The sequence below is a fragment of the Capra hircus genome, assembly GCF_001704415.2.
Source record: "Capra hircus breed San Clemente chromosome X unlocalized genomic scaffold, ASM170441v1, whole genome shotgun sequence".
Lineage (NCBI taxonomy): Eukaryota > Metazoa > Chordata > Mammalia > Artiodactyla > Bovidae > Capra > Capra hircus.
In genome coordinates, this window is record NW_017189516.1 from 51,429,342 (window position 1) to 51,668,191 (window position 238,850).

The window sequence follows — 238,850 nt, forward strand, 5'->3', positions numbered from 1 at the left end:
TTTTCCTGGAACACAGTCACACCCATTCATTTACATATCATCTATACTACTTTTGCACTACAATGGCAGAGTTGCACGGTGAGTAGGGTTGAGTAGTCAGAAATCCAATGACTCATAGAGCCTCAAATATTTACTATCTGGCCCTTTACAGAAAAAGTTTGCCAACCCCCTCTTCCAAAACATGAAGAAATCCTTATTAAGTTGTCCACCTTTGCTTCCTCCACGGCACTATGCAGGAAGTTGACATCTTCCCATCTTCCCCAAACCACCAAGTGTTTAGCAACGTAAAAAGGAGGCAACACTCAACTGTAAAATAAACCAAAGTTTTCAAAATGCCAGAAGGGGGGAAAAGCTTTATAAATACAAAAAAAAAAAATTATCAACATCAGTAAATAACAGGATTTGCCCTGCTTTACAATAATTTCTGTCCCTTAAACTGATTCCAACTTCAAAGACCCATTATTCTTCATTTGAATTCAAACGAGTTCTTTACAAAGAAGGAATGACCGCGGAGCTGCTTGCTGTTCAAACAAGAGGGACCACAGTGCTCACGATGGGGATGGCCTGGCAATCACATCAGTCAGTGCAAAATCTGCATTTTATTAAAGACATTTGGGAAGGTCCATTCAAAAATACATTGTGCTCAGTAAAAATTAACCATTTCATGCTGATAATTAAGGTTACCACGGAATAGATATTTGTATAATATTTACAGCAACAATAGAAATTTTACAGAAGTTTAGAATGGAATACATGCCAGAAAAAACTTGATAAGATGTACCAACACATGATACAAAGAGTTATATAAACACTTTACAAATGGTACATAATTAGCTTGTGAGGAATTTAAATATTCAACACTTTAAATTCAGCTTGGATTCAAAAATTAAAAAGGTTAACACCACGTCACACCCTTGCCACAGTACAAAGTATGGAATTACACTTTTTATTATGGATTATAAAGTCTGTGCAATTAAGAATTTCAACTGATTCTTCATCTACCACAAATTTAGATGTTACATCACTCTGGCTTATCCCTATTTTTGTTTTCAGGCACAAGCAGGGTTTTCAAAGTCTCCCTGCCCTGTGTCTTCCCAGATACCCCCTTCAAACTTCCTAGAGATTGAAGAAGCTCAGAATAGTCTTCTAAATATATACAGAATAACTACCTGAATTCAAAATGGCACAAAGCAATTCTTGGAGATAGGAATTAGGGGCAACTATTTTGTTTGGTTAGTTTCTGTTGATCAATCCACATTTACGTGAGAATTTACTTCTTACAATCACAGCATTACCCCTCCAGCCTGACTCAATCAGTGACCAAGGAGGAAACAAGGAGAGGGAAATGGACCGAGCTGACTGTAATCAATCGTATATTAATACTTCTAGTGAAAACAGATTTTATACAAGCTTTACTTTCCATTTTGGAAAATCTAAGCTGTGGAGAACTTAAAAGCTCTCCAGAAGGAAAAGCATCATTTTTTTTTTCCCCCTTGAAACTGAATGTGTTATAATTGGAGCTTTTGACAACTCTGGCAATAAATACTCTAATCCCCCAACGGGGACAAAAGTCAAGGCATCTACCTTTTCTATTCCTGGGTTTTGTCTGATTAGCCCTGAAGCAGAGCACTGGGACAAACTTGTCTATGCCTGAAATGAATCACATCAGGCTTTTGGGAATGTAAAATCCCAAACCAAAGGAAGTCCTGAGGAATTCTTAGCAGTCTGTCAAAATGGAGGGGATGGAGGAACAGATAAGGCCTCTTTCTCCCTGATACTCTGCGCTGGAAGAGTAGCGAACAAGGCAACTTCTAATCTGCATACAACATGGAGACCGATTTTTAAGATTCCAAAGGAAGATCAAAATACAACCCAAGGATCAAATGGGGTTCAGAGAGCTTAACCTTGTGGGTAATGAAGGGCCTTAGAAGAGAAACCAGTTTTACTGCTGTAGTTCTCTGGCCCTAGAAATCCAACGTGTAGACTATTACAAATTTTTTCTGGCAAAATAAAAGACAAACCTCCCTCAAACTTGGGAGTAAACAGTTAGTGAATGAAAGTACAAGGCAGGTCGTGATTATATCTATATATATTTAATAGCCTATAGGAAATACATAGAAAGGTGGATCAGTGCCTGGAGTGGAGAAAGGTAGAGTCAGGACCAGGCCAAATGCTGATGTATTAACAAAGCACTATGGGAAATGAATATTCATGTAGTAACTGACTTGGCACAAAATTCTATGACTGTTTATAGTACATTCAGTTAAAAAAGAAGAAATAGAATAGAATAGGGCAGCAGGCCCACAGTTTTCTAGCCACTTTACTACTATCACATTGTGTGTATACAGAAAGACATCGGACTCATCCTGTCATGGATTCACTTTCTTGCATTTACTCGTGGTTTCTAAGACAGTATTTTTTACCCAGCTGAATCAGACCTCAAGATATTCTGCATCTCGGCTGGTCAAGATGCAAAAGGAAGAAATCAGAACCACTTACAAGTTTTTATTTTGTAAGTTGGCCCTTCAAGTCTCTAAGAGAACGTTCTTGTGAGATTCTGACCCTGGGATTAGTGACAGGACATTTAACAACATTTGTACTGTCGTTTCTGCAGCCTCTTTTAAAGAAACCATTTTTTTAAACTGCAAATAAGTTTTCTCTGCCTACACACTTTATTAGTGATGAACTGAAGGAGGCAAGGACATATTTCATTATTTTCTGACTTGGTTCTGTGTATCATACCACATTCCCAGTTCACAAAAGTACGAGTCTGTGGATCTTAGTGCTCGCATGGAGCTCAATGTCCTACTATAATGCAGGAGGTAACAAACTTCTAGATATAAAAGCAGTGCTCTCCAGAAAAGAAGTTCTGACCAGGAGAGAATATGCAGGTTTCTGAGTCCCAGCTGAGCTCTAGGAATAAGTTGCAATGAGCCATTGCCCTTGCTAAAAGTTAAATCACCACCAGGACCTAGGTGAACAGAAATGGACAGAGCCTTCTACATACTTGAAAAGTAATCCTCTGGCCTTGAAAAAGAGTTGCACACTTATGAGTCATTCTCATACATAGCTACAAGAAAATAAATGGCTTTTTTCCTTATTTACTCTAAAAACTAGTTTAAGAAGTGAGGGTACTATGACGTTAACTAAGAGGTGCAGGAAAGGGAAAATGGGATAGCATTTCGTAGCAAAGCCCACTAATTTTCAGGATAGGAACATGCTAAACTGGCTAACTCTACACCACAAGGTACTTTATAATACATGACGTGACTAGAAACTAACCAGCATAAATCTGAGCTTAGAATTAAAGTACAACTGCATATGGTGAATCTTAAAGTATGTTTTAAAACAGATTTAACCAAAGCATACAGCACAAATACTCCTATAACAGCCACATCATGACCACCAACTAAGAGTTTTTTGCCTCTAATTGGTCTGTCATACGCCAATATTTGTAAAGAGTTATTAGATGACTTGAATAGAAAACAAAGACATTTTCTTGTGGGAGACACAGCTAAAGCCACGTATGCCTTTGAGCAGTTGGTAAAAATCATGCCAATCTGCCAGGCTGCTGCTTGCTTCTTAAATATAAGCTTCATGTCTATATGAAAGATTTTCTAAGGATGCTGACTTAGAATTTAAGTTCTCAAACACCTATGAAGTGACTCTGGTCTCTTCCCAAAAGATGCACCTTTTAGCAGGCCCAAGATAATGGAAACGAACAATAAGATTCCAGGGATTCGAGAATGGTGGTAGAAGACTCCTTAAAAAGAGAATGCGACGCTAAAGAATTCATACCTGTAGTCTTGTAGCCTGCAGAGAACCAGGGCTGAGCCAAGTTCTGCGGGCGGGTGGGCTTGGAATTCAGAAGAGCAGGGTTTCTCAACCTCAGCGCTACTGACATTTGGGGTTGAATCATTCTCTGTCTGTGGCGGGGGGGGCGGGGGCGGGGGGGGGCGCGGGAGGTGCTCCTGTGCACACAAGATGTTTACAGCATCCCTGGCTTCTACCTGCTGGATTCCAATAGCACACCACCACCCCCAGTTGTGACAATCAAATATGTCTCTGGCCATTGCCAAATACCCCCAGGAGGCAAAACTGGCCCTGGTTGAGAATTGCTGCTGTAGAGACAACTCAGTTGAGCCCCTCAGCATGGAGCACTTGTTGTCTTGGGCTCTGGAGATGCTAAACTTCTGACTGAGACCAAACAAGGTTCAGTAAAAGTTCATTCAGAACTTCTGAGAAGAATGATGAGGATGGCAGTGAAGCAAAGGTAGAAAAACAGCGAAGCAGTTTCTTTGCAAAAGATCAGTGACACTTTCATAAAATAAAGCAATTCATAAGCCTTCATTTGACCTTTTAATCCTTTAGGAAGTTAGGGCAGATAATAGAACATGGATGCCATAAACTTCCCTTCCTAAAGAAAATGCAGACTTTTGAGACTTTTAAGTCCTTATCTCATCACAGAAGGCAATATTTGTGAGGCCAATAATTCATCAACGGGAGGAAAATGAGTTAAAAGCTAAGAGAGGGCCCATTAGATTTGAGAGAAAACTTTATAATTCCCCTCTGCAAGCAGGAAGAGAATCATGCATGCTAGAAATGTGGATTGGAGTTCACTTACAGCTTACTGAGGTCAATGAAAGTCAGAATGGACAAAAGCTGAGAAGAAGATAAAAGAGCTACCTCAAAAACACTAGTTGAAAACATTGTAGATATTTTCTGGCTCAAATCTGGGAATGTACGAAAAGTATGTATTGACTCTTCATCAGTTAGGTTTACTTTACTCTAGGTAGAAGGCAATTATTCTAGCCCTTCTTTGAAGAACCATCAGAATATAAATGTTCTGCAAACATCTGAGATCCCAGTGTTAGCAAGGATGAAAACATGGGAAACCAGCCCCTAGGTGACAACGAGCCTCAAATGCCACAGCATGGCAATGTGACTGCGCAGTTTCTAAGCGCACAGCACAGTGAGAAGTCTTTCCAGAGGAAAAAATGGAGTTTCTGGTTTGCAAGGGGGAATACAAGGTACAGATCGAGTTTAAAAAAGGAGTTACACACCCTTTTAGAGTCATTAGTATCCAGGCAAAAACTGCTAAGGGTCCACGTCACTATATAACTGAGCAGCTGCCTGGAAAAAGCCAGAATTCAGAGCTACTCAGACAGCACTGAACTGGTGAAAGCAGTCAGATATAAAAAGAATCGAAGAGCATGCAAACTATTGGTTAGAATCAAATTGTTTCAATGATAGTACCCAGTTGAGTTTCATTTTAGTGCCTATTACACTTATTAAAATTAAATTAAAAGCACCTTAAAATGACCTCTATATATAATCAATACACATCAGTATAGTAGTTATATAAAAATGCAATATGCACACAGTTTAAGCTTCAAAGAAACTAAGACCTTTTTCTTTATAATCTTCATAATCATCAGAGCTATGATTCTTAACATCTTAGGGGAGGGGGAACAGTAACTCAGCACATTTCGATTATAGCTGACTTGATTCAGGGGCTGACACTCTCACAATCCTGGGGCAAGTAATAAATACTGAGAATATCTCTTTGAGGGGTGGGAGGGGATCTTTAAAAATATTATTGCTAAGAGACTACTTCTGAAAATCTAATACATTTGATGAATGATTAGTGTTGAGGGGATTTCTGTCAAGGATGGCCCAGGGACATGGGGCAATGCCCCTTTTGGCCAAAGGCCTTGACGATACTTGGGAATAACTTGGGAGTTGAAGGAGATCAAAGGAGGGAAAGATAAGTCCTGTTCTGGCCACGTGTGTGCGTGTGTCTACTCATGTACATGATAACCTTGTTATAAATGGACCATCCCAGGAAGATGAGTACAGCCATTTTCTCTACATCTGGAATTGCTTCAGGAGCCTTCTAAATATATTGGAAAGAGCAATAACAACAACAAAAAACCATTTAGAAACCGAAGTGCCACACAGGTATTTCCCATCCTACCAGCCGCAAGTCTCCAGTACAGCACGTGGGATTCAGGAGCATAGAGCTGGTATGCAAGATCTGCAGATTGATACCTCTAACAACCTCACAACTAGGAATGTTCACTGGCAAATCTTTGGTCTACGCTCTACACTAATGGAAGTAGAAGAGTACGTTTTCTCTACAAAGTCCCATGAGTAACCCTGGATCTGTTCTCCCCTCAGGTGCAAGGAACGTCCCTGGACATGAACAGGAGCCAAGTGTGTGAGGACGGAGATAGGCCTGCTGGAGTTCTTACTGGCCTAGCCAACTTTCTTCCCCTGCAGGTTCGGGAGGAGCTGTTGCATCTTGTCTGCTACCAAGGATCGTGTCTAAAAGCTGCTGCTGGGGTCTCAAAGTTGAGCAAGCTTCCTACCACTACACTCCCGTGCAGCCACAATTTCAACTCCCTCGATTAGTAATATAATACTCACTTCATATCACAAATGTATAAAAATATGGCAGATAGTGTCATAACGATACTTCCTTAAATGATTATATTTATAAAACAGACAGATATTTATCATATATATATTTATATATAGAATAAAATACTCCTGATGCAATATATAAATGTTACTGTTTAGTTTTTATAGAAACTACTGTAGCTGTCCCACTGCTTCACAATGTTCCAAACAGCTCAAAGTAACTTTACATTTAACAGAAAAGGAATGATTATAACAGTACAATATTAATTAATTATAAATAAATGTTACAAACCCTATCAAATATGGAAGTTTAGAAAACAATTTAAGACATACAGTTAGGTCATCCGCTAACCCTTCAAAGGGATACTCTTGGATTACAACAAACCCCACATTTAGTCTAGGTGGAAACAAATCTGTGGTAAGGATATCAGTCAACACCTATTTTTCTATCACTTGCAGTGCCAGAACACACCTTGGCTTTCCCAAGTTCAACGGCGATTGCACTAAATCTGGAACGTAAGGGGGAGAACCTGGCAAGAATGTCTTCTTCCTCAATGGCACGCTATGCATTCTCACACAAGACTCGTGGGGACTGGTGATCCCTAAGGAACTCCTGTGGCTCTAAGATCCCTGACTAGCATTTGTGGCCGTGGGGAGCCAGCTGGCCCCACACATACAATATTGCACACACCTTCATAAAGCTGAAAATACTGGCTTACCACTCCGGCCCTGCCCATTCCCCCACCCACCCCACCCACCCCTCCCCTTCTAACTGGATTGTCCCTGTCCCCTCCCACCCCCGCCCCCCTTCTCCAGCACACATTACAAGGCTGTCTCTTTTAAATCATTCAGATTTGGCATTCTGGACCGATTTGTTCTGTTATAAGGGTGCCCATTTGGCCCACTCTTGGCACCCAGCTGTTCAGAGTAGGAAGGCCCCTCTGTGGCACTCCGGGTCACAGAGGACACGTGCCAACCAGGGTCCATCTGACCTGGCAGCTGGAGGGCTGGCCTGCCCTTTGGTGTTGGCTCCTGCCGGATGTTACTGCTCCCGCCAGAGGCCTGGCTCAGAGGGTGAATCCGAATTTCTGAGAAGGAATTTTTGGCTTGTTGAGTTGTTAAGGGCTGGAAGCGGGGGTCTGAGGAAGCCGGGTGATTTGAGGCTGAAGAGAGATGTAACAGCTTGCGCAGTGATTTTAATGGCTGGCTCTGAAAGAAAAGATGAGGGTGCATGTAGGGTTTAAGTTAGAGTAGACCTGAAAGGTGGGAGGAAATGGAGTGCAGATCTGAGACGACTGTGTGGAGTTAGGGAGGGTGCGTGTGGGGCAAGAGGGGCCAGTCCAGACTTATTTGTGCTTTTGCTCTTCTTCAGAAAAGATGGAAGTTATTTTTTCTTAACAACAAAGCTTAGAAATGTAGAAGGAATCTAGAGCTGGTGTGGTGAGTGATCCAAGGCTTAGGCACCTTGTATCTGGCTTCACCCATCTTTATGGGAGGAAGGGGGGTATCTCCTGCACCAACCAGCAAGAAGGGAAAGAAGGGGTACGCCTCGCCCTTTGCAGAAGACTTCCTTCCCAACAGCTCCACAGAAAGCTGCTGCTTAGGTTTCACCTGCAAAAAGTCAGCCATTTGACCATATCTAGCTGCAAGAGTCACTGAAAAAATGTAACGTTTCAACAGGCAGCAACATACTCTGTTAAAAATTGTGTATCCCCTTTTCTTCTTATCTCCTCGATTTTCCCTTTCCCTCGGCATTGCAAAATCCCAATGGTTCCTTTCTGCACTCTAACTTTTTTTGGTTTTCACGATGTTTTGAGGGGGAGGTAAGGTATGGGCACTAAAAATGCCAAGCACAGAGAAATGAGCATCAGCCCTACAGACTCTAAAACATTCACTCACTGGAGGGTTTTGATTCCTAACAGCCTGTCTGTTGTGTGCTTGGGGCTGAGGCCCCAGGGGGTGCTGCACTGGGAGGGGGACTTCACGGCAGGAGGAAGGGTCCTCCTCTCCTTTTTGTCAGACTTGACAAGGTCACCACCAGAAAAGGCATGGGAAAGCATCGAGACACTCACGGCCCTCACCACAGAACCTGACAAGCGGGCCAAAGCCAAGCAGAAGGTTGATAATCTCAAGACACACTAAAGATTCGAGGGAAGATGGCACTGAAATCCAGGGGCTACTGCCTGAGCACTGACTCAAGGAGAAGTGGCTCTTGGGGAAGTGTCCTCCTCATGGCCATTCCGGAGTCTGTCCAGAAACGTTCTGTGGTGCCCATGGTAGGTGGCACCCCCCACTCCAGCCTATATACATTACAAGCAGAAAATATAAATGATTGGGCAAGCATGATTGAAATTTAGGGAGCTCTTGTCAGCAGCTCTAAGTAACAGCTTATAGTTAGAGAAAGTAAACAACAAACTTATAAAAACAGAACCTCTTCCTCCAAATCACAGACATTCATGGTCATTTATAGACACACGTAACCTTAGTGCCTCTAAAGCTCACAGTTCAGAAGAATAAGAGATTTAGAAAATATTGAATACAATCGAAAACAAGTTAGATTATGTTATTATGCAACACCAAAGATATACAATATTTTAAAATTTCCAATCAAAATAGTTTGCTTCAAGGAGATAAGACCTCAGTTACATGAAAAATTTATGGATTCAGTATCTGGCTTGTATGACAGGGAAATTATGGCATACAAGCCATATGCAGGGAAATGTGACTATACATACTGTCTAATATTCGGTTCCTAACGTGAATGTTTGCCAGTTTTCTATCAAAACTAGTATAGATTTCAGAAGCTTAAAGAGTCTTCCAAGAAAGTGTATTATATCTGTCTTTCAAGGTGCTCGCACTACATCCTCTTACCCTCCCTCACATTTTATGGCACGCCTCACCGTTACCATGAATTATTGTTATCTTTGGATTTTCTCTCTCTCCTAGGCTGCAGAGTGTTTCTGGGCTGGAGATGTATCTTATTCAGTTCTCCCCTCCCCTCAGGTGAAAACTAATGGAAGCTCCCCTTTTTTCTCCATTAGGACATGGGTCACTGAAGCAAGATTCATCCGGACTCCTAAGATGCATCTGGCTATCACTGAGGGTATGTTCTGGGGAGACTCTCAGCTTTGCTGTAACACTGAAAGGCTAAATTTCTCAACCCTGCCCTCTCTTCAGGAGAGACCAGTCACCGCAGAGTCTGAGAGTCTAAGACTGATGCAGGCACCACTCACTTGGGTCTGTAGATCAGAGATCTTCTCAGGACGCCACTCCTTGGGTCTGCTGCTCGGGGTGCTAGCAGAGTGAATGGCTTTCTGCAATGTCAGAAGATCAGGGCCATCAGAATTGGGCACCTAGAGCAGAATACGGACAAGGATTCAATAAGCACACGGGTAAGCCTCATTAGGATACGCAGCCACACCCAAGAAGAGAACAAAAGCAAATCCAACCAAACCAAAACTCAATCCCCTCCCCTCCAAAGAAAAGACTCGATAAAAAAGAAATCAAAACTTTCCCAATGTTCACAATGCAAGTGATGCTAGTTAAAGTCTGCTGCCCTCTTAATAATTTTCCCTGAGGTAGGAAAAATTGGCAGATGTCATGCAGCTTTGTTAAACCTTAACCCTTCAAGCATTCCCATGCTGTTAGTTTTAGTCGCTGTAAGAGAGAGCAGTTAAATTGGGCTGTACCAGGAATTGCTGTCGTATCCTCATTCCATATTGCAGTTAGGTTATGAACCAGTTCAATAAAACAAAAATGTGTTTCTGCTGGGAAAATGATCCAAACACTGTATTTGGTGGTGCCAAAGAAGTCTAGCAGGCTTTCAAGGATAGCAAAGTGAGAAAGTATGGTTTGAATCATATTCCCAAGACACTGCCCAGGAGATCTGGGTCTAGCATTATGCACTATGAAAATGCTGGAAATTTGTGCCACAAATTCCAGATAAATGCAATTGGTCCACTCGCCGACTCTAGTGAACACAGGAGAGTAACGCCAAATGCCAAGCAAAAGCCCTGGCCTTCAACTAAGTGACCAGCAAAAGCTAGAGCCAGGCAAGGAAAGAGCAAATCACCAACTAACAGAAGTTGTTTTTTCATGGAGCCTGCAAGCTCACTCAATTTGGTCAATTTAACTTGGTTTCAAAGAAACAAACTGCCAACCAAGTGTTAACAAACTTTGTGAGCCAAACGAAAAGACATTTGTTAATTGTAAATGTTAATAGAATTCTTTACAGGAAATAAGGGATTTCATGAATACTGTCTGCCAACAACTGGCTAATTAGACAACCCAAACTAGCCCTTCACTAGTTGGTTTGTTTAATAGCCCTTTATGCTTCAACCTCCTTAACTGATTCAGAAATTCCAGAATGTCAAAAAATTTATATCTCAGTGAATTTATGGAACTGGCTCAGGTACTTAACTAGCACAAAGAGAATATGACCCCATGAAAATAAAAGACATGCTGTTGTCATCAGTAAAACAAGTTTACTGGAGCAGTTTTCAGGGCTACCATACGTAAAAATGGGTACCATGGGTGGAGTGACTACAGGAAGCTTTTTCAAAGAAGAACTATGCTTTAAATGATTCTTTGAATTAAAAAGAGGAAAGAGGGATTTCTTGATGCTTGGATTCTCCCCGTTGGTGGAATCTGTCTGCAATATAAGATACAAATAAACTAATTGCCAAGGAAAAAAAAAAAAGGTGTTCTTATTGAAAATCCTAGCCCTTGGATGCCCTCAAATTGCTAAATATTAACAGTCACTGAAAGAATCTCTGTGCTGTGTGTGCATGTAGAGAGGCTTTGTGTCATTTCTCACCTGGACATGAAGATGCTAATAATGTAAATTCAAGACATGCAGAAACTTCTGTGTATAAAGAACCTTTGGACAGCATCAATACCTACAGCAGGAACATCTCTAGAGACTTACACACATATATTCATATTCAGCTTATAAAACATTTAAGGATTTATTTATTATCAGAAATATTACTGTTATAAAGAATTATGTTTAAAGGGCTATCGATGAACTTCAGTCTCTTCCCAATCTCCAGAGGGGACTTAAGCAACTAAATAATCTCATGTAATCCACATGCCTATTTAGGAAAAAGGAAAAGATACTGCAAACCTTTTTGAACGTGGTCAACTCTTAAACCAGAAAACATCACTTGGAAGGGGAATGTATCAATATTGCAGCATTCTACTGTTGAGGAAGAAGCCTGGCTCTACACTGTGAGAAGTATTCATGCCATGGAAAATAGCTGGCACAATGCAGAATATGCCACAAAAGTAAAGAAAAAGAAAGTTCAATCTCCAAACTGAAGCATGATTACCAGTTGAGATACTAACTAACTAGGGTACAATTACCAAGTTGGCAAAGTCACCATATGCTCTGAGGGCTTATGTAACTGTCTGAATGTGGAACTGAAGCCAGATTTCCCAAGGCGGCTTCCAGATTTGCTTGAGTCAAAGCAGGCACCTTTACAATAGTGAATGATTTTTTTGGCATGACTTTACCCTGTTTTGGATATTTCAATTGTCAGAGCACCAGAATGTCTGTGAAAGTTCAGATCATCTTTTACTGGTGTGTCTGAAAACATTCAAGAAAAATAGCTCATAAGGTTTTCCTGTTCCCAAGATAGGGATCCGTGAAGAGTTTAACTTGTGTGGCTAAGGAGGCCACAAGAGAGCCCTCAGATATGTGTATGTATGACTGATTCATTTTGCTATTACAGCAGAAAATAACACAACACTGTCAATGAACTATACTCCAATTAGAAAAAAATAATAAATAAAATAGAGAAGCAACAAGGATATTGTATAGCACAGAAAATTCTATCCATTATCTTGTAATAACTTTTAATTCAGTATGCTGTTGCTGCTAAGCTGTATCAGTTATGTCCGACTCTGTGCGACCCCATAGATGGCAGCCCAACAGGCTTCTCTGTCCCTGGGATTCTCCAGGCAACAACACTGGAGTGGGTTGCCATTTCCTTCTCCAATGTATGAAAGTGAAAAGTGAAAGTGAAGTCACTCAGTCGTGTCCGACTCTTAGCGACCCCATGGACTGTAGCCTACCAGGCTCCTCCGCCCATGAGATTTTCCAGGCAAGAGTACTGGAGTGGGGTGCCATTGCCATAAACTGCAAAAATACTGAATCGCTATGCTATACACCTGAAACTAATATAATATTGTAAGTCAATTATATTTCAATTTAAAAAATTCACATTAAAAAAAGAGAGCATTCTCAAGAACAAGCAGCAGGAGGCGCTCCACACCTCCTGGTGGGACCCTGGCAGGGACTGAGCTGGGCCTGCTATCCAAGAGAACCCACCTCGGGCTCTCCAAACTGACTGTGCAACTTCAGGCAGGTCACAACTTGCCTGGGCAGTTCCTATATCAGCAAAATAAGGGGGTTAAACTAGATTTAAGATCCAGAGACTTCTCTCTGTGCACTGGGTATCAAGTTTCCATTTTGTTCAATCTTGTGCAAAGGCCACAATGCTTTAAGTCCTTCAAAGTTCATTTACCTAGGTTTCCTTTTGCTGAGTTCTAGTGAGTGAAGAAAAGTTGAATTTAATTCTGTTCCAATGCTCATTTGAAGGAGGCAGTTACCACAATATCAAGCTTGGCAGCCTGTGGTCTGCCAGGAAATACTACACTGAGTGCTCTTTGGAAATCTTAGTTTAGATATCAAGCCCTTTAAACATTTTCTTTTCTATTTTAATTAAAAAAATGCAGAGGTATAAACAACTTTTGGTTTGGAAGGCTTAAGTCATTGTGACCTGTGCAGAGATTATTTGCAGTTACTTTACATATCAAAAATGAAAAGTATGAAACCCTGAAACAAGTAAGTTCAAGTGAAGAGTATGTTAGAGAATAGTAAATATCCTATTTACCCTAACCTACACTATTTATACATCTAAAATTCAAACCAGATCCTGAGTAACAGTCAACATGTACACACTTGACTCATGCCATAGTGAGCCACAGGTTTAATGCTGGTCTAAGGCAGACATCAAAAGCTAAATCTATACACAAAAACACCTTCAATTCCTGTGTCTTGCTACTTTCATTTAATCAACCCCACAATGGTTATGGGCCTGAGGTTAAGAAACAAAACAATCTCTAAATAATAAGTGGTTAGGAGGAGGTAATCTAAATTTAATATTCACAATGCATAAATATGTTCCACAGATAATAAAAGTTTTATTAGCACTGTACATATTTTAAGCCTCACTACTTCAAATCAGGTCTGTTTTTTCATCTGGTTTTAACAAAGTATGTAGTTAATACGTGACTAAGCGACACCTTGATTGGACCTTCTACTTTAAGTGAGTTTCAGTCAGAAATGTAGCCAGGTTTTTTTTAAAATGAACATTTCAGAAATATTATAAGCCATTAAAATGAAGATAATAAAATCTGTGTAGTAACATATATACTGTGTGTATGTGTGATAGAAACACTATTAGAAAGCCAGAATACAAAATTGTACTAGAATGACTACTATTATTTAAAGCAAACTAAAAAACCACCTTCTTTTCATAAACATATGCACCGGCTAAAAAGCTAGGAGGAAATACACCAAAATCCTAATACCAGTTGAGATAGGGTGGTAAGATTGGAAATTATCATTTTTTTCTCAATTTTTCTGACCTTTTTTTCTAATGAGCTCATATTTATATTATAATGGCATCATAAATTTAACAAACAAGAAAGATAAATGACTCCATGGACCGTAGCCTACCAGGCTCTTCCATCCATGGAATTTTCCAGGCAAGAGTACTGGAGTGGGTTGCCATTTCCTTCTCCAGGGTATCTTCCTGACCCAGGGATTGAACCTGGGTCTCCCTCATCGTAGGCAGACGCTTTACCATCTGAGCTACCAGGGAAGCCCAGTAATCTAGAAAGGCCTTTATTAAATCCTTACTTCAAATATATTCTTTGTTACTATCATCTCACCATTACTTACCGTTGAGTCATAAGACTTTTCAAAATGGAACAGACCTCAGAAAAACTGAGTCTCATCTATTCATTTTAAGAGATGAAATCAATGAAGTCCATCTGAGTAGGTCATTTTGATTATGTCTTTTTCCTTGTTAAGTAAGTGAGAGTCAATCACATATGAAGTAAAACTAGAAACAAAATAATTAAAAATAGCCGACACAACCCTGTCTAGACTCAAAGGTATCATAAAGCAAAGCATGCCTCGTGTGGTGAAGATGTTCTCACTGGCCTGGAGGCCTGGCTTCTCCATGTGTTCTCAAGTCACTAACCAGCAGAATCCATGCCTGGTTCAGTGATATGACATGAATGCTTTCATGCAGCCAGCCCTTGGTTCAGGTGGAGGGCTCTCAGGAGATGAGACTCATTCCATTTTCCAGTTCAATCATGAGATAAACATGAAATGTCAAATGCTAGCTCCTGTGACTAGGCAGCCCAGAAATGCAACATGGGAATCAGATAACCAGCCAGGGGAGAATGATGAATGATGGGTTAGTTAAGAATTCTAAGATTTAAACACAAACCAAAACCATTTCCTAAATTTTCACATATCTTTAACCCTCAGAGAGAAATAAATCCTGAAGGTTCATAACTTTTACATGAATATAAATCCATACGGATAAGGTGTTTACTGAAAGAGGGTTAAAGCATTCTCTTCCATCCAAATTAAATTTCTCCTATTCCTAGAGGTTCTGTTGAATCTAGAAAAGGCTCTGTGGGGGAGGAAGTTGTATAGAATTTGAGAAAGAAACATATAAAGTATATGCATATCAAGTATCAGTAAGAAAATAATTCATTTTGATTGCCATGTACAAAGTGTAAAGATCCCACAGACTAATGTAGACTTGTATGCCATTGTAAATAGAAATTGGCCATTTACTTACTGTTTGAGATTTCTTCTTTTTCTTTTTCATTGACCTGAAAAAACCTTGTTTTTCCTTTTCCTTGAGTTGTTCAGAATGACTAATGTTTTCAGGACTTTTCCTAAATGGGAAGACATTTTTATCATATTGATCTTTCAATCATTCCTCTACCATTATATGACAAATATAATGAAGACTAAAAATGCATGACACCAGGTTCAAATAGCCATGAAGAATCAAGCACATAGGTAAAGAACCTCTAAAAAGCACAGAAGGAACTGAATATCCTGAAGCATGGTTAATAATTAGCCTTTGGCAAAGGCTCACTTGAACTAGCAATTTGAACATTATTACAAATGATCTGTAACTATGCTACAGGACCATTTTTATGCTGTTGAAAACCTCAGGATTAGAGAGCCTGGAAAGCACACGTTTGAAGGATGCCTTTTCTGTATCCCTCCAAGGGAAACAAAAACATTTTCAGTATCTTCATTTTTCCATTTACCTTTTAAAAACCAGCTTAACAAGTTCATTATCAGTGGCTTACCAAGGTACTGAACATTAAAAAAAAAAAAAAAAATCAATGCTGCTACAGAAACCTTACAAATAAAAGTAAAAATTGCCTGAAATTGGAAAATTCCTTTATGAAAATTTTATACCTATGTATTAAAACTAAATAAAAAGTAGATGAGGTAAGAAAAAATAGAGACAGGATAATGCATTAATACAAAGCACACTTTTGGGGAAAAAAGCTTCTGACTTGAAATAACGACTTTAAGCTTTGTATCACTGACACCACCAGGTATTTTAATACAAATAGGAGGTATTAAAAGAGAGCAAACAAGCCACTGGCCCCAAGAAGTTGACTACTTATATGTTAACAGAGGCCCTATGTTACTTAATTTAATTTATGGTCTTAAAAACAACTGCAATGGTGTCATTCTTGAAAAAGGCACATTCCATGGGCCCTTTTTTGAATCTGAACATTTAGATGCCTGTGGGAAACCATCTTCTCAAATGACTGAATTCCTTCTATTAGTTGTTCCCTAAAATCAAGAGTAGAAACTTTAAAGGTGATGGAATTCATTCATACTTATGGTTTTAGAGTACTGAACAGTGAAGTTACTAGCACATCTAAAAAATATGAGCAAACCAGCATCCCTTACTTGATTAAATCTATGTGAAGGCAGAAAACATTTATATAATCTATTACAGATCCACATGATAGAAAATACCATGAAGCTATTTTTAAAATCACACTGTCACAGAATTTTCACTAATATGAAGGAACATTTCAACTATAATACTAAGTGAAAACAGCAGGATTGATTCAAAACTTTCTACATGAGCCCAGCTATATTTTTTTAAAGTCATCTATGTGTATATATACACAAATTTTTTATAAAGCAGAGAGAAATTAAAAAAAAAACTTAGTTATTTCTGGGTAGTAGGATTATTGGTGATTTGTTGTTACTTCTTTTAAATTTCAATAACAAACATGGACTAAAAATATAACAAAAAGATTTACAGAATAGAAAATTCATTTGAAAAGCCAAGAACTCAAGATCAAAGACCACAAAGGAAACAATTTGGAGACAAACAGACAAAAAACAAGAAGTAAAAACTATGACTGTTTGAAGGAGTAAGGGTCATTCATTCTTAAGTGTTTAGCCTAAAAGTTAACGGGAATACCAAGGAAGTAAAACCATGTACTGTAGGCTCAAGTGTTTCTGAAACTCATTAGGAACTACAATTTTAAACCTCATTGAGAGTTTCAAGCTCTGAAGTTAAAGTTTCATAATACAACACATCCAATAAAATAATTAGTATTGGGACTCTGATGCGTTAGCAATTTTGAAAGTGAGAAAACCTCAGACATGATGGAATGAGTGAGAATGAAATAGTGAAATGTTAAAGATTCTGTAAACTCAATGCTGTATTGCTGGGAAAAACACTCTCATCCTAACGACAGACTGGGCCTATTTGGTCAAAGTTTCTTATGACAAGTACTTTTGAGATTAAGGAGACGAAACCTTTGGATGGGGTCTAAAGACAGACTGCCCTTAACTAAATTCTAGGCACAGCATTCAGTTATGTGAGGGTTCTAGGAAACATAGCAGAACAGTGTAAGTAGTTGCTGGAAACACAAAAGCACCACTATTAGAACTGAAAGAAGGTAGTCTTTCCCTTCTCCAGGGGATCTTCCCAACCCAGGGACTGAACCCAGGTCTCCCGCATGGTGGGCAGATTCCTTACCAGCTGAGCCACCAGGGAAGCCCAAGAATACTGGAGTGGGTAGCCTATCCCTTCTCCAGCAGATCTTCCCAACCCAGGAATCGAACTGGGGTCTCCTGCACTGCAGGCAGAATCTACCAAACAGCTATCAGGGAAGCCTCAAAGAAACCTCAGAGAGCATCTAATGTAACCAGTAATACTATTTTTAACAATTTGTAACTTCCAGAAGTTAAAGCATTATATGCTTATGATACAGCTCATGTCCTTCCATACTGGGGTCTGCACATAACCTAGAAGGAGAGCAGAGTATGTAGGTTAACGGGAAGAAGTTTTTACTAATCAGAATTAAAGTATAACAAAATCTCAATGGTCTGCTGAGGGTCAGCAGTTAAAGTGGTTTCTGCCAACTGAGGAAATCTTTAAGGGGGCCACATTCATCATGACCACATCTTCAGGATGGGAACAGGTGTTACTATAAGAATGTGAATATTGGCATGAGAAGAAGTGAAGGCTTGAGACACCAGCCCTAGGAGGAAGAAGACTGTCCAATAAAATGAAGGTTAGAGTATGGGGGCGATGGGGGACAGTACTGAAAGAGAAGGAGGAGCAGGACAAAAAGCTCGGTGTTTGCAATTCCTTGTGTCCCCAAATCACAGATGATGAATCAAAGACTCTCTGCAGGGTCTCTTCAGAGGCATTGGATAAACTAGAGTCCAGGGAAAGGGGAATAATGAGGAAAGTATCCTCAAAATGGAGCCATGGAGAGGCAGTGGGGTCAAGATCCAGGTGGGAAAAGATTCCAGGGGCCAAAACAAAAAAGAAAAAGAAATTACCCTTGAATTAGAGGATGAAAGCTAGGAGTAAAGTGTTAAGTGTGCATGCATCACAAAAAGAAAGACACAAAAGGAAGTCAGAGAGAAAGAAACAGTGCCAGTGGGGGAGGGAGGGAGACAGAGAGAGAAAAGGTAGATAAAGGGAGAAGCTACACTGAAACACACACATACAGAATTAACAGACAAGTCGAAGGAGAAAAACCTGCAAGAAAGACTCAGGGATTGAGAGAAGCTGCCAGGAACTCAGGCACCTATAACGCTGTGTGCTGTACAAATGAATGAAAAAAAGGACTTGAACATTTATAACCAGTACTGCACCCAGTGGGTAAGAGTGAGCCCTGTGACTTAATCTCACTTGTGAATTCTGGACCCTGTTATTGATTCTACCTCATTTGGTCAACAGTTGTGTGCTGTACTGAGCAAACTAACTATACAGGCAACAGAGGAGCAACACAAGAGAAGGGCAAATGGTGATCACCTAAGTCTCAGGGACAGGAGCTCTGAGAAGGACCACTCAGCTGTCACTTGGCATGTTATCCAGGGCTGAAAACACAGTGGGGGTGGGGAGGGGTGGGGAGTGCAGCAAGCATGATGTGGCGAAGAATATATGTATATATGTGTGTGTGTGGGGAGAGGGGTGGGTAACAATAACAGTCTCCTTCCTGAATAGTCATGGCACTCAAACATTATCTAACAGAACAGCTACTATTTCCATAAGGGGTTAAAAAGAAAGAGAATTCAAAAGAAACACCTAAAAAAGGGAAGGAATGAAAACCAACTGAATCAAACCCAATCAACATTTATAGAGTACCTCTGTATGTGCCAGGATCAGTGTTAGGTGTTGGAAATACAGAGAAAAACTAAAACAAAGGGTGTGACCTCAAGCTGCTCACAGACTCAAGGCAAGCGACCCACCAGTTAGACAGAGGGCCAGGGAGCTCCATTATAATCCCCTCAAGAGCAGTAGTGAGAAGGTGCATCAAAGAGAAGCTGACTGTGACACTTTCCCTGTCACCTCCCTTCCCCTGCCAGTATGACTAGGGGTCGGTTGGCTAATGTCTGAGGGTAGAAAGTCGGGGACTAATTCTACAGGAATAATTCTGTGCATTATAATGACAATAAAGGATACCAACGTATTCATAACTTTACAAGAAGAGAAAGCCTGGGGTTGTGCAAGTGAGTGACAGCAATTCTTCACTTATCTTAACTACTGGGATATCTAATTAATTTGGTTTATTGTTTAAGTGTCAATTTTTAACCCAATTTTGATAGCAGTCTTCTAAACACTTCGTCTTTTCATGGAAAGGAAGAGCAGCCTATTTTAAAGATATATACTCTACCTGGATATCCACTCTATGTATGAAACCATAATGACCAGAAATGACTTTCCTTTTAGAGCATTAGAAAAGTCAAACTACCTCTCTTCTTTCTACAGTTACTGTTCAGGATCCTTCTCTCTCTGCACACCGTCTTGTTATCTGGGATTATTTCTTGCCTGACAACCTCAGTGCCAACTGAGAGAACTCAACATAGAAGAAGAATAAGTAGGCTCACAGGGAGGGTGGAGGTGTTTTCCCATTACTAAAGATGATCAATGGACTGTATTAACCCTATTTTTGTTGTTCTGAAATGTTTTGGCTTATCTCCCAGTTCTTAACTGGATTCTGGACAGTTGAGATGGCCAGAATAACAGCTCTGCATATTATACTACACTATCATTTAAAGCATGATACAGTAGCTTGACTTTTCCGTTGCAAGAAATGTGTGCCCTCTACAAATATCCCCTTCTCCAAAGAAACGTAAGTACTACTAACAAGGAGAAACAGACTGCCCTTAGGACAGTGACAATTTAGGAACAGCAATTCACTATGTCACCATGGCAAGGCTCATTCATGTTTCTGTAAAAGTTATCAAATGGCATTCTCTCAAATATAAATATGGTGAACCAATGAGAGATCTTGTTCAAGGAAAAAATCCAAGACAAGTTGAGCTTAATGGATGACTTAGACTAAGTTGGATGCGATGCATGGGGGAGAAGTATCATAGCAGCACTATCATGAGGGGCAGTAAGAACAAAAGAATATATCCAATTCCTCCCTGGAAATTCTGGAATTCTCTCAAACCTCATAACAGCAGTATCAGATGACTTGATGAAGACCTGTCTAAAGTTCAGCATCCCAACTGTGCCTCTAATTCTTTTCAAAACAATTGTTTTTAGGTTTCTACACATATCCAGGTCTACTTAAACTGATTATCAAAAAGTCAGAAATAATATGCTGTTAAGACTGTGAATCCCCCATTTAGATGTAGTTTTGATCTGACCTATCTAATTTTCATTCATGCTAATCTGTAATCAACGCTCTTTTAAACCACCACCACTTCATCATGCAATAACCAGGATGAAACACAATTCCATCTGTATTTCTGTAGTCTCACAACTTAGACACTATTCTCACAGCTTGTCAAAACCACCTGAAAACTGTCAACGTCGGTAACTGGAGTTGTACCTGTGCTCTCCAGTTAATGTGTAGATCTTATCTAAGTTATGGAGCAAGAACTCACAGAAGTTCCTCAGTAAAGTAAGTGGAGAGGAGACACCTGGTAAGTCATACTGAAGTTAGAGAACATTAATGGTAAAAATTGCTGCTGTTAACGTTAACAAGTCACAACGGTGCCAGGCACTGCTCTAGATGCTTTTGATGTTTTATTTACTTCATTTAATGATCATATATACTGTATGAGGGAAGTGATATTCTTAGCCTATTTTATAGACAAGGAAACTGAGGGACAGAGAACTTAAGCTCACATGGCCAAAAGGTGACACTAGTCAAGATATCTCATTTCCAGAGTCTAACCTCTGAGTCACTAATGTTAAAACTCTCATTTTATAAATAAGGTGATAAATATAAAACGTGCTTATAAAAGAAAAAGTATTTATAACTTTAAGAAAATAATTTTTATTATTGTAAAAATAAGTTATTTTCCCTATAGGGCATGGTAACACTGAAACCTTGATATTACCCTGCCAACAGGGTCCAAACTGTATGAATTCTGGCAATAAACAGCAGAGACAGAATCTGACAGATTAGTCTCATTCTCAATTCAGTGCATTACAGTGAGGTGCCATTTTATTCTCTTGGTGGAGAACTTAATAGCCCTATGAAAAATATATAAATACCCCTCACATCTAGATTCTGGGAAGTCTTTCTGGGCAGCTGAGACTATGAAGTCTACATTATTTAAAATACAGTCCTTACCCCCCACACAAAATATGCTAATGAGACTTGATGTGTGTTATAATTCTCTCCTTAAATTTTCATTACACATGACACAAAGATTAAAAGATATGCAAAATTGGCACATCATTTTGCCCTCTGACTACCAATACATTTTTGTGGTACCACAAATGGTTGTTCCATTATCTCTCTTTTCACCCTGAATGAAAGTCAGGTAGTACAGAAGTAAAAGACATGAGCTTCAGAGTCAGAACCCATCTGGGTCTAGATCCCGTCTCCTCCCTGGTACTTGCTGTCCAGCACCAGGCAGGCTCCTTACCTTTTCTAAGCTGCAGTTTTCTCATCTGGAGAGGAAAGGCTACCCTACTTCAAAGGCTGATTGTGAGAACTGAGTGAGACACTGCACACCAAGGGCTAAGCAAATTGTCTCCTACATGATTCAACAGGAACAAGCGGAGAAGACGGCAAAGGATGTCAATCATGTCAGAAGACGATGGAAGACTTATGAGGTATGTACGGACCCAGGGTATTTTCTTTCTTTTACATGATATTTAACATAAATGCTGAACATTTTGAAAGAAACCATTACAAATAATGACAAATCACATTTCCCTTATGAAATAATCTCTCTCAAGAAAGAGAGGCCTAGTAGGAGAAAGAATGCTAAACTGTTAAATTGCTGTGAAATCTCAAATCCACAGTTAGAAAAAATAAGAGTAAAAACAAGCTAAAATACCCACCATGGATCGAATGTTGGCTGTCTTTTTGAGTGGTTAGTTCCAGAACTGCTTTCTGACGGTAGGGAAGAAACTCTGGTTGACACATTATTTTCATGGAAAGAATTGTCTGGACGTGGAGATGGCACTGAATAAAGAAAAGGTAAGCCACTGATGTACTCTTTTGATCAAAGCACTTCTCATATTGTTCTATTGCATTTCTCTCACACAAACAAAATAATAAAAAAGGTAAGTCAATATCCTCACTTTCCCTTCATAAAACTTTTGTGTTTTCTGAGGATGGAGGCATTCCAGGGAACATTCTCTCCCTCCCCCCTCCCCCAATTGCTTATGACAGTAACTCGCAAGGGTCAGTTAACTCAGGCAATATATTCAAGACATAAATTAATGTAACAGCTGATAAACTGGAAAACATCATAGGAGATTTCAAAGTATGAATATGATCCCCACCTCTCCATTTGACATTCACTTAAGTTGAGGCTTTCTTATATCATAGACCCAACTATGTAGAATCTATTTTTAGTCTGAAGTGATTCTTAACATTATATGTGCTGGAATATACCAACTACAGTTTAAGACTTGCCACTTGGGAGGTGACATACCAATTTTATATATTTTTTAAACTCAATTCCAAAGAAATGTGGTTATTTGCACAAAAATACTATTTTTCTCTAAGTATTCAATCCAGGAATAAACAAAAAGACAAACCGTGATGTTTGTGAGTAGATACTTTTCTGTTTTTCTTTGGTGGGGGGTAATCATCTTTTTCTGTCAATTTCTAAGCTTGGTCATAAATCAAAATATATTACAAATTTCATCACAAAAGGAATACACAGGCTGTATGTAAAGACAAATGACACCATTTCACTTGACTCTTGGCTAACAGGAAAGAAAATGGGAAATATTCTAAAAACATCTGTCATTTCAATGATACCACTAGATCATCATCCAGTTAGATTTAGTGGTATCACTGAAATGAGAGATGTCTTCAAATGTTTCACCTAGTTAAATCTTTCACTTCTATTTCTGGACTTTCTAAATAAAAATGTTCTACCTGCCAAACTCTGAAGTCAATTAGAAGGGGCTTTGCTGATAATAATCAATTGGCAATCAAAATAAATCTGTGTTCCTTGAGGTCAGGGACTAATTAATTAAAAACTTAGTTAACATCTTAATATTAACATATACTCTCTAGACATCTATAGAATTAACATGTGTGTGATCCATTTTGGAAGTAAAACTTCCAGGGAGAGAAGAAAATACTTTTGTTTATTTGTACACTATAATACTTTTGTTTTAATTACCTTTAATCTGAATTAAAATTTTAGTCCCATAAGATTCTAAAGTAACCGTGACATCAGAAAAATAATAAATGCATCAAAAGGTATCGAATGTCATGCTCTTCTCCAGCGTGGGGCTAGGAGGGAACAGAGTAGCCTAATCAGTCAATATATATTTAGGTCCTGAATAAGACTTGCATGCATTTATTTAGCTCAGATTCCTAGTTAAAATGACCAAGCCATTGTCCATGTTGCCTACCAATTTCTGCCTTTCCAGCTATCCTCCCAAATGAACAGAATTATGAGAAGTTAGGCCTCGCGGACCCAGGACTTTACCTGTGCCCTGGTGGGCTTGCTGTCTGTCTCCCCACTAGGGGCTGGGGCTGCCTGGGGGGGGCCCCACTCTATTACTACATAGCTCCTTAAAGGGGATGTCTTTTTCTGTCAGTCCCTCCTAAATCCATTCAGCCCCTGAAACATTTGTTACAATTGTCTGTTAAACATCAAAACACAATTTTAAGGTCATACAAGTACACTTGAAGAGTTTCTGTTATTCATTCAACAAATATTTCTGAAATTGCCAGGCAGTGTCCTAGTCAATGAGGGTAAAAGAGGAAAAGGTAAAGGGCCTTGTAACCTTGTGAGAGAAATGCAAAGAAGCCATACCACGTGGTGTGTGTTATGTTAGAAACAAAGGACCATGAGCAGAACAAAGAAGGAAACACTTCATTTTGTCTAGGTGGGCAGGGAAGCCATCACACTGCAGAGGAAATCAAAGCCGACTCTCAAAAGGGACAGAAACAAGCTGTCTGAGCATTTGGAGTAATGCATTCAGGTCAGAGGAGGGCATGACCTGTGTGAGCGGCGGGGGAAGAGCTGGAAAGAATAGCAAGGGCCAGGCACAGAAAGTCTAAAATGCCATCTGAGGGAACGAACATTTTGTCCTGTTGCCAATGGGAAGCCACCAGAAGATTCTTAGCAGATGAGAGAGAGAGAGGACTGGGGCTGGGGGCGATGGATTGCCCTGTTGTATTTTTTTTCCCTGTAGCATTTACTATCTTTTACGGCTCTATGTAATTATTACATTTAGTATTGTTCTCTCCTCATGAGAATGTGAGCTCTGTGAGGGTGGAGACTTTTGGCTGTATTGCTCACTGATGTTCTAAATTAAAAGTCTAAGGCACACAAGTGACATCGATAAATATTCTATGACTTGATCGAATGAGTGGTGTGGTTAGAACACAGCTTCATAAGGATCATTCCAGGGACCATTTTGATGGTGACTTTAGAGATAGGGAGAGCTGCTGGGAGGCTATTCAAAGAAATCAAGTCAGAAGCCACAAGGGTCTGAACTAAGACAGTGGGACCCAGGGCAGGAAGATGTGGCGGAAGGCAGCAGTGCAGGTAAGAATGCCATTGACCGGAAGTCAGGGCAGTGGAATGTAGGGGGGTGTGTGGGCTGGAGATGTAGTGAGGGGGAGAGAAGAGAGGACCCGGATGGGTGCTAGGAGCTGGGTTTACCTCGGTAGAAGCTGCCAACTCTTCTTGGAACAGGATCATTATACAGGTGTCTACTTTCCTTGGGGGCGGTGCCATCATCAGAGTGGGGGTCATGATACGCTCCACCCTGAGACAAAAGGTAAACAGCAGCAAAAAAAAAAAAAAAAGGTAAACAGCAGAGCGATGATGATGCGGCCTATGTACTCAGAGCAGTACCTAACTGATCTATAATTTACTCTGGGATCTATTTAAGACAAAACTCAGAATTATGGCATGAGGAAGACTGCTTCCTTTGTAAGCCAGTTCAAATAATTTGTGGGAAACTACATGTGGATAAATCTTATAAGACAGATTGTAATGATTCTGAATGACCAATCTTTATAGACACGTTCTATCAGGAATGGTAGCCACTCTAGAAAATTCATACCTCAGACTTCTGCCGCGCATGGAATGAAGAGGTGCCTTCTCTGGAGGACTCCTTAACAGAAGATCGTGCCACAGTCATCTCTGGAGGGAGTTGCTCTCCAGGCTGAAAGTCAAAGTTAAAAGGATTTTTGAGACTGTCTTGTTCCTAGGGATGAAAATCACCTAAATTTCCATGGGTTTTATCTGGTATAACCAGTACCTTAACTGGCTAAAATAAAAAATGTGAGTTGGCTAAAACACAAATTGTCCCATAAAAGAGTGAATCATCTGATGAATGTAAAATATGTCAAACAAATGTCAGACAGATGGAAAGTGAAATTCTCATTAAAGTTAATGTAAGCAGGGAATGAATTACTCTGAAAATAGTTCAATTAATTATTAAAAACAAAGAAAATCATCCTCCTAATATCTAGAAAGCCATGGTTCTGAGCAGCACTCAATTAGAAGAGAACCAGAGGTTCTATTAGTTAATCCAAAATATCTCTAGCAGATTTTAGGCCGAGTTCTCCAAAAAGAACTACAGATGCAAAAGTATTTTTCATGAAGGACATGTATGGCAGATTCAGATGAAAACAAACGTTCTTTGGGTAGATCAAGGAATTGAATCAGCACCCTCAATAATTTCTGTCTTAAAAATCCTCTAACTATTGTAGTGTATGTACTTAATCTCCTCTACGATAACAGTACTTATACTTCATGTATTTTCTTAACAATCACGACAAGCACTCATCTCCAGAAATACTTCCTCTTTCTGTCAAGGAAGTGAATCACAAGCTAAGAGCAGCCTTGATCCATAGCAGTGTTCATTGAGGGGAAAAGTAGCATTTTCTACCTTTAGAAAGAAAGAATTATGGAATAAAATTACCAAGCCATTCAGAGGAGTTAGCTGCATTGTGTATCTTTATATCATGCACAGAAAGAGTATTATCTTGAGCCTTACACAATGTGTCAAAATAGTTTATTTAAAATTTAAAATATGATTCTTTCTCCCCCTCACTCCCCAAATGTACTACGAAAGGACTCCGGGCAGGAAATCATTCAATGTAGCCTCTCTTCTTTCTACTTTGTGACAAGATCTCATTTGAATTTTATCACCAGCATTGTTTACAAAAGCCTCTAGAAAAGTATCTTAGAAAATAAATGATTTATACCTAACCTAAACTCTAAGTTGACAGAGCCAGTCCAGTGCCCTTGCTCTTAAAGGTGACAGTACTTTTCAGGAGAGTGATTCCCATTATTCCTGGCTTCAATTACTTGTCAAGCCATCTGCCATCTTTGTGCCTTTAAACTTGTACTTTCTTGCAGTTCAGCACTGCACCTCCCGAATTGGACTTAAAATTCAGTAACGGTTGGATATGTTTTTAGCCTACAGTTACTGTTTCATAATGAGCTTATTTCTACCAGGGTCATGAAGCCTTTTCTCTAGCAGTCAGAGAGCCAGTCCATTTGTCCTTTCTCCAAGGTACAGTTTTTTATGTTTCTTACTTCTCTATTTACACTGTGCTTAAAGCTAACATACCTTATTGTTTTTGACCTCCATGTAAATCCATGTGGGGCTGCCAGACTGCTAGAGATCCCTTCTCTCTAGAGAGGCTCCTCCGACCACTGCTCTGACTCCAATCATGACATCTCCTGTCTCCTCTCACTGGGGCCCCAGAGCATCTTCCAACCTCATGGAGAACATCTCTGCATAAGGGCCAGGGTCACACCCCAACCTCCACATGTCAGTGTGACACAGTGTGAAAAGCTCTGGCCTAGAGACCTGGACATTCCCTCAACATCCCAGCTCCACTCTGAACTAGTTGGGTAAACTTAGGTAACCCATCCAACCTCTCAGAGCCTCAGCATGCTCATCCATGCAATGGAGGGGTTGAATTAGCTGACTTCAAGTACTCTCTTCTACTCTGAAAAGCAGCTCCTAGGAGAGAAACCTTGAAGGCTTCCTTTTTCCTATATTCAATCCTTCCATTCACAAGTCCCGGTTCTACTTCTGAGGAGTCTGTAAGACTCATTCTTTCTCTGTCTTTCCACTGGCACTGACTTAGATAACATATTCTCACTTCATGCTTGGGTCTAAATCTTGCATTTTCCCACTCTACGCACGTGGCACAAGTTGCAATCCCACCATTCTACTTAATACTTAATGTCTCAAGTACCCTCCCCTTCTCTTCCAGACAGTCTTTTTGGCCCTCCCTTGAGCCTCTTTCCTCATGCCCACTCTACTTTCTTCCCCTGGTGAAGCTCCCAACATCTTCAAAGTTGCTGCTCAGATTCCGCCGCTGTCCCCTGGGGGCCTGCCTCAGTCCCCCTGCGGGGACTGTGCCACCCTCCTCTGTCCCTGCATTGCGCACAGCTCCGGCACAGCACAGGCATGCAGTCTCACAGCACTGTCCCCACCTATGTGTTGGCAAGTGTCATCCCACCACCCGAGCCCATACATTCTAAGAGGACAGGGACCACATCTTGATCTTTCTAGTTAGAGTCTATCATGGTGCCTAGCTCAGTAAAGGCCTAAATACATTTTCATCCTTCAACCAAAAAACCTGTCTCCACATCTGAGCTTCAACAAGACCTCCAGTTGCTCCAAAAGCCATTTCTGATTGCTCCTGCTAACAATGATTTCTCCCCATCCTCGAGTACTTTTTATAGCCAGTGCCACAGAAATCTGGTTCGTAATTATTTCACTGTTATCATGTATAATTTAATCTTCCCTAAGAGAAGATAAATTTCTCAAGAGCAAGAACCTTGCCTCAGACTCTTTTAAGTTGCCAAGAATACCCAGCATACAGAAGGTATTCAGTGTCTCAAGAACAGCCCCCCATCATCCCAGAAGCAGCAGCAACAAACTAAAACCTTTACTCTGTGCCCAGCATAGGGTACACAGTGCTTTATACACCGTGTTTAATGCTCGCAACAATACTCAGATGAGGAATCAAGGCACAGATAAATCCCCAAATTTAGAGTTGAAAGCACACTGCAGAACTCAGATACAAACCCAGGTCTGCCTGGCTTTCCAGTCCAAGCTTTTAGCTATTTTGCTAAACCAACTGCATAGTTATTGACAATCTCCCTCTCCCCAGCACCCATCTTGCTAGGCTTCCCACTGCAGAGTCCATTTGTATTTTCTGGAGCTTTGATACACACTGATAAGCCTAATTTTGTATCTTCTAAAAAGGGGGTACTTTTCCTACATAACACTCTTTTCTTCTTCTAACACTGTTTTTTCTCCAACTTCATGTCTTTGATGCAGGTGAATGTTTTATGTCACAAAGATATAATTTTAAAAATATGTGTTCTATGAAAAGATGCTCAACATCACTCATTATCAGAAAAATGCAAATCAAAACCACAATGAGGTACCATCTCACGCTGGTCAGAATGGCTGCTATCAAAAAGTCTACAAACAATAAATGCTGGAGAGGGTACAGAGAAAAAGGAACCCTCTTACACTGTTGGTGGGGAATGCAAACTAGTACAGCCACTATGGAGAACAGTGTGGACATGCCTTAAAAAACTGGAAATAGAACTGCCATATAACCCAGCAATTCCACTGCTGGGCATACACACCGAGGAAACCAGAATTGAAAGAGACACATGTACCCCAATGTTCACTGCAGCACTGTTTACAATAGCCAGGACATGGAAGCAACCTAGATGTCCATTGGCAGACGAATGGATAAGAAAGCTGTGGTACATATACACAATGGAGTATTACTCAGCCATTAAAATGAATACATTTGAATCAGTCCTAATGAGGTGGATGAAACTGGAGCCTATTATACAGAGTGAAGTAAGCCAGAAAGAAAAACACCAATACAGTATACTAACGCATATATATGGAATTTAGAAAGATGGTAATGATAACCCTGTATATGAGACAGCAAAAGAGACACAGATGTAAAGAACAGTCTTTTGGACTCTGTGGGAGAAGGCAAGGGTGGGATGATTTGAGAGAATAGCACTCAAACATGTATATTATCATATGTGAAACAGACTGCCAGTCCAGGTTCGATGCATGAGACGGGGTGCTCAGGGCTGGTGCACTGGGATGACCCCGAGGGATGGGATGGGGAGGGAGATGGGAGGGGGTTCAGGATGGGGAACACATGTATACTCAAGGCTGATTCATGTCAATGTATGGCAAAAACCACTACAATACTGTAAAGTAGTTAGCCTCCAATTAAAATAAATAAATAAAATTTAAAAATATGTGTTCTGTTACAAGAATGTTACTTGTTTTAAACAGGTTAGTGTCAATTCTGGAGTCTGAAGATCAGTAAGATGGAAGAAGCATTATGCTAAAAACATTGAGAGTAATAACAATCTAGAAAGACTGAAAATTAACATTTATCTTGGCCTAGAGTTATATTTACCTATAGTTCTGGATAAATTTAAAACTTTTCAATTCAGTTTAGATATTGAGTAAGGTATTAGCAAAAGGGTTTGATTTAAGCAAATGTGGTTTGCAGAGATTAGAGAAAATCTCCATGAAGTCACACTTAATTTTAAGAAAATTAGCCAGATAGCTGATGAATTCTGTAAAAATTAAAATAGGATTCTCTAATGAAAATCAGAACTACAAGGTAGTATCACCTTGTGCTGGTCAGAATGGTCATCAATAACAAGTCTACAAATAACAAATACTGGGGAGAATGTGGAGAAAAGGGAACCCCCTACAGTGTTGGGAATGTAACTTGGTGTAGCCACTGTGGAAACAGTATAGAGATTCTTCAGAAAACTAGAGTAACAATATGATCCATCAATCCAACTCCTAGACATATATCCGGACAAAACGATAATTCAAAAGGCTAGGTGCATTCTTATGTTCATTGCAGCACTGTTTACAATAGCCAAGACATGGAAGCAACCTAAATGTCCATCAACAGAGGCATGGATAAAGAAGATGTGGTATATATACAGAATGGAATGTTACTCAGCCCCAAAAAAGAATGAAACAATGCCATTTGCAGCAACCTGGATGAACCTAGATATGATCATACTAAGTAAATTAAGTCAGAAAGAAAAAGACAAATATATGATATCACTTATATGTGGAATCTAAAATATGACACAACTGAACCTATCTATGAAGCATCAACAGAATCAGGGACACAGAGAACAGACCGGTGCTTGTCAAGGGGAAGGGAGGTGGGAGAGGCTTGCACTAGGAGTTTGGGATTATCAGATGCAAACTGGTATATACAGGATGGATAAACAATAAGGTCCTACTGTACACTATAGTGAAGTATATTCAATATCTTATGATAGACCATCATGGAAAAGAATATGAAAAAGAATGGATGCATACATATATATATATGTATAAGTGAGTCATTTAGCTGTACAGTAGTAATTAACACAACAATGTAACTCAACTATACTTCAATAAAAATAAATGAAATAATAAATGAAAAAAGAGGTTCTCTAAACAAAATATGCCAGAAAGGAACATTTAAGAAAGGAAACAGATTTTGAAAAACAAGCTTTCTGAGTTTCCTTGAGTACTCAACAACTAGCTTAAATAACTAAAAAAAATTATTTTAAAAGATTAGTCTTTCAAATATTGCTTCCTTAAAGCACAACTGCATACTGACCCCATCACATCCCCGAACCACCTTCCCCTAAGGAGCCGACACATCTGGTCAAGGCCCTAAGTCGTACCTGAGGTGATAAGAGCTGCAGGCTGTTGGCTCTGGCTGCCATCCCTTGCCCTACACTCAAGCTTCCGTCCAAGCCCTTGGCTCTCACTTTGTCCCGGGTCACGTACATGGAATGCCTATGTGGACGCTGCTGGGAGGAGAAGGGGCTGGTGTAGCCCAGCCCATACGAAAAGGATTCATGAGGTGCCGACAGCGAATGGGAATGGCTGCTGTCCATGTGTTCAGGCAGCTTCAATTCCTCCATCGTCTTAGAATGCCTGGTTGTGGTTCGGCGTGAGTCAAGAGTGCCTTCACTTCGGTTATTTCTCCCCGAGGGGCTGAGCAAAGTTCTTGTATCACCGTGCCTGGTAGGGGTTGGGCTGGTGGGAGAGTTCAAGTCCAAGCAGCTGGATGGGAAGTACCTACTGGTATTGGACTCTGCAATCTGGGCCCGGGCTTCAGAAAGGTTGCTCACAGACTTGGAGTCACTCAACGCCCCATGGCTTTTGGCCTTGGTCCTATAGGAAGGACTCCGAGACGACTGGGGAATGGTGTCAATGTAGCTGTGCCGACTCTGCTTTTCACCAGGCTGCAGGGTTCCAGCTTTGCTCTGAGAACTTTCCATAAAAGAGTGCCGGTTCTGCTGAGATCTGCTGCTTGACTTGAGGTACTTTGTGCCTGGGCCATCTGAAGGCTTTGGGTCAATATTAAAATCAAACTCTGTCTTTGACTTGGCTTCTTTCGGGCTGAGAAGGTGTGGAATGTTGTTGTTGGTCAGATCTTTGCTGGTAGACCCAGGCTGGCTGCCGGCTTGGTAGGTTTTGGTGTGCATGGGACTAAGAGTAGCTCCAGCAAGGTTTCCATTCAGGAAGCTTTCGTTGGCAGGAAGCCCTTCATCAGCCCGGGGCAGACCCACACCTAGGTTCTGGATATCTTTGCTGTTAGATCTGTGGTGAGACTGCAAAGCCGCACTTTTGCTGGCTTGGTTTCTGTGTCAGAAACGAAAGAAGCATATCAGTTTCCCTTAAGAGCAGACAGACAAAAAGTATTACTAAAACAAGAAAGAACACCTAAAACACCACAAAGACTAAAAACATTCTCTCTCTCAAACATGTGACTATAAATCACATGTAATCTATCATTAAGAATAAGTTGCTTAGATCAAGTCACTCTGCCACAAAGCACTGGTCCTGATGAAGTGCTTCGGCATTCTTAAATGCTCAGCTAACTTGCTGCCAACATGGCTTCTAACTGATCATCTGGGAAAAGATCCTTTTGCTATATTGGGGCTCACATGAGTGTGTGCTATAGAAAGCCTGCAAAGAACAAGAGAGCTGAGCTATACATAAATTCTTTATAACTCTGTCTGCATGGACATCAGAAGGAGACACTTAGACTTGCAAATCACTGTGTTCCTTTAACTTCATTTTTATTTGTAAAACTCATGGCCTACCTCAGAGATTCATACAGCATAGAGACACAAGCACCTATGTCTCTTTTGTCTTTAGCCTGTATAATCAATGAATGTGAATTCTAGCAAGGTACACAAAAAAAGAAAATAATACTCTAAAAAGAAGTGGGAACTGCCTGGTGCGGTTTGCTGGAAAATATCACGATCAACATTCATGTTTTAGAGAAGTGGCAATACTTGGGGTGTGTCAGATACCTCCTGTACACTGACTAGGAGCGTGTCTCTAACTGGATCACAGGGACCTAAACAGGTAATTTCTCTCCAAAAGACACCATTTATTCTCTTCTCCATTTCACACTTCATTATTTCAAATGGGCTGAGGTCTTCTTTAGGACTGAAAGCTTCACGTCCTGCTTGGTTTAAAATACAAAATATAAATCTTGAGGAAAACCCTGTCCTCTCTTTGAAAGCTGAAGCTGGTATCACAGTAAGATCAGTGTGATCTACTGTAACTATTTAAAGGACCAAATTACGGTTTGAGATAGGTGAGAGTGCTTTTAAATGAATAGCAATTTCATTATTTTTTTAAATAAAAAACAATTTTTACTATTCATTCCAAAAATTTTGCTGCAAATATTGCTATTGCTAAAGATGGTTTGATCTGGGAGAGTTCTGTTCTCATCGCACAGTTATTAGAGGAAAAGTCACATTTTTTTCCCCCTTTACAGTAGTAATCTGTCAAACTGTGTCTTCCTATTTTCCCTACAAGAATCCACTTGCTCAGGCATCAAAGGTGAAGGCCCTCATCCTCTCCTCCTCTCTTTCAGAGAAGTGTTAAAATGTATCTGATGGCAGGCATAATTGTAACAGTTTGGAAGGCCTCATCTCCAAAATGCACATACTAATCTCTCTCAGTTGGGTCACAGAAATTGTAGCATTAAATAAGATCACTTAAATCTGAGCTAACTAAATGGCAGACCCCAGGTCCAGAGAGAAAATACAAAGAAAGGAAAGTTTCACTTTCTAGTAAATGATGTTAAGAGAGTCTATCTCTAGATCCAGAGTTGGCGGTCCCCATGTTAAGTTTTAAACTTACAACAATGTACATCTTGGAAACTAAAAATATCTCAGCAACTTCTTAAAAAACTCAAATGATGATACAGAGTCTCACCCATAAATAGATCTAAGTATGCTGGTTATTCTCCATGTGCCCAACCCCCAGTCCATTCTCCATTCCTCTCTGCTCCATCCTGGGCCTGGGGAATCCAACACTTCAGAGTGTGTCACGCAGCCTCCCTTGCCACCTAACTCACAGCTGGGCTTAACAGTGCAAGGGTGTGGGGGCTGTCTCCCCTGCTCCTTCCTGGCAGTGGCCCCCTGACTCAGATCATAGGTGTGTCTCTAGATTACAGCTCTCATGGGGTGGCTACCCTGCCTGGTTTCCCTGGGCTCTCACAACCTTATTTTTTTCCTTTTCTCCTTCAGGACTAGAGAGGGTAATCACAGAGATAACACATGCAGATGATGTAAAATGTCCAAAGCTCAAAAGAGTATATCCAGAAAAAGATAAGAGAACAGTGAAGATAGCTGCTAAAGCTTTTGAAACTCTTGGAAACACTGCTCTCAGTGTGGAGCACAAACCTACATATGTTAGCAAGAATATATTCATAGAAACATAAGATGCAATTTCTAATGTGAAAAGGGAGGCTATAAAGTTAAGGTGGAAACTTGTGTCAAAGAGTTAGGTTTCCCATAAAAAGTACAAAAAGCCTAAACCGCTATTCTCAAAGTTTCTGTCTCGATATTAATCTGAAGCCACTGACCTCTGTACACAATTCCTATGTAGAAAGGGCATCATATTGTCTTCAAATCAGAGCTCTGCCAAAGCATAATTTTAAAAAACTGGTACATAACTCACACAACTCAATACCAGAAAAACAAACAACCCAATCAAAAAGGGGGCAGAACACATAAATGGACATCTCTCCAAAGACGACATACAGATGGCCAATAAACACATGAAAAGATGCTCAACATTGCTCATTATTACAGAAATGCAAATCAAAGCTACACTGAGGCATAGCCTCACACCAGTCAGAATGGCCATCATCAAAAAATCTGCAAACAAACAATAAATGCTCAAGAAGATATGGAGAAAAGGGAATCCTCTTGCACTGTTGGTGGGAATGTAAATTGATACAGCCACTATGGAAGACGTATGGAGATTCCTTAAAAAGCTAGGAATAAAATTACTATATGACCCAACAATCCCACTACTGGGCATATACCCTTAGAAAACCATAACTGAAAAAGACACATACTATTTACAATAGCTAGGACATGGAAGCAACCTAGATGTTCACCAACAGATGAATGGATAAAGAAGCTGTGGTACATATATACAATGGAATATTAGCTATAAAAAGGAACACATCTGAGTCAGTGCTAATGAGGTGGATGAACCTAGAGCCTATTATACAGAGTGAAGTAAGTCAGAAAGAAAAAAAATATTGAATATTAATGCATACATATGGAATCTAGAAAGATGGCACTGATGAGCCTATTTGCAGAGCAGCAATGGAGATGCAGACACAGAGAACAGACTTGTGGGCACAAGAGGAAAGGAGATGGTGGGACAAACAGAGAGCGCAGAATGGAAACATATACACTACCACACGTAAAATAGATAGCCAGTAAAAATTTGCTGTATGACTCAGGGAACTCAAACCAGAGCTCTGTAACAACATAGAGGGGTGGGAGGCAGGTTCAAGAGAGGGGACACATGTATGCCTATGGTGATTCATGTTGATGTATGGCAGAAACCAAGAAAACATTGGAAACCAATTATCCTTCAATTAAAAAAAAAACTACTATTACGGAAATCCCATAGATCTCTCTGACACACAACTGGAAGGAATCCGTGTTAAACCGCCAACCACTTGAGATTTTATATATTAACCCTTCTTAATGGTTGGTAGGATGGATAGATAGATGGCTAATCTCCAGTTAAAATAACTTTTCAAAGCAAACATCAAAGATACAAAACTATACTTTTATGGGGAAGACTGGCAAAGCAGGCCTGGTGAGAGGGCAGTGTGTGGCAGGATGAAGCACCATCCCACCATGTCCAAGGTGAGCAGAACCTCAGAAGAGTCTGAAGGAGACTTAGGCAAAGACTAGGTAATGCAGAGTCCACTGCCTCTCCTACAGAGACAGGGTGCGTGACAACATGTGTATGAGGATACTTGCTGTCTCAGGGACAAGGCAGGGCATCCAACACGACATGGTGCCCTGAACATCTCTACAAGGGTGCTAGGAAGTCCGACGGAGCCATGGTCTGTGAAGAATTAGTGTCTACAACAAGGGCTTCCATGGAGGATATGTGGACCACAGACAAGCGTCGAGTGGAAATATTTCCAGATACATGTAAAATGAGCTAATGGTTTCTTTCCTAGATAAATCATTTAGGACTTTTTCTTTAATATATTCAATATATTGTCAAGACCTGAAAACAAATTCTTCCAGAGATTTTTATTTACTTACAATTTCTATCCTTGTCTGCTTCAAAAGGGGATTTGGTAGGACTCCTCAAAGACCACATGAACCACATCCTCATGACCACACACATCCTCCTTGACAGATCCCTAAAGAGGGCTCCCAAGGAGAGCCTTGGACCCCACTGGGTATCTCTCTCAAGTGAGTTATTAGAGGATGAAGACACAGGCCTCCTTTTATGGTATGGTTACACTGCCAACCACTATAGCACAAATCTTCATCATCAGTCTACTGAACTTTCTATCACTGAGATCCTTATTCTTTGCAAATATAAACTAGAAGAGACAGGTGACAATCAACGTAGAAGGGAGACAAAAGCACCTGAACTGGGAGTGACCTCAGATAAGTCACAGGCATAAATGTGATGCTCTTGAACTCAAAGGAGCAACCATATGATGAATACTGGCCCTTGCCTTAGTGCACTGATCTCATGGAAATGGACAACAAAGTGAACACCAACTTAGTGAAACAGAATTTGAATCTCCTCCTAGGCCTCCTTGAAAAAAAAAAACAGGTAAGAATGGTTTATACGATGTGAGGGAAACAATAACCAAACCAGTCATTTTAAAGAGAGTAAACAGCTATAAAACACAATCACACCGTCGTGGTTAAGCAGAAAAAATACAGGGTAAATGGTTAGTGCTTATTTATAGCTGTACTCACAGATCTAAAAAATACCAGGTCTTAAGCTTTCAAAATTCCAGTTGGTTAAGAACAATTGTTCTATGTGGAGAGAAAGGGGGCACAAGGGAAAAAAAATAACTTATATTAGGAAAGCGAGAGAATTATTGTTTTCTATTTCTCCAATAGTAGATAAGAGAAACAATTTCCTCCAATAGTAGACAAGAGAAACGATTTCCTATCTTCCAAATTTAAGCAATTCTAGATGACAAGACCAGCTTCCTGGAACAGGAAGGACACTGCCCCTGTAAATGCAGCCAAAGAAGTAAGGAATGTTGCTTTTGGAGAGAGAACCTGATCGCAGGGTCCAGTTCCTTGAGCCCCCTCCCCAATCTCCTACCCTGCAGGAAATACAGGGCTTTTTAAAGATTATGCTGAAAATTACATCAGAAAGCATCAATTTTAATCACTACCTAGCAAACTGATTTTACTATTTATATATTCTTATTCTTATGAAAAACTAGTTTCTCAACTTAATGATTAAAAGACAAGAGCAACAAAAACACGAGCCCCTGCTATTAAGCCAGAACTATTCAGTTCTGTTACAAAGGATGTCCTAGGTGCCTTCCCATCGTCCTGTGTTTGGCATCGTCCTCTCCCTTCAGGAATCCCTTTGCCCTCACCCATCCTTCTTCCTCTGTGGATCACCCTTGTCCCATGCACACAGGATCTTCGAGCTCATGAGGCTAGAAACTTCCCTTTGTTGCTAAATCATGCTACCTTTCCCAGGGAATGTATAGGTTTCCCCGGGGAAAATCTTGTAAAAGATAAGGTCTTTGAGACCCACACAACTTTTTAATTGTGGTTCTGAATCATGCAATAAGCATAAGGAAGATATTTTTGAATAAGGAGGGGTTTCCTTCTTTTCTCTAATTGCATCATTTGAGCAGCCACCTCCTCCACCTACTTTTAAGACCAATACTGCATCTGTATTTCCTTAAAAGGGAATATTTACCTATTAGACAAAGTGCTGCTTTCCACATGGTAAGGTTTTCTTTTTGCTGACCTTGAAGGGGAGCGATCCAAAAGCCTCTGGGTTTGGAATGTAGGGTGATTCAAACACTGTTCTGTCAAGTATCTGTCAGCTGGGTCCAACTTCAGTAAATTCTTAGGAAATAAAGTTAGGATTGGAAAGAACATCACAAAGTCAAATTTAAATTGTAATAAAAACCACATTTCTTTTCCCTATAGAAGAAATGCATGGTCATTGCAGAATATCTAGTAAACAGTTTAGTCTAAAAACATTTTTTTTTAAAGGACTGTCTAAATCACTCATAATCTTACCATTGCTGTCCTCTGGGAATATGCCCTTCCAGACCTTTAAAAAATATCATGTATATATTTTTTTCTTTTACAAAATCTGGCTTATATTACACACAAGTTTTGTATACTGTACCTTTCACTTCCTAATTAAGAACATTTTTACAACATAATTTAAATATTTAAAATGTATTCTTAAATTTTACTTTTGGCTGTACCACGCAGCTTGTGGGATCTTAGTTCCCTGACTAGGGATCAAACTCAAGCCCTTGGTAGTGAAAGTGCGGAGTCTTAACCACTGGATTGTCAGGGCATTCCCTAAAATATATTTTTAAATAAGTACACATTCATATCAAAAAATATACACTTTTCGTTTTTCTCTTGTCCTCCTCTCTGGAGGAGGCAGCCCATTGTACATGTGTCCTGTGAATCCTTCCACAGGTACTTTGTGCATATCTCTATCTGCTCTTTTTATTCTATTCAAACACACATACACACAATAGTCTGCACTTGAGTCTTCTTTCCACTCAACAGTAGATCTTAAAGAGATCATTCCATATCAGTAATTCTATATACTATCTTAGGTCTATCGATTACCTACAGGCAATGCTACCCTAAGTAGCACTGTTTTCCTTCTTTTATTATCATGAACAATGATGCAACAAAGAACTTTACATGTTTTAAGTGACTACATGGAAGTTTGTGGTATGATTTATTTAATGATTTATTGTTGGATGTCTAGATGGCTGCACTTTGCACTATTATAATTAATGCTTTGATGTACACCTGAAATCATGGCATACATCCATTATCCCTTGCATAGGACAAGTTCCCAGATATCAAACCCACAACCTCTGTATTGGAAGGTGAATATTGGCAGTGGGCTGCCAGGGAAGTCCCAATGGTAAGTATATTAAGTGAATGACAGTTCAACTGTTCAACCTTCAAACTGATGTAAATGCATAACAGTTCAGATTATTGTCATATTTTTATCTGTGTTAGTATTTACCAGGTACCACATTTGACACTGGGTAATTACATTTGGTAATGATTTAACAAAAGAAGTTCAGTTATTTTTGACTAGAAGAGACAAAAGGCAGAAAACATGAAATTATATTTCAGTTCTATTTTACTCTATTTACATTTTAAGTTACCAAATAATTAAAGCCCTGATAAATAAATATTGACTGTAAGAACAGACTGACATAATCCAACTGATTTAAGAAATAATTTATGCCTAATTAATCTTAAAGGGCCTAAGGATTTTTTTTAAATAGCATCTCTCAATCTGTGTTCAGAACAACACAAGTGCTGTAGCATTTTTTTTAAAGTATTTATTTAGTATTTAATTAAATTCGGGAAATACTTCTTTACTGTGAGATTTCTGAAAGCCTTTATAAGTTAATGAACATTGTGAATCTCTAAGAAAGGTTATATCCTATGTGGCCTTTTCCAAAGGCTACGCCCCCCTCCCTCACCTCTGCCCCCACACCTATTTACACAGTGTTCCATGGAACACAGATTAACACAGTTTTAAAGCAGAGCAAAGTTCTGAGAGTGCTGCACAGCAACTTCCAACTGTGCTAAGTATGCCTTTAAAGGCTCTGTGCAGTGTAAACTCCTATGTTTCTGACAGTTGACTGAATTGACATAAAATAAAATTGATCCATTAACAAGTATCTTTTGAAGGTCTGCTACTATCAAATAACTTAACACTGGCTGCACTGAAAGCTGGAGAAATGTGAAAAAGCAGTTCTTACTGAAGGGGCTAACCATCTACTTGGGTAGAAAAGCTTGAATAAAAAATTGTGAGAACATTTTCAGCAGTCCAGAGCACGGAGACCTTCTGGACAGGGACACCAGCAGGAGGAGGAACATTCTGGCATGGTAGCAGCAGTGATCTTGCAGTTGTCAAATGAAAAGCCAGTGAGAGAGAAATCACCTAAGAGCAGAATTATGTTCACTGATAAAATAATCTTATGGGAGGCCTTGAATACGCAAAAAATGTTAGAATCTTTTTTCTTTCAACATTCATTTTAAGATTTGTTTTTAAAACATGATGCCTGAGGACTTCCCTGGTGGTCCACTGGGTGAGACTACACATTCCTAATTCAGGGAGCTGGGTTCGATTCCTAGCCAAGGAATTAGATCCTACATGCTGCAACTAAGACCCAATGAAGCTAAGAAAACAAAACAAAACATTACGCCTGAATAGCTAAAATGATGAAAAAATTTTAATGATTTCCTTACTATTTATATTTAGATTGTTATCATTCTATCCATTTTAGCAATCTAATTTAGGTATCTCATAGTCCTGTCTAGACAGAATGTTTTAATACCAGATACTGTTGTGATTTTAAATGAATTGCACGCCTCTTCAGAGGACACAGTCCTCCACTATTCACCACTACACTACATCCTACACACCTGTTAACAAAACATTTAATTCATAAAAGCAGGCTATGGTCACATATAGACACAAGAGAAATCACAAACCAAAAGACATTTCGTATAGATAACACATCAACTTGTCCCACCTTCATTAAGTCAAGTAAAACGCTGTTTAAAATTCCAAGGTATCTTCTCTCCAATGACTGAGGATGGTTAACAGCTGGAAACTGTAACAACAACATGGCAGGAGTATTAGCACACGGGGAAGGGTATGTGTGTACACGTGCTTTGAGTGTTGGGGGAGGTAGCAGAGGAGCAGAGGTAGTGCCCTAGTGCCAAAGTTAAATTTATTTCACATAAATTTTGGTGTCTATATATTGAGCTTGGGATTAATAGGTGAAGTCACTCAGTTATGTCCAACTCTTTGCAACTCCATGGACTGTAGCCTACCAGGCTCTTCCATCCATGGGATTTTCCAGGCAAGAGTACTGGAGTGGGTTGCCATAATAGGACTGTTAAATAACAGGAAAACTCACAAGTGAAACTTAAATCTAATCAGACAACGCTGAAGCATGTAAAATAAAACAAAATATAAAAATATTAACATTTGAAACTATTCAGTTTATACAGTATTGCCTTAAACAGATAATTCCATTATAATACAATTCATACAGAATTTGTCTGCTTATACAGACAATTCTTATACCTTTTTCACAAAAACATATAATTTACTTCTGAACATTAGAGAATGAAAAAGAAAAGGCTAGTACCTGAAAGGCTACAGAAGTAAAAATAATGAATTCAGACACACGTTCTATTATTGCTTTTAATATACTCTTTGAATGACCGGTTTTAAATTTCTTACTTTATGTAAGTTGGAACAGAAGGCAAACAGGCTCCTAAATTAACAAATGCATTTTTAAATGAAATGAGGGGAAAGGGTCAAGTTTATTCAGATGCTCTGTCCTTCCCTCTGCCAACTCACATTTCACAATATCTAAGTGGATGGTAAAATATTAGAGTCTAATGCCATGTATTCCCTCCCAATGGGAGGGCTAGTTTGCTTTTAATATGTATTTCCTTTATACCGATATAAGAAGATTTCAAAGCCGAAAATCTCTAAACATTCTAAACAAGTGGATGAGAGGAGTAGTAATGTAGAAAAATTCAAACAAGGTATTAAGACTTCATCCCCACACAGTGTCACAGTGTTAGGTATAGCAGGAGATACAGAATATGGGTAAGACCAAAACCTTGCATGTAAACAACCCTCAGTCTTGTTGAGAAAGCAATCAGTGCAAAACTGAGTAGCCATAAATTCTAGTTGAAGCTCAGCAAAAGGAGAGGCCAAGGTGCTTTGCAGCTGTAGAAGAATCCATATATAGATAACATCTGAACTAGCTTTTGAAAGATGAGAAAAAATGTGAGGACAGAGAAAAGTAGGACAGCACCTCCTAGATAGAGGACATAGAAGGAATAACATGAACTTAACACAGACACACAGGCAATAACCTAAAACATTTCTGAGGGAAGTGATGCTATGCAAGGCATTTCAGCAATTATTTCACCACTTATTTCAGAGATGAAGAACGTGATGATCACAAAACTGAAATAAATGGTTCAAGGCAGGTTACATAACTAAAAAGTAGGAAAACTAGTATTTGCACTCAGTGATCCAAACCCACATTCTTTCTAAACATGGGCACCTTTCCTAAAGGAGGTACAGAGTTTCCTCTGGATGTTACTGGAGCATTAAATATTATCCCAGAGAGAGACACCTGTCATGCTGTGATAAAAGACTTTATACTAGATTTTAATTAATATTGTGCTTATGAGGTCTATCTTATGCTACCAAATATCCTCTCCTCCTTTTCTGCCAAAAGTAACATTTCATCAATAAGAAAATTAATGCCCAAAGTCAAAAGGTATTAGAAATATGATTTTTAAATGACCACATAAACTCTTAAAAAATTAATTTATGTCTTTTGAATGAAAGACACCATTCTTGTGTGAGGTAATCTGACAAATCAAAACTCAAGCACAGAAGTTTAAAGTATATGTCAATCAGTAGTTTGTTTCTTCTTCCCTTTTTTTCTTATTCACGTGGCCAATGTGACACAATAAGAGTGCCTCTTTACTGAGCACTTACTATGCTTCAGACACTGGTCTGGGCATTTTGTTATTGTTTAGTCATGTACAACTCTACGCGACCCCATGAACTGCAGCTATAATGTCTAATCTTCATAACAATCCCATTAGATGGTACTTCTGTTATCATAATTTTACACACGAAGAAAGACAGGCACAAGAAACTGCCCGAAGTCATTCAAATAGTAAATGTAGAGTCTGGCTTTGAACCCCAGCAGCCTAACTCCAGAGTCTATGCCCTATATTATGGGATAGCAATTGCTATTTTTTCAAAATAATGCATATTTTTAGACCAACATCTTGGTGATTTTCTAATCTCTACACACTGAAGCAAAATACAAATCACACTGGACTGGTTACTGGTGAGTCCATGTTTCACAGTAGCCACCATTCACACACCCTGTATGCTTAGCTGAGAACATCTCAGACATTCTCAAGTAAACGATAAAAGAAGACTCTTCCCACAAAAGATGTGGTTAAACCTCCAAAAGGATTATACTAACTTAGTTAAAATACCACAAACACTTTCAGACTACAACACAAAAACATTAAGGTCTATAAAAATCAGTGTCAAGGAAGCAGCAATTTCTCCAAAGGATATTTACAGACAGTGCCATCATGGACTGTCTAGTATTTTACAGATAATATTATTTAGTGAGGAGGTCTGTGAACAAATAGGACCATAGACAAAGGAGGAAAAGATCTCCTTTGTTTGGCCTATCTAATCCAAATGCTATTCATTCTTCAAGATATATTTCAAACTGTAAATCCTCTATAAATCATTCCAAGTGAATCCAGCCAACTTTCCAGAATCTTTAGTATTCTCAAGGTCACAACTATATTTAGATGTATTAGAGAACAGTACAATGTAGTAAAGAATGTAGTATTTTATTATATACTATGCTTTATTATAAATTGTATTGTTTTCTAATTATTTTATGCACAAAAGTATTAATTCTTCAGCTAGTTTACAAGTGGCAGATCTGTTTATACTCTCTTCAGAGAATGCAGTTTAAAGCCTCTTTAACCAGGCAAAGAATAAGGCAGCCAGAAGACCAAGCTTGATGCTCCAGTTCAAATATTTAATCATTTAATACTATTCAACCTAGTAAGAGCAACTCTAGGTGTGTTGTGAATATAAGTGGCCATGAGAGCTCATTTCTTTAAGGAATCCATTAGTCCAGTGAGGATACATATTTTCAAACAGCTTTATAAAAATTTTTTATTACAATTAAAAAAACTGAAGTATAGTATGGATTTACAATGTTCTGTCAAATAGCTATTTAAAAGAGACTGCTATGTGTGCTACCAGAGTGCTGCAGGAGCACACAAGGGGGAGGTAACCATTCCCCCTGGAGGAGTGTACAAGACTTCATGGAAGGAGGACACTTGACCTGAATCTGGGGGAGGGAGGATGGAAAGCTTTCCAGGAAGTGGGGTGAATATTGGGAGAATTATAGGAAAATGCAGCATTGTAGAAGCAACAAGGAAATGGTGACAAGGTCAATGTGGTTGTAGGGCAGGGGGTAGGAAAAGTTGGGAGACAAGGCTGCAGGGCTAGGATCAAGGGGTTTTTAAGGCAATGGCACCCCACTCCAGTACTCTTGCCTGGAAAATCCCATGGATGGAGGAGCCTGGTAGGCTGCCGCCCATGGGGTAGCGAAGAGTTGGACACAACTGAGAGACTTCACTTTCATGCATTGGAGAAGGAAATGGCAACCCACTCCAGCATTCTTACCTGGAGAATCCCAGGGACGGGGGAGCCTGGTGGGCTGCCGTCTCTGGAGTTGCACAGAGTTGGACATGACTGAAGCGACTTAGCAGCCCCAGCAGCAAGGAGTTAAAACCGAATAAGCTATGTGTAGAGGTTTTTAACATAAAGAAGACAGAATTAAATGTGCAATTCGCAGGAAGATTCTAAAAGTAATGTGAAGACTGCAATGAAGAGAAAAACTCAGAGAAATCAGTTTGGGAGTGGCTGTTCAGGTAAAAAGTGGTACGAGTGAAAGAAGCAATTAGAGATGGCGAGAGGGAAATAGTTGAGCTTGATTGCTGATAATGCAGATTTCTGGTTCAAGAGATCATTCAAATATTCGAGTCCCTACTACATGTGCTAGACTGGGCTAGATGTTAGAAATGCAACAATAAAACAGATGATTTCTAACAGTTCATAATTAAAAAATAAAATAATTTCATTCTGTTGTAAGTGCTATGATGGAAAAAGAAAAATGCTATAGGAGAGACCAAGAAGGAGGTGGGGGAAGTTTGTTGGCAGGTCAGAAAAAGGAGGTGTTCTTGGAGATGAGATTTATAAAAGAGAAGGTGCCATGCAAGGGAAGCACTTTCCTGGGAAAAGGACGCTCAAGTCCCAATCTCATGGAGCTAGAACAACTTGGGGATGTTTATGGAAGTTAAAGAAAAAGAAGGGTTAAGTGTGCTGAAAGTCTGGAAAGGGATGGGAATGGAGAGACATATGAGCTGAAGTCAGAGAGCTAGAAGGGCCCAGAACAGGCAAGGTCTGATGGGAAGGAGTTTGGATGTATTCTCATTGAGACAGGAATTTATTAGTTATGGCTCTCTTTATTTCTGTTGTTATTGTTGTTAAGTCACTAAGTCACGTCCAGCTCTGTGCAACCCCATGGACTGTAGCATGCCAGGCTCCCCTGTCCTTCACTATCTCCTGGAGTTTGCTCTAATTCATGTCCACTGAGTTGGTGATGCTGTCTAACCATCTCATCTTCTGCTGCCCCCTTTCCCAGCATCAGGATCTTTTCCAATGAGTCAGCTCTTTGGATCAGGTGGTCAAAGTATTGGAGCTTCAGCATCAGTCCTTTCAAAGAATATTCAGGATGATTTCCTTTAGGATTGACTGGTTTGATCTCCCTGCAGTCCAAGGGACTCTCAGAGTCTTCTCTAGCACCACATTTTGAAAGTATCAGTTCTTTGGTGCTCAGTCTTCTTTATGGTCCAACTCTCATATCCACACATGTTCAGTTCAGTTCAGTTGCTCAGTCATGTCCGACTCTTTGTGACACCATGAACCACAGCACACCAGGCCTCCCTGTCCATCACCAACTCCCGGAGTCCACCCAAACCCATGTCCAACCATCTCATCTTCTGTCCATACATGACTACTGGAAAAAACATAGCTTTGACTATAGGGACCTTTTTCAGCAAAGTGATGTCTCTGCTTTTGAATATGCTGTCTGGGTTTGTCATAGCTTTTCTTCCAAGGAGCAAGGGTCTGTTAATTTCATGGCTGCAGTCACCATCTGCAGTGAATTTGCTTTATTTCTGAATAGATTTTCCTTTGTACTGGACTGAGGGCAAGTCCTATTTATTTTCGTGTTTTCAATATCTAGTATGACAAATGTTCAATAACTGTTGTACCCTAATTAATTGTCATAATTTGGTTCTTTTTCGGCTTACAAAAGCAAAAGTAAAAGGAGAAAAGAGAAACTTGCCTGAGGTAACTCAGACAGATTTGGAAGAGAGCAAAAGCAGGAAGGGGATGAAAGAAATGTTTGCACTTCTGTTCCGTTCTTTCTTCCACACTCATTGAGCCTAGCAGGAGGGATACTGTGTTGGGCGTTCATGTGTGAGGAGAGGTACTCTTCAAAGTGAAATGAATTGAGGCCAGAAAGTCAAAGGAAAAAAACAAAGTCCTCGGTAAATGTCAAGAAAACATGGTTTGAGAATTATGCATTTAAGAGAAAGAAAAGAAATGGTGGGGAGCTTATTTTATAGTTCCCACAAAGGCCACCAACTGGCATGTTGGCCCAAACAGGGTAGTTGAAAATGGAAAAAATAGCTTTGGGGGTAGATGGAACAGAGAAGCAACCTATAAGTGGCCACTCCAGTAAGATGTCCCTCACTTGTGGAAAGTTTATACTTTAAGACTCTTTTTAGCATATTTTCTGAAATCAAGTTTAGCACAAAGTTAGCAAGTCTAGAAAAGGCTGCCCAAGACCAAACCCTAGTTTGAAAAGATATGATGTTTCGCTAAACAGGTCATTCTCACTAGAACAGCACCTTTAATATGAGTATTCATAATCTTCCTCAAATCACTATAAATGTTTGCTCAAATAAGCAGTAGCCATTTATACATTTCTCAATCTTTTGAGGATGCTAAGTATTTTGTATAAAGAAACATTCTGAGATAACTGAAGTTTACAATAATGCATACACTTAAAAAAGAGTTTGAAAAACTGGAACAAGTGAGAAAAATATTAACAGTTCCCACTTTCAAATTTAGACTTTTTAAAATTCACAAATACTCTATAAAATTCAAAAATAAAATATTATAATGGGGATTATAAACACCGTAATGGAAAAGGAAAAAGTATTCAATGGATAGCTTAGCATTTCATTGTGCAATGAACAATGATTTAAATACTACTGTACTGATTCCATTTGGGTTTTAGCAAAGCCTCTTACCCGGAGCCCGTGGAAGCGAGGATTACTATAGAAGAGCTTCATCTGCTCAGATGGAAGTGGTCCTAGCACCTTCTGAATGGTAAAAAGTTGGTCAATTTCACTTTCTCCAGGAAATAAAGGCTGTCCATCACTAAGCTCCCCAAGAATACAGCCAACTGACCACATATCTACGGACTTGCCATAGGGAGCTCTGAAAAGCAAAGGGAGAGATTATCTTGGCAACTGAAGGAATAAGTTTTAATAATTTCCAAACTATTTTGAACAGATTCAAGATTTAAAGCGTATTTGGGTATTTAAGGAATTTGAAAATACCACATGGACAAAAGTGAGGCTGAAAAAAAGGAATTATGGATATCAAAGTAGAAATTCAGAACACAAGTAAATAAATGTAAGCAAATAAAGCCATCAGTTTAATAACAATTTAGTTAGTATATACTGATTTGAAATCTATTTACATCCAGATATATATGTTGATTATTAATAGCTTAATAAACCCTAATAGCAGCACACACATCTGATGAGTTAGCACGCACCTGGAGAATGAAACGCTCCCAAGAAATGTATTTCCTAGGTAATTATCCTTTAGCTCTTTGAATGTCAACAAGTTATACTGATTCATTTTTTGAGTTCAGTCTATTAAAATGTACAACTGACTTATGTGTCTTCTTAAACAGCAAACATTTAATATTTAACCTGTTCTGATTGCACAGAGTCAAAACAGCTAAGATTATGCTAAGCTTTATTGGATTATTTACTTGAATCTATTTGTATCCTTTGTTTATGAAGCTTTATGACAGGTATCTCCCTCAAAGCATTTTTTTCATGAATTGAGGGATTTATAGCTATCTTTCAAGGTATGAGTTTGCCAGAGGGCTTTTGGAGTACTATTGGTGCTAACAGGCTAGATATAAAATCTACGTATCCCCCAAAAAAGCTTTATGTATTTACCTGAATATCTATAGCCTCAAGTCAAATTACATATGACAGATTAAGAAACCATATTTTCTTTCATTTCAAACATAAATTATCTAAATCTTAAGAAGCAAAAGCCAAAATACAATATCTGAAAAACCAAGGAAAGAAATTCTAGAATGTCATAGTACTATAGTAGTAATATAAAACTTTTAACAAACACTCTAAAGCACTTTTAACATAAAACAGAGTATGCTTCTAGGATAGTGAATCATTGTATCAATAAGTCAATATTTTATTTATCTCATTTCCTTTCATAAAAACTGAAGAATCATATCAGGAAACTTCATTTAGATCTTTTTGGTAGCTTGTTGGGAAGGGAAGGATACCAATCTTTCTTTCATACAAGTATGAGAGAGGAAAAACTTGTGCTAGGTGGAGAAACTTAAGGATAATCTTTACATACCCATGATAAATTATTTTTTCTGTTAGCTAATTTGAATAATTTATGCAACTGTAACTATTTTGAATGTCAAGGAAAAGTCTTGAAAATGTACAAAATCTGTAAATTCTACATGTTGACTAATTATCAACTGATTTCAATGGGCTTTTTATATAAATAATATGGTTCTTCAACTAGTACTTGACAATCATTTAATTAGCAATATTCAATTTGGCTCAAATTAGTTGGAGTCCTCATCTACTTTTGGTAGCTCCCACATATCTCTAAATATAATTTCAGTTTTCCAATATGTATTATTAGGCAGCAAATACTCTCTAAAGTTTCACGTTAAGGCTGTCCTCAGAATGAACTCAAGGACATTTTATAGACAAAATTATAATGAGTCCCTCTACCATACTTGAATCCTCAGATGGGGGTCTAAGAATGATTTACTTCAAATTCATTTCTTCTTTGGCAAATCCTGCCCAGTAAATTCAAACTCCCAACCCTTCCCCAAAGAATGGACACATGAATGGACAATGCATTCAAGTGAATCCAGACAGAGGTATACAGAAGAAACACAGATGACACAAAAGAAAATCAATCCTAAATCCAAGTTTAAAATGAACACAGAAATTCTAAAATCTATCCACCCAAGGAGGGATAATAAAGTGACTAGCCACCATTGATTTCAGGGATGAAGCACAAGCTTTTGATTTAAAAATAAATAGTAAAGCTTTCAGTAACTGACACCAATAATTCTTATAGGCTCTAGGTCTGCAATGAAATAAGAAGTAACACCAAATAGACACTGGGAAATCAACTGTTAACTTCCAAATAATCTTTCAGTGAGTAACTTAAATATATAATCATCATGATCTTTAGAAGAAACAGAAATATATATTTCTATTATATAAAAAGTATCTTTATTTACTGATTAAAAATTTTTTATTGAAGCAGAGTTGATTTACAATGTTGTAAAAATTATCTTTAAAAAAATAAATTTATTATGTCCCCTAGATACATATATGGCACACTAAAGAAAAGAGATGAAACCTATAATTAATGCAATGGTTATCATTACCACCATGTCTAATTTTATTTGTAGAGAGTGTCTTCTACCTCAATTTTTTGATGGTCCCAAAGAAGAAAATACAATCTAGGATAAATAAGAAAATACTACAACTACAATAAGTAGAGAATTATTAGTGAGAATATGTGATGGAGACCAAGACTACAGGCCCCTTCTTAGTCTCTAAAGTTTAAACTTCTTAAGAGGAAGAATTTTATCAGATAATGCTTTTCTGCTGTTGATGGGTGAATGAAATAGCTGCCCTGATAGATATAGCACTGAAAATGGAAAGGTGGCACAAAGTGGATGGATATGGCAGTGTTGCTGAGAAAATCATCAATGGACTAGTTTGAATAGCCATTTATCATCAAACAGGATTTACACTGCTTGGAAGAAAAATGGCAGTTGGTTAATATTTACAGCAAAGTGGCTAGGCATAAGAGATATTCCAGAAATATTTGCTGAATGCATGAATGAATGAATGTATGAACAAACAGATAAGCCAGAATGTCAAACTCTGTGGATATCCACATTTTTAATGTGCAAGACCATTAACAAAGGTGGCAGCAATAATTCCCCTCATTTCTGCATACCTGCCACTTTGTAATGTGACTCTGCCACTCCTCCCATCAAGTTTATTCCTCCATCCCATGAATCAGAGCACAGACAAGTAACATGCTTTGGCCAATGAGGCAAAAGTAATGCAAAGAGGCTTGAAAAAACACTTTTGCTTTTGGGCTTGCCCTCTGCTCCGGGAATTCTACTGCTATTATGCGAAGAAAGTTGGAACTAACCTACTGGAGGATGAGTCCCCATACAACAGAGATGGTTTGTCCCAGCTGAGGCTCCCTAAAACCAAACAGTCTCCAGATGACTTGCTGACTGATTGTAGCTACATGAGCAATTCCAATTGAGACCAGCAGAAGAATCAGCCAGCTAAACTCAAATAGCTGATACCCCCAATCCGTTTGCTCCCAGAATCATGAGCAAATAAAATGGTGCTTGTTTTATGCCATTAAGTTTTTAGGTTTGCTATACTGCAACAGGTAACTGGCATTTAATTAACTCAAGTTCTCATCTTCCACAGATAATCTAAGTTAACAATAGAGGATCAACAAATATGTAGATGTTATTCTATTCTGGGAAGGTAACTCACCCAAGTAAGAGTTCTGGGGACCGATACCACCTGGTGGCCACATATTCTGTATAATTAGCATTATTTCCTTCTGATAGATTCCGAGCAAAACCTGAAAGACAGCAAGACCCAAAAGTGTAATTTTGAAAAAGAGTTAATTTCATGCTGACAAAATATTTCAGTGCTACATTAATATCTTAAAGGAACATCAAAAGAATATAATGATTGTTATTGAATGGGCTGTTTATTAACATGCCCTTATTATTTTAAAAAGTTAGTCCATTGTTCATATGTGAACTAAAATACAGAATGTAGTCACTACAAAACCAGTCTCTTCTCTCTAATAAAGAAATCCATGTTTTCAAAGTCTTTGCATGCTTCAGAGCATACTTTTAAACCAGCTTTTCCAATAAACGCAAATCTTACAAAATGAAGACTCCATAAGAGCCAAAAGTCAAAGTTACATTAGCATGTTGCAGATAAGTCATTAATTCAGCTATGTGGGACTTAGATAGTATTTCTGTATCTACTGGTGCTGATCAGCTCTGACCATTATGTAAACAACAACAGTTAGGGTTGGCAATGATGGAAACGAAGCAGGCCAAAATGATTTTCTCCTAATGTAACTGAGAAGCATATTAGGGATATCTTAATTACCTTACAGACTCTGTTGCTCCCCCACCTCCCCAAGTAACAATCCTTTCAAAAGGTTTTGCGGCCACAAAATAGACTGGAAGGTAGGTTAATTACCCATCTAACTCACTGAAAGCAATATAGGTTCACTGTAAATAGTTACAGAGAACCAGAATATTAAAATTAAAGGTGAAAGTTAAGGCATATATATATGTATGGCTGAGTCCCTTTGCTGTTCACCTGAAACTATCACAATGCTGTTTATCAGCTATGTGCACATGCGTGCATGTGTGCTCAGCTGTATCTGACTCTTTGTGACCCCCTGGACTATAGCCTGCCAGGCTCCTCTGTCCACGGAATCTTCCAAGAATACTGGACTGGGTTGCCATTTCCTACTCCAAGAGATCTTTCTGACCCAGGGATCGAACCCACATCTCCTGCTTTGGCAAGCAGATTCTTTACCACTGTGCCACCCGGCTATATCCCAATATGAAATAAAAAGTTTTTAAAAAAAGTTTCAAGAATTAGAAAATACTGTTTTTTAAAATAGAACAGTAAAAAAATAAAAATGATCACAGCACCAAAACAAAACCCCTAACTTCAGTTAATCAATACTTCTTTATAAGACACATTTGGAAGAAATATTTATATTTTTTATTGGGATTCTTCAAGCCAGACAAAGGAGCTACATGCTCTGGGAGGGAAAACAATTAGGAGGTTTTTGTTGGGGATGCACAGGACACAGAATGCCACATGTGGTGCTGCCATGCAGAACTTCCTGACAATGTAAAATAAAATTGTCTTTTAAGAAATGATGCTAAACTATGGATACTCTTTTACCATTATTAACTATTCTACACACACCTCTTTTTTAACTTGCTTTACCAATTTCAGCTCCTAAGTACTTCTTAACACGTTTAGGTATAGCAGGACTCTTCTTTGCAATATTCCTTATCATAAAATACTAAGAAAATTAAGTCCTACAAAACATTTTTCCTCAAGCAGACAGGTTCATAATAGTTAAACTCTTAAAAATCAAAAAGTGAAAACAGTTATACAGGCTTCCAATTGCTGCACTGGCCAAAACTGGTCATTCTACAAAGTGAATTTTTAGAACGCTTCTATTTCTCTCACCTGTGCAATCCATATTCTAAGTACTAATCTAACTTCTCCTTATACAGGGAGATAAAGATACAAGGAGATAAATAAGAAACCTCCTCATTTATATATATTCACACTGTATTTGTGATTATATTTAAATATATAAAAAATAACATTTTTTAAAAGTTATTTTTTAGCACATGGATTAGGTAAAAATGTAAAATTTTTTAAATTTTAAATCATTTTTTAAAATAAAGTGATCCATGATGTAAAACCTAATCTATAATTTTAAAATTTTTCTGAATTATTTTAACTTAAATTTTTAATAGCACATAATACAGTTTTATATATACAAAAAACAATATACAATTTTGTACTGTGATACAGTATGACTCAAAACTTCCTTATACACTCAACCAGGAGCTGGAATATCATAATCAATTAATAATACCTTGACTGAACATTTAAAGGAGATAAATGGAATCATTCTAAAAATGTCTTTTAACCCTACAGATTATAACTATCATATATATAATACATATATATTTACATAGTTATTTTTCAGTGTTTATGATTGTGCCCTCAATAATTTCTATCAATATTTAAAATATTAAAAAAAATTTTTTTATCCTACTCAAGCCAGAAGGTCATGATAGTATTTTCTAGAAAATTCTTTCTCTGGAGTCATTAAATACTGGGCTTATGAGTATACACCAATTTAAGTCAAAAGATAAAAAATACTTTTAAAACACCTGTAAAAGCTACCTTGTGTTATATTAAATTAATTTTGTACTTACAGGACTAAATTTCTTTTTAACTTACCAAAGTCACACAGTTTCAAAACGTCATTGTGGCTGATTAAGAGATTTTCTGGTTTTATATCTGGAGTATCAAGATTAAAAAACAATTATTAAAAAATGGACCATGTATTACTGATTGACACTGTTAGATCACTGTAATGGCACTTAATTAAAAATAGAGTAATCTGAACAGAAAACTGGTAGTAAAAAGCAGAGTAACACATTTTATAACAGTACACAAAAGTTTCAATTAATTTCGTTTTGAGAAACATGCAGACCACAATTTCAAAAATAGTTTTTCCCCTTAAATCTGACAGGAATTGACTGGATCTCTGAAAGGAATATAAGGATGACTGAATCTAGGTTACCACATTTCAAGGAGCTATTTTTACTTTATAAAATACTAATAATACAAATTTTTGGAGATGAGTATAAAATGTTCACACCCATAGGATACTTTAAAAACACATACAAGACTAAGTAGATAGCATTATATTTCCTGGAGGAAAAATACACAGAAGATATATTCTGTCATGATTTTCTATATAATTTCTATTATTTATATATCTGTTTAGATTCTCTGTGTGGTTCATGATCATAAATATCTAGTGCTGAAGCTATGCTGGATGAGTCAAGATAAGATTTCTCATTTTTTCCATGGAACTTCTGAAGATGTGGTGGGAGTTAAGGAGTAGAAATACACAGAAGATGCAGTTTAATTCACCCCTTTGGAGGCATCTCACAATTCTATTCTTAGAGTACTCATCATCTATATTATATGGTAGAAGTGAAAATGGAGAAAGGGAAGAGGTAGGGGTGAGATCTATAGATTGCAGAACCATCTGAACCATTTCAGATCAGATTTCAGAATTTGTAGATTTGTTTCTACTGCTAATTCACAACCATTAATTCACTATACACTTAACCAAATTACAGCATCACTATGGAAATGCCGCTAAATCAGTTCCTTATTAATATCCTCAAACTGTAGCAGAGACTGTTATTAGAATCATTATCCTAGACACTAGATGTCCAGGTGACCAGGCCACCTCTCCATGCTGCCAACAACTTTCGTAAAGTAACTGCTATGGAAGACAAATAACAAATTGTCTCTTTCCAGAAATAACAGGAGTTGGCATTCTCCACATGACCTTTAAGCTATTCTTAATGTGAAACTATTTTTAAAATGATATCCTTTTGTGTCTGTTTAGAAACACTAAAATGTAGTATTCATTTGCCTGATAATTCAAAGATAAGAAATGGATACTGCAACATTTTCTGACAAACATTTTTTAGCTTCATTATTGTTCAATGCGTGACTCTTGAATGCAAGAGATTATCAGAAGATAAACAGTGTAGAGTTAAAGATGGTGCTGAGCAAGTAATTTCTCTTTTATTGCTATAAACCATCCACCTCATGGCAATAAACAACAAAATAAAAGTTTATGGAAGTATAATCATGGCCTTTACGCAAGGCTGATCATGCCTAAAACCTGAAAACAATGGGCACTTTCCAGTAACAGGCAGGGAAAATCAGGAGGTAAAGGTACATACTAGAGATCTTGGTTGAACAGAGAATGAAAAGTGATTGTCAACGGGGGCCAGTCACTTAGCATCACCTCTAAAGTCTGATTCTGGCTTGTTTCACATTACCAGGTCTATCTGCAGGACCGAAAGGCAATGGAGAAGGTCGTTGCCCTCGCCAAGCAAGCTGCAAAGTTTGCATTTGTTGAGTTCTTTTTATCACTAGGTACTTGTACTGTTGAAACCAGATCTGGTTATACAAACATGGAGATCTCACCATAATATCCAAATAAATGTGCGGTCCATCCTTTTGATGATACGAAAGGAGACCTGGAGCACAAATATTCTATACCTTCAAAATGTATTTAATTTAAACAGAATGTCAATGCCTATGTGAAATATTTTGTTAATTTTATTTGCTATTTTAATATTTTCCATTTTGAAAATTCCATACTTACCTCGATGAACAATATCATTCTTATGGCACCAGTGAATAGCTTTGATTAGCTGATAGATATAACTTTTTACTTTTTCAGGTGGAACTCCATTTGGCATTTCTTCCAGCAATTCAAGCATATTCTAAAAATTAAATAAAGAGCCATTGATCTCCAAAATTAGGTAGGCCCACAAATTATGTGTTAAAAATTTTAAAAGCATCTTGGATGATAATTCATCTAATACACAGAATATATATTTTTTTAAATTGCTTTGCTTTTCATCTATAATCTTTTTCATGCTAAAGCAGGATACTGTATTAAATCAAGGCTCTCTTTTTAAAAGAAATTCAGTTTTTGCTACTCCCCAATGCTGTCTCCAATAATAATCCTGTGTACTCTTCACTCTCTGAAACCTATCAGGCATCATTTTAGCCTAATTTTGAGGGAAAAGCAACACAAAGTAGGGAAAAGACACTGTAATATATAGAGGAGAGGGGAAACAGTCATTTTAACATAGTGCACTGTGCATCTCTGATAGAACTTTACAGTAAGATCAAGCCTTGAAATATTTCTGGGAGACCTGGAAAATATTCTTAAATGATCCCTAAGATTATCAGTAGTCAATATAATCAGAACAAATATTTTAAAAGGCTACAAAATACTGTTGAAATAAAAACTCACGGACTCCAAACAAATCAATATGCAAAAATCTTAGTCTGGAGTCAGAGACCATTCTAAAATTCATGCTCATTGTTTAAGTAGCTGCTGCTAAGAAACTTCAGTCGTGTCCGACTCTGTGCGACCCCACAGACGGCAGCCCACCAGGCTCCCCTGTCCCTGGGATTCTCCAGGCAAGAACACTGGAGTGGGTTGCCATTTCCTTCTCCAATGCATCAAAGTGAAAAGTGAAAAGTGAAAGTAAAGTCGCTCAGTCGTGTCTGACTCTTAGTGACCCCATGGACTGTAGCCCACCAGGCTCCTCCATCCATGGGATTTTCCAGGCAAGAGTACTGGAGTGGGGTGCCATTGCCTTCTCCGTGTTTAAGTAGAAATTCCACTTAATCAATTTCCAGTAAATTTCCAGATTAACTAAATATCCTCCATTTCCTCTGTAAAGCACAAGATTAAGGTCTATAGAATGATTAGAGTTTACTGTTTGTAGATGACCATCTAGGACACCAGTTCTCAAAGTGTAATGTGTGGATCTCCGGGAGTGGTGCTGTCTCAGAGGACCCATGAAGTCAAAACTATATTCATAACAGTACTCAGCTGTTGGCCTTTTTCACTGTGTTGGCATTTACACTGGTGGCACCTTAGCATGAATCAAAGCATTGGATTCTTCAATGCCATATTCTTACATTTGAAAAAAAAAGGAAAAGGTCAATTTCAGTAAAGGATGTCTTTGATGAAGCAGTAAAAATTATCATGTTTATTCAGTTACAGTTCTTGAGTACTTGTCTTTTTAGGAATCTACATGATAAAATGAGGAATACAACTCAACCACTTCTGCTGCATATCAAAGTATGCTAGCTGTCTTGGGGAAAAGTACTTGGGTAATCAACTTATAAATTGAACGAGTCATTTTTCTTGAGGCATACCATTTTTTACTTGAAAGAGTGACTGATACACAAACATTTATGTTAACATGCAATGGGTTTATTATTGTTGTTTCAAATGAATCAATAAATATTTTTATATTCTTCAGTTTTGACTTCTAATATGATAAATATTAGTAGATAAAACCCACATAAATACAAAGCTCTTAGGGTTCCCAATAATGTTAAGAATGTAAAGGAGTCCTAAGACCAAAAAGTTGCTCTAAAATTTTGCCCCCGCCAGTCAAGTTGCATACATATAATCAATCAGCTGCCTGTTTATAATACTCTCAGACCTATTTAGAACAGATACATATTATCTTAATATAATTATGTATCATATAAGCCAACTAAATAATGTTTTTAAAAAAGAGGTTTGCTGTTTATAAGAAAGTGAAGTTTAATAATTTGGAAAGACTTAAAGGAAAGCCACTACACATAATGCTATCTAATCAAATGTAAATGCAACTAGAAAACACTGGCAAGGGACAGTGGTGGTGGTAGGATTCTGCACTGAGACTACTTTGCAATGTTTTTAAGTTTTCACTTCACTTTAAAGAAGCTGACACAGGATATCACTGATGCATTAGGGGTAGGATGTATGTAAGAAAGCCCATCAGAAATCCAACCAGAAGATCAATACCCACTTCTAAAGAGAATGTGGAAAATGAATGTATATTGATAAGTCTTAAGATGAAATAAAATGTTTAAAACATATATGTATCATTTTTTAGGGATTCTCCCCTGGAATTATCTTTTTCAATTAACAAATGCACATGAGGAGTAAAAGGGCTTTGTAATAAAGAACATAAATTGTATGTCTCATTTACTATTCAACTCTAAATTCCTCACTTATAGAGAGAAACGTCCCCCAAATCCATTCTTCCCTTACTAGAGCAATAAATATATCTTATAAGTAGATGCATAAACGCCCAGAAAGAAGAGTACATTTTTCTCTGCCTTGCAGCTAGTATGGCCATGCAACTAAGTCCTGGCCAATAGGATGTGATAGCTGAAGCTCCATCCTGACCTTGAGGACAAGGGCTACTTCTGAGGGGTGGCAGACCATAAAGGCGGAAGCCACCTAGGATCTCCTGCAGCTGTAGAGCAGAGGTACCATATCCATCTACCTTTGTATTTGTACTTGAGACAGAAACTTCTATTTTGTTTAAGCCACTGTAATCTTGCGTCTCTGCTACAACTCCCTACCCCTAAGAGCATCTTTCTCCTTGCCCTCTTGAGATTCACTGTCAATCATTAGGGAGGGTGATGGTCACCTTCCACTGAAAAACCGTAAGGCCAGGACAAGAATCCCAGGCTTAGAGGTCAGAAGACTGGAGTTCTGGTAGCAGCTCTGCCACTTACCAGCAGAGAGACTGCAGACATTACATACTGTCTGATACACATAGATGATTTCTCCAATTGTTCATATGAAATTGTAAACAATCACCATGAGTAGAATTAGAAATAAAAAAGATAACGAAAATAGATCTGGCTGAATTTTATAATTTGGCAGGAAAATTGTAGACCACATGATTATTTTTGACAACTAAAAAATAAGCGTCTAATTCTACAGCAATCCTTTTTTATAACTTTTAAAAAAATATCAAATTTCAGGGGTTTTTTCCCCAGTGGGAAGGATCCCTTAGGAAAATGCCTAAATTAACACACAAAAAAGAAGCCTTTAAACAGATTCTGGAAAAGCAACATAAAACAGTGTTTTAAGGCAACAAAGTTTATATTTTTTTCAAGTTTTGCTTGTAATGAAGTTACTATATACATATATATTTAATTAGAAAAATAATTTGTAAAGGCTGAATTAATTGAAAAGCCATATCACTGGTTAGCTGTCTTAGCAACTCTGCTTTCCATTTCATGATGATGATGCTGGTGGTGATACCCTGTCATTTATGACACAGAAAGCACCTGAGATTTGACCTAAAGCAAAGATAAACCTCTCCAGTCTTAATTTTAGATAAGAACACAGGAAATCAGCAGTAGCCACCTATTCACTCAGTAAGGAAACCTCTGAAAGGTCTGTCTGGCTCCAGTTTATTCTATTCTTGTGAAAGCACTTATTTCAGTTCTTGACAATAACCAACTGATGTAAGTCAGTTGCTGTTCAAGAAATTCATAGGTATACAATATTGTTTATGGCATTGGACATTCCCCCTCAGGTCATATGATTAAAACCGTCACTAACAGTTAATAACAATTATAAAAATATTAAAGCAAGTACAGAGACAACTCGAACAATATGTGCTTTATCTTCTTTTCTCCCACGCTTCTAATTCCTTACTTGTGGTCTCATCTACCTCCTCAAGCTTTACCTTCTGGCTCCTGGCACATCATCTTCCCTCAAATAAAGCTACAACACTGGCAATTCAAAAAGGCTGCTTCATGAGCCCACTCATTAGCCATCTAGGTCTGATTCAGACAGCCTGTGCCTGTGCAGTATCTTACACATACTTCTATCATCCTGTACCATCACTGTCAATTTATGTGCCTCTCCCTCAGAGGCCTTGCTTAAGTTTAATTAAAACAAACCAAGTCTAAAAATTACTTGTTGAAGATAGAGTCTAAGACTTCAGAAGCCAAATCAATACACTGTTTAAATGTAAGATTATCTCTGTATGGTTAAAGCATACAAAATCCTTCAATATTTTTTCAGGATTTCTAATGACTGTGGGTAATACTTTCATTTTTACAGTCAGATTAAGAGCACAATGACAAGTCACATTCAACAATAATACTTTAATAGCATCAGAAACAGCACTAAATAAAAGAATGAGGCAGATCTGTACTGTGTCAGTGACTTACTTTTTCAACATACTCAAACACCAAGTACAATTTCCCCCTCCGACGAAAGGCTTCCTTCAACTCCACAATGTTTTCCTGTTTGAGAGTACGAAGCATTTTAAGCTCTCGTAAAGTCGTTTCCTTGACTTCTTCATTTTCTAGAATGTAAACAATGGTGAATAGAGTAAAATTAAAGCTTTCAAACCACTATTCAGGAAATTCTAAGAACACTGAAAACATACTAATTTCACTTTCCACTTTGAGTACTTCTGCATAAGAAGTCCAAGGATGGAATATCAAATATCAGATTTTCCTGCTGAAAGGATCAAGAATAAGAAACTTATAGAAGAAAAGGCTTACTTGACCAGCATGAACCTAACTTTCTGCTTGTATTTTCCTGTACTCTTTACTGCAAAGTGTATACATAAAACAGACTTACAGATACGACATAGGAATCCACTGTCGTGTTAACCCTACCACTACATACAGAGGAAGGAGGAGTTTAAAAGGGTAAAAAGGAATCAGTCATATCACTGTGCAGAGGAGCTTCCATGCAGCATCTGTAGCAGTTGAAATTTTCAAGTTGGGCCTGAAGCTTTGGCTTAAAAGAGCATTTTATTCCCCAGGCTGCACGCAAGTCACCTCTGTGAGCAGAGGTCATGTGCCCTGCACGCATCCACAGTGCAGCTCATAGTTGACCTGCAGGAAACTCTAAGCGTGACTGATCTCTCTGAACAGTGGCTGCTGCCAGTTCCTGCTGTCCTCCTGTGGCATGTCCATCTGTCCACCCCCAGGGAGTGTAGTGTACTGGAATGGAGAACTTATGCTGAACCAATATACCCTTTTGTATCATCAACTCCACTCATGGTGAACCCTCAGACACAGAGGAAGGACAGAAGTCACATTAACTCTAATGGATCAATTGGCAGGGGAGCAAGTAAGGTACTATTTCATGTTAAAGGAATTTTTATAATAGCTTTAGATCTAGTTGGGACATCCTAACCGCCATGGTTACATATGTATATACAAAGAAGGATATAGGGTCTTAATCCCTGATCAGCATTCTGAAAACCAAAAACATCAGTCTAAAAACTGATATTTTTTTTTCTAACTTTAAGGAAAATCTCTTTAGGAGCAAAACCTGAACTAACATGAAACCACTTATAAGTCTTTGTTTAACCTAGTTAGTATAAATAATTCTTATGTTTTGCTTTAGAAATAACACCTGATACAGGATCCTAAAGTGACATGCCATATTTCCATTCTAAAATCTAAGTTATGAATTCTAAAATACATATGACCCTAAGGTTTTGGGTAATGGTCAGAATCCTAGCTTGAAAGTCTAAGCTGTGTGACCCTCACATTCAGGCATGTCTGAGAAGGAAGAAAATAGGGTTAGGGACAGAGATGAGAAAGATGAAGATACCTTCAAGAAAGAAATGTTTCCTAAGCAAAGTACACTAGAGAAAGGCCCTAAATGGGACCAAAGAGGGAAGGGAGATCCTAAATGCAGGGCCAGCAGTATCTCTGAGATTATGGTCGCCCCACACAGCTCAGATCTTAGTTCCTGGACCAGGGAATGAATCCAGGACCTGGCAGTGAAAATGCCAAGTCATAACCACTGGACGACCAGGGAATTCCCCTACCCCACCTCCCTTCAAACTGAGTTTAAAGAAAAAAGACTATAATAAAACCATGGGCTTTGTAGTAGCCCCTGGAGTATCTGTAATAAACAGGAAACAAAGTCAATGCTCCTTTGTGAACTGGTTACACAAGTGAAATACTCTCCTTACTTCAAGAAAACTGTTGGAGAATCCTGGAACAGGAATTCTGCCTATCAGAAGGCAGGAAGCAGCAGTAGCAAAGGTGGACAGTGGCACAGACAGTAGAGCAATCCACCCACATCAGGGGGTTAACTGGAAACCAAGTCCTCAAGGGCCCATGTTGGAGCATGAAACAGGGGGCCACCTGGCAGTAGGGGCAATGTTTGTGACGTGATTAGAGGACTTTCCAAAGTAGCTTAGAGGCTTGTGGTGGGGGCAGATGTCCAGCTGTTCTGCAAACCAGGGCTGGGCCAGAGAACTGGTGTTTTGTAACTGTCAGAAGCGCTAAAGACTAGGGAGGCTAAATGCCTCCAATCTTATGAAGAAGGCCAACCTGTTTCTCTGCTGTCTCATCTGAGTTACTCCCAAGGTTGAGGTAATCAAACTAAAATCCACCTATCTCTAAGACACAGACTGCCACACAGATGGTCTTCTAATAAGGAAGTAATTCAGCAAGAGACAACTGTACTACTCACGACCTGATCCTTGTCTGCGTTTCTACCCTCATCTCATGCCCTTCTCTCCCTACCTTTATGTTAGTCTTTCGGTTCCCAAAAGAGCACCAAACTTTATTTTTTAACCTTAGGGCCTTTGAGCTTGTTCCCTCTGCTGAGAACCCTCATTATACTACCAGACTCTTTACAGGGCTAGCTCCTTCAGGCTTTAGTTTAAATGTCACTCGATCACTCAGCCAAAGCAAGCCTCCATCCCCATTAGCCCTCATCTCAATACTCTGACTTTTCATTCACAAACCTTTCCACCATCTTTACTGGTGTATTTGTTTGCTTACTGGTTTACCATCTATGTGGCCACTGTTGCTAATCCTAGAGCTCTAGGACGATGGGTCTAAGTTCTGCTTGGTATTCAATAACACACACCCAACCACCTAGGACTGGACCTGGTACAGAGGAGATCAATAAATACTTCCTACACAAATGCTTTTGATGGTGCTATGAGGAAATCTTTGCCCATATGTGGCTAGCTCTTATTCCCATAAAACATGGGAAGCAGCAATATGATATCAAACAAAAGGCACTTCGCCTTCCTGGTTTTGAGGACAGTGTTTTCAAGCTTCTGACTCTAGAACTTTGAAAGGGCCATTTTTCAGACAGTAAGACAAACTGAATTTATTTTCCCTATTCACCTCTCCCGCTAGTAGTCTACAATATGTGATTATGAAAAATGAAGGTTCCAGAAAACTGACAGCACCAAGGGTCAAGAACACACATGTATTTGGTTATTAGAACATCCCTAAGCTATGCTGGAGCTGGTTACAATAAATGGTGCAACAAAGTAAAAGGTAAATAAAGCTGGTATACTTTTTCTAATCAAAAGCTTGGGGAATTCTTGGCACTGAAAAACAGGTACCTTTGTATCATTACCAACTTGTGGCAGTTTCACTTTGCTAACAAAGCCAAAAAGCCAAAGCAACATGGCTATCATAGAAGGAACACTGAAGTAGGATCCAGGAGACCTAGATTTTGGACCCTTTTAACCAACTAACAATGTAACATGTGACTCTGGGCAAGCCATTTAACTTTTCATTCATAAAATAACTAAATGGACACTCCTCTACACCCACACAGTACCCTAAAAAGTCCCATGGCCTTTTCCAAATCTAATAATCCATGATTTCTTTTCATTAAGATCTCATTGATTATGAGCCTAAACTCCACTGAATTTTGGTACTTTGTTATATATGTATTCATTATTCGAATCTATACTAACTTTGCTAAACAATGGCTAAAGAGAAAAGAAAAACAAATCATCAAAAAGAAGGTCACAAAATCACTTAGTATGCAGAGATACCTCATTTAACCAGCTCATCTTGTTTAGGAAGGGAAGGTTCTTCTAATTTATGTCACTCAGTTATTAAAAGTTGAGGTAAGCACTTCAGCACTAAGATTATAATGAATGGGAACAGGAAGAAAGTGGAGTTATTAATTCTGTAAGTGAAAGTAAAAATGCACACTCTTCATTATCTGGAAATTCCATTATTCTTGTTCCTATGAGTACTTTTAAAGGTTCCTGGCCTACTCCATGTACTTCATGATGAAAATTGTGGCACTAAATGATTAGATGATGGGGAAAAGGAATGCACATTCCACTTATACATGCTTCTCTCCTCAGAGGTTCAGAAAGTAGCAAGGCTGTTGAGTAAGGCAGATTTTTAAAGGTAGATGCATAGCCCACTGAAGTGGGCACAACTCCCCCTGCCTTCCAGATGAAATAATCTCATGGCTTTTTATTTAGGTTGTGTGTGTACATCTGACTCTTTGCAACCCTACGGACTGTAGCCCACCAGGCCACCTCTACCCATGGAATTCTCCAGGCAAGAATACTGGAGTGGGTTGCCATTTCCTTCTCCAGGGGAACTTCCCAAGCTAGGGATCCAACCCGGGTCTCCCGCATTGCAGGCAGATTCTTTACCGTCTGAGCTACCAGACGGTAAAGCGTCTGCCTGTAATGCGGGAGAACAGGGTTCGATTCCTGGGTTGGGAAGATCCCCTGGAGAAGGAAATGGCAACCCACTCCAGCATTCTTGCCTGGAAAATCCCATGGATGGAGGAGCCTGATGGGCTACAGTCCATGGGGTCACAAAGAGTCAGACACGACTGAGCGACTTCACTTTCACTCCAGTTCACAAATGAAGAAATCAAGTCTAGAAATAATAACTTTCTCAGGGCAAGTGAAGGGAATGTCATACCACGTAGAACACAGGGACAGAGGTGACATGGTGTAAAGGCAGTGGGTGAGCTTTGGAGAGTGAGTCGGAACACCCAAATTCAGGCCTAGACTGTTTCTGCTTCATTACATGTCAAAGCAGCACAGCGTCAGTGGAAGAAAAGCTCAATGAAGATCCTGGGGTCTGTGTCTTAGTCTCAGTTAATCAAATAGTAGCTGTGGTTCCTCAGCAGTAAACTAGTATTAGCATTCTACTAGATGCTGCTGAACACCCTTCCATGTGATTCCTGCTTATATGCATGCTGATAGACCTGGACATCAATTACCATGGAGGGTGTTTAGCTTAGTACAGGTAGTGCTTCTGACAAAGTTCTGTAAATTCTACTGAGTGATGACTAAATAGTAGGGTCAGAAAAAGGACATTTAAAAAACCCACAAACTAACTAACCTATTTCTAAACTTGCCAGCAAGGCTGAAAGTTAACACACATAAAAATCAAAAAGGGAGATACAAAGTAAAAGAAAACAATTTTTAAGAAGAAAGATCACAGGAGCAAAAGAAATGCAAAGATAAACGATGAAAAGAGAAAAATCTAAAGATGAGCAGAAACTCTTCTGTAACTCTATTTTTAAAGAACTGTGGGCTTGGAAAAGAAGTCCAGAAATAACTATAACCTACTTTATGAAATCACAAACTTGACACTTTTGTATAGCCAAAGAGGCACCCCAAAATGGACTTTAAACACGTACTCTGTGGGGAAAAGTCAAGCCATCATGGTACAAAACCATAATGGTGCCATTTTGAGTCTGGATGCCCTGACTGAAGAGGTAACATCAACACGAGGCAAGAAAAATGGCCAGGGGGGTTTGAATGGTGGTGCTGCTGTCATATATACCAAAAATGATGAGAACTCTTAAATCTTCAGAGATGAAAGCCAGATAAAGCACAATGGAAATGGATTAAAACATGAAAGGTACAAAAATGTTCACCAAATCCAAGAAGAATCCCTGAAGTTTGAAAGAGATCCATTTTGGTCATTAAAAATAATTGTGGTGAAATCATGACTAGCTCAAACTTAGTGAACTGATTCATCTGTTTAACCAAGGGTTGGAAAGTCTGTCTCAAGGCCTCTCTTACAGAGAAATCAGATTTTTGAATTTAAAGATTATGAACCCTTGTTTTGTACAAGTATACAAAACAAGAGGCCAGAGTTCCCTTGATTCTGAGATCAGAATAGAACTTTCTAGTGTCTGAGTAAAAATAAGGATGACATAAACTGGAGGAAAGAATGATCAATTAAACATTTTCTTATGGTTAAGAACAACTATGTCCATTCCAAGGTAAAATATTTATCTATAGAAACCATAAACAGGAGCAAGATATGAAATGCAAGCAATTTTGATAGAAAAGCAAAGACACAGCCTAAATCCTATCTTAACCATAGACTACTACACAACTCCCTCAAAGTCAGCCTCCTTGTCATGTATGGAGGCCCAATGACAAGTGAGGAGGATCTCTCTTCACCCTATCACCCGTACATTCAGGAAGGGCAGAAAAGTTCGAATAAACAAAAGGTACTATCACATCAGATGATTCAAAAGTTTGTCAAAAATAAACTTTAGACCACAGGACTTCTTTAATTAAAGGTTGAACAGTGTTTTTAATTCTTGCTGGTCCAAAGCTATCTAAATTAGTGCTCTTAGATTATTTAAAGAATTGAGCATGGTAGACACTGGCACATAAGAGAATGCTGATCCAAAAGTGATGGAAGATTATCATCTGAACATCAAATATCAATGTACAAGATTGGAATTATAGGAAGGGTAGGAGGATTAGCCTCAATTTATCATTATACATAGCCTGAAAAGTATCTTTTAACTAAATAATCTCTAGTATCTTTTTGGTCTCTGATCATTTTTCTCTTCTCAGAAAAATACAAATACATACCGAGCAGAATTAATTCTGTGGAGACTTCTGGTTGGTTAGGTATTTATTAGTTAAGTGTTTCTCTGTGGAAACTTATATTAATAGACAAATTTATAATACTAACATTCAGGGTTATCATCAAGAATTCATTATCTGAGACTCCACATTTATGATGATGAATAAAGAAACAAAAGTCATCAAAATAGAAAATATTAACAAATGAAAGGATCTCAAATAAAAAATGTCTTCACTCAAGCATTCCTTCCTTTTAACAGGAGTTTTTAATTCCCACCAGCGTGTCAAAGTTTTTCAGGGAGAATCATATCAAAGACACTGATAAATGACCTGATGGAGTTATACCAGTTAACTGGAGAGAAAAAAAAAAAAAAAAAAAACACAAAAACAAACCTGACAGGATGAAGACAAGAAAAAAAAAACAAACAGGAAAATACTGAAAAAGAAGTGACAAAACCTTTGGTATAATTTTAATGGCCTTTTTATTGTGAAAGTCATTCATTGACCTAGCCTATAGTTTTACCGTAAAAACTGCCCCACCCTGCCAAAAGATAACACTTGATTCTTTTCTCTAAGAAACAGTACATAGTTGCTATTATAATCTAAATTGTGTTAACTATAAGATAAAGTAAATTTATTTTCATAATTTTAATTTTTTTTAACTTAAAACTCTCAATTTAACTTTTTATTTACTATAAAATTTTGGTTTCCCTTTTAAATAATAACCTAGGATAATAACAACTTCTTAAACTAAACAGCAGTCTACCTTAAAATGATGCTCAAAAAATGGTTTATGTAAATTCGTGGATACATATGAATTTAACAAAAGAGGACATTATCATAATCTTTTAAAGCTAACAGAGGATAATATATACTCAAAAAATATTCTTTGATACCATCAGCATGAGAATACTTGATTGGCTTGAATGTGGGTCAGACCAGGTTCAGATCCCATTTCAATTTAACTGTTTTTGCAGAATTATTTCATTACCTTCACAAAGATTTTTAAATACTGGATTTAGAAAAGTCAGTATAATATCAAAAGAATATATTCAGGATAACTAATAAAGGAAACCATGGGAGCTATATGACAATAAGGGCAATATTATCATGAAATGATATTTTTAATTATAATTAGCTTGACTAAAATTTAAGATGATAAACTGATACAGAATTAAGTGGTTTACATAGGGGTTGAATGGACATCCTCACCAACACTAGACTATCTATGTACACTTCACACTCCAAAAGGGTATGAACTGCACACGTTCCCTTGCTTTCCATTAAGCACGGTAATACTCTGGCAGGAGGAAAAGGGTAAAGACAGAAAAGATTGTGTTAGGTCTCCCAGGGAGAACTGGAAATAATAGGAAAGTGTGCCTAGGATAGGCCTGGAACTGAGAAGTTAGGAATAATTGGATACGTTTTCATATTCTATCACTGAAATATTTAGGAAGTATCCCTCCAGAAGTATGTACAGGCATGCCTACGAAGTGTCCAGGTGCAAGGTGGGTGAATGATGGGGCTGCATGCTTCTGATAGTAACTGATAATGGCCCAGCAGAGATGAGGGCAGAGTGGATTTGTGTTTTGTCAGCTCAGTGAAATGAGAGCTGATCAAATGTTTCCCATAATGTTTAAACTACCAATACAGTCCTGGGATGCCACAACTAGAAATAATCTCTCTTATCTCAAAATTATGCAAAGTGATTCAGGCACTGACTGCTTTCTACTCTTTTACTGCTTTTTATTTACATGTCTTAATTCTAACTGATCAGAAGCTTCTTGAAAGTATCCAGACCTGATTTACCTTCATAGATCTTACAGCACCTGGTTCAGTACTCAGTGAATTTTTTTATTTTTCGGCAACACCATCCAGCATGGTGCTGTTAGTTCTCTGACCAGGGATCAAACCCAAGGCCCCTACAGTGGAAGTGCAGCGTCTTAACCACTGGACCACCAAGGAAGTCCCCAGTGCTCAATGAATTTCAACAGATACACTACTGATTGCCAATCTGAAGGTACTCTAATGTGGGGTCAAATATATCACTTAATTGAAGCTAAGAATTGGTATTCTATAGGATAGAGGTTGTAAAGAATTGGGTATTTATCTTTTTTAAAGCAATGACATATGTGGCCTAGATTGCACTGCTTTTCAAAAATTTGATGACACATTATTTCTGGTGGTAACTGATGGTCGACAATGTGCCTTACAAGATGAATGCACAGTCAGAAGTTTTTATATGCAGGCAAAGGTTATGCTTTGATCTACTGTTGCAACCACTCTTTTTGGTAGAACACCATTTGTCTCTTGGCCACCTGTGGTTAGCCCAAAGCCACTGTTCAAAGAGCTCACTTCTAATGGTCTCCCAGTGGGTTGGCCTGGGGCTATTGCTTCCTATTAGACTACAGGTATATCATTTGAAGTAGGGCTTTTTAGGGTTTTGTTTTTAAAAGCTAAAACTACTTTTTTTGGGGGGGGGGCTACTCTTTAAGGCTGCCAAGACAAGGCTAAAATTCCCAGCTGACGTGCATGTGCTCCACATAACCAGCACATCAGAGCTGGGTTACATCAAATACTACTGTCTCTACCCTAGGAATTGTTAGTGAGGCCCATTTGTTATTTAATGTTTGCTAAGTCTCTAAGGTAGGGGTGGTGAATGTTCACAAATACAGAGGCTGGTATCTGACAGTACACAGTCGCTGTGTGCTGATGAAGGTAGGCTATGAATGCTATTGTCACGCTTCCAAATAGATATGATCAGTTGATGCTATGGTGGGATCTCTCACTCTTGCAGCACTAGTTTTCAAATGGCAGGCTGTGACTCATTAATGGTGAAATAAAAATATTTGATGCCAAAATAGGTACTTGTATGAATTTATATGAGCAAGAAAGAACAGAAAATAAAATAACCTTGTGAAACTTTTCCTTCAGTTATATATGTATGATATTATGTATGAGAACACTGTATTAGGAGGTAAAAAATATTTCTGCTTGGAGTCTCTGTCAAAAAAAACTGAAAAAAATGCTACCTGGATCTTCTTAGAGGCCACGTCTGTCTTTGGAGTCAGTTTTACTACTTGGCTGTATTTGTATGGCCAATAATAGTCTGGATTTAAAACCTAATGGCCTAATGAAATGCTTTATTTTTTCTCCTGTACATTACTTTCACTGGGTACACTATTTTTGTTGTTGTTGTTGTTAACTTTTATTTTAAACCTTCTTGCCCAGTATAGGGCAAATTTAATACTCCATTTGAAATGGTCTGTATGTGAGCAAAGCCTCCAAGTATGGTATTTCTTCTTGAAAAGCTTTTCTTTTCCTAATGAGTTATTCTAAATATAAAACCATTCCCTCTGTACTGTCTACATACTACTTATCTTTGTATTTCTATCTGACTAGGAAGCAGAGATCACAGTAACCAATACCAAAGCCTTTAACACAGCACTCACTACTTGGATGAACCCAGAAGTATTTATTTCAAACAAGTTTTCTCATTTTAAACTGTTAGTATGTGGAAACAGTGTAAATAGCATGTCTTCTGTCCAGCATTTGAAGCAAGATTTCCAAGGCTGTCTCTTTAAAACACAAAGTGAATTTTCTGATATCATGAGATTTGAAAATATTCACACAAGAGGAACTAGATGTTTCAAAGCAAAGCATGATGATCAATAAGATATATTTATTATACTTTCTGATATTGAGACTCTAAAATCTAAGGAACAGAGTCTAATCAGCTAGATTTCATCTCTTCCATATTCAATTCACAAAAACCAAATACAGAAAGAAAAAAAATATATATATATATACCTTCACTGTCCTTGAATTTCTTGATTGCCACAATTTCATGCGTTTCCTGCAAAGGAAAAGAGGCAGAAGAAAAGTCATTCTCTAGTGTTTTTCAAACTGGGAATCCCAACTGTCTGGAGGTATATTCTGAAACAGAGTAGCAAGAACTTAGAGAATAAAAAATAAATCCTCCTTGTCCCCAGTCCCTCATTTCTCAGTTCCAAAATTATCTTTCTTACTACCCTGCAGGCATTGTCAGGGAAGGAAAAGGAAAATGGGAAGAGGCTAGGGGACCAAGGGCTGATCTGGCTGAACAGGAATGAACCAGCAGCGCCAATGTCTTGAGGCAATGCAAAAGTAGCAGGGTGGATGACAATAGACAACATCTATATTGCCCTCTGAAACCCAGGAAGTGAAGTCGCTCAGTTGTATCTGACTCTTAGCAACTCCATGGACTGCAGCCCACCAGGCTCCCCTGCCTCTGGGATTCTCCAGGCAAGAACACTGGAGTAGGTTGCCATTTCCTTCTTCAACGCCTGAAAGTGAAAAGTGAAAATGAAGTTGCTCAGTCGTATCTGACTCTTGGCGACCCCATGGACTGCAGCCTACCAGGCTCCTCCATCCACGGGATTTTCCAGGCAAGAGTACTGGAATGGGGTGCCATTGCCTTCTCTGTCTGAAACCCAGGGACACATTTAATTGGGTTTCTCAGATGAGAGGAAAAAAAACTTCTATAATACTTGGTAGTTGCTGGTAGCAGAATACCTCTTCCAAGTCTCCTCCTTTCACTTATGTCTTCCTAACAAATCTATCTTCCTAATCTATCTAGTTATTCACCAGCTCCTCCCCATTGACACCCATTTCAAATCCAAAGTGGACAAATATTTGCCACCAAATACCAATCATTAACATCCCCCTGCCTTTATTTAGCCCTCCTGAATTAACAGAAGTAGTTGGTGAGAAGAACCCTACTTTCAACTGAAACATCACAAGTTCTTTTTTTTTTTTTTTTTGGTCTTTTTTGGCTGGAAGAGAAGAAAAAGGCTAGAAAGGAAATGGAAATGCTAAGCGTATAACTATGCTAAATAATTCATGTCTAATATTCTAGCCTATAAAAGGAATAAAAAAGCTTTTGGCAAAATAATATATAGATTCTTCAAAGTCAACATGTCATATAAAAAGGTCTGGATAATTCAGGCCTGCTCTTTTCTACTCTAAGTAGGGATACTTTCAGATCTGTAAGAGCAAACCTTTTATAAAACTTTGTCCCTGCATCAAATCAAAAACAGACACAATATGAGGCAATAACCAGAAGGGTACAAAATTATTAACTTATCCAAAATACATGCTTTTCTCCTAGGTTCCTTATAAAGGCAAAGGGAATCATAAAAGTAGGGAGAAAAAAATAAATTTCAAAAAAGTGACCATTATGGTGAAAAACAAACCCTGAGCCATAACCATGTCTGTAAATCAAACCCTGTTTCTCACCTGCCAGTTGAAAATAGTAGAAAATACCAGCTTTCATATTTGTGTTACAGGGGGAAAATTATCTGAAAGTACTATAGGCTACTGAGGAAAAAGATTCTTATTTAGGTTATTATGTTTTTGTTTTTTTACAGGAGAAACAGAATGTAGAGTACAGAGAGCTTTGGGGATACAATTTATTTGTATATCGGCAGACCTTCTGATTTAAACTCAGCTGTCCAGGTACTTTTTGATACTGTAATGGTTTCATTATTGAGAAAGAAAAACTGCAAAGTCAAAAGTGATGTGGAGGATGATCACCTAGAATATTAACAGAGGTACCAGGTAACTCTGCTAGGTATGCTACTCTCTCTTAATACACCAACATTGTTTTCTTACCCTGCTCCTTTTCAAATGGCTCCAGCTAGCAACCCACCTACAGCCTAAGGGAAAGTACAAAACCCTACGAGAAAACTGCTCACAGCACAAAGAAAGGGGCAGCAGGATGGCATCCAGGAAGAGAGGCCAATTGCCCACATTTCAACTGAGTGTAGCATTTCATCCTATAGTGCACACGTTTTTGTTGCGTCTTAAGTGTTAAAGCTTTGTTTGATTTTACAAAAGGTCTTGCTTAGTTCAAAACTGCCCACTGATATGACTACATATTTAAATTTATGACTGCCACCATCTTGAAGAAAGAAATTCATCAGATTTTCCCCCTGGTAATCTCATAAGTATAATTTATAGTATAAAACAGTTGTCTGAAGGGGGGGAGTCAAATAAAATGAAATGTTTCTTCTTTTATTTATGCTTTCATCAATACCACAAAAATCCTTTCGCCTCAACACACACACACACACACACACACACACACATACACTCAATATGGGTTTTGTATTTACTTACAGAACAAAGTCAAACAAATGGAAGTTTTCTACATAAAGTCAATTCAATGTATGGTGGAAAACACACACAATTAAGAGAAGATGCTGGAAAAATTTAACATTTTTATTCATACTACTTATAAAACTAATATGAACTCATATAGAAGAATATAAAGGGATATGAGTATAAAAGAAATAAAAAACTATATAACCCTTCCTAATAATACTTAATAATATTTTCTTTCAGTAAATTTTTCTCAAACTGGAAGAACCTGAGCACACATATACTGTGTTGTATGTTGCTTTTAATTCACTTGATATTATACATGGAATATTCTGACCTGTCATTACTTTTTAAAACCATTATTTTTAATAGATGGTTATTTAACCAGTCTACCAATGAACATACTTCAACATCTGCATCTTCATTTCCATAAAGCAAATTCTGTAACTGATAATTCTATAACTGATAGGTCAAGGGGTATGAACTGATATATCCAAAAATATATTATTTTACAGTTCTTTTCAGCAGCATGAGAACCCACTCTACAACCACAGCCAACACTAAATACAATCATTAAAAAATCTTTAGGTACCAATGAGATCAGAGGTTTGTTTCTGAACTAATATTACCTGGAAATAAAAGAACTTAGAAAAGTTTTCTTCTAACAATCTCAAATATTGTTTCTACTCCTATATGTCTAAAGTTTCCATTAGAAACCTTGTAACTTTAAGGCTGAACTTTTCGTAATTGCTTTATGTATTTCATTCACTATTGCATCCTAAGTGTCTAGAATGGCAGGCACATAGTAGGTTTTCAATAAATATTTCATGAATGACTATTTTATGGGTGAATTAATCAAAACTGCCCTATCGGTTTTGTTCTTTTCTTTCCTTCCTTTTGGGTTTCTCGTCGGTCCTTATTTCAGCCAACATCTGCACTTTTTGCCTCATGTCAGTTCATTGCCACGACAGAGGCCATATCCTCCTGGCTCTCCTTTAGGAGACAACTTCACCTGCTTGTTACCAAAAACATTATCTTCAGAACTATGTGTTGCTCTTAAATCTTCAGAGCAGTATTTTATCTATTCATGACTTTTCATAAGCCACAGCCTCACTCGCATTTATAACTCATCCTCACTAAGACAGGAAGAGATCCACCAGGCTTGGTGTCAGGCAGCAAAAAAGGTAGTTGGACTTTTTAGCAACCTGCATTTCAAAGGCAGATTGATGTACCCAAGCCCAATTTGAAACCTGGATTCTTAGTAAACATTCTTTGTGTTGGGTTGGCTGGTCTGAGGCTGGGCCACTTGGGCAAAGTTCTCTGAATGAGCTGTTTGCTGAGCCCACACTTCCTAGCACACCCTACTCCTACTAATTCACCTTCACCACACCTTGTCATGGGGTCTGTGCATCCTAGGATACAAAATGCTGCCTCTTGCTGCTACCTCTTGCCCTTCTGTATTTGAGGCATTTTGTCTCAGAAAAGATCTGGCAATATAGATGCTGATGTGGAAAAGACTGGCAATATAGATGCTGATGATGATCCAAGTCTTTTCCTATTCCTTTTGGATACTTTGCCATATTCTGGTTCAGAAAATAGAATAGATAGAATGTATTTTTCAAACAATCTCCCTGGACTTTGCTAATGATCTTTGATGTTTAGTTTCTTAATTTACAGAACTTTTACAAGTTTATGGTTTTGTTTTTAAATATCTTCATGCCACCACCTTGAGATGTTACATATAACATAGATGTAGACAAAGAAAAAATATGTGAAAACTCTGAAGAACTGTGTTTTAAATTCAATTTACTCAAAAAAGCAAGGCATTGCCCCCACAACATCTGCAAGAGAATGTCACCAGCTGTAGTTAGTAAGATAGGCATAATCTGCTACTTGTTTCAACGTCTTTTTTGTTTAAACAAGGAGTTACTTAAGAGCTCATATTTTAAACAACAAACTAAGGATATCATAAAATATGTAAGTAAACACTAATGATCATTCCATGCCTCACCCTTAATTTTGTCTCAAAATTGAAATTATATTACTTTGGAATGCAGAAAGATAGAGGCTCCTGAATTGTACTACTATCTTCATGAGTAAACAAGCTAAATGAAGCCATTTAACATTTTTCAGAATAAATTTCCACAATTGGAAAAAAAGAGAATGAAAAATAAATTTTTAAAGTAGTAACAAATTAAAAAAAAAATACCTCTAGCGCTTATATTTCTTCCTGTATTCTCATGACCCTCCACCCCATAAAAACCATGCATCCATCAGTGAACAACCATACTGAACACAGAAACTTGTAATCAAAACTCACTTCTGCTACTGACTGTCTAAAGCTCCTGAGTCATTGGTTTATTTCCAGAATCAATTGTCCCTTCTTAAGATGTTGGCAAAGTAACTGATTGGTATTAATGATCATAAATTTACTAAGTTATTTTAAATGCAGTTACATAACTTGATTTAATTATGCTTTGGAACAGTAAATTCTCTAAACCAATCATACAGTTATAAGGAAGTAGCAGGAGTCATCTTTTTAAATGTTTTGCTCTAGTTTAAAATATCCAACATGCATTATGAAACAGAACAGAAAAAAATAATGATTTTATTTTACTCTGCTATTCATGGATTAAACCATTCCAAAGGTTATACTCTAAAATTCATTCTCTATTCTCTGAGGAAGCCCTTCCTTGGGAGAAATTACAACTTGACAAGTATTTTAAAATATTTCACTCTGTATTTGGTATGCAAAGACCACACTAAGTGCTTTCAAACACTGATGTGATCCTTCAGCAGAAGCAAAATCCTATAAACATAAATATTATCACCTTATAGATAGATATGGTAACTTTAAAAAGTCAGCTTTATTTTACTATTCTTAAGAACTTTTGTGCCAAGCCCTGTGTTTCCCATGTATTAACTCATTTAATTTTCAAATTAAATCAAGATTCTCTGAAGAGAATCTTACCAACATGTTCATTGTACAGATAAAAATATACTGAATTTTATGAGGTGCCATAATTTGCCCCAAGATCATACAACTAAGAAGTAATAAGGCTAAAATTTTAAACCTAGGAAGATTGATTCTGGAGGCCATTTCTCATCTATGGCAATGCTATTTGCCACTGCAAATCATATACATAAATTCTATTGTTGAAAAGGATATGTTCTGAAACATACACACACATGCTCTCTCTCTCACTTCTAGGGAGTTACGCTTATTTCTCTTCTGTATTTTCTCAAAATGCTAGCAGCAACAAAACTTTTCAAATAGTTGTCTAAAGTCTGTTCTAATATTTATACATCTAAAAGTATGTGCAAATATTTCATATATTTCCATCTTTATCTATATTCAGACTTGTATTTAACAGAATCTTAACTTAGACAAATTATTTAAGTTACTTTTACATTATGAGCAAAATTATAAAATGGGAGTAAATTCATGCACAGGATACATTCCATGGCAAGTAGATACAATGGAGCATTTAACAGAAATACAAAACATTATCCAGGATATGCAATGATAAAAATCAGACTGTTCTCCAAGGAATCCCTCAGAGATCTTTCCTTGACTTGTATTTATTATTAATACGTATAAACTACCATAGTCTGCCAATACTAAAAGTTAGATTAACTACTAAATTTAAGTATTTCAGACGTAATCAAGAAAGATTAATACTCAGGTGTGTATTTTAGTCAGCTGAGAACTGTTCGTTGGGCCCCAACTTTATGTGAGGTTTTTTTTAATGTGGCATCCTAAGTTTAACATGAGTGAGTAAGTGAAGCATCTCATTTGTACAAACGCTTACATCCTAGTGTGTAATAATGCATGACAGTAAGTAAAAATTTTTGACAAAAGAAGTACAGTGAAGGTTATATGATATGCCACAGAAGAAACGATTGATCATGTAAATATAAAGAAAAAATGTATTCTACTTTGAGATTTAAGTTTATAATATGCTGGTTTAATTTGCTTTGCTCTCTTTCTGAAATGTGAAATATCATAAATCTTTGTTCATGCCCATTCCTTCTCTCCCCAGAGGTAACTGCCATCCTAAAGTTGGTATGTACCATTCCCAGACACATTTTTATTACTACCAATGAATTCATCCATAAGCAAATTTACCTATTTTGTACATTAAAAATCATAACTGGCATGTTATTTTACACACCCTTTTGTAACAGTTCTTTTTTTAAGTACAACATTGTATAGTTGAGATTTAAACATAAATCTAGCCAGCTGGGGATAACTGTGCCCCAAGGGGACATCTGGCAATGTCTGCAGACACTTCTGGTTGTCACAACAGGGTAGGGGATTGTCGTTGTTGTTCAGTTGCTACATTGTGTCTGATTCTTTGCAACCCCATGGACTGCAGCATACACTTCCTATTAGCATCTAGTGGTTAAAAGCTACAGATTCTGCTCAACACCCTACAATGCACAGGACAGTCTCCGCCACAAAGAATTACCTGGCCCCAAACGTCAAAAGTACTGATGTTGAGAAACCTTGCTTTAGTTTTATTCATTGTAATGGTTTTGTGATAGTCCACTATAAGCATTTCCCTTAAAAAAGAGCCTGACTACTTGTTGAGATCAGGTAAATCTTTGAAAAAGACTAATACACTGTGAAAAGAAATTTTAGTTGAAAATGGGATGATTAAAAGATTAATTCTTCAAAAATTATTAAAGCTATTAATCAAGGTACTAAAATGTCTACATTCATTTCATTTTCATAAAACAACAATTACTTTTATAATAACTTTTGCAATATGGTTCCATTAAACATCATATAGTGAACTATCAAAAGATAAATAAAAACATTATTTTTTGTTGCTAAGAACTCTTACATTTTAAAAAGCATTACAAGGAAAACTCCCATGCTCAGGCTCTAAAAAGAGGATAGTCTTATGAAGATATGAATACATCATCAAGTACATGAGAAAGCATGCAGCCAAGAAAGGAAGATGTGGGAAGTGGGATCTTACAAAGAAAAAGTCTTCTATAAAACAACTGCCTTCAAGTCAAGTCAGTAATAAAATTCCTACATAACAAAAATCTATGATCTCATTTGTTTCCAATAAAACATCAAATCCCTTCTACCCGCTATGGGCTGGGGGTATTTTATTTATGCCCCCTATAAATCTTTATTGAGATGTAAAATGAGAATAAATGCACGTAAGACATTTAGACAGCATGCCTAGCCATGCCATCATCTTCCCCTCGGAACCTGGCCCCGCCTCCTGCCCCATGTCCCAGTGAACCCTAGCCAGAAATTAAGGCCCACTCTTTCCATCTCCCTTGTCTGCAATCCCCAGTCCATCCAGGTCATCACCAAGTCCTGTTGATTTTTGTTTCCTAAATCTTTTTCAAATTGGTCCACTGTTCTTCTCTACCTGAACACTCCCATCCTAGTTGGAGCCTTTGGAATTCCCACCCAGGGTACTGCCTAACTTCCTAACATTTTTAATATGTCTGCCACTCAACAACAGGCTCTTCATTTGCAAAGGAAAATCTGCCCTTAAAAGACTCTTCCCAAACTCCCGTGCCCTAAGGACCACATCAAAGCTCTTTTACCTGGTCAGCAGGGAATGGTCCCCAACCTCTTCTTCTTTGGTCTCCCTTTCTTGCTGAGCCCTCGCCATCCTTACCACGATCTCTCCTGCTATTGAGGCTGTTCCCTTTCCTCCTAAAACCTTGGCCCTCCCTGTGCCATTCAACCCTATCCCTTAGGCCTTAGCTCAATTGTCACTTCCTTAAGGAAGTCTTCCTATAGCCCCGTGACTACATCTGAAGCCCCAAATGCTCTCTGAGTAGACACCTCTCCTTCGTAACTTGTATTAAAGTGACACCTTCACATATTTATCTGATTCTACCACAGGACTGCAAGTGTGTAGGTGACAAATAAATGTATGACTGGTCTAAAAGTATGCTGAGCAAGAGAGAAAGATCCAGTGCAAATGTCGTACTGCATAATGTATTTAAACCTCACATCTTGCTGGCCCATGTCATCCATCTATTTGGACATCATTTACTAATTTCACTACAGCTTAACAGAGAAAAACACCTTTTCCTACCATAATTATAAAAAGAATAAAAGATATTCCTTGATATACAAGGAACTCAAGCAACAAACCTAAAAACAAAGAATACAAATATACATGTTTATGCTTTTTAAGGACAGTGTATCCCTGGGAGACTTATTAAGATATATCTGTTTCCTTCTTTCTTCAGAAAGTTTTTAAAAATGAGGATAATGAAAGAACATAGAGCCTTCAAAATTTTATCTGGCTCTGTCCAGAAGTCCTTCAGCAGGCAGGAACTGAAACAAGCTCTTTAAGTTCAGAATTATACTGTCTTGATTAAAAATCTCTTTTGCTATTTGGCTACTCTGGCCTCCTACAGATCTTGAAAAGGCACTGCAAAACCAATATCACTTTCTTTTGTTAAAAAAATTATTCCATAGCATTGCTATAAAATTACTGCAGTTACTAGGTTGCCAATATTTATCAAGTTACATCAGAAGGTTTACTAAATTAAAACGTTATTATTTATTGATTCATTTATCCACCTGCAACAAGGATTGCTATCCTTCACCATCACCTCTATTCCATTTTGTGACTAAACTAGTAAGCTTTCCTCTAGCCCGGCAAAATATAATATGGAAACAGATATGTCACATAAATACTAATATCTAACGTGTATTGTGAGATACTCTGAGTGAAGGAAATTATCACAGACCCAGAACTAGCTAATATACCACTCACAGTCGTATATAGTAACAAGGTCCCCAAATCCTCAGGGCACATGTGCTACAAATGCTGCCAGTCATTTTATATTAGTGGAGTTCCAGGAAATGAAGGAAGAGGGGTAAAGCCTGGGCCGATGTGGAACAGAGAAGGGAAGAGTCTCTCGAGGTGAGATATAGCAACATGAGGTTAGTGGGAAGAGAAAATGATGAGGATCTCTTGAAAAGGTAAGCCACATTCTTAAGGAGAACACTAGAATTCCCACAGTCAAGTCCTGAACTGTTTTTACTTGAACATTACAAGTGAACGTACCAGTAAGGCTATGAGACTTGGAGCCACCTAGATGGCTGAGGTTTGAATGTCTCAAATATAAGAATAAAAAACAAAAACCTGGGACCATTTAGCTGATAAATGTAAACAAGCCCACATACCTAGAAAGCCTTTATAAATACTTCTAATATGGTCCAGTATAAGTGTTAGTGGATCAATATCAGCCTGAAAGCACACTGGTTGATAATGTCTAAGGATGTAACCATGAGGAACTGAGGAAACTAGTTCACACGGAATTGTACACTTAAAATAGCTACCTCTTACTGTATATAGGGTACATTCTTTATATGTAAATTTTACCTCAATAGAGTTGATTTTAAATGCATCATTTAAAAATAATTCACCTCATAGTTATAGACTAATATAAATTGACTGCCCTACTTATTATGATAGATTAGGTAATTAATAAAATGTTATCAAGATGAAAAATGAGGCACCCACAGAACAATTTTCACTAATCCCTCTAGCACAGCAAATAGCAACTCTCTTCACTAGAAAGGGATAGGTAAACTTTCAAACAATTTAGCTCCCTATTTATAGATTATGCAAAATCTGAGATGTACTTGATTTCATACAGCCCACACTTACAGACATTATATACAGATGCTCTCAAACCACCTTGGCTACACCAAACTCAGACTTGGTATTGTCAGCAAATGAATGGAAATTTCAAAAAGTACACTGTAATGATGCTTGCCAGACAGCATTTCAGTTTACAAATATTAACCATCATGTATGTACTGTAGTTACTGTACAATTGTTACATTTTATTTCATTTTGTGCTCATTTTATAACAATGACTAGATAATGAGAAAATGAAAATTCTACTTCTAGTGATCAAATAATCAAAAATAACATTAATTAGGTATGCCAAATGCAGGCAATCTACAACCTCAATCAGACAATCACTGGATTTAAGCTGTGTTCAATAGTGGGTAAAATTTAAATTTAAATGACGAAAATATATCCTCTAGGACTAAATCTAAGATATGCCAAGAAAACGTGGCTCTTCAATTTTCTGCAACTGATTTAATCTTGCTTTTCAAGCCCTGACCTTGACTTTAACTTGCATTTTATAGTAGCTCAGTCCTTTTTGATTTATAGTTGTTGTTGGTTTAGTCGCTAAGTCATGTCCTACTCTTTGTGACCCCACGGACTGCAGTATGACAGGCTTCCCTGTCCTTCACTATCTCCCAGAGTTTGCTCAAACTCACAACCATTGAGTTGGTGATGTCATCCAACCATCTCATCCTCTGTCACCCCCTTCTCCTCCTGCCCTTAATCTTTCTCAGCATCAGGGTATTTTCCATTGAGTCAGCTCTTCCCATCAGGTGGCCAAGTATTAGAGCTTCAGCTTCAGCATCAGTCCTTCCAAAGAATATTCAGGGTTGATCTCCTTTAGGATGGACTGGTTTGATCTCCTTGCTGTCCAAGGGACTCTCAAGAGTTCTCTCCAGGACAATTCAAAAGCATCAGTTCTTCAGTGCTCAGCCTTCTTGTTAGTCTGTCTCTCACATCTGTACCTGACTAAAGGAAAAACCATAGCTTTGACTATATGGACCTTTGTCAGCAAAGTAACGTCTCTGCTTTTTAATACACTGTCTAGGTTTGTCATAGCTTTCCTTCCAAGGAGCAAGCATCTTTTAATTTCATGGCTGCAATCACTGTCCGCAGGAATTATGGAGCCCAAGAAAATACAATCTGTCATTGTTTCTACTTTTTCCCCTTCTGTTTGCCATGAAGTGATAGGACCGGATGCCATGATCTTCGTTTTTTGTATGTTGAGTTTTAAGCCAGCTTTTTCACTCTCCTCTTTCACTTTTATCAAGAGGCTCTTTAGTTCATCTTCACTTTCTGCCATAAGGGTGGTGTCATCTGCATACCTGAAGTTATTGATGTTTCTCCCGGCAATCCTGATTCCAGCTTGTGCTTCATCCAGCTCGGCATGTCACATGATGTACTCTGCATATAAGTTAAATAAGCAAGGTGACAATATACAGCCTTGACGTACTCCTTTCCCAATTTGGAACCAGTTCATTGTTCTACATCTGGTTCTAACTGTTGCTTCTTGACCTGAATACAGGTTTCTCAGGGAACAGGTAAGGTGGTTCATAGTTTTCTTCAGGTAAACACTCAGTTTCTCTGTTCAGATTTTCTCCCTACTTCTACGAAGATGGCAGCTGGGTATATGGATGTGGACGGGGTTTTGTAACTTGACTGTGGTAAAGGAAAGACTCACAGATACACATGTACTGGCCCTTGTGCTGTCCCCTGGGGCTCTATGGTCCCCAAGACAAGGTTCCTTATATGTCTGGACCCCAGACACTGGCCAGACGCTAATGCTGGACCCCATGCAGGCTGTGGGCTCAGGGATGTGCTCTTGGCTTAGAGCCCAGGGGTCTGGCCTGGTTAGTTGTCTCTTTCTCACCTTTAATAGGTAAAGCCGTCTATACTCTACAATCTCATGTATGACTGCTACCTGGCCAACAACTAGAGTGCTGATATCAGCCTGCCCCTCAACACTGCATCCCCACTGACAGGTTTGCTAACTCTCAATCTAGTTACCTGGGGTGGGTAATACCTTTGGGATTCCTCAGAAGACACTCACAAGCTGAAGGAGGCCCAGGCATCCTCTCTCCACCTAACGACATCATGCCACAATTTACTCTGCTGTCACTGCTTCTATTGTGTTGAGGCAATCTTGCAAGGCAGTTTCCTCCCTGAGTTTCAAGAGGGGAATGGGGGCATAAGCATCCTTCACTTTTGGCTTCACCTGCAACTCAGTGTCCCCCAAACCCAGAATTCCAGACCCCCACGGTAGTGGGAAGAAGCTTCCTTGATATCTCAGTTGGTAAAGAATCCGCCTGCAACGCAGGAGACCTGGGTTCGGTCCCTGGGTTGGGAAGATCCTCTGGAGAAGGGAAAGGCTACCCACTCCAGTGTTCTGGCCTGGAGAATTCCATGGGCTGTACAGTCCATGGGGTCACAAAGAGTTGGACAGGACTGAGTAACTTTCACTTTTATGGTGGTGGGAGGGGTGTGGGGAAGAGAATGTCAGGACTTGCCTGCCTTAACTCTGCTCTTCAATCCACATTTCTTTGGCACCTGGAAGGGCTGTCTTTTGTTTCCCTTTTAAGTCTCAAAGGAATATCCCCTCTGAAGAGGCTTTTACCCTACTCTCTTATCTGGAACCATGATAAGAAAAGATTAGGAGAGAAAAACCAATTTATTGACCAAAGATACATCACCAGGTACTCCAGAAAGATTATCTCTGTTAAATACATAAACATTCAGCTATAATGATAGAAAAATAAACAAAGAAAGGTTTAAAGTTAAAATGGACTAATGATCAACATAAAAATATATGATCCAAATGAAGGCAAACAGCTTGCTATAGATCCCTTGATTGAGAGAAGAATTGACTGTGCCTAACTTCCTCATGGCCAATTTTCCCAGTAAATTATGTAGATGCCATTGAAGTCAACATACTTAAATTTTTTAGATACTGGTGGGTAAACAAGATACAGGGAGTTTCCAAGGAAGTGATGTTATAGCTGCTATTTAAATGACAAGAAGCCAACTCTGTATTTCTAGTTAATTCTTTCTTTCCTCCTTCAAAACCCTCCTTTGGGAAGCACTGCGTGATCCCCCAGCTTATTCTGGGTGCTCCTCTCCTGAGGTCCCTACACACTAACCACACCTCCTACCAAGCTCTTATCACAACTACCCTGGAATCTTTGGTTTGCAACTCTGCCTCAAGGCCTACCTCAAATTACAGTTAATAAGATCCATGAGTGTAGGCACTACAAATAACTCTCGCCCCTAAGACCTAGGAGAAAGGAGTACAAATAGCTCAACACAGTGAATTAAGCAGTTCAACTGCTCTAAGTACTTCTTAAGAATCTTACAGGGACCAAGAGAAATAAGGCAATAGACACACAGGGCATAGAAATGGAATATGTAAATTTCATCACAACTAAAAACATCACTGAAAATAAAGGCTGAAATATTATTTCTCTTAAACAGACCAATCCCCTGAGTTTTGAAATAAATTGTTTTTTGACATTTTCATTCTCTGTTGGTCCTGCTGCTGCTAAGTCGCTTCAGTTGTGTCCCGACTCTGTGGGACCCCACAGATGGCAGCCCACCAGGCTCCCCTGTCCCTGGGATTCTCCAGGCAAGAACACTGGAGTGGGTTGCCATTTCTTTCTCCAATGCATGAAAGTGAAAAGTGAAAGCGAAGCCGCTCATTTGTGTCCGACTCTTAGCGACCCCATGGACTGCAGCCTACCAGGCTCCTCCCATGGGATTTTCCAGGTAAGAGTACTGGAGTGGGTTGCCATTGCCTTCTCCCCTGTTGGTCCTAGAACTCCTCAAGGGCAGAGAGCACATCCCAATCATTATGCTGTCATGAGTTTTGCCCCTTCCAGAATGTGGGTTGTCTACAATCACTAATCATGTCCTTCTTGTTGTTTATTCCAGACATCCAGCAGGACGCACTACAGCAGGTGTTTTAACAGATGTCGGCTTAATAAATTAAATTTAAAGTTTCAAAGCTCTCTCCTGTGGTTCCTCTTGAGTCAGAACTAACAAAGAATCTTTATATATCAACAAAGAATATATTTAAACAGCATGGATGATAAATCAATACAATTTTGAAAAAGGTATCTGAATAAATAAATATAAATCGCACAGTGATTCAGATAAATCACATCGTGAGAAAGTGCCTGTAGAAATCTCAAAATCAATGATATCAAAAAACAGAAATTAATGGATCACTTCAAGAGAAATTATATATTGTTCTCTAACAAAACATGGCAGAAATTTTATATTTTATACTATCAGGTACATAGAATATACATGTAAATAAACTTGTTTCTACATTTTAAATGAATGGAACAATTTATATATTTTCACTAAAAAATCAAGTTAAAGGACAAATCTTTTCTGACCAAAGGAACTTGGCTACATTATAACAGCTTTATAATAAGCCCTTAAAGTAGAATTTAAATCTAAGGGCATGTGTAGTATTTATATAATGATTTATGAATCACATCCTTCTAGTTATACTACTATGTGTATTTTTGTTCAAAAAGGCACTTCTAAAGTAATAGAAAATGTTACCACCATATAAAGAAATGTGATAAACAGATATATATTATAAAAAATAATTTGGTTAAATTTTCTCTTGAGCCCTAAACTACCAAACAGAAAGGCAGAAATTTCTAACAAACTCATCATTTCCTACTTTCAGAAACAAATAAAAAATCTGATGACTATACTCCAATTTAAAACATAAGCTATGTACAGGCTATTTTTTATACTCCAGTTGCCAGATCTATCTATATGGTTTCATAAGAAAGAAAACAAAAAGTGTTTCTAACTAGAAATGCTGTTTAATTGCATTTAATTCTGTGATTAACTTTCAAAAGCCCAGAAGCACTTCTTTCAGACACAATCTTGATTTCAAACAAATAATAACAAACCAAAGTGAAAGTCAAAAGATGTCATACATCAAGAAGAAGTGTGAGAACTTCAGATTCAGAGCCACACTGCCTGGGTTTGAATTCTAGCTCCACCAGCTACTAGCCGAGTGACTTTTTGGGCCAGTTTGTTAACTTCTTGGTACCTTGATTTCCTTTGTTGCAATCTGGGTCTAATGATATCACTAACTCTTGAGACTGCTATTAGGATTAAATGAGAAGATACAAAGAAAATGCTCAGTACAGCACATAAGCTAAATGTTATTACCATTATTACCATCATCAAGTTCAAAGCACTACTTCTCAGTTCAGTTCAGTTGCTCAGTCATGTCCAACTCTTTGTGACCCCACAGACTGCAGCGCGCCATGCTTCCCTGTCCATCACCCACTCCTGGAGCTTGCTCAACTCTACTTCTGGGCATTCTCAAATCACCAAAGCAAGTTTCCAGAGGAAAGTTGAGAGCAAGTAATTTGTCCTCAAGGGGCTGCTCCCAACCTTGGAGAGAACTAACAGACCTTACTATATAAAGCCCAGACTCACAGTTGAACCGAACTTCCCATCCAACAGGTTAAAGAGAGGTGACATTCCTCCGGATTTTGGGGCTGTAGCTTCCACATGAGACAGAAGCATGTCCAGGACTTAGAACAGTGATGGTGCTTGGAGAGACCCCTGCCTGGAGAGGTGGGGTCAGGGAAACAATGCCCACTGGAGGGCAGCTCCTGGCAAAATGTCTAATGGTAACCTGAGTAACAAGCAACAGTAACCATGGTAACAACAAAGCACTCAGGACAACGCAGCTTTCCCCATTTGCCTGGTATGTCATAAACCAAAGGAGGCTTATATTAGTCCACAGGAAGCAAAGGAGTGCTAGTAATACCAACAAACCAGGTTGGTGACTTAGATTTAGTTTTATTTCTAAAACAATTATATTTCTACCTGAGTGCTATGGGGCAAATTAAAATCTATTTCACAGGGCTTTGAACTGTAAAAAACTGAGATCTCTGAAGGTAAAGACTAAGTCTCAATCACAGTGCCTGATACATGGTATATTTGAAGAATGAACTGATGTTCATTATCATAAAATAGGCGTTTACAGAATTTTCACACACACACATGGAAAATTCTAGTTGGTCAAGACGGAGTAGCCTCATTTCTCCCAGGTGCCTCCTCTTAAAACTAAAGACCCCCGTACATAATACACAAAGATAGAAGACAGGATGGAAAGGAGGAGGACGAGTGCCTGGAGACTTCGGGACCTAAGGAACACCTCAGCACTCAGTCTCCTGGGATTCCTCACTGTTTCCCATGTATTCTCACCAGGGTGCCAGAGAAGCCTGTGACCTGGAACCCACAAGAGTCGAATATAAAAAAGTGCCAAGAATAGCCCGTTCCCGCCGCTAAAAGATCAATAAAAGGATGAGCTAACAACAGAAAATCCTTCAGGCAATACTCACCCTGCTCAAGCAAACATGAAAGGAAAAACTGCACCACTATGCCACTGAGGTTTCAGTGGGGCTAAGGGGGTAGACACTCTTACACACACACATGAGAAAGCAGGGACCTAATCTTCCACCCCCAGCCTGGCAGAAGCAGGGAGTGCTCCATTCACCCCTCTGTGGTGCTGGTGGGTCCAGTCCCCAAGCTGATCTTCTCTCTTCCCCTAGGCAGAAGCAGACGACAGTACTCTGGTGCCACTGCCAGGGTAGTGTCTTCAGGATGAAGCTGAGATAATAAGGTGAGGTGAATTAGTGGTCCACTTTTGCTGGGAGTCCCTGGTGGCTCAAAGGGTAAAACATCTGCCTGCAATCCAGGAGACCCGGCTTTAATCCTTGGGTCTGGAAGATCCCCTGGAGAAGGAAATGACAACCCATACCAGTACTCTTGCCTGGAAAACTCCATGGATGGAGGAGCCTGGTGGGCTACAGTCCATGGGGTCGCAAAGAGTTGGACACAACTGAGCGACTTCACTTTCACTTTCTTTGCTGGGAAGGTCTTGGCAGGGCCAAGTGAGGAGCTGAACATCTGCTCCATCCACCTGCAAGGAGGCAGTGGGAATAAAAGCAAGATTTCTGCAGAGGTGGGGTCAGGGAGGCCTAAGGAGAAACTGAACATACACCTCCAACCCTCACACTATACTGCTACAGGAAGGCTACCTGCTCAACAAAAGAAATCAAAAAGGATCCAGAGCCTCATACAAATTGACCAGGATAGAATCAAAATTCACTCATCATACCAAGGACCTTTAGAGTCACAATTTGAATGAGAAGACAAGAGACTTACACCAAGATGAAATAAATGTTGGAATTATCTGACAAGGATTTTAAAGCAACTCCAATAAAACTACTTCAACAAGCAACCCTAAAATGCCTGCGACACAGACAAGAAATAGCCCCAACCAAAGCCCGCTCTCTCTTGAGCTAAAAGGCCAGTGAAGGACCAGCCTACCAAGATGGAAAACTTTTAAACAATAACCACTCTACTCCAGCCAGACCTAACTGTGAAAATTGTGACTCTATTCATACCAGCAAAGGCAGAGTGGGAAGCAGGCCCACTCCCCTGCCAGGGCAGTGTGAGTGGAGGCCACGTGGGGAGCAGTGACAAGGCATACCTGCCTCTCCTGCCCCTCCTAGCCAGGATAGTCAACAATTAGCATATGCAAGTAAGTGCACGCACCCCATGTGCAGTGAGGTCAAGTAATACTAAAACGTTGGACTTCGGAGCAGAGAACGGTTTTACTGCAGGGCCATGCATGGAGATGGGTGGGTCATGCCTTAAAAACCCTGAGCTCTGGAAAGCTTTCAGCAGAGCCCTTTTCTAGGAAAGCTGAGGGAGGGGCAAACATCTTGGTGAAAATGTGTGTGTGTGTGTGTAGTCGCTCAGTCGTGTCCGACTCTTTGCGACCCCATGGACTATAGCCCACCAGGCTCCTTTGTCCACAGAGTTCTCCAAAGAATACTGGAGTGGGTAGCCATTCCCTTCTCCAGGGGATCTTCTCAACCCAGGGATCGAATCCGGGTCTCCGGGACTGCAAGCAGATTCTTTAAGGTCTGAGCCACCAGGGAAGGCCCTTAATGAAAACATATTATATCAAAATATGTGGGATGTAGCTAAAGCAATGCTAAGAGAGAAATGTATAGCACTAACTGCATATTTTAGAGAAGAAAGGTCTCAAATAAATAACCTAAATTCTTACCTCAACACTAGAAAAAGAAACCCAAAGCAAGACGGAAGGAAATAATAAAGATAAAATCAGAAATCAATGACGTTTCAAATAAGAAAACAATTGAGGGAAAAAATCAATGAAGTAAAATCTGTTTCCCCCCGAAATTGGTAAAGTTGATTAATCTCTACCAAGACTGATAAAGATTTTTAAAAAGATAGAAGACAAAAATTATCAATATCAGGAATGAAATAGGGGAGATGTCTATAATTCTATAGCCATTAAAAGGATAGTAAGAAGTACCACAAACTTCATACTCATAAATTTGACAACTTAGAAAAAAAAAAATGGGCCAATTCCTTGAAAATCACAAGCTACCAAAGCTTAACCAAGATGAAATAAACAACAGTCAGATAATTATTAAATACAGTGAATTTGTAATTTTAGAGTTTCCAATAAATCTTCAGGCTCTGATGGGTTCACTGAAGAATTCTACCAAACATTTAAAGTCAAATCAGCATTGATTTTATATAACCTCTTCCAGAAATTAGAAGAGGAAGAAACACTTCCCAACTCATTTTATAAAGTTATTGCTATGTGGATACCAAAACCTGACAACACAAAAAAACAAAAACTACTGACTGATACAGCTCATGAACTCAAAACATTAGCAAATCAAATCCAGCAATATATGAAAAGAAATATGCGCCATGACCAAGCTGGATTTATTCCAGATATTCAAGACTGATTTGACATTTGAAAATAATATCACCAGGGTAAAGAACAAAAATCATATAATAGAAGAATCTGACAAAATCCAGCATCCATTCATGACTTAAAAAAAAAAAGAAACTCTGGCAAGCTAAGAATAGAAGATAATTTCCTTAACTTGATAAACATCATCCACAAAACTCTACAGCTAACATATTTAATGGTGAAAGACAATGCTTTTTCCCTAAGATCGCAAAAAAGACAAGAATGTCTGCTCTAATCACTGCAACTTAACACAGTATTATAAGTTCTAATCAGAGTAATAAGCCACGAAAAAGAAATAAAAAGCAAACAGAGTGTAAACAAAGGAATGAAATGGACACTACTTACATATGACATATAAAATATGTCTACATATAAAATCCCAAGGAATCCACCAAAAAACTAGAACTATGAGTTTTGCGAGATTGTAGAATACAAGATAAACTAATCACATTTCTATATACAAACTACAAAAATGTGGAGACAGAAATTAGAAGCAACATAAGATTTACAATTGCTCCAAGGAAATAAAATATAAACCTAACAAAATATCTATAGGATCTGTATCCTGAAAATTATAAAATGTTAATGAAAGAATTGAAGAGAACCTAAATAGAGAAACACACTGTACTCATGTATTATAAGACTCAACAAGATGCCAATCCTTCCCAAATGGATATATAAATTTAAAGTAATTCCTATCAAAATAACAGCAAGTGTTCTATAGACATAGGAAAGCTTATTCTAAAACAGAAACTGAAAGGCACATGACCTGGAATAGCTAAAGAAATTTTGAAAAAGCAGAATAAGGTGGGAGGAATCACTATACCTGACAGGGAGGCTTGCTACAGAGCCACGTAACAGTAGTCAAGACGGCATGACACTGGCAGAAGGATAAACACTCAATCAATGGGACAGCTCAGAGAACCCAGAAATAGAGCCACACAAATATGCTCAACTGATTTTTGCCTGCAAAAGAAATTCAGTGGAGGAAGGAGAGACTGTTCAACAAGTAGTGCTAGAGCAACTGGTCATCCATAGGCAAAACAAACAAAAAGCCTCAACCTACATCTCAAGTAACCTATGTTGATGTATAGCAAAATCAATACAATATTGTAAAGTAATTAACCTCCAATTAAAATAAATAAATTTATATTAAAAAATTAACTCAAAACAGATCATGGACTTAAATGTAAAATGCAAATTTATAAAATGTTAGAAGCAAACAAAGGAGAAAATCTTTAGGATGAATGACTAGACAAAGAGTTTTTGGACTTAGCACCAAAAATACAATCTATAAAAGGAAAAATAATTAAATTACTGCATCAAAATTAAAACATTCTGCTCTGTGAAAGATCTGATTAAGCAATGAAAAGACAAGCTACAAGCTGGGAAAAAAATATTTTCAAACATATCCAACATGGATTTCAATCAAGAATATATATATATATGTTTCAAAAACTCCTTAAATACAACAGTAATAAAACATTCAACTAGAAAATGGATGAATGGCACAGATATTTCACTGAAGAGAATATGGAGATCAGTCCTGGGTGTTCATTGGAGGGACTGATGTTGAAGCTGAAACTCCAATACTTTGGCCACCTGACACAGAGAGCTGACTCATTTGGAAAGACCCTGATGCTGGGAAAGATTGACGGCAGGAGGGGAAGGGGACGACAGAGGATGAGATGGTTGGATGGCATCACTGACACAATGGACATGGGTTTGGGTGGACTCTGTGAGTTGGTGATGGACAGGGAGGCCTGGTGTACTGCGGTTCATGGGGTCGCAAAGAGTCAGACACAACTGACCGACTGAACTGAACTGAATATAGAGATGTCAAACAAGCATATGAAAAGATGTTCAACATCATTAGCCATTATAGAAATGCAAATTTAAACTACAATGATGTCACCTATATACCTATTAGAATGGCTAAATAAAAAATAGTAATAATACCAAAGGTTGGTGAGCACATGGAGAATGAGATCAGTCATACATTGCTGTTGGGAAGAGAAACACTGGAAAAAAGAGTACACCAGTAGTTTCTCACAAAACTATACACTCATTTAGCATGTAACTCAGCAATTATACTTTCCAGCATTTATTCCAGGGAAATGAAAGCTCATGTTCACAAAAAACCTGTACATGACTCTTCATAGCAGTTTTATTTGTAATAGCCAAAAACTAGAAAAAACCTGAAGGTCCTTCAATAGGTTAATAAACCATGATACCTCCACTCTATGGAATACTACTCAGCAATAAAAAAGAACAAATTATTGATTCACACAAAAAACCTGGATGGTTCTCAAGGGAGTCATGCTGAGTGAAAAAGGCCAATCTCAAAAGGATATATACTATATCATTCCATTTAAATAGCATTCTTGAAATGACAAAATTATAGAGATGAACATACTAGTGGTTGCCAGGGTATAGGTAGAGGGGAAAGGAGGGATATAGCTATGTCAGGATGTAGCTGTGTCTATGAAAAGATTGCATAAGGAATCCTGGTTAAAAAAACAACTGTCTTCTATCTTGACTGTGGTGGCCACACAAGTCTACACAAGTGATAGAGCTACACATACACACAAGCACACACACCACATACATACTAGTGCAAGTAAAATTGGTGAAATCTGAATACGATCCATGGATTATATCAATGTCAGTTTTCTGGTTATGATGCTCTGCTATACTTATGTAAGATACTACTACTGGGAGAAATTAGTTGAAGTATATATAGAATCTATTATTTCTTATAATTGCATGTGAATCTATAATTATCTCGAGAAAAAATTAAAATCAAGTCAGTGATATACGAAAATGAATGTGAAAAAGGAAGTGAGGGTGGCAATGTCCAATCTGATTCCAAGGTTTTAGAGTCTCCCACAGAAGCACACATCCCATTAGAACATAATAGTGATTCTTCCCTTAGAAAGGTTTTGTGAGAAGGAAATCTGAAAGACTCTTGACTGAACCAAGCGAATGGGTTTTCCAAATGAGACCGTCAGAGCAAGACGCAGTCAGATGGATTGGCAAGTTTAATATCCCCATCTCTGCCTTCCCTTGGTGCCCTGTCAGGTAGGAGGAAGCTTCTGACCAAAAGTAGATCAATTAAAAGAAAAACAAAGAAGCTACAATTTTTGCACATCTGAAAGTAGTAAGTTTATGTATGATGCTGCTACATATAATTAAGAAAGCAAATACTGAAACCTTCTCTAACACCGTCTCCACAATTCCATTTCAAAAAATCTGTTCTAGCATATTCTGTTTAGATGAAGATGTACCAAGGAAGAATTCAAAAAGATCAGTGCACCCAGAAGCTCTCAAAGAAAGCAGTCATGCAGATTGCTCTCTTAACACTTCATTGAACAAAGAACACTCTGTAGAACATATGATGGGCTAGGTCTACACTGCGCGCAGTAAAGCTGAACATGACAATAGTTCAATGTGAAGTGTTAAACAAAATCAGGGTTCTTCATTGTACAAAACTTCTTATATAGCTGTCATGCAAGAATAATGCATTAAATTCAGCATTTTCATTGATCATCTATCAGTTCAGTTCAGCTGCTCAGTCGTGTCCAACTTTTTGCGACTCATGGACTGCAGCATTTCTGTGGTATATATTTCAAACAAATTAGTTACACTGAAAATACTCAAACATCTTTCAGCTTCTCTTGGATGCCAAATAAAATCTTAGTACAAATATCAAAAATGCTGGTCACCCCAAAAGACAGACTGCCAAACTCAAAAGAATATAAGTTCCAAAATACTGTTTATTAAGTTGGATGAAGGCAAGGACTATCAGTTATTACAAAATTTATGTAAGAACACTTAATAGTCCAGCTATAAGCATTTCTTTTAAGCTTCTCACATTAATGAGTGGTGTTTATAGTATTAAAATTCTATCACTCAAGCATCAACGATTACATTTCAGAAAAAGGAAATCATTTGTGCCATCTTTCTACAAAAGAGAAAACATTATAATAAACAGAACTAGTATCTATAATTGGATACACTGCGGGTTGGGGGATAGTTAAGGAAAAATAGTGCTTTACTTTTATGTTAGAAATTATGTAATGTAAATATCGTTTTGGCCCTTACCAAAAAAATCTATGAGAAAAGCTCAAATTTGAACCCTGTGTGCGTTTATTTTAAAATCTATGTTCATGAGTTTATACTGCATCTGTTTATACCAATACGTGGCAAATATCCATCACTTTCACATACACTGAACCATTCTAGGGGAATATGGGGAGAAAAAGGCCTTACTTATGCATCACCTAGTACAACTTTTACTTATAAAAATCCAAGTTCTTTGAGTCAACGACTTTAAAAACCAACATGTACCTCCGTTAATTTCTCTCTCTCCATCCTCCTATTCTCACCATCTCGAAAGAACTAGTCTAATGCCTTTTTATCTGCTAAGATTTGTCAATGAGGTCGTTGAGTACCACCTCCACTGAAACAAAAGTACACTGTCTATTGCACCTTCCTTTTCTTTAACAAGTGAGCAGAACTGTAATGCTTCCAACCACCTGTCTAGATCTCTAGGTAATTTATATTGCTGCTGGCATGTCTGCTAGCTCTGCAGAACGGCTGCTTGTCTACAATGGCCAGTGTCCAGCAGCTAGATATTTTTTGGAGTTATGCTTGTTATCAGGGAAATCAGAAGTTTATGTATGTTAGAGACAGTGCTTCCTGCCTGTCCCATTCAAACTTGCTATGCACTGCAATTAGTATGGTTTTGCTCACTTCCTTGTCTGCTGTAACTATGGCAGAAAGAACTGTTTCTGTCTCGGAACCAGTTCATGCTTGTGAGGAAACATGGTGGAAAGAGGAATAGTTGATGAGGGGCCACGGGAGGGGCTTGGCAGACCAGATGAAAGGCTCACTCTCTGGATCCTTCAAATGGTCTTTAATGCTCTTGAGTAAGACAGAGAAAAGATCAATGATATACAAGGCAAGAGACATCAAGGAAACCAGCAGCATGAAGTAGATGATGTTTTTCTCTGTGGGGCGAGAGAGGAAGCAATCCACCTGATGTGGCAGGGGTCTCGTTTGCAAGTGGAAACCACATTCAGGCTGAATCCCTAGATGTACCACTGGATCAGCAGGAAAGCCACCTCAAAGACAGACTTGATGAAGATGCAGATGGTATAGGTTTACAGCAAGCCTCCATCCCACCATCTTCACCGTGTCGTGTTCTTCAAGGCCATACTTGAACTTCCTGATTTCAATTTCCTCTAAGGGCATCTCTACAATGGCACCATTGGTTTGGGCAACTTTGAGCTCCTCCTCTTTCTTATTCAACTTGTCCTCCTTTTGCATCACACAGGACACATGGACTAGGTACAGCAGTGTGGGGACAGATGCAACTATGATCTGTGGGACTCAGAAGTACATGTGAGAGATTGAGAAGGACTGATCATAGCAGACGTTTTCACAACCAGGTTGCCCAACATTACAACTAGAGGCAAACTACTCATCATGTCAGGCTGACTCAACTGCTGTTCCCAGTAGCAGGATTCTGAAAACCAAAGGACTGAGAGCCATACGTTCCCTATAGATGTGAACCCTGTCAAGGAGTTGGCCTAAAGCACTCTAGTAACTCATGCTGCCTGTTCGCTGTTCTTTCCCTTAAAAGCGAAGTAGGTATGCCAAGTGACTGCACTCCTTAGAGCATGAAGTAAAATGAAAAAGCACTCAGAACTGTCTAAAACTTACAAGTCTGTTACTCTTTGGTACCTTCCTCATTTTTTCCCCTAACGAAAGGCAATTGCTGATACCTGATAAAAACTGATGTGGATTCACTTTCCATACATGGTGAGTAAATATTCTTAAATAAGAATGTACATATATCAATAATGTGTCAAGTTACATAAACAGGGGAACAAAACTGACACATTTAAATGTCTCCAATTCCAGAATGAGGCAATCTTCAAAAATTAAAACTCAAGCACAAAAACTGAATTAAAAATTTACATGTATATATTGGCTGATTCATTTTCAGATGTATCAGGCCATCGTCTCCAGATAATGATATTCATCCCAGCATTATTTATGAGTGCCTAGTAGGTGTCACATATGATAATGGGCACTGGTTCCTACTATGAGTCCTTCAGAGCTCACAATCAACTAGGGGGAACAGATCAGCAAAAGCACAGTATTTTATTGATTATCACAATTAATTGACTATAAGATAAATCATTATTTTACTTACCATTCAGAAAGCAATCAGGGCATCCAAGGTAAGATATGCCCCAATTTCAGAACTGTGGCGGGGGGAATGTATACTTAGAATCAATGAAAAAGGTTTAGTAAATGAATATACAAGTGCAAATTTAATTAAGTGTCAAGAAGAAACAAACAGGCACCGACAGAGATTAGCACGACGAAATCCAGATCAGAATGTACAGAGTCAGCCAAGCAAAGACTGGAAAAACTGCTGCATGTGAAGAAGCAGCAGGGGCAAAAATTTGAAGAGGGAAGGACTCACTGTATTCAAGGAGCTCAAAGGCAGGCAGTATGGTTACCAGGTAGTAGAGAGAGGTAGCAGAATATGACAAAGGAGGCTACCTCAGGCATCAGCAGAGAACCCCAGAGGCAGAAAGTCAAATCACACTGTGAGGCTGGGGCAAGATTGAGGCCATCAGAGAAAGTAGTAATGGCAGTTGGGGGAGTTCTAGGGGATGGTAAGAGAGTCGAGGGAGGAAACAGGATGCAATTGAGGGATATACAAATCAGTACAGAGACAAGGGCTCTGGGTAATGGATGACCAGTGAATTCTGGTGGTGTCAAAAGATGCCAGGAATCATGGGTCTGATCCTGAGAGTCTCTGGAGAGGGGAAGACAATCTGTACCAGTGCTGTGGTCCTGAATCCTGTGGTACATAAAGGGGCATTTTACAAGGATAGCTGCCATTCCAGTCAGCAGAGAGTAGACCAGCAAGATCAGAACTAAAAAGAGGAGCTGCTACTCTCCTCATCTGGGAGCTGAAGTCAGGTCTCTGCCAACAGGGGTCTCAATTTAAATACTTATCTACTGAATGTGGACCATTATCTTCAATTGTTAGCACATGGAAGCTTTTTTTGTAAAGACTACAATACTTCATTCTTCCTGGTTTCTTCTAAGATAGTGTTTTAATATATCAAGAGCTTTTAAAAGAATTTCAGGAGCAGCAATTCTGATACCACCCAACAAAGTGGTGTCAGTAGGTGGAACCTGCATGGGGCACAACATACACCTGCCAAGCCTCTACTGAAGACCTTCTATTCTTTCTCCACTTCCTCCTGACAGTCCTCTTTCTTTATAAGTAATGTCTCTGAGGAAAAAGCCTAAGGAGAAGTTTCTGCCTCTAATTCAGAACATGCCAAACAAACAGATCTTACCTTAAAATGAAGGACCACAGCTAACTGATTATCACACAGCAAAAATAATTATTTTCAACCAGATTATTTCAATATAGCACTGCCTCATCATTTTTAAAACAAACTTTATTTTTGGGCTCCAAAATCACTGCAGATGGTGACTGCAGCCATGAAATTAAAAGACACTTGCTCCTTGGAAGGAAAGTTATGACCAACCTAGACAGCATATTAAAAAGCATAGACATTACTTTGCCAACAAAGGTCCATCTAGTCAAGGCTATGGTTTTTCCAGTAGTCATGTATGGATGTGAGAGTTGGACTATAAAGAAAGCTGAGCACTGAAGAATTGATGCTTTTGAACAATGGTATTGGAGAAGACTCTTGAGAGTCCCTTGGACTGCAAGGAGATCCAGTCCATCCTTAAGCAAATCAGTTCTGAATATTCAGTGGAAGGACTGATGTTGAAGCTGAAACTCCAATACTTTGGCCACCTGATGCAAAGAACTGACTCATTTGAAAAGACCTTGATGCTGGGAAAGATTGAAGGCTGGAGAAGAAGGGGACGACGGAGGATGAGATAGTTGGATGGCATCACCAACTCAATGGACATGAGTTTGAGCAAGCTCTGGGAGTTGGTGATGGACATGGAGGCCTGGCGTGCTGCAGTCCATTGGGTCACAAAGAGTCGGACACAACTGAACAACTGAACTAAACTAAACTTATTTAGTATATTAACATAACATTCATAATATTTATATTTTAATTTTCCCTCTTTAAAAAATTAAATAATTATGTAAATCAGAAATAAAATTGCAGATATTACTGTTTGGGAAATGGAAAAAAATTAAATAATTAAAAAATTATTCCCAAGGATAAATGTTCATTTCAAACAATTAGAATTAACAGAGGAAAACATTTCTTAAAGTAAACATAATATGAATTGCCAATTAATGAGCCATCTTAAATACCATGCAGCTTACTTGTTTCTTGGTTTAATGGCTGTTCCTCACAGTAGATTCAGTGAGAAAAATAAAACTTAAAATGAAACCTAAGAAGGGGTGCAAGGTTAATGCATTTTACAATGTCAACCACTCAAAGTTAGTTACAACTGTTCTCCAAGGATAAGAACTGAAGCTTCCCAAAATGTAATTTTTTACCAAGTAATCAAATTATAAGATTTAAAAGCATACCCAGTGCTTTCTCAGTTGCTTAAATAATACATTTAAGCCAAACTGTCCTCTATCAGGCAGACTCTGGAAGTAATCCTATTAAGCTAAAATCACCAAGATGTATAGTTCATAATTAATACATTCTTCCAGGTTAATTGAAAATAGACCATTCACAGCATAAAAGTTGGTCATTTATTCTCATTAGTTTTTCAAATTTAACTAATGCTTAGTCCCAAAGATTTCAAAATGCCTTTAAAAATGAGTTACTTCTTCAAAAACAAGTGGGGTAAAGAAACAACAAATGAAGGTTAAAGAAAATAATCCCTGAAACTGCTTTAGCATGGTTTATAGAAGGTATCTGATAAAACAAAACACAGTGCTGGGGTGGGAGCAGGTGCAAAAAATAAAAACTTCTAGTTAATTTAGGATGAAGTTATCGGGAATTTTCTAGAACGACATGAAGTTCTTAATTTTTACAAATCTTTGGCTCTGAAAAAGTTCTTACTAAGCACTTTTAAAATACACAGATCGGAGATTCAAAGGGATGAAAATAACAGAATGAATCATCTAGCTAAGCAAATGGCTCATACGGAAGTTAAAAGCCTCTTGTTGAACATTATTTTAAAACTGGACAACATGTTTCTAATTTGAAAATACAAATACAAAACTTTAGGTTTTAGCTCCAATACATAAAGTGCTTGGGTATTGTCATTCCTATCCTTACAACAAGAAAAAATCTGAATATACTGCCAATCAACAACTTTTATTAGACTTATCAGAGACTTGACGACACAGGGCAAACTGAACTACTGAAATCTGGAGAGACAGGCAAATGCAGAGAATCACATCCAAGATCAGCTTACCTGGAACAGAAGGTGTTGGAGTAATACACTGGTAAGAAAATTTAAATTGTAATTTTGACAAAAGATTATGCATGAGAACTCTTGGAGGCCCAATCTTAGGAAAGCCTCTATATTCTAATGGTTTTACCTCCAGGAAACTTACCAAGTTCTGAGTGTAAAGGTCCAACAACAATCTCCTCCCCTTTTGGGTAAGAGGAAGAGAGAAGTAACCATTTTGAAATGCACCCATGGGAAAGGTAACAGTTTTGAAAAAAGCCTAGAAGGTTCTCCTTAACAAAAGCCAACATTCCAAGGGAAAATTTACCCAAGCCTTTTATACTGTCCTGGGAGAGGGGGAATTAGCCAAATACAGACTCCTCTAGTCTCAGTTCAATTCAGTCCCTCAGTCATGTCCCACTCTTTGCGACCCCACGGACTGCAGCATGCCAGGCTTCCCTGTCCATCATTAACTCCTGGAGTTCACCCAAACCCATGTCCATTGAGTCGGTGATGCCATCCAACCATCTCATCCTCGGTCATCCCCTTCTCCTCCTGCCCTCAATCTTTCCCAGCATCAGGGTCTTTTCAAATGAGTCAGCTCTCCACATCAGGTGGCCAAAGCAGTGGAGTTTCAGCTTCAACATCAGTGCTTCCAATGAACACCCAGGACTGATCTCCTTTAGGATGGACTGGTTGGATCTCCTTGCTGTCCAAGGGACTCTCAAGAGTCTTCTCCAACACCACAGTTCAAAAGCATCAATTCTTCAGTGCTCAGCTTTCTTTATAGTCCAACTCTCACATCCATACATGACTACTGGAAAAACCATAGCCTTGACTAGACGGACCTTTGTTGGCAAGGTAACGTCTCTGCTTTTTAATACGCTGCCTAGGTTGGTCATAACTTTCCTTCCAAGGAGTAAGCGTCTTTTAATTTCTGCAGTGATTTTGGAGCCCCCAAAAAATAAAGTCAGCTACTGTTTCCCCAACTATTTGCCATGAAGTGATGGGACCAGATGCCATGATATGAGTTTTCTGAATGTTGAGCTTTAAGCCAACTTTTTCACTCTCCTCTTTCACTTTTATCAAGAGGCTCTTTAATTCTTCTTCACTCTCTGCCATAAGGGTGCTGTCATCTGCATACTGCTAGCCTTGTCTCACCTAAAAGGAAGAGGTTGCAGTCCGGGGCTCAGGCCCACCAAAAGACTAACATTTGGTTCTAAGATCATAAAACACTTCCCCTTCCCCATATTCTATCACCATGTCACCAAAGTGCCAGTACACTAACAACAGATTACAACAGAAAGAGTTGCAAGAAACAGATTCTATTTAAAAAGGACTTCTTAGAGAAATCCTAAGATAATGGGGGAGAAAAATTTTAAAAACAAAGAAACTAGAGGAAACTGAAAGGGAAAGGGAAAGGGAAGTCGCTTAGTACTGTCTGACTCTTCGCAACCCCATGGACTACAGCCTACCAGGCTCCTCCGTCCACGCGATTCTCCAGGCAAGAGTACTGGAGTGGGGAGCCATCGCCTTCTCCGAGAGGAAACTGAAGCCTCTGGCATACACACATTTAACATTAAACACAGCCTAACTCCTACCCAAATTAACATGAAACCTTACACTACGGGCGTATTTACCTCTGTTTCTATTAGCCAATATGTCCTACCTGGCTTTTAAAAAACAGTAAAAAGTATGCTAGAAGGCAAGGGAAAACACTGAGGAGATTAAGCATCAGAACAAGACTTACACTGGTCACAGATTTGGGGAATAATTTCAGATAACAACTATCATTATTGTCATAAGCACGCAAATGGAAAAGGGAGACAACATGCAAGAACAGATGACTAATGTAAGAATATACAACTTTAAGGAAAAAGTAAAAGGAAATGCTAACAATCAAAAACACCATAACAAAAATGAATAATACTTTTAATGGACTCATCAGTAGACTGGACACGGCCAAGGAAGCAATCAGTGAGTTTAAAGATATGTCAGAGAAATTTCCCAAACTAAAATGCAAACAGAAAAAAGAATTTTAAAAAGGAGAAAAGAATATCCAAGAACTACGTGACAATTAGAAAAGGTGTCACTGAAATACCAGAAGAAGGAGACAAAAGATAAGAACTATTTGAAGGAATAACTGCTGAGAATCTTCCAAAATCAATGTCTTCCAAATCAAAGACACCAAATGATATATCCAAGAAGCTTGGAGCACATCAAGTAAAATAAATACCTGAAAACTCTACACCTAAACATACTGTATTCAAACTACACAAAATCAAATGCAAAGAGAAAATCATGAAAGAAGTGAGAGGGAGAAAAAAACACCTTACTTATAAAAAACAAGAAATACATTTGACTTCTTCTCAGAAGCCAGAAAGTGAAATATTTAGTGGTGAAAGAAAAAAAAATAAACGAATCTAGAAAGCATTCAGTGAAATTATCCTTCGAAAGTGAAGGAGAAATACTTTCTCAGATAAACAAAAACTGAGGGAATTTGTCACTAGTGGACCTGCCTAGTAGAAACTGTTTTTAAAAGTTCTTCAGAGAAAGAAAACGACATAGATCAGAAAGTCAGATCCGCACAAAGAAAGGAAAGAAATCATTGGAGAAGGCATAAATGAAGTTAAAAAAATCTATTTTTCTTATTCTTAATAGATACTTGTTCTAAGTAACAATGTGTGTGCGAGCTCAGTCGTGTAAGTAACAATGTGTGTGTGAGCTCAGCTGTGTCCGTCTCTTTTCAACCCCGTAGACAGTAGTCCACCAGGCTCCTCTGTCCATGGGATTCTCCAGGCAAGAATAATGGAGTGGGCAGCCATTTCCTACTCCTCTAAGTAATCAGAGTAATAGTGTATTTGCTGATTATAGCAAATGGATATGTAAAATGAAAGGTACCTCTACTATCTGAAAAGCAGATAAAGAGTTATCTGACAGTAGAGTTAGACAAGTTGTAAATATACACTGTTAACTCTAGAGCAACAACTAAAAACCCTTTTAAAAAGAAATATACTGTATATGCTGAGAGGAGATAAAATAGAATCATACAAAATGGTCAACTGAAATCAGGGAAGGCAGAAAAAGGGGACCAATTATTGACTTTAGAAAAAGGAGTATAACAAATAGAAAAGTAATAAACATGGTTCATATTAATCCAAGTATATGTATATATATAAAATACTCACTTTAAATGTGAATGGCCAAAATACACCAATTAAAAGAGACTGTCAGAGTAGATTTTTAAAACTCATATTAAATACAAAGATACATCTAGGTTAAAAGCAAAAGGATGAAGAAAGATATATCCTGTTATTGTAGTATTAATCAAAAGAAAGCTGAAATAGCTGTATCAGTTTTAGACAAAGGCTTTAGAACAAGAAAAATAAACAGGATAAAGAGGGGCATTAGAAAATGATATACTCTCCAAAAAGGCACAACAATCCTTAATATGTATGCACCAAACAAGCATCAAAATATATGAGGCAAAAGACAGAACTGCAAAGAGAAATAAATCCACTATTATAGTTGGATACTTCAACATCCCCATTAGGTAACTGACAGATCTAGCAGGCCAAAAAAAGGGAAAAAAAACGAATAAAGATCAACCAGATCTACCTGCTATTTATGTAACACTTCAACCAACAACAGCAGAATACATATTATTCTCAAGTCACATGGAATATTCATCAATATAGACCAAATTCTGTACCACAAAACACAACTTCACAAAATTCAAAGAATAAAAATCATACAGAGTATACTCTCACAGCACAATGGAATTAAACTAGAAATCAGTAACAAATAGATAGCTGGAAAATCTCAAAATATTTAACTATTAAACAATACACTTCCAAATATACATAGGTCAAAGAAGAAATCTAAAGAGGATTTTTAAAATATTTTTAACTAAATGAAAATAAAAATCTATATAATGCAGCAAAAGCAGGCCTTAGAGAAAAGTTTATAGTATTATACACATATATTCTAAAAGAAAACAGGCTTAAAATCGATAACCTACACTTCTACCTTAGGAAATAAGGCAAAGAAGGACAACTTAAGACTAAAGCAAATGAATAAGAGGGTAGAACAGTAAAAATTACAGCAGGAATCAAAATTGAAAACAGGAACTCAACAGTGAAAAATGAGTGGAGACAATAGATGGTTCTTTGAAAACACTGATAAAATTGATAAACCTTTGACAAGATAACCAAGAAAAAAAGAGAGAAGACAACAAATTATTAATAACAGAAATGAAAGAAGAGTCATCATTACAAATCACATGGACATTAAAAGGATAATAAAGGAATATTATATATAAATCTATGCCTACATTTTTGATAACTTAGATAAGTGAACCAATTCCTTGAAAAAAACAAACTATCAACATTTATACAAGGAAAAATAATAGATGATGTGAATAGGCCTATATCTAGGAAAGGAAGAAATTCTCTACAATCTCTTCCAGAAAACAAAAGTAGAAAAATACTTCAAAGAGAACTCTATGAGGCCACATTAGGGTATTACCAATCCTGAAACCAGATAAAGACATTAAAAGGCAAATTATATGAACTAGGGGCTTCCCTTGTGGCTCAGCTGGTAAAGAATCTGCCTGCAATGTGGGAGACCTGTGTTCAACCCCTGGGTTGGGAAGACCCCCTGGAGAAGGGAACAGCTACCCACCCCAGTATTCTGGCCTGGAGAATTCCATGGACTGTATAGTCCATGGGGTCGCAAAGAGTCAGACAGGACTGAGCAACTTTCACTTTCACACACATGGACTAGACATAGAAATCTGCAACCAATATTATCAAATCAAATTCAGCAATGTACAAAAAGAAATACATATCTCAACCAAGTGGGATTTATCTCAGATGTGCAAGGCTGGTTCAACATCCTAAAATTAATTCATAATCAGCAGATGAAAGTCAAACCACATGATTATATTAAATGATGTAGAAAATCATTTGACAAAACCCAATATCCATTCATGATACATACTCTTAGCAATCTTAGAGAGAACTTCCTCAACTTGATAAAGGACATCTAAAACAAACCTACAAGCTAAAAACATCATATTTAATGGTGAGAAACTGCATGCCTTCCCACTAAGCTCAGAAAAAGACAAGAATGTCTCTTACCATTTGTATTAAACACTGTACTGGAATTCATAACTAATACAAAACAAGTAAAGGAAATAAAAGGTATACAGATTGGGAAAGAAGAAAGAAAACTATTTTGTTTGCAGATGACATGACTGATTATGAAGAAAATCCCAAAGAATCTACCTGCCCCCCCAAAAAAAAATAACACTGAAACTAATAAGCAATTCTAGCAAGTTCATATGATACAAAGCTAATATACAAAGTCAATTGCTTTCCTATATACTAGCAATGAATTGGAATTTAAAAATTAAAAACAGGACTTCCTTGGTGGTACAGTGGATAAGAAATCTGCCTGCTAATGCAGGGGACACAAGTTTGATCCCTGGCCCAGGAAGATTCCACATGCCGTGGGCAACTAAAGCCTGTGCACCACACCAACAGAGTACACACTCTAGGGGCTGCAAGCCACAATTAATGAGCTCTCAAGCCTAGAGCCTGTGCTCCCAACAAGAGAAGCCACCGCATCGAGAAGCCTGTGCACCATAACAAAGGGTAGCCCCTGCTCATCAGAACTAGAGAAAGCTTGAGTGCAGCAAAAACCTAGCACAGCCAAAAATAATGTTTTTAAAAAAATTAAAAACTATACCATCTATATCATCACCAAAAGAAAAAAATACTTAGCAATAAATCTAACAAAACAATTATAAGATATGCATGTAAAAAACTAAATAACTGTTGAAAAATTAAAATGAGAAAAATGCAGAGATATTCTGTACTCATTGATTAGAAGACACAATATTGTTAAGATGTCAATTCTCAACTCAACCTACAGATTTAATGTGATCCCAGTCCAAGCAAGCTATTTTGTAGATATCCACAAACTGATTTAAAAGATAATACAGAAAGGAAAAAGACCTGGCATAGCCAATACAATATTGAAAAAGAACAACAAAATTGAAAGACTGACACCACCTGACTTTAAGACTTACTGTAAAGCTGCAATAAATCAAGAGAGTATAATATTGGTGAAGAATAGACATACAGATCAATGAAACAAAACACAGATCCCAAAAACAGACTCAACACAAACACAGCTGATCTTTGATAAATAAGCAGTGACAATCCAATGGAGACAGAAGTCCTTTCAATAAATGGTTGAAATAACCTAATCAAAAATGGGCCAAGGACGTGACTTTTCTCCAAAGACTTACAAATAGCCAAGAGCACATGAAAAGATGTCCAACATCACTAATCATTAGTGTCATGCAAATCAAAACCATAATATGACACCACTATAGACTAGGATGGCTACAGCAAAAATAATAATAATAGTAAGGAAACACGTATTGGTGAAGATGTGGAGAAACTGGAACCTTTGCACAGTGCTGGCAGAAATGTAAAGTGGTATAGCCACTGTAGAAAAGTTATGTGATTCCTCAAAAATGTTAAACACAGAATTCTCATATTACCTAGCATTTTCACTTCTTGGTATATAACCCCAAAGAACTGAAAACCAAACAAAACTCAATCAAACAAAACTCAATCACAAAAGTTCACAGCAACACTATTCACAATAATCAAAAGGTGAAAACAACCTAAACGTTCATCTACAGATAAATGGATAAACAAAATGTGGTATGGCCACACAACGGAATATTACTCAGTCATAAAAAAGGAATGAAGTAATGATACAGGCTACACGGATGAATCTCAAAAACATTACACTAAGTGAAAGAAGTCAAATTCAAATGGCCACAAATTGTATGTGATTCCCTTTATATGAAATATCCAGAATAGGTAAATCTACAGAGACAGAAAGCAGATTCGTGTTTGCCAGAGACAGAGAAAGTGAGAAACAGTGAGTACTTAATGGGTATAGTTTTTCTAGGGGGTGATAAAGTGTTTTGAAACTTGATAGAGATAGTGATTGTATGATATTGTGAATATACTGAATGCTACTGAGCTGTGCACTTTAAAATGGTTGGGTTTATATTATGTGAATTTTACTTCCATTTTTTAAAAAGGTCACAACACTGTAAATCAACTGTATGTCAATTAAAAAATATAAGGGCCTATGTGGTTTACTTCCTGGCTCAAGCACTTACTAACTTGCATGGTTTTTAGGAAATTAACCTATTTTAGCATCAGTTTCCTCCATTTTAAAGGAAGGTAATTCTTTCTAACTTTTATAGCTGTTATGAGGATCTAAAGAGTAATGAAAATAAAACACCAAGACCAGCACAACGCCTGGAAGTTAAGAGATACTTGAAATAGAGATTATTACTATTGCTTCTTCTCATTTATGGTCACTTGAATTATACAATATTAGGAAGTTATCTCAATTTTCTTTGCCTGTAAAGAATTTTCCTCTTCATATTTGTGAGAATGTCCGTCTCATGAACTCAAGTTACCTTTCATAGTCTCGGTGAAGACTGTTTTCTTCTTTGTATTCACCTCTGAATGAAAAGAGAGCTATTCAGGCCAGTGATGAAACAGTCAGAGTGAAGAGACTGCATGTGTCTCTGTATGCCCAGTTCCTAGAAAGTCCAATTCTCCATTCTGATACTTGATCGTGAAAGAGGGAACCAATATAAAACTTCCTACTTAACCAGCCAAAAGATTTACTCAAGCTCAGCTCAAGGGAAAAATAATTTTCAGTGGAAGTTCCACACTTTATTAACTCTATTCCTCAGACTCTAAGAGCACCAAGGGCAAAGAGACAAACAGAAACTGAGATTGTTGGCCCACTGAGGCCACTGTTCTGCTTCCACTGTATTCTCCTAGTTAGGGCTTGCTCAGCATGAGAGTCAGCAAACTTCTGTTCAGGAAGGGTCACAAAATAAACACACTATTTTAGACTTTGTATGTCATATGGTCTCTGTTGAAACTGCTCTGTCATTTTAGTGCAAAAGCATCCATAGAAAAAACGTAAGTGAATGAGTGCGGCTAGATTCCATAAAATAAGTGGCAGGCCAGATTTGGCCCACAGGCACTCAATAGATTTTTCCTAAAAAGATATTTGGTTGAATTTTACTTTACAATATCATGCCTTGAACACAGTGCTTTTAAGTAGAAGTAGAAAGCTTTTTTTTTTTTTAATTAAAATACTTTAACATAGGGAACAAACTTTTTTTTAACATTTAAATTAAAAAATAGTAAAGCTCAAAAGCACTGTAGAATATGAACTATAGCTTCTAATATTCAGGGGTGGGTTATTTTTATATAAAAATAGATTCCCATGCACTATTTTCAAGTTACTGATTCCAACAACTCACCAAGAGTTATGATGAACTATTTAAAAGTATCCACTATATGGGCATTTGTTGATCAGCTACTTTTCTTATACTGCCAATGTCTATATATTTTGGGCTTGTGTAGAAAAATGACTGACACTCATTTTTTGGTCCCTGAAGCTTTAAAGTCACATTAAAGAACCAGTTAAATCCCTTAAGCATAGACATTTATCAAAGACTAATGAAATTACTCATCTTAAGAAGGTATAGAAAGAATGTTCTCTTACAGAAGGGAATAATTATGTTTTTATGACTGGCAGAAGAGGGAACTTTAAAGTCTACCTTGTGCTCCAGCCAACTCATCCTCTAGATTGGGGGGCTGTGGATGGGAGGAGGGATGAGCATTTAGGAACTGAGTTACTATAAGAAGGATGAATGAGGTAAAGTCTTCTGTGTAGACAATGTCTGCAGAGCTAGTAGTAGGGCTAGTTCCAATATGACCATTCTCTTATTTCATTTACTAAGAGCAAACAAAAAACAAAATCCAGATTAGGATGAAAAGGATAAATGCAGCCAGGAAACCTACAAAAGCCTCAGATTCTGTTTCCATAACGTCAGACTCATCTGGAAATTGACACGAGTTCATTATTTGTTTTACTAAAAATAAGATGACAGAAACATGGGTAATTTTTTTTTATCAATAGACTAGCAGAATTGAAAATGCAAAATATTATAGTACAAAGAAGTACAATTTTGATGACACTTTTGTCCTGTTCCAGAGACTGTTGTACAATTAACTGGATCAGCAACAAAAATCCGGTTAAGAAAGGAAACCACACAGAAGTATCTGTTCTACATGAGTGCCTCTGTAAGAAGAGGCAGATGTTTTCCCCCATCAATGATTTCTGCTATTTTTGTTCCTGACCTGAAGTCCAGTTTAACACTGACATCTCATTAATCTTCATAACCCGCAGTAAATTCACATCATTTCAGAGTACAATTATTTTTAAAAATTATGACAAAATAATCAATTAATACTGAAATATTTCCAGCTGCTTATAATCCTTATGAAAAATCCCAAGTCTCTCTATAATCTTCTTCAAATGCTAGAAATTTTGCACACAAAAGCAAGAACCCACATGTCACTTTTATTTAAGTAAGGAGGAATAAAATGACAAAGTAATTAACATAATTAATCCCATATATTCTGTTTCTCATGGTTGACTAAAAATTTTAAAAAAAAGCATTTGCTTTATTTAATGTGGAGAAAAAACCTGAAAAAATTTAATATTGTTCCAGTAGAGAATAACTATGGTTTTAGATGGCAACTATAAATAATTTGTTAAATTGATAATGGTTCATTGACTTTTCCTCAAGCATCTTCTTAAGACAGTTTGATTTCTAAAAAATGTAATCAGCTTTTTGGTATAAAAACAAAATTAATGTGAAAAAGAAAAATGGAATCACTGATTCAAAAACACATATTGCTTGCTAAAAATCAAGGCTTATAACAAAAGGTAAATTTATGACTATTAAGCAATAACAAATATCCAAAGAATGCCTTTCAGTAGGGGAAATATGGATATTCCTGACTAGAAAATATTTAATCAAATCTATTCTTCCTACTACTCTCAATCTCAATTTCTGAACTCTCACAAGAGAAGAATGATGCAATCCAGATCTTCTCTATCTACTCTCTCCTTAACCTCTTGCTATTTGGTATTAATGTATCATTTGACTTAGAGAAGTCATTAATAAATGGCATTGTTAAATGAAATGGATTTTCTCACCCCTCAATCCTTATCATCATGGATCTTTTTATGAGATTTTTATACTATTAGTGAATCCCACTTTAAAAAAATCTTTTTTCCTTGCTTGCAAGAGGTCTACTCCTTCTTCTTTCAGTAAGATCATTTAAACATGTCTTTTACTCTGCTCTGCGCTCCCTCTTGGAAGGCTCGTATCATTTCAGTTTCATCCCAGGCACAAGGAAGCTATTTCTGGAGTCAGATCAAACCCTGGTTTTGCCACTTGTTAGCTGCATAATCTTAGCTCTATCACCCAGCCTCTCTCTGACTCAGTTTTCTCATTTATAAAGTAGGGATGGAGAGTGGGGATTGTGGGGATTAAATGTAAAACATCAAATAGATTGCCTACCTACCACATACAGTAGATGCTCAATATGTGGTATTTACTAATATCAGGTTTAGTACTCTGCTGACATTTTATTCTTTATTGTGAAAGCCAAACTCATCTTTCCCTTCAAACTTATACACCCTTTCTAAGTTTTCCAGTCAGGTAAAACGATACCGATGCTTTTCCAGTTCACCACCAATCCTTGGGATCACCTTTAACCTCTCTGCAGGGACCCGCTACTCTGCAAAAGCTCTCTTCGGTGTCTTTCCTTTTTGGTTCCCTGGTGGCTCAGATGGTAAAGTGTCTACTTGCAGTGCGGGTGACCTGGGTTTGATCCCTGGGTCAGGAAGATCCCCTGGAGAAGGAAATGGCAACCCACTCCAGTACCCTCGCCTAGAAAATTCCATGGATGGAGGAGCCTGGCAGGCTACAGTCCAGGGGGTCGCAGAGTGGAACATGACTGAGTGACTTCACTTTCACTTTCTCTAATTTAAGTCAAGTTTATCATTTAATACTTACAGGCTGTACCCCAATACTGGATTATTCACAGCTTTTATAACTAGTTATTCAAGAATATATACACCTACTACTTCAAAACAAACAAAAACTTCTCATAAATCAACTTTAGCCATAGGAAATGAACTACATGAGTCAGCACTTCCCTGTCCTAGACTGGATTAGCATCAATCTCCAGCTCTCTCTATCCTCTCTCTTGCCTCAAGTTCTAATCACATCTCCCTATTTCAACTCCATTCCATTCTCCCCACTTTGTTATGAAGATGACCTCCTGGGGCTTCTGTGAAGAAAACTGTGCTCTAAAACATACCTCCCCTCTCTTGGGCACTTTAAAGCAGACACACAAATAAAAAGAAAATAAGCAACGCACATTTGTATGGTAAAGGTCCAGGTCAGAACTTTTTCCAAATGCGAGTAAAATCATAAATCCCCATAAACAGCTTAACAGTCATTGCTAAGAGTGTTCATATAAAGATAACAGAAGCTGTCAAAAAGAGAGTACAATTACATTTTTCTTTTTTAATTGGGTAGCATTTATTTCAGTAAATTAAGAACTGATCTTTGGCTTGGAAAAGCCCAATATCATATTATGTTCACAAAAGACAAGATATATCTGTTTATAAACATGACCTCTAAATTTCTTGCACAGAACACAGATTAAAACAGTGACTTTCTTTCATACTTGTTGAAATACACCATACACTAGAAATTATTTAACTATACATACAACCATAGCCAAGCTCCTCAAAAAGAGATCCAATTTATGCACAAGCAATCACACATACCTGTGTAAGTAATCACAGCCAACCTGATTTATACATTTTTATAAGCATTTTATTAAAAACTTTGAAAGTATGGAAAATATATGGGCGTGATCACTTTATACATAATAGGCACCAAACAGAGGTTTATATCCTTTTTTTTAAAACTATACTGTGAGATTTCATAGATATCCATTTGTTTGATCCGAAAGAGTAAATCTTATCCGAAGCATCAAATCTTTTATTTTTGGATAGCTGGGGAAAGATTTGATTCTAGCTGAAACAAGGGTATACTATAACAAGTCTAATGATTAAACAACTGCAAATTCTAGAAAAAATTCTATATGACTCTGAGATAGACACTAATTTATGCTTCAAATTTTCTATCCAGTGGTATATTTTTTGGTGCATGAAAGGAAGAAACAATACTCAGAAAGCTGGTCTGCGAGGCCCTCATTTAGTGAGGGGCAGTAAAAAGAAGTATTTTTTTTTTTAAGATGCAATCTCATTTGCAGCAATCTCACATGTGTGTGTTTGTTTTTTTTTTAAATATGCACTTCTTCTAACTCTTCAGACAGACCAAGACATACAAGAGCAAGAAAACTATGGGTTATTCATCCTTAGAACTCAATATGCCCTGCACATGGACAAAGGAATCAGAGTTCACATTTAGAGGTGGTTTCCTGAGAGCAGTGACACTAGTTCTCATCCAGTCTCACTCTGAGTCCATCTTGCCAGCACTAATAGTGTGCATATGAGAACCAGGTACAGTTAACAACCATGTCTTAACAAATGAGTAAACTAGATGAAAGTATAGGGAGAAAGGTCACAGGAAGAAGTGTGACAACTGAGAGAAAATACTGTTGGAAGATGTGCTATTATGTACCAGAAATCCCTGGGTTTTAAAATTCAAGGAGTAAGACTAAGAACTGAAGCATCCCTTGGCTATGCTGTATCAACAGAGCCACAGTATACAAAAAGGAGTATTATGTTCAAGAAGGACTCAAATTTAATTTGGACACTAATAACCTTGAGTAGTATCTATCCAAGAATATTTTTAAAGCTTCCTAAATTTAACTCAAGGCACCTCCCTAAAAGCATAGCACTTCACTAGACAGCTTTCTATTTGTTTAATTTCAAACTGCAGTGATATTTCTTAATTAGAAATTTAAGAGGCTAAATTTATTTTGACTATATTTATTATTTTAAATTCTTAGTCATCCTGAATCAAGAGCTAATAGTATTCAAATAATTTTTTTTAAGATTTACTGGCAGAGGTCTTAAGATAACTATTATCAACATAACATAATTCAAATACCGAATTTCAAGAATAGAAAATTCTTTGAATTAAAGAGATATGTGATGTAAAATCCAAAATACATCAGTTGTCATGAAGCCTTAAATTCAAAATGTTAAGTAATATTTTGTACAGTAGGGAAGAAAAAGCAAACATAAAAATTACATCATCTTTATGTGTGCTGTCACAGATTTGAGAGTTTAAATGGCTCAGACTAAACTGCTAAGCTCATCTCAAACATGAATCATATCACTATAAAATACCAAAAAAATTTAAACCTTGGTCTTAACAAATTATGCACAAAATAGTATGAGGCCAGATATTAACATTCAGACTAGCTAAGAAAAACATTTAACCTAATGTTTGAAATTGTTACAGCTTCAACACTTGCCAGGTTAAAGGTAATCTCTGAGTAAAACATGCTCAATACAGCAACACCTGCGGAATCTTGAAATAACCTCCCTGAATAACGGGTGATTATTAACCATAGTCAAATAACCTATATAATAAGATTCATTTCAAAGCTGTTCAAGGGTGACCAACAACAGCTAAGAGTCATAATCATACACTATTACTTCAAGCCCTATTTCATAACCAAACACCTATCCATTACCCTTCAAAATCTGGATTCTGACCCAATAAACAATCTTAAATTATTGGTTCTACAAGAAAAATATTGACTGCATGAAACTCCTCCTTGCTCTTAAGTTCTTGACATAAATTAAATCTGCCACTACTTTGATTTCTTCTCTACCACCTTTTCTCTCTTCCCATTAGGCAGCTTTCCATCTACATATAGGTCAGTTGAAAAAAATAGCTCATGAGTATAAAGAACTAATGACTATCCAATCATGATAAAGCTTACCCAAAGCAGTCTCTTTTTTCAGGTTCTCATATTAATTCTTCTTTAAGCATCACCATCATAGACAGACATTTTTAATTATATGCCCACATGCACAGAATACTACATTAGTTTCAAAAATGTTAAACATACACAGATATTTTCTTTTTAAAAACCATGTACTTGCCTTATGCCTGCATTTAAGTACAACTCCATAGGCTCCTATAATAAAAAGAAGTGAACAATTAGGGACACGTATACAAAGTACAGCTCTTGGAAAAATCAAAGTTCTATTATATTTACAGTGGCTATCAAAATATGGAATAACAGTGATTCCTAAAATGATAATATTCTGCAGTGATAATGGAATGAGCCATATACAAAGAAAGCATGAATATTTATCATATATTTTTTATAAACCAAGAGTATAAGCAACTCATTTCCCCAACAAGCATGTACTTTTTAATGTTTTTCTTTTTAAGGAAAATTTTACTTGAGATGTTGAAAAATTTCTAGAGATGCACTTTGGACCTAATAACTTTAAGAGTAAATTAAAATTACCTCAAAAGATTCTAGGGAACTCAAAACTTAAGAGCTAATAGTTTCACAAGGGTAGGCTCAAGCATGGAGCCTATCAAATATGTTCTCTCTCCTAGGAGACAATTAAATTCTCTTCTAGGATACCAGAATGTCTTCTCTGACTTGCAAAATAGTACAGGTCTCATCTCAGCATTCCAATTAATAACTAGGAGTTGCTACATTTTTGCCATAAATACTAAGTTCAATGGCACCAGCATAAGTAGTCCAAGGATCTCTGACCATCTGTAGCTAAGCACTCCCACTTTATTTGATATATTTCAAATGAGACACATCACTACCTTTTGGGTTACTTATCCTATTAATCAGCCAATAAACTATTTCCTTAAACCCAGAACACAGGGTTGACAGCAAGGAAATTGAGGCAAAAGTTATAATGTGAAAAAATCTAATCAGGAGAATAAAAATGTAATATACAATAACTGAAGTTGGTAGAAATGATTGATGTTTACAGACAGGCAAAGCCTGTGTTTGCGTCTGAGAAGAGGACTTCAGGGAAATAAAATTGGAAAATGTGTCTGCAACAGAAACCGGGGAACCAGAATAAGTATCCTTCAATTGGTTGAGATGGATGAATCTTATTATCACAGTTAGGATGAAACCAGCCATTATAGCCATCCAGTTCAACTCCACAATCACTAGGCAATCATCCAATCCTCATTTAACCGCCCATGTTAGTTTTTCTATGGGGTGAAAATGCACTGTTTAGGCTGCAGGGATGTAGAGTTTGCTTGACAGCTTTTAATTTCCTTAATGTATATGTATTTCATAGTCAAGAAGCATCTGAGGTAGTTTACAAAGAAAAAAAAATAGCAATGATGGTTCTGACTACAACTTGAAACTAACATATTTTGATTTATATACCAGTCTGGTAGTTGTAGACCCTGAGGGTGGGAAAGATTTAGGGCAGGAGGAGAAGAGGACGACAGAGGATGAAATGGTTGGATGGTATCATCAACTCAATGGACATGAGTCTGAGCAAACTCTGGGAGATGGTGAAGGACAGGGAAGCCTGGCATGCTGCAGTCCAGAGGGTTGCAAAGAGTCAGATATGACTGAGCAACTGAAAAACAACAATAACAACTGATAGTTGTAGTTAATCTAAGCTAATTCCTGAGAAGAGGATCACCTATAGGCATACTAAGAAAAAGGTCATGATACAGAAAAACTTAGGCCCAGAATCTGAAACATTCCAACTTTGTTACATCCAAGGAGCTGACCTTCTCCAGTGAGTATTTTTACAGCATAAGTCTATATAACACTTTTGAAAAACAGTAATAAATCAGGTATTATAAAATTAATAGTAAATAAGACATTGAGAATGAATTTTATCTACATAATGAATACCAATGAAAAAGACGAAAAGGAGCTAGGTGAAGAAAAATGATTCTTTTTTTTTTTGTCTTCAAACTTCACATCTTGAAGCAAATACGTAATGATTACACAATATTTTAATTGTTTCTAGTTATTTGAAAAGGATTTAATAACTTAATATTAAAATCCAGAACTATGCTGTTGACATAGGTAAACTGTAAAACTTCTTTTGAAATTCAAAATACACTTGAAAATTGTGAAATACCAATACTTTTGTAACAATGCTTTAAAGATATAAAGAAATCATAATTATAGTAACTTATACTATTAAAAGAATCATTTATCAAAATCTCCAAAAAGTTATCGTTAAGAGCAAAAATTACAAAAAAAGGAATTAGGAAGATTTATGAAAAAACAAATTACCATATTTCATCAAATTGATGATGTCATTGATTATAAGTATTATTTTATGTACTACTAGGAAAGAAAATGTTCTGCCAATTAAACCATGACATGCTACTGATTGTAACACACATCCTGATGTCAGAGATGTTAAAATATGACCAAATCGTGAGGCTCAGAATTTATAAAATGTGGTTTGTCATTCTCATAGACAAATAGAAGTTATTTATTCATTTATTTCTCATGCATTAAGTAAAATTTAACTTATATAAATTTTGAGTTAGTCAAAATAACCCTAACTGACATAATAGAATTTGAATTAATAACTTTTTTGGTGGTAGATATAATTGCACATTGCTCAAAACCTCAAAGAATGTTAAACTTACCTTCACCTACAACCCCAAGGATCTCAAATTTATTCATCACATTACCAATGTTAGGAATCTTCATGAAGACAAACTCCTCTTTAGATGCAAGCCACAGAACATGGCATCAAAGAAGAACTTCTAAGAAAGTTGTACAGTAAGTAGAACAAAAAATGTCCGAAGGAAGAAATATTCACAGGTTGGCAGGAACTTTCACATATTTGTCCTAATGTGAATTATTAAATGATTTCCTGAAAAAACAAACACAATTAAAAGTCATAAATTTTATTTCTCAGTACTCTAATAACCTATCCAATCTTTTCGTACTGTTCTTTTAAAACCACATTGTTTCATATGCTACCACTACTACTAATAATAATAATAGGAGGGAAGTACCCAAAATGAAACACAATCAAAAAAATGTACTTAACTATATTTGAAATGAATACTATAACTGCACTGAACGAGCCCGGGCAGGGAAAAGAATTAACCCCAGGCAACTTTTGAAAGTGGTTCCCAGGTGGCTTAGTGGTAAAGAATACACTGCCAAAGCAGGAGATGTGAGTTCGATTCCTGGGTTGGGAAGATCCCCTGGAGGAGGAAATGGCAATCCACTCCAGTATTCTTGCCAGGAGAATTCCATGGACAGAGGATCCTGGTGGACTACAGTCCATGGGGTCGCAGAGTCAGACATTACTGAGCGAGTGAGCACACACACACAACTTTTGAAAACAGTATTTTAACTACATACTTTCCTTGAGTTAAAGAAATATAAACAAACAAACAAACAAACAAAAAAAGAAATATAAACAAATATTATACTCAGTTATTTTTTACAGAGATGTGAAACTTCTTTATGTATATTCTAGAATTAAGCAAATAAGCAAACATACTGTGGATAATGTGGGTTTCGTCTCATTCTCATAAAAGGAAGTTACCAATATGAAAATTGGAAAAGCTTGGAATTAAGAGTTAATCATGTAAGGTCAGTTATTAATATAGAGAGATAAAGAAATAGATATAAATGTGTATGTAAATTACATATACACATACATTCTTCTAAAAGGGTAAAACATGAATCTAACCATAGGCAGCAACAGACAAGCCCAAACTGAGGAATAGTCTACTCAATAACTGGCCTGTATTCTTTAAAAATGTCTATGTCATGAAACATAAGAAACGACTAAGCAACTGTTCCAGAAAAGAAGATTAAGAGCCATGATAACTAAATATAATGCATGATCTTGGACTGGATGCTAGACAAGAAAAAAAATTTTTTTTTTGCTATAAAGGGTAAATGATAAAACTTAAAAGTCTACAGATTAGATAGTAAAATGAAAGTCGCTCAGTCGTGTCCGACTCTTTGCAACCCCATGGACTGTAATCCATGGAATTCTCCAGGCCAGAATACTGCAGTGGGTAGCTTTTCCCTTCTCCAGGGGATCTTCCCAACCCAGGGAGCGAAGCCAGGTCTCCCACATTGCAGGCGAATTCTTTACCAGCTGAACCACAAGGGAAGCCCACAGATTAGATAATACTGTATCAATTATAATTTTTTTTGACAATAGTAAGGTGGTTACATACAACAGTCCTCTTATTTTAAGAAATGACAAGATGAGTGGTGATCCAAAGGTACAAATTTTCTGGTTATAAAATGAGCAAGTCCTAGGGATGCAATGTACAACATGGTGACTATAGTTAATAATACTCTACTGTATATTTGAAAGTGGCTAAGAGTAAATCTTGGGCTTCCCTGGTGGCTCAGAGGGTAAAGCACCTGCCCGTGATATGGAAGACCCAGGTTCGATCCCTGGGTTGGGAAGATCCCCTGGAGAAGGAAATGGCAACCCACTCCAGTATTTTTGTCTGGAGAATCCCATGGACAGAGGAGCCTGGTGGCCTACAGTCCAGGGGATCGCAAAGAGTCAGACACAACTGAGCGACTACACTAAGAGTAAATCTTAAGTGCTCTTCACAAGAAAGAATACATAACTATGTGTGGTGATGGATGATAAGCAGACTTATGTGATCCTTTTGTAATATATACAAATATGAAATCATTATGCTATACTCTTGGAACCAATGTTATATGTCAATTAAATTTTGATAAAATAAATAAAGCACAGCCTAAATCTCTAGAACAATCTAATAAAAAGCTTAACAGAAAAAAATAAAAGGAGAATATCAACGTTCTGAGAGATAATTTGCAAGTTAAACCAATTCAGAAAAAAATACATATGTAGATACAGAGGAAGAGAAACAGAAAGAATGATAAAGTAAATATTATAAAATGTTTACATTTGGGAGATCTGGGTCAAGACTCCATGAAACAGGAAATTCTTTACATGATCTTTACAATTTTAAATCTGAAATTATTTTGAAATATTTTTTTGCTTAAAAAAAAAAAACCTAGACTATCTTTAAGAAGAACAGTTATATCAACATAAAGTACTGGTTTAAAAGGAAGAAATAAATCTAAACCAGTAAAGAAATTTTCTTTGCTGCTTATGAAATCTGAAACTTAATAAATTTGAGTATCCTATGTGATATAAAGTACTGACACAAAAAGTGGCCGTTTTATATACTAATGGTAGGAATGTAAATCTAAAGAGAAATATGTCCATAATTAAATGTCTTTTAAATGTTCATATCTTGATAAAAGTATCTGAAAAAACCTATAATATCATTCTTAAGTGTGGAATATTTAGATATAGCCCCTTTAAAAATTAAGAACATGACAAGAAATTCTGTTATTAATACTTATTAACATTACTATTAAACATTATCCTGGTGGGTTCCAGACAGCTCAGTAAGTAAAAAAAAAATAATAATAAAGGAATGAACTATATAGGACTGGAAAGAGAAAACCAGAATTTACAGATATTATTGTTTATATGAAACATGTATAATATCATATATGAAACGAATCACCAGTCCAGGTTCGATGCATGATACTGGATGCTTGGGGCTGGTGCACTGAGACGACCCAGAGGGATGGTACAGGGAGGGAGGAGGGTTCAGGATGGGGAACATGTGTATACCTGTGGTGGATTCATGTTGATGTATGGCAAAACCAATACAATATTGTAAAGTAATTAACCTCCAATTAAAATAAATAAATTTATATTTAAAAAAATTTTAAAAAGAAATAGCAAAACAAACAAAAAAAAGAAAATGCAAAGGAATCTAAAAATTATTAGAATTATAAGGGTTAGCAAGCTAAATATAAACTCAGTATACAAATATCAACTGTATTTGTAAACATCAAAAAGAAACAGAAAATGTAAGTTTTAAAAATCATCTTTACAACAAAAAAGACACTTAGGACTTAACAAAAAAGATACTTAAGACCTCTATTCAAATATATACATGTATACATATACATGTGTATATACATATATACATGTGTATACACATACATATATATACATGTGTATACATATATACACATATACATAAGCATATATATCACATATGTGTGTACTTATGTGTATATATATGTAAAGTTTATTGAAAGTCATTAAAGATTACCTAGATCAATGAAGTTTTTCCAATTTTAAGGCTAAAGGATATCAATTATCTCTATATTAATCTATACAGGCAATGCAATTTCAATCAGAATCCCAAGAGTTTTCTGAGGAATTACAGTAAGCTGATTCTAAAATATATATGGAAGAGCAGAATTCCAAGTACAGCCAATACTCTTCCAAATAAGAAAAATAAGAAGGCTCAGCCTTGAGGGGAGGGTCTGGCAAGATACTCTCTACCAAATATACTGAGAGTTAGAACTGAGCTATAAAAATTAAGACAGGGTGGTCTAGGCAGAGAGAGACAAAATAGCCAGCGGAACTGACATGAGAACTTGGAAGTAGGCCATACTTTAATATCCCTATAGTCCACACTCACCTCTGTGTTACTTCTCTGCTCAAAATCCTCCAGTGGCCTCCCATATCATTAAGAGTGAAAGTCAAAGTCCACATAAGCCATCAGGTCTTAATCTCCTCTCCTCTGATGTCATCTCTGACTCTTCTTTCCCTTGATTGTTCCACTCCAGTCACACTGACCTCCTTCCAGCTCAATATATATCAAAGTCACAGTGGTCCCTAATGCTAAATATTTGTCACTCTAACACTTTAGATCAGATTTTTTATTGTCTGACTTTTCATTCAATATTTACCAAAATCGTTTTTGAAAAAAGGCAAGAGAAAGCAAACACAACACTTATTTTAGAAAACAACTTTAATTCAATGGAACCACACATTTTTAAAGGATGACTGTGACATTTAGAGAAAATGATGTCACAATTTCAAATATTTTCAAGAAATAAACATTTGTTCTATTCATTCATTTATTAAACAAAAAAATTACTGACTGTCTAACATGACTCAGAGGAAGAGTAAATAAGACAAGAGACAGTTGTGAACTAGATAGGCAAAATCCTTGCCCTCATGGTGCTTCACATTTTACTAAGGGGGGAAAAATGCAAGATTATTATCAGATAATGATACATGTTATGAAGGGAGAAACAAGGAGTGATTACTCAAAGAGGCCCCTCTACAAAGGTGACACTTGAAGTGGAATATCACTAACAGGAAGGAGCCAACATATGAAGATCTAAGTCAGTCACTTTCCAGGTAAAAGATGTGCAGAGTGTTTCTGAGAATGAATCATTCTTTTCTATGGCTGATTTGGAAGAACACCCAGGAAACAATAAATATTCCACTCTCTGTCAAGAATGGTACAGCTCATTTAAAAGGAAACTAGGGAAAAAAATTAAGTCATTCCTATTAAGAAGACTCAGCACCCACAAAAGTTATATATGTAAGTATATATAAAGAACATTTGGTCCCACCTATTCTCTATGCAAATCAAGTAATGTAAACCCTGGGAATCAGAATTTAAATGTGAGTAAATATGTAACACAGGTGTCAAGAACAGTCTTTTAACTCCCAGTATTCAAATTGATCCACATGTTCAAGCTGGATTTAGAAAAGGCAGAGGAACCAGAGATCAAACTGCCAATATCTGCTGGATCATAGAAAAAGCAAAAGAGTCCCAGAAAAACATCTACTTCTGCATTATTGACTACGCCAAAGCCTTTGACTGTATGGATCACAACAAACTGTGGAAAATTCTTAAAGAGATGGGAATACCAGACCACCTGAAATGCTTCCTAGAAATCTGTATGCAGGTCAAGAAGAAACAGTTAGAACTGGACATGGAACAACAGACTGGTTCCAAATTGGGAAAGGAGTACATCAAGACTGTATATTGTCACCTTGCTTATTTAACTTCTATACAGAGTATATCATGTAAAATGCTGGGGTGGATGAAGGACAAGCTGGAATCAAGATCACTCGGAGAAATATCAACCTCAGAAATGCAGATGACACCACCCTCATGCAGAAAGAAAAGAAGAACTAACAAGCCTCTTGATGAAAGTGAAAGAGGAGTGAAAAAGTTGGCTTAAAACTCAACATTCCGAAAACTAAGATCATGGCATCCAGTCCCATCACTTCATGACAAATAAATAGAAGGGGAAACAATGGAAACAGTGAGAAACTTTATTTCCTTGGGCTCCAAAACCACTACAGATGATGACTGCAGCCACAAAATTAAAAGACACTTGCTCCTTGGAAGAAAAGGTATGACCAACCTAGACAGCATATTAAAAAGCAGAGACATTACTTTACCAACAAAGGTCCATCTAGTCAAGGCTATAGTTTTTCCAGTGGTCATGTATGGATGTGAGAGTTGGACTATAAAGAAAGCTGAGCACCAAAGAATTGATGCTTTTGAACTGTGGTGTTGGAGAAGACTCTTGAGAGTCCCTTGGACTGCAAGGAATTCCAACCAGTCCATTCTAAAGGAAATCAGTCCTGAATATTCACTGGAAGGCCTGATGCTGAAGCTGAAACTCCAGTGCTTTGGCCACCTGATGCGAAGAACTGACTCAATGGAAAAGAATCTGATGCTGGAAAAGACTGAAGGCGGGAGGAGAAGGGGACCACAGTGGATGAGATGGTTGAGTGGCATCACTGACTCGATGGACACGAGTTTGAGTAAGTTCCGGGAGTCGGTGATGGACAGGGAAGCCTGGCATGCTGCAGTCCATGGGGTCACAAAGAGTCAGACACAACTGCCAACTGAAATGAACTGAATTCAAATTGAGGGAAAAACTTAAAGCTAAATTGGATTTAACTACAATTTTATATGAATAATACTGATTAATTTTTCAAGGCCTTAAAAACTCAGACACTTCAGCTTCAAGTAACTAAATACCGTGGATGAAATGTCCTTTTAAGAACAAATACAAATGCTGGAGGTAATATTTCTAAAGAACAGCCTAAAAATCCCCAAGACTGAAGGTTATGAAGAATTACCTGGCTGATATCAAGGCAAAGGAATAGAACTCAGCAAGGTAATCCAAATCATCCAAAACAATTTTAGCTCACAGACACTTGAAGGAAGATTCAGAAAAATAGGGAGAAAAACAGGCTTGCTCTTGAAACTCATAAATCCAGGGGCAAGAAGGTCAAAGGTAAAAGTGTTTCAAAAGAAGAAAGTATGATAAGCATCACTCACTCGAAGCTGAAACCCCAAGAGCTATACTCTTAGGATAAAGGAAACCAGAAAGAAAGCAGTCCCAGAACAGACCTGAATGATAGCTTTAGCTGTCACCTGAGTGACCTAAATAAACCTCTAAGTGTCCCTTGGATTGAGGTGGTCCCACATTCAGATGGTTAGTGCCAACAGTTATCTGCTTGAAAGGGGTAGCAGTAGGTGGTAGGGTGCAGGGTGTGGGGGCAGTTGGCAGGAGGGTAACAAGAATGCAGCCATCATAATATTGCTACAGATAATTTCTCATTTAGCTCATGCAATACATAATCAAAGATAACAAGATACATATAACATTAACAAGAACAGAAATGACCAAAACAGAAAATGCCCCAGAAAATTTATAATATCAGGATTATCAGACCTAGATTGTGAGACAACTATAGAGTTGAATGAATAAAAACCCAAGGGTTGAACATTTTGACAGAACTGGGAGGTCCACAAGGTAGAACAAACTGGGGAAAGAAATTAGAATTCCAGAACTGGAAAACAGAATACCACCAAGGGAACTCAACACAGACAGCATAAAAAGTATACATAATACTTTCATTTTTAAAACTTAAACAAATGAAAAGAACTGTAGAATATCTTTCTTCCCCCAAGCACACACAGCACATTTATAAAAACTGATAATGTGCTAGGCTGAAATGCAATTCAAAGCAAATTACAAGGATTTAGTCCGAGGATGTTCTCTCTCCACAATGCAAGTACTCAACAAATTAGTCACAAAAGAAATAATTAAGAAATATTCATATGTTTGCTCAGACAGTAAAGAATCCACCTGCAATGCAGGAGACCCAGATTCAATCCCTCAGTCTGGAAAATCCCCTGGAGAAGGTAATGGCTACCCACTCCAGTATTCTTGCCTGGAGAAGAACATGGATAGAGGAGCCTGGCGGGCTACAGCGGGTAAAGTTTCAAAGAGTCAGACACGACGGAGTGACTAACACTTTCACTTTTCATCCATATGTTTAGAAATCAATAAATAACATTCTTAAAATAATTCATGTCAGTCAAAGAAGAAATAATAAACATTTAAAAATAAAAATACAAATTCATTAGAAATTAATGCTTAGGGAGGTAATCAAACCCTTATAAATGCATATATCACAAAATATAAAAAATAAACTAAGAATCAATCTCAAAAGGTTTTTTTTTTTTAAAGAACAGTAAAATAAATCCAAAGAAAATATAAAGAAAGAAATAAGAGCAGAAGTTCATGAAATAGAAAACACACAAAAATAGAGAGATCAAAAAGAGCTGGATCTCAACTTTGTAACTAATCAAGGACAAAGGAGAACTCGGCCCCAGTCAACACACTAAACTCTAGCTTTCTATCAGTATTACGTTAAGCAGAGAACCCAGCCATACCATCCCAGTCTTCTGATTTACAGAACTGTGAGGTAATATATGGGTGCTGTTTTAAGCAACTAAGCTTGTAGTGTTGTTGCTGTTGGAAAGTCACTCAGTCTGTCCAACTCTTTGCAACCCCGTGGACTGCAGCACACCAGGCTCCCCTGTCCTTCACTATCTCTTAGTTTCCTCAAATTCACATCCATTGAGTTGGTGATGCTGTCTAACCATCTCATCCTCTGCCACCCCCTTCTCCTTTTGCCCTCAATCTTTCCAAGCATCAGGGTCTTTTCCAGTGAGTGGGCTCTTCACATCAGGTGGCCAAAGGATTGGAACTTCAGCTTTAGCATCAGTCCTTCCAGTGAATATTCATGGTTGATTTCTTTAGGATAGACTGGTTTGACTCCTTTCAGTCCAAAGGCCTCTCAAGAGTCTTCTCTAGCACTAAAGTTCAAAAGCATCAACTCTTCGGCACTCAGCCTTTCTTATGGGCCAGCTCTTACATCTGTACATGACTACAGAAAAACCATAGCTTTAACTATACGGACCTTTGTCATCAAAGTGATCTGTCTGCTTTTTAATACACTAAGTTTGTCATAGCTTTCCTTCCAAGGAGCAAGTGTCTTCTCATTTCACGGCAGCAGTCAACTGTCCCCAGTGATTTTGGAGCCCAAATAAATAAAATCTGTCATTTCTTCTACTTTTCCCCTTCTATTTACCATGAAGTGATGGGACTGGATGCCATGATCTTAGATTTTTGAATGTTGAGTTTTAAGCCAGCTTTTTCACTCTTCTCTTTCACCTGTATCAAGAGGCTCTTTAGTTCTTCCTTGCTTTCTGCCATTAGAGTGGCATCATCTCCATATCCTAGGTTGTTGATATTTCTCAGAGCAATCTTGATTTCATTTATACACAGTTTTATAACAGGTAAAGCTGAATTACAAACTATATCGGCTAGATATGCATATATAAGTGGTAAATCTATTTAAAAAATAAGTAATCAAAGAAGTGTCTCTTTTAAAAATGAGGATATTAATTAGCTCCAGGGAGGAGTTGAGATTGATAACATAAGAGGGCTTTCTGGGACACTGGTAATATTCTATTTCTTGACTTGAGTGATAGCTAAATATACATTAGAGTGTAAATTTGTTTTACCTACTTCTGTGTTGTATTTCACAATAAAATAAGGTTTTAACAAGTCAAAAATAATTCTGATAATGACATCATACATAAATAGTTTCATGGTATTTATATGGAGGCAAAAGATAATTTTTATCAAAGATAGAGCATTTCAATATTACATCAATCAAAAAAAAAGTTTACTTGAACTTTCTCTCTCCAGATTCCGTATAATCCCATGTGTCTAGTGTTGGGTATCAACAGCAAAACCAAAAACTCCCAGTGACAGATCATCTGAATGATGACCACACTCCAAAATCACGCCAGATGAGGAGCTAGTAAGGAAACTGGACAAGATATGCCTCAATGAGAGATGACTGGCATCCCAAAGTGTGAAAACTCCTTGAAAAAGAGGGAATCAAGCAGCTGATTTGGGTTATTTCAGGGGGAATAACTAAGATCAGTGCTAGTAAAGTGGTAAAAAGCAGGCATATCAGTGCAGTAGTGATCTGGACAATGATGAACCATTAATGGTTATTCATTCTATAAATATCTGTCAGACACCTACACTGGGCCAGCCCACCAGAGATGCTTCAGGAGACAAACAGTCCCTGCTCCCATAGAGACAATGAGGAGACAGACAATAAACAAACAAACATGATCATTCCAGATAGCGACAATTATTATGAAGGAAAGAAAACAGTCATATGGTGGAGAGTTTTGGAGATTGAAAGGGGAAGGGGTGGGCAGGTAGATAAGGTAGTCTGCGAAAGGCCTGTATGGGGAGGTGAAATTTCACTGAAATCTGCTTAATGTCAAGAAGCAAGTCATGGGAACAGGGATGTGAGAAGAGCATTCAAGGCAATACAGAGTCTTGAAGTGAAGTCACTCAGTCGTGTCTGACTCTGCTTCCGCATGGATGTAGCCTGCCAGGCTCCTCTGTCCATGGGATTTCCCAGGCGAGAATACTGGAGTGGGTTGCCATTTCCTTCTCCGGGGGATCTTCCCAACCCAGGAATCGAACCTGGGTCTCCAGCATTGTAGGCAGATGCTTTACTGTCTGAGCCACCAGGGAAGTCACAGAGTCTTAGAGAGCTTGATAAATTCAAGAAACAGAGAAGATCTGTAATCCAAAGCACAGAAGACTAGCAGGGGACCTGCGGGGGGCAGGAAGAGGCCACTGAAAGCAGTTTAGCCTCACTATGCCAGAAAAGTCATGTACAAGAGTCATGCACTAAATTAGATGTCCTCTAAGGTCCCTTCCAATAAAAACATTCTAAAATCTCTCAAAAGTTGTTTGAGATTTTGATTACTATTAACTTTGTAAATAACAGAATGATTTTTTAAGTGTATTTGTCTTTAGCTCAGTTGGTAAAGAACCTGCCTGCAATGCAAGAGACCCGAGTTTAATTCCTGTGTTGGGAAGATCCCCTGGAGAAGGAACTGGCAACCCACTCCAGTATTCTTGCCTGGGAAATCTCATGGACAGAGAAGCCTGGCGGGCTACAGTCCATAGGGTCGCAAAGTCAGACACAACTAAGTGACTAAACCCCCATCTTGAACTAAGAAATACACCTAAAATTAAGCAATCTTGTCTCTGCATTGGCAAGTATGTACCTACAAGAACTGAGAGAAATGTAAGGATTATAATGTACTTCACATATTACTAGTATTGAATTTAAGGGCTGCCTGAGCCTTAAATGTTTCCTTTGTTGCTGAAATTATAATCTTCATCTCAATGGGTCTTTTCTTCTGAAAGAAAGAAAGTACAAAATCAGATGAATCATGAGTTTTGTTTTCATTTCTGGCATTGTCTTTATACATACAAATGAGAGAATCATTTTGTCACTGAAACTGGACAGGAATGATGTGGTACACAACAAAACTTCTGCTATAATAAGAGTTCAAATGGTTTGAAATTTGAAACTCATGATCTATGTATGAAAAGAAATCGTTTCCATGGAAAGCACACCCTTATGATAAAACACCCTACTCTCTTACAGAGAATTCTCCATATTGACTATAGGTGAAGAGATAATGCACTCCTACTTAGTTTTCTTCCTAAATAGGACCATCTGACACAATAAATAGGACCTTCATTTTGCTTTATTCCTCCAATAGTAAAGAGTAATCAATCCATTATCTGTAATTAAGTTCTCATAATTAAATCAAACTGATATTTGACTATCATGAGTAATATACACACAGTTTAATAGAATAAAAATTTCTAATTGTGAAACATGTATCTTGCCTCCCCTTTACCCTTAGGGTCTTTCCACAAGTTAGGGAATCCAATACCAAGTCAATGTCTCTCTTACCCAGTTACCTGATATTTCTTCTAGTACTGCCAAGCCTGTTAAAACTCCCAGCCCTTCCTGAGAATCTGAGGACCTCAAGGTTCAGATTTTAAAAAAAGAACTAAACTGGAGTTCACACTAACATTGTACTGTTTAAGAAATACTATTGGTTTAAAAGGTTTTGAAAGCCCTTGCATGAAAATGTATCAATTTTATCATGGTTTTTACCAGTAACTTGCTCTGATCTCTAAATTTAAACAACTGAATTTAGAACAAACTTAAAGAAGTTGAGAACCATTTTACTGTGTTGATGTGAATCAGAAAATGTGGTCTGTTATTGTCCTCTACTACTACAATCATGCAAAATGCCAGGCTGGATGAATCACAAGCTGGAATCAAGACTGCCAGGAGAAATATCAACAACTTCAGATATGCAGATGATACCACCCTAATGGCAGAAAGCAAAGAGGAACTAAAGAGACTCTTGATGAGGGTAAAAGAGGAGAGTGAAAAAGCTGGCTTAAAACTCAACATTCAAAAAACGCAGATCATGGAATCTGGTCCCATCACTTCATGACAAACAGAAGAGGAAAAAGTGGTAACAGTGACAGATTTTATTTTCTTGGGCTCCAAAAGCACCGTGGATGGTGACTGCAGCCATGAAATTAAGACACTTGTTCCTTGGAAGGAAAGCTATGACAAACCTAGACAGTGTATTAAAAAGCAGAGACATCACTTGGTTGACAAAGCACCATATAAGCCAAAGCTATGGTTTTACTGTAGTCATGTACGGATGTGAAAGTTGGACCATAAAAATGTCTGAACACTGAAGAACTGCTGCTTTGGAATTGCAGTGCTGGAGAAGCGTCTTGTGGAGAAGGCAATGGCACCCCACTCCAGTACTCTTGCCTGGCAAATCCCATGGGCGGAGGAGCCTGGTAGGCTGCAGTCCATGGGGTCGCGAGGAGTTGGACACGACTGAGCAACTTCACTTTCACTTTTCACTTTCATGCATTGGAGAAGGAAATGGCAACCCATTCCAGTGTTCTTGCCTAGAGAATCCCAGGGACGGGGGAGCCTGGTGGGCTGCTGTCTATGGGGTCGCACAGAGTCGGACACAACTGAAGCAACTTAGCAGCAGCAGCAGCCTCTTGAGAGTCCCTTGGACTGTAAGATCAAACCAGTCAATCCTAAAGGAAATCAACTCTGAATATTCATTGGAAGGACTGATGCTGAAGCTGAAGCTCCAATCCTTTGGCCACTTGATTGGAAGAGCAGACTCACTGGAAAAGATCCTGATGCTGGCAAAGACTGAGGGCAAAAGGAGAAGGGGGCAGCAGAGAACAATTTAGTTAGATAGCATCACTGACTCAATGGACATAAATTTGAGCAAACTGTGAGAGATAATGAAGGACAGGGGAGCCTGGTGTGCTGCAGTCCATGGGGTTGCAGAGTCAGACATGACTGAGCAACTGGAAAACAACCCCCCCAAAAAATTAAAAACAAACAAACCAAAAACCCCTCACTAACCATACCAACAAAACACACTCTCTTTCCCAGATGGAAAAAAAAAGAGAAGGAACTGAAAGCCAAAACCATTGAAGAATACCTACGGATTTCAAATGAATTCAAGACCATTGGCCTACGTACATTTCATATCTCAAATGCTTTAAGACTTTGGAGATCAGACTGTGAACCTCAGTGGTCTTGGGAAAGCCACAGGGAAAAAAAGAGAACAAAGACTGACCTAGAGCAAATATAGTCATATTTTTTTCAGAAAGGGTAAATCAATATATTCTTCAAACTCCAAAGCTGAGAACTTAAAAGTAAGCAATCATTCAATATGTCTTGAGAGTTAACTATATGCCAGGCACAATGACAGACACTGAGAACATACTGGTAAAGAAAATAAAACCCCTTACGTCAGGGAGTTTATCAAAGAATCACACAGTAAGTATAAATTGCAATATAAGTGCTATGAAAAAGAGATATAAGCTCTACAAGGGCTTGTACAAGTTTTTCTACCTAATTAGGGAGGGTTGGCTTTTCCAGAGAAAAGTTTCAGTGAGCTGAGATCTCCAGGACAATCAGACATAAACTTACAGAGGAGGGATGATTTATGCCAAAATCCCAACTGAGGAGGGAACATGGCAGACAGAAAAGACTCAAAGATAGGAAGCGTTGAGTGGTTAATAACCCAGTACAAGGTGAGGCTGGAAAAAGAGCAAGTTGTTTAAGTAGTTACATCTTTATCGTGAGACAGAGTCACTGGAGGGTTTTGAACAAGAATGGGAGGTGGGTTTGGGGGTAGAACGACAATCAGATGATTTTCATTTTGAAAAGATCACACAAGCTACAGAGTAGAGAAAGGCTCTGTGCCTCAAAAGGGAGCTATCAATTTGGGGGTGTAACAACCAGGGAGCTATTGCAACCACCCAGGTGAAAGGCTAAGGGTGGGATGGACTATAAATAGGTACCCATGAAGAGAGACAGATAGAGTCAGGACATATTCGGATAGGAAGCCAATACAGCTGGGAATGGATTAGAGAGGGGAAGTGAGGGAAAAAGAAATCAAAGGTAACTTCTTGGTTTGGCACTTGGGCTCTGAGTAGATGAAGGTTGTTGCTTCTTGATGTGAGGAAAACTAGAAGAGAAGCAGGTTAAGGGAAGGGAAGAAATTCAAGATTCCATTTTAGGCATGTTAAATTTGAGTTTACATATCCATAAAATGAAAAAGGCAAAAATCAAAGGGAAAAGAGAAATTTAAAAATGAGGAAAAGAATCTGCAACTTACATCACAAAAAGGTAAAACCATAACACATAAAAGGAACCTACTGCTCGATAAGAGGAGCAGAAGCCCCATTTTTTAAATGGGCAGTGATATGAACAAATAGTTCTGGAAGAGGAAACACAAACGCCTCTTAAACATATAAAAAGTTACTTGACTTTAGATATAATAAAAACTGAAGATTCAAACTATACTGAGATACAATTTTTCAGATTAGCAAAGACCAAAACTAACATACCATGTTGATGAGAGCAGGAGGGAATTAAGCTTGCTCATATATTGCTGGTGGCAATGTATATATATGATACAATTTTTTGGAAACCATTTGATATCTTTCAAAATTAAATACATTCTAATGACACAGAAATTATATTTCTAGGAATTTATCCTCAGAAAACAGATACACATATACATGATAAAGATATTTTATTCACTGCAGCATTGTGTGTAAAAGCAGTAAGAATGGAAACTACCTAAATATCAAGAGAGGCCTGGTGAAATGAACTATGGTACATCCATTCAGTTATTTTAAGCTAGAGATGGAAGTTAAATATTTTAACATAGCATTTCAAAAATTTGAAGTTTCTCGATTTATTTTCCAATAAATCAAAATTATGCTTAAAATTCTATTCTAATTAAATACCACTTATATCTGTTTTGTACATTCTTTTATACATGATATATTTGAAAAAGGAAGTCTATGGATGTGAGAGTTGGACTGTGAAGAAAGCTGAGCACCGAAGAATTGATGCTTTTGAACTGTGGTGTTGGAGAAGACTCTTGACAGTCCCTTGGACTGCAAGGAGATCCAACCAGTCCATCGTAAAGGAGATCAGTCCTGGGTGTTCATTGGAAGGAATGATGCTGAAGCTGAAACTCCAATACTTTGGCCACCTCATGCAAAGAGCTGACTCACTGGAAAAGACTCTGATGCTGGGAGGGATTGGGGGCAGGAGGAAGAGGGGACGACAGAGGATGAGATGGCTGGATGGCATCACCGACTCGATGGACATGAGTTTGGGTAAACTCCAGGAGTTGGTGATGGACAGGGAGGCCTGACGTGCTGTGATTCATGGGGTCACAAAGAGTCAGACATAACTGAGCAACTGAACTGATTTCTATTTTTGGACATTTGAAATATCTACTAATTGAAAAAGATAAAGGTACATGGCAGAGTTTATTGGTCCTGAAGACATCAAATACTTTCAAACACTGTCAATAATCTGGAAAATTCACAAAGGTTGTTTCCAGGCTAAACAATGTTATTGCTGTCACAGACTGATGTTATCAATTCTCCAGATTCATGGTAGACTGAAAATTACATCAGAAAGATTCTAAATCCTGTGTGTCTCTCACCAAGCCAAAGTACCAGCTTTATGGTTGACCTTGCTGCTGCTGCTGCTAAGTCACTTCAGTCGTGTCCAACTCTTAACGACCCCATGGACTGCAGCCTACCAGGCTCCTCCATCCATGGGATTTTCCAGGCAAGAGTACTGGAGTGGGGTGCCATCGCCTTCTCCGATGGTTGACCTTGACAACTTTCATTTCCTCAGTTAAAAAATAAGGATCCTCTGTTGGAACTCCCACAATTTCATTTCTAAACACTCAGAACCTCTCAAACTGAAAATGAGTGTGAAAATTCTCAATGAAAAATCATCAATTCATAAAGGACCAGTATAAAATATATATATCCTATCTTCTCTCTTTTCATTTTGGCTCCAAATCACTTACCAAGGTTAAGTTTCAAGAGCAATTGAGTAAAATCATTTTAGAACTAGAGAAGGAGTGCAGTGATTACCTTTCAAGCTTATTTCAGAAGAACTACAAAACCAGAATAAGTGGAATACTGCTGACCAAACATCTGGTGATTAAGCTATTCCTAGGAGGGCCACTTATGTTAAAGGGAAAAAACAAATAGTAACAAAGACTAGACAGCAGCAACTTTGCAAGGCGTGAAGAGGAAGTCTGGGATATTTTCCAAATGGGTTGGGAGGAAGTTATTTTTATTTACAGATATATTTGTGTCCTATTTAAAATACAGAAGGAACTAAAAAAAAAAAAAAAATCAAGCTTAAGAGCTTGCACTTCCCCAGCTGTTTGTCCTGATAACTTTACAAGGATAAGTAACATCACTTTGGCCAGACAAGTAACAGTCAAAATTACAAGCAATTTTATCAAGGCCATTAATTGATGAAAGCATTCAATTAAGCTCAAGAGACTGGAACACATGACTAATAAATAATAAAAAAACATTAATATGTTAGAAGAAAAGGAAGGTTCATTCCCTCAACGACATTATTATTAAAAACAAAACAAGATATGGTTAAGAGGACTCTTGAATTACAGCACTCCCACGTACTAATTTAGTAATAAGCTGAGCAGTCTCTTGAAGCTTTGGTTTGCTTCCATTTGTAAACTGAGGTTAAGTCACCCTGACACCAAATATGTGGCATCTTTCCAACACCAAATCTCTAATACCTGGGCATGTTACAATCAAACACTAACTGCCCAGAGTTAATTAACATCAGACTCCAGAGGTTTAACAGTTCAGTCCCACAAATTTCTGTCACTGTAGATGCCAGTCACAAGTACCTGGTCCCCAGGCCATCTGCACTTCTGTCCTACTTAGCTAAAAAAATGTGGAGGTTCCCACAAACCCTTCCTCAGGTTTGATAATTCTCTAGAATGACTCAGAACTCAAGAAATGCTTTATTTAAACCATTACTCATTTATTATAGAGGATATAACTCAGGAACAGCCAAACCGAAGAGATGCAAAGGGGGTAAAAGGGGTGAAGGGAAGAGGGGCAAAGCCTCCATGCCCTCCTAGGGCATAGCACCTTCCCAGCACTTCAATGTGTCCGCCAACCCAGAAGCTCCCCAAAGCCTGTTGTTTAAGAGGTTTTCATGGTGGTTTTATTATGTAGGCACAATTGATTCAATCACTGGCCACTGGCAATTGAACTCAATCTCTGGCCCCTCTTCTCCCCAGAAGTGGGGGTAGGATGAGGGGGCTGAAAGTTCTAACCTAACCATGGCTAGTCCTTCTGATGACCAGGCCCCATCCTGATGTCATCTAGGGACCTCTGCAAGAACTCACCCATTAGCACACACTATTACCACTCAGGAGATTCAGGTGACATTCTTGAGACAAGAACAGAATATGAGACAGACGTAACAGTAGAGGTATTCCAGGAAAAATTCTTGCTAAAATAAGCCAAACAAACTCCAAAAAAACAAAAACAAGGAGTGATTGTAGAACTCAAGAGATTCAGCTTCTCTGAAGTCTAGGGCACAGGTCCAGGGATGACAAGGATGAGGCAGGAACGAAATCATTAAAGGCCTTGAATGCCGTGCCACAGGTATGTGTCCCTACATTTTAAGAAAAGATTCACCTGCTGCACAGGACATTTCAAGGCTACTGTCATAGACAATAGTAAATCGAGAAGCTTTTTAGATGTGTATTTATCAGTATTATATTTCAGAAAAATCACCATGGAGGCAGGAAGAGGGTTAGGGCAGAGACACTAATCAGAAAGCTACTGATTGATGGAGGCCAGGCACAAAAGGATGCAAATCTCAACTGAAGCAGCAGTGAAGAAAGAAAGGTGGATACATATGAGTTATTTAGGAGGTGTACTGAAAAGACACAGTGCCAATTTAAAAATAGTTGATTAATGAGAAATGGAGAAGTCTAGATGACTACAAAATGTCTTCTGCCTTGACTAGTGGGCATATCAGGGCACTGATAACTGAGATTGGGAATACAGAGGAGCATGTGGGAAACAATACTACATGACTGACTACTGGGTCTTATTTAATTATCATTTATTACTGAGAAATTTTATACTGCAAAATAGAGTGGTATCATGAAGAGCTGAATGAATACAAAGTGGAACTTCAGGTTAATAGTAAGGATTATAAGTCATACAAATTGAGAATATGAGAATCTTAAGATTTAACTTTATTTCCAACTTAAGGTAGTTTCATCAAGAATAAAACCTACCCTATGGGTTATATTCAACTGGGCCTTAAGAAGCATCACTATGAACAAAGCTAGTGGAAGTGATGGAATCCCAGCTGAGCTATTTCAAATCCTGAAAGATGATGCTGTTAAAGTGCTATGCTCAATATGTCAGCAAATTTGGAAAACTCACCAGTGGCCACAAGACTGGACAAGGTCAGTTTCATCCCAATCCCAAAGAAGGGCAATGCCAAAGAATGCTCAAACTACCACACAATTACACTCATTTCACATGCTAGCAAGGTAATGTTCAAAATCCTTTTAGCTAAACTTCACCAGAACATAAACCAAGAACTTCCAAATGTACAAGATGGATTTAGAAAGGCAGAGGAACCAGAGATCAAACTGCCAACATTCACTGTATCATAGAAAAAGCAAGAGGAGTTCCAGAAAAACATCTACTTTTGCTTCATTAACTGCACTAAAGCCTTTGACTGTGTGGATCACAACAAACTGTGGAAAATTCTTAGAGAGATGGGAATACCATACCACCTTACCTACTTCCTGAGAAATCTGTATGCACATCAAGAAGCAGCAGTTAGAACCAGACATGGAACAACAGGCTGGTTCCAAATCAGGAAAGGAGTATGTCAAGACTGTATACTGTCACTCTGCTTATTTAACTTATATGCAGAGTACATCATGTGAAATGCCAGGCTGGATGAAGCACAAGCTGGAATCAAGATTTCGGGAGAAATATCAATAACCTCAGATATGCAGATAACACTACCCTTCTGGCAGAAAGCAAAGAACTAAAGAACCTCTTGACAAAAGTGAAAGAGGAGAGTGAAAAAGTTGGCTTAAAACTCAACATTCAAAAAACTAAGATCATGGCATCTGATCCCATCGCTTCATGGCAAATAGATGGGGGAACAATGGCAACAGTGAGACTTGATTTTCTTGGGCTCCAAAACCACTTTAGACGGTGACTGCAGCCATGAAGTTAGAAGATGCTTGTTCCTTGGAAGAAAAGCTATGACAAACCTAGACAGCATATTAAAAAGCAGAGACATTTCTTTGCCAACAAAGGTCCATACAGCCAAAGCTACAGTTTTTCCAGTAGTCATGTATGGATGTGAGAAGTGAATAAAGAAGGCTGAGCACCAAAGAATTGATGATTTTGAACTGTGGTGCTGGAGAAGATTCTTGAGAGACCCTTGGACTGCAAGAAGATCCAACCAGTTCATCCTAAGGGAAATCAGTCCTGAATATTCACTGGAAGGACTAATGCTGAATCTCCAATACTTTGGCCACCTGATGAGAAGAACTCACTCATTAGAAAAGACCCTGATGCTGGGAAAGATTGAAGACAGGATGAGGAGGGGATGACAGAAGATGAGATGGTTGAATGGCATCACCAATTCAATGGACGTAAGTTTGAGCAAGCTCCAGGAGACGAAGGGCAGGGAAGCCTGGCATGCTGCAGTCCATGGGGTCACAAAGAGTTGGACATGACTGAGCAACCGAACAGCAACAACAATTGTTATTCTTAGGCTCCATTATGAAGTCACTTTTCAGATGAATACATTATAATCACACTCTTTTAGAATCCTTAAAAAAAGATAACTTGGAAAAAGATCAGTTCATATAATCATGGCATTTCATCTACCCAAAGCCAAAAACTTCAGAACCATTAGACCAGAGGTTCTCAAACTTTTTAGAATAAAAGTCTACCTTTTTTTTTTATCTCATGTGAATTATGTTGCAAAATACAGTAAAAATGTTAAATTGCTGTAAAAATTTCTAAACTCTCACATTCACTTTTTAAATATTTTTATACAAAAATACTTAAAGACTCAATATTTTAAGTGTTAAAAGCACCCTGACAATTCATTGTCCAGACAGGGACCCACTGATTCCTATAGAAAGAAACTATTTTTTTCCTTCATTTCCTTCTTTTTTAATTGGGGTATAGTTGCTTTAAAATGTTAAGTTTCTGCTGTACAGCAAAGTGAATCAGCTATAGATATACATATATCCACTCTTTTTTGGATTTCTTTCCCACTTAGGTCACCACAGGGCACCAAGCAGAGTTCCCTGTGCTATACAGCACGCTCTCATTAGTTGTCTGTTTTGTACGTAGTAGTATATATGTGGCAATGCCAATCTCCCAGGTCATCCTACCCCACAACCCCCTTGGTTTCCATACCATTCTTCAAGTCTGTGTGTGTCTCCATTCCTGCTTCGCAAATAAGAAAAACAAATTTTAAAACACTAAGCATTATTTATAGGAAAAAAACCATGACTTATTCTTTTTAGACTTATACTATCAACAACTGTTAATTTCCCACTGCCTATCAAAATTCCAAATTTTGAAGGCACTGATGTCAAGGGAAATAGCTAAAGACATCTCTTTCACTCACTCACTCACTCATTTGCTCACTCACTTATTCATTCAACAAATATCTATGGAACACCTATTAAATAGGTGAGGGATCATCTCATCTGATCTTAATTTAGAGTGGGGAAAATTTAGGCTCTGGACAGTTATGTTACTTAATCTGAAATTAACTATTACCTTTGGTAATTGCTTTCCTGTGAATTTAACTATAATTTTTGACAATCATCTACTACTCCACTTTAAGAATTCTTGGCTCCAAATCAACTACACCTACTAATCAACAGCTAGAATATGCCTTTTCACTTTCCCACTTTCATACCTTTGTTCCAGTCACTTCCCCACCCCTGGCCCCAGTCTTTGCCAACTGAAATATTAGCCGTCATTTTCTTAAAAATCAAGTAAATTATTACTTCCTCTCTGTTCAGCCTAGCTAGAAGTTATCCTCTATAAATTCTGTGGGGTTTTTTTTGGTTAAGATTAACTAATACATACCCATAATAAAAATTTTAAAGGCTAGTCTATAAATTTTTACCTACAACACTTACATAACATTCATTATACCCTTATTTGAACATTTATTGTTTGCATACATATCTATTTCCTTTAGATAAATCATAATCTCCTAGAAACTAGACATCACATCACGATTATATCTTGTATCTGCATTTCAACTCTTTTCTGCCTGTCAGAAAAGAGAGAGAGCTGGCCCGTGTGGCATGTGGGGTCTTAGTTCCTTGACAAGGGATGGAACCTGCATCCCTCCCATTGGAAGCATGGAGTCTTGACAACTGGACCACCAGATAAGTCCCATGATCCACATTTCTAAAAGAAAGATCCAGGGGAAAGAAATGGGTTTAGGACAAACCATTTTCACAATTCTTAAATAATTAAGAATTGACTATACATATTTACGGGGCTTACAGTAACTGACAGAGGATGAGCTTGTAAACAACATTACTGTCAGTTACTATCTGTATGTGGACTATCCACAACACACTGTACTTTACACTGCCACAGTACTAACTTACTCTTTCCAAAAATTCCATACAAATGATATGTAAAGCCCTCTGAAATACAAACTACCATCTTCTTATTCAGGGAATCACAGAATCTTGAAGGTATACGAAACCCTAGCCATTCCTTATATGAACGAGAAAACAAAGCTTATACCACAGGTCTCCAAATCAGCTTCTGAGGAGGAGCTCTGCTCTAGCTTAACTGAAGAGCCATCTCCCCATTCACAACAGAGTAGGTGGGAAAACTAGAGAGCTTCCTGGTGACCACAGTGCCTGCTCTTCCGCATGGCATTATCATTTTCCTTGAAATAACTCCCACTTTACTTAATCTAGATACAAGATTCAGTATTTTAAAGAAATCCTTGCACATTCTGAATTTAAATAGCATCTATTACCTAGTTTTAATTATGCAAACATATGAAATGACTATGTTAACGTAAGCTAGCATATCCTAATAACTTTTAAAATCAAAAGTGAATTTCCTTTCAGCTTCTACACTTTAATATGCCCTTCTCAGAAGATAAAGTATTATTTCAATAATCCAAGACCAATCAAGATGATGAACAATCAGGCCAAGTGCACTGCTTACTGGCACAAACCCTTCCTCTACCTGGAACCCTCTGTCCATCTTTCTGAGAATACTAACACATCCAGGTGTCAACCTTCATTAATCATGTGACCATGAGCAAATTATTTAGCCTCTTTAAGTCTCTTTTCTCATTCACTAAGAGTGACTAACACTACCTACTTACAGGTGAGGATTCAAGGTTATATCAGTAGAGCCTCTGATGCATAGCAGCCACTAATAAGAAAATAACTATTATTAGTAATTAAATAAGATTCATTTAAAACAACAGATGACAGAAATAAGAAGGCTAACATCTCAAGAAAGTGGGATTTATCATCTCAATTAATGAGCTTGTGCTTAAAGATATTCCCCAAATGAGACAAGTAATTTATGTCAAGAACCATATGGAATAATAGATTTATGAAATATTACTAGCATTTTAAGAGCAATATTTTTATTGAAGTAAATAAAGTATTTTTAAAGCAAGCAATATTTTAGTCTTGCCAGTTCCAATGACAATTAAATTACCTGCAAAGCGCTGTTATTTTATTAAGTTAAACAATATAATTTGGAAATTTTCTACTCAGTCTAAACAATTTAGTACTATGCTACATCTAGAACCACTTCTAAATTGCGTTACACTATCAACATTACTGATAATTTACGTCATGTAAGTAAAGATACCTTCAACTTACTGTATAAAGTAAGTCATCTTCTGCTGTACCAAGACAAAAACCAAGAACTAACAAATTAAAAAGCCATCTATAAGCAGAATTGCTGAGGTATATTTTTAAAGCATTTATTTGAGGTGGAAAAAAGCAAATGCACTTCAATTACCTTTAGCCCTAAAAGATTTCATGAAAGAAACCACAGAAACAAGATACACACACAAAGTATAGTCAAAGGATTACACATGAAAGTATTTTTCCTGAGCTATGGAAAATAAAATGAAGCTTCATTTTCAAAACATAAAAATACAGAGAGAAGAGGTAAGTTACAGAGTCTAAACTCCAAAGAAAAGTGTTATCAATTAATTACTAATGTTAATAAATTAATTACATGTTAAGAAAGCATGATGGTGGCAATGATTATTATTAGTTAGAACTTTCCTAGAGGGTCAGACGGCAAGAAATCTGCCTGCCAATGCAGGAGACACGGGTTTGATCCCTGGGTCAGGAAGATCCCCTGGAGAAGGAAATGGCAACCCACTCCGGTATTCTTGCCTGGAGAATCCCATAGACAGAAGAGTCTGGTGGGCTACAGTCCATTGGGTCCCAATGAGTTGGATACAACTGAGCCACTTTCAAGGAGGAGGGATAAATTGGAAGATTGGGTTTGACATACACACACTACTATATATAAAGTGAAAGTGAAGTCGCTCAGTCGTGTCCGACTCTTTGCGACCCTGTGGACTGTGTCCATGGAATTTTCCAGGCAAGAGTACTAGAGTGGGTTGCCATTTCCTTCTCCAGGGGATCTTCCTGACCCAGGGATCAAACCCAGGTCTATACATAAAATAGAAAACTAATAAGGACCTACTGTATAATACCGGAAACTCTACTCAATATTCTGCAATAAAAGAGTGGATATATGTCTATGTATGACTGATTCACTTTGCTGAACAGCAGAAACTAACACAACATTGTAAATCAACTATACTCCAATAAAAATTAATTTTAAAAAATATTCTATAACTATGTCTGAGAGGTACATCTAACTTTTCAGAATACTTTAGTCATTATTGATGAATGTTTTTATAAGAAATTAGAAGAGATTCTCCCACCTCTAGAGAAGAAAAAAATGAAAATCAAATGGGAACGAGACAAATGACTCCCCACCCCATTATGGACGGCAGGAAGGAGATAAATGAAAATTCTTTTCAGCACTTTCTATCTTTCATCATGTCCTTACTCCCCTACCCTGTCAGATCATTCTTTAAAGAAAAAAATCAACTAGAAAGTATATTACACGGCACTGCAGAAGCCAGAAGACAGACCTGGAGCACAAAAGGTGCAGCAAGAGTCTGAGCAAACCAGTTAATTTTGCTGGTTGAATGTATCGACCAAGCTGACGAACTTTTCAAGCTCTGTATTTCAAAGACCTAAATATTCTCAAATTAATATCTCTTGCAAAGGGTTACCTCCTTTTATTCACCATTACTAGAGTGGAGTATGGACATTCCAGAAAATCTCATGGCATACTCAGCTATTTTTAATCCCCAACCCACCAAAGACACTATAGTTATTCATACTTAAATTTTGTACCTGTTTTCCTTTGCAAGTTTTGAATATTCTCTGACCTGTAATTCATTTATTGGGATCATAAAACTTTAATAACAAAGAGAAAAGTCAGTAGATATGGTATTTTTAGAAAGTTCCTCAGTCATATCTGACTCTTTGTGACCCCATGGACTGCAGTCTGACAGGCTCCTCTGTCCATGGATTTCCCAGGCAAGAATACTGGAGTGGGTTGTCATTTTCTTTTCCAGGGGATAGTGCTGACCCAGGGATTGAACCCGCATTGCCTGCATTAGCAGGAGGATTCTTTACCACTAAGTCACCTGGGAAGCCCGTCCCATAGTTAGCCTACCACATTCAAGGGCAAAAAACAGCTCACAATTGACAAGATATACTGCCATAAGAACCATAATTAAATACCAGACTCAGGTACTGATTGCTAAAGTGCTCCTTGTGACTGAAAAAAATTATTATATATGAAAACCCAGCCTCATAAGTAGATGAAATATGCATGGAGTAGAGAAGATCAGGAGATATTCATGCTAATAAATGAACCCTTGTTTTACAAAAGGAGTCGCCTCATAATTTATTTGAAGGAAAAATTCTTAAAGAGTGTTTAAAATTATTCCATCCAGGAAAACTCTGAGGAACAGACTATTTTACAAGATAGTCGATACAGATCCAAAATAGTTAAAACAGCCCTTGCTTGTTATAACTGCCTCTTGCTGGTCCAACTCTGAGCTTCCCTCGTGGCTCAGCTGGTAAAGATTCATCTCTCCAGCTTCATTTTGTTACCAATGAAATTCCACAACCAGGATGGCACAGAACTCCCCCGTGGAGATGACCCTGCAGAGGTTGTCTGTTTTAAGCTGCAGTCACTTGCCTGAGACTGCTTGGCATCTGTTGCCTACCTCCCTGACAGCAGCCCACAGACTCCTCCAGCTCACAGAAGCATACTTGACATTGCCAGAGGACAAGCTGCAATGAGAACTCTGATCCCTCAGCTGCAACCCACCAAGTTTTCCTCTGTGAAACACCATCTGACGCTTCCCCATACTGACACTCAAATGCCACTTCTCTCCCTACGAAGTTTCAAGAGCTCTTCCTGCAATTCATCTCCACTGGCACCACATGGCAATACCCAGACAAGCCAATGCCCTCTGCAAAGCGGAGAGCTCCTTGGGCTATCTTGGGTGGGAGGCTTCTAAGAATGATGCTTAAGAAGACAGCACGTCAGAGGGAAACTGTGGCTTCACTATTGACTTCACTACTTTGAGAAATTCTTTAAGCTACTGATAAGTATAAATATATAAACCCTTGGGATACACATAAAGAGTTCTCACCAGTAAAACTAAATTTTAAACATTTAAAATAAACATTTTTACAAAATTTGTTTACACAACCTTTAGGAACATTTATGATGTCTTGTCTGAAAAGATCCTACTACCTTTCTCTGGACTTCATGGCTGTCGAAGTACCAAAGGATTTGGGTTTAAATTCAAAGGTAATTTAAAAATGACAATAGAATACAGTTTTAATTTTTTATTCAAGAAAAATTTCTGCTCCCAATAACGATACCTGGGTAATTGAGGCGAACCCTTCCATTGCACACAAGTAGAAAGGTGGACAAAAATATGACACTTGGGAATGAAGGGGAAAAAACTATTATTCACAGACTGTATATATAGGAAATCCAAAATAAGCTATGAACTATCAGAAAAACAATGAGTTTACCAAAGCTGAGGAATACAGAAGATAATATTTAAAAATCAACTGTATTTCAACATACCAGCAATAAAGTTAGAAAATGAATTTTTAATATAATTTACAATACAATATAATGCCATGGACTGCAAGGAGATCCAACCAGTCCATCGTAAAGGAGATCAGTCCTGGGTGTTCTTTGGAAGGAATGACGTTAAAGCTGAAACTCCAGTACTTTGGCCACCTCATGCGAAGAGTTGACTCATTGGAAAAGACTCTGATGCTGGGAGGGACTGGGGGCAGGAGGAGAAAGGGACGACAGAGGATGAGATGGCTGGATGGCATCACGGACTCGATGGACGTGAGTCTGAGTGAACTCCGGGAGATGGTGATGGACAGGGAGGCCTGGCATGCTGTGATTCATGGGGTCGCAAAGAGTAGGACACGACTGAGCGACTGAACTGAACTGAACTGACAATACCATCAAAAATATCAAATTCCTAGAAATAGAAAGAAAAGTAGACATCCTCTACATAGAAAGCTATAGAAAACAGTATTTTTAAAAAAATTAAAGGGCATCTAATATGTGAAGGGATGCTCCATGTTCTTCAGATTTAACATTGTAAAGATGTCTGCTGCTGCTGCTGCTGCTGCTAAGTTGCTTCAGCTGTAAAGATGTCAATTTTACCCAAATTGATCTAGAGATCCAACAAAAACCCAAACAATTCTAACAGGTATTTTAATGGAAATTTAAAGGCTGGTTCAAAAACGTATTAAGAAACGCAAATGGCCAAGGAAAACAAGACACCTGGAAGAATAACAACAGCTTTTCTCTCCGATAACAGGACTTATTATGCAGCACAGTCATTAAGACAGTGTGTTAGACAAACAGATTTGACAGGCAAGATCAGAAAGCACAGAAATAGATTATACATGTAATGAATGCTTTTTGTCCAATAAACCTGTCACTGCAGATCAGTAAGGAAAATGTGATCTTTCCAATAAATGGTGCTAAGACATTTGGAAAAGGAAAAATTAAACTTGACCTATAACTCATACCATACACAAACATTAACTTCAGATGAATTACAGATCTCAATGTAAAAGTCAAAACAATAAAGCTCCTAAAAGATAATGTAGGAATATATCTCTTTGTGCATACAACAAGCACCAACTAATAAGAAAAGGAAAGATAAATGAGATATAGAGTACATCTAACACACACATTTTTTTAATGGTCAATGCATGGTGATAACAAAAAATAAACCAACGTTTAGTCAGTAATTATACTGATTTTAAATTCTTTATACAAAATGTACTGTCTGAACTCAGAGCATAAAACACCCATTTCTGCCAGTTCTTGATATACTACTAACTTGGGGGAAAGGTGTATAGTGCTTACGTGTTCACCTGGGTCAAGTTACGTAAGTGTTGGCTTTGTGACAATTCCCAGATACCCTGCATACCTTAAGTGTTTATTGTGCTTCACTATAAAACAGCTTAAAAAGTCAACGGTTGCACGTGGCAAAATTTCATTCTTTTTATGGAATATGAGTAGTATTCCTCTGGTGTATATGTGTGTGTGTATCACAACTTTATTAATTCATCTGTCTGTGGACACTTAAGTTGCTTCCATCTGAGCTACTGTAAATAATGCTCTTATGAACACTGAGGTGCATGTGTCTTTTTGAATTAGTATTTTCGTTTTCTTTGGGTATATATCCTGGAATAGAATTGCTGGATTGTATGCTCAAGCTGGATTTAGAAAAGAGCCGACTCATTAGAAAAGACCCTGATGCTGGGAAAGATTGAAGGCAGGAAGAGAAGGGGCAACAGAGGACGAGATGGTTGGACAGCATCACTGACTCAATGGACATGAGTGTGAGCAAGCTCCTGGAGCTGGTGAAGGACAGGGAGGCCTGGCATGCTGCAGTCCATGGGGTTGCAGAGTTGGATACGACTAAGTGATTGAACAACACGGTATTCTACTTTTAGTTTTTTGTTATTTTTAGTTTTTTTTTATTTGTGGTCTTTTCGATGACGTAATTCTATCAGGTATGAGGTGATACATCACTGTGGGTTTGATTTGCATTTCTCTGATGATTAGCAATGATGAGCATCTTTGCAGGGGCATGTTGGCCATCTATCTATAGGTCTTCTTTGGAGAAATGTCTATTTAGGTCATCTGCCCATTTTTTAATCAGAGTGCTTGGGTTTTCCTTAATATTAAGTTATATGAGCTGTTTATATATTGTGAATATTAACTTCTTATCAATAATATAATTTGCAAATATTTTCTCCCATTCAGTAAGTTATTTTTGTTTTGCAGATGGAAATTTTACCATTTGTAACAACATGGATGGACTTGGAGAGTATTATGCTTATTGAAGTCAGTCAGAGCAAAACAAATAGCATATGTTATCATTTATATGTGGAATCTAAAAAAAATAAATAAAATAGTGATTATACCAGAAAAGAAACAGCTTTATATATACCTGTACAGAGAACAAATGACTGGGGAGAAGGAAAGGGAAGGGGAAAGACAGAGGTAGGGAATAAAGAGGTACAAACTACTACGTATAAAATAAGCAACAAGGATATACTGTACAGCACAGAGAATATAGCCAATATTTTATAATACTATAAATGGAATATAATCTTTAAAAATTGTGAATCACTATGTGTGTACATCAAAAACTAATATTGTAAATCAATTATACTCCAATTTTTAAATTGACAGAAAAAAGTCAATGAATGAGTATGTATACCTCTTAATTTACAAAATAATAAGAGACTAAAGTTGAATTTCCTGTCAGCTACAAATTGGCATGTGCCATCTACTTCTACAAGGATTAAACCATGTGCTGCTATAGCCACTGACTTTCAACACCCCCTGAGAGGAGTTCAAGGTGGAAAGCAGAAATGAGGCCCTCTGTGCTGTGGGGGGGGGGGGTGAGATAACTGACAGAACAGGCCTTCAGATAGATATTTTCAGGAGCCAATTTTATGAGGCCAATTCTCGTATCTCCTCATATCTAGAAAAGCACTAATATCCTTCACGGTGACAACTGCTCCTTGTGACTAGCAGAAATCTTCTGAAAAAAATAATGTGCTTGATTGCATGCATTCCCCCTTCACCAAAATCACATATACACTGACCCTCCCCCTGCTGCTGCTAAGTCGCTTCAGTCATCTCTGACTCTGTGCGACCCCATGGACTTCAGCCCTCCAGGCTCCTCCGCCCATGGGGTTTTCCAGGCAAGAGTACTGGAGTGGGGTGCCATTGCCTTCTCCAACCTTCCCCCTACCTCTTTTTAAAATTTAAATTTATTTATTTTAATTGGAGGCTACTTTACAATATTGTATTGGTTTTGCCATACATCAACATGAATCCGCCATGGGTGTACACGTGTTCCCAATCCTGAACCCCCTTCCCACCTTCTTCCCCATACCATCCCTCTGGGTCATCCCAGTGCACCAGCCCCATGTATCTTGTATCCTGCATCGAACCTAGACTGGTGATTCCTTTCTAATATGCTATCCCCCAGGCTATAGTCCTTATCTTGCCTCAAATAAAAGTTAACTCACAACTTTCACATTGTGCTTTTTTAAGTTGGCAATCCTTAATATGTTAGTATAGCAGTGGCCACAGACTGGAACAGGTCAGTTTTCATTCCAATTCCAAAGAAGGGCAATACCAAAGAATGTTCAAACTATCAAATTGTGCTCACTTCACAGGACAGCAAGGTAATGCTCAAAATCCTTCAAGCCAGGCTTCAGTAGTATGTGAACCAAGAATTTTCAGATGTACAAGCTGGGTTTAGAAAATGCTGAGGAACTAGAGATTAAATTGCCAACATTCTCTGGATCACAGAGAAAGCCAAGGAATTCCAACAAATATCTACTTCTGCTTCATTGACTATGCTAAAGCCTCTGACTATGTGAATCACAACAAACTGTGGAAAATTCTCAAAGAGATGGGAATACCAGACCATCTTACCTGCCTCCTGAGAAACCTGTATGTCCAGTTAGAACTGGACATGGAACAATGGACTGGTTCCAAATGAGGAAAGGAGTACGTCAAGGCTGTATATTGTCACCCTGCTTATTTAACTTACATGCAGAGCACATCATGTGAAATGCTGGGCTGGATGAAGCACAAGCTGGAATCAAGATTGCCGGGAGAAATACCAATAACCTCAGATATGCAGATGATACCACTCTAATGGCAGAAAGTGAAGAGGAACTAAAGAGCCTATTGATGAAAGTGAAAGAGGAGAGTGAAAAAGCTGGCTTAAAACTCAACATTCAAAAAATTAAGATCATGGCATCCAGTCCCATCACTTCATGGCAAATAAATAGGGAAACAAAAGGAACAGTGACAGACTTCATTTTCTTGGGCTCCAAAATCACTGCAAATGGTGACTGCAGCCATGAAATTAGAAGACACTTGCTCCTTGGAAGGAAAGCTATGACCAACCTGGACAGCATATTCAAAAGCAGAGACATCACTTTGCTGACAAAAGTCAAAGCTATGGTTTTTCCTGTAGTCACATACAGATGTGAGAGGTGGACCATAAAGAAGGGTACGGACCCAAGAACTGATGCTTTTGAATTGCAGTGCTGGAAAAGACTCTTGAGAATCCCTTGGACTGCAAGGAGATCAAACCAATCAAGCCTAAAGGAAATCAACTCTGAATATTCATTGAAAGGACCAATGCTGAAGCTGAAGCTCCAGTCCTTTGGCCACCTGGCAAAGAGCCGACTCATTGGAAAAGACCCCGATGCTGGGAAAGATTGAGGGCAAAAGGAAAAGGGGTCAGCAGTGGATGAGATGGTTAGACAGCATCACCAACTCAATGGACATGAATCTGAGCAAACTCTGAGAGATGGTGAAGAACAGGGGAGTCTGGTGTGCTGTGGTCCATGGGGTTGCAGAGAGTCAGACAGGACTTAGCTACTTAGTGCTACTTAGTTCTTGCCTGGAGAATCCCAGGGACAGGGCAGCCTGGTGGGCTGCTGTCTAGGGGGTCACACAGAGTCAGACACGACTGAAGCAACTGAGCAGCAGCAGCAGCAGTGACTGAACAACAGCAAAAATGGTAATGCGATAAGAATAAGGAATACATACTTGGTCTTTGTTCCAGTTTCTGGCACAGCACTCCTAAAACTCTTGTTATTTCCTGTTATTTGTATGAGAGCAACAAAGGAGTCTCTTGTTATGGTAATGAGCTGACTTTCAGAAAGCCCATAGGTAACCAAAGGGTGGGGGTGGTCTGCCAGTAGAGCTAACCACCTGACCAGAGGGTTGGAACTTTCACACCTACCACCAACCTCTGGAGAGGAGAGGGAGGCTGGGTGCTGAAGAAAGAGTTCAATCATCAGTAATCTAATCAATCATTAGTGATCTAATCAATCGTTGCTACCTAATGAAGCCTCCATAAAAACCCAAAGAGACAAGGTTCGGAAAGCTTCTGTGATGGGGAACTGGTGGAGATTTGGGGAGAGTGGCAGTCTCAGAGAAGGCATGGAAGATCACACCTCGCACTTTCCCCCATACCTTGCCCTATACATCTTCTCCATTTGGCGGGTTCCTGAATATACCCTTTTATCATAAACCGCTGGCAATGGCACCCCACTCCAGTACTCTTGCCTGGAAAATCCCATGGACAGAGGAGCCTAGTAGGCTGTGGTCCATGGGGTTGCCAAGAGTCAGACAGGACTGAGCAACTTCACTTTTCACTTAATCTAGGAAGTAAAATACTTAAGAGTTCTGTGAGCTGCTCTAAAAACTTAATCAAACACAAGCAGATCATTAGAAACTCCAATCTACAGCCAGTTAATCAGAAGCCCAGGTGACTTCCTAGACTTGTGACTGGCACCTAAAAGCAGGGGCAGTCCTGTAGGACTCAGCCCTTAACCTGTGGGATCTGACATTATCTCCAGGTGTGTGTGCATGTGTGCGCTCAGTTTTGCACCCATGGGCTGTAGCTCGCCAGGCTCCTCTGTCCATGGGATTTTCCAGGCAAGAATACTGGAGTGGGTTGTCATTTTCTTCTCCAGGGGATTTTCGTGACCCAGGGATCAAACTCCTGTCTCTTGCGTCTCCTTCCCTGGCATTTGGATTCTGTACCACTGCACCACCTGGGAAGCTATCTCCAGGTGAAATTAAGTGAAGTGAAAGTTGCTCAGTCATGTCCGACTCTTTGTGACCCCACGGACTATACAGTCCATGGAATCTCTAGGCCAGAATACTGGAGTGAGTAGCCAGTCCCTTCTCCAGGGGATCTTCCCAAGCCAGGGATCAAACCCAGGTCTCCCGCATTGCAGGCGGATTCTTTACCAACTGAGCCACCAGGGAAGCCCAAGAATATGGAGTGGGTAGCCTATCCCTTCTCCAGTGGATCTTCCTGACCCAGGAATCGAACCGCACCTCCTGCATTGCAGACAAATTCTTTACCAAGTGTCAAAACTGAGTTGAACTGTAAAACATCCAGCTCATGATGGAGAAATGCTTGGTGGTATAGGAAACATGTACACACAGAGAAGATGTGGAATCTTGGTTAATGATCATAAGTGGAATTGGTTCCAGAACTGTAGTAGCATCTTATAAATCAGCATAACATAAACACTCAAAGAGAACACAAAAAAGAACAGATATAAACTGGCCTTTCACAAAAGAAATACACCTGTTTAATACATCTATGAAAACCTGTTCAATCTCACTAGTAATCAATTAAGGGAAAAAAAAAAAGGAGAGAAATCGCTTTTAAGCTATCATGCTGATAATGATTAAAGTAACTACTCTTTCTTAGGTATGGAAAAATGTGAACTCAAATTCACAGTAGGTAGGAATATAAAGGTTTCTGGAAAGTCAGCTGGTAGTAGATATCAACATTTTAAATATAGGAGTACCATTTGATTCAAAAATCCATCATACTTCTCAAGGTTTATGCTAGGGAGACCATCAGATAAATGGACAAAGATGGATGGATACTGCAAAGGTTGTATACTGAAGTGGTATTCATAATAACCAACAACAAAATACAATCTAACATTAGTCAATGTAGGATTGATAAAGTAAATGATATCACATCATATAAATGGAAAATCATAGCACTGTCCAAATTATTTAACTATATTTAGTGATACAGAAAAATAGCCATAATACAGTATTTTAAATAAAAAAATACTATAGAACATGGTGTATTCTGTCAATGAAAAAAGTCTTTTTCATAAAATTAAGAAATGAGCAAACTATATTCCACATTTCTGCTTGTCACTTAAGAAATTCACTGGTAGCTAGCTGCCTATTTAAAAGAATTTTAGAACTTGCTATTGTCCTGTGTATGAGATCATTTTATGTCCAATATTAATTGGTTCTTATAAGACACCAGAATAACCCTGTCATTCTAATAAAAGACACAATATTTCACCCTTTTCGTCTAAATATGGTTGGGGATCTTCTTCCCAGACTAACATTGGCATACCAGATATCTAAGACTGTTTTGCCCCAAATTTCCTCTGTAATAACTGATACGGACAGGACTTTTTATGACCATATGAAATGAAATTTCACTCTTTACCAACCTTCTGTTTCTCAAATATAAAATCCATCAGTTTCTAAACACACGCCGACCTGGGTACACTCTTTCATATGTGAAACCTTGACAGGTGTTCAAGATGAATTTGCATTAGGAATTCTGTTTTTAGAATTGTGTAATTCTATGTATAAGACACTGAGTTTAAATAAACAAATGGATACTCAAATATTTAAACAGAAAAATGTATTGCTTTTCACTGGAAACTGAGATTCAAATGATGCTGCTTTCATCTTCACCTTCCCTCCAGTGGCTGAGTTTCTTACAATGAGCCTATATCATTCTGGGCAAGAATCTTTTCTTACCTTTAGAAAGAATGATCTTCCTCCATATCTCACTTTTCATACCATGTGGCACCTCCACCTTCTGCCCACATGGTGTCAGCGGGCACCATCATGCTCTCCCAAAACCAGGTTCAAAGCCTGAGCTTATTCTGAGGCAGCTGCCTTTGTCTAGACACTGACCCAGGTGGCTCTCAAGGCTTATCCAGCCCAGCCACATTGCTCCTAGGCAGCGGTTTCCGTTCAATTCCCCAGGCTACTCCTCTAATTTACCTCACCACTTCCAATTATCTTCTAGTTTGAATTCATCCTATAAAAATCTGTCAGCTTACTCTTCCTAAGTAAGCCCCCAGAATGTCCCTTCCTTCACTGAAATGGTTCCCCAGCCCCTACATACTCCCATGCTAATATTCAAGGTCTCTTCTAATTTTGCCTTTGTATTCTCATCACTGCTTTTTTTAAATCCTACTCTTCAACCGAAGGACAACTGACTTTTCTCCGACCAAGCAAGTGTAGATTACTGGTTCTCAAACTTGAGTGCCATTATACCACCCAGCACAGAGAAGTGTTCAACAAACATAATCTTGATAAGGTACCAGAATGCGTGTGTCTCTCCCCCGCTGGTATTCTAAGAACAAGGGGCTGGATCTGTAATATTTGTATTTCTAGAACTTATATAGTGCTTAGAATGTAATACACCCTCAATATTTGGTTTTTTAATTGGCATGAGAGTGAAAAGAATGGTGTGGCTATGAGTAACAGTTTGAGGACACCAGCAGCAAAAACTGCTAATCAGGATGTGGAATTAAAGAGAGAATTCTAACCATGAACAGAAAATGTAAAGTCTAGAAGAAGGGCTGAGAGAAGTTTAAAAGAAAGGTTCACAGCACTTACTACTCACAAAATTATATACTAGATATTCTAAGAACTGCAAAGATGCATATTGCTCTCAAGTTACAGCCCAGTAGAGGGCATGTATGTATACGACTAGCGTGAAGGGGTGGGGGGAATGCTGTAAAAGGGACACTGATGAAGTGGTATCGATGTGCAGAAGAGAGAGAAGCATTATTTCCAGAAGCTTGGGGCTAGGGTTAAGACAATAAAGCACCAAGGACAGAAAGAGGAAGGTGGCCAAAGGCAGAATGTTAAAGACAACAAACATACTGCAGAGGCAAAAGAGCGGAAATGGGAGAGGAAAGACTGGGAGTACGTAACAGAAAAGAAGGGAAGAAGGTTGGAAAGCGATCCTGACTATCAAATGCTATAAAGTAGTAAGGTGTAAAAAAAGAAAAAAAAAAGTAGTAAGGTGTAATAGTGAAAGTCGTGTCCGACTCTTTGAGACCCCATGGACTGTGCAGTCCATGGAATTCTCCAGGCCAGAATACTAGAGTGGGTGGCCTTTCCCTTCTCCAGGGGATCTTCCCAACCCAGGGATTGAACCCAGGTCTCCCACGTTGCAGCTGGATTCTTTACCAGCTGAGCCTCAAGGGAATCCCATAAAGTAGTAAATACATACCCAAAAGCCTTAATTGTTGTTACCATTCACAGCCCAGTTCAGGTTCTATCTACTCTCAAACCGCTCAGATTCCTCCAGACTCCAGTTAATTTTGCCTCTCCATAAATCCCCACTATGCTATTAGGACACACATGCACAGACAAGAACCACATATTATTGTTCTTTAATTGGAGTACAGTTGATTTACAATGTTGTGTTAGTTTCTGGTGTACAACAAAGTGATGCAGTTATATATATAATAGCTTGCATTTGCTAATCCCAAACTGCCACTCCATCCCTCCCCCACCCACCTCCCACATAGCAACCACAAGTCTGTTCTTTATGTCTGTGAGTCTGTTTCATAAATAGGTTCGTTTGTGTCATATTGTAGATTCCACATATGCATGGTATCATATAGCATTTGTCTTTATCTGAGTTACTTAGTATCATAGTCTTTAGGTCCATCCATGTTGCTGCACATGGCATTCTTCCATTCATTTTGTGGCTGAGTCATATTCCATTGTATATAAACACCACATCTTCTTTATCCACTAGGCTGCTGATGGACCTTTCGATTGTTTCCATCTCTTGGCTACTGTAAATAGTACTGCTATGAACATAGGGGTGCCTATATCTTTTTTAATTATAGCTTTGTCCAGATATATGCCCAGAAGTGGGAATGCAGAATCATGATAATTCTATTTTTAGTTTTTTAACGAACCTCCATATTTTCCATGGTGGCTGTACCAACTTAGGTTCCCACCAGTAGTGTAGGAGGGCTCCCATTTATCCACATCCTCTCCAGCAAGAACCATGTATTATCAAACTCAGTACCTTTGTAGACATAACATAGTATCTCAGACGTATTGAATATAATGCACTCAACTGAGTATAACAATACTAAAAATTTTTCTGGACTTTATAGATAATAATGGCTTATTTTCTTATGGCACACCAATGAAAACCACATCTCAGGTATAGGGTTGTATCATCTGTTTAAATGGCCAGAACTTCTCTTTCATTCAATTTTTTAGGCACCAACTATGGATTAGACGTGGTCTACAAACGCTCCTTGGAGGAGGAACTCATAGAAGAGGAGAACAGATAGGTAAACTAATTACATGTGAGAAATGCAAAAAGATATATGTAAGGTGTTTCACACGCCCAGATGAAGCAGAAACTACCTACGTCTATGGAAAGGGGGAAACTTCTTGGGGAAGATGCTTCATGGTGATGTTATTTGAACTGAGTGATTTTCTCTAGGCACTCTAACTCAATTACCTCTGTAACATTCAAAAAAAAAAAAGCATGGTATTCATGGAGAACGGGCTTTTTGAAATGTATTACAAAAGTCCATTTGCATGTGCACTCAAGCCCTATTGGCCTCCATCATGTCGCTTAACAGACCTAACAGCTACCAACTCCTCATTACCTGTAAAAGAGATCAGCTGATGCCAACAGAACAAATATCTCTGGCTAATAGATAACTGTTGAGTTCAACTTCACACTTCTGCTCCCTTAAATTGAGATACATGCCTGGCATCCAGAAGTCACCTGCATTTCTCCATCCAAACTATTTGGTTTTCAACTAAACAGTATGTAAGTCAATTAAAAGAAAGTTATTGTTCTGTGAAAATTAGGTTGTATGCTATGGCAAGATTCAATAAAAATGATGAGTCACTTTTCAATAAAAATGATGACAGATGTGTCTGTCAAATATTAAAAGGAGGAAAAATCTGTGAAAATCTACAATTTAGCACTAAATGCTTTCACTCTGCTTCAAAAAATTTCTGCACTAAATGGTCTAAATTACTGCTCCACTTTCAAGAAATCAAAACTGGACCATTGCACAGACAGATGGACTTGTACAAGAGAGGTGACACTAAAATTCAGCCATACTCAAAAAAAAAACCTTGTCCTTCAGGTTATTGATAAGGAAACATGCTTTACAGCAAAATATTTCTGTTGTATGTATATTCTTATTACTCAGGACTTCAATCATTTTTTAAATTTAACTTTCCAATTATTGACTTCAATGAATTAAATAAGGGAGTTCCCATCAAAAACATCTTGCCAACACTTATTAAAGTCTCTGCACAATGGCCACCTCTTTCAGGTAACCCTAAGAATATTAACTGCCTCTTCAAAATAGCCTCAGCTGGGGCTACATTGCTTATTGGTTTGAACTCAAATCATTTTTAAAAACCAGATTCACTATGGATAATGAAAATTCTATTAATATTTCTTTTGATCTTGATGCTCAAAGAGTGATCTCAGTAAATCACTGCACAGATAGATTTTACAAAGATAACATGTGAGAGAAACAGTAGTTGTCCAAAAGGATCTGTGAAAATTCAAGATAAACAATTTAAGAAAAAATAGTATTTCTACCTTGACAGAGGAGAAATAAGTAAGAAGTCAATGTATTTGAAAACAAACTAAAGAGGAAAATAAAATATGAAACAAATGAACAAAAATCCAGTTATCACAAATACTAGCATGCATGCTAATTCGCTTCAGTGGTGTCTGATTCTTTGCGACCCTATAGACTATAGCCCCCAGATTCGTCTGTCCATGGGATTTTCCAGGCAAGAATACTGGAGTGGGTTGCCATTTTCTCCTCCAGGGAATCTTCCCAACCCACGGATTGAACCCAAGTGTCTTGGGTCTCCTGCATTGTCAGGGAGACTCTTTACCACTGAGGCACCTGTGAAGCCCATCACAAATGGCTAGACTGGTTCTGAAAAGGAGAATGATATTTGCAACTTGATTTTAACATTATTGATACATCAACTACATAATCACCCAATGCCATGATTTATTATGCATAAAGGTGTCATTCATGAAACCAGAAAGTACATATCATAATCTTTGTTCTTAAAGTAGTATTAAATTAATGAAACAAAGATGCCATTAGACTGAGATGGCTCTAATGCGTTGGTCGCTTCTGTAGGCAGACCAAAACCAAAACCGCAAGTTCATGAAATCAAAACCTAAGGACAATCAATCACAAATAGCCAACTAGGCTTTAAGCCATAGGCAACAAATAATTTCCTTTCTTTGCCACCACACCTTCTCTGAATAAAACTTTTCCCTGTCTCCTGTCAGCCAAGCACTCCAAATCTCTTCCTCTTTGGCACTGTCCAGTTCAAATCAACCCCACTCCAGTACTCTTGCTTGGACAATCCCATGGACGGAGGAGCCTGGTAGGCTGCAGTCCATGGGGTCCTGAAGAGTCGGACATGACTGAGCAACTTCACTTTCACTTTTCACTTTCATACACTGGAGAGGGAAATGGCAACCCACTCCAGTGTTCTTGCCTGGAGAATCTCAGGGACAGGGAGCCTGGTGGGCTGCCATCTATGGGGCTGCACAGAGTCGAACACAACTGAAGCAACTTAGCAGCAGCAGCAGCAGCAGTTCAAATCAATCTTTTCTCTCAAAAATTTTAATATGCCTCAGTTCATGTTTTAACAGCATCTTACAATTAAATTGTGAAAACTCGGATTAATACGTGACAATTTTGTGCCCAGAAATTAAGGTAATTAATTTAATTAAGTTCAATAAACTTACTGGTTTCATTAAGAGTTAAACATTTCAAGATCCTAGTTAATACATCAAGACAACAGGCAAGATGAAATGATTCAGATGCATGATTACCAAATGAACTACACAAATCACAGTGGCTATAAATGTGCAAAGAAAAGAGTGCTCCTTTCAGACTGGGGAGGTTGGGTTTCACACAAGAAAGAGGATTTGAACTAGGTCAGGAAAAATGGGTAGGGTTACAGCTGAGTGAGCAAAAAGGGGGGCATATTCCAGCAAAATTGGGCTAAAAACACTTCAGTGTTATTATACACAATGATGATAGTATTATTACATTGTTTGCAAAGTGCTTTTGTGTTTACCACTTTACTGACTGGGTATTAATTAATTCACATCCCTGAGAATCATACACTTGAAACGAGATAGAAAAAGGTATCCAGTCAAAACTCCTCATTCTAAAAGAGAAGAAACCTGGGTATAGTTAGATTCCATAGGTTTTTTTTTTTTTTTAATGCAAAGTTAAGAAACTTGGATTGCAACCTGTAATCACAGGGAACTTGTTTGGTGTAATAAGTTTTGTTATACACTTTTTCTTAACAGAGACTTAACAATGAAAAAATCTACTTGAATTAGAATATTGGCAAACACAATTCATGGAAAATGGAACATTCATCATCCATTTATTCATTCCACAAATGTTTCCTGAATAAGTACTTTATGCCAGTCACTATACCAGATGGTAGCAATTCAGTAGAGAACAAAACAGACCAGGCCCTGCTCTCATGGAGCTTGAAATCAGAGAGAGAAGCAAAAAATTCCATCAGAACAAAATATTTCAAATAAAAGCTGGTGGCACACTGGGTTTTCAAATGTGATAAAATAATAACAACAGTTAAAACAAATAGTGCTTTTGTGCTAAGCCCTGATCTAGCAGCTTTATTTACATTAATTTGTTTCATCCTCCCAAGAATGCTTTTGGGTCCTTTACTACCAGAAACTTCATATTACCAGTAAGTAGACTAAGAGAGGTTAGTCTCATAAGCAGTAAATGGCAGACCTGGGTCAAATCCAGGCAGTCAAGCTCCAGAATCCCCACACTCAGCCAGTATGCTATGTCCTTAAGAGATAAGCCACAGGGCTTAAAACCGTGCTTTGGGAGAACTTCCATACATTGGAGCGATGCTAAATATTTTTATATACATCATCACATTTAATCCTAATACATTTAAAAGCAAGAAATCAGTTCCAGAGTCATTAGCACCTTGTCCCTGACCACAAAGCTAGGAAGTATTAAGGCCAGAACCAAACCAAGGTTTTTTTCCCCAACTCCCAAAGGCATATTTTTACCTGTGACATTATTTTACAAGACCAAAGTTGTCTTCAAGCCTTACTGAATGCATTCTAAGCAGAATAATGAAGTGAGAAAACCCAAAATGTGATGAACAGGGCTATCTATTCATAAAATTTATAAAAATAAATGAATTTAGTAAGTTTAAGGCTAAATGGCGGAGAAGGAAATGACAAGCCACTGCAGTAATCTTTCCTGGGAAATCCCATGGACAGAGGAGCCTGGTGGGCTACAGTTCAAGGGGTTGCAAAATAGTCAGACACTCTGTGGATTTTCTTCATTAAGTATTTTAATTGTAGAAGTTGTATCTCCTTATTTTAACTAGAAAATGATGTTCAGTTAACATGAAGAAAATATTAATAAGCTCTCAATCCCTCTCTATTCCTGACCCTCTGATAAAACTAATGTTAAAAGCAAGAAACAAACAAACAAACAATAAATGGACCTAGAGGGATGGGATTGGAGGGGTGTGGGAAGGAAGCTCAACAGGGAGGGGATGGCCCAGATGGTAAAGAATTGCTTGCAACGCAGGAGACCCGGTTCAATCCCTGGGTCGGGAAGATTCCCCTGTAGAAGGGAATGGCTACCCACTCCAGTATTCTTGCCTGGAGAATTCTATGGACAGAGGAGCCTGGCAGGCTACAGTCCATTGGGTCACAAAGAGTTGGACACAATTGAGCGACTAACATTTTCTTTTTTTTTCACTTATATGTATACTTATGGCTGAAACCAACCATGTTGTATGGCAGCAATCAACACAACACTGTAAAGCAATTGTCCTTCAGTTAAAAATAAATCTTAAAAATTAAAAATTTTTTTTTACAAAAACCAAATGGAGTATTCCATGTGCAGAGTGAAAGAGATGCAAAGCCCGTGTGTTAACACTACTCTCTGCAATAAGGTCTTGTATGTCCCACCACCAATCCTTTCCTGGGTGTTACCATTTTCACTAAGAACCCTTATTTCACTATCCAAGCCAACCAGCTAAAGAAAGCTAAATACGGAACAAACTCTGAGATGTTAATCACTCAATCCATTAAAGTTTGTATATTTGCTAGTTCATATATTAAAAGTAATATATGAACTCAAATCTCCAGAGAATATAATTGCTAATTTTTCCCTCTTGACTAGAGATTATATGAAAAACCTGACTATTAACAGCAGAGTCATCCTTAGAGTGCAACAAATTGGGCCATTTACCCTAGCCCCAAACTTGGGAAGCCCCTTGCAGCTGTTGTATGAACTAGAAAGGTGGTCTTGCAAAGACTCAGCACCAGGGCAAAAAAATTAAATTGGCAAATGCAATCGGCATCAGTACAAAATCTCCTCTCAAAGCCTTTTTTCATTATGACTAAAACAGTGTCACATTTGTCTTCTAAATTCCAATGTCTTGTGTACCAACCACTGAATTTTAAAGCTTTAACAGCATAAAATATAACAGGGGAAAAGTAAAACAGTAAGAAGCAGAGATGCGAGTTAGGACTGTGCTTAACATATCATTTAATAAAAGATGATTCATTCATTCAACAAATATTTATTCAGCACCTACTGAGATTGGAAATACAATTGTTAGCATTCTTCTACATCCCAACATATCCTATTTTTACCCCAGCCAGAAGCAGGGCAGATCACCCTTCAGGGCCCCCATCTATAAAATGAAGCTAATAACTACTCTTATAGAAATGTAATGGATTAAATGTGGCACACCAACCTTTAAAGTCTTCTGTGCTCAAACAAAATAATACAGCTTAAAGGTTGAAAGGTTTTCAGAACAGCATGATTTAAAAAAAAAAAAAAAGCCTGAAAAGGTAAAGATATATAGTAGGCTAATGTTTATCCCTAGACAGGAAGGTGCCTTAAACATCTCTTTATCCCTCAAGGTATCTGGCATACTGCCTTCCTTTAACAAGGGTTCAGTAAATACACATGACTTTTTTTTTTCTTTCCTTCTCTCTCAGGTATGTTGTAGTGAAGTTATTTCAATAATCTGGCAAAGGAGAAAGAATGCACGAAAGGAACTAATACCCACGGCTGCCTATTACATACCAAGTACTGTGTTGGGCATCTCATCTATGTTATTTCATTTAATTTTCACAGCTACTTTGTTAGGTATTAATAACCACAAAACTGGGAGTGGATTTTCATTTTCCAAGAATCATATCAGAATAAATTCAAACTAAAAAAAAAAAAAAAAAGAGCAATGGACCTTATATTTGGCAGCATTTGCTCATTTCATGTTAAAGGGAAAGAATCAAGTGAACCCTCTAAGAGACTTAAAAAAAAAACACTTTATGAACACACACAAAAAAAGAACAGGAAAGAAAATGTATATAGAAAAATACAAATATCAAAATAATAAATTTTGTAAGTATGTAACTTTTTAAAAATCCAACAGAAACCAACACTAGGGACCAGAATGGACAAAATAAAACAACTGGCAACCTTTCCTTGAGGTGAATCAGCAATGTTCCCTCTACACCCTTCAGAAGCATGGCACACTCCCATCAGGGTCACCTATACATCACCCCCAGTGATCCTCAAGGAGGGACATAGACTAGCGTCCTAAGAAAAGGATCAAAAATGTACAAAAGGATTCACTTTAAAAGACACCTGGAAATTCCCTGGGGTCCAGTGGTTAGGACTCTGGGCTTTCACTGCCAAGGGCATGGGTTAGATCCCTGATTGAGGAACTAAGGTCTCACAAGCCTCAGGACATGACCAAAAAATAGAATTTAAATTAAAAAAAAAATTTAAGACATTGTTTGCCAGTATGTCTACAATAGAGAAAAAAGAGAAACCACATAAGGTATAGGGCACTATAGTTCTGCTTTAAAATGGCTGATCAGACACGTTTGCCTTTCTTCCCACACTAAAGCCCCCTGAAATAGGCAAAAGAAATATAAAAAATAAACTGAGAGCAACCCTGAGAATACAGGAGGTGCTCCCAGGAGATAGATCAGTGAGGAATTCCAAAGAGCTATGAAACAGGCCAAGATTGGGACTAAGAAAATAAACAGCAGACAGATTCCTTACCGCTGAACCACCTGGGAAGCAAACAGTAAACCACGTAACTGAAGAGCTGTGAAACATATGCCCACTTCCCGCCCTTTTTCAGCAGGACTGATGCCAGCACTTACACAGTCCTAGCTCTCCAAAATGATAGTTCAGACAAGGAATATTCCAGAGGAATATTGAGGCCAGAGAAGTAGGGGAAGGTATCAATTGACTGTAGCTTCCACGAGGAATAGGGAGCCCCAGCAGCCAGAGAGCTAGCAACCCACATACTCTACAGTGGATGCTGTCTTCCACACAAAGAAGATGGTATAAGCAAAGACATCATGTTTGAAACAGAATTTTATGGAGAAGTCTACATGCTGGAGAGCACCGTGTTTGAAGCAAACACAGAAAGGATGCCAGCTAGAGAGGTAGGCAGACAGAAACCATACCAAGGAAAGCCTGGTAAGCCAGATAAAGAAATCAGATTTTCTCCAAACTTTCTCCTTCCATCAGCAACAGAGCACCACTGCAGGCTTTTCAAGCAGATGAGTTTTATGGTCAAAATCACATTTTAATGTCATACTAGCAATATCTCAGTTGGATAAGACTCAACTATCCACCTTAGGAGCCTGCATGGATGGAGGAACCATTAACAGAGATTTTTTTTTTAATTAAGGAGGAAGAGCAAGTTTCAGGAAAGTATGCTGTGCTTCATATTAGTGCCTATAGAAGAGTCAAGTGTAGATTTCCAGCAGGTTATTGAGTCTGAAAGCTTGTAGTGAAAAATCAGGAAAGAATTTAGAATTATATCTGCATGTCAGTAGAACTGAAACTCTGGGTATGATTGAGAGAGTGACCTAGGACAACACTTGACCAAGAAGTTAAACCCAGGTAACAACAGTGTGTAAGGAGAGTAAAGTAGATCAAGACAAAGTTACAGAGGACGGAAAGAAACGTAAGAGAAGGCTATGGAGAACAAGGATGTAAAGGAAACACGCTGCTTCCAGGAGCTAGTGACTAACAGTGTCAGGTGCAACAGAAATGTCAAGTAAAATGAGGAATGAATGAATCCGTTAGAAGCAACAAACAAGAGGCCATAGATGATCACAGTAAAAACTTTAATAATGTGAGAGTGGGAAGTTAAGAGATCAAAAGCTGAAGTGTGAGAAGTGGATGAGGGATGGATAAATGATATATAGACCACCCAGATGTTTAGCTGGGAAGGGGAAAAGAGGTTAGTTAGCTAAGAAAAGAGTGGACAAGTGGTTCAGGGAAGGTTTTCTAGATAAGAACCATAAGAATAAGATAATGGGCAAAAAAAAAAAAAAAATCAAAAGGAAGACTCTAAGGATATAGCAAGGTTACTGAACCTCAGCACCACTGACATCTTGGACCAGGTCATCCTTTGCTGCCGGGCGCTGTGTACTGTGAAGTGTTTAGCATCATCCCTGGCCTCTACTCACCAGATGCCAGCAACACACAGGCTACCACTCCAGTTGTGACAATCAAAAATGTTTCCAGACACTGTCCCCTGCAGGCAAAATCTGGACCAACTCTAGTTGTGAGCCACTGGGGTACAGGATGGGGAGGAAGAATGATGAAAAAAGACTGCCAAAGCAGCAGCACTGAAGTTGAAGGCGCCAGCCAAGGAACAGGCTCAGAGACAGGGGAAAGGGCAGCTCTGGAGAGAAAGGGGCTGATAAATCTGCAGATGGTGCCAGAAACTGGAGAAAATCAGCCAGAAGGCCCTCAGTATTCTCAACTGAATGGAGATAAGGCTGTGTGCTGAGTATGCGTGGTGATGATTTAGTGGCAGGCTTGAGAACAGTGGTTAAGGTTTATAAAAATTAACAGGGACCAGTCCTGGCAGGTCACCCCAGAAAAAACTAATACTCTGTTCTCTCCCTGAGAAGGGTAAAACGCACTTCCCCACAGAAATCACCCATCTGCTGATTATAATACCAAAGAGTTCACAAGTCTATACAAATTTCAATGCATCATGGAAAGACTAGACTCCTGAGGGTATCTGGGAAACTAACCCATTTTTTTAAATTAACATAGTTCCTATCAGATAACAGGAACTGTGTTCAACATAACTGACATCTAAATGAACTTTTCGTAAATTATCTGTTCAAGTTAGAGGATGCCTGCGGTGGTTGCAACTACTTCCTGGTTCTTAAAAGGATGAACTACTTTCTGACCTATAGCCAGGAACAGCTGAATAGAAAGGAGTGTCTGCAAAGACAAGAGCTTGTTAAATGAGATTCTTCACAGGACAACAGGACAAATACCTGCTCACTTCTACCCTCTAAACCAAGGACTGCAAACTCAATGAATATGATACCAGGAAACTGGAGATACCTCAATTCTGTGCATGAGAAAAAAGCTGGAAATGAAGCACCAACATAAAGCTATGAAATATCAAATGAAGGGCTGCCTTGGATAAATAAAAGAAAAGCTACACACAGCAAACCAGAGCTGGGTGTAAGAGTGAGCAAAGCAAACTGGAAAACCCAAGTCCTTCCTCTACCACAGATATGAAGTCCAAATTGACATCATTCTCCAGATGTCAGAAACCAATAATCTGAGAAGAGATCAAAAACTCTCCAGGAGCAGTGACCCCAAGAGTCACACCAAGACAAACACAAAACTATCCAAAGGAGCATTCCACAATGCCCAAATTGTCAAATGTTGTGAACCACACAAAGAAATAAGCAAAACTTGGAGGGGAAACAAATAGGAGATTTCATTCCTCAAGAACTACAGCTCAGAAAATAATCCAAAGGAAACAAACATAACTATATTTTTAAATGTTCAAAGAAAAGACAAGAAAAAGTCCTGATGAAAATTAAGAAGCAGATTTGAAAGAAAACACAGACACTTTTACATTTAAAAATACAGTCAAATGTTTTCAGTGAAAATTCTCAATAAATGTATCAACCAGTAGACTGGACACAGCTAAACAGAAATTAGTGAATTGTAAGGTTTTAGAAAAGGCAGAGGAACCAGAGATCAAATTGCCAACATCCGCTGGATCATGGAAAAAGCAAGAGAGTTCCAGAAAAACATCTATTTCTGCTTTATTGACTATGCCAAAGCCTTTGACTGTATGGATCACAATAAACTGTGGAAAATTCTGAAAGAGATGGAAATACCAGACCACCTGACCTGCCTCTTGAGAAACCTATATGCAGGTCAGGAAGCAACAGTTAGAACTGGACATGGAACAACAGACTGGTTCCAAATAGGAAAAGGAGTACGTCAAGGCTGTATATTGTCACCCTGCTTATTTAACTTATATGCAGAGTACATCATGAGAAATGCTGGGCTGGAAGAAGCACAAGTTGGAATCAAGATTGCCGGGAGAAATATCAATAACCTCAGATATGCAGATGACACCACCCTTATGGCAGAAAGTGAAGAGGAACTAAAAAGCCTCTTGATGAAAGTGAAAGAGAAGAGTGAAAAAGTTGGCTTAAAGCTCAACATTCAGAAAACGAAGATCATGGCGTCCGGTCCCATCACTTCATGGGAAATAGATGGGGAAACAGTGGAAACAGTGTCAGACTTTATTTTGGGGGGCTCCAAAATCACTGCAGATGGGGACTGCAGCCATGAAATTAAAAGACGCTTACTCCTGGGAAGAAAATTACGACCAACCTAGACAGCATGTTGAAAAGCAGAGACATTACTTTGCAACAAAGGTCCATCTAGTCAAGGCTATGGTTTTTCCAGTGGTCATGTATGGATGTGAGAGTTGGACTGTGAAGAAAGCTGAGCGCCTAAGAATTGATGCTTTTGAACTGTGGTGTTGGAGAAGACTCTTGAGAGTCCCTTGGACTGCAAGGAGATCCAACCAGTCCATTCTGAAGGAGATCAACCCTGGGATTTCTTTGGAAGGAATGATGCTGAAGCGGAAACTCCAGTACTTTGGCCACCTCATGCGAAGAGTTGACTCACTGGAAAAGACTCTGATGCTGGGAGGGGTTGGGGGCAGGAGGAGAAGGGGACAACCGAGGATGAGATGGCTGGATGGCATCACTGACTCGATGGACATGAGTCTGAGTGAACTCCGGGAGTTGGTGATGGACAGGGAGGCCTGGTGTGCTGCGATTCACGGGGTTGCAAAGAGTCAGACACGACTGAGCGACTGAACTGAACTGAAACTTCTGTCTTCCACCCTGGAATAGGAAAGCTGGAAGAACATAGCTGCCTGCCCTCACAATAACAAAGAGTTGCACTAATTTCAAAGTCATGACTTTCTTGAAATCCATCACAAAACAACCAACTGGCTCAAAATCTTCAGAGAGAGAGAAAGAGCCTGCAAGGAGAGAGGAGACAACCTTGTGCTCACTTGGGGTCGACTCCAGGTGGCCACTGACAAGAGGAATTCAGCCAGAACAGCAAAGTGACAAAAAGCCTGATGAGGCTTGCTGAAGGAACAGTGTGAAACCAATGGAGGCCACTGAAATTGGGGTGACCCCAGCCTTCTGCAAGGTCTTCCCCCACCAGCCCCTCCCCCCAAAGAGCCTTTGGTGATGTCCCACTGTGCAGTGCCCACTGTGACACAGACTTGGGGGAAGGGAAATGCAGCAGCACCTCAGGAACAACATGTCCACCCAGATCCTGCCCTCACACCTCCACTGGGGAAGAAAAACCTTCACTTGTGGAAGTAAGCTCCCTACATACGAATCTTCAAGTTTCCTTCCTTCAAAGACGCGAACTTCCTTCAAAGATGGTGTTCCATCACCATCAGGCACGAGTGAAAGCCGCAGCTGCCCTCGGTCTCCCGTTGCTGGCGATCCCTCAGCTCTGCCGTCTCCCACCTACTCTCCCTCCTCCAGGCAGGAACTCCTTCCGTGTGCACTCGATGCCAGCCTCTGTATCCCCGCTGTTGCACTGTACTACTGTGCTCTTCAAGATACTCTCCTGAAAGATTTTAAATATTTTCTTTACTTTTTGTGCTTGCTTGTTTTTTTGTGTGTGTGAAAAGTATTATAAACCTATTACAGTATGGTACTATGAAGCCGATTGTGTTAGCTGGGTACCCAGGCTAACTCTGTTGGACTTATGAACAAATCGGACTTACGAACATGCTCTCAGAATGTATGTAGGGGATTTTTGTCAGTGCTTCTGTCCTTAAAGCACTGGTTAAAACTTGCTGCAACTGAGGGAAGGGGTGGACACCCTGGGAGAAGGGCAGGACTATACACTGAGCCCACACAATAGCTAGGGGAAGGGCACGTCCTTGGGACAGTGTTGCAAGCCCAAGCCAGAGGTTTAACCAGAACAAAGGCCACATCCCACCACCACTCCCCACCTCTAAGCTAACCTACTTTCCATAACAGCAGAATACTACCAGCAGAGGGACCAGAGAAGATCAAGAGCACATAAGGAGACCCAAGTCACAGTTCTGAAGTAAGATCTGACACTCAATAAAATAAAACCCCCACCCTAATCACAAACTAAGAATTTGAAGCCTGAAGTACAATAACAACCAAACTTAAAACAAGTTCAACTCCAGACTAGATCAACTCAAATCCCTGAACCAAAGGCCTCACACAAGGAAAGATGTGCCCGTTTACAGACATAAAAATTATGCACTTCAGCTCTTTTCCAGCTAGAAAAATGGAGGGTGCAGAAGAGAAGCGAAAAAAAAGGTTCTTGCTGTGCCAAAACTCTTAAGAAAAAGCGAAAAAATTTCGCAGAGCTCAAGCACAAGCACCTGAGAAAGAAGTATGCCCAGAAGATGCTTTGAAAGGCAAGGAGGAAGCTTATTTATGAAAAAGCTGAGCACCATCACAAGGAATACAAGCAGATGTACAGAACTGAGATTCGAATGGCTAGGATGACAAGAAAAGTTATCAACTTCTACACACCCGTGGAATCCAACTGGCATTTGTTATCAGGATCAGAGGTATCAATGGTGTGAGCCCAAAGGTCCGGAAGGTGTGGCAGCTTCTTTGCCTCCATCAGATCTTCAGTGGCGCCTGTGTGAAGCTCAACATGGCTTCAATTAACATGCTGAGGACTGTGGAACCATATGTTGCATAGGAGGGGTACCCAAACCTGAAGTAAATGAATTGACCAACAAGCATGGTTATGACAAAAATCAACAAAAATTAAATTGCGCTGACAGATAATGCATTGACTGCTCAATCTCGTGGTAAATGTGGCATCATCTGCATGGAGGATCTGATTCACGAGATCCCATACTGTTGAAAATCATTTCAAAGAAGCAAACAACTTTCCATGGCCCTTCAAATCATCTTCTCCATGAGGTGGAATGAAGAAAAAGATCAACCATTTTGTAGAATGTAGAGATGCTGGCAACAGGGAAGGCCAGATCAATAGGCTATTATTAGAAGGATGAACTAAAGTATCTACTATGAGTATTTTTGTAATCTGGTCAGTTATTAAACAGTGATTGCTTTCAAACTGAAAAAAAAAACTGCAGCTCAGTCTCTACTGTTCTACAAAATAAGTCAGGCTTACAATTAAGAAAAAAAATCACAAGTCATAAGAAAAAGCAGAGGAAAAACAACACTCAGAAAAGACAAAGAATATGTCAGAACTCAGAACGAGACACAGAATCTGATGTTGGAAATACCTAGAATCAAAGTTAAAATACTATGAGTAACATGTTTAGAGCTCTAACCCAAAAGGAGAACATGCAAAATTGGATTGGTAACTCAGCAGATAAATGGAAACTATAAGAAAGAATAAAAGGAAAGTGCTAAAAATTAAAAATACAGTTGAGAGAAAAAAAAAAGGCCTTCAACGGGCTCATTAGTAAACTTAACTGAGCCAGGGAAAGAATCAGAGAAGTTGAAGGTAAGTCAGTAGAAACTACCCCAACCAAAAACATTGAGAGAAAAGAAAGTGAAGAACAGAACAAACAGGACTTTCAAGAAGTGTGCAACATAGGTTCTAATATAACTGGAATCAGAAAAAGAAGAAAGAATGGGACAAAAGAAATACTTGAAGAAACATGGCTGAAAATATTCCAAAGTTAAAATAAGATATGGAACACAAATCCCTAACACAATTCTCTTGCCAGGAGAGGTATCAAAAACCTAGATATACAGATGATACCACTTTAATGGCAGAAAGTGAAGAGGAACTAAAGAGCCTATTGATGAAGGTGAAAGAAGAGAGTGAAAATGCTGGCTTACAACTCAATATTCACAAAACTAAGATCATGGCATCCAGTCCCAATACTTCATGGCAAACAGATGGGAAAAAAGTGGAAACACTGTCAGATTTTATTTTCTTGGGCTCCAAAATCACTGCAGACAGTCAATGCAGTGATGAAACTAAAAGACACTTGCTCCTTGGAAGGAAAGCCTTGACAAACCTAGACAACATATTAAAAAGCAGAGACATTACTTTGCCAACAAAGGTCCGTCCAGTCAAAGCTATGGTTTTTCCAGTGGTCATGTACAGATGCGAGAGGTGACAGTAAAGACTGAGCACTGAAGAATGGATGCTTTCCAACTGTGGTTCTGGAGAAGACTCTTGAGAACCCTTTGGACAGCAAGGAGATCCAACCAGTCCATTCTAAAGGAAATCAACTCTGAATATTCACTGGAAGGACTGATGCTGAAGCTCCAATACTTTGGCCACCTGATGAAAAGAGCTGACTCACTGGAAAAGACCTGATGCTGGAAAGATTGAAGGCAAGAGAAGAAGCGGGCAACAGAGGATCAGATGGCTGGATGGCATCACTGACTCAATGGAGATGAGTCTGAGTCAACTCTGGGAGACAGTTAAGGAAGGGAAGCCTGGCGTGCTGCAGTCCATGGGGTCACAAAGAGTCAGACATGACTTAGTGAATGAACAACAAAAAACAAAAACAACACAAATCCTAGATCATCAGAGAATAGTAAGATAAAAACAAACAAAAAAATTATTGTCACCACCGAGTACCAATACCACTGAGACTGAAATCCATTAGCTCTGCCACCAGCAAGCACCTCTGTCAACATGACCACCAGGTCAGCAATTCAACTACACATGATGGCAACCTCACAACACTAACCTTTACATACAAGTCTCACTCTGTTTAAACGACTGGTCAAGCCCAAGTTACAAGCTTGTACCCTAGCTGTAAAAGAGACTGGAGATGAGTTTTGAGAATGTGGGACCTATAATATGAAAAATTATCAAAATGTAGAGAGGATATTTAAAAGTCTACTGTGTGTGTGTTAGTCACTCAGTGATGTCCGACTCTTTGCAACCCCACAGACCTACAGTCTATAGCCTATAGACTGCCAGGTTCCTCCATCCATGGAAATCTCCAGGCAAGAATACTGGAGTGGGTAGCCATTCCCTTCTCCAAGGGATCTTCCGAACCCAGAGATCAAACCTGAGTCTCCTACATTGCAGGCAGATTCTTTACCATCTGAGCTACGGCATGCTAAAAAGAAAATAAATTAATAATTTTTTAAAAAACTTTCCACCTAACTAACCAACTATTATTGTATGGTAGATCCTTCAGTGAAGTCATTGCATCCTAGAAAGCCTTCCTATAAGACAAATATTTTATTTCAATGTGGTACCACATTTAAAACCAGCGTTCTAATCTGAGGAACCTAAGCAGCAATGGGGTAGTGGGGTGAACCTACATAATAAAATAAGCAAACATCTTCACTGAATGTTGGTTTTGCTTAATGTTAAGTAAGGTACAATACAGATATATACAAACAAACATTGCACACACAGAGGTTTATTTTGGAACAGAACTCGGCACTTCTATGAATTCATACAACAAATCATGAAAAAATTTAAAGAAATGTCATTCTTACAGTTGTCAACTCTTGCTTCCCCTTCATCTACCATACTGTAAATGATGACAGAACTTTGAGGAGTCCCACAGAGGGAGCCATTAGCACTTAGGTACACACCAACACAGACCCAATTATAACAGTTATGTTCGAGACGAGTGACTAGACTACAGGACAAGCACATCTATAGGGTGAGCAGAGAGGAAGATCACTAGACAGGTACCTGACAGAGAAACCAACTGAACGAGGAAGAAAGCACTGACGGGAGGAGATGGGGGGCAGAAAAAGAAACAAATTTCATAAGAGCAATATTTACTGAGCACTTCCTCTGTGCCAGGCAATGCACTAGATGCTGAGGCGACAACAGGCAACACTCCATGCCTCCAGGGAGCCTACATGTAGAAAACCGATACCATCTGCTTATCCATTTTACTGAAGGCCCAGCCCTATTTAAACTCCAGCTTTAGTATTTCCTATGTATACTCTCAGGCGAAAGTGAAAATGAACAGAACAAAGGCCACACAGAAAGAAAACTAAGATTCTGGGATGTAGCTGGGGTCAAAGCTTCAAAGCAAGGCATGCAATATATAAATCCATGTTATTTCTTGCTATTCACCCAGCTTTATCTGCTTTTCTCAGATCAACGTCTTTGAATACATGGTCTACCAGAAAATCCCTTCCCTCTCAATGGCATTCTGGGCCTCCTCTAAGACTCTTCACAAATATACAGGAGCCATTACCTTTCTCAGTTCCCTTAAGTCTGCATTAAACACACCTCTTCTGGCCTAGAGTAACAGCACCCTGTGTTTCCCCATCTAAATGGGCAAAACTCCATAAAACTTAAAACTCCATAAAAGGAGGAGCTCTGTTCTTAAAACTCCATAAAAGGGCACAACACCACAGCCTGGCTTTGTATGTCCAGCACTTACCATGACGCTGATACCCTTTCAGTTGCCTACACAATGATACCAAGATACCCAAATCATCACAGTATCGTAAAGGCAGCCAAAGAAAGACATGTATGGCCTTCCTTTACCAGCTGTGCATAGAGGGACAGACTGGAAAGCACAACTCCAAATCAAGGGCAGTCACTGTGGATGGCAAAGAAACCACCAGCACAGAAACATCAAACTCTAAAATGAGGCAACTCTTTAAAAATAAATGTCCTGGGCTGGATAGGAAGTGAAAATAGTTATGACACAAAACCACTGTAAACTCTTCAGGTTACCAGCATGAGGGGGAAAAAAATCAACAAGGAAAGAATACAGAGCAGGTATAAAATAATCCAGAAAGGCCAAAGCGAGCTAAATTAGAGACTGCATCACAATGTAGATTTCAAAGGAAATGTCTGAAGAAGAAGGCGATGCCGTGGTTATTCTTTGCATCCATGAAGGGGAAGTGCACAATGGCACTGTATACTGTCACAAAGTAACCTCTTCACACCAAGGAAGCCCTGGAGGAATGCTTGTTCAGTCATCAAGGCAAGGAAAACTTAGCATAGTTGAAGATTTCCAAAAATGAGCTGAGCATGTAGGGATACATATTGTAGAAGGAGAAAGAAACAAATCAGGGTATATAAAATAAAATCTGTGGAGCACTTTATACATATAAGCTCACTTGAAAATAAGAAGCTCAACAGAGACCAGTTAAATATCAAAGATGGCAAAGCCACAGAATGTGAACCAGATTTGAAAATGATATTCTTGCTAAAGATTAGTGCTTCTAAATATTATTAATAAAATTCTCTAAATATACTAGAGGTGCTCGAATCAGATTTCCTTAAATATGAAATAGCATAAGTGCTGAAAAATACTAAACTAGACATAAAATATTGTATTTGAGGAAAGAAAAGAACAAAGCAAATTTAATGTTGATATTTAGCAAAATGTTTCATTAAAATCTTCAGTAGATTAAAGATGTCTGGGGGGAAAAAACCAGCAGAGAGTCTTAAGTTTAAATATGGAAGAGAACTAAAACTGTTAGAAAAAAATTTTAACTCAGTTATAAATAGAAATGACATTCCTATATAAGGTTAACAGACTGGTGAAGGATAAAAGAAAAGGGGGAGCCTTTAGAAAACTGAAGGTAATTTCTATAAAAACAATGAAAAGAGTATCACAGATGACGATGGAAGAAAGCAGCTGCAAAATTTTTAAAGAGATGAGGAAAGAATATTTTACCTTGTAGCAATTATGACCTTTTTGGTAAATCATCATGGTTCCATTGAGCTAAAACTCTTGTTTTTTGTGGCATTTCCTGTCACATCCCTACTTAAAACCTTCAATAGCTTCCCAGGAGGCTTAGGACAAGTTCAAAAACCCCGCAGATGGCCTACTAAGCCTTTTCAAAACCGGGCCCCTGTCTACTTCTGCGTCATCACCTGCTTCTCCACTTTCCAGCCTTTCTGGATTCTTTCAGTTCTTTAAAAGGTTCAGTTTTTCAAAAGCCTCGCGCTCTCACCTTGCCTGAGGGCATTTGCACTTTCTGCCAGGAAAACTTAGTTTCTCAACTAAACCATGCCCTTCTCATCCTTCAGGTCCCACTTAATGTTACCTCTTCACCATGGCCTTCCTACCTGCTCCCCACATGGCAGATCCCCCCACCCGGCTGGTGCCTGGTACTTCTCCTCTGCCTCCATTTCAAGCCCATAGATTCTTTGAGGACCTACTTCCCTTTGATGCATCACTCTATCACAGTTTGGTACACAGTAGATACTCATTAAGTATTTGCTAAATGAAGGGCAGATTCTCAGGATGAAGACAGGTCACCTTAGAAAGAAATAATAAATTATGAAACACCAATTAGCACAAAATTAGCTTTTGTTCTACCTCACCTATTGAAATTATTAACAATTAAAATAAAACTTTTCTTTTCCTTTGCAATGCTAATCTCAAATTTTAATGGTAATATTACCAGTAAAAATTGTTGCTGTTGTTCAGTTGCTAAGTCATGTCCGACCCTTTGCGACCCCATGAACAGCATGCCAGGTTTCCCTGTCTTTCACTATCTCCTGGAGTTTGCTCAAACTCATGTGCATTGAGTCAGTGATACCATCCAACCATCTCATCCTCTGCGGCCCCTTTCTCTTCCTGCCTTCAATCTTTTCCAAACATCCCACTGTGTGTGCATGCTCAGTTGCTCAGTCCTGTCCAATTCTTTTGTGACCCCAGAGACTGTAGCCCTGCAGGCACCTCTGTCCATGGGATTCCCCAGGCAAGAATACTAGAGTGGGTTGCCATTTCCTTCTCCAGGGAATCTTCCCGACCCAGGGATCAAACCCACATCTCCTGCATTGCAGGCAGGTTCTTTACTACTGAGACATCCGGGAAGCCCTAAAACATTCCACTAGTGACTGACAAAACCAGGGTAGAGTATGTGGATAAATTCGAGGATATGTCATACCTGAACCAGCTTTAGTAATCTCCCAAAGATTCTATTCATCAGAAAACTATCGTTTCTACTACTCTTGGCCAATATCAGCATAATGGGGCAAATCCAAGTCAGTAAGTTTTCTTCAACTGGTACTTATCACCTTTTTTAACTTGCTTTATCTTCCTCCCATAAGTGTGAGTGTGTGTGTGTGTGTGTGTGTACTTAATCTGATTATTATAATATGATTTTACAAGCTGCCAAGAACCTAATCTTTAGGCATAGTACAAAATCTAAAACTGCAACTTATCTAAAATAATTTAAAGCAGTCTTAAACAAAAAAAATAATGTATTCATCCATATGTTTGTTAACTAACTTCCAGAAACCAAAGTTGTTACTTTCAAAATCACTACTTTCCTCTAAATCAAATAGGTCAGAAAGCACTTCATTTGTTAATATTTGATATCAGGCCTTTCTCTTAGTAAAGAATGCAAAGTAACAACAGAATACCACAATCATAGCAATTAAACAGGTTTTTTTTTTTAAGTAAAATTATTTCAAGCCAGTTATGACTGAATTTACAGTAAACTATTATTATCAGAGCAGTGCTGTGTCCTTTCTGTTTGTTATTAAAATCCAAACACAACCCACCACACAAAGAGGTATTGATTTACCTGCCTGGCACTTGTAAGGATCACTTTCCATAGAGAAATGTTCATCTAAAAGCAATGAAAGTTTGTTTCCAAAACACTTTACCTACAACCAAAGCATTGCATTTCCCTATCATGCGTACCTAAAAAATAACATTCCTAAGCTATCCTATCAGCAGTGTCCATCTACACGTGCAAAACAGGGAGCAAAGAGAGCACCTGGGAATCAAAGGGGTAGAATTCCACCCTTCCAGTACAACTCGTTCCCAAGGGAGCTTTAATTCTTCTGGCTATCCTTGAGGGTAACTTTAAAAAACAACAACAACAACAACAAAAACGCTGCAGGCAGGAAAAAGCAGCTAGTGTATTAGCTGCTTTTAGCTTGCAGGTTAAACTATTTCTAAATCCCTCAACAAGCCAGTCTGAAGTAATGCAAAAAGTAGACAATGCGTTTGCATACCTGAATTTAATGAAGCCTGCTCTCCAGCATGCACTGTAGGCATGGATCTCTCAAGGGGGAGTAGAGCTCAAACAATAAAATGCACAAGGTTATTGGCTTAAAATCAAGCAAACCAATTATTTTGTCCTTGGTCTTAAATCCTAAAGGAATTTTTTCTTGCCCAACAAAAATTATATTATTTTTACCTTGATTTCTTATCCCTGTTTTCCAACATATCACTAAGAGCGCTGTATTTTATTTACTGGTTTAAAAAAGATCAAAACAGAATCAAATCAAAACCACAAAGACAAGATAATGGCTGGCACTTGCAGTACTACCTTTTATATTCTTCTATGTATTATGTTTAGGCAAAACTTTTAAATATACAAAAAGTACTAAGAAATTGTAATACATGTAAGAAGATATATTTTAAAGACGTTATCTTTTAAAATCAACATGATTTAGTTTATCGGTGCCTGATGATAAAAAGACCTAGGTGGAAGCGGTAAATAAGGTTAAAAAAAAATGCACGTTGGTGGGCAAGATCTTTTTGGGGTAATGGAAATGTTCCAAAATTGGATTGCAATGATGGTTATACAACTCCATAAATCTAAAAAAAAAAAAAATCATTGAACGGTACTCTTAAACTCTTAAAACATGAATTTTATGGTATGTAAAGTATACCTTGATAAACTATTTAAAATGCATATTCAAAACCCGTACTTGCTAAAGAAATCCACAACGTTTCTGTGTAGGTTCCATCTTGGTAGAACAACTGTCCTTCCTGCTTTGGCTGAGGTGATTTCCAGCCCTGAGGTTCTACAATATTCATAGGTCCTTTCTAACTTTAATAACCAGCAAAAGTGATTCTCATCAATTACAGAATAAGATGTTAAGTAAGTCCCTTTCCTCCCTAACATTGACTTGTGAGGGTTCCTTTGAGCTAAGCAACTGTAGCTTTCTTAAGGATGGGTCTTGCTTAAATACACACACACACACACAAAATCATGAGGCTTTAACTAACAGAAAATTCTACTTTCAAGTAGAAAAATTTTTTTCAGACTCCAACTCCTACATTCTGTTAAGCAACATCAATAACATATCTCTGTAGACTTTACCTCCAAATTTTGTTTCACTGACATCATTACAATTACAGAAGAGACACCGATTTGCAGATTGTAATGGCTGCCGTTTTACTTCAAAAGTGTATCTATGGCTGATTCTTGTTGCTGTCTGACAGGAAACAACAAAATTCTGTTAAGCAATTATCCTTCAATAAAAAATAAAGTGGCAAAAAAAAAGTGTATCTAAACCACAAAACTGAATTCACAGAATAACTTCACAGCCTTTATTACTGTAGCAAATTTAATCAAAGTCAGTCTAAAGTTAAAATGGAACATGAATTATGTACAACCTTCATTTATGAGAAACAGAATTAACAACCCTCTGAGAAAAGTCTGAACTTGCAGTCGTCCTAATCCATCAGTACCGATGGACCTGAGTCCAGCCTCCCATGTGACTAAAGGTCAGAAAGCCTTGCCAATGTAGCCTATGAACTCCAGGAAGCATATTTATACCTTGAGTAACCAACCCAGGAGCAGCAGGAGCTCAAAACATGTTTGGGAAATCGGATTCCTCAAGAGAAGAAGAAAGCATAGGTTTGAAGAGCACACCTTCAAGTCAGACCGGTTTCAATAGAAGTTTTGCTGACTAGCTGGATAATCTGGGTAAAATATTTTCTCTCCCTCAGCCCATTTGGTCAAGTGTACCACAGGATATAAGAAAAATATCTACTTCATAGGAATGTTATGAGAACACACATACACACATATTACTATATCCATGCAAAAAAAGTATTTGCCATAGTACCTAGTATTCAGTAAGGCTCAATAAATAGAATATTAGAATTTAATTATTATAGAGAAGACTGCTGAACAGAGAAACCACACCCCAAATTTGATCCTAATTAGAACTATCTCAGACACAAATGTTTCTAAGAGCTTATTTCAAAATGCTGACAATCAATTCCAAAGACCTGAAATGGGCTAAGTCCTTTAACCTAATGCATAAATATAATTTTCTGTTAATTCCCAAATCGGAATTCTCTAAATGTTATCAGACTCTTCAGGTGGAAGGTCCTCACTCACAGCTTTCATTTCCCACTGACAGAATTGTACCCAAGTTCACTCGGCAGTATTAAGAAGTAATTGTACAAAGGCGAATGAGAAATGCGGCCACATCTTTGAATAATCCACTCTTCCAAGCACTGTTCTATAGAAAGGAAACATTCTAGAAACGATCAAGAATTTAAATCCAAACACTAAAGTGATGCATCTCCAACAAAATAGTTATAATGTTGAGTTTAAGACTGAAAGTAAATTGGAAAACCCTTACAAACAGAAAAATATAATCTTTTAATTACATTATTTTCTCAAGTTGAAATATGTGACCCAACTGCTTCCATCATCAGATATTAAAGAATCTTTGAGGTTCTGTCTCCATCAAGAAATTCAATGTTGCCAAAAATTAAAACTTTAGAATCTAAATTTCTGAATTTCAAGTTCTGAGTAAACACTCTTTTCTATTTAAAAGTGACTTAATACTTCAAATTCTGCTATTCTTGTACTAAAATTAACAGTTACCTAAAGGATTCCCCTCACATTTGGAATTCAAGTATGTGGATTCATTTGTTCTTAAATGCCTTCTGCTATTATCTGACATCAATCTATTACATGATAAAGTCATATTGCCACACTAACAGCCAAAAATGAAGCACTGATACTTTGTTAACATACTTGCTAATATCCACTAGAAATAAAGGAGATAACCACCAAAGTTATCAAGCTAAAAAGGTGAATTTTTAACAGACACACTGAAGAAGGCTTCTTTTCTCTGCTCACCTCCTTACAAATTCCTACAGCCATATTCTCAGATACAATGGAATTTTCTATCACAAAGTAAATTGAAACATAAATCATAATGAAAGGTTAAATTTCTACAACAGAAGCCACTGTCATTTCCAACAATGCAACTATTGTTGAAAGAGTTTCTCGCAGATTCAGACACAGTGATGAAGCGAGGCTGCGGGGGGCGGGGTGGGGGGGAGAGGCATACTTGAAGGGATTTCTCCACCTCTGTATTTCAGTTCACAATGTAACAATACCGCACCTTCAAAGTAGAAATACCAAGTAAAATCTGGTTCTCATTAAATGCAGCGTATCTGGAACAAAATACATCTGATTCGCAATCAGTCAACCTTCTATTACTCATCTGGGCGAGATGGCCCTGCAATTTCCCTCAATGGGAGCCTTTTCTTTTAAAACCCCAGGGAATACTGTGGATGCCACACTCTGATTTAAATGACTCCTAGAAAATTACAATGAAAATAATGGCACGTTTAGCGCAGGGAACTTGCATAAGTAAAAAAATCAAAAAACCTGAGATAAAGGGGTAAAAAACCCCTACCACAAGCCCCTCAATCAGGAATAAATTATAAGTCTGAGCAGGAGAAAAAAAGGAATCCTCTCTGGAGAAAGAAGGCTTATGTCTAATTATTTTTTTAATATACCAAATTAAAAAAAAAAAAAAAACAAGGCTCAGAAAAGTACCCAAATAAGCAAAATCAGAATACTGAAGTGCTTTCTATATATATACATATACATATACATCAAATAAATCCTTGCATTGATTAGGTTAGAAGGCCAGGCAACTCAAAGGGATTTGACACTTTCTCCAACTGAAAACTCTCCAATCCCTCTGAAATGGTAGATTATTTAACACCCGTGATTATTAACTTTATTCAGCATCCCTCTTTTGGAGCTCTATTATTTCCAAACCAAATTTTTTTCTCCTAATTAGGTTTCCTTGTACTTGTGAAATGCTCAGCATACACTGTGCTGGAAGCTTTAGTTCTACAGCTTCTCTCTTCTGGCTCCTTTCCCCCCTCACCCACCCCCCACCCTCCTGAAAAAAAAAAGGTTTCCTTCCCAAATGTTCTCTTCTCTGCATTTGTCAACAGAAACACCCACTGGCGGTGTCAAACTGGTAATACTGCTGCAGGCTTCCTTACTCCCGATCCAGAGTCAACGGCCAAAAATGCTCAAACCTAAAATAGTACTTTTATTACAGAAATGTAAAGGATTACTAAGGTACTCAACTATCATGTTCTCAAAAAGAGGCACACCTTTTTAAAAAAAATATTCTTAATGAACCCTAACTGGATTGTTAAATATTAAGATTATACTACCCCCCCTTCAACACTAAATATACAGGGACAAGTAAACATAGGTTCTTCACATTTTATGACACTTAAAGAAATTAAAAACAAATTTACATCTAAATGTCATTCACCTGTAATTTCAAATAGCCTCGGTAAAGATGCTTTTTTTGGTAACCCTACAGCAAGAGGAACAACCTGGAAATATTCTAGCAGATGTTACCTAAAAGGATAATTCTATTCTATACATATTGATATTTATGTCTGCTGTTTCGGTCAAATGCCCCTGGACAAATTAATCTGTGTAATCCTTTACATTAACTACATGAACCATTACATCCAAACAAACCTAATTCAGATGCATGGAAAGAAATTATTCCGTGTCTGCGATACTTTCTAAAATCAGCTTAAATTTCAATCAACAGAACACTGATCTGCAACTATTTAAATATCACAGCATCCGTCTAATCTCACTGTGGAGATACTAAGGTCAGGCTTTTCTTTTTCAGGCATCTGTGCTTTAACACTCAAGTGAAGCGAAAAACAAAACCCTCAAGGAAGATCTGCCTTTACACTGAAAATGTTCAGGTTATTTTTTCCCCCAACGTGGGCACAGAACGTGTCAATGCGAGCAGAACCTGTTCGTTCTGGGAAATGGTTCCAAACCCCAGGATTTAAATTTCTATGAGGGTCCAAAGGGTACGAAGGTTTGGGAAGGGGCCAGTTTCTGCTTCTCCCCACTATGCTAGTCTTGAACTTCGTAACAACGCCTGAAACTTGTTCGGGGGAAGCTAGAGGAGCCGCGGGGCAGGCGGAGGGTCGCTCGCCCACCCTCGCAGGCAGCCAAGGTCAGCAGGGCCGGGGCCAAGCTCGCAGTCCCCGGCGGGTCCCGAGTTCCCACGGAACTCGAGAGGGGGGCTCTGGCGCTCAGGCTCCTCCTCAGCGCCGGCGGGAAGGGGCTTCCCCCGCCGCAAGCCCGGGGGAGCGCGTGCCGCGGGGGCGACGGGGCGGGGATGCCGCAGACCGGCCGCTGAGAGGAGCCCCGCGAGGCGGCCTCGACCCGCAGCCCCTCCTCATACTCCCCCGTCCCCCTACACCCCAAAATACAGCCCTAGCCCCTCGCTGGGGAAGCCCTTCCAGCGGCGCAATGGGGCGCTGAGGAGGAACCACTCTAGACTGGGGTGCCCTCGCCGCGTCGCCCGGTTCTGAGCGGACCCGCGCCACCGCCCCTTCTCACGTCTGCCTGGGGGGACCGGGTGGGTCTCCTCTCTCAGGAGAAGCTGGGTGGGCACGGGGCCGATGTGAGGACAAGGAGGCTTGGCGAGCGGGTGGCAACGAGACTACTCACCCCGCCGAGTTCCCCACCTCCAGCCGGGGACCCCACAGCTCCTGAGGCCGCCGTCACCGCTTTACCTTCCCCAGCGGCAGCGACAACTAATCGAAACCCTCGACCCCGCCCTCTCGCTCAGGCAACGCGCAGCCTAATTTGCTAACTGCCCCGCCCCAACCGTCCAATTCGGACCAATGGAGAAGCGCCTCAGACTCTGACAGGTCCCGCCTCCGTCCCGCCCACTTCTGATTGGAACCAATAAGGAGAGAGCGCTCGTCCTCGGGCTCGGGCTCGTGCGCCCCGCCTGCGCGGCTCGTGCTCTGGACCCCAAAGCAGTAGACTGCTGGTTCCCCGTATAAGCTCGTCTGCGCGCGTACGCGCGCGCCGCGCCTCCTCGCGCGCCACGTTTGGTTGCCCCGCCAGGCCCTAGCAACCTGGGCTGAGCGGCTGGGAGGGGCGGGACCGAGCCGCAAGCTGACGAAGGGAGGGGGGCATGAGGGGGAAGATCGTGACTGAGAAAGGGGCGGCTGCGGGGGTGGGGGGCCGAGGAGGCCCGGGAATCCGCCTGTCACTGCGGAAAAACAGGGGGAATCCTGCCTGCAGCGCAGCTATCCTGGCCTCCCTCCTCAGGGACACGTGCGGGGGGAGGGAGGGATCGGAGAAGAGAGGGTAGAGCACATTTGGGGCGGAAACCGAGGCACTGCTTGGAAATAAAGGATGGAGGATGGTTTATCTCCGTTGTTGGTAAAAATCATATCGAAATCCATTGCTGCTGGTGCCCAACTGTTGCAGCTGCCCATGTTCACACACACACACACATTCACACATACGCTCGTCCCTCACCCTGCGATCCCATGGGTGATTTAGGTGCAAAGAACTAGTAGCCTGAGGATTCCTTCCACAGCAGCTGGATACATGCAAACGGCTGTTGCGGCAGCAGCAGCTAACCCACAGTTCTGCTTCGGTCCAGTGCTCAGTCACACAAGATTCCCCAGCTGGCATGAAAGCAATGAAGTCATCGCCCAACCAGTAGAAATGTAAAGATCTTAATACCTACTATGGATCAGGCTTCCAACAAGAATGAAGAGGTGATGAAATGGAAGGAGATAATTTCCAATGCCACTTCTTGAAATCTGAGACAAATAATACTTTTAAAGACATTGCAGACTAATCTATGTAAAGCTGTATAATAATTCCCACTTAAAAAACAAACGGGAAAAATAGTTTTTTTTTTTTCTGGTTTATAGGAAAAGCACAGAAAATAAGCAGTGTATGAGATCATAGCAGCCACCAAATTAGAAATACTCAGTACTGTACTGTAACGGGAGTTAGATATCTTGGATAAAATCGACTTGATCTATTCCTGTTGTGAATCTGGTAACAATATGTAACAATATGCTGGGTTTGACCGTTCAGTGCCCAGTCAATAGGGTTTTCTTTTTCATAATATGGTGAATATTTGATGAGGAAATGAAGGTGCCTGCTTTCCCTTCAGCTTCTCAGGAAGCATATTAGAAAATTTTATAGGTAGGAACAGTGAATGAGCAGTGAGGGAAAATGGAGTCAGAGACAACAGCAGAGAGCTTTGCAGAGTTTCATGCCACCTCCAGATGCAAAGTAACAGTTGCTGTGACCTCAAGCTTCACCCAAGTGGAGCTAGATTCCTATGGCAATCAGTCCATTGTTAACCTTGTACGTTAGTGCCTTTGTCCCAGAAACTGTAGCAGCATTACCTTTGAATCAAATGAAGACTGGTTTATTTGTATAGATTCAGAATAAAATAAAGAAAAGCCAATGACTAAGTATCTGGTGCTACAGGTTTGATTTAGTTTTAAGTGGTAATATTAGATGCTTTATAATGTGCCATCCCATGTATGCAAATATGACCTTCCTCTTAGGGACCTTTGCATTGATCTCATTTTGAGTGATGGTGAAGGGGTTCTTCGAGTCACATCTAGTTCAGTGAATTGCAATTTTGATCAACAGCATGTATTTTCTATGTTCATAAGAGTTAAAAAGCACCATGCTGCCATTTAACTAAGCTCTTTTCTTATTTAGAAAGAACACTAATACTTAACACTGAATGAATGCCTGCTATGTGCCAAGAACTTTGCATACATTTAGAGTTGCCAGATAAAATACAGGAGGCTTGTTAAATTTGAATTTCAGATAAACAATGAATAATTTTTTAGTAAAAGTATGTATTTTTATCCTAGATACATGTGGTACAAGGGTAAAGGGCTAAATAAGCTTTCTAATCACTGTCAAAAGAAAAAAAAATTTTTTTGTAAGGCCCCTCTGGTGCCAGACCTCATAACACAATCAGTATCTAGGAGAAAAGCTTAAAAACCAAATCAATGTATAAATTTGTAGTGTTTGTAGAATAAGGTGTACATACTCATCCTAAAAATTATTTGCTGTATATCTGAAATTCAAATTTAACTGATCATTCTGTATTTTTCTTTGCTAAATCTGGCAACCCTACATAATCTCTGAGCCTTATGATTCTGTGCAAGATTCTCTGATAGGTCACTTTTTTCCAGATGAAGAAACAGCTTCAGAACCTCCTCAGCATTTATTTGCTCCTTCTTTCTACTAATAGAACTGCAACTGTGTTCAGCTGTCCATGTTTCCAGGGCAGTGGGGGCTTATTTCTCTTAGCCAATCAACATGTGGCCCAACTAGACTGAAGGAAAGGACTTAGCCTATGGTTTGAAAAAGAGGTTTTCCCTGTCTATCCTGCTGGATGAATAAGGAAGCATATATCCCAGGTGCTACTGGCAGCCATTTTGTTACTAGGAGGAAAATCAGACTTAGATCAGAGCCTATATAAATAAGGCAGAGTTGAAAAAAAAAAAAAGGAAAAAAATGGCTTCTTAATGACACCACTGACTTGTCCGATGAAACAAATTCTACCTTTTCTTGCAGTTTGGATTTGAGTTTCTATTAGATGCCTCAGAAGCATCCATGTGTGCTACTTATTATGGCTCTCAATAATAAATGAACAAGTAGTCATAGAGATGTAAGACATTTCTACCCTGGATATATGTGGAACAAGTCTTGAAGACTAAATAAGCTTTCTAATCATTGTCAAAAAGCATTTATGAAGTGCCTATCTGGGCCTAGACTTCATAAAGCAATTAAGATCTAGGAGAAAAAGTTAAGAATCAAATCAATGTGTAACTTTGTTTGTCAGAAGAGGTCAGCATTAGTTATTCACTGGCCCTGTTCAGAGCTTAAATCAGACTGTCAGATCTTAACATGTTTTCATTTAAAGTTCATACCATTTGGGAAAATGTCATTTTAGAAATGCAAGTCCAGTACCTCAGTTTAAACTATTAAAACCTCTATTCCTGTCTTCCAGGCACTAAGTTTAGCCACAAACAGGGTAGACAGAAGAGAAATGTCAGCCTCAAAAGACCTAAGAGGAAAAAACCACATCAGAATAGAATGTCATATGAAAGTGGATGGTTGGCAAGGCAGTGTGGCTTTAATGGCTAAAGCCATAGACTTGGGAGCCAGATTGCCTGTGATCAAATGCCAGCTCTAGTTATATCCTTAGGCAAATTGCTCAACTTCTCTGTGCCTCAGTTTCCTCCCCTGTAAAATGGGGATGATGACAAATGATAAGAGTGATCACCTCACAGGTCTATGTCAATGACTATTTGTGAAATGCTCCACAGAGTACCTGGCCTATAGTAAGGACTTTATATTGTTGAGCAGGCTCAATTCTGTGGGGTATAAACTGGAAGCAATTTCTTTTTCTTCAGTGACTTCTTTGAGCCATGTTTTTACAGCAAATTTGCCCTTTGTGTCCCTTCACATTTTGGACAGTTTTTCTGACTCCTGTGTTTTTGTAGCTATCAAAAATCAATTTAGTCTACTTGAATGTTGTGTTTGAATTAAATCCCATCCCTCTCCCCCTTTTCCCATCACCATCATCACCTGCTAGGATTGTGGCTTGAGGGACCTGAAGTGATCAGGCAGAGTGGTCTGTCCTTGTTCCTGTCTACTCCAGCTCCTTTGAGGGCCTGATCAGTTCCCATACCAGCCCTCACTCCCCACAACCGAAACTGGGGTTTGTAGGAAGTAGAGGGGAGAAGGAACCATCAGTTCTTCTCTTAACCACCCATGAACATTGTCCCCTGCTCTCCTCATCCTTCCCCCCTCCACATCTTGGATGTAGTTGACCTCTGTGTAGAGGGCATCTGAATGACATGTATAAATCCCCCCCATGGATCTATCTGTCACTTTCCCTACAGAAGCCCTCCTAAGCAGAGGCAACAGGAAAAAAGTATCTCTCAAAATATTGTTATCCATTTGTCAATAATACACAGAAAACAAGCCAAAATTTCCAAAAGTCAACTCAATAAGTTAGAGCTCCAATAACTCAAAGAACCATTTGAGCATCCTGAAAGAATATTGCCATGTTTACTGCTTGAATAATAGTTTCAGTGGTTTGAATAGTATATGATCTTGGGCAAGTTACCTTCTCTGTGTCTGAATCTCATCCATAGTAGAGTAATACTAACGGGTTGTTTATGAAGATTAACAGAGTTAGATGAATTAATATATGTAAAGTGTTTAACGCAGTACTGACTCTAAGAAACTGATCAAGAAATGCTAGCCACTGTTATTATATTATGACAGGTATTGTACATACACCATTTCTTCCAACCCTCACATCAACCCTATGAGTGATATCTTAGTTTGGTTTTCTCCGAAAGCAGACCCTGACACAAAGATCTAAGTGTTCATGGTTTTGAGAGCTAATCCCAAGAGCGTGGTCAAGTGAGACAGGGAAGAGAAGGAAGCCAATAGTAGGTGTTTTATCAAGTCAGTTACTTCTGGAGGCGACTGGAGTTCCGGATTCACCAGGGAGTTCCAGGAGATGATGGAGAAGCTTCTCCTCTTCTGGGAGAGGAGAAGCTAGGGTGTTTCTCCACCATTCTGGAAGTTCTTCCAGGCAATAACTCTCCAAAATTTTCAGTTCTCCCAAGATGCAGGTGAAATATGCTCCCACAGCCTGGGAAAGAACCTCAGGCAAAGAGTCCCAAGCAATCACAATAAGTGGCCTCAGGCAAGTGGAGGTGACTGCTAAGAAGACCTTGCTAGGTGACCAGAGTATGTCCCTCAGCTAAGAATATTATTATACCCATTTTATTTTTTTTATTATTATACCCATTTTACAGTATCTTACAGAATGGCAGCCATCTTAAGAAATGTTCTTTAACCACAGGCTGGTAGCATAAATAGCAGTGAATATTATGGACTCCACAATTGCTGGGGGATTTTCTTGAAGAAATATAAACCCTCTAGGAAGAAGCCTGAAACTTGGCTATTTTTAAGATCCTCTCAGACAACAGTTAATCTAGAAGCCTCCTCCAACCCACCCCCTTTCCCTGCTCCATTTCAATCCACTAGGAAGGCTTTAGATTCCCTGGTCTACCTTAGTCTAGAACGCTCAGATCATCTGAGATCAGTGGTATCCAGGGAGCTGGAGTGTGGCTGTGCAAATAGATGCTGCTACTGGTATAGAAGAGCTTTTTATTTCAAGAGGAATATCTAATAAGATAATGGAGATGTGCTGTCTTTGGCTTTGAAAGAAGCAAGACAGCTAATTTTATAGCTAGCAGCAGAAAAATAACAGTGAGAACTGGGGCACAAAATGGAGAGTAATCCTAGCTTCCTTCATCTGGCCTAAATAATTTCATAGTCCTGAAACCCCTGACCTGGTGATTTTAGGGTAGTCCTCCACATCCAGTTCCCTTTCCCCCAACATAGTGCTCAATTAATTATGAAAGAGACGTAAAGCCAGAGGAGTATGTTAGAAATACCTGTTGTCTCAGATACCTGTTTCTACTGAACATTCGCAATTCTACATAATTTTAAAATATCAATAGATTACTTTCTCATGTGTTAATGTCTTTATCCAGATGAAATCATATTTATACCCTAGCTAAATAGCAGTCTATTGATCTTTCTTTAGAGATAATATTAATCAACATTGTTTGAGTGCTTAGTGTGTGCCAGGTGTTGTGCTCAACATTTTGCATGGATTACCTCATTTAATCTTTCCAGTATCCCTCTGAAGTCATGGAGTGGTTTTAAGATATCTCTACAAAAATTTACCCTTACTTCTCCCTTCAAATGGAGAAGGCAATGGCAGCCCACTCCAGTACTCTTGCCTGGAAAATCCCATGGACGGAGGAGCCTGGTAGGCTGCAGCCCATGGGGTCGCTGAGGGTCAGACACGACTGAGTGACTTCACTTTCACTTTTCACTTTCATGCATTGGAGAAGGAAATGGCAACCCACTCAGTGTTCTTGCCTGGAGAATCCCAGGGACGGGGGAGCCTGGTGGGCTGCTGTCTCTGGGGTCACACAGAATTGGACACGACTGCTGCTGCTGCTAAGTCACTTCAGTCATCTCCGGCTCTGTGTGACCCCAGAGACGGCAGCCCACCAGGCTCCCCCGTCCCTGGGATTTTCAGCAGCTCCCTTCAAAAGGTAGTGTGTGTTAGCCTCCCAGTCGTGTCCGACTCTTTGTGACCCCATGGACTGTAGCCCGCCAGTCAGAAATAGAACTATTAATAAACTCCCCTCTCCTTGAGTGTGGGCTACATTTAGTGAGTCACTTGCAGCAAATAAAATGTGGTAGAAATGGTGGCATAGATGTCATGACCTAAGACCAGGTCACAAAAGCTGTTGCAGCTTCCTCCTTCCTCTCTCTCCCTCTAAGATCACCCACTATGGGAGAAGTCAGCTACATGCTGTGAGGACAGTCTCAAGACAGCCTTATGGAGAGATCATGGACTGAGGAACTGAAGCCTCCTATCAGAAGCCAGCAAAGAATTGCCAGCAGCCCTGTGAGTGTGCCATCTAAGAAGCAGATCTCTAGCCCCAGTCAAGCCTTCAGGTGAGTGCAGCCCTGGCTAACATCCTGACAGCTACCACATGAGAGGTCCTTAGTCAGAACCATCCAGCTAAGCCACTCCTGAATTCCTGACTCACAGAAACTATGTGATAACAAATGTTTATTATTGTAAGCCACTAAGTTTGGGGGTGATTTGTTACACAGCAGTGCGTAATTGATGCTGGTGGTTCCTGTCTCCATTTTACAGACAAGGTTGTAGCAATGTGCCCAAGTTTACCCAGGCAGTTGGCTGTGGGACCAGGATATAGATCCGGGTGACTGACTCCAAAAGCCTAACCCTTAACCACTAAGCTATACCTTCTCAGCAATAGAAACCATTTATGTAACAGTGCCGTGCGCCAGGAACTTCCTTTACACTGTCTCATTTACTCCCACAACAGCTCTGCAAGGAAGATTTTTTTTTTCTGTCTTCCAGTAAAAGTAAAGTAACTTCAAAGTAAAGCGACTACCTTCTTATAGGAATCGAATGATAATGATGTACACAAATGTATATAAGAGAGACGACACTGTTGTCTATTCCCTTTTTGTCTGTTGCTTACTTATTTAGCTCAAGTGTAAGGTGACTTGCTTATAAGCACCCTACTATATCCTTCTCTCAAAGGGTTTTGAAAGTTTAAAATGGCCCCAAATGATGGCCTTCCCTTGAATATATGCAGATAGACTGAGATTTAGCTTATACTAAATGTTGTCCTATCTCAAGATTTTAATTAAAAGTGGAAAAATTAAAAACACACACACGACTTTTAATTTGCAAAGGAAACAAATAAGTTCATAGAGGCTAGGTAGTAAAAAGTAATCAAATGGCTGTACTGTTCAATTTCTAGGTTTACTATCAGCCTTCACTGTAATTTTATAGACCATTTTATAAGGTGCCTTGGAATTCTGGGCTAGTTATATAAAAACATACACAGTGGAAAACATATTGATCTTGCTTCTTCTCAAATCCATAAAACAATTCTTACTCTTTTAGAAATGCTCTGATATAATAATGAGTGATTAGATTAGCATAACATTGGTCTTGTGTGTACACTACTATTTGGTATCTATACAACATAAAATGAAGCAAAGATTAGTACCATTATATAGTTACTGTCAACGGAGAAGTGGGAAAAAACCTAGTAAGCCTCAGTTTTTGTCAGTTTTGATCAATGCAACATATTAATGGCTTTGCACTGAAAATAAAGAATATGTCTTATTCATTTTTGTTTTCCCAATGCATAGCACAGGACCTACAGAAAGCTGAGAGCCGAAGAATTGATGCTTCTTAACTGTGGTGTTGGAGAAGACTCTTGAGAGTCCCTTGGACTGCAAGGAGATCCAACCAGTCCATTCTGAAGGAGATCAGCCCTGGGTGTTCTTTGGAAGGAATGATGCTGAAGCTGAAACTCCAGTACTTTGGCCACCTCATGCAAAGAGTTGACTCATTGGAAAAGACTCTGATGCTGGGAGGGATTGGGGGGAGGAGGAGAAGGGGACGACAGAGGATGAGATGGCTGGATGGCATCACCAACTCGATGGACGTGAGTTTGAGTGAACTCTGGGAGTTGGTGATGGACAGGAAGGCCTGGTGTGCTGCGATTCATTGGGTTGCAAAGAGACGGACATGACTGAGCGACTGAACTGAACTGAACCGAACTGGTGCTCACTAAGCATTTGCTAAATGAACCAATCAATGAATAAACTGATCAATGAATTTCAGCATCATTTCGTGCTGTGTTGATACACAATAGTAGAAAATTAAGGAGTGAGACAATCATCTGAGGAATATCCATTTTTTAGAAGAAGAGAAAAAAGTGAACACAAACAGCTAGGTAAATTGAGGCTATACCATTTGGAGGAGGCAGGTTGGAATAAAAAGGTATAAGAGTTATGGAGTGAACCTGATCTACCTGTACAATTGCCTTGAGTCTTGGCTTCATTTCTCCAAAAGAAATTCTTAACTAGCTTTATGGATAAAAATTCAATATGGCTTCCAATATATTTAAGGAAATGAAAAGGTACGATACTTATTTTATTTATTAGTCAGCCTTTTTACTACCAAGAGACACAATGATTCAATTCCACATGTATAAATTTTTATTACATTCTCAAGTGAAGCCAAAGATATGATCTGAATCACATTAAATAATATGCATCACAGAACACAGTCTTTATATGGTTTGTTTCTCCAGTAATTTCTTCACTAAATTCTCATAGGTTTCATTTTTAATATGATGATAAAAGATCAAGTCCACCTGATTTCATCAAATATAATTTTTATAAGATAGATTGAAATAAGAAAACTGTCCACACTTTTAAACAAAACTCAAAATATGCTACTTTGTTTACTGATAACTGTAAGTTACTTTGAAATGCATTAAAAAAAAACAAGGTGAATTGATGGATAGATAGAGGGATGGATGAATGGGTAGATATGTAGTATATGTGGGTATATGCCAATAGGGCAAAATGTCAATTATAGAATCTGAGTGGTGGGTATGTGGATATTTACACACCATGTATGTAAGAATGTGCAGTTCTTTAAACTTTTAGTATTTTGAAAACTGATTAAAATGTTAGGGAAAATCCTACTCTGATGGAAATATATATGTTGCTTTTTGATTTTAAGTTCAGGATTTCACACAAAGTCATGACCAAATCACTGCTGGCCTCAGTATTCCAACTTAACTAGGACCAGGTACACACACACACACACACACACACACACACACACACACACACACACTCACAACATGTATTATTAACTTGCATTGCCATGATAACCCCAAAATAGAAACCACTTATTATTTCACCTGTCTGTAAGATTTTCCACAGAATCCACCCACCACCTACACCATAGAATTTTCCAAAAATTGACTCAAGCAGCCCCAGGCAATATATATATATTTGCTCCTTTATTTTACTTCTTATATTTACAGCTATGCTTATCAGTGTGTTAAGTCTCTTCTCCAAACCAGATAGAGATAAGAATTATATAGAAGAATAAACCTAGCCAAACACACATCTATCCTAGAAAAATGCTCAGTGAGTGCCTCCTGTATTGAAAAAACAATTTTCCACACATAAATTATTTTAAATAATGTTAACTTCTGAGATATTATTGCTACCAAGTTTAAAGGGGACAGTTGGAAAAAATGATCATAAAGACAAAGTAAAAAATATTTAAACCTGCAAAATTGGGGTGTAGGGAAGGGTCATAAATAATCCCTATGGCAAACTGTATTTTCCAAAATGGCCACAACAATATCTCCCATCCTATATGTCCTCCTTACAATGTGTTTTTCACACTCTTCCCATCGAGAGGTGGGGGTCTGTGTCCCCTTCCCTTGAATTTAGGCTGACTTGTAACTAAGGTGAAAGGGCCATTGTGTGATTTCCAATGCTATGTTATAAAAGGCAATATATATTTAAAAAGCAGGACTGCTTCTGCTTGAATCTTCAGGGTGCTCATTGTTTTTCTCTAGCCACTCTCCTGTAAGGGAACCCAAATCACCCTATAGAGAGGTCAGTCTGGAGAAGAACCAATAGCCAGTCCCAACTTAACCATGTATGTGAGTGAGTCACTTTAAGATTGTATCCTCCAGCCCTAGGAGAGTCACCCCAGCTTATGTGAAAGTGAAGTGAAAGTCACTCAGTTGTGTCTGACTCTGTGACCCCACGGACCATACAGTCCATGGGATTCTTCAGGCCAGAATACTGGAGTGGGTAGTCTTTCCCTTCTCCAGGGGATCATCCCAACCCAGGGATCGAACCCAGGTCTCCCACATTGCAGGCGGATTCTTCATACCAGCTGAGCCACAAGGGAAGCCCAAGAATACTGGAGTGGGTAGCCTATCCCTTCTCCAGCGAATCTTCCTGACCCAGGAATAGAACTGGGGTCTCCTGTATTGCAGGCGGATTCTTTACCAACTGAGCTATCAGGGAAGAGACCACCAGTCCGCACTAAGCCCTGCTCAATTTGAGATTCATGATCAAAGTAAATAATTGGAATTCACTGAATTTAGGGGTAGGTTGTTATGCAGCAATAGATGAATGACACAGTGCTCGAGACAAACACTATGTGCATATACACACACTGCCTTCAAAAACAAGAGAACAACTATATTACTGTACTAGCATGAGACAAAGATTTTGCAACCAATTGACATCCATCAATAATCCAACTCTTCCACATAAACCAATTTTGTTGGTTTCTCACATATTAAACTTTTTTTTTTTCATGAAAATTGCTAGAAAATTACCAGGTTGACTTGAATTCATCCATTCAACAGAGATTAATGAAAGCCTATAATATCGAAAACGCTATATATATCACAGTGAGGATACACAAATGGAGCACCCAATAGCTTAATAATATGCTATTATTTTCCTTCTTATTCTCCTCCAAACTGCTAATGAACATGGACATAATCAAAAAGTAAAAATAAGAAAAGAAAGAAAAAAAAATCTGTTACTTTACTCATTCATAAATAAGGCAATCAATTCCTGGAAACACTGCATAGACTAACCAAATAAAAACCTAAATTTATTTTCTCACTAATCAATTTCACTTCTATAAAAGTTACAACTTCAAGACTGTGGATAGGCAATTTCAATGTGTTTTTTTTGTTGTCTATTCACTGGCTTCCAAGGAAAGAGCGTCTAACTAGAGAATTCCTTGGTGATCCCGTGGTTAGGACTCTGTCTGCTTTCACTGAAGAGGGCTCAGGTTCAATCCCTGGTCAGGGAACTAAGATCCTGTAAACAGCGCAGAAAAAAATTCTTTTTAAAAGAAAAGAGTATCTAAGTAAACATACCAATTGAATGGTTGCAATATCTCTGCTTCCTTGGGAAGCTTTATTTATTTATTTTTTTTGGATGTGTTAACTAACTTTATTGTGGCAACCATTTTCCAAAATATACATGTATCAAGTCGTCACGTTACATATCTTATTTTTTTTTTTTTAATTTTAAAATCTTTAATTCTTACATGCGTTCCCAAACATGAACCCCCCTCCCACCTCCCTCCCCACAACATCTCTCTGGGTCATCCCCATGCACCTGCCCCAAGCAAGCTGCACCCTACGTCAGACATGGACTGGCGATTCAATTCTTACATGACAGTATACATGTTAGAATTCCCATTCTCCCAAATCATCCCACCCTCTCCCTCTCCCTCTCCCTCTGAGTCCAAAAGTCCGTTATACACATCTGTGTCTTTTTTCCTGTCTTGCATACAGGGTCGTCATTGCCATCTTCCTAAATTCCATATATATGTGTTAGTATACTGTATTGGTGTTTTTCTTTCTGGCTTACTTCACTCTGTATAATTGGCTCCAGTTTCATCCATCTCATCAGAACTGATTCAAATGAATTCTTTTTAACGGCTGAGTAATACTCCATTGTGTATATGTACCACAGCTTTCTTATCCATTCATCTGCTGATGGACATCTAGGTTGTTTCCATGTCCTGGCTATTATAAACAGTGCTGCGATGAACATTGGGGTACATGTGTCTCTTTCAATTCTGGTTTCCTCGGTGTGTATGCCCAGAAGTGGGATTGCTGGGTCATAAGGTAGTTCTATTTGCAATTTTTTAAGGAATCTCCACACTGTTCTCCATAGTGGTTGTACTAGTCCTTGGGAAGCTTTAAAATGAATGCATTTAAACAAGGCAAGTTCAAGTAATAGTGTTCATTTTATGGATGCCACTCTCCCCTTCTGCTCCTTTTCCCACCCTCCACACCATCTCAAATTCAGTATACCCAGTGCTCTGCTACCCTCTCCCTTTCAAAAGTAGCTGTGAAGAAAACACCTGATAAATTCATTGAAACCAGCCTATAAATGGCTGTTAATGGCTGTGTTCTGTGTAATCTTTCCTGGCAATTCACTGTTTACATTGAGTTTATAGTTACTTCACTGTTATATTTTAACAGTGAAGTAATCAATCAACCAACCAGTAATATAGAAGAAAAGCCTCTCATTATAAAATTCCAAGATCTAGTGAGACTACCAGCATTGTGTACAATAGTCAAAAAGTGGAAAAAAACCCAAATGTCCATCAAATGATGAATGCATAGAGACTTCCCTGGCAGTCCAGTGGTTAAGACCCTGACCCCCAATGCAGGGGGCACAAGTTTGATCCCTGGTTGAGGAACTAAGATCCCAAATGCTATGGGGAGTGGTCAAAATTTTTACAAAAAAGATGAATGGATAAACAAAAGTTGATACCTCCATAGACTGGAATAGTATTCGGCAAAAAAAAAAAAAAAGAAAGAAAGAAAGACTGCTATATACTACAATGGTGTATGAAACTTGAAGACATTATGTAAGAAACCAGACACAAAAGGTTACATAAAGTTGACCTCTGCTTTATGATAAGGAAGCTTTTCCTAAAAAAAAAAAATCTGATTCCCTGACTTGGAGGAAATTTCCTCTTCTTCTTTTCTCAGTGGAAATGGCAAATCAATGATCCAATTCTTAGAGCAACTTTTCGGGCGCTAAATCCTTTGTTTATTGGCCTACATGCCTGTTTACTATTGCAACTTTTCCCCATTTGCCCTGTTTTTCAAGTCAAATTCTTTTTACAACTATCTTTGGCCCCCTGATGCGAAGAGCTGACTCATTGGAAAAGACCCTGATGCTGGGAGGGATTGAGGGCAGGAGGAGAAGGGGACGACAGAGGATGAGATGGCTGGATGGCATCACCGACTCAATGGACATGAGTTTGGGTGAACTCCGGGAGTTGGTGATGCACAGGGAGGCCTGGAGTGCTGCAGTTCATGGGGTCACAAAGAGTCAGACACGACTCAGTGACTGAACTGAACTGAATGGATGTTCATCTACCTTTTAGAGTTACTTTTTTTCTGGGGTAGGGGGCACGCCTCTTGGCTTACAAGATTTTAGGTCTCCAATCAAGGATTGAACCCAGGCCACTGCAGTGAAAGCGTTGAGTCCTAACCACTGGACCACTAGGGAACTTCCCTTAGAATTACTTTTAAAGTTGGAAGCCAAAATGAAACAATGTTTGTCTCTTTTATATCCAAACAGGAAAACAGAACCTACTCTAGATATTCCAAACAAAAAGAACTGACTGGCAGGCATCTCTAAAGAAAGAGATGGAAGAGTGGAAGAAGTGAAAGGGAGATGAGGCTATCTAGTGATTATTGGTTCAGGAAGCCTTACCACTCTGGACTGGAAAGCAGAAGGGCAGTGTTCCCCTGAACCAAGAAGGGCTGTGCTGCCGAGTTGCTGGAGTTCTAAACACTGTGCTCCTAAGCATCTGTATTTTCATTGATCCCATGAGAATCAGTGAGATCCTCTGGAATCCCACGGTGACACAATATGGGGAAACCATGACATAATCATGTTCAGTGAAAAAGAGCAAAACATACATACATGATAATAACTGCTAAATTTTGAGCAATTACTATATGTAGGCATTTTACATATATTATCTCATTTAACAAGATCGTTCTCACAGAAGCCTTATGGAGTAGGTATTATTATCTCCACACTCCGGGTGAGAGAATGGAGGCTTTAAGAAAGGTTACCATGCGAGTTCATGAACAAAAGGCTGTATCTCTCTTTTTTACCCTCATATTTCCAGTGCTATGTAATAGTTATTTTTTGAATGAATGAAAGTTTTACCACTAATAAGTGGCAGGGACAGAATTCAAACCAGATTTTTCTGCCTTCAGAGTTCATGTTCTTAATCACAACACACTGATGCTTCCTTTAAGTCCAGCATGAGTTCAGCTACTGGGGACGGGGGATGAGCTTCCCAGGTGGTACTAGTGGTAAAGAATCTGTCTGCAATGCGAGAGACATAAGAAGACTCGGGTTTGATCCCTGGGTTGTGAAGATCCCCTGAGGTGAGCGTGGAAACACACTCCAATATTCTTGCCTGGAGAATCCCATGGACAGAGGAGCCTGGCAGGCTATAGTCCATAGTGTCGCAAAGAGTCGGACACAACTAAAGGGACTTAGCAGCAGCACATATCAGTTCAGTTCAGTCACTCAGTCGTCTCTGACTCTTTGTGACCCCATGGACTGAAACACACCAGGCTTCCCTGTCCATCAACTCCCAGAGTTTACTCAAACTCATGTCCATTGAGTCGGTGATGCCATCCAACCATCTCATCCTCTGTTGTCCCATTCTCCTCCTGCCCTCAATCTTTCCCAGCATCAGGGTCTTTTCCAATGAGTCAACTCTTGGCATCAGGTGGCCAAAGTATTGGAGTTTCAGCTTCAGCATCAGTCCTTCCACTGAATATTCAGGACTGATTCGCTTAAGGATGGACTGGTTGGATCTCCTTGCAGTCCAAGGGACTCTCAAAAGTCTTCTCCAACACCACAGTTCAAAAGCATCAATTCTTCGGTGCTTAGCTTTCTTTATAGTCCATTTCTCACATCCATACATGACTCCTGGAAAAACCATAGCTTTGACTAGATGGACCTTTGTTGGCAGAGTAATGACTTTGCTTTTTAATATGCTGTCTAGGTTGGTCATAACTTTTCTTCCAAGGAGCAAGCTTCTTTTAATTTCATGGCTGCCGTCACTATCTGCAGTGATTTTGGAGCCCAAGAAAATGAAGTCTGTCTCTGTTTCCATTGTTTCTCCATCTATTTGCCATGAAGTGACGGGACTGGATGCCATGATCTTAGTTTTCTGAATGTTGAGCTTTAAGCCAACTTTTTCACTCTCCTCTTTCACCTTCATCAAGAGGCTCTTTAGTTCCTCTTTGCTTTCTGCCTTTAGAGTGGTATCATCTGCATATCTGATTTGATATTTCTCCCAGCAATCTTGATTCCAGCTGTGCTTCATCCAGCCCAGCATTTCTCATGATGTACTCTGCATATAAGTTAAATAAGCAGGGTGACAATATACAGCCTTGACGTACTCCTTTACTGATTTGGAACCAGTCTGCTGTTCCATGTCCAGTTGTAACTGTTGCTTCCTGACCTGCATACAGATTTCTCAAGAGGCAGGACACGTATTCTAGTGTTCCCATCTTTTTCAGAATTTTCCACAGTTTGTTGTGATCCACACAGTCAAAGGCTTTGGCTTAGTCAATAAAGCAGAAGTAGATGTTTTTCTGGAACTCTCTTGCTTTTTCGATGATCCAACGTATGTTGGCAATTTGATCTCTGATTCCTCTGCCTTTTCTAAATCCAGCTTGAATATCTGGAAGTTCATAGTTCACGTACTGTTGAAGCCTGGCTTAGAGGATTTTGAGCATTACTTTGCTAGCATGTAAGATGAGTGCAATTGTGCAGTAATTTGAACATTCTTTGGCATTGCCTTTCTTTCGTATTGGAATGAAAATTTACCTTTTCCAGTCTTGTGGCCACTGTTGAGCTTTCCAGATTTGCTGGCATACTGAATGCAGCATTTTCACAGCATCATCTTTTAGGATTTGAAGTAGCTCAACTGGAATTCCATCACCTCCACTAGCTTTGTTCGTGGTGATGCTTCCTATGGCCCACTTGACTTTGCATTCCAGGATGTCTGGCTCTAGCAACACATATATACACACATATATTTCAGAGAAGATTAGGGGAAATATATGCTAAAATGATGACAATTACTCTGATCGTTGGGGTCATGGGTGATTTTCCCACTGTTCTATTCCTTTTGCACTATGCAATTTTTTTTTACAGTAAATGTAAATTGCTTTTAAATTCAGGATAAATAAATAAATTTGCTTCTTCTCTTAAAAATAAGTCAAGAGAGGCAGGCTTTTCTTTTTCCTGATTGCCATGGCATGTCTGCTGGAGGTTGCCATGGTAGATGGAAAGAATGGCCATGGTCAAATGAAAAGTCCTTGGTCTTAGCCCAGCTTCTGTACTCAGCCACAGGTACAGGAGCCTGTTGGCCTGTAGACTGCACTCTGTTGCTCCTCCTGCTGAATGAATCTGTGCAGATGAGAATAGCACTTTAAGTAGGTATGCTTTTTTATTTTTATTTTACACTGTAAATTCCTAGTTATCATCTATTTTTAATCTGAATATCATAATATGACACACTGGTGCACCATGCCAAGCTGCTTTCAGTGACGGGCTTGCTACCCCAACAGCTGGGAGTGCCATTGGCACAAGGAGTTGCCTCAGCTGCAAAAAGTTGCCTGGCCCAGGTGGCCAGCATCCAAGCTCTGATGGGTGTAAGGTTATACAAGCCTGGCCATCTTGGCCCAACCGAAAACAAAGCTCCAGAACTTTCTGAGGCTGTGTTTGGGCCTGTATGACAGAGACTTTTCCCTCTGCCCAGTTCTGTTTCCTGCCTCTCCCTTTCACAGGAGTTGACACCAAAGACATTTGCTAATAAACCTAGTATTCTCTGTGTCCATTTAGAGTCTGCTTCCAAGGAAACCCAACCTGTGACAAGTCTCATTTTTATTTTTTCACTAAAAATTCATCTCTTATCCAATAGAGAAAGTGGAACAGGAAATGAGGAATGGAAGGACACTTTATAATTTAAAAGATATCAGTACAAGCTTTTCCATTAATCCAAAAGCTCCATTATCACTAGGCAACTCTGCTAAGAGAATGTCTAAAGTATCACTGCTCTCAGAGGAATCTTCAACTGGAAAAGCCTTTCAAACCTGCACCTTCCCTTTAAAAAAATGTAATCTAGTGTGATATTTTGGGGCTAGTGGCCCTTCTGTGCCACTCAAACCTTCCGCCTGGGAGATGTACTGGTCACAGCAATGACCATCATTTCTCAACCATCTGCCTACAAGTGGCCTCAGGCTTTATCCAACTTGTCACCAAAAGGGATCCTTATAGCTCTTAAGATAAAATGCAAGGACAGTCAAAGTCTGACAGTTCTTCTAAAGTAGACTAAATTTCTACACTGTGAAGTGCTTGCTTCAGGGATGGGATTATAAAACAGAAACATGGAAGCCACGTGCTGTTCCAGAACAGACCAGGGAAGAAAGGAAGTTATTGGAAGCATCAGTTGGTAGTAGGAGGAAGGGAAGCGGGTGGACCATCACTGCGTCCAGCTAAAGACCCAGGAGAAAGTCTGGGGAGCTTCCCATTCCCCATAAAGTGCTCTGTTACAATTCCCTACTGTCTCCCACGCCTGCTCATAGCCCACCTCTCAGCCCATTCCTGACCACTTACTGTATTGTATACGACTACGCCCAGGCCTAGAAGCTTCCACGTGCACCTAGTATTAGTGAATGTCTACTTCTGCTACCCTAACAGATAGGTGGGGGAGAAAAGGAGGGCCCATAGGGAGTTGGATCGCTGGCATTCCAAGTCAGAATCTTCAACACACTTTTTACAGAAACACTGCTTTTTACAGAAACATACAGATAATATGCATTAAGTTTCTTCATTCATTAAGCTGCAGCAAATTTCTATAGACAGAACACATAACATAGGGAGCCAGTCTGCAGGCCCACTCCTATAATAGTGTGCTCAGATTATACACACATGCCCTCAGCTTGCTCTGAGCTCTGCTACTTACCAGCAGGGTGACTCTGAACAAGTAACTTCCCCTCTTTAAGTCTTGGTTTCCTCATAATTGTACCTTCCTTTGATTAGCTAGAACTCAACAAGAATCAGGTTTTATTACCATAATGTGACTACCACTGAAATAACTGCAACCAAGCCTATATTTACTCACCCCTAAAAGGCTTCTTTGCCTCTATTTCAGATTAAATATGGTTCCAAAAGGTTTCCTTCAAAATGTCAAAGTGGGGAAAAGACTTAGTCATAGTTAAACAATTTGAGGGAGCAATGGTGCCAAATTGACACCATCTGGGAAATCCTCTGTCTATATTTAATGTTTCATCTACTCATTTTTCTTTTTTTGCTTTGCGTTTTGTCCTGTTGAAAGTGTCCAGTTGTAGTGGTATCTGTTACTCAGATAATTAAGTCACAAAAATGCACAAATCATGGACAAAACCCTGACCTCACTCTCTTTCTAGACTTGTGCCCTTTGCTTCTTGTGTAACCCACAGAAAAGTCAGCGCTTCACATAGTCCAGTCTCCATACTGAATGCCATTCGAAGCAGCACAGCTTAGCCTCCAAAAGTAACTAAACTTCACTGAAATATCTGAGAGAGTACCAAAGCAGGCCCAATTTTCAAATCCCACAGTAATTATAATCCAGTTTTCTCCTTGTCACTCACAGTATCTCTCCTATCATATAAGTGCCTTGAATTTCTCAATCTCATTCTCCACTCAATACCTTTTAAAAATCTCTCTCTAACACTTAACCTATATGATGTTCTCTCTTTTTGACTAAATCCTTCAACCTCCTGTTCAATCTTCTCTTCTTGCTCACTTTTCTACAGTAATATTAAATCAGCCATGTGTCTTGCCATTCTCCAGCTCTTTCTCTTCATTGCAAGGACAGCCTCAGACTGTTTCACACGAGGGGGTACCGTGGAAGGAATTGAGTTAAATAAAAATTCATATATTGGAGCCCTGATTCCTAGTGTAACTGTATTTGGAGATAGGTCCTTTAAAGAGGTAAATAAGGTTAAATGAAGCCCTTAGGGTGGGTTTGAATCCAATAGGACTGGTATCTTTCAAATAAAAGGAAGAGACACCAGGAATGTGCAGGCACAGAGGAAAGGTTGTGAGTGAGAGGACATAGGCAGAAGACAGTCGTCTGCAAGCCAAGGAGAGAGGCCTCATGAGAAACCAAACCTGCTGACATCTTGATCTTGGACTTTCCAAAACTTTGAGAAAATAAATTTCTGTTGTTTGAGTCACCCAGTCTGTGTTACTTTGTTACGACAGCCCTAGCAAACTAATACAAAGGGCTTAGGGCAACAAACTGGTTTAGGCAAGATTCTGTAAAAATTGCATGTTTACATCAATGCACTGTATTTATTTAGACTGTGTATTTATTTAAATTGGGCTTCCACAGTGGCTCAGCGGTAAAAAAAAAATCTGCCTGCCAATACAGGAGATGCAGGTTCGATTCCGGGGTCAGGAAGATCCTCTGGAGAAGGAAAAGATAACCCACTCCAGTATTCTTACCTGGGAAATCCCATGGACGGGGAGCCTGGCAGACTACAGTACATGCCATGGGGTCGCAAAAGAGTTGGACGCGACTGCAACTAAACAACGTTTATTTAAATGGGCTTTCATGATGGTGAGGGTTGAAGAAATTATTTGTGGCATTCAAGTCCCCCACCACAAGACCCTTGTTTTCCTTATGTTGTTGCTGTTTAGTTGCTAAGTCATGTCCAACTCTTTTGAGACTCCATGGACTGTAGCCCTTGACCAAATCCATCTAAACACCATCTCCTTTACTCTGAGATGTTTGAACACCTTGTTCCACTCTCTGGCGTAATTTCTCATCATCTCCCAGCTCTGAAGTCTGCTTTATCCTAACCAAGCAAACCTGCCTTCTTTGACCACAGGCAGCTGGTCTGCATGACGACCTCAGCATACTTCCTGTCCCTTCCTTCCCACCTCATCTTCACCAAAGATGCTCATGCCACTGCCTATAAGACCCGGTAGTCAGGGCATGTATTGAGAGCACTGTGCCCAGACAAAAGAAGTACATACTGGTCCCTCCATATTCATGTGCTAGGGCCATGCTAACCAAGCACTGCAGACCAAGGGACTTAAACAACAGAAATCCACTGATTCACAGTCCTGGAGACTAGAGGCCCGAAGTCAAGATGTCAGCAGCAGGCATGGTTCCTTCTGAGAGCTGTGAGGGAGGAGCCTCTTCACTCCCTGGCTTCTGCAGGCAATCCTTGGTGTTCCTCGGCTTGCAGCTGCTTCACTCCATTCTCTGTCTCCATGTTCCCCTGGCGTTCTCCCTGTGTGTCTATGTCCAAGATTTTCCACTTTGGGTTAGGAGCCCACTCCAGCATGACCTCATCTTAACCAATTATATCACATGACCGTATTCCCACATAAGGTCACATTCTGAGGTACCAGGGCGGTGGTGAGGTGGGGTGAGGTTACGGCTTCAACATATGAATTTTGAGGGGAGAACACAATTCAATCCATAACACCCACGTTATACAAAAATATCTCTGAAGTTTCCCAGAACACTTTAAAGCCATCTGCTCCTCCTTCCTCCTCCTCCATGGGAGTTAAAGACAAGGGGAAATGGCAGAAAACAGTATGGTAGAAAGGCCATGCCATTTTCAAAGAAGGTTTGTGAGCACACCTCTCTATACCTCAGTACAGCCTCCTCAGTAGAGATGTGAGGGGGCTGGGAAGCACTAGCTTGCTGATAACACTCCTGACTCCAAAGTTCTCGGGCATTACCCGGCAGTCCAGTGATTACAACTCTTCACTGTCACTTTGATCCCTGGTTGGGAAATGAAGATCTTGCAAGCTGTGTGGCAGGGCCAAAAGAGAGAAGAAAAGAAAAGAAAATTCTCCAATCTATGGAAGTAAAGTACTTAAATTTCAATAACAAAAGAGGACCAAGTTAAAAGTTCCATAGATTTATTTTGGTGGTCATTTTGTAACATATACAAATCATTACTTTGTATACCTGAAACTCATATACCCAATTATATTTCAAATTTAAAAATTTGAATTAAAAATATTTATATATATCCGACTTTTCCACTTGCATGTTTAAAACCTTCCAGTACGTAAATCAGCTATACTTCAGTAAAAATAAATAAACTTAAATACATACATGAATAAATAAGACCTTCCAATGACTTCCTGTTATTAAAAAAAAAAAAAAAAGAGTTCTAGAGGAGGGATTCTTAATCTGAGGTCTGTGGATTCATTTCCAGTGGAGGTTGGGGGGTGTCTATGGCTCCTGAAAAATTACATGCAGAATGTGGGTTGATCTTGTGCACCCCTCTGCCTTTCTGAGGAAACAGTTCATATTTTTCATCAGGTTTTCACAGAGGCCATACCTGCCAAAACTTACAGTCTTTGTCTAGGAGGCTAGAAGACTCATGCTCAGCAGAGCCGACCATGAAGCGATCACCAAGCATGGGCTGAGGCCTCCCATGATCACCTACAACTTTTCTTAGGAATGTGTCTCTCTGACTCAGCTTTTCACACCTGCCACCTGTCATCACCGCTTCTGTTTTCATCTCTGACTGATTTCACTCAGCTTGTCCTGCCTACCTCATCCCTGATGAGACTTTACTTCTCTGTGAGCCTATTCCCCACCACTCTAACCTGAATTGTTTAATCTCTCTTTACCTCCATCTCTCAGCTTCAGCTGAAAACTGCCTCTGCCCAGATACCAAGTCCCCAGATCTCCAAATCCCTTGGAGAGGGTCACGCTGGGGCAAGGGTCTAAACTTGGAGCTGCTGTGCACTTTCCCCCATTCCAACTTGGGCGTTCAGGTGAACTGAGGTGGAAGGTAAAAGGTGGGACCTTGGGAGGCTGGGTGCAAAGAACAGCCAGTAGGTTTAGAACCTGAGACCTGGTCCAGGTTCCTGTTTGGAGCAACGTGAATGATGTAGAGCCAGGGGACAAATCTAATCAGAGTCCCCAGAGACTCCAGTAGAAAGACCAAGTACAGACATTTGTTCTACAGGTCAGGGACAGGATCTTGTAAGACCGAGAGTTACACATCAGAGGGAGACCAAACTTGGATGTAGAACAAGGCAGGAGCAAGTGAGAAGGATCCAGGACCATGGTCAAGGTATGTCTAAGATATTCATTTTCACAACGGCAGTAGAGTGGTTCCTGGATCGGGAAGATCCCTTGGAGAAGGAAACAGCAACTGACTGCAGTATTTTTGCCTGGAGAATTCCATGGGCAGAGGAGCATGGAGGGCTACAGTCCATGGAGTCACAGAGTCATACACGACCTAGCAACAAAATAACAAGAGTGGTCAAGACCATAGTTTAAATTTCAGCTCAGCCACTTCCCAGCTGACCTTGGACAAGTTACTTAAGTACTTCATGCCTCAGTTTACTCATCTAAGTGAAGTGGTGAGTTCAGGAGCTCATTTAGCTTCTCTGAAGTTCCTCTTGAATAAAATATCTAGATAGAAACACTCAAGCTGATGTATTAGTTAAGTCTGTTTGGGGCATACATGTATAACATAAGCACATATACCTTTATCAGTTTGTGCATAAAGACTTCAAGGATTCAGTCCAGGATCCGTTTATGTAATTAATATATTTGACATGATGGTTGTTCTCAGCTAATTACTGTTAATTGCTATTTAAGATGATTTTTACTGCTTCCAAAGAAAATTTTAAAATTTTTGATAAAAGAGAGGCAAACTCTTTTCTCTTGGCACTTGTGATTTAAATCCTCCCTGCCCCCTCCCCTCTTCCCACTTACCAAGCCTATAAGATTTCTTCCCTTTCCAGCTCTTTAACCTACATTGGTTCTTTCCTCCTTTCTTCAGTGACACACAGGTCTTCATTATTTTGGAAAAGCCTGTCACTACTTCCTCTAGCTATCATCCCATTTTCCTATGTATTTTACTTGCTTCCTTTTTGAACATGTAGTCAATATTCCCTGCTTTACTGCTGCAAATATCATGGTGTGGACAGAATGGAAATATGCAGGCAAAGCAGAAGTGACGTGTGGAGCCAGGAATTTTGCAAAATTTGATCTAACTCAATAACAACTGCATTAGTCACTGTGTTCGGACCCCAGGATACAAAATGAATCAAACATGGCAGGTTCAAGAATGCGCACCAGGTCATAGGTAGTAATTGATGAAGCCCAGATTCAAACTTAGGTGTGTGACTTCAGAATCTTCTTTGGATGGGATTATTTGATGGCCAATGGAGAGGCAAGAAATGTGCCATGGGATTTCAGAGGAAGACACCCTTAATTATTAGTGCCATTTCAAGGTAGACAAGAAGTAAGAGGACTGGGAAAATGACAGCTTCCTAAGAGAGCTAAAGATTGTCCAAGAATCTAGGTTCTCCTGTGCCTCTGCAACTGGCCAGAGCTGAGAGAAAGTTAGGACCATCAGAAGCTCTTCTGGACTTGATTCTGTCCTGTTCAAAGGACACTAGGTGGTCAAGCAATTGGCAGAGCCCATGGAAACCTGGCTCTCCTCTTGCACTGATCAGCATGACCTTAGAGGCCACACTCTCTCCACCATCTGCTTCTCCCTTTGATGCAGTTCACCTCTTTACCTTTCCCTGGTTCCTTGTATCTTCCTATTCCTTACTCTCCAAGAAAAGGCTGTTAATGTACCGTCTTTTTCTCTTAATCATTCATCGCACTGAATATATACAATCCCATGGCTTCTAAGACTGCTCCCAAATCTGAATCAACAGCTTGCCTCCCAAGCCCCCGGCCCCAAATCTCCTGTTTAATGTAATGGGCCACTTAGATATCATTTTAGTCTCAAAATTTATACAAATGAACTTCCTCTAATCTTTCCCAAATCTTCCTGTCCCTCCCAGTGCCATTTACTGTCCTTAAGGGCATCACTATTCTCCTAACCCTTGGAGCCCTTTTCAATTTCTCTTTAGTCTTCTGGATGTACAGTTGTGAGTTCTGTCAATGATTTCCCAGTTTCTTTTCATTTCTTCCCTATTTTCACTCCTGGGGCCATGATCATAATTCAGTTCATGGCTTCCTTGTGTCATTCAACAATGACTTTGACCTCTGAACAGGGTCTCCTGCCTCTGGCTATCTCTCCCCTCCAGTCCACCCTGTGTGGAGATGCCAAGCTGACCTGCCTAAATCACAGCTTGGATCCTGTCACTGTGTGGCTAAGAAAACTAGGACTGCTTATGCTCTGCAAAGAAAGATCCAGGCTCCTCAAGGGACTGTGGAGGCCTTTTGTAGGCTGCTCCTTCCCTGGCAGGTAGAGGCATGAGCAGAATGATCCAGCTGGGGGTAAGCTTCAGACTTAACAGAGTCCTGCTCCAACCAGGTTGCCACCCTGGCCAGAACTTCTGACTTACCCAACCTCTGTCGGCCATCCAGGTCACTCTGTGACCGCTGTGATTTGAGACATTCTGTTTTCATTGTTTGGAGTGCTAACCCTCTTCTGACCCACTATGCAGATCCCAGGCGGCATGAAGATCCCATTCCATTCCCACTCTCCACGAATTTCTCCCAGACTCTTCTTAGTGCTCCTTCCCTCTTCCAATCATCTCTGAAGCAGTCATTTGAGAATTAATCTTCTACTGCTATCACTAGATGTCTTGCACTGGCTTGTCGAATTGTCAGTTTTCTCATCTTTGTATGGTCAGCACCAAACAAGCACCAACATAACATAAAAAGTTATATTTTATGCCTTTGCATAGTAGATAACATTGTTAAAATTTTTAATATTTCAAATATATGGAGAGTAAAGACACCAGTATAACAACCACATGGCAACCAACACCCAGATTTAACAGATGCTAATATTTAACAAAATTTGGAACAATTAAAGCCTGCCTCTTTGGGAATCCCCTGGTTGCTAGTGGTTAGGATTCTGGGTTCTCACTGCCACGGCCCGGGCTAAAAAAAAAAAAAAAAAGGCCTGGCCCCTCCTCCTCTCTCTCCAGAGGTCACCACTCTACTCATTTCCATGAATGTTTATACCTTTAATGATATATGTATATTTCTGTAATTGCATACTTTAAATTTTTGCACAAATATCCTATTGTATCTTGGAAAAGGAAATGGCAGCCCACTCCAGTATTCTTGCCTGGAGAATCCCGTGGACAGGGGAGCCTGGTGGGCTGCTGTCCAAGGGGTTGCACAGAGTCGTACATGACTGAAGTGACTTAGCAGCAGCAGCAGCATATTGTATCTTATCTGTTCTAATGTAACTTTTTCTATCTAATGAGGTAGAAATCTATCTATTTTTGAGGTATATTCATTGTGCCATTATAGTAATTGAATCAACCAGTCCCTGTGAGAAAGAGATGGGGAACTTGAAAGGAACCGAAGTAATTCTTACTAGAGGTGTGGGGGAGTTCTTTTGCTGCTGGGGAGTACCCTTTATTACAAAGCAAGGTGACAAATTAATGCCCAGAAAGGCATTAGGATGGTGAAATGTATTGCCTCCTAAGGACATTTGTGTTTTAAGCACTGACTTAAATAGCTGGAGTTCTAACAATGAATTTTTAAGAGACAATTTCAGAGCTTTCTGACACATATAAAAGCAATTTTTTTGTCTCCTTTGAGAGGAAAGCCCTTGTCTTCTTCACCACTTCCTTCACAAGCTTATTTTATTTTTCCTCATTCAGAAGAGTTCCTAATCTTCTAACTTTGGAGATGTAGATTTTAAATAGGTTCACATCTAGCAGAAGACTCCTGTGTTCCATCCTGCCAGTTTCCAGGACTTCCTCCTGGCTACAGGAAAAATAGTGATTTTTAGTGTTGTCCCGTAGTGCCATCTGTTGCCTAAAAGTGGGAAGCACCGCTAGTTCCTTTAATGCTTATTTTACAAGAACAGGATTTTTTTTTCTTAAAGGGGACAAACATCATTTTGGTTTGCTTTGCTTTGTATTGTAACATGGATGAACATCTGCACTGCTACATAACTGAAAAATTTTCTGAAGCTTTTGGTCAGCTAAGAAGACATTGCCCAAGAAGTGTATTATCTCTCAAGGGGTCTGAGTCTGAGATTGCACATTTGAGAAACCTATATGCAGGTAAGGAAGCAACAGTTAGAACTGGACATGGAATAACAGACTGGTTCCAAATAGGAAAAGGAGTATGTCAAGGCTGTATATTGTCACCCTGCTTATTTAACTTATATGCAGAGTTCAGTTCAGTTCAGTTCAGTCGCTCAGTTGTGTCCGATTCTTTGTGACGCCATGAATCGCAGCACGCCAGGCCTCCCTGTCCATCACCATCCCCTGGAGTTCACTCAAACTCACATCCATTGAGTCCGTGATGCCATCCAGCCATCTCATCCTCTGTCGTCCCCTTCTCCTCCTGCCCCCAATCCCTCCCAGCATCAGAGTCTTTTCCAATGAGTCAACTCTTCCCATGAGGTGGCCGGAGAACCAGAGTTTCAGCTTTAGCATCATTCCTTCCAAAGAACACCCAGGGCTGCTCTCCTTCAGAATGGACTGGTTGGATCTCCTTGCAGTCCAAGGGACTCTCAAGAGTCTTCTCCAACACCACAGTTCAAAAGCACCCATTCTTCAGCACTCAGCTTTCTTCACAGTCCAACTCTCACATCCATACTTGACCACTGGAAAAACCATAGCCTTGATATGCAGAGTACATCATGAGAAACGCTGGACTGGAAGAAGCACAAGCTGGAATCAAGATTGCCGGGAGAAATATCAATAACCTCAGATATGCAGATGACACCACCCTTATGGCAGAAAGTGAAGAGGAACTAAAAAGCCTCTTGATGAAAGTGAAAGTGGAGAGTGAAAAAGTTGGCTTAAAGCTCAACGTTCAGAAAACGAAGATCATGGCATCCGGTCACATCACTTCATGGCAAATAGATGGGGAAACAGTGGAAATAGAGGCTGACTTTATTTTTGGGGGCGCCAAAATCACTGCAGATGGGGACTGCAGCCATGAAATTAAAAGACGATTACTCCTTGGAAGAAAAGTTATGGCCGACCGAGATAGCATATTTAAAAGCAGAGACATTACTTTGCCAACAAAGGTCCATCTAGTCAAGGCTATGGTTTTTCCAGTAATCATGTATGGATGTGAGAGGTGGACTGTGAAGAAAGCTGAGCACCAAAGAATTGATGCTTTTAAACTGTGGTGTTGGAGAAGACTCTTGAGAGTCCCTTGGACTGCAAGGAGATCCAACCAGTCCATTCTAAAGGAGGTCAGCCCTGGGTGTTCTTTGCAAGGAATGATGCTAAAGCTAAAACTCCGGTACTTTGGCCACCTCATGCAAAGAGTTGACTCATTGGAAAAGACTCTGATGCTGGGAGGGATTGGGGGCAGGAGGAGAAGGGGACGACAGAGGATGAGATGGCTGGATGGCATCACTGACTCGATGGACGTGAGTCTGAGTGAACTCCGGGAGTTGGTGATGGACAGGGAGGCTTGGCGTGCTCCGATTCATGGAGTCGCAGAGTCGGACACAACTGAGCGACTGAACTGAACTGTATTGAACTGAACAAGCTCTCAGATGACACCAAGGCCCCTGATCCCAGGACCACATTCGAATAGTTTAGGGATAGAACAGAGTAGAACTTGCACCTGGGCAGGGGCCTTTTCCCAATGACCCTCTCTAAAGATGTAAAGTTAGTTTAGATGCCGCATCAGGTTGCTGTTTGATTCTGTGTTTCCCGGGCTTCTCCTAGCTAGGCAGAAAAGTCACTGATAGTTGTCTCACAGTGCCATCTATTGTCTGAGAGTGTAAGCTGTAGGGAACAAGGTATAAAGAAGGTTGAGAAGTGCTTGCAAACGAGACTCTCAACCAGGGCTGAACATTCTTGCAAACGAGATGTTCTGCCCAGTGTAGGGAACTAGGTTTAAGGAAGGTTGAGAAGTGCTTGCAAACGAGACTCTCAACCTGAGCTGAACATTCTTGCAAATGAGATGTTCAGCTAAGAATCCTGTTTGTTCCTGTGGGAAAAGAACATTTCTTGCACACAAGGATGTTTCTCTGATTCCTCAAAAGGAACAGACCCTGGGACAAAACGGATTCTAAGTTGATAAGGAAGTTCCCCAAAACAAAGTCTTAGCTGCAGTAAATAAGTCAAGGTAAAGGTTATCTCGCCCTGCGCCTGCGCACTGTATAGTCTCTGAATCATAGTGCTTGGCAGCTTGCCCTGTAGGTTGTTGTGCAAGGGATATAAAATAAAGCAGCTGTGAGAAGCAAGTGTTAAAATATAAGGATTCAAACCACTCTGCAGTGTTGGTGTTTCATTCCGTCGCCAGCAGTAAGCACCTGAAAGTTCGGTTACTGTGGACAGTATTTTATGATTTCTTCTCTCAAAGGAAACCAAGATTATTTGTTTCATTGGTGTGTTTTGCTTTATAATACTAATACATTTCTGAAGTTTTATACGAAAACTTTTTAAAAGCCTTAAAGTTCTTTCAGTTCAGTTCAGTTCAGTCGCTCAGTCGTGTCCAACTCTTTGCGACCCCATGAACCGCAGCATGCCGGGCCTCCCTGTCCATCACCAACTTCCGGAGTTTACCCAGACTCATGTCCATTGAGTCGGTGATGCCATCCAACCATCTCATCCTCTGTCATACCCTTCTCCTCCTGCCCTCAATCTTTCCCAGCATCAGGGTCTTTTCAAATGAATCAGCTCTTCCCATCAGGTGGCCAAAGTACTGGAGTTTCAGCTTCAACATCAGTCCTTCCAATGAACACACAGGACTGATTTCCTTTAGGATGGACTGGTTGGATCTCCTTGTAGTCCAAGGGACTCTCAAGAGTCTTCTCCAACACCACAGTTCAAAAGCATCAATTCTTCGGCACTCAGCTTTCTTTATAGTCCAACTCTCACATCCATACATGACTAATGGAAAAACCATAGCCTTGGCTGGACAGACCTTTGTTGACAAAGTAATGTCTCTGTTTTTTAATATGTTGTCTAGGTTGGTCATAACTTTTCTTCCAAGGAGTATGCATCTTTTAATTTCATGGCTGCAGTCACCATCTGCAGTGATTTTGGTGCCCCCCAAAATAAAGTCAGCCTCTATTTCCACTGTTTCCCCATCTATTTGCCATGAAGTGATGGGACCAGATGCCATGATCTTAGTTTTCTGAATGTTTAGCTTTAAGCCAGCTTTTTCACTCTCCTCTTTCACTTTCATCAGGAGGCTCTTTAGTTCTTCACTTTCTGCCATAAGGGTTGTGTCATCTGCATATCTGAGGTTATTGCTAGTTCTCCCGGCAATCTTGATTCCACCTTGTGCTTCTTCCAGCCCAGCGTTTCTCGTGATGTACTCTGCATAGAAGTTAAATAAGCAGGGTGACAATATACAGCCTTGACGTACTCCTTTTCCTATTTGGAACCAGTCTGTTATTCCATGTCCAGTTCTAACTGTTGCTTCCTGATCTGCATACAGAGGCAGGTCAGGTGGTCTGGTATTTCCATCTCTTTCCATCTCTCCTCTTCCACAGTCAAAGGCTTTGTCATAGTCAATAAAGCAGAAATAGATGTTTTTCTGGAACTCTCTTGCTTTTTCGGTGATCCAGAGGATGCTGGTAACTTGATTTCTTTAGGAACATTTAAATAAGGGTTTTAGAATTTCTTTGAGCATTCTAATGATTTTTATTATGTCTTCATTGGATGGTGACAGAAATGAGATTTTCATTCAATTAGGCTGCTGGGGGAGGAAAAATCGTTTTCCCTCTACTCATCTAGGTTTTTGGCTGAGACCTCCGTATAATAAGACAGATTAATAAGAGAAAAACAAACAGAAGTTTAATAATATATATCCTCCTGTATTCATGGGAGAGACCCCTAAAATGAGTTACTCTTGTAAATGAGCCAAGTCATCGCCTTAAATACCATCTTTAGCAAAAAAACAAAAGAAGATGTTGATGGGGGTAAATTATCAGGTAAAGCACAGTATGCAAAGACAAGGATGTTATGAAGATTTAAGTGCAAACATTCTCCATCGGTAAGAGTTTCTAGAGAGTCAGAGTCCTCCTCTTCCTGGTATAAAGAGGGAGTGTGTATGTTAGTTGCTTCAGTTGTCTCTGACTCTTTGCGACCCCATGGACTGTAGCCCACCAGGCTCCACTGTCCATGGGATTCTCCAGGCAAGAATACTGCAGGGGGTTGCTATTCCCTTCTCCAGGGGATCTTCCCCTCCCAGGGATCAAACCCATGTCTCCTGCACTGACAGGCAGATTCTTCACCACTGAGCCACCAGGGAAGCCCTATAGAGAGGGAGACACACTTACAAATGGAGATTTCCCTTATAAATGTAAACGCATCTTATGAGAAGGTAACTTCTACTGGGTTTCCAAAGCTTTTGCTTTCTCTGCTGTTTCTTAAAAATAACAAACTCAAAATAATCCATATGCCAAAGGAGCATATTTGGGGGTAACATATTCTGTTTCCCTTCAAGGCTTTCACCCCATGAGTGTTTTTGGAGCATCTACTAGGGGCAGAGTTCTATGCCTAGACCTTTGCAGGGATTTGTAGGTAATGAGACTCCCCAGAAATGGGGCTGGAGACATACAAAATCCTGGTGGAGCATGAAGATTTTGCTGATGGAGGGCCAAGCTTTCCCCTAAGAGAGAGAAAGTTCAGAGGGGCTTCTTGGTGATACTTGGTGAAAGATTACCAGAGAGAGACCATGTTTCTCTTTCCCAGGTCTGGGAGGCAATCAGCTCTAGCAGGGACATTTATAGACCACTCAGCCCAGAGCACCAACCAGAAAGTCCCTCTCACCAAAGCATCAGTTGTGGCATCAGGATTCTCTAGTCTGTAAAACTTCGATTTTCTTTTGAACGGAAGCCATAAAAATGCCTCTCCTTCCACTAGGAGTGACCTTTTGTCACAAGGGCACACATTCAGGATTGCTTTTGTGCTGAACTCCTACAGAGTTTATAATGAAATCATTTTCTCACTTAAAAAAATCCTCCTCCTTTACCCATAGGGCTTAGGTCTGGTGCTAAGGGATCAAGGCCATGAAGAAATTTGTGTGATCAATTTCTTTTGAGGAGTTACGCTTCACACAGCCCAGGCTCTGTCACTTCACCAAGTTTGATCCTCTGTTCCTGTAGGATGGGTTTGTGACTGTGAGTCTCCTCAAGCTGTGACTGGGTTCATGCCCTTTCAGATTTAAGAGTTAGCAACCCAAGTCAACTGACTTCAGCTAAAACAGAAACGGGCTTGTGTTACTGAGAAATTTGGGCATAAACTTCAGGCATGGATGGATCCAGGGGCCCCCAGGATGTTAACAGGGCTTTCTCTGTTTCTAACCATTAATTCTACTTTTTACTCTGTTTGGCTTCATTCTCTTCCAGTTTATAAGTGCTTCCTCCATGTGGTTGAAAACATGACCACCAAAGTCTTCAGACTTATAGCACTGCAGCTTGAGAGTCAAGGAAAATGAGCGTGGCTCTCATGCCCAGCACCTGTGTATATGATTCTCAGAGATGCATTCTAACAGGCCTCATTCGAGTCAAATGTCCATCCCTCAACCCAATCAGTAGCTAAGGGGATGTGGTGGTGAAGTCAAGCGCTGCAGTAGCCTGCCTCCGTGATGGCTCCCAACTATCCCAATCTCTTGGTATTAACTCTCTTGTGTAATGTCCCACCACATTGTATCAGGCTGGTCTGTGCAACCAGTAGAAAAAAGCAGATGTACCAGTGTGTGACTTCTGATACCAGGTTATAAAGGGCCCTGCAACTTCCTCTGTGTCTTTCTCTTGGATCATTCCTCTGGGAGAAGCCAGCTGTGTGTCCTGAGAGGCCCACATAGTGAGGAATGAAGGTCTCTGGCCTACACACAGCAAGGAACTGAGGCTTCCTGCTAATACCCACATGAGTGAGCTTGGAAGCGGATCCTCTAGCCCTAGTCTAGGCCTCAGATGATTGCAGTCCTGGCCAACATCTCGACTGCTACCTCCAGAGACACCCTGAGCCAGAGCCGCTTAGCTAAGCTGCTTCCAAATTCTTGATCCGTAGAAACTGAGAGATAATACACGTTTGCTGTTGTGAGCCACCAACTTCTGAAGGAATTAGTTATGCAGCAATAGATGACTGGCACATGTGCCAACATTTGTGGTCAGGGAAGCCAGGTAAAATAATTGAAAGCCCTATCTGAACCAGAGCCAAACCAAATGGGACAAGTGGAAGCTTCCCAAAGGAAAGCTGGGATGTCAATACCAGAAAATGGGAGATCTTGCTAATTCTCGAAAGGATACTAGACAGGCCAAAATAACAGCTGTCTAATAGGTTCCAAATTGGGAAAGGAGTACGTCAAGGCTGTATATTGTCACCCTGCTTATTTAACTTATATGCAGAGCACATCATACGAAATGTGGACTGGATGAAGCACAAGCTGGAATCAACTTCAGATATGCAGATGACACCACCCTTATGGCAGAAAGTGAAGAGGAACTAAAGAGCCTCTTGATGAAGGTGAAAGAGGAGAGTGAAAAAGCTGGCTTAAAGCTCAACATTCAGAAAACTAAGATCATGGCATCTGGTCCCATCACTTCACAGCAAATAGATGGGGAAACAATGGAAACAGTGACAGACTTTATTTTTCTGGGCTCCAAAATCACTGCAGCTAGTGACTGCAGCCATGAAATGAAAAGATGTTTGCTCCTTGGAAGAAAAGGTATGACAAACCTAGTGTATTAAAAAGCAGAGACATTACTTTGCTGACAAAGGTCCGTCTAGTCAAAGCTATGGTTTTTCCAGCAGTCATGGACATAAGAGTTGGACCATAAAGAAAGCTGAGCACCAGAGAATTGATGCTTTTGAACTGTAGTGTTGGAGAAGACTCTTGAGAGTCCCTTGGCCTGCAAGGAGATCAAACCAGTCAATCCTAAAGGAAATCAGTCCTGAATATTCATTGGAAAGACTGATGCTGAAGCAGAAGCTCCAATACTCTGGCCACCTGATGCAAAGACTGACTTGTTGGAGAACACCCTGATGCTGGGAAAGACTGAAGCAGGAGGAGAAGGGGGACACAGAGGAAGGCATCACTGACTCGATGGACATGAGTTTGAGCAGGCTGCAGGAGTTGGTAATGGGCAGGGAAGCCTGGTGTGCTGCAGTTCATGGGGTTGCAAAGAGTTGGACGTGACTGAGTGACTGAACTGATTGAATACCATTCTTCAGACAAATAGGCCTTCAGTCGCCTTCTAGGACTTCAAACTTGCCCAGGTTGGCATGAAGCCCAATGGTGGCCTTGGCTCCAGTTCCTGTTACTACTACTAGAGGATTCATTCTCAAATGTACAAAGTTATTCCTGGTCCTAATTTTCCCTGTTACCAAGAGATGGATCTTGGCTGCCAGCTGTACGACTATGTTGCCTTTCCAAGACTCAGCTTCCTCATCTGTAAAATGAGGTAATAGTTATATCCACATCTTGGGGTGGTGATGAGGATTAAATAAACATATGTGCTTAGCCCAATACTTTCCATGTAATGAATCCCAAACATATGCTGTTGTTAGAATATCTGGATTGGCCTGAAACACAGGCCAACCGTCTCAAGGGTCCTTAAGAGAGAAAGGCTGAGGGCATTACATAAACAGGAGAGGAGAGGACAATGTGACCACAGAAGTGGAGGTTGGAGCCGTGATGCCATGAACTGCTTGCTCCACGTGTGCTGGAAGTCACAAGGACCAAGAGGCAAGAAACAGTTTCCCCAAGAGCCTCTAGAGGGAGCATGGACCTGTTGACGCCTTGCTTTTGGCCCAATGAAACCGGCTTCAAACTTCTGACCTCCAGAGCTGTAAGAGAATGGTTGTCTGTTGTTTTAAACCACCGAGTTTGTGGTAATTTGTTACAACAGTTATAGGAAACTAATATAGAATTATTATCTAAAAAGTCACCTGTACCTGTCCAGTCCAAGGCAGGCAATGTAAAAGAAGATGCAGAAATGGGAGTGATTTAGTGATTAGACTTCATTGTTCCTGGCATCTCCTATGAAATATATAGAAATAGCCTATATTACAGAAGTGTAGACATTCACTTTTTTTTTTTTTTACTTTATTTTACTTTACAATACTGTATTGGTTTTGCCATACATTGACTTGAACCCACCACGGGTGTACATGCGTTCCCAAACATGTAGACATTCACATTTAACTTGCAAGCTAAAAAGATAAAAAGAACTTGGCAGAAAATTTGACCTGAAAGTTTTAAAGAGAGGAAAAAGAGACCTTAAAATGGTACTTAAACACTCTTTTACAGTCAAAGGTATAAACTATTCTCCTGAAAAAAAAAAAAAAAACCTTTAAATCATATGAACACACTAGGTTTGGAACTCTTTTCTGACAGTTCTTTTTAGAATGCTTCTTTATCAACTTATCACCTTCAACTTTTGGTAGACGGAGAATATTGCTAGCAAAATTTGTCAGTGGAGCAAAGACTTATCTAAGCCATCTATTGAAATTCTTTTTACAGACTTCTATTTCAGGAGTGTAATTAAAATCAGCTACAGAAGCCTGAATTCTCACTGGATGTGATCTCTGATGGCCCATCTCTTTTGTGAATTCCATTTCAATGTTATGTTAATTACACAATACATTTAATTAAGCTTTCTGCTTTGTGGTCCTCCTGCTATGCTTTATGCCTTGATATTCCTAGGGTGAACCTGGCAGTCATTGCTTTGCATGTGTATCACATGTATGTTTTGTACCTGCAGGGAATTCCACAAGAATTAGAGAGTTAGAATTTGTGCTTTAAAAGGCATAATGTCTGGGAGACTCTTTCTATGTTGAGGATTTGTAGCTCTAATACCTTGGTTCTTACCAAGCCAGCTTTAAAACTACCCTATTCTGGGTACTAGGGCAAAGTATGTTAGAACTGCAGGGCACAGATGCCTGGGTGTTATCCAGACAAAGACTTGGATGGTACAGCCATAGAGACAAGAGCTCCTGCTGCTCACTAATTTAACTCTTGTGTGTGGATACACAAAATAGAAGCAGATGCTACCTCTTCTTTAGTGGCTTCCCACTAATGGCATAATGATGGATCAAATGTCAAAACTTCCAGGCCTTCAAAATCCTGATTTCACAGTAATTGAGCCCCTTTAAGTACTTTGGCCACCTCATGGGAAGGATTGACTCATTGGAAAAGACCCTGATGCTGGGAGGGATTGGAGGCAGGAGGAGAAGGGGACGACAGAGGATGAGATGGCTGGATGGCATCACTGACTCGATGGACGTGAGTCTGAGTGAACTCCGGGAGTTGGTGATGGACAGGGAGGCCTGGTGTGCTGCGATTCATGGGGTCGCAAAGAGTCAGACACGACTGAGCGACTGAACTGAACTGAATTGAACTGAAAACTGTCATGACCATGTGACACAATGACAAAGGAGGTGGTTTTGAGAGGCACAAACCTATCAGGACAGCAGCAGGCAAAAGAGAGAGGACTATAGCCCATACGCCCAATACGTAGACACCATACATGGTAGGTGGCTGGGCCAAGACTCACAGTCATGAGGGGATCTGAATGTGAGATCTTTCTAAACATTAGATTATACACCATGATTTTCAATATTTGAATCATCTGGATCTTGATGGCTTTATTCCATTTATGCTGAAGAAGTTTTAGTATGACTTTTCATCTGTGGCCAAATGCATGCTATTTATCTTCCGCAGCTGACTCTGCTTTGGGTTGGTGTTCAGTTTGTTCTAAACTGAAAATAAAATTACACTTAGAGAAAATAAAATTACATTTCAGGGTCAGAGATTTGATGGGTAGTAGGGAAAAGGGAGACTCCTGAAGCCAGCCAGATCCTTTCTTAATGCCACATTGCTTGCCTAAGAGGTGGGACTAGAAAATTCAGAGGCAACACAAGGAGGCAGGTTGTCAAGTACAGTGGTATCATAATATTTTCTCAAATGATCATTGTGGCTGCTACCACAACTAGTAATTACAATTAAACTTCCTTAATAACTATACTAGTAACATTGACTTTGTGGTTGAGCTGAAGCATATTGTTGTATTTTCTAAATGAAAATCTGTTAAATAAATTAAGACTGCAGACAAGACCATTGAGTGGAGAGGCTGTATTCAATCCGTTTAGAGGCAACCATTTACATATAACATGCAAACACTTGATATGCTAAATATAAGCACTAAATCAGTATGCTGATGACAAAAATGTTTATCTGCTTGCTAAAATTGGTTTCCTGGGCAATGTATCATTAGTCCAATTACAGATGCTATATATTCTTGAAAGCATGAAAATGGGTTTTGCTTTAGATCAAAATATTCCTGCTGTTCTCTAAATGGATATACTGTTAGTTTAACTATTTCTTAAGTCATAGAAATCTGGTCTAATCATGTCATTTTAGCAACCGAGGATCAAGCGCTTCATTGATGAGATACATTATTCTGTGACAACTGGGCTACTGTCATAGACTTGAATACTTTCTTTCATAAGTACAAAGAAGGTTCAAAGTCATTGACACTGTCCTGCCACGGTGGTCACTGTAAGCTACTACTTTTGCCATTTATTTCTCTCCCATCTGTTTGGTTGCTATGGTTGACTGGCACTTGGCATGCATTTCAACCTCCTTCTCATGTGGATACTGTACCACAGGGGCTAAAAAGCTAAAAACTACATTCCCCAGTGGAAGTGAAGTGGAAGGCATCTACCTGATGCTTCAGTGTTTCTGCTGACACACACAGTCCTGAAGACAATCTGGGGTCTAGTCAGCCTGGTGAATGGCAAGAGGCCACCATAGCCATGGAAACTAGGTTTTAGTTGTGTATTCAATCATTATAGTAGCAACCCCTGTTTTTCACCTTCTCTTTCACTGCACCCCTAACCCCAGGAAAAAGTGTCCACCAGGACCTACTCTCTCTCCACTTAAACTACTCTGGGTTGCTCTAGCGCAGCTGGAGGACCCAGGATTCTATATTCACCTTGGTCCCTGCGCTCCCTGCAAGTGAAAGCTGATGGGGAGCTCTGGGAGTTTTAATTCTTTTCTTGAAAAAACAAACAAATGTCATTTCTGGGGGAAAAAAAATCTTCCTCATAATACAAATTTGGATAGACAGCACAAGAAAAAAATACAGAGGCACTTGAAAACTTTTGTTCTTAATTTGTAAGAAATGAAAGTGAAAGTGAAGTCATCTCCAACTCTTTGTGACCCCATGGACTGTAGCCTACCAGGCTCCTCCATCCATGGAATTTTCCAGGCAAGAGTACTGGAATGGGTTGCCATTTTCTTCTCCAGGGGATCTTTCTGATCCAGGGATTGAACCCCGGTCTTCTGCATTTCAGGCAGACACTTTACCATCTGAGCCACCTGGGTAAGAAATGAGGAGCAATTAAATGCTTTAGCATGATAACAGTGGTGTTTTACAAAGATATGTCTAACAAGAATTAGAGAAGAAGGTGGAATCAGGTAAGCTATGGAATTAAGTAAGCTACCTAGCAGGCTGTTTTCATAGAGACTTCATTCATTCGTTCATTTGAGAGACACTTAACAAGTTGTTATTACTCCCCAGGCTTTGCACCAGATGCTAAGGATACAGTTGAAGCAAGACGGACTGTGCCTTAGAGAAGCTTATAATAATAAAGTGAGAAACAACAATCTAGCATAGTAAATGCTAAATAGAGGATACTGTGAAAACACTTGGGCTTCCCTTGTGGCTCAGCTGGTAAAGAATCTACCCGCAATGAGGGTGACCTGGGTTTGATCCCTGGGTTGGGAAGATCCCCTGGAGAAGGGAAAGGCTACCCACTCCAGTATTCTGGCCTGGAGAATTCCATGGACTGTATAGTCCATGGGGTCTCAAAGAGTCGGACACGACTGAGCGACTTTCACTTCACTGAAAACACAAGGACAAGTAGAAAAAGCAACATTTAAACTGACAACTTAAAAATGAGTGAGGAGTGACTCCACAGAAGGATGAGGTGAAGTGGTGGGAAAAACCATCCAGGTACAGTGAAAAGCACGTTCAAGGGCTCCCAGGTGAGGGAAGAGAGCTTCTTTGAGGAACCGGAAGAAGTTTGGTGTGTCTGGAGCCTCTGAGTTGGAGGATGGGAAAGAGGAGGGGGAAATGGGGAGGGATGAGATTGGAGAGAGTGAAGCTTTGAAGGGCTTTCCAGGCCTGTTATAAAGGTCAGGATTTCTCCAGGGAGCATGAGGCAGCTGCTTAAGCAGAGCAGGGACACGATTACATTTGCATTGTAGAAATTCATTCTGTTATACATAAAATGGATCACAGGGGAAGAAACCGAAGGTTGAGAAACTAACGGGGAGGCTGCTGCTCTAGGCTAGGAGCAAGACAATGATGGCCTAGATTAGGGCAGTGGCAGATGGCAATGGAATGGACCCAAAACACTTTTCAAAGAGGGATCTTCAAGATGTCCCTTTGTTCAGTTTTTTCTTTTTTAATAATTTAAGTTTTTCATATTGTATAAGTAGAATTATAACTCTGATACACCTCTTATTTGACCACGTTGGAGTGGCCTAACTACTGGACGCTATTAACAGGCACCACCATACACTCAACAGTAGCTGCTGAAATGAGTGGCTTAGGGCCACAGAGAATATAACAAACTCCTATAGGGAGTCATGCAAAATTAAATCAATTTTGTGACGCCAAATATCTCCCTCAATTCTCTAGCTGAATTCTTAGTTTCTAGAAGGCAAGGCTTGTGGTGTGAGATGACCCTGGAGAAGGAGGAAGGGGTCAGTTCATGGAGGACCTTGTAAAACCCAGTAAGGACTTTTGTCTTTATCTGAAGAACAGTGGGAAACCATGGAGGGCTATTCCAATTGAAAAAAATAAAAACGGTAGATTGTAATTTTAACAGAGAAAAAATAATTTTGGAGAGGACCTGATATGTGTGAGAAGATCATAAATTTGAAGAACCTTAGAGCCATGCAAGAGAAGTCAAGTGGAAAGTGAATATAAATGTCTGGCACTCATGGGAGAGGCCTGGAATGAGCATAAAAACTTGTGTGGAAGTCATCTATGCATAAACTGTTATCTTTTTTCTTAATAAACGCTGGTTCTTTATATATCATTGAAATTAATTATGGGACTATAATTTTGGTAACAAATATTTTCTACTGGTTTACTGTCTTTAAACTTAGAGTGTTTTTTAAAATAAGAGAGAAGGTTTAATTTTTACTTGGTTAAAATTATGAATATTTCCCTCATTAGTTTCTCAACTTTTTTCAGGATGATTGACTCTGCATCAGGTTTATAAACATGCTCCCATATATATTTTTAAAATATTTTCAGAGACTTTTTTTTACAGTTACACCCTCAATCCATCTGGAATTCCTTTTTGTTTATTGTGTAAAGTATGAGTCTTTTTTTCCCCAATAGATAGCTAATCATTCCAACACTCCTGGCCAGGCTGTCCTTTAATTCCACCTTTATCATACATTACCTTTTCACATATATGAGTCTATTTCCAAACTCCTTATTCTGCTTTACCAATTTGGTGTCTTCATTAGTATCTAATTATAGAGAATATTTTGATATCTGGTGAAGTATTGTCTCTAATTGGGCATGAGTAAGTTCTAGCGCTGAGATTTATCCCTCTTCTTTTGTTAAAGAATCCACATGATCCATTCTCAGCCTGCATTTGTCATTACAAAATCTCATATTACACATTACAGTTTCCAGGTTAACTGGAAATTTCCTTTCATATTTTAGGTTGATAAAAGATTATAATCTTAGCATCTTAGCATCAGTATGTGTTAAATTACATCACACTGGTATAACCTGGGACAGTTTCCATCAGCCAACACTCTCCATGCTGTCTAGATTCTGGTGAATTACTAATAGTATTCATTTCTTTTTGATCTTCGGTCTGGATTTAGGAGTCTTTCTATATTAATTTTGGCTTATCTTTGGCTACCCATTAAGCACCTCCTTTACACTAGGAAACTGAATTCTCTCAGGCTTTTTGCATTGAATTGAACGTCATCAAATGTTGGCTCTGCTTTTATTCTGACAGATGGGCACACTCTTTCGGTTGTTTGAATTTAAGCAGCAAAAGAGCACAGAGGAGAATGTCTAACTTCTCAGCAACTTTTAGGTTGCTTTAATTTTTAAAAGTTTATTTTTTTGACCACACTGATTGGCTTGTGGGATCATAGTTCCCCCATCAGGGATCAAATCCATGCCCCTTGCATTGGGAGTGCAGAGTCCTAACCCCTGGACTGCCAGGGAAGTCCCTGGGTTGCTTTTAAAATAATGTCATTATTCACTGCCTCTAGCCCATTAAGAAAGTATTGGGCATGACGGAAAGCTTTGTGTGAAGCTAACTGTAGCTAAAAAAGGAGAGGTGGCTTGATTGCTATGACCTGCCCAACACATTTTTTTAAAACTAGAAAAATAAAATATAACATCTTTTAACTTGAAAAAAAAGGGGTATGGCATTAATCTGATCAAGATGTGACTAGTAAAAGTTTTCACTATTCATCAATATCCTTACCATTTAAACTATTAGGGAACTTCCCTGGTGGTCCAGTGGTTAAGACTTCACCTTCCAATGCAGGGGGTGTGGGTTCGATCCCCGGTCAGGGAGCTGAGATCCCATATGCCTCACGACCAAAAAGCCAAAACGTGAAGCAGAAGCAATATTGTAACAAATTCAATAAAGACCTACAAAAAAAAAAATGATCCACGTCTTAAAAAATGTTAAAAAAATAATAAACTATTATAAGAATTTTTTAAATGTGAAAAATGCAACAGAAACTAGTTATACAAATAGCTTTTGTCAGAAATCCTTCCAGCCTGGAGTCTGCCATAGCTATAGAATTTTGAAACCGATTATCTTAATGCAAGTTCCTGTGCCCCACACAGTGAGGCCAAACAAACTAAAATGGAGTTTGGAGCTGAGAAAGGTTTACTGCAGGGCCACACAAGGAGACACAAGTTCATGCCCTAAAAAGCTCAGAGGACTTTTAAAAGCCAGGGGAGGGAAGTGGGTCAGAAGGTCTGTGATCAGCTTGTACACAACTTCCTGATTGGCTGATGGTGAGGTAGCAGAGTGATGTCATAGGGGTGAACATTATTATCGGTCCTTAGGCTCCAAGAGACCTGGGACTCTGTGCTCAGTCATCACAGTCTTCACATAGTTAACATCTTCCTTTTGCCGGAGAGAGAGTTTTTTACATTTACACAACAACTCAGGAAATGCACATCAAATACAATTATCTAGGGGCTTCCTTGGTAGCCCAGTTGGTAAAGAATCCATCTGCAATGCAGGAGACCCTGGTTCGATTCATAGGTCGATTCATGGGTTGGGAAGATCCCCTGGAGAAGGGATAGGCAACCCACTCCAGTATTCTTGCCTGGAGAATCCCGTGGACAGAGGAGCCTAGCAGGCTACAGTCCATGGGGTCGCAAAGAGTTAGACACGACTGAGCAACTTTCCCTCACTCAGATTCTTCAGAGAGGAGCTAAGGCAAAGGATACGGGGATACTGGGGAAGGCTGGTCCTGGGAAGGCTCTTTAGGGTCCTGCTTGGTTGCAATTAGGCTTCAGTCCTTTTACGAAAGGAGCTTTTCAAAACAAACAAATGCTCATCTATATGTTGATGAACAAGTTATTTGTATGTTCATTGAATGTCTCACAAACCCCCAAACTCATCTTGCCCACCCTTACAAACCCCCATGTTATATTTGTGTATTTCCCCCTCTGTCCTTTAGAGAGGCTATAGGGACTTCTTTGTCTCTTGCCTGAAATTTCCTCACCTGCAAACTCCAATTCAACTATGGAGATCCAGTTCAAATGTCACCTCCTCTGAGAAGCCTACTTTTATCTTCCCAGGCAGAATTAGTCACTTTTCTCATAGCAGAGCTTCCTTACTTCTGTAGTATCAGTTTACTTGCTCATCATCCTTTCAAAACTGAGATCCTCAGCACCAAACAACATTTCCACAGTAGTTGTGTAAGGTAATTGGAATGAATGAAGGAATATTAAAAGTTGAGATTTACTTATCTTTCTCTTCTTGATGTTCCAGTCCTTATTCTTTTCCTTAATACGCTCTCAGTTCAGTTCAGTTGCTCACTTGTGTCCGACTCTTTGTGACCCCATGAACTGCAGCACGCCAGGCCTCCCTGTCCATCACCAACTCCCAGAGTTTACCCAGACTCATGTCCATTGAGTCAGTGATGCCATCCAGCCATCTCATCCCATCCTCAATTTTTCCCAGCATCAGGGTCTTTTCAAAAGAGTCAGCTCTTCACATCAGGTGGCCAAAGTATTGGAATTTCAGCTTCAACATCAGTCCTTCCAATGAACACCCAGGACTAATCTCCTTTAGGATGGAGTGGTTGGATCTCCTTGCAGTCCAAGGGACTCTCAAGAGTCTTCTCCAACACCACACTTCAAAAGCATCAATTCTTCGGTGCTCAGCTTTCTTTATAGTCCAACTCTCACATCCATACATGACTACTGGAAAAACCATAGCCTTGACTAGACAGACCTTTGTTGGTAAAGTAATGTCTCTGCTTTTGAATATGCTGTCTAGGTTGGCCATAACTTTCCTCCCAAGGAGTAAGCGTCTTTTAATTTCATGGCTGCAATCACCATCTGCAGTGATTTTGGAGCCCAAAAAATAAAGTCAGCCACTGTTTCCACTGTTTCCCCATCTATTTGCCATGAAGTGATGGGACTGGATGCCATGATCTTAGTTTTCTGAATATTGAGCTTTAAGCCTACTTTTTCACTCTCCTCTTTCACTTTCATCAAGAGGCTCTTTAGTTCATCTTCACTTTCTGCCATAAGGGTGGTGTCATCTGCAATATGCTCTCAGAATTTTTCAATAATACGAATGTCTTGTTTTTCATAGTGTTTTACATTTTCTTAAGTAGTTCCATTTATTTCCAGACTTTGAACTTTCTTTTGATGGGCAGGATGCATCCCCCCTCCCAACCTCAGTTTTATCAATGAGGAAACTGTGACCCAGAAATGCTAAGGTGCTGCATGATTGCCCAATTAGAAAGAGACTCAGAAGTGGATCTTTGGCTTTCTGACAACAGTCTAATGCTTTTTTTCCATGATATGACCCTTTTTCTACAATATCTTCATTCTCCAGAGATTCAGTTGAGTTATACTGCAAAACATGCAAAGCAAATAACATCTTAATGTGAAACTCTGAAGACTTTCTTTAAAAGGGGAAAAGGCAAAAATGCTCATTCTTCAGTCAGTTCAGTTTAGTCACTCAGTCGTGTCTGACTCTTTGTGACCCCATAAACTGCAGCACACCAGGCCTCCCTGTCCATCACCATCTCCCGGATCTTACTCAGACTCATGCCCATTGAGTCAGTGATGCCATCCAACTATCTCATCCTCTGTTGTCCCCTTCTCCTCCTGCCTTCAATCTTTCCCAGAATTAGGGCCTTTTCCAATGAGTCAGCTCTTCACATCAGGCGGCCAAAGTATTGAAGCTTCAGCTTCAGCATCAGTCCTTCCAATGGATACTGATGCTAGGTCAAAAATGGTCATTCTTACTACTTCTAATTCATCATTCTTGAATGTTTTAAATATTGCACAATTTAAAATTTATTAAGCTAGTTTAAAAAGCAGAGTCTACTCTTTAATCTCTAACTTTGTATTTTAATTCCTGCTCTGAACAATAGTATTTGTTTTAATCTGAAAAATAACCCTAATCACAAATCCTGATTTTTTTTTTTAAACAGGTACTCAACATACACTTGATCTTAGCCAAAAGGCTGAGAAGCGATGGGTACTTGGCATACAAAAACTACGCTGGCATGTTTCATATATTTTTGGATGGACTATGTCCCTTCATAAAGTCCACAGGAAAAGTTTTCTGAATTACATAAAGAGAGAAAGCAGTACCAAAATATGTTCTTGACTATTAGCCATTTCTTGAACTGGTGCAAGAGATGAATGAATGTCCCAAAATTATTCATCTATTGATTTGGAACTTAGCACATGTTGTCCCTCAGAGTTGCTTTTCCCAGAGTTTCCTCATTTGTTCTTCTTTTCTCCTTCAACAAAGTGTTCTCCTTGGATGGTCCCAGCTCTTCCCACGACTTCACCTTCTAGGTGCCAGCTTATAACTGCCAACATTTCAATTTCATCTATGATCAAAGCTGTTCACTAAGAATTTTCTCAGGCTACTTGATACTTCTTCCTTGGTGTCTCTGTCAAATTGAACATGGACTCATTATTTCCTCCACTCCTGGCATTTTGTCTCCTTGCTCCCACCTCCTCCACAAATACTGTAGGGCTTATTCTCTATTGCCAGGGCCACTTCCTTATCTAGGTCTTTGTCTCTAGCCTAGCCTGTCCCCAGAGTGCTTATCTGATCTTTCGGTCCCCTATCTCCCCTACTGGAAACTTTCCTGGTGGTCCAGTGACTAAGACTCTGCACTCCCAATGCAGGGGGCCTGGGGTCCATCCCTGGTCAGGGAACTAGATCCCACATGGTGCAACTAAGAGTTTGAATGCTGTGACTAAAGATCACACAAGCCTCAACTAGGACCTGGCACAGTCAAATGGATAAAAGAATATTAAAAAAAAATCAAACAACAGGGAAAACTGGTACCTGGTATATGGAGACTTTCTGCACTATCGTCACAACTTTTATGTAGGTCTGAAAGTATACTAAAAATTAAAATGCATTAAAAAATTTTAAAACGAAAAGAAAAAACTACTCTCCTGGCTACACGTTTATAGGATTAATCTAAATCCAGTGTCATTGACATTAGAAAGTTCTTCAGAATCTGGCTACATCTACCACTACAGACAAAGTTTCAGCTACTTTCTATACATCCAATGCTTCACTCTCAGTTTACTGTTCTCCAAATGTACCAGGTTTCAGCGTATTTTGTTGGGTCAATGGTTAGGTCTGCATGCAAAGTCCTTTTTAACCCAAATATACACAACGTGTTGGTTGCACTTATTCCAAAAGACATTAGGTGTGCTAAGCTTCTTAAAAAAGCAAAGTAAACTGCTTTCCAGGACCTTGCCCATCACTCAGACAACCTTCTATACAATGTCTTTGGCCTTTACCACTATAGGACATTCGTCTGTCAAAGAATTCCAATAAGATTAGGGCAAAATATTAATAATGAGGAAAAAAAAACCACTTTTGATCTTGATTTTGTAAGTTTTGGAGTATAATTTCAATTTTGTAAAAATACCTGAAACAAAAAAGGGCATTTATGTCTAGGAAAAGAGAAAAAAGAATAGGAAGGAAATCCATTTAAAAAATAAACTATGTGTACTCCCAAGTGGTAGATTATAGATAATGTTTCTTGCCTTTTTGTGCTTTCTTTTTGAAAATTATGACATATAATAAACATGCAAAATGTATGTCAAGCACATGTACTTTTCCTTTAAAGCCAAAACCAAATACAGTGTAACTGTCACCTATGTCAATAAAATAGATCCTAACAGAGGTTTTCCACATGCAACCTCCTTGACAATGACTCTCAGCCTTCCCAGAAGTAACTGGTAAGTCCTGATAAACAAGTCCTTGTTTTTCAAGTTTCTTTGTTTTGTTTTACCTGTAGGTATGCATCCTGGGCTTCCCAGGTGTCTCTGTGGTAAAAAAGAATCCACCCGCCAAGCAGGAGATGTGGGTTTGATCCCAGAGTTGGGAAGATACCCTGGAGAAGGATATGGCAACCCACTCAAGTACTCTTGCCTGGAGAATTCCAGGGACAGAGGAGCCTGGCAGGCTACAGTCCATGGCGATGCAAAAGAGTTGGACACGACTTGGCAACAGCAATGCTGGATTAAGTATTATCTGAACGGAATCATAACATTTGGGTTCTCTTTCTCTCCGTCTCACTCTTGCTATCTCTTCTTTTTTATTTTTCTAACATGTTTTGTAGCTGTGTATTTTCACTGCTTTTGAATATTTATTCTGTTGAATAATTATGCCACAATATATGCTGCTGTTGTTGTTCAATTGCTAAGTCGTGTCCAACTGTTCGCGACCCCATGGACTGCAGCACTCCAGGCTTCCGTGTCCTTCACTAGCTCCCAGAGTTTGCTCAAATTCATGTCCATTGAGTTGATGATGCTACCTAATATCTCATCCTCTGCCACCCCCTCCTACTTTTTCTTTGATCTTTCCCAGCATCAGGGTCCTTTCCAATGAGTTGGCTGTTGACATCAGGTGGCCAAATTATTGGAGTTTCAGCTTCAGCATCAGTCTTTCCAATGAATGTTCAGGGCTGATTTCCTTTAGGATTGACTGATCTGATCTCCATGCAGTCTAAGGGACTCTCAGGAGTCTTCTCCAGCACAATTCCAAAACATTAATTCTTTGGCTACAACATATATTCCCAGTTTACTGTAGGTGGACTTGGGGGCTACTACAAATCATGTTGCCATGAACATTGTTGAAAGTTTATTTGTGGGAGTTCCCTGCTCCAGTGGCTAAGGCCCCATGCTCCCAGTGCAGGGGCCCCTGGCTCAATCTCTGGTCAGGGAACTAGACCCACATGCCACAACTAAGACCCAGCACAGTCCAAAAAAAAAAGGTCTATGTGTTTAGGATGTGCATGCACGAGTTTTCTGGGGCATATACATAGAAGTAGACTGCCTGGGCCAGAGTCTGTGTTTATCTTCCACTTTCTTAGATAATGTCAAACTGTCTTCCAAGGCATTTGGAGTAATTTATACTCCCACCAGCCATTTCTGAGAGTTCCTATGCTCCACATTATTCTCAAAACCTGATAGTCTTTTTTTTTTTAACCCTTTTAATGGACGTATAATTGGCATTCTTTTAAAAGACTGCAAATAAAATTTTTTGCCAGTCTGGTGGGTTTGTAGTGATATCCCAGTGTGGTTTTAATTTTCATTTCCCTGATTTCAAAAGAGGTTAATGGAGTTTTCTCAGGCTTTGATTGATAGCCAAAGATTCCTACTTGCAGTTCCAAACGTATCCTGCTTCTTGTCTAACATCCCTTCTTCCCATATCTAAGTTTAGATGACTACCAGAGTCTCAGTTATTAATTTATTGACTCTTGGTTCCAAGCCCACCCTTTTCTTTGTAATACGGAACCGGTCTCTGCAAACCCAATTTTCTCCTTTGGCAACTGGCTTCATGTTAGGTCTTGCCAGTAGGAGGCGCCAGAGGACTTTCCTGCTTCCTGTTTGCTTCTTTCTTCCCACTGCTGAGATGGCTCGACCCGCTCGACGAGCAACTGATCCCTGCAGTATTCTCTGTGCGGTGGGGTGCTCTTTCTACCCAGCCACCTCCCGCGGGTTTCTCCCGCACTCTGGCTGGCGGTGGATGAGGTGTTTCTGCAGCAGACCACACGATCTCCTTAGAGGTCTGAATCTTAGCTTTGCGGGGGGAGGTGGGACTCTCCTTGAATTTTCTAAGTTCCTTCTTTGTTTACTTTTCCCTCAGCCCTGCAAGTGGCAGCCTCTTTCCACAGTAGTTATTTCTGCTACACCTTTCAGTTCTTTATATTTCAGAAGTTAACCACCCTTTGCCTAGTCAATAATTCTTCATATTCAAATTTCCCTGTTCAAATTGCTGGTGTGGTTCTGTTTCCCGACTAGACCCTGATTCTGATTTTGACTCCCCCTTGTTCTCTATCCCTTGGACTTCCCCAAGGAAGTTCTGAGATAGATAGCTCAGTTGGTAAAGAATCCGCCTGCAATTCAGGAGACCCCAGTTCGATTCCTGGGTGGGGAAGATCCCCTGGAGAAGGGATAGGCAACCCACTCCATTATTCTTAGGCTTTCCTTGTGGCTCAGCTGGTAAAGAATCCACCTGCAATGCGGGAGACCTGGGTTTGATCCCTTAGTTGGGAAGATCCCCTGGAGAAGGGAAAGGCTACCCACTCCAATATTGAAATGATTATATCAATATACACACCTAACAGCAGCAATTCTGTTGATCTATATCATTTTCAACACAAGATATTGTTAGACTTTAAAATTTCTGTCAATTAGTATGTGGAAAACAGCATCTTATTTTGGTCTTGGTTTGAATTTCTCTGATCATTAATGGTATTTAACAGATTTTTCACATGCTAATTGTTCATATAGGTTTTGTCTTCTGTGAAATGTATGTTTCTTGCCTGTCTTAGTCTGTTTAGGCTGCTATAACAGATACCATGGACTGGGTGGCTTATAAACACCAGAAATTTATTTCTCACAGTTATGGAGGCTGGGAAGTTCAAGATCAAAGTGCTGGCAAATCTGGTGTCTGGTCAAAGCCCACTTTCACATTCATACATAATAATCTCCTTGCTGTGTCCTCACATGGGAGCCCTTTAGAGTATCTTTTACAAAGGCACTGACCAGCCTCATGACTTAATTACCTCCCAAAAGCTCCGCCTCCCAATGCCATCACATTGGGGGTTACTATTTCAACATATAGATCTGAGGGGACACAAACATTCAGTCCATAAAAATGAATTGGCCCATTTTTCTGTTTGGTTGCTTGTGCTTCCTTATTTATTTGTTGGAGTTCTTTATATATTCGAGTTGTGTGGATTAAAAATATATTCTCTTAGTTTGTAATTTGAAGAGAGGACTACGTCTGGGCTCAGTGGTCTATTCTAAGATCATGTGATTGGCCCAATTACTATACCTTCACAATTACTTCTGAGATATGGGAGACTAAGTCTGTTCTACTATAGAAGTGTTCTGGCTATTTTTGGTCCTTTCCCTTTAAAGCCATAAAGTTGTCGTTCTCTTCTAGAAGTGAATTTATCACACTCAGCCCCACCTCTGACACTGCATTGGCAATGTCTGTAGTCATTTTTGATTGTCACAACCTGCGACATAGTGGGAGATAGGTTTCTACTAGTAAATAGTAGGTAGAGGCCGGGGATGCTATAAAACATCCTACAGTGACCAATGCCCCGGGAGAAAAAATTTTTCAGTCCCAAATGTCAACACTGTCAAGGGTTAAGAAGCCTGGATATAAAATTTATGATTTTATTATCAGAATTCTTGGGAAAAAACCCATTGAAATTTTGACTGAAATTTCACTGAATCTACAATCTGGGGAAAATTGATTGACTATATGGATCATTTTTCATGTTGCTGTTGTTTTAAGAACCAACTTTCAGCTTTGCTAGTCTCTATTCTTTGGTTTTCAGTTCATTGATATTCTCACTTGTTTTTATTTTGTCTTTCCTTCTACTTTCCTTGGGTTTATCCTTTCTTTTTTCAACTTAATTTTAAGTTACAATTAATTAAGTTTAATTAATTTTAAGGCTTTCTTATTTTCTACTCTAGTCATCTAGGGCTATAAAAGTTATCAAGCATAATAAGAAAATTAATATCTTGGAACCAACCAGCTTTTGTTCTCTGAACACTTCCCTTTCACATTTTCCTTATTAATAGTATATTTTGAATCTTATTTCTTCATGGTTGGGTGGTCTTTTGTCAGGGGGTTTCTTATCTGCTGCTGTTGCTGTTATACTATTGTGACTTTGTTTTATCTGGGTCTCATTATTGGTTCATTTAAGTCAACAAGTGTATATTTTAGGGTAGGAGTTATAGGCTCCAAGAAATTAGAATATTAGAAAAATTTCATTTTTATCTTGAACTAATCATTTTATTTAGAAAACCAAGACAAAAAGGTAAGAGGTAGCAAAACCAAAAAAGTCTCACATAGAATTCTGATTATATAACATAGAAATTGGCAAAATAGCCAAAACCTTATATATCAACACTTGGTGTTTTAGCTCATGAAATACAGAATAAGCTCTTTAGCTATGTTTCTAAACTACATAGACTGTTGGATTTACTTTTAATGCCATTTCACTTTACCTCTATTTAAAAATTTAATACCTAATTTTAAGACCAGAAGTAGTTTTGAAATCTAATAATTTATAGTTTTAATTTGGGCTGCCCATCAGAATCCTGGGGAATTTTGAAAAAATATCAATGCCCAATTCCAGAGTGAAGGACAGGGAATCTTGGTGTGCTGCAGTTCATGGGGTCACAAAGAGTTGGATACAACTTAGTGACTGAACAACAACAATTCCAGAGTAATAAGAATCACTTAGAGTGTATGCATGTTAAACATATTGGTTCCCAAGCACCTGCTCTGAAGAGTCAAATGTAGTAGATCTAGAGCAAGGCCCTGGACCCTGAATGATTCATGAGTGTACTCGGTGATTTTCATGGTCAAGCTATGATTCATGAGTGTACTCGGTGATTTTCATGATCAAGCTAGGTCTGGGAAATGCCGATTTGGACCAATGCTCCTCAAACTATGCACACAAATCGCCTGGGTGATTTGTTAAAAATGAAGATTCCGATTCCATGTGTTTTGTGTAAGGCATGAGATTCTGTCTTTTCAACAAGCTCTTGGACTTCATTGGTAGTCCAGTGGTTAAGACTCAATGCTTCCAGTGCAGGGGGCATGAGTTTGATCCCTGGTCGGGGAACTGAGATCCCACATGTCACATGGTACAGCCAAAAACAAACAAACAAAAAAACGGATAAGCTCTCACATGGTGAAGCTGCTGGCCTACCTTTTGAATAATAAGGATTTAGAACAATAGAATTTTCTTTGAGATGGAAATGTTCTGCACTGTCCAATATGACAGTCACTAGCCACAGTGCTTGAAATCAGGCTAGTGTGACTGAGGGACTGAATTTTTAATTTCATTTTAATTAATTTAATTCAAAAGAGCTACATGTGATTTGAAAAAGAATAAATACATGTATACCTATAACTGAATCACTTTACTGTATACCTGAAACTAACACAGCATTGTTCATCAACTATGCTCCAATATAAAATAAAAAAAATAGCTACACATGGCCAGTGACTACCACAGTGGAAGCCAGATTTAGAACAAATATCCTTCACGATAACTTGCAGAAAGAACTCTAGAGTCATTTCAGATTAGTAAGTTGTACTGGTGTGTCAAACCTTTGATTTAGTAATCAGCATTCTCATATAGTGAAAACTGTGGATGTTATACTATTTCTGGAAGCCTCAATAGAATCATGTTGTTTTTAAGTATGCTTTCTAGGAAATTTTTATTTATCTCATCTTCTGCAATTTGGCTACAAAAGTTCGTTTCTCATTTACAAAGTTTTTCAAAGTCACTTAATATCTGAGAAAGGGAATTAGGACAACTCATTTATTGAAACATTTGTCGTTGAAAAATATCCTCCTAAAATAATCCTGACTGTCCAATTCAGAAATAGTAAAACATATTTGGGACTGTTGGCAACTCTATTTACCAAGGATTTAAAATACTTAAGGCTGTTCACACCAAAAAACATTTGCAGTCATTTCCTCAGAGAGACGGCCAGAAAGTTGGCCCATCCTGCACTGCCAAAGCGTTTTATGAAAATGTTAAGCTTGCCTGTTATTTGTGGAAACTTGCTAGCAAATGGGTAGACGACAAGGACTGGATTGTTCATGATACTAAACCTTTAACATGTTGTGTCGTGCTTTGGAAATTCATGGACTTAGGCTTGGTTTTTTTTTTTCCCCTTTCCTAGCCGACACTATATAATAAAAAAGGTTTGCACACTTTGGGTTTACACAAAGCATCCCACAAAACCACAACTTTCCATCTTCTTTTCTCAGGCACCTGGATTGAGGTCCCTAGCACTCAAGGGGAGAAGAGAGGCCATTGAGAGCGCTATGCTATTCGAGGCCTGCAGGACCCTGGGCTTTAGATCATGTGGTTGACTGACTCCCTCCCTCTAGATGCACAGAGGCATGGTTTGGAAAGACAACTTGCTGGAAATGTGTAAAGGAGAGTTTGGTGGAAATTTCCAAAAGCCAGAAGCTAAAGATCTTTAAGAAAAGGAAGAAAATATTCTCTGAGTGAACTTCATCTTGGTTTGTCTGATTTCACTATGTCCTATATTCAAAGTTTACAAGACTTTGTATGAAGGGTTATTTTTATTCACTTACATAAACGTAGGTAATGGGGCTTCTCTGGTGGTTCAGAATCTGCCTGCAATGCAGGAAACAGAGGAGATACGGGTTCCATCCCTGGGTCAGGAAGATCCCCTGGAGAAAGGGGTGGCAACCCACTGCAGTATTCTGGCCTGGAGAATTCCATGGACCAAGGAGCCTGGTGGGCTACAGACCATAGGGTCAGAAAGAGTCGGACACGGCTGAAGCGACTGAGCATGCATGCAAACACAGGTAAGAGTCTATTTGCTTAACAAGTGAATACCTATTGGCACCTATAATTGGTATGTTAACTTCACTGATAGCTCTTTGCATTAAGATTGCTTCTTTGTTTGCAGGTGACCCAAGTGTAGTAGGCTCAGTAAATATGTTCTTCCTGAATGAAGGCTGAATGTGTCCAGGGTGTCATGCAGATGGATTACAATGCCAGATACTGGGTTTAGACCAGCCGGAGCGGGGCTTACGGTTGGCCGGTGGGGTTGTTTTCCACTCACTTTAGAGTCTGGTGCCCTTTAAATCAGTCACAGTCCTAGATGGGAGCAGAGCCTAATTTAACCCGGGTCCCCTGACTCCCTGTGCTTTCTCTAATACCCTCATGATAAACCCTACTCAGAAACCATGTACTTTGGGAATAGAAGTGCTGCTCTAAAACCTGTCTAGAATACTTGAATTGTGGTTGTCTTTCCAAATTCAAGCCTTTGAATGTCCAAGTGTCCACACTATTGCTTTTTGTTCTTTCCATCAGTTTGCTCATTAACTCAACATTGTTGTTATTATTGTTCTCCATTTTTAAAAATCCTTCCTAAATCTTGATGAGAGACTGTGTAGATTCCAAAGCATTCTTAACTTACTCTATTATTTCAAACAAGTACATTTAAATATGTTTTAACAGGTAAGCCTTTGTTTTTGAGTTTCTCTAATGTGTGTTTGTGTTTTGGGAAACCAGGATTTTTCAACTAACAAATTGTAAGGGGAAAAAAAAAATAGAGAGATGGAGGAGCAACCTATAGATGAAAAGACTCTAAAGTCTTATCATCCAAACTTGTGGACCTTATTTGCATCTTTTTTTTCTAAAGCCAGGAAAAAGTATGGTATTTTATGGGACAACTGGAAATTTGAACAGTGAATGGATATTTGATGATATTAAGAAATTATTTCTAATTATGTAGGTCTTGCTGTAATTGCGGTAGACAGGATAATGGCTTTCCTCAAGGATGTCCACATCCTAATCCATGGAACCTGTGATTGTGTGGCAAAAGGGACTTTGCAGGTGTGGTTAAGTTAATGATCTTGTGTGGGGAAATTATTTTGGATTATCTGGTGTGCCCCGTGTAATCACAAGGTCCTTATGAAGGAAAGAGACTGGCCAGGGGAGTCAGAGAAGATGTGACAGTGGAAGCAAAGGTCAAAGTGAGGAAGATTTGAAGATGTTATGCTGCTGGCTTTGAAGATGGAGGAAGCAGCTGTAAACCAAGAATGCAGGTGGTCTCTAGAAGCTGGAAAAGACAAAGAAACTGGTTTTCCTTTAGACCCTCCAAAAGAAACACAACCCTGCCTACTCCTTTTGGACCTGAGACCTCCAGAACTATAAGATAATAAACTTCTGCTGTTTTAACTTGCTAAATTTGTGTTAATTTGTTATAGCAGCAGTAGGACACTGGTATGTTATACAAAGAGTCACCTTTTAGAGATAGTTAATGAAGTATTTCGGAGAAGGCAATGGCACCCCGCTCCAGTACTCTTGCCTGGAGAGTCCCATTGACAGCGGAGCCTGGTGGGCTGCCGTCTATGGGGTCGCACAGAGTCGGACACGACTGAAGCGACTTAGCAGCAATGAAGTATTTACAAAATAAATGTGACATCTAGAAGTTGTTCCAAGATAACAGAGGATAGGGGAGATCCGAAAAGGGTGTGACTGAGGCAGAATTGGTCATAATCACTGGGGCTGAATGGTGGGCACCTAGGGTCCGTTACACTATTCTACTTTTGTGTACTTTAAAAATTAAATACATACACACATACAAAAAAAATAGTTAAGTGTAAGTGTTATGACCTAAAAGACTTCAGAGATCTAAGTTGGTAAAATCTGAGCTGTACTCACTTAGGGATGGTAACACAGCCAGAGTAAATCACAATGAACATCCCACCAAATATATATAAAAGTATTATCAGTATGAGTAGTGAGGGCCATTTGTCAAGCTGGTACTGGAATAGGAAGCTGGCCCAGAAAGACAGGGATTGGAAGGGAAATGAATGGTGTGAAGCCCCAGGGAAGTTGAAAAGTTACGTCTCCAGACATCCATATTCACAAAGGAACAGAAATGCAATGAATTGAACCACTCAGGAACAAAGAACATTCCATGCTTCACAGGGCAGAAAAAAATGATATGTGCTATCTCTTAGACCTCCAGTCACCTTGGCCTTTGAGGGTAGGTAGGTATCCACTTCTATTCACCATGTTCCCACTTCTCTCAAACCTAGACTCTCCTAATTATACTCTTTCTTTTGTCAGATGCCTTTGCCTGCTTTTCCATTATTCCTTATGTTAGTTTGCTTTTCTACTTTTCCAATCAAATTCTCTTGGTTGTTGGCTTTATTTTTTTCTTGTTTACTTTTGGCAGAGCAGAAGTAAATAGCAAACAAAATGCAACTGCCCAAATCTACGGACCAGCCACTATATTGGTTTACAAATCTGTATTTAGACAGAAAACTCAAAATGGAAGAAAGGTCAATAGTTTACCTACACAGTACCCCACCTCGCTTGAGTATGAAGTAAAACCTGCCCTTGACTTTGAATAAAGCAAAACTTTCATTATCAAGATCACTAAAGTTTACTATAATTGGAGGCCAAACTACTGCCTTAATTAAATTCATCATAAGAAGGAAAAGGAAAACATAATTGGAAGACAAATTACAATAGCTTTAATCAAACAGAACAGCTTGTGGGAAAGTGGGGGACAGCAAAGTCATCTGCAATGCTTGCTAAGAATGAGGGTGATGCTTCAACAATATGGATGAATCTTGGGGACAAAATATTAAGTCAAAGAAGCCAGACACCAAAGAGTACATATTGTATAAATCCATTGGTAAGATATCTAAGAATAGGCAAAACTGATCTACAATGATAGAAGTCAGAACAATGGTTACTTAAAGGCAAGAAGGGAATATTCTTGACTGGGAGGAGTCATAAGATTTTCTGGGGTGCTGGAAATCTCCATACCTTGACGTCAGTGTGGGTACATCTGTGCATGAATATGTAAAAATTAATCGAACTCTACGTTTATGATATGTGCGCTTTATTGAATGTAAGTTTACGGTCCATTGACAAAAAAGAAACAACCAACAATGGAACCACACTTGTTGAAGTGGCCTTGTGAGGTGGTCAGTCCAGCTTGCCAGCTACCTATTCTGGTGCTCCAGTCCTCATTCCCCTCCCTGTGACCATCAAAGCCCAACTGCTCTGACTGTTCCCAGCCTCTGCCCACTCTAGCCCTCGCTCTCCGAGGCTGCCGCTGGATGGCCAGTGGCCTCCTGCCAGCATGGGCCCATCTTGACTGCTCTCACAGAGGTCAGCCTTCCATTAGGAGACAGGAGCAGAGCCCTTGGCACTATAGCAGCAGCTTGAGGGGTTGTGGGGATCTGCATTTCTCTTTCTACAGCCACCCTGCTTAGCAGCCTTCAGTAGTTCAAACACCTTAGCATGACACTCAAAGTCCTTTCTAAATTGACCCCTTCATATTTTCTACAGCCCAGTGAATATTTTGAATCTTTCACTGTTCAAAGACCATGCTGTGACTTTTCATTACCTTGCACATATGTGGTTCCCTATGATCTTGTTTGTTTGTTTGGCAAACTCTGCATTCTTCCCCTCTGAGTTCAAATATCACCTCTTTCACCCTCTAAAAAAATAGGCTATGGGGAACTAGTAACTGTGGAGTGTTTATTATCAATAAACAGATAGCATTTAGGTGTTTTTTTACACATTATCTTCTTTAACCTTCACTCTAAGACAATATCTCCAGGTTGATTTTATCCACAGTATTATAGTGACTTGTTTACACATAACAGGCTATGACATCCTAAGGTGCTGTATAAACCACAGTGCCTCAGGTTTATAAGTTCTCAAAACAAATATCTGAACCCCCTACTCCATCCTCTCAATTGCAAGGCTTAAAATATGAGAATAAAATGATTTCAATAATGGTCCAAGCAGGAGCAGAAGGTATAGTCATATATAATTTTGAAGAGCACTGAATGAATTATTTACAGAAGTGTAGGTAGATTTAGGGGAACTAACAAGAGATGCTGAGGTTGCCCAGGAATTAGTAGAAACTGGAAGCTGTACCTGCTCCTCCCTCTTCCTGAAGGCTTATTGAGAACCAGTCCTGAAAGGTGAGACCCTGCCCAGAGCTGTCGTAGTGGAGATACTGCCACTGGCAGTCTGAGGTCCCAGGCAAGAAGAGAGTGGGAAGAACTCTCTCTCTTTCCCCATCCTGTGTCCCCCTCCCGCCATCACATTTGCCACTGGCCAAACCAGCTGACTAAAGGGCCAGCATTACTGAAAAGTAAGTCCCCACCCAGGGACAAAGAAGGGTGAAAATGCACGGGGGGTTGGAGGGGTGGGGGACGGTGTGGGTAATGGCTCAAATGGAGAATAACCAGCACAAAAAGTGTAAAATCAGAACTAGTAAATGTTTTAACTGTCCAAAGGACATTGTGTCAGTCAGTCAACTGCAATTCCATTCATCGAGTTATGCAGTATCATATGGTACATCTAAAAATTTTTGATATGATGAAGGGTGTGATAGGAGATACTAGTTCTTTTGAAGATTTTAAACTCCCTCCTTTCCTCCCTCTTTCTTTGGATTGGGTGTAAACTCCTGGAGTGTCTAGTTTGTCTTATTCATTTTGATATCCCCACCTCCAGCAGAGCTGCATACAAGTGTTCGATAAATGTTTGGTTTTTGACTGAAGGACTGGGTGAATGTAATAATGGCCAAGTGTACCCTATAATCGGAGAAGGCAATGGCACCCCACTCCAGTACTCTTGCCTGGAAAATCCCATGGATGGAGGAGCCTGGTAGGCTGCAGTCCATGGGGTTGCTAAGAGTCAGACACGACTGAACGACTTCACTTTCACTTTTCACTTTTCATGCATTGTAGAAGGAAATGGAAACCCACTCCAGTGTTCTTGCCTGGAGAATCCCAGGGACTGGGGAGCCTGGTGGGCTGCCGTCGATGGGGTCGTACAGAGTCGGACACGACTGAAGCGACTTAGCAGCAGCAACAGCAGCAGACCTCATTCATATCTCCCAGGAGACATTTGGTTGACAATAATAATTTAGGTTCTTTTACTATCAAATAAGTAAGCAGCAGTAGCAGTACCCTATAATGTTCATTGAAATTATGCTAGTTTTCACAGTATATAAAATATCTGACTTGGACAAAGTCAGCTTATATCTCATACATTTTGTTGGTAAGAGATGAATCTATGGTTTTTTTTTTTTTTTAAGTGTGGGGATCCATTAAGGGAAGACCTTGTGGTTTCTTGATAGATTTGAGTAGCACTTTCTCAGCTGTGGAGCATGGCAGATTTTATTACCCCCCTTTTTAAAAGGAAAAAAGTTGAAGAATGGAAAGATGCTAAAGAAATCTAGTTAGTAGATGATAGACTAAGAATTCAAAATAAGAGCTCAGACCTCCTGATGCAGCTCTGTCTTTTGATAAGACATAGTCTTTCTGTTAGATTGGCATCTCTCTCTTCATATCACAGACTTTACCTCTTGATATTTTTCCAAGGAAGTTACTGTTTTGAACTTAGGAAAAAGAAGTTTATTTTAACCAACAATAACAATCCTAAATAAAAAACAATTTATATCTTATTGATATGTGCTCTTGGTTTAATGGGGAAAAAGTGAAAGTGTGTTAGTTGCTCAGTCGTGTCCAGCTCTTTGCAACCCCATGGACGGTAGCCCGCCAGGCTCCTCTGTCCGTGGAATTCTCCAGGCAAGAATACTGGAATTGGTTGCCATTCCCTTCTTCATGGGATCTTCCTGACCCAGGGATCTAACCCGGGTCTCGGGAAAGGGTCAGTTTGTTAGAAACAAGTATCTGAAGATGTCTGTAAACCCAGTTACTATTTTAATCAGTTATTTAATACCCTCCAAGCCAGGCTTCAGCAATACGTGAACTGTGAATTTCCAGATGTTCAAGCTGGTTTTAGAAAAGGCAGAGGAACCAGAGATCAAATTGCCAACATCCGCTGGATCATGGAAAAAGCAAGAGAGTTCCAGAAAAACATCTACTTCTGCTTTATTGACTATGCCAAAGCCTTTGACTGTGTGGATCACAATAAACTGTGGAAAATTCTGAAAGAGATGGGAATCCCAGACCACCTAACCTGCCTCTTGAGAAATTTGTATGCAGGTCAGGAAGCAACAGTTAGAACTGGACACGGAACAATAGCCTGGTTCCAAATAGGAAAGGAGTACGGCAAGGCTGTATATTGTCACCCTGCTTATTTAACTTCTATGCAGAGTACATCATGAGAAACGCTGGACTGGAAGAAGCACAAGCTGGAATCAAGATTGTCGGGAGAAATCTCAATAACGTCAGATATGCAGATGACACCACCCTTATGGCAGGAAGTGAAGAGGAACTAAAAAGCCTCTTGATGAAAGTAAAAGAGGAGAGTGAAAAAGTTGGCTTAAAGCTCAACATTCAGAAAATGAAGATCATGGCATCTGGTCTCATCACTTCATGGGAAATAGATGGGGAAACAGTGGAAACAGTGTCAGACTTTATTTTTTGGGGCTCCAAAATCACTGCAGATGGTGATTGCAGCCATGAAATTAAAAGACGCTTACTCCTTGGAAGAAAAGTCACGACCAACCTAGATAGTATATTCAAAAGCAGAGATATTACTTTGCCAACAAAGGTCTGTCTAGTCAAGGCTATGGATTTTCCAGTGGTCATGTATGGATGTGAGAGTTGGACTGTGAAGAAAGCTGAGCGCCGAAGAATTGATGCTTTTGAAGTGTGGTGTTGGAGAAGACTCTTGAGAGTCCCTTGGACTGCAAGGAGATCCAACCAGTCCATTCTAAAGGAGATCAGCCTTGGGATTTCTTTGGAAGGAATGATGCTAAAGGTGAAACTCCAGTACTTTGGCCACCTCATACGAAGAGTTGACTCATTGGAAAAGACTCTGATGTTGCGAGGGATTGGGGGCAGGAGGAGAAGGGGATGACAGAGGATGAGATGGCTGGATGGCATCACCGACTCAATGGACGTGAGTTTGAGTGAACTCCGGGAGTTGGTGATGGACACGGAGGCCTGGCGTGCTGCGATTCATGGGGTTGCAAAGAGTCAGACACGACTGAGTGACTGAACTGAACTGAAAGAAAGGTACAAAAGGAAGTAATCAAACATACTTGAGATACAGGAGTATTTTGCAATGGATTTGGGCTGGCTGGGGATGACAGATCTCCTTTAAGCTTGTCACAGGTTTTGGGCTGAGTCAGGAGAACTATAAGAGCAAATCCACAGAAGGAAATCTGAGGCTTGAAAAATAAGCATGAAATTTAGATTTTACTAGTCTTAGTCCTCAGAGAAGGCAATGGCATCCCACTCTAGTACTCTTGCCTGGAAAATCCCATGGATGGAGGAGCCTGGAAGGCTGCAGTCCATGGGATCGCTGAGGGTGGGACACGACTAAGCGACTTCACTTTCACTTTTCACTGTCAGGCACTGGAGAAGGAAGTGGCAACCCACTCCAGTGTTCTTGCCTGGAGAATCCCAGGGACTGGGGAGCTTGGTGGGCTGCCGTCTGTGGGGTTGTATAGAGTCAGACACGACTGAAGCGACTTAGCAGAAGCAGCAGCAGTCTTAGTCCTTATTCTTTCAGTTCAAATAGTCTCACTTTCATGTTTTCTAGGCAAAATTAAACATCATAATGGTAGGTATTCATTATCCATTCATTTATTCACTCATTAAACAAATATTTACCAGCTTTCTAATGTGTGCAAGACATTTCTGTGTAATGTAAAAGAAACAGTGATGTTCTGACCTATGCTAACATTAAAAAGCAGTCCTGAGTTTATTTTGGCAAAGGGAGAAAAGCAAGGTACAAGTAAATAAAATAATTTTTATTGAATGTCTATATACACTTTGCTGACAAAGGTCTGTATAGTCAAAGCCATGGTTTTTCCAGTAGTCATGTGCAGATGTGAGAGTTGGACCATAAAGAAGGCTGAGTGCTGAAGAACTGATGCTTTCAATCTGTGGTGCTGGAGAAGACTCTTGAGAGTCCCTTGGACAGCAAGGACATCAAACCAACCAGTCCTAATGGAGATCAACCCTGAATATTCACTGGAAGGACTAAGGCTGAAGTTCCAATACTTTGGCCACCTGATGCAAAGAGCCAATTCATTGGAAAAGACTGATGCTGGGAAAGATTGAAGGCAAGAGAAGGGGGCAACAGAGGATAAGATGATTGGATGGTATCATGGATACTTAATGGACATGAGTTTCAGCAAATTCTGGGAGTTAGTGAAGGACAGGGAAGCTTGGAGTGCTGCAGTTCATGGGGTCTCAAAGAGTCAGACATGACTGAGCAACTGAACAAAATACATGATCTAAGACAAAAGCATGATTGATGACTAAGTTGGAAGGGATAGGGAAGTTTCAAGTGTATAGTCAGAGGCTGATGCTGGCACTTATTTGCGATATAATGTTACATTTCCTCTTCTGTAAGATGGGAATAAGAACTTTGTGAAAGAATGTTATGAGTATTAAAAATTATGTATCTAAAGAGGCTATCATGATTCTCAGCACTTGGTAGGTGCTCAATAGATGGTGGCTGTTATTGTTAATAACATTTAATATAACAAGGAGACTCTTCTATAAATGCCTAGGTGATCACAGTCATTGAGAAGATATTCTGATATAGATAATGTGAATTGCATTATTAGAATTAGGGCTTCAGTAATTTCATGGGAAATATGGGAAATAGATGAGGCATTCTTGAAACAGGTAGTTTACAATCAGAGTACTATTTCTACAACTTAATAAATGGTCCATACGTGTAAGAGTCTTAAGTGATAAGTCTTTCAGAGAATGTAGGATGAATTTCAGATATTTCTGCTGCATCAGAATTAGAAAGACAATGGCCAGTAGTTAAAAATTTACCCCCTTCAGTAGCCCATACTAAGGGTTTGCTAAGATTAAACTTAAATGTTTTTTTTTTTTCTGTTAAAGGTAACTTTCTAGCTTTTAAAAACATTTTTGAACCTTCATCTTAGACCATTTCAACATTTCCTCCTATGTGATAATATACAACTGATGGAACAAATCTTGCTTTAATATTTGCACCTGAACCAGTGAACCAGGGAAGTCGCTCAGTGGTGTCCATCTCTGCAATCTCATGGACTGTAGCTTACCAGTCTCCTCCATCCATGGAATTTTCCAGGCAAGAGTACTGGAGTGGGTTGCCATTTCCTTCTCCAGGGGATCTTCCCGCATTGCAGGCAGACGCTTTACCGTCTGAGCTACCAGGGAAGCCCTAGTTTGCACCTAATAATGGCCTAATATTTCTATTTTCACCTTCAAATTTTCTTGAATTTTGCACTAACATTTATTTATTCATTTTAAAGGCTGCAATTTGATCTTGTTCTATTCTTTAGTGTTTAGATACAATAAATAATACTTTAATTTGGTCCTTGTTTAACATTGCATAAGTTGTGTCATATGAAAATAATTTTATTCTGCATTGTAGAAAATGGATATATTCCTCATTAAAAAAAAATTTAGGTTTCTATTCCCGAATTATGATTTAAAAACTCATGTCTTATAAACTAAGTTAAGCAGATCATGGATGCAAAACCTTCATCCAACTTTTGAAAAAAGTTGTAGAGAGAAAGGCCTGCCAATGGTTTACTTTT

General features: G+C 39.1%; 1 protein-coding gene and 2 pseudogenes across 2 annotated transcripts; 1 reads left to right on the forward strand and 2 right to left on the reverse strand.

Moving 5' to 3' along the window:
* Positions 1-333: 333 nt before the first annotated feature.
* On the reverse strand, positions 334-176,774 carry CDKL5 (cyclin dependent kinase like 5). Of its 2 annotated transcripts, XM_018043885.1 has the most exons (19): positions 176,662-176,774; positions 114,542-114,771; positions 112,030-112,064; positions 69,766-69,811; positions 59,528-59,664; positions 55,134-55,254; positions 53,174-53,233; positions 50,639-50,729; positions 47,057-47,246; positions 40,618-40,698; positions 37,776-37,927; positions 31,196-32,162; positions 25,536-25,637; positions 25,130-25,235; positions 22,332-22,455; positions 15,309-15,408; positions 10,952-11,074; positions 9,657-9,776; positions 7,233-7,632 (listed from the first exon to the last, which is right to left on the reverse strand). In XM_018043885.1, exons 2-19 carry the CDS (start codon positions 114,603-114,605, stop codon positions 7,246-7,248), a joined length of 3,006 nt encoding a protein of 1,001 aa, XP_017899374.1. In that variant the 5' UTR covers positions 114,606-114,771; positions 176,662-176,774; the 3' UTR covers positions 7,233-7,245. The 2 variants fall into 2 exon arrangements, with proteins under 2 accessions (XP_017899375.1, XP_017899374.1); XM_018043886.1 differs by lacking the exon at positions 10,952-11,074 and having other exon boundaries at positions 334-7,632.
* On the reverse strand, positions 92,940-94,225 carry LOC108634341 (annotated as a pseudogene).
* Positions 163,481-164,230, forward strand: LOC102173277 (annotated as a pseudogene).
* Positions 176,775-238,850: the final 62,076 nt, after the last annotated feature.

Excerpts from the sequence above, each read along its gene's own strand:
- CDKL5 (XM_018043885.1), bottom strand. The coding sequence starts at position 114,605 with ATGAAGATTCCTAACATTGGTAATGTGATGAATAAATTTGAGATCCTT. Across the intron at positions 50,730-53,173 it reads TTTGAAACTGTGTGACTTTG|GTTTTGCTCGGAATCTATCA; the intron begins GTAAGTTAAAAA and ends GCTGTCTTTCAG. Across the intron at positions 32,163-37,775 it reads AGCAGCACTTTGTCTAATAG|AAACCAAGCCAGCAAAAGTG; the intron begins GTAAATATTCCC and ends TTTCTGACACAG.